Below are 259,298 nucleotides of genomic sequence, written 5' to 3'. Positions count from 1 at the left end.
GCAGGGCATCAAGTTGAGAAATGCTGCAACACATGTCTATGCACAAGAAGTAGGCCCCACTGAATTCTATTGGATTCAATGGGATTTACTTCTGAGTAGGGACATACACTGTAAATCTATGAGTAGGGGCAGCAGAATGATGCATCTTATCTCTAGTATACATACACAGCCATGTATTCCAGAGCTTGGGGACCTGTGACCCTTCGGATGATGCTGGATTCCGACTCCCATTATCCTCAGCCAGCAGGATCAATGGGCAGGGAAGATGGGAGTTGTAGTTCAACAGTATTTGGGGGTCCTTGGGTTTCCCACCCTAGACCTATAGCCTAATCTTCTCTCCCCCCCCCGATCTTAACCACATGTTTAAAGGTAAAGGTAAAGGGACCCCTGGCCATTAGGTCCAGTCGTGACTGACTCTGGGGTTGCGGTACTCATCTCACTTTATTGGCCGCTTCTGGTGCTTCTGGCGAACCAGAGCAGCGCACGGAAACACTGTTTACCTTCCCGCCGGAGCGGTACCTATTTATCGACTTGCACTTTGACATACTTTCGAACTGCTAGGTTGGCAGGAGTTGGGACTGAGCAACGGGAGCTCACCCCGTTGCAGGGATTCAAACCGCCAACCTTCTGATCAGCAAGTCCTAGGCTCTGTGGTTTAACCCACAGCGCCACCCACATCCCTTAACCACATGTTTACTTACTACCTAATTCCAGTGCTTTTTTTCTAAAAAAAAAAAAAATTTACGGGTATTCTCATTTTGACTCAAGAAAATCACCATTTTATAGTTCAAATCGGGGAAAACAAATACAGTAAATGGACAAAAGTACAAAATGTTTAGGGGTATTCATACCCCTGCGTCCCCCCCGAAAAAAGCACTGCCTAATTCTAACCCACTAGCTTCAATAAAGCATACACATTAGTTTGCGTTTCAAGGTACTTTTCTCAGCCTGCTATATTGCAAATTGCAACAGGGGAGGTTCACTCTGGACTGCTGATAAGCTGTTATAAGACAATTATCTTCCTTCTAGTGTATCTCTTAAAATGAAGGAGGATGTATTATTTCCTTTTGATTAATCAACGCAGGAGAGGCTTTTGCAGAATACAGCAGGCACAGTGAAGTCGTTGGTTAATGTGAAACGTTTGCGTTGGAGTTTAGGCAAGTGATCCTTCAAATAAGGATGTTAAAAGGGGGGGGGGAGAAAAAAGAAACTCCACATCAATGGTACTTAACTCCTCGTAAGTTAAGCCGAGCTATCAGTCAGTACATGATTGTGACAGGTGATGTGGGGAGACCTTTTGCTAATTTTTTGGCACTGTCCAATATTTTGCAAACTTTTTGGCCAGAAATTCTGAAATTGATTAATGAAATGACTGGCTGTTTAATACCACAAAATCCCCAACTAGTGTCATTATGTTATCTTAAGGGCTTGATTAATGACATCCTACTTGAAGTTGTTGTAAGCCTACTTGCGGCTGCTAAAATGTGCAGAGCAGCAAATTGGATGAAAAAGAGTTCTCCCACCGATGTCTAATCGGTGTGAAGGAATCTTGAATAATGCAACTTTATGCAAATTAACTTACTGCTGAAAATTAATATAGAGAGAGCAGGCAAACAAATTTATTGAACCATGTATTTTATCCATAATGCTTCAGTACAACGAATACCAGGACGATACTTAAGCACACCTATTCTTTCCTTTATTATAGCATTTATTGTTTGGTTGTGGGTGTATCATGTAGATGTTGCTCATTTTTAGTTTGTGTAACCAGATCTTAAAAGTATGCTTTTAAAAAAGCACATAAGCACATATTTTCACTTGCAGTATGTTGGAAGATATGTCAAGGTAGTGATGCTAGCTGAAGCCAAAACATAGGCGGCTGCCTTGTGCTGTGTCAGATTATTAACCTATCTAGCTCACTCCTGCCTGCACGGACTGGCAGCAGCTATCCAGGTTTCAGCCAGAAGTCCCAACCCTACCTAGAGATGCCAGGGATTGAATGTGCAAATTTCTACATTCAAAGCGTGTGCTCTACCACTGAGCTATGGCCCTAGCCAATAAAGATTGCCAGTGATGGCTTTCAGCTGTGTTAGGCTGGGTGTTGGTAACTGGCCCAAGGTCATCCCATTGTGAATGACTCAATACAGGTTAACAGGCCTAGGCCTGGGTTTAAGATTTATTTGTGTGGGTGAGCAGCAGGTTATGAGACCAAAGCAAAGGTTCACTGGGACCTTCTAGGAGGAGGAAATGGGAACAGAACTGGAATTACAGCAAAGGGGTAGAAAGTATATGTGATGCTAAGAAGAGGAGGGCTCCATCACTACACAACTGTGGGAGAGAGAGCCCTTAATTCCAGGAAGAGTAAAAGCTCAGGGAAAGGCTGTGGCTCAGTGGTAGAGCATCTGCATTTCTCATATTATATATATATAGTTAAATTTTCTGTTTTACCATTTAGAATGTACATATAAACAATCTTAAACAATGACTTCCCTTCTTCTCTTTCCATGGTTCATTTTGCATAGCATAAATCCCTGCATATTTTATACAAACTAAACCATTCAGTATTCCATTATTACAGCCATCAAAACTTATTTATACTGTTGAATTTATCTTAATGCTGCCAACGGTTTCAAGTGTACACAATTTCCCCTCATACATTCAACAAACATTTTCCAATCTTCCTTAAATGAATGTTCTTATTGTTTTCTTATTCTATAAGTTAGATATGCAAGCTGCTCATATTCCATCAGTTTAAGTTGCCATTGTTCTTTAGTTGGGACCTTGCTCGTTTTCCATTTGGGGGCTAACAAAAAACGGGCCGCCGTAGTGGCATACATGAATAACCTTTTTTGACACCTGAGAATTTCCGTCTGAATGATCCCCGACAAAAAGGACTCTGGCTTGTTGTTTTATGAAAAGTACTTTTAAACGTGTGTGCCCCCCCCCACAATTCATTATGGATTATTTCCTAATATATATAGGATATCACCTGAGACCAGTTCTGCTTTTGCTCCAAGATTGTTAGAGGACTGCCTCCTCACCCCACTGCTAGAGGTGGGTGATTCCTTGATGGTTCCTCGCCTGCGAAATGGAAAAGAGTGCTGTGCATATAGATCTCCTCCCGCCTCTGCACATCTCTTTGCAATCGGGGCATGAGCAGGGGAGAAGGTGTGCGCTTTCCCGTAGCCTCAGGTATTTGACATTAAACACCAAGGAGAACAATCACGAATCCGCCACAAAAAAGGCATCATGTGCCTGTGCCTGCGTCACAATGGGACAAGGAGGCCACCGAGGGAGGGAGGAGGAAAATGAAAGAGGAGAGGAAAGGCACATCAGAAGTGGAAGCACAAAATAGGCCAGAATGAAGCAATTAAATGCCTTATATACAGTACTATAGCATCACAAGGAATTATAAAGTGTCCTTTGCAGTGAGCTGACAGTCCTCTAAAGCACCTAATCTGGCATATGACTCTATCAGTTTCAGTTTCTCAGTTTCCCAGTCTTAAATTCAGTTTGCCACATTTTCTGCATAGTTTGAGAATTATTATTTTAAAGCATCCTCACTTTTCATCAAAATTAAGCAACATTTTATGGTACATTGCCCCAAATTTAATACATTTCTTTATGTTATTTTCACTAATTTATGTGCATTTTAATGCACACTTTCCCTTAATATATGCATTGTGTTACTCATTATTTGGTTTTGTTTAAATTGCATCATAAAATATGGAGAAGAATTAATTTCGTAGGGTAGCTGTATTCTGATTCACACATTGTCTCAGGGAGTGCAAATTAGGTAGGTACACAAACTTCTTCCCCATCCCTATTTGACATAAATGTGAAAAATGTTTGTACGAAGGATCATCTACCTTAGATCAGTAATCCTTACAACAGCCCTGTGAGGTATAACGGTGGGTGCTGGAATCCACACAGGGCAAAGGATTACATAAGCAAATCTACTATATATTTTAGAAAGTCGCTTGTTTGCTATGCAATTGGGTCAGGTCTTAAGATATCTTACTCAAATTTTGCATAGCAGTTCCTGAGATCAAGGGGCAGGTTTATTGTCTAGTTTTGGATACAAATGCGGAGTTCTCACCTGAGAGGAAAGTCAAGTTGCTCTCGTCATTTTCCATTGTGGTGTCTGTTTCATTGAAGAAGACCTATGCCCCAAGGACAAATTCCTTAAGTGTCGCCATTCCCGCAGCCTACAATGTGGGAGAGATGGGAGGCAGATAGGGCTCACTCCATCAGCTCTATTGAGAGACCAGCTCCACCTGACTCCTCTACTTCCTCAGCTGCTTCCATTCCACTTGGTCATGATGAGAACTTTAAGAATCAGTGCCTGGCTCTGCTTCCCCCTCTGCCCTCCCCATTCCGCTTTCCTTTCATGCCATGTCTTTTAGATTGTAAGCCTGCGGGCAGGGACTGACTTGTTTTCATTAATCACATGTGAGCCACTCAAGGAGCATTTTCAGCTGAAGAGCAAAGTGTGAATGCTCTAAATAGATAAAAATAAAAAATAAACAGGCTTTGTCAGCCACCACCACCCTCCCCGTTATATATTGATGTTTTTCAAACTGGCCCTTGGAAAGATTTCACACTGAAGGATTGTGACTTTGTGTGTTGCTAAGCAGAAGAATGGCACTTTGCAGGCACTGCAGACACCACTGTTTGTGTAGCGCTTGTCAGAGGAATAAAACAAGCGAGCGCAGGGCTAAGAAATGCTGTGTCATGATTTGAGAGATATGAAGAATGGGTGCCTCTTTTCTAAAAACGAGAGCGCTGAGGGCAGAAGTCCTCTTGAGAGCAGGACTTCTTATGGCAGTTGCCAGTGTACTAGTGAGTATCAGTATGGTGTAGCAACTGGTTTGCTAAAGTTGCAGTCTCCTGATCTTCGGCCCACATTTACTCCAGACAAGCCCTTAGAGATGCACTCCTTCTTTTGTTATCCTATACTTGCATGGTGAGACTGCTGCCCATCTTAGGTCAGTCTGAGACCCAGTAATGGGTCCTGATCCACCAGTTGAAGATCAATGTGCTGCGGGGCGGACGGACCTTTTTCAGCATTCCTTTCTGGACAACCTTCTGATCAGAGCTGGCCATACCATTGGGCAGAGTATATGCATAAATTCAGTATATGTTGGAAGGCAGTGGTGTCCCTCAGCTTTTCCTCCTGAGTTCCTAACCAGACCCATTGGAAAAGAGAACTGTGTGTCACACACCTTGTCCTCTATCTTTATAAGTGCCCTGGGGGCAGTGCAGTGCCCCATTCTAAACCCTCCAAGTGTCCCTATTTTCCAGGGACGTGCCTGATTTAGAGAAGCTGTCCCAGTTTCCAGTTTGATCCCAGAATGCCCCACTTTTCCTTAGGATGTCTCTATTTTCATTGGAGAAATGTTGGAGGGTATGGAGCTGTCTGAAAGGAATCCTGTACAGGGAAGTTTTTAAAAATGTTTAATGTTTCATAATGTGTGTGTGTGTGTTGGAAGCTGCTCAGAGTGGCTGGGGCAACCCAATAAGATGTGTGGGGTATAAATAGTAAAAATATCATTATGGAATGGGACGTCCCTATTTTCATTGGAGAAAAATTGGAGGGTATGCCATTCCTGCACGAGGAATGGCATACCCTGCAAAGCTCCTCTTCCGGGCACAGCCAGGTTAGTCTCCCCCTTGCCATTATGCTCTTCCTGGAAAGTTCTAACTTCTGGTGGTCCTAACTCTCTGGGCCAGCAGCAGAGGCCAGTGGGTGTCTCCCTTTAGCTCCACAGTCCATGTTATTACTGCTCAATGTTGAGAGAGAAAGGCACTCAGCACATGCTCACATGCACTCATTTAATATATTCTGGGGATAAGCCCTGGCACTGAAAGCAGGCACAGAAGCTCTATGCTAGCCTAACTTTTTTAAAAAGTATGTGTAGTGGTACCTCGGGTTACAGACGCTTCAGATTACAGACTCCGCTAACCCAGAAATAGTACCCCGGGTTAAGAACTTTGCTTCAGGATGAGAACAGAAATCATGCGGTGGCAGCAGGAGGCCCCATTAGCTAAAGTGGTCCCTCAGGTTAAGAACAGTTTCAGGTTAAGAACGGACCTCAAGAACAAATTAAGCTCTTAACCCGAGGTACCACTGTATGCTGTAATTTCATTTAAAAAAATCAAAGTGGATATGCACATAATCAAAACCATGTAATGATGTCGAATCACAGGGCATTAGCCAACTGTTGTCTTCTTCATCTGCATAAACCTGGCAGCATAGGAAAAGTTTACAGCAGATGTTTAATAGGTTAATATTAAAAAAAAACCACATCTGCTGAATCTCTGTTGGAAGAGCATTCCACGTTTTGTGTTGATGTCAAATGAGCCTCACCAAATCAATGGCTACTTGCCATGATGGCTATGTTCTGTCTCCACCATTGGAGGCAGTGATGCCTCTGAATGCCAGTTGCTGGAAAGCCCAGGAAGGGAGAATGTTCTTGATCTCAGGTCCTGCTTGCTGGCTTCCCACAAGCCTCTGGTTGGCCACTGTGAGAACAGGATTCTGGACCAGATGGGCCATTGGCCTGACCCACCAGGACTCTTCTTATGTTGTGATGGAGGATGACCAACAATACTCCTGAGAATCGTCTCAGTGATGGAGCTAGGAGGTGAAGGTGCAGGCGGTCCCTTTTTCTTATCGGCAGTGCAAAATGTCTCAGTTCAGCTTAAACTCGCAGCGCCCTAGGAGACCTCTGCAGGTGAGCTGCTCGGTTTTCATTCTTTCTCTTTCCCTCGTTTATTTCTTTTCCTTTCATACATTCACCAGAGACCTGAAATCAGGCACAGTAGTCAGTGGGACTCTTGCCTGCTTTAAAATAAACAGTGTCCACTTAGCTTCATTTAGTACAATTAGACCCTGGTGTGGTAATCAAGTTTTATGGAAACTCATTTACCAGTCTCACTTGGTGCATCTGGTACCAAGTCACCGTCTGCCTGCAGTTGGTCATAGAGGATTCTGAGACAGCACAGCTGATGCACAGCCCAAATCCAGATTTATCCTTTTTGAACTGCTCCATTGAAACCTATATATTTTCCAGCATAGCCATACACAGAAGAGGCAGAGCAATAGAGTCCACAGTTTGGTTGTTTTACGGGAGGAAGAGAGAGGTGGAGGACTCTTCTCAGTGCCAAAAAGCATTATTGTGAAAACTTTAAGCAGTGATATATTTGAGGTTGGGGAACCAAGGTAGGGGAAGAGAAATGTGACCATCTTGAGACCATATCCATGCACGGATTTGCTGGCTCATGAAACCTTCTGTACTGTGCAAAGCAGAAGTCCTACTGCTTATACAAATAATTTACCCTAAGCCCAATGTCCCATTTCCAACAACTACAAAACATATGGTAACACAAAGTGATCAGTTCCGTGCTGTTCATTCCTAGATCTTGTAAATCACACTCGGCATTTGTTTGGATGCCTGGGATATCATTGTTGTTCCCTGAATTCGTTTAATCCTTTTTGGCCTCAGTTCATAAGATTTGATAGTATAGCTAAGTGCACAAGGAGAATTAGCAATGAGACTTCCCCTTCCCAGGCCCCCTGTAAGCCCAAAAATCTGCTCCAGAGGGTTGGGGGACCCTCGGGAGCAGATTGGGGGCTGATGGGGAGAAGGAGAAGCCCTGTTGCAGAAGTAAAACAACAACAACAACAACTTATTATTTCTACTCCGCCCATCTGGCTGGGTTTCCTGCCTATGTGAACTGGATTTCACCCTCGCTTTGCTTGTGTGCCATTCTTAGCTGAAGACACCTAACATTTCCAGCTCCCCGTTTTACAGAGGACTTTATGTACTTCTAATCATTTGGTGGGGAAAGAGATATCTGATGGCATAGTCTTCTTCTCCTGACTGCTGTTTGGGAATGGCCTGCAGATTGCTCACTTCTCGGGCAATTTAGTGCAGCACATCATTCAAAAACTGCTGTTGCTCCCTCAGATCAGTGTGTGGCTAAATATAATAAAGCGCCCTGTGGCAATGCAATAACTAAGATTTATTGTGGCATGTGTCTTTGTGGACTGGTGCCCACTGCATCTGTCTGGAATCCACTGCTCCTATCCTGATGCCACAATAAATCTGTTTGTCTTTATGGTGCCACAAAACTCTTCACTGTCTCTGTCGCAACCAGGGAGCCCTTTGAAATATCACCAGGAGACCTTGAGGGTGCAGCTCTCCTACCTGTCCTCTCTAGTCAATCTTTAGTCAAACGAGCCACTGGATGGCACCACTGTTCCATTCAAAACATCACCTGTGGACCGACTGGTCTGGTTTGGGTATGTAGGGAATAGTCAGTCCTCTTCTACAGAAAGCTCAACGGTGTCACTTTAGGAATCTTGATGCACTTTCTCATGCCAGAGGAGCATTCCCCATCTGTGAAAGAGAAAAGCATCTGTGGCACATTGCTTCTTTTTAATGTGCCTGGTCCATGGAGGAAAGATGAGGCCTTTGCAATCTTCTCTAAATAGTTCCCATTTGGGAGAAAACAGAGGACATTGTATGCTTTGTGGGTAACTGCACTATGGTGTACAGAGCATACAGAGTTGACAGCTAAGATGTTTGATCATCAGCCCCATGGTGGATATAGTTAGGGCCATAGATCAATGGAAGGAGCCTGTGATTTGTGTTAAGTTGTGAGTGAATATATCAGATGGCACAGCGATTCTTCAAACAGCTCTTGTTTATTCACAGGCCAGAACAGAACTGAACTGAAGGGTTCAGCCAGCCTGCTTATATAGAGTTCCACCACAACACAACTGTAACCATTTTCTGTAACTATCCAATCACTGAACGTCACTTTCAATCCCCTATTTGCATATGTGGACCTGAGTGAAAACTATCTACAGTATCCCCCTGCTGGCCCAGGGTGAGAACTTCAGTACATAACACTTTGTGTACGAAAGGTCCCAGCTTCAATCCTTGGCATCTCCAGGTGGGAATGTCTCCAGTCTGAAACCCTGAAGAGTTGTTGCCAGTCAATGGAGACAGTCCTGGGCTAGATGGACCAGTGGAGGGATCTGTGTTGCTTGCACTTCAACAAGGTCCATGAGAATTACAGTTTTCCACTCTTGTTTCTGACCTTTGGCATCAATGTGATGGCTGTCGTGCAAAAACAGGCTTTTCCATTACTTACTGAAAGCAATGCTGTGTCCTCTGGGAAGACAAGCCCAAGCTTCTGAGAGGAATAAGCTAAAGTCTGGAGAGATGTATGGTTTCATACTGGCCGTGGGATTCTTGTACTATAGCACAACAACAAAAGCGGGACATGAAAAAATAGCCACCTCCTGGAACATTTGTGGCCAAAAAATGGTCAAAAAGGGGGGGGATTTCAGCAGGAAGTTGCAGGACATGTAACTGTGGGAAATGAAGTAGCATCTCTGCCCTAAAACTTTTGCAGGTGCAAATTATACATGCAACTGTCCCGATAACGTCTGAGCACAAGTAATCATGAATGCACAGTAAAAAGGACATTCAGAAGTACCCAGAGTCACCACATAGCAGTGATTATAGAAAGGGCTACAACAGAAAATGTTTCCAGAGAGGCTTCAGACCCTGAATAGGATGGAAAATTCCACCAGGTCCTGCTTCTCCTGCCACTGTGATGAGAAGAAACGCCTGGCAAAAAAACCCTGTCTTCTTGGAGGTACATAGAAGAACTGTCTAGGCCCAGCAAGCTTTCCTGAGAGGATATCTGAGAAAAGCAGCTGGTACTCATTCTATTAGCTGATGACAGGAGGTGGTGTGTGTGAGAGAGCCAGACAGCCTTGAAGAAACAAAATCCTATCTCTCCTTTTCTTCCGGAGGTTGAAGGGTACATCACATAATTTCAGTTTTACCAGCGAGGGTCCATTCATCAAGACCAAACTAAGCAAGTTGAAGGTTCAGATGGAGAGGAAAAAACAGCAGTCCAGAAAACTCAGGAAAGCAAGAGGTGGAGGAGCAGAGGCTTCTCATTTCTTCTCAGCCCTCCTTCTAATCACCACTGGAGCATGCTGGAAAAGGGGGGGGGGAGAGTTGTATAGATCGTAAGTAGAGATTGCTAAATCTGTCAATTTTCATTTCAATTTCTCGCTTTTCCAGTCTTAAGTTTGGTCTTCCAAATTTCTGTGTCGCTTTGTCATTTCTTTGAATGGTCTTGTGAAAATTCATCAGCATGAATTTTAATGCACTTTTGTGTGTATATATAATTATGTTTGATATACACATTTTTACAAGCCATTTCCTACAATAGAATGTATTTTATACGCCACTTTCATGAATTAATGCATTTTTTGTGCAAACAGTCCCCTAACTGACAGATATACCCTTTCCTCTGCCAGGGTCCCCACACTACCTGCAGCGGGTCAGAATGAAAACTTCCACCTGAACCAGGAGATGGAGAGGAGGAGGGGCAATGAGGTCTAGAAGAAAATGGATCTGTGTGGCCAAACATGGGTTAAAGTAGCTGATAGGTGCTTTTGGAGTCAAATAAATAAAAAAATGCAGGTAAGATACAAGTTACAGCCACTGTTCAGTTTGAACTATGAATGCAGATTGATTCAAATTCTGTTTATTTGAATTAGTTTAAAGCCAATGCATTCAAATTTGAGTTAATTTAGAAGTAATTAGAATTTAATTAAACCAAAGTCAGCTTAATATAAATTTAGATCACATCACTTTGATTAATTGAATTTTTTTAAAGCATCTATCATTACATAGCTCATTTATTAGGCAAGCCATTTTCCCTTTGTACGTTGGAAGGAACAGGGTAGAGTTGCCAACATTTTCTCTGACAAGGCACTCTGTGCCTTTATATCACCTAGGCAAGAAGCAGAAAACCAGAAGACAAAGCTTTTATTAGTATGGTGATGCAGTGATCGGAAAAACTTACCTAGTGAACGTTTTGCTTATTTTGCAACTGTAACGATTTATAAATCACCTCCTCGCCATAGCTTCTGCAGTGGTACGCCATAAAAGATGCCAGGAAATCTAATATTTAACAGAAATATACATATACACAGCAATTTAAAAGCAAATCTTAGAAACATCAAATCATACAAATTCAGTATATATTACATAAAATGGCTTGAGTGCTCTCTTTAAAAGATGCATTCTCAATGAACACCCCACTTGTGTCATGTGTTCTCCAGTTCCTCATCCACAAAAAGTTCCAGGGGCAGGGTTAACCCAGGCTTGGCTTGCTTTGGAGAAGAAAGTACTGCAGACCTATACAGTCTTTTTGTAATATTTGCTTTATTTACAGATATACTGTAGTGGTTGGGAGTTACTCGTGCGTAATCCTGCCCCATTTGAGCATCGGATTGCCTGGTTAAACCCTCCGGACAGCACAGCCCATCTCAGCGTGGCTGCCCTTAGTCACTCGTAGAGTCTGTCTGTGGGCGTTTCTTAAAGCGCTGCCAACATAAGAGTTGTTTGACGCCTAAGCGTCTCCTCCTCTCACTGCGCGGGAGTCTCCTGCGCAGGGTGGGCGTGGGCAGCGGGGTGCTTGGGCTCTCCTCACTAACTTCCAACGAAGAGTCCTGGAGCCCCTGCACCTGCCTGTCCCGTTGCTCTCCTGGATCTCTGGTGTTACACTCATTCTCTTCCCCTCTTTCCCAGCTGAGTCTCCCCCTAGCACTAGGACCTTCTCCTGCAGAATCAGAGATCCTCTCCTTCTCCCGTGCCTCTGATGTCAGTTCCCTGACATATACTGTTATAGGTCCAGTCAGTGCTTGGATGGCAGACTGTCTGGGAGTTATATATAGGCCACTCTGGGTTCCATAACAAATGGCAGCCAGGTTGCAAATGCAAGAAATAAGAATAATCTGTGCATAGGATGTGTGTTTGCATTTTGGAGGTGTGTGTAGGCACATAGGCTTGTGTGCATTATCCAGCTTGTCATGGATCTGCAGCAGGGCTGACAGAATGAGCTGCCCAGATCTTATTGGAATCTAACTGAGCCCTTAGGAAAACTCTCTAATTGCATCAGCCCTCATGCCAGAGACCATCACCCTGATGCGTTAGGTTCACCTTGCTTTCAATCACTCCTTGATAAGACTATCACAGAGAAAGATAACATGTGTACTCGTTCACTAGACAGCCCAAATGGAAAAGGCAAACTGTCTGTCCATCCCTTCAGCACGCAGTTTCCTGTGGGGAAGCCTTCTAAGGGACTGGGCTGCCCACAATCAGATAACCACCACTGAGCCTCTCGTGGAATCTCAGCTGGAGCCGTTGGCAGATAGCCCTCCTGGCTCCTGAGCTGTGGCTCCCTGCTCTCCGTTGCTGAGCAGCCTTTGACGCACTTTCAATCAGAGGAGCTGTCAGTCACTCCTGCTTCTGGAGTGAGATGGAGAATTGCGTGTGCTCCTGAGTCAATGCCCTTCTGAAAGGAACTTAATAGGTTGTCAGAGTGCTGGCTTCAGCACCAGCAGGGAATGCCCAGTGCTAGGGATATTTTATCAGGGCAGAGAGTTGCCCTGATTCTGGATGCCATCCTTCAATTTGTCTGACGTCCAGTCTTGCGGGGAGATGGTGGTGGAAGGAATGTTTCTCATGCAGCCTGCTTCTGAGGGTGCAGAATGCAGCGGCAAGACTCCTTACGGGGTCCTCACCGTGGGATCACATTCACCTGGTGCTATACTAGCTGCACTGGCTCCCGGTGGTGTACAAGATCAGGTTTAAGGTGCTGGTTTTAACCTTTAAAGCCCTATACGGCCTAGGACCCTCATACCTACGGGACCGCCTCTCCTGGTATGTCGCACGGAGGACCTTATGGTCTTCAAATAAAAACTTCTTGGAGATCCCAAGCCACAGGGAGGTTAGGCTGGCCTCAACCAGAGCCAGGGCTTTTTCGGTCGTGGCCCTGATCTGGTGGAACGCTCTGTCACAAGAGACTAGGGCCCTGCGGGACTTGACATCTTTCCGCAGGGCCTGCAAGACAGAGCTGCTCCACCAGGCCTTTGGACAAGGCACAGTCTGACCCCCTCCTTCGGTATTCCTCATAGAACTCTAGCCCAATGGTTGCCATTAATTTGATTTTGAATTGATTTCAGAATGAACTGATTCTATAATGCATTTCAATTAATTGATTGTGATTGTATGTAACTGTATTACTTTTATTGTTGTTAGCCACTCTGAGCCCGGCTTTGGCTGGGGAGGGCAGGATATAAATAAATTATTATTATTATTATTATTATTATTATTATTATTATTATTATTATTATTATTATTATTCAGCCTGGTGTAGTGGCAATGAGAAAGACTAAATAAAAGCCATGGCCTGAGACCTTGTTCCTCAACAAGCAGCCCAGATTCTGCTGATGTTTCTCGGAAGTGTTGTTGGCTATCCCCCATCAGAAAATAAGATGAGCCTGCTGGATCAGGCCAATGGCCCATCTGTTCCCACTGTGGCCAACCAGATGCCTGTGAGAAGCCAGCAAGCAGGATCTGAGCACCAGAGCCCTCTCCCCTCCCGGGGTTTTCAGCAACCAATATTCAGAAACATCACTGCCTCCAAAGGTGGAGACAGAGCATAGCCATCATGACTACTAGCCATTGGCAGCATTATCTTCATGAACTTGTACAAATCTTTTTTTTTAAGCCACCCAAACTGGTGGCAGTCACTGCCTCCTGTGGGAGTGAGTTCCACAGTTTAACTACCTGCTGGAATTCAAAACACTGCAGGAAAATATGCCAGGCTAAATTGCTATTTTTCTTTCAAACTCCTTGAGTCAAGGACCTGTCTTTGGGAACTTCACAAGGTGCCATGCATACTGATAATGCTACATCAGTGTTCTTGGGTTGCCAGATGGGGTTGAACTATAACTCCCATCCCCCCTGATCATTGGCTAAGCAGGGTGGGAATAGTGGGGGTTGCAGAGCAACCTTTGGAGACGTTGAAGACTATTGTAATACATAAGCAGTAAATTATGAAAACAGACATGCTTTCGTTACTCAGTTTCTGAACATTCGTGTTTGAGTTCCAGCCAGGTGGCTTCTAAGCTGACATAAAACTGGAACAATCACAGTTAAGGCATATGTCTCAAGCAGACATCAAGTAGCAAGGGAGAGGAAGTAAGAGAGCTGGAGAGAGAGTGTGTGTTACTGGTTCTGTCAATTTTTTAAACCTCTGAAGTCCCACTTCGGTAACAAGCTAATATATCCACCGCACTGAAGCTCTGGGCCAATTAGAGATTGGTGAGCTCTGGATAACATCAGGCATCAAAGCTGAATAACCTCACCTCTGCTTAGTAAGGAGATGTATTAACATTTAAATCTGGAATCCCAGTAGGACAGGCAGCCTAGGCAGAACTCACATCCTTCTAGGAGCCTGATCAGGAAAAATGTGCGGTGGAATATTCTCTGTGGAGTAACAGGCAGGATTCAGATGCAGAAAAAATTGTTCTTAAACTTTGTGTTGCCATATGTTGTTGGACTACGACTGCCATCATCTCTGACCATTAGCTAAGCTGAACTGTAGTCCAGCAACATCTGGGGGACTCAAGGTTGAAGAAATATATGCATCAATTAAGGCTGACTGCTTTGCTGACTCCTGATTCTGATTCTTAAGGCAGAACAAGCAGACAACCCCCTCCATTTTTCCTTTTTCATCATTGTGTTGTCAAAACCCAACGCTAACTCTTTGCAGGCCCCGCCACCAGATGTTGCCACAAAGCAAGCAATAAATAACAGCAACTTAGAGATATTTCCCCTCAGTGCCTGGCTTTCGAAAGCCTTATAATAAGTATGTAGCTGTTGTTATTATTTAATAACTTAAAACTGGGCGGGAATTCCAAAGGAAAGGAAGGAAAGAATGAATTGGTGGGGGGAAGGAGAGAGAGTGTATATACACACACATTACCTGAGCGATAAGAAAAAAGGCAGTTCTTCTTTTTAACACCCCACTGTGGAAGGAAGGAACTATTCCAGAGCGTTCTCTCCTCCTTCCCACACACAATTCCTGCTCATTTACCACATGGGGTTTTCTAAGAAAACAGCGGAAGGACAATGGGCTGGTGGAACGCACACCGTTTTGAGCCCAGCTGCACTTGGCTTCTGTGAGTCAGGCTTTAATGAAAGCCACCGAAGAGGCGGGCAGGTAACTGGCTCCTCCAGGGATGGCCTCTTTGGGGCTTTGTTTTGCAGTCCCAGTGTGGGATGTGATTAATATCTGTAGGCGCTCATTTATGCCACAGCAGGCCCTTTTAGCTGCTGCAGACGTTTCCTCCGCTCATGCCAAAGCCCTTCACTAGCTACACGTGGAGGCCTGCCAGTTCTCCAGAGGACTGAAGGTTGCCGCCCACTCAGGCCAAACCAGGTGGTTTGCTCTGTGCTCCGGTGGGTGGGGGGTGAGGTTAGGAGGCCATTCACGCGGATACAGCTAACAAGGGAAGCTCTACATTCAATAGCTGGGCTCAGCACACAGAGAAATGATTAAGCACTGAAGGGAGCTGCTTATGGGAATGCAAAGCTAATTGCCTTCCCTTTGTGTTTTGCGGCAAATAGGCCCTGGCAGGGGCCTTTTTCTGTAAGTCCAGATTATTGCTGTTTCCTCCCAGCTCTACCCAGCTGGATGGAGGGCAATGGTGTCTATTTATTTTGACGCCTGAGCCACTCCACTTCAACTTAAAGCCATGGGCGAACCTCCCCACCACACTGGCTTCTTTCAGGAACTTAGCTGGGGCTGCCAAACACCAGCCCAAATAAAAAGGGGGTTGAGTGCATGGATTCAGACATCTTGATCACAATGCTTTTGCAATGTGATTTCTGACACAGGCTACTTGAGTGCTGTTTGTAATCAGAAAATGGCAAACTAAATTGGGCCTCTAAGGGTTGTAGTTTAGCGGTAGGAGAATGTTCGCTTTGCAAGTTCCAGGTTCAATCCCTGGCGTCTCTACGTCAGGGCAAGGCTTAACTGGGAAGAGTTGCTGACTCTCGCCTTGGCATGAAGGAAGAGTGGGAGCCTTGAAGTTAGCGCCCAGACAGCCGACCGGGCAGACAGTTTCCCCCTCTATGGAAACATGCACTGTGTTTGTATGTAAATTATAGTAATTATTTCTAAATGTGGCTCTATGCATATTAACTAGCACGTGCAGTTTTTATGCTAATCTGTGTCCTCTCTTGTCCTCTGTTCTGAAGATGTGCAAGCGGCCATCCTATGCAAGGGACTGCTGATCACCTATATGGTTTAGGACCTGGATATTTAAGCACCTCCTCTTCCCACTTGGGCCTGCCTGTCTGTTCAGATCATCAGCAGATATCATGTCTTACCCCATCAAAGTGGTGATGACATGAGAAAACGGCCTCAGCCCAGTATACCTGAAGGAGCGTCTCCACCTCCATTGTTCAACCTGGACACTGAGGTCCAGCTCTGAGGGCCTTCTGGCAGTTCCCTCACTGCGAAAAATGAAGCTATAGAACCAGGCAGAGGGCCTTCTCGGTAGTGGTGCCTGCCCTGTGGAACGCCCTCCCTTCAGATGTCAAAGAAATAAGCAACTACAGTGGTACCTCTAGCTATAAATGCCTCAGGTTACAAACTCTACTAACCTGGAAGAGTTACTTTGAGTTGAGAACTTTGCCCCAGGATGAGAATGGAAATCATGTGCCGGCGGCACAGCAGCAGCAAGGGGCCCCATTAGCGAAAGCATACCTCTAGTTAAGAACAGTTTCAGGTTAAGAATGGACCTCTGGAACGAATTAAGTTCATAACTAGAGGTACCACTGTATATGACATTTAGAAGATATCTTAAAGGCAGTCCTGTTTAGGGAAGTTTTTAATGACTGATGTTTTAATGTATTTTTAATCTTTTGTTGGAAGCTGTCCAGAGTGGCTGGGTAGAATTTATTTATTTATTTATTTATTTATACATACATACATACATACTGAGAGATGTGCTTGCCCAAAGTGGGGGATTACTAGAACCTGTGCTTTTTTTCTTAAAAAAAATGTTTAGGGGTACTCCCATTTTGACTCAAGAAAACCACCATTTTATAGTTCAAATCGGGGGAAATAAATACAGTAAATGGACAAAAGTCCAAAGATTCACAAAATGTTTAGAGGTATGCATACCCCTGCGTCCCCCCAGAAAAAAAGCACTGACTAGAACTTTTTTGTTCTAGTAAGTAGTATATCAATTTTCCTCATTAAATAAACTTTGAGATAATATAAGACCATAAAAGAGTCATTGTGGTATAGTGGTTAGAATGTCAGACTAGCACCTGGGAGACCAGGGTTCAAATCCCCATTTGGCCATGGATTTCACTGGGTGGCCTATGGCCATTCACTGCCTCTCAGCCTGATCTCCCTCACCAGATTGTTGTGGGGATTGAAGGAGGAGTGAGAGAACCTTGTATGCCACCTTGAACGCTTTGGAGAAAAAAGTGGGATATAAATAAAATAAATAAGATGTCTCTCTCCAAGCTTTAGAAGGCTCTTGGCAAAGTACTCTCTGTGGCCTCCCTTCCTATGATTGTGGGCCCCCAACAAATGGCTTACCTGATAGTCCATGACAAGTTGCCGTTTAAATTTCCTCACAATTAGAGATGAGGTGCAAATTCTATGTAGTTTGCATTTAAAGGAGAACCTACCTAATTCATACCTTTCTAAACAATACACAGTCCAAAACATGGCTATGCTTTGAAATTCTCACTTATCCGAATTTTGCAATGTAGTTCTGCAGCCAAGTAATAGGTACAAAAATGCATATATGCAGAGGGTCTTCTTGGTAGTGGCGCCTGCCCTGTGGAACGCCCTCCCAGCAGATGTCAAGGCAATAAACAACTATTTTACTTTTAAAAGACAACTGATTTAGGCCCTGTTTAGGGAAGTTTTTAATGTCTGATGCTGTATTGTTTTTAATATTCAGTTGGAAGCCACCCAGAGTGGCTGGGGAAAGCCAGCCAGATGGGCGGGGTATAAACTAATATTATTGTTGTTGTTGTTGTTGTTATTATTATTTAAAAATGGAAATTCCTCAGCTATCAGTCATGGTGGGGTGAAAGGAGAGGGCGATGCTAAGTGACCGCAGTGATGGGGAGTCATACTGAGAGGAAGAGGAAGGAAAGAAGGAAGGAAGGAAGGAAGGAAGGCCCTATCTAAATAATGATGATGGAATGAGCCCCAACTCTGTGACATATTTGCTGCCATGACCACGTAAATCCCTCACCAAGGTGCAAATGAGCGAGGTTGCGTCTCTCTCTCTCTCTCTCTCTCTCTCTCTCTCTCTCACACACACACACACACACACACACACACACACAAATCCCTGCTGCCTTCCTACTGCTCTGATTCCACCGACACAGTGCGGTTTGTCCTGGATTTGCAACAAATGCAAATCCTGAGAGGTGAGTAATGATGGGCCTTCTCATGGGACCCCACCCCCCATCCCCGCCTTCCTCCCGCCAACAACCTTCCTGCCTCTTCCAGCAGCTTTAAACCCAGCTGAGAAATGAATACATTCTTTAATGATTGAAACAAGCCAGATAAGAGGCAGGTCTTCAAATTAAGAATCCGAGACTTGATTGCGGCTGTAATCATATTTTTCTATTTCTGCCCCCCCCCACCCGTTCCCACAACCTTCCCACTGGAAAATAAATTGCTTCAATAAATTATATCTTTAATCTGCACATGGGATTGGCAGGCTGGGGCTCTTCTTTCATTGCACTGTATGGCAAGATAATCAACCCCTTCCTCTCTCCACATGGAGCAAACTAATAGATTTTAAACAATTCCATTATTTGACAATTTCGTCTATTATTAATACAAATTGCCTGCACTTGCTTTCAATTAGAGGGTTTTTATTTTCTAATAAATTCCAATCAGATCCCTCTAAAAGCTACCTAAACATGGGGAGGAGACGGCAGGTTCCCTCTTAAACGTGGTGCATGCGAAATTATTTTCCTGTCTTTTCCTTCCATTTTTCATCTGCCTTCCTCTGCCACTCCCTCCCCCTCCTCCTTTACATTCTTCTTCCTTCCTTCCCTTGCTCCCCTCTCTTTCTCTTTCACTCTCACTCAGACCAACCCACACTCACCCACTGGTGGGCATTTTCACAAGCACAACCAAGGAGGAAGCAGCTTCCATTCTGGAATGCTTCACTTGTGAATGCTATTAATCAGCAATAAAGGTATTTGTAAATCAAAGGCACAGGAGAGCTTTGCAATAAAATGTTGTGATGTGGAGCCTTCTGCTCAGGGATCAGGCTAGTCCATTCTATTCCACCTACTATCCAATTTTCTTTCTTTTTTTCCCTTCCACCCTCCACCCCCAAAGAAAACCTAACCGAGTCAATATTTCAGAGCCACTAAGCCGCCTCAGGTTACATCCACACAATACATTTATTAAAGTGCATGGGGCTTTTTGGGGGGGGGGGTTAAATGGGAACTGTAGCAACAATTCCCAGCACCCTTAACAAACTACAGTTCCCAGGATTCTTTGGTGGAAGCCATGTGCTTTAAAGGTACAAGGTGGATGTGACCTCAGATCAGATTGGACTGATTCAGGGGTCTGATCTCCAGCTACATTTTGTGCTACTGCAAACTTCATGGATCTCCCAAGTCTGCTGGTTTAGTGTAGTCTTTCCCAACTTTGAGTCTCCAGATATTGTTGGACTACAACTCCCATCATCCCTAACCAGCAGGTCATGGATAATGGGAGTTGTCACCTAACAACATTGATAGGATCCAAGGTTTGGGAAAGCTGCTGTAGTTCATTGCTGGTGACATTTTGGCTCCATACTTGGGAAAGGGGTGGATTGGAGATATTGCTATTGTTGGTTTCTTAGTTTTGCTATACTTGTAAATAAAAACAAATAAACAAGGGCACTCACATCCTGGGCACTGGAAATAGAAGGAATGCTATTCTAGTCTTGGTAACTGGCTGATAATCATGCTTTGCATTTGTATTTACTTACTACAGTTAACGTCCACTTTTCTTCCAAGGAGTTCAGTGGAGGCTGGAATGGGGGAGAGACAGGGTTTTGATCTCAACACTGTTCAAATATATTTTTTAAGAAGATGCTGAGCTTCTGCTTGGATAAGCATTTGTCTTATGGAAGTATTTGGATGTATCTTTGATGTTTTTGGGTTTTTTTTGAAGGAAGTTCTGCAAATAAAGTTTTGAATGATGTATAATGGTCTGGACAATGTTTCATTCCAAAAGGAGTCAGTTTTTATGCATCTAGTCACTTCAAGCTGCACACTATTAATATCTGCAATAAGGTCCTGCTTGCAGGTTTTGGCACAGGCATAGGGTTGGCCAGTGTGAGAATAGGATGCTGGACAAGGTGGGTTATTGGACTGACCTAGCAGGTTCTTCTTATGTTCTCAGGAACAGTGTGTGTATTAAGTCAATATTCAAATGTACTACAGAAATGTTGGTTATTGTTGTAACAGCAAAAGCAACAGGGGAAAGATTTAAACCTTGGATTTCATTGAATCATAGAATTGTAGAGTTGGGAGAGATCTCAAGGATCATCTAATCCAACTTGCTGCAATGCAGGAATTTCAGCTTGTCAGTGTGGCCGTCAATAGAATTAACTTGCTGCTTGATACCCCTCTCCCCCATTTCCTGTTGCCTCCTTTGGAATTTAGATCTCATCCCTCTATCAAAGATGATGAGAATCAATGAGGTGCCCATTAGTCCCATTGATTTCTGCAGCCTTCCATTCATTTAACTGGAATCTAACCAGCTCTGTCCACAGATCAAGGAAGGAAGAAAAGGCTTCATGGAGTGCCCAGTTGTGAAACAGTGAAATGCATGGAAATCAATTGACTCCCAAGAGTTCTAAAGCCATCCTTTTTATTTCCTACCAATGATTTCCCTGGCCTCAGATACCATTATTAACAGCTGAAGCACCCAATGTCAAGATTTAGTTTTCCAAGACACTATAAAAATGCAAGAAGGAAAGTGGCTTCCTTTTCATCCCTACACAACTCACCTAATACTGGGCAATCTCTCTCTCTCTCTCTCTCTCTCTCTCTCTCTCTCACACACACACACACACACACACACACACACACCCCAATGGATGGGGGAAACTTGTTCAGCTAGCATTTTAATACAAAGTTACCTAATTCACACTTCTCAAATCATTGTGCGAACTGAGATGCAAACATCCTTTGAAAAAATAGAAACTATTAGAGCAAAATGTACTCACAAGTGCATATATTAGGTATGAATCTGAGGTAGCAGACAAAAGGGCATTATGTTGGAGGAAACAACTTTCAAATAAGCCCCTGTGTATTCAGCAAAAATGCATTCAGAATGTTCATATTACCTAAAAAGCACATAAAACTGGGTACGATTTTTGTGTGCAGATTTTAAAATAAACAACTGCTGCAGAAATGGGTTGAGAAACAGAGAATCCACAAGTTGACAGGTTCACCCTTCACTAGTGTGAAGCAACAAAATATGTAGTTATGGAATGGAATAAGTGAAAGGCAAAGTGTGTGTGTGTGTTGACAGTATCTTGGGGTTCTGGGTGCCTCTGAGAGGCAATGAATCTGATTTGAAACAGGAATTCCAGAGCCACTTTATGTGAATAATTATTGAGTCAAGAAGTAAAAACAAGCAAACGCAATGAGCGTCACTTTTTGTGATGTGAGAACACATTGCTAGATTTCTGAGTATTTATGGCACTTCAACTCTGAATAGAAATGTTGTTCCAATCATGGGGGGGGGGCAGGGGCGACAACCTTTCAGTTTAGTTGGCATGCAAGCTGCCCAAGTTAAATCAAACACTGGTACATGCTGGCTCAGGGATTGAGAACTATGGCCCTTGAGATGGATCCGGTCCATTGTGTCAGTTCATATGGTCCATGACCGAATCTGCACCTTCAGAACTCTGCAGTAGTAGCATGCTGCTCAGCAGTCTCCTGTCTGAGGAGGAATGCCCTTGAAAGCGCAGATTGGTTCAGCTGTCAGTCAGCCCGATCTGCATGTTCCAAGCTCCCTGATGGGATGCCTTTGAAAGTACGGATTAGACTGGCTGTCAGCCAGCCTAATCTACACCTTCAAAAGGTGAAAGCTGGGATTAGGTTGGCTGTCAGATGGCTCAATCTGAACCTTCAAAGGTTCTCCCTCCTTAGGTGGGGGGCTTCCCTGTCAGTGCTCCCCTCTCCCTCCTTCCTTAATACAGGTGCCCTTGAAAGCACTGGTCAGGTCAGTTGACCCAATCCACAAGTTCTCCTTGGGTGTAGGCCTGTCCAGCAGGACCCTGCCTGGAGAGGATGCACTGTGTGTGGAACACTGGCCCCAAGTGATTTTTTCTCTCTCCCTGTGACTTGATGGCTTGTGAAAGAGAGAAAAGTTTTCTTATGCATCCGCTAGCTTGCTCACTGAGAGAAGTTGTCAAGGTTGGCCAGTTGGGTGTCCCATATGGTTTGGGGGAGCAAAAGTTACAGCAGTTGCAACATGGCTTCTGGAGGGTCCTTCTGCTGTTGTGCATAGATGCAAACCCTTTTGCTTTGCCACAATATTCATGGGCACCAGTGCTCCCCCCCCCAAGAAAAACAGGTGCCGGAACTCACCACAAAGTTGTTACAGTAAGACTAGGACTTTGGAGGCCAGGGTTCGAACCCCTGCTTGCCCGCGAAGCTCACTGGGTGACCCTGCCTCTCAGCTTGACCCACCTCACCGGGTTCTTGTGGGGATTAAACAAGGAGAAGGGGAGAAGCACGTTACATCTCCTCAAGTCCTTTGAGAGAAAATGGTGGGATATGAATACAGTGGTACCTCGAGTTACAAACGCCTCCTGTTACAAACGCTTCAGGTTACAAACTCCACTAACCTGGAAGAGTTACCTCGAGTTAAGAATTTGCCCCAGGATGAGAACGAAAATTGTGTGCCGGTGGCGCAGCGGCAGCAAGGGGCCCCATTAGCGAAAGCACACCTCTAGTTAATAACAGTTTCAGATTAAGAACGGACCTCTGGAATGAATTAAGTTCGTAACTAGAGGTAAAGTAAAGGTAAAGGGATCCCTGACCATTAGGTCCAGTCGTAACCGAGTCTGGGGTTGCAGCGCTCATCTCGCTTTATTGGCTGAGGGAGCCGGCGTACAGCTTCTGGTCATGTGGCCAGCATGACTAAGCCGCTTCTGGCGAACCAGAGCAGCGCACGGAAACACCATTTACCTTCCTGCTGGAGCGGTACCTATTTATCTACTTGCACTTTGATGTGCTTTCGAACTGCTAGGTAGGCAGGAGCAGGGACCGAGCAACGGGAGCTCACCCTGTCGCGGGGATTCGAACCGCCGACCTTCTAATCAGCAAGTCCTAGGCTCTGTGGTTTAACCCAGAGCACCACCTGCATCCCTAACTAGAGGTACCACTCTACAACAAATAAACAAGAAGGAGGGAGAGGAGGGAAAGTGGGAGGAAGATGCCTCCTGTTCCCAAGAAAGATCTTCTTTGGTTTCTGTGAGGCATAAATAAAAGGCCATGCCTTAGGACTCTTCTGGGTCAGTTAGAAAACATTCTGCTGGTGGTGGTGCTGTTGCATTCCCTGAGGAAGCAGGACCCAGTGAGTCTGTCAGCTACTATGGCAACCAAGCTCGAGCAAGAAAGAACAGGAATTGGAGGGGGGAGAGATAGCGGGGAGACGGCATGTTCTGGTTTGGAGGAATTGATATGCAGAGGTTGTTATCCGTCACCCTCCTCGATCATTAGAGCGCAAGGCGGCTGCAGGGGACATGTGGTTGAATGTCAGGGGGAAGTGGTGTGGGGAGAGAGGTGCAGCAATAATGAACTATCGAAGCTATGCAGAGATGTTTATCCATAATCAACGTGCTGGTGTGCTCTTGTTCACACATCACACACACACACACACACCCTTCTCTAACCATGCCATGATCATGCTGCAAAGGTATTTGACCACACACACCCCGAAACCACAAGAGCTACTACACCCCGAAGACACACACGCCATTCAGACATTTGTTACTGAGCTGGAAAGTGCTGCACCAACACGCACAAAACAACCCCTCTGCAGCACCACAAATCCAACTCAATGGTGTAACGTTGGAAAGTGTTGATCACTTCTTCTACCTGGGCAGTTGTCTTACCACAAGGGATCACATGGATGCCAAAATCCAGCATCGCCTGAGCTCTGCAAGTGTAGCTTTCTCCCGATTGAAGTGCAGAATGTTTGAGGACTAGAACATTTGTAGGGAAACCGAAATGCTTGTTTACAAAGCTATTGTACTACCAACCTTACTGTATGCCTGTGAAACATGGGCCACTTACAAACGCCATCTCCAACTCTTCAAAAGATTTTATCAATGGTGTCTCCGGAAAATGGTACATATCACGTGGGAAGACAGGCAAACTAATGCCTGTGTACTGGAAGAAGCAAAGATCACCAGCGTTGAAGCAACTTCGTTGGACTGGTGATGTTGTTTGGCTGCCTGATTATCGTCTTCCAAAGCAACTACTCTATTCCGAACATATGTCTCCACTGTGGAAGGATGTGTGGATCCAGAATTGGCCTCCACAGTCAATGTTAAGACCATGGTTCATGGAAGACAATCTTACTCGGCTACGAGTGATCCCCAAAGAAGAAGAAGAAGACCGAGCCAGAAGATCTTCACCCATGCTGTGCTGCTGCACACACATTTCATAGACCCATGTCATGTACACTGATTCATGCTTTGCCTTCTAAATAGGCATACAGCTAGCACACTGTCAGTGGTAAATGGTATCAGTTGCTGAGTTTCCTTGTGCTATCACAAGCCCCTCTTGTCCATCAGGGATCTTGAACTTCTTCAGTTAATTTCCATGAGGCTTATGTGAGAGAGCTCTCCAATGCAGCCTTGGTGTAGTTAAATATATGGGGTGTGGAGGGCGAGGCAGCATTCCGTTTGGCCATCCAATCCCACGTTTCAAAATGTCTTTGTCAGGTACTGCTATTGTCCCAGTGTGATGAGGCAAGCAGACAAAATCAGGTAATAACTGTTGCAATTCTCAGTGGCCTAAAGCAGGCATGCTTGTAGGTAGGATTTACAGACCCTTATAGGAGCTTTGAGTCAGAGGGTGGATGTTTGGGGAAGTGCAGGGCTGCTGCTCAAAACATCAGTTCTGTTCCCTCTTTTCCTTGGCAATACATTCTGGTGAAACAAAACCTAATGGGGTGCCATTGGACTCTGAGTTTCCTCATTCTAAGTCCACTTTGCTGACTCCCAGTTGTAAGAGCAATGTGGGCTTAGATTACTGGAATACTGTGTCATGTGTTTGTTTTACTAGGTGTTACTCAGGACAGAGGAGATGGAGTTGAGGTGCTATTGAGTTTGGTGGCCACCACCTTTCCTCCAAGGAGTCAAGATGACTTACATGGTTCTTTCCCTTCCCCATTTTATCCTCACAACAACTTTGTGAGGTAGGTCACTCTGATAAATTGTGACTGACCCAATGAGTTTCATGGCCAAGTGACAGAAGCCAGCCGTCACAAATGGCGCAGTTTAGCATAAAATAAAGACACAGTGAGACAGCAATATTTTCAGGATGGTATGAGCAGCTCCTTTCGAACTTCTCTCCTCTCCCGTCTCTTTTATTATCCTTTGTTCTCTCCTGTCGCATGGCCGTTTGCCAATGTCTCACATTACCTACATCCGGTCATGGCTTAAACCCACCCATCGCCATATAGGGTAATTACTGCCCAGAGGGGGAACATAACTCCATATAAGGCTATGCACTTAATACACTGCAAGGCACGGACATGCAGGTCAGCGAGGTCAGCGAGGCACCAGGTGGCGCTACAAGCCTTTGCCATGACTTCATGGCTCCCACAGCCAAGTTGGAATTTGAGCCCAGGTCTCCCAGCCAAAGCTGAGGAACTTGTGGTTCTCCAGATGTTGTTGGAGTACAACTTCCTTCAACCCTGATCATTTGGCCATATTGGCTGAGGCTGATGGGAGCTGGAATCCAACATCTGGAAGGCCACAGCTTTACCAGCCTTATCCTGGTAAAGCACTGTAATCTGGCCAGATGTTTTGAACTGCAATCCCTATCAGTCTCAACCAACATGACCGCATGCTGCTGGGAATGATGGAAGTTATAGTCCAGAGCAATCCAAAAGGTTGGTGAAGACTGCTCTCACCAATCTACTATACTGGCTCTCATTTTCAAGTTCCTTCAAGTGGATGACCTTCTGCTCGTGAAGTACTGCCGAAAACATTTTTGTTTGAGTAATGTGAGCAATCTCATTAAAGAAGTGTCGGAAGACCAGCGGATGTGTCATTCCACAGGCTTCAGGGATCTGGATTCCTGGTTATGTGAACAGGCTGTGGAATTGCTACCAAATGTTGTGTGATATGGGAGAAGGAGGCGTCAGTTAAGTGAAGATGTAATAGATAGATCTGATCTGTCATGGCTCTCCTCCAGGCAGTCTCAACAGAGCAGACTGCCAGCCACTTGCTGAAGCGCTCTGGTGGAGCCATGTGCTCCATACCAAAAGAGATGGTCTGACTTGTATGCCTCGTTTTGCTAAATCACTACCACCATCACCATGATCTAATTTAATTCCCAAAGCATTGTCTTGGAATTCAATACAGTGGTACCTCGGGTTACATACGCTTCAGGTTACATATGCTTCAGGTTACAGACTCCACTAACCCAGAAATAGTACCTCGGGTTAAGAACTTTGCTTCAGGATGAGAACAGAAATTGTGCAGCAGTGGCGTGGCGGCAGCGGGAGGCCCCATTAGCTAAAGTGGTGCTTCTGGTTAAGAACAGTTTCAGGTTAAGAAAGGACCTCTGGAACGAATTAAGTTCTTAACCCGAGGTACCACTGTAACTGCTCCTTTGTAAACAACAACCACAAATCCTTCCATTGCCTTTCCATAAATGGTCTGTTGTTTAGAGCTCCAGATTCATCTACAATACTGCATTCTGAGATAGCCATGGCTATAGAAAATCTGAAGGCAGGGAACTTCAGATTAATCTATACTGCATTTTGAGAGATAGAGACAGAGATATCTGATAGTGGGGATATTCAGATGAGGGAGAAAGAGGTTCTGATAGTGGTGGAAAAGGCAATCAAGAGCTGCAACCACCCCACCTTGTGAAGGGCCCCCAATGCAGGCCCGTGGAAGGGAAGAAGACGAAGGCTGAGGGGTAAAAGGAGAGCCACAGGTGAAGTGGATGGTTTAGTTGGTAAAATGTTGGACATGGCCCAAAGAGACCCAAGTTAAAGCTCCTACTCAACTATGAAACTCACAGGGTGACCATGGGTCAGCCAGAACCTCTCAGACTGACCTATCTCACAGGAATGCCATGAGGATAAAATGGTGGTGAACCATGGAGCTTCTTGGATGAAAGTTGGATTAAACAACAGAGGCAGGAGAGGGAAGAGAAGCAGCAGCAGTCTTTGAACCCAAGAGAGAGAGAAGCCTTCTCACTAGTGACAGTCTACCCCCATTTCATAACTGCCAACAGCCTGTCTACTCTTCATGAGCTATGTCAGTCATCTCAGGCCCTACAATTCACAGGTGCCACTGGTGAGTGAAACTACTATGATACTTTATTTGAAACAATTGAAAATTACAAGCATCTGAATGTGATTGTACTGGGTTGAAATCCATGTCCTGACAGCTCTAAGTCTGTTTGCCCTCCTTGGGCGGGTGGCTTTGCAGGTGGGACCCAGACCTCCCCTGTTAACCGGCCTATTGCATGCTGGATTGTCCTACTGCTGCCAGATTGGCCAATGGCAGCAGGAATTTAGGGGGTGTTCCCCTAGGGGCATTGCCAACTGATCAGTAGTGGCACTTTGCATTGTGCCCAGGGCAAGGATAAATGACCAGCCTGCAGGGCCTTTTGGCCTCTTCTGCACTGTGTCAGTTCTCCCACCCACTATCCCTTGTATTAGGGTTTTTGCCAATGGTACAACCTTGCTATGGACAAATGTCGATCACTGGATTTAGGGGCCGGGCAGGAATTTTTTCCGTCTGACAAATTGGCTCTGCCATTTGGGTTTTCGCCTACCTCATAGCAATTGTCACAACTTTGCAAGGTTGCAGGCCAAGTCTTGATTGGAGGGGAGATTGCAGCATCCACCCACCCCTCCACTGGTAAAGGTATCCTGTTAAAAGGATCCGGGAGGAGCGACTTCTGTCTGACACCCAGACAGGGGCTAGGGTCATACCACTCCTCCAGCATAGGTCATAGAACATCCCCGCCCTTCTGGCTTCACCCTTAGAAACACTCCCAGCAGATGGACGGGAGTGATGTTCACAGTTGCTTACCTCAATGCCTATGACCAAACCTTTCACATCTGTAACCAATAAAGTTGTGGCCTTATTTGATCCCAAAACCAATATGCCGTATGTTGTCTAGTTATTTGCACCTAAGGGAACAGGGTGATCATGGGACTTCACCAGGAACATCTGGACTGACCATTATTTGGTCAGCCTTGAACTTCTTAATTTTTGAAAACATTTTGGTTGTGGTGTGCTTCTGTGAAGGGGAACATCCCACAATCCAAAGATGGCAGGGTTTGACTGCTTAGCCTTGCCATCCATGCTGCCCATGGTGGCTCTGCTCTGCTGCCATAGTTGGAAGCGGTAATACTAGCTGCTAGAAACCACAGAAGGGGAGAGTGCTCCTGTGCTCAGGTGCTACTTGTGGGCTTGCCACAGGCAACTGGTTGGCCACTGTGAGAAGGCGATCTTGGACCAGATGGGCCATTGACTTGAGCCAGCAGACTCTTCTTAAGCCCTTTTGCAGGGAATATAAACTTGTAATCAATCTCAGTTTGAGAGAAAACAATACGAAATATAGTTGAAATCAAGGGCTCGCAATACACTAATACTCACAATATATGCCCAGACTGAATCATATCAACTTGCAAGCCATCTAATTTGACGTTTCAGTGGCATCATCACTAATGCTGGGGGCTCAGAAGATGAGCCCGCGGAAGGCCATGTGGAAGCCCATTTCTAGAGATTCAAGGTGATCGCTTTTTCTCCCGACACGGAAGACAAAGCTTCAGTTGCTAATTGTTTCTTAGACGAATGACACCATCAGCCTTCAAGGAATAATGTGCAGCATCTTGGCAGGCGGCCAATGCACAGGCAGCACTGTGCGCCGTGTCATAAGGCTGAAGCGAGCTCCGTATGAAAGGCATCCACATCCCCAAATGGTGGTCTCTCTCTCTCTCTCTCTGCTTCGACATGGAATCCACAGGCTGCCCATCCCCCACCATGCACCTCCTTGTGAACAAGAAGAGCAAAAAGACGTGAATTGCAAAAAACAACAACCCAGACCTCAAGTTCTTTTGAGCGGAACAGATGGCTTGGGGACAAAAAAGAAAAAGGAAAGGTAATTCAATCCACAAGTTTGTCAATGTTTTGTTTTCGGAGTGTGCTACCCAAAAAACCAACAAAAAAACTCCAAACCCAGATAAAATGGCCTGTCACAAACAGCCAGCCTCATCACCAGTGACCATGTTGAGCTGTCTTGTCTAATGATTCAGTCCTTTCGACTGCCAAATAGCTCCGAGAGAATCCCCTCTCTGAGCCAGATTGGACTGTCTTGCTGTAGTCCAGCTTCGTTTCTTCTCACACAAAGACACTGGGGGGGGGGTTGTAACCCACATATACTTGCAAGTTAAATTCCTGTCCCTGAGAATAGAGATATTCACAATTTCAATTAATATCAGGTGGCAACCAGGAAAACTCTCCAGTTTCTTTAAGGGTCCTTCCAGACTGGTTTTCAGTTGTTTGCTATTTTTGCAGGTGCACTCTGCAACATTTTGTTATTTTTTATTATTTATTTCATGTATAAAATTATATATGGTAGTTCTGGTAGCACAAGGATGGAAGACTGAAGAAACCCCAACTAAAGAATCATGGCAAGAAAAATTGATGGACTATGCAGAACTGGCAAAACTGACATACAAGCTACGGGACAAGGATAACTGTGACTTTAAAGATGAATGGGAACCCTTTACAAAATATCTGAAGACGCAACAAAGCGAACTGGACTCCTTGGCAGGTTTTGAATAAGCATTCACAAACTTTTTATTGATAATAATCAGCTAAATCTATACAACATTGTAACATGCAGAAAACAGCATTTTTAGAGAAACCAAAGACTGGAACTGAGAGAAGTCGGGGGTGGGGGTGGGTCGGTTTTTGTGTGGGAGGGGGGAGGGAGGAAAAATGGGGGGGAACAAGGATGATATGTTTTTTGGATAATATGTCTTGTTATAATTTTAAATAAAAATAATAATAACAGAAAAAAACATTATTATAAAATACAAAAAATAAAACAATAGTTAAAATACAATAAAGCACATTTAGAACCAGCATTAAAATAACCAATTGCCTTGATGGCAGACCAGTGACCAGCATTGTCTGCCCCCGGTTTTCAAAGGGCTGTCTGCCGGCAGAAACATAACAAGGTGGGAGCACATCTAACCTCGGTTGGGAGGGAATTTCAAAATCTGGGAGCATCACCATCAGCCATGTCTCTGATGTTGATGGCACCAAGAGAAGGTGCTTACCCAAAGAGCTTAACACCATACTAGGAGATTTGATATTTCAGGAAACCTGGACTCAAGCCTGATATGTCATTAATGCAGTAATGGTATGTTAGTAGTGGATTTATACTGGGGGATCCACATAACATTCTGCTTTATTATTTGTTCTGAGATGCTTCTCCAAGGGTACTGCATAACTGGCATCTGGAGGGACCCTCTTGCACTATATATCATTTATTTATTTTTTGGAAAATGGTTTAGGACTCCTGGGGAATTCCAGGTTGAAGCAGTGCACTTACTGGAAGGAAAAAGGTACACCCAGAAGAAGACTGAAGTCTAATAGTCAAGTCAGTGTAGGCAATGTCAGATCACAAGCAGTACAGCCTTTCAGGACCCTGGACAGGTCATGGCAGAGGAGGCTGACTACAACTCACCAAAAGACAGTCATTGTTTCAGCAGCATCTTGAAGCCTTATGAAGGCTGGCTGGTCTGGACCTGCTATTAACTCCACCACCTCTGAGGTGCTGTCATTTACTTAAAGGGCCGTTGCCCAATTCTGTAGCTGCTAGCCCCAACATCATGGGGACTACATGGAGGGGGAGGAAATGTCCTCTGAGGAGTCCCAAAAAATCATGTCCTCTGTCCTAGATGGTCCTGGAGCAGGAGATAATGAGGCTCCCTGCCCTTTCTAGTCTTTCTCTAAGTCATAGAAGGGACTGAGGCCACAGAACTTGATAACACCCTCCCCTTCCTTCCACCACCATTTGAAATGAATTAGTTGCATAGGTGAGACCCAGAACAGAAGGCATAAGAAGAGCTTGCTGGATCAGGCCAATGGCCCATCAAGTGCAGCATCCAGTTCTCACAGTGGTTGACTAGATGCACTCTCCCCTCCTGCAGTTTCCAGGAACTGATACTCAGAGGCACACTGCTTCTGGCAGTGGAAGCAGACCACTGGTAGACCTGTGCACAGAATTGGATCTCCTGCAAGCATGGGCAAGAGGGATTTGGTACTTTCACCCTAAAACAATGGGGAAGGTTATATCTGTAAACAAAAGAGTTTTCAGGTGGAAAGACACAGGTAGCTAGAGGTCTCACCACTCCCTCTCCCATCCCTATCCACCCTGTGTTTTAGAACTGTGCCCAAATGGCCTATTCAAATCTTCCGTCCTAATTATGGGAGAGAAACTTGGGAGATGAGGAACTATTTCACCAAGCTCTTCTAGAGAGAAGAAAATTTCTCCCACAACTTCTTGGGGGTAGAGCTCACCAGTGGCAGGGGCAGTAGCACACCTTCATTCCTCTTCTTTTCTTTTCTTTTTGCCTAAGGCATTTTGTTTGCTTGCTTAATGCCGAAATAGGCCTTTTGCTGTTGTTTCGCTGCTATTGCCAATGCTAGCAGCAGCACCACCACCAGCAGCACCTCTGTTGGCAGCCATTTTGAATCCTCTACAAAAATCCTGAGCCTAACATTGTTTTGAGGTATTCTGGGAGAAAAATGGCACCTACCACAAAAAGAAAAGGGGGAAAGGGGGGGAAGGGTGGAAGGGTGGAAAATATTCAGAGAAAATTATACAAAGTGCCCTTTTCTGTGAGGGTTGAGAGAAAGGGAAACTCTGGGAAATTATCTCCAAAAAAAACCCAACCATGTTTTGTGAGGAAATGTTGACTCTACTAGAGTTCTAAGGGGCCAGCTTTATCAACAGAGAGGGAATAAACCCACATCTTCCTTCCAGTCATATATTTTGAATTGGGCATTTGGGCCAGACCAAACCCATACACAACGCAGAGGTATGACAGGGGGAGGGGGCATGTGAGGCAATTTTTTTGCCTGTGCTGGACAGATCCAAATGAGTGGTGACACAGTAACAAACGGTGCCACACACAGAGCTTCTCTCCACCAGGCTTGTTCCCTGCTTCCCCCTTTAATAGTCTCCCAGCCCCCACAGCCGAACACAAGACTCGTTTTTCTACAAAGGAGCTGCAAAGCTCCGTTTCATCACCAAGAAAACGGCTGATGTGCCAGAAAGCCACCAATTAAAAAGTATGCAATGGATAAACAGCCTTTGTATTTCTCGGAGGGCTGGGGCAACCTGTTTACCCCCCTCGACTTCTCTCCTCAGATTCTGCTCTCTCTTTGGTCTCTCCACACCCCCCACCCTACCCCCAATGAAGAAAACCAAACATAAAAGTGTGAGGGGCGGGGGAAGAGAGTCGGATACATGAAAGGGAATTTTTAAAAAGGAGTGATGGATAAAGAAGTAATTGACAATGGAGGCAGTGTGAGGAGGCAGAGGAGGGGGGCTCAGAGGGGGGCAGAGTGGAGAGTGGGATGGAGGAGAGGAAAAAGGCGAAGGTTGGTGTCAATATTTCATGAGGACTGAAGGAGCCAGAGCTGTGCTCCCCAGCAGTATTCAGCAGGTAATTACCAGCTGTCAGGGTGTTTGTTAAGAGTTCAGGACACAAACTTGGATCACCGGCCCAGACTGAGGGGGAAATATAGAGGGAGGGAAGAGCTCTAGGAGCACAAGCGGCCAGTAGGTGACGATGACAGGTGGCGATTGTTTGAGTGGGGATGAGTGGGAAAGGGAGCCATTCTCTTTCGGTGGAGGATCACAGTGGCCTAGAGGCGGCCAGCAGAGGGCACCCCAGTTCCCCAGAAAACAGGCTTGTTTGCTTCTCCCTCACAAGAGGGATAAATTCAGGGCTGGTAGCCAATTGCTGCACACATAGACACAGAAACCCGCTGCCAAATTTTCAGGGGGTTAGGTGTGTACCCAACAATAAGTGGGCCATGCCCTATTTCACAGAGGATAGTTCTCTATCTGCAAGGTCGCCTGTTCTGAGTTAAAGATAAAGAACTCGTGAGAAGGTTCTTGAAGAAGGGGCAGCACGTTGGACAGAAGAATGTGCAGTAACTCAGGCCATTGTGGCTCAAAGCTTTCCCTAGATTCATTTTTGTATTTATGGCATTTATTGATTGATTTTTATTTTACTGCCCTTCGTTCAAAGATCACAGGGTGATCTACCACATAAAAACACAATATGCACTAGGGCGAGATGTATGGCATTTTTGTCTACATAAAGTAACTGCTGGGTGGCATTCAACCACCTTTTGCTCAGAGCAGACCTATTGAAATTAGGGGCCTTTGCTTAGCCATGTTCATTCATTTCAGTGGTGCTACTCTGAGTAAAACTGGGTTGAACACCACCCCGTCTTAACTGGCATCTCTACATATAAATGAGCACTGTCCCAGGGGCACTGCCTTTCTAGAGGCCAGTCTAGCCAGGGGAATACGAATGTCTCTGGGAATCACAAGTGGGAGAAAGATATTGTGTTGAGATCCTGCTTCTCAGTGGCCACTGAGAGAAGAGGTTGCTGGTCCAGGTGGGCTTTGATCCAACAGGATCCTTCTTATGTCCTTTAGTTCGAGAGAAAATAGGTACATCTGTGTATTATCTTCTGCTTTGGTTTTTCTCCTGGCTGAAGGCTTCCCTCCTTGTGCAAATAGCAGCTGGGAGTGAGGATTTTCATTGGGACTAGCACAGGGGGGTTCAACTTCCCCTCTCCCTCTGTGGTCCCAACGCTGCTCCCCACCCCTGGCTGGCATTTACATTACCAAAAAATGCTCATTAATAACATAAATGCAATTAACATCACATCCAGTTGGTCCCTTAAAACTGAAACATTACAGTTAAGTGCATTCGCCATTTCCCACTATTCCTTACTTTGCTGGCATCAAAAGGACATTTGTCTTTGTCTTTTGGAGCCCCCCCCCCCCTCTCTCTCTCTCTCTCTCTCTCTCTCTCTCATATTGCTTGGAAGCTACATATTTATAAAAAGGTACACCATTTAACCCTCCAACCTCTCTATGGACATGGTGGCTGAAGGCCAAATCTGGATGTCTTTTTAGAAGAAGGATGCTTGGGCTTAGTCATAGCTATTGGACTTCATCTGGGAAATGTTGAGCTATTTTCCGCTGACTGCATGACAGTCCTCAAGAAGTCTCACAAAGGAAGAAAGAGAGAGCGAGATAATGGACAAGAACATATTCTCAGCTGTAGGCAAACATTTCTCCTAACACCACCAGTTCCTCTTGGGCCTTGTCTTAAAAGGAAACCTTGTACAGTATCTTTAAAAGATGCAGCTGGGAATTAAAATTAAAAGGCAGAACCCTGTATAAAGCAAAGGACAATAGACCGAACAGGTATCTTGGCTAAGATCCTGGACTGCTACAGCTGTCCTATTCCTGCTGGTTAGCAAATTGCATAACTTGATTGCAGTTCATTAATAGGAAGATACTTGATGTGCACTGATAGCTGCTGAGTCAAAGATTTCCTTCAGGGGTCTTGCATTTCTCTTAGGGAAGGTGGTCCAGAAAGAAGGGGGGTGGCTGGGAAGGAGGTGTGGCCTGGGGTGGCTTCCATGGGCTACATAGAGAGGCATGGAAGGCTGCATTTGACCCCCCAAGTCTGAGGTTCCCTCCCTCTGCCTTAGTATAATTATATAATGGGTGCTAGAATAGTGGGGCAGAAGGGAGGATGGAGAAAAGCATTGTTTTGGGTTTCAGGGTTTCAGGTCCACAAATGACAGCATTTTGGAGGTCCCAGGTCACAAGGTGGTTAGATCGGTAGCAACTAGGGCCAGGGCCTTTTCAATACTGGCCCCAACTTGGTGGAATGCTCTGTCACAAGAGACTAGGGCCCTGCGGGACTTGACATCTTTCCGCAGGGCCTGCAAGACAGAGCTGTTCTGCCTGGCCTTTGGTTTGGACTCAGTCTGACCCTTATGTTTCCCTCCCCTTATGGTTTTGATGAGGCTGCATTTTAAATTGCATTTTAACCTGTATTTTAATTTTCTTTTCTTTTCTTTTCCCCTATTATGGTTTTACTGTAATTTTACTGTTGTTAGCCACCCTGAGCCTGGCTCTGGCCGGGGAGGGGAGGAGTATAAATAAAATTTATTATTATTATTATTATTATTATTATTATTATTATTATTAAACCTCATTTTCTTTGACATTCAGCCACCCTGAAGAATTCCTCACAGAACAGTGAAACGGCAGCTTGATGGTGCATCGATTTGGCAGCCACACTGACAGGTGGTCACCTCATTTTCGCCCAGATATTTATGACTGTGAAGAATCGTCGTGGATAAATGTCCCTGCTGTGGATCCATTTGATAGGGAGAGGGAAGCCCTGAGCTGCCGTTTGGAGAGGCAGCGAGATCATCAGCAGAGCCCCACATGGGTCTTAATTAATGCTCACTCACCGTGCCCACAGCAGGCTATGACACAGTGGGGTCTAAATGGCTCCAGAATGCATGAAAAGAAATACAAAGACAGGCTGGAAGAGGAGAGGGGAAATAAAGGAAAGGAAAAAGAAAGAGAAGCCTGGGGAAACTGTTCCAAGCAACTTGAAGGGTCATTTCATATCAGATCCGGCCCTGCCATTGGGTAGAATGAGGGCATGGGGGAGAAATGCAATTCAGTTCACCTCTAAAGGCAAACTGAATTGACCTAATTTGCATTTTCCAAAGCAAGTTTGCAAATCTAAACATACCCATCTCTCAAATTTTGAAATACAGTTCTCCAGTCAAGTAATGCATACAAATACATATATTAGTGAAAATAGCACACAAAGATGTATTGTATTAAGGAAGATTGCTTTGCAAAAATGTGAATGATTAGGTGAAATTGCATACAAAGGTGTGCATATAAGGAGAAAATTGCACTAAAATTCAGGTGAATTCTCATTAGGACTTTTTAAAATAAAAAGCCACAAACTGAGGTGGAATGCAGACAACTTAACACTGAAAAAATGAGAAATGGAGAGAAACTGGAATTGGTAGATTCCCCATCCCTAACGAAAAGGGGTTTGTTGTTTGGGGAGCGATCCAAAACCAAGAAGATCCATAGTGATGAATAGAGTTAGGAATAGGTGGATCTTCAGGTGAGTTGGCTGAGGCTGGGGTTACCTAGAGCTCTGCAGGCTTAAGTTCTCAATCCTGGATAGCCAGAGCTACACAGGGTTAAGTCCTCCATCCTGACATTGGCTGACTAAAGGCCAGGGTAAGTCCGTTCAGTTTGGTCACACTTTACACCAGCCAGAAGGGTGGTACAATACCAAACAGTATTTTAAAGGATTGTTTTCCCAGTATACCTGAAGGAGCGTCTCCACCCCCATCGTTCAGCCCAGACATTGAAGCCCAGCTCTGGAGGCCTTCTGGTGGTTCCCTCACTGTGAAGTTGCAGGGAACCAAGTACAGGGTCTTCTTGGCAGTGGTGTCCACCCTGTGAAACATCCTCCAATCAGATGTCAAGGAAATAAACAGCTATCTGACTTTTAGAAGACAACTGAAAGCAGCCCTGTTTAGGGAAGTTTTAAATTTTTGTTCTTTTACCCAGTGAACTGCATGGCTGAGTGGGGCTTGTGAACCCTTGTCTCCCAGGTCCTAGTCCAGCCCTCTAACCCCAACACCACATTGGCTCTACACACTTTGTCTTGTATATTGGTCCATCCTTCACAGTGGGCTGTCCATTTGCTCTCAGTGAACTTCTACCAAGAAGCTGTTCATTATGCAACCTGGTCGCCTTTCCTTCTTCTTCTCCGATGCCCGTGCATTTCAGCCCAGATTGTTAGATTTGTCTCTGAGTAGGCGCAACATGCCATCGAGGTCATGGGTAAGAAAGGAAGCAATTCCAACCAATCCCTTGCCCTATTGGGCAACTCTGGTCTCGGGGAGTGACAGATACAGTAAGAGCGAGCCCTACCAACCTCCCAGGACACCACTGTGGGTTTCCAGAGGTCCCCTTACATTATGTTCAGCTGACCGACAAGGGCCATCCAGGACTGTGAGTCAGTTGATCCCGTAACATTTATTCCCTGCTCTGTTTGAAATGGAGGCTCCGGTCTTACTGCTAATGTGCAGAGCTGCCCAGAGGGTCTCTTGGGGAAAGTGGCCAAGCACATCTTATGTGGATAGATTCAATCAGACAATCCTTAAAGTACACACTTCAGGTGCCCTGCTCAAATAAATCTGAGGGTTGGGTTTTCTTTACATATTAATTAACTCAAGAGAGTTGTGCCGCTATGAAGAAGAGGAGGAGGAGGAGGAGTTTGGATTTGATATCCCGCTTTATCAATACCCTAAGGGGTCTCAAAGCGGCTAACATTCTCCTTTCCCTTCCTCCCCCACAACAAACACTCTGTGAGGTGAGTGGGGCTGAGAGACTTCAGAGAAGTGTGACTGGCCCAAGGTCATCCAGCAGCTGCATGTAGAGGAGCGGAGAGGCGAACCCGGTTCACCAGATTACGAGACTACCACTCTTAACCACTACACCACACTGGTTCTCAGTGAACTAGAATGGACATGTGTCCTGCTGTTCAGGTGGCAGGCCTCTATTTGAAGAGCCATCAGAGGACAGACCTCTATTTGAGATAGTCCACTGTTTGAAGGACTATTTGGTCTGCATCATGTTTAAAGATAAAGAGCTGCCAGAAAGGAGAGTGAAGGGGAGAGCTGGAAGCTGCCCACTCACAGTCAGCAGCACTGGACAGCAGACTGAGCAAGCACCCACCACATCATCTGGTACTGGTCCTCCTCACTTTGGTGGGATGCATTATATTTCCATTGAAATTAAAATACATGCCCCAGATTCAGTGTTCTCTGACCTCCAGGGCAAGGGCTGCTGCACTAGAGTAAGTCAAGAATAATGCTTGTGCAAGATGAAATCTAGTGCAGCAGTTACACTAGCAGAAGCTTGTTGTGCAACAGGTTGCACAGCAGGAGTTATTGGGGCTACAACAATCTGCTGTGCAATAGCCACAAGCAGCACCCTGCATCTTCTCTTGTTTAGGCCATTCTACTAGCAAGACTGCTAAGGGACTTTAACTTAGCATTGCACTGATTCCTCCCTTTATTTCTAAATGTGAATCTTCTTGTTGTTTAGTCATTTAGTCGTGTCCGACTCTTCGTGACCCCATGGACCAGAGCATGCCAGGCACTCCTGTCTTCCACTGCCTCCCGCAGTTTGGTCAAACTCATGCTGGTAGCTTCAAGAACACTGTCCAACCATCTCGTCCTCTGTCATCCCCTTCTCCTTGTGCCCTCCATCTCTCCCAACATCAGGGTCTTTTCCAGGGAGTCTTCTCTTCTCATGAGGTGACCAAAGTACTGGAGCCTCAGCTTCAGGATCTGTCCTTCCAGTGAGCACTCAGGGCTGATTTCCTTAAGAATGGAGAGGTTTGATCTTCTTGCAATCCATGGGACTTTCAAGAGTCTGCTCCAGCACCATAATTCAAAAGCATCAATTCTTCGGCAATCGGTCTTCTTTATGGTCCAGCTCTCACTTCCATACATCACTACTGGGAAAACCATAGCTTTGTTGGCAAGGTGAATAAAGAAATATGCAAATACTATGCCGACCTGTGGTCCTCGTAAGTGAATGCTATGCAAATCTGTCTCCTCTTTTTTGTGATTTGTTTCCTCTTTTTGTGATGATGCGTAAGTGGCCCCCCTAAACAGGATGGGAGAACAATTCTTATTTGTTTAGCTGTAACTATTTTATTATTTCTGTCCTACCTGTGGGAGCTTCCAGTGCAGATTATCAATTTCATAAGACCCAGTGTTCCCAGAGTCCGATGTCCCTGCATACACAGTCTGACCCACTGTGTAGCCTGCAAACTAGGAGGCCAAGCATTTTTACCCCCACCATATTTTTTTGGGGGGGGCATCCACCCAGCAATGTTCCCTACTGTCAGGGGAAGGAGGAGGCTGTGAGTGGAACTGAGCACAGCTTCAGGGCTTGACTCCTCCTGCTGCTGCTATGAAAGGCTGCTGAGCATGAGAGAGGAGGAGCCGCCAGCCACTGCGTTCAGCTCCGCCCCCTGTCTCCTCCTGAAATGCCACATGATGTCACACACCACACACGTGACATCACGCGTACAACCTGGCCCCCTCAATCTTCGGTGCAAGTTGGCGCCTCTGCTGCAAACTGTCCCCATATGAAGGGGTATCTCTTAGCAGTTAACTTAAGTAAAGATAATCAGTGTTTACTTGCTGTTCTGTGGGAATATTAAGGGGTGTCACATGTGCGTATCATGCACTTGAAGGCATCTGCAAAGCCTGTTCAAGTCATACCAACCCACATTTTACAGAGCTGCAGGCTGCAGACTGTCAAGATGGCAAGACTAGACTCACGAATGCTGTGAACGATACAGGCTTTCAGAACAGCAATTCTCAGTGACTTGGGAAGAGTCTCTAATGTACTTAGACAATCAGTGCTGGAAGAAGACTTCCTCAGACAGGGCTCTAGAAGGGAGGTCTGGGTGGTTCTGCTGGGTTCATACTCACTCCAGATTGCTTTCTTAGGATAAGGCTGACAGAAGCATCACCAGCTCCATCCAAGGGAAAGAATGAATTTGAAAAGCAGCCACAAAGTCAAACCATTCAATATCCATTCCCCAGTCAACACACTATGGAGAGTTGCTGCTTCCCCGTTTTTCAGATACAGTTTCTGCTTCAAATATATCACTGGCACAAACCAGCATGATACAGTTTTGTTCCCTAAGGATTATATGTGGGAATGAATGTAGAGGTGGGTGCTGCTCAGTTACTAGGTTGATATTCTTTGAATACATAAGGGTGTGACGTCCAGGGACCTGTCCCCTTTAGTCCTTCCTGTTTGGATTCAGTTCACATTTAAAGGCAAATCTACCTAATTCACACTTTTCAAAACAATTCGCAAACTGAAACACAGCTGTCCTTTGTCATTTGCCCATCTCAGATTTTGCAATGCGGTTCTCCAGCCAAGTATTGCATTTTTAAAAAGGTTTATATGGAGGGGAAGTGTTCCTAAAGGTGCACTTGTTAGTGAAAACAATGTACAAAAATGCATTCTCTTAGGGGAAATTGCTTTGCAAAAATTGTGCATATTAGGCAAAATGACATAGAGAAATGTGTTTTATTAGGAGAAATTCACACTAAAATGCTGGTGGATTTTCACGAAGGTTTAATTTTTTTAATAAAACTGATGGGGAAATGTGGAGAACTCAACTGAACACTAGAAAAATAAGAATCTGAAACTGACCAACTCAACTCTACTTCCAGGTCAATAGCACCGCATGTTCACACATCAGCATTTGGGTTTTAAACCTTATGTTGTGCTAAACTGTGACAGAAAGCCCTCCCAGAAAGGCACGATGAGGCTACACACAAAGCTGAGCCGCAGGCACATGTCACTTCAGCTTTGGGGGACATTGTCAAGGAATTCAGGCATCTGACTGGTAGCTGATGCTGGTCTGCAGACTGTCTAGGACCAGGGAGCATGTGAGCATGTAAAGAGGAGGGCATCAGCAATGCTTGAGGCTGAAGAAGAGAATGCCTAATGTTTACAGGGACATCATCCATAGCATTTTCACCATCTGCTCCTCTGCTATGCCAAAGGAGCACTCACTACCTGGCTGCACTGTCTAGAAAGAACTGGAGGGTTGTTTTTGCAAGTGGTTTAAAGAAGGGCTTATGTTCAAGACTATGCTGCTTGCTTGTTGTTGTTTTTTTTGGGGGGGGATGCTGTTAACAAGATCTGGGTCCCTTCTACACGGCTAGTCCCTGCTTTTCACAAACTCGTTTAAAAACTTTGCCTACAGGGCTATGGGTCATGCTGCAAAGCTCATTGCCCATGAGTCCCTTGGACACAGATGTGATCTATGATCTGATGCTGGTTTTGTGAGGATGTCCTATAGAAATTGTGTATCCATGCCTTGGCTGCGCCCTTGTGCAGCATGGCAAAGCACCAGTACAGACAATGGGAAATGATTTGACAGTGCATATGGAGAGAGAATCTTGAAAAAATTATGCAATTTCAAGAGGATCCATTAAGGGGATCTGGTGCGCATGCATGCCTGCTGGCCTGATCTCTCTCCCCCTGACACACGCAGAACCTTACTTTTCTCCACCACCCTCCTGGTCCCTGGTAATTCTGTTTTCCTCCCCTACCACACGGTCGGTTTCCCAAATCGCCCCCCTTTCCCTCCAACTCTCTTGCTTGTTCCACTTTCTGCTCAGTTGCTCAAGTGCTGACCTCAGCCTGGAATGGCACATAGGGCTGAATAGAGGAAGTGGGGAAGAGTGTTGCTTTTCCAACTTCCTTCTTCAGCTCTATGCAATTGTCAAAGGCAGGATAATGAACCTCAGCCCCTCATGACCAGGGTGAGGGGGTGAAGGCTCAGAGGCATTTCAGACTCCAAGGAAAATCTTCAAGGGCACCATGGTACCCATGGATGGCAGGCTGGCAACTTCAGGTATCCTGTAGTTTATAAGCTAAGAAGGCAGCTGAGAGAGGAACAAGCAGGCCTGTGCCTTGGTTTCCTGACCCAAAAGAAAAACATGGCTGCCTTGCATTTTCTCCCTTCTGTTTGATTGGAAACCAAAGCAGGAAACAGTGAGATGCTTTTTTAATTAATACAAGCTTTCTCTAGCTTACTGCCGTGGTCTCTTGCTGCCATCACCCCCTCTCGTGCTCTGCGCTCCTTCATCCCTCCCACCTTTCTGTTTTGCCTTTGCTCACCAACAGTTTAATTAAAATAATCCCAAGGGAAGCAATGCCTTCCACACCATTTTATATCTGAAGCCCCAAGCTGGGTGCATTCTGGTCAGCTTTGGGCCTACAGCTCAGCATCTGAAAATTACTTCTGTAACAATCAGGCAACAGAAGGGCGTTGTTCCTAAAAGAGTTTACCCCCCGGCTGAAATGAAATTGAATTGTTTCCTTCCTTCGGGAAAATGTCTCTCTTCTTGTTTTCGGGGGACATTTGACATGCAGATTTAGTGCCCATCCTGGCTGGTGGTTCTATGTAAGTACAAAAGCTCTCTATTTGGCTTCTCCCCCCTCCCCCCCTTTTCTCCTCCTTCCTCTTTGCCTGGAGAAGAGCATCTCTGCAGTTCCACCAACAAAAGCTGATTCAATAAAAGATATAATCTTAACCTACTCCAGGTACATTTTGCTCAGCTGGAGGATATAGGAGTCTATGATATTTCTGCTTGATTAGATTCCAGGTTTTCTCTTTTCTGAACACGTAAATGCAAAACTCCACCGTGTGACTGTATGATAATGTGAAAATGCATTTGCCTTCCGTTTTCTTCAGCACTGGGATCAGATAGTACATTTGCAATATAAGTTGGGGAGAACTGTGGTGCAGAGAAGAGGGGGAGCTGCTATCCAGCGCTTGCCTAAGAAAAAGTTGGGAAATTGTTCTCCACTAGCATTTCTTTATATCAGGGATGAGGAACTTGTGGTCCATTAGATGTCCTTGGACCACAACTCTCATCATCCTTGACCATGCTGGCTAGGGCTGATGGATGTTGGGGTGTGGAGGGTTACAGGTTCCCCATGCTTTCCATTCTAGTTTACTTGCATTTGCCCATGTGCCTTCCTTCTGACTTCTATGGCACCCTCATTTACTGACCTCACCTAAATTTGTCCCTACTCCTTTGCCCATACCCAACTTTATCTGCCATATTGCATTACACATGCAATATGCATTACACATAAGCAGTGTGTGAATATCTCTATGAGTTTGTTGGAGATTTTGCCCCTCACCTCTATATTTGCTTTGCAAAGACTTAATTTATTTATTGAAGCACTTAGGTCCTGCCCTTCTAGTACAAAGACACCACTGAGGATTGTGGTCAGTCATTAAAAAAAGAAAAGAAAGATCATTTAATCATTTTAAATATAATAAGATCAAAGCCTGGTCAGAATTTAAAAAACGGTATTCAGTAACTGGGGGGGGGGGGTGACAGTAAGGTGCAGGGCCAGGTGTTCATGAGGCAAGGTGTTTCACAATGCTGGTGCCACCACCAAGAAGGCCTTCCCACTTGTCCCACTCAGCCATGCTTCTACCCTAAGTGGGTCATGAAGGAGGGTTCTTCCTGAAAGTGCCTGGTGTGGTGGGGCAGCGCTATAGAGCTGCCTTCCTGACATTGACATCTCTGCAGTTCACCTGGACAGAGCAGGAAAGAGGTTGTGGCTGCACAGGCACACTGGAAAAGCCAATCTGCCTCAGGATTGGTGTAACATGATTCCATGGAGCCATCAATTTTTTGTAGTTGCATTTTGGGACTAACTGGAGGCAGGGGAACTCAGGTGTATGTCATTCTCACCAGGTCTGGCTTTCTTAGGAGTGCATGCAGTTGGTAAACCAGTATCAGCTGACCAATGGCCCTCCTGGCTGCAACTACCACCTGGCCAACCAGGTGTAAAGCTAAGTCCAGGAGGACCCCCCCCCCATAGACCTAACTCTTCAAAGGGAGTACTACAACACCCCATCAAAGACAGGTTAAATCACTATTCCCAAAGCCATCTGCTTCCCATCCTGGGACCATGTGCTGGCAAAGTGGTTGCTCTGACACTGAGCCATGGCATCTTCCCACATGGAACAACATCCCTGTCCCTTTCCAAATTCTGCCCAGTTTTTCTTTTGAGTGAATGAATGAATGAATGAACAATCTGGAAATCTCATTTAAATATACAATTTACAAGGGATTATAGGGGATGCAAACTTCACAGAAAAGCTAGATACATCAGAGTTGTACATAATCAAACAGAACCTATTCAAGGACTTAAAAGATGTTCCCCCAGATTTCCCTAGTAACATGAAGGAAGCCATTGAACCCAGGTGCCTTATTAAATTTCTAACCGGTAGGACCTGCAGCAGAAGACGGCAGTGTATCTTCATGCCGTAGCAGAAGGGCTCCTGGTCAGGCAGTCAGCCAGCAAGGAAAACTGGGACTCAGCGGCAAAGTACTCACCTGCCTTGCAGAAGATCCCAGGGTCAATTCATGGCATTGCCTGGTAAGAGTGCCAGAGACTCCTTGTCTGCAGCCTTGGAGAGCCACTGTCAGCCAATGAAGGCAATACTGAGCTAACTCAACATAAGGTACAGTAGTTTTCTATATTGCTCTTATACGGGGCTCAACCAGGCTAAAGTAACTCCCTCCACCTTTTCTGCTCTTCTTTTCTGAATGTCATTCAACATTCTGTGGCTCCCAGAGGTCTCTGAGCATGTTTATTTCTTAAAGGAAAGCTGCCAAACCCCTAGATCATCGACATCTGGTTTCTCTACTAAGGCAGGCAATGGTTGAAATTGAGCACATGGAAAGGAAACAGCATGCCTTTACATTTGTGTGGTGGCTTCAGATAATGGTTCTAGCAGCATTTAAAAGGGTAAAGGTATAGGGGCCCCTGACCATTAGGTCCAGTTGCGACCGATTCTGGGGTTGCGGCGCTCATCTTGCTTTATTGGCCGAGGGAGTCGGCGTACAGCTTCCGGGTCATGTGACCAGCATGACTAAGCCACTTCTGGCGAACCAGAGCAGCACACGGAAACACCGTTTATCTTCCCGCCGGAGTGGTACCTATTTATCTACTTGCACGTGCTTTCGAACTGCTAGGTTGGCAGGAGCAGGGACCGAGCAACGGGAGCTCACCCTGTCGCGGAGATTCAAACCGCTGACCTTCTGATCGGCAAGTCCTAGACTCTGTGGTTTAACCCACAGCGCCACCCACGTCCCGCCCTAACAGCATTTAGTAATTGTTAAATATGGAGGAAAGCTATCCAAGTGGGCTTTTCCTGGGGACCTTGGGTCTAGTCAAGTCCTATTCATTACTTCAATGGCCATTCTATTTGGGTAAAGCAGTAGACTTTGCACTTAACAAATTCAAAGAAGATACAATGCTGCAAACAGTTTGGGGGAGGAAAATGTCATTGAACATACTGCATAGCTGACCCAAATCTTCCATTCTTGGGCAAGGTGATTGAGCGGGTGGTTGCTGAACAACTCCAGGCACACCTGGAGGATGTGGACCATTTCAGGACCAATCAGGATTCAGGCCTCATCAAGGGACTGAAACTGCCTTGGTTGCACTGGTCGATGATCTCTGGCAGGCTAGGGGCAAAGGTGAAAGCTGTTTCCTAGTTCTGCTGGATCTCTCAGCAGCCTTTGATACCATCGACCATGACAACCTTTGGGACAGTCCAGAGGAGCTGGGAGCTGGGGGCACTGTCATACAGTGGTTTCGCTCCTTCCTCCTGGGCTGTGTCCAGAAAGTGGTGTTGGGTGATGAGTATTCAGATCCCTGGGCTCTCACTTGTGGGGTGCCTCAGGGCTCTGTCCTCTCCCCCAGTCTCAGAATCATTTTGGACTCACAACTGTCCATGGAGGCACAGGTCAACTCTGTGTTCAGGGCAGCTGTTTACCAGCTCCATCTGGTACACAGGCTGAGACCCTCCCTGCCTGAGGACTGTCTGGCCAGAGTGGTGCATGCTCTAGTTATCTCCCTCTTGGACTACTGCAATGTGCTCTTTGTGGGGCTACCTTTGAAGGTGACCTGGAAACTACAACTAATCCAGACTGCGGCAGCTAGACTGGGAGTGGCTGCCAAAATCATATAACACCTGTCCTAAAGGATCTTCACTGGCTCCCAGTACATTTCCAAGCACAATTCAGTGTTGGTGCTGACCTTTAAAGCCCAACGGCTTCGGCCCAGTATATCTAAAGGAGTGTCTCTACCCTCATTGCTCAACTGAGGTCCTCCTCTGAGGATCTTCTGCTGGTTACCTCACTGTGAGAAGCAAATTTACAGGAAACCAGCAGAGGGGATTCTCAGTAGTGGTGCCCTCCCTGTGGAACTATCTGGCTTTTAGAAGACATTGGAAGGCAACCCTGCTTAGGGAAGTTTTTAAGGATTTATGTTTTTATTATGTTTTTAGATATGTTGTAAGCCATCCAGAGTGGCTGGGAAACCCAGCCAGATGGGTGGGGTATAAATAAAATTATTAGTATTAGTATTAGTATTAGTATTAGTATTAGCATTTGCCCCGCCTCCCCCTCTTGTTTCTCCGTGGCTTCAAACCTGTTAGCACTCAACCACATGCATTTGCTATAAGAGGAAGTGATTAAAATGACATAGCACAACAATAAGGTGTAACATAAAATATTGCTGTGAAATAATGCAGATGAATGCCATATTAATGGTATAGTAAGCATAGATTTAGTTTGGCTAAGACGCTATTCAGGTGTTCTCTCAAGTGGCCACCTTGGAAGACTAATTGAGATCATCCAGTGTTATGAATGATGAACCTGGAAATCAGGTTTTTTTTGGACTGTGTACAACATCCTTTGTAAAAGGCCTAAAAAATACAGAATTATCTCAGGAAGCTTTGGGATTTGGCCTTGGCTACCCCTGCTCCAGAAGGTAGGACACAATTCATAAGGTTCAAACTATGGCAGAGGGATTTAGACTGAGCATGAGTAAGAAATTCCTGGTAATGTGAGCTTTTTGACAGTGGAAGAGACTGTCTCAGAATGTTTCTTTTGTCTGAAGTTTTTAAGCACAGACTGGATAGACACCTATCAGAGATGCTCCAGTAGCGGGTGTCCTTTATTGCTATGGGGGTTGGGTTGACCTTTCAAACCTGGAGAGTCCAGGGATTGAATCTGGGACCTTCTGCATACAAAACAGGTGCTCTTCTACTGAGCTACGGAATCTGTCAATTACAGTTTCTCCCAGGCTCTCATTTTTCCACTCTTACATTTAGTTCTCCACATTTCCACATCAGTTTGCAATTTTTATAAGGTCCTCGTGAATATTCAGCAGCAGTTTAGTGTTAATTTCTCCCGGTACATACAACTTCCCCATACATAATAATTTTCTGCATGATATTCTCACCAATACACGCAGTTATAGGCATATGTTACCCCAACATAGGCAGTTTTGTATATATTACTTGGGTGGAGAACTGCCTTGCAAAATTCAGAAAAGTTAAAATTCCTGTGTGTTTCGGTTTGTGCAATGTTTCAGAAAGTGCATATTTGGTATGTTTGCCTCTCAACGTGAACGGAATCCAATTTCTCCCTGGTCCCTACCTGAGAGTCTGCATGTTTTCCTACAGGGAAGTAATACCCACATCAGAATGCTTTTTTCTTTTGCAAAGATCTCCAAGAGCAGCATATGTCTGTCTAAATAGTCTGCCAAATAGCTGGAGTGCAGATGCAATGTTTCCAGCGTGTGCATGATCAGCCTGAAAGGGGACCAGATAAGCAAAGAGTGAGTGGCGGCAGGCAAAGGAAGAGGCAAGCAGAGGATCTTGTGGAGGGTTGCTTTGAAGGACACCTTCGGCACCACGTCTTCAGCAGCCCATGTGATCCCTCCCGGGATAGGACCTGGTGATAGGATAATACAGGCTGCCTTGTGCTGTAGCATCACTAAACACCGGCTGCAGTGATGAGAGGGGGCTGCCTTCTGGGTTTGCTCTCTGGAGAGAGCTATGGAAGGGCATTTTTGAACAGGGGAGACAGGAGGGCTGGTGGTGACTTTGAAAGCATCCTTGCTCTAGTTTAATCATTATTCCAAGAGGGAAACAGGTAGCAGAGGCAGCTGAATACTGAGCTAGTCACAGGAGTAGGGACTTTCCTTCTTTTGTTGTAAAAATACAGTACAACCAAAAAGACAGTTACAATGCAGTGCCTTCCTTCTTAGTAAAACACATCTGGAAGAATGCCTGTGGAAAACCTTTTCGGAATGAAAAATCTCACTGGGCAGCTATTAACTCACTTGTACATCTGCTTGCAAAATCTGTACGGAATTCTCATTCAGATATAACTTCCTCCACACATGTTAAACCAGCCAAAAGGCATTTGAACCAAATGGATAAACAATAGATGAGGAAATCTGTTGGTGGTTCAAGTTCTCAGATAAACCCCCAGATGTTGGGTTGATAATGACAGGAACAAAGAAAGCTCCCTTATACCGAATCCATTTAGCACAATACTGTCTACACCAAAGGGCAGTGAGCTCTTGCAAGTTTTCAGACAGGGTCCTTTCCTAGTTCTTCCTGGGGATGTTGAGGACTGAACCTGGAACCTTCTCCATGCAAAAGGAAATGTTCTACCACTCGGTCTACCACTCAGTCACTGAGCACGGACCTTTTCCTTTTCATAGGTGGTGAGGCTGTGGCAAGGGTCCACTCCCCCCAGCAGGGTTTTGGAATGAGGAATACTCCTAACACACAAGAAACTACACCTCTGAGTTCTTCCAATAAAACATTGAAAAATAGAGCCAGCAGGAGGTGAATCACTATTGACATATAATGAAGTCAAGCATTCGCTGCACTGTTTTTGCCCTGCCAAAATCCCCTGCAGTCTCGACTTTATCATGGAAACTTATTTATTTACTGTTATTATTACTATTTATATCCCTCCCTTCCTCCCAAAGGAGCCCAGGGAGGCAACTCTGTCATGCTTATTTTCACACCAGCCCTGTTACTTCATCTTAACAAAAGCTCCTTCAGTCCTTCATATTCTTCATTTCTTTTACTGTTCAGACGACTGCTGGACAAAAGTGTACATCCCAGACATTTTGTGCAATTTCAGAGGGAAGAGGGCCCCACAAGTTTGAATTAGAATAGAATCATAGAATCATAGAGTTGGAATAGACCACAAGGGCCATCGAGTCCAACCCCCTGCCAAGCAGGAAACACCATCAGAGCACTCCTGACATATGGTTGCCAAGCCTCTGCTTAAAGACCTCCAAAGTAGGAGACTCCACCACACTCCTTGGCAGCAAATTCCACTGTCGAACAGCTCTTACTGTCAGGAAGTTCTTCCTAATGTTTAGGTGGAATCTTCTTTCTTGTAGTTTGGATCCATTGCTCCGTGTCTGCTTCTCTGGAGCAGCAGAAAACAACCTTTCTCCCTCCTCTATGTGACATCCTTTTATATATTTGAACATGGCTATCATAAATTAATCTTTTTATTTGAGGGTGCGAGATTTAAGTACCTTCAGGTGAAGGTCTAAGTACCTTCAGGTGAGATGGGCTCATCTTTAAATCTCAGCAGGCCTATTATTTATTCATTTGTTGGTTGGTTGGTTCATTAAATTTGCATACTGCCCTATACCCATAGATCTCAGGGCGTTTCACAACACAAAATTACAATATACGAAGCACAAAATACATAATAAAAATATAATGAAAAATAAAAGCAATTAACAATGCTATTGTATACACACTAATTATCAATACACCCCCCTCAAAAGCCCCCTAAACAATAGTTCAGCCCACAAATACCAAAACCCAAATTTAAGAGTTTTAAAACCACCTCACCCTCTAAATAAAACAGCACACACCCAAGTTAAAACCCCATCCCCTGTTAAAACAATAATTTTCAGTGAGTTTTTCCTGTTCTTATGGTTGATTTCAACTCCTTTTATGATGTGTGTGATGTATCTGGTGTTCCTTGCTTGCAACACCACAAAGCCACTGTCTGACAACATGGAGCCAGATGGACTGATGGCTCTGACTGAGTGTGGGGCAGCTTCCTGTGTATACCAGCATCTTTCACTGAGTGCAGACTGATTTTTGACACACCATTGGAATCACAGTTTTGGAGCATTTGCAATAGTACTCAAGAAGCCAGCTGATGGTATATGCACTGTATTTTCATTAGAAAATGTATTTTACAAAGAATTAATTGTACTGGGGGAAAGAGAAAACCCATGTAATGTAATGTAATGTAACAGCTGCAAAATCTTGTGACTCCAATTAAGGTCACAGAAATGCTGAATCATTGCCTTCTCAATTTGTTTACTCCCTTTAAAAGTGAGCATGTAAGTGATAAGAGGGGTGAGATTGGAGGTTGGTTTTGCCACTGTTCTGCTACGCGTGGAAACTTCAGGCAGTCACTGTCCAGAAGAGCTGGTGAGGACAGACAAACTATAATTTATGGACTGCCATGAAGGAGTTTTGGAAACAAGAAGACCCTCTCTTGGGCTCAAGGGAGAGAACCACATCGTATTGGACTTCATATGTATAAATACTACTGCTTGTAATAGCTGCCATCTTGCAAGTTAAGAGTCATCTTCAAAGTCTTGTGTGTGGAATGCACTTCATCAGGAGGGCTTCGAGGGTGAAATCGCTGCATCACTTTTGCACGACTCAGAAAAATAGCTTCAATGTCTTTAAGCATAACTGATCTGCTTATGCATGCTATGAAGCTCTTCCAAAGCTTAATCCAACTTTCTGAAATTTAAATCCTGTAAGAACCTTGTTAATTTGGAAGTGAATTGAAGTGCCAGTTTTGAGTCCATTGGGTGGGATTCACCTGACCAGCCCCATCAGTGGAAGTCCTGCGCAAGGACTCCTGCTTGTACAACAGGACTTTCCTTCTTTGCCCCCCTGAAATTGGCTCAGAAGGGGTCGGGAGAAGCCCCAGAATACCAAAAGGCAGGAGAGGAAGGAGTCCCGTGTCGTCAGGCAAGCGGGAATGCTTGCGCATATAGAACAGCTGGAACAGTGTGACGCTAAATTCCACCCATTGTGTTTAACATGGCATTTGAGATTGATTTTGAGAGCTTTGAGATCAACTTTGTTATTGAGACAGTTTTAATTTGACTGTAATCCTGATCCATCTAACATTTTAACTGGTATTTCTTGCTACGCTATACATAGATATTTTTAGATTTCTAAGCTTCTCGGAGCATTGGTGGTCAGATGGGAGATAAAATAATTAATGTTGTGAAGATTAGAATTGGTTGCCTTTCTTCCTTGACAGAATTTTGAAATTGCCACAAAATTCTGCCCGCTCCCTATTATTACTCATATATATGACCTCAAAGACTGTTTCTTAGGAGTGAGTCCTGTTGAACTCAAATGGTCTTACTTCTGAGCACACATGCATAAGCTTGTAGTGTAAATCTTGCTTTTAAAAAATGTTCCTGTAGATAGATAGATGATAGATAGATAGATAGATAGATAGATAGATAGATGATAGATATTTTTCCTGCCACGGGTAAGGTATCGCCTAATGACAGAGGCAATATTTTAGAAATGACCCAGATGCAGATTTATGTAAACAACAAATTACAGGTGCCCCCTTTTCTGCTTACTACGATCATTTGGGAGCAGCAATACAGGATATAGCTATACTTGCAACATTCACAAACCTCAATATTGAAAGCAGTCTGTTTCTCTTGGCATCAACACAGGTGAGCCAAGCTTTCTCTGCTTCTTTGTCAAAACTCTCACATGCGGGTTTTTTGGGTTTTTTTGCAAAGCCAAACCAGGTTACTGGCTCTTCCCAAGTTCCAGCTGGCAGAAACGACAGTCTACATCTATACTGGAACAAACAGGCCCCAAAAGTAGAAGATAGAATAAGGCGAAGAAGAAACGATGACAACTCTACAGCAGTTTAAATGAAAAGCTGACAGTGTGTGCCAACTAGGGATGGGTGAATGTGTCTGCTTTAGTTTCTCTCCAGTTCTCATTTTTCAGGTGTTAAGTCTAAGACTCCACATTCCCCAATCAGTCTGGGCAACATTTCTTTTAAAAGTCCTTGGCATTTTAGTGTACATTTCTCCTAATATACTTTTTTTTTGTATGCTGTTTTGCCTAAAATACACTTTTTGGCAAGAAACTTTCCCCAGTATAATGCAGCTTTGTACGTTGTTTCCACAAATATATGCATTTTTATGCACACTTTACCCTGGCATATGTAATCTTATGCAAGTTACTTGGCTAGCGAACTGCATCGCACAATTCAGAGGAAGGCAAATTTCCAAAGATGGCTGTGTTTAGAGTCACATATTATTTCAGAAAGTGCCAATCAGGTAGATTCGTCTTTAAATGCAAACAACCAAATTTCTTCCACATCCATTGTGCCAACTCAGATTCCAATTTGCTTATTTAGTCATCAGACCGACACAAATCAAGGATTTAACTCTGGCAAAATTATTGCAATGCCCACCTCTCTTTCTCCCTCCTCTCTCTCTCTCTCTCTCTCTCTCTCTCTCTCTCTCTCTCCATTTTCTCAGCTTCATCTTAGCCAAACCTTGCTGCTAAGAGTTTGAAATTAGCTCTGCTATGGAAGAAGATTCCTCTTCTTTGCTAGTTTACCTTTCAGAAACCAGCCCTGAAACTCCACTAATGTTGCATGCAAGCATAAAAAACCAGAATGGAATAAAGAAAAAAACCCTTAAGCAAAAGTCAGTTCCAGAGTGCCCCATTCCCTTCTCTTCTTGAACTTAAAGCTTGTATGATTTCACAAGTGGCGTGATTTTTGCCACTGCCAACAGCAAGACAAATACAGTGGTACCTCAGGTTACAGACGCTTCAGGTTATAGACTCTGCTAAACCAGAAATGGTATCTCAGGTTAAGAACTTTGCTTCAGGAGGAGAACAGAAATTGTGCGGCAGCAGCGGGAGGCCCCATCAGCTAAAGTGGTACCTCAGGTTAAGAACAGTTTCAGGTTAAGAACGGACCTCAAGAATGAATTAAGTTCTTAACCTGAGGTACCGCTGTATCCCCCCCCCCATTTCATTGTGTGTTTGAAACTTTTTTTAAAAAAAGAGCCCAGTTTTTCAATATATTTATTTATTGTTTATTTTATAAAATGTATACTCTACCTGATTGTAAAACAAACAGACAAACAAACATTTGTTTACCAAAAAGGATGTTTGTCAAAATACCAAAATTAACAATAAACTAAGAACAGATCAAACTCACATCAACTTTCTAAATAGCTGGCTGGGTAAGGCTTGTCAGCAGGCAACAAAAAGAGGGCAGTGAAGTCGCCTGCTTGATTTCAATAGGCAGGGAGTTCCAAGGTGCAGGCGCACTGAACGATAAAGTTCTGACGAATGCAAAAGGGGTATTATGTGGCACTTGTAACAGTGCCAGTTCTGCCAGTCAAAGTGGTCAAGTGGGAATATATGCGGTAAGGCTATCTCATATGTAAACTGGTCCCAAATTGTTAAGGGACTGATGACTGTATACTAGGTAAAAAAAAAAAAGGTAAAGGAGCCCTGGATGGTTAAATCCAACCAAAGGTGACTATGGAGTTCCAGCACTCATCTTACTTTCAGGCTAAGGGAGCTGGTGTTTGTCCACAGACAGCTTTCCAGGTCATGTGGCCAGCAGGACTAAACCACTTCTGGTGCAACGGAAACTCTGACAGAAGCCAGAGTGCACGGAAATGCCATTTATCTTCCTGCTGCAGCAGTACCTATTTATCTACTTGCACTGGCATGCTTTCGAACTTCTAGGTTGGCAGGAGCTGGGACAGAGCAACAGGAGCCCGCCCCGTTGTGGGGATTTGAACTGCCAACCTTCAGATTGGTAAGCCCAAGAGGCTCAGTGGTTTAGACCACAGTGCCACCCACATCCCTACTATATACTAATAGTAACACCTTTATCGGAAGCTCTGCTGGGGATGATGGGGTCCTACCCTCCCCCAAAAAACTACAATTGCAAATAAATAACTAAAATTAAATTTAAAAATGCTGTTTGCGATACATCCCTGTCAGGTGCCATATCAGAATGTGGTAAGTGTAAAATCCACCACTTTACCCAAGTCATTAATTAGGATAATGAATGGGAGTCAAAGATCCCTGGAGAAACCCACTTGATAACTTTTCTCAGTCTGCAACAATTCCTTACCTGCTGATCAACCATTATTTTTAGCCACCAAACGAATGTAAAGGCAAGCACATTGATTTCCATGTGCTTTGTATGGCCCAGTTCCATAGATGATTTCAATCATTTCCTGCCAGGCTTGGCTCTGGTAATCTGTTTTCCATTTAGAAATAAGCTACTGAAACTTATTTCCAGCAGAGATATTTTGCATTCAGCACTTCCCCGTTCAGCTACTGGTTGCTTTGAACCAGTTGCTTTGAAGACGCATGGGCATTCTGGCATATTTTTCCAAGAGAAAAAATGGAAAGGCAACAGCCTTGACCTCCACCTTCACCTTTGTTCACGGGGATGGATGGCTCAGTCTCTTTCCAGTCTGTTTGCATTTATTTATTCGTAAGTCTGTTCCACCCCATTTCTTCATTAATTTGTGGGTGAGGTTTTTTCCTTAAATGGGCACAAAAAGTCTTGTTTAAATTCATATTTTAATGTATTTCCTCTTTAAGTATGCATTTCTAAATATTTTCTATCCTTAAACTATGCATTTCTATACCCACTGTGGGTTTTTTTTAGCCAAGAATTAAAACACAAAATTCAGAGAAGTGCAGAATCTTAAGTTTGAAGATCTGACTCTGAAGATCCGAGCTGCAGGCTTCTTTAGTTTTTTCACTTTGCGAGTGATTTCTGCCATTATAATCACTGACGTGATAAAAGTGCACTTACACAGAGGCATCCACACATCATTCCACTTTATTAGTTGTTCCCAATGTTCCAGCATCAATCCAGCAAATCCAGCAGCATCTGCTGTAGCTGTTGATGCCAGTCAGTTACTAATGTTGTTGGTGTCAATTACAACATGTCATTTCCATTCTCACTTAAACAAATAGGGCAGAATGACAATTGCATTTAAACAATTAAGTATGATGCCATTTTGCCACAGAGGACAGCAGGATGAATAGTGAGATGAACGGCATAGTTTTTGGTGGAAGGCGAACTGCAGTGGAATAGGAACAGTGCTTCTTGTGAAGAATACAGGTCACAACAGAAAACATCCCTATCTATGTGCAAAAAATTAATTCTTTGGGTACCCCTATACCAAGGGTCGGCAAGGTTTACCTCACCTGGGCTGGTTCACTCCAGCAGAGATCCCTCTGTCGGCTGGACTGCATGCACGCCCATGATTTCCAGCATCTACACAGACAAGATTTCCGGCCCCATGGAGGCGGGTCCCCGTGCTGCACTGCGCTGGTTTAGCACAGCGTGTGGGGACTTGCCGAGCAGGCAGCTCAGTTCGGGGGCAGCTCGTGGGCTGCTTAAACGACCCCCATGGACCTTAGGTTGCCTACCCCTGCCCTATACAGAAGACTTGCCTGAGCACAAAGTTGTGGGAATGTAGGGCCTTCCTCCCTCTTTGACCCCAAGGCCATCTGAGATGCTGGCACACTCATTCCATGTGTGCTGCAGCATGTGGAATTTCCACGCTGGTACCTGCCCTGGACCTTTGGCCATGGGCAAATAGGCCCTGTACTCAGGCACCGTGGGCTGATTCACTCCTCTTTATCACAAGGCTCTGGCTACCTCTTCCATTTCTCCTTGTAATTTTGATGAAAAAAGAACCTGAATGAAATAAGATTATTATTTTTTTAATATAAAAAACCCAACAAATAGGCAGAGTAATTTTTCTCAGTCAATGGAAAGCATGTGTTCTGGCTTTCATTCCTCCCTTCATTTTCTGGCTCTGCCTTCATCCCCCCCCCCCCCGCTCCCGCTTTTCTTTGTAATGAGGTCAGCAGCTGCTTCACAGCCACATTCATGTAAATCAGTCCCCAGAGCCCCTAAAAGATAAGAGGTGAAGAAGAGCACTTGTCCCTCCAGATGCTGGCAAGATCTCCAATTCTCCTGCCTATCTCCTCTGACATCATGCACAACCTTCTCCCACAGAGCAAGAGTGGAGAATTCTTCAAAGGCAAAAAACACAAATGGAGCCCTCCAAAAACCCTTTTTCCCTTTGGAAATGTGAAGGGGACAAGGCGAAGGACGGGGCCAGGCTGCCAGGCTGAAGGTGAGGATGATCAGCTTGGGGCAGCTAAAGTGGAAGACGCAATCACAAGCCAGCTGTGTCTTGTGAGTAGCCCATGCATGACATGTTAGCTGGCTGAAGAATGGTTCTGTTCCCTCTATTGGGGATGAGAAACTTGTAGCCCTTCACACAGCTCACCATCCTTGACTACTGGCTGTGCCAGCTAAGCCTGATGGGAGTTTGAGACCAACAACTGGAAGGCCACAGGCTATCCATCTCTACCATACATGGAGAAGCTACCCTGAGATTGTGCATCACGGTGTTCTGACTTCTCCATGTCGACGGGAGATAGGTCCTTGTTAGGTTTTCCCACCTTTCTGCTGGCATTCCTCCTGTATCATTAACAGCACCCTGACATATCGGCATGAATCGGGTGAAGCTCTTCTTTGCCACTTATCTCCACACCAGGAAAATTATTTTATTTGCTGATTTCTGTGTCAGGCAGGCTGCAGTTTTTGAAAAGAGGGTGACAGCCTTTTCTTCTGATGCTCAGAGGTCTTACCTTATAACAGGAGACACTACCTTCTCTGAACACCCAAATCCTAGCAATTTAATTTGCATAGTATGCAAATTAAAGATGCTAATTACACGAAGTTGTTGCAGTAAATCAGCACTTACTATTTGCATATATCCCAACTGCCACTGCATTCGTGCTCTTTCCTTGCAGAATGGAAGCCTTTCCCTGACTTTGTGTGGCTCGCTGTCCATCAACAGAGGGGAGAGAGGTTGACTGTGTACTCGTGCCCCAACTAAATTCGAATTAAATGTGCTAATGTTAATTCACAGGTATAGGTGCAAATTTAGAAATAATGACTGTAATATAAATGGAAATATAATACGCCTTGCTCGGTAGGGCAGATTGTGACCTGTGTGCCTGCTCAGTCCGCTACCAAGGTTCTGTAGGAACACTTTGGACCTGCAGGTGCTGCTGAACTACAACTCCCATTATCTGTGGCCATTGGCCATGCTTGCTAGGGCTGATGGGAGTTGTAGTTCAGCAACATTGGGTGAGCCAAAGGTTTCCTATCCCTGAGGTACTGCTATCTCCTGCTAGTCTTCTACTGCCCTGCCTCCTTTGTCTCAAAAGAGCCAATGTGGCATTGTTATGGGCAAATCACACTCATATATACTCTGCAGTCTCCCAGAATGCAGTATGTGAAATTCTGCTCTGGGACTCAGCTCAGGGACCTGATGTAGTCAATATTGTGCTCCCAGATGTTGTGGACTACATTTCCCATCAGCCCATTGACCACACTGCCTGGGACAGACGAGAGTTGCGGTCCACACCAGGAGAGCACCACATTTATGAACACTGGCTTACAGCCGCTGTGTCAGCTAGGTTTAAGTATACCCAGTGCTTTTTTTCTGGGGGGGATGCATACCCCTAAACATTTTGTGAATCTTTGTACTTTTGACCATTTACTGTATTCGTTTTTCCCAATTTGAACTATAAAATGGTGATTTTCTTGAGTCACAATGACAGTACCCCTAAACATTTTTTTTAAAAAAATAGCACTGAGTATACCCACTAAATAAAAAGGCTGTAGCTAAATTATACTAACCTCCCCCCAAAAAAACAACAACAACACAACCCTGGCATTACTTAAATAAAGTCTATCAAAATAGCATGCACACAAAATAGCATGCACACTTGCTGGATCATTTTAAAAACAACCCAAAAGTGTTTTTATTGCAGTTTTTGAACAATACAATTAAAGTAACATACAAAAAGGTGGGAAAGTCAAAGCGGGAAAGGTGATGGGTTAAGGTGTTTTGTCCATATAAACTGTTATTACAAAAATATACCAGACTGCTGACTAGAATGCCTAAGTCTGAAGAAATGTAGGCCAAATGGTCTTGTATTTCTTCTTTGTGCTCAGGCTGGTACATTGCCAGCTCAAATAAGGGCAGGGAGTGCAAATTGTTAATCCATTGCTGTATGGAAGGTGATGGCTTCTTCCAAAACTGAAGCATCGGGCATTTTGCTGACCCCAGTCCACGCTTGACCCATAATTCAAGGCCTGGAGGTAAATTCCAGATAGTGGGGATATAATTCAGAAAAACCTGCACATCTTTGAAATGGACTGTGGTTTCCAGGACTAAATTAATAATTTCCAAGACTTTGCCTCCAAAGGGATTTACAACAGCACTACTTCATGCGGCTAAGGGGCCCAATTTTTGCCCCACATCACCAATACCATAGCTACACAATAGTTGGGCAATTTTAAATACCTGACTAGCTGGCAACCCTCAGCACTCGCATCCCAAGTAGCCTACCAGCAGAGTCATTTAGTTTTAAGCTTTTACCTTTAGTTTTAACCTAAAAGATCCCCTGTTCTCATTTCAGAAACCCTGACTGTGGATCCCCAACTCAGCTACTGAGAGTGAGAATAAGGCTGTTATCATCTGGGAGTAAGTATCACTGAACGAACTACAACTCCCATCAGTCCTAGCAAACATGCTCAATGGCTAGGGATGATGGAAGCTGTAGTTTGCCATATCTAGTGGGCCAAAGGTTTCTGGTCTAATGGTAGGGCCAGCCCTGCCTAGTGTTATGGAGCATGTAGCAAGAAGGGTCACATCCCCACACCCTTTCCATGTCCCACCCTTATACTCTGCCCTCTATATCCCTGCCACAACCTGAACTGGATTTCTAAAAACTAAGGCATACTGGGGAAATTCAGCATAATCAGTGATTCCTCAAAGGCCCTACCAACTTTCTGTTAGTTAGCTTTATGAAAGAATCTAGTGGGTGAATTATTACGGGCAACACATAATAATAAGGAACATGTCAGAAAATAAAGTATGCATGCCCTTAGTACTGTCAGAACTATACATTCATTGATCTTTCAGATATAATTTGATGCAGGACTTAGAAGTTTGTAAATAAGAAAATAATTGGTTTGGTTTTTCATCACATCTCATCTATTAGTATGTGGCGCAGCTCAGACATTTACTGCGACAGCGAGAGTTTGGAGCCCTCCTCCCCTTCCATAGGAAGAAACTTAGGAAGCTGCCTTTTACCGAGTCAGATCAGGGCTCCATCTAGCTCAATATTGCCCGTTCTGACTGGCAGCTGCTCTGTGGGGTTTCGGGCAGGATGTTTTCTCCTAACTCGGGATGTTGGGGATTGAACCTGGGACCTTCTGCATGGAATGCAGATGCTTCACCACTGGTCCTTCTAATGGACCTTCCATGGTCCATAAGAAAACAAGAAGAGCCTGCTAGATCAGCTCAATGGCCCATCTAGTCCAGTGACCTGTTGTCACAGTGGCCACCCAGATAACCAATGGAAAACCCTCAAGCAGGGCTGAGCCCCAAAGCATCCTTCCCTCCTGAGGCGTCCAGCAATAGGCATTCAGAAGCACTATTGACCCTGACGATGTAGGCTGAATATCATAGCTAGTAGCCATTGAGAGCCTTGATCCTCCATGAATTTGTACAATCCTCTTTTAAAGCCATCCACGCTGGTGGCCATCACTGCCTCCTGAGGGAGCAAGTTCCTTTTTTTCAATGCTTTTTATTAAGTTTAGTCTTTTATTAATGAAACTGTGAATTAAAGATTGGAATAAGAAAACCTGTGGAAGGGAAGGAGGGAAGGCAACGGCTCTACGGAGCATAAAGTAGGATACAGGTAAAAAGACTTGATGTTTTTGGTTTGTTGGTGTTGGTGTATTTAAAATGAAAACTGTGGGAGCAAGTTCCAAAGTTCAACTATGCACTGCTTGACGATGTTCTTCCCTTTCCTGTCACAACATAGACAATGTGACGTGAGTACTCTAACAGTGCAGACATCCAGATGTCTGCAATTATTCCTCCTTATAAAAATGTGGGTGGTGGGGAATGGAGGGTGAGTTTGCTGAAATTAGGCATCCACATGCATACTGGAAGGCAAGGTGTCTGCCTTTCAGAAGTACTGTGTTCAGTGGGACTTAACTCAGAACAACTGCACATAATATGGTTGTGGCCTAAAATGTCTGAACCAGCCCTTGATCTCTGACCTTATCCAGATATATGTCACAGCTGGGAGGGGCGGAGTCTAACCATGTTAGTTTCAACTAAGTCTTAGGACTTGACACAAAGAGAAGCCCTTAGATATCGAATTTATGTATGCTACTACAGCAGCAAGAATGTTACTTGCCCCAAAACAGAAAGAAGCAGAAGCAAAAGGAAGAATGGATACAAAAGCTTATGCAATATGCAGAAATGGCAAAACTTACTGGAAGAATAAGAAATAAAGATAACAAACTTTTTATAAACGAATGGAAATGGTTTACAGATAAATTGTAAGCAGATAAAAACATTTGCAGGATTACTGTAATAACCTGCAGTTTTATAAGAGTATATATTTACAGTAGATAATTACCGTATTTTTTCGTGTATAACACGCCCCCATGTATAAGACGACCCCTATTTTTTGGGACCGCAACAAACATTGTGGGGGCGATTGCTCAAAGTTGTTGAGTTTTTTTGGGGGGAAGACTGCCTGGAGTTGTTGAGCTTTTTTGGGGGGGTCACCACCGCTAATCGTTCTACAGCCTGCATGGACACCTCACCGCAAAAGAAATTTGACCGCCCAATTGCCGCAGCCAAAGCAAATCATCAGCAGGTCTTGATGCAGCAACCAATCACATGAGCAATCACTGCTGCCAATCTCCTGATGGCTGCTGCCACAAATCGCCAGTCCCCCCTCTGCTACCTTTCCCCACTGAAAGAGGGGGAAGTCACATTTTGCAATGTTAAATGGATTGTAAAACTAATGATATGTATAAATTTGAAAAGTATTAAAAAAAACTTTTTAAAAATAGATTTTGAATTTAGCTTAGAGTCATTCAAGAGATAAACAGCAAAACTCCTTTAGAAAATGCTTTTGCATGAGCCCCATTGAAATGAATGAGATTTGCCAAGAGCACAAAAATGTGGGGGACTCTATCTATCTATCTATATCTATCTATCTAATCTGTCTATCTATCTACAGTGGTACCTTGGGTTACATACGCTTCAGGTTACATACACTTCAGGTTACAGACTCCGCTAACCCAGAAATAGTACCTCGGGTTAAGAACTTTGCTTCAGGATGAGAACAGAAATCTTGCTCCAGCGGCGCAGCGGCAGTAGGAGGCCCCATTAGCTAAAGTGGTGCTTCAGGTTAAGAACAGTTTCAGGTTAAGAATGGACCTACGGAACGAATTAAGAACTTAACCCGAGGTACCACTGTATCTATAAATCTATCTATCTATCATCTATCTATCTATCTATCTATCTATCTATCTATCTATCTATATCATCTATCTATCTATCATCTATCTATCATCTGTCTGTTTGTCACTTGCCTAGGGCAACCCAAGGCAACTTACAACCAAACAAATAAAGGTAAAGGTAAAGGTACCCCTGCCCGAACGGGCCAGTCTTGACAGACTCTGGGGTTTGTGCGCCCATCTCACATCTATTGGCTGGGGGCCAGCGCTGTCCGGAGACACTTCCGGGTCACGTGGCCAGCGTGACAACGCTGCTCTGGCGAGCCAGAGCCGCACACGGAACGCCGTTTACCTTCCCGCTGGTAAGCGGTACCTATTTATCTACTTGCCCCCGGGGGTGCTTTCGAACTGCTAGGTTGGCAGGCGCTGGGACCGAGCAGCGGGAGCGCACCCCGCCGCGGGGATTCGAACCGCCGACCTTTCGATCGGCAAGCCCTAGGCGCTGAGGCTTTAGCCCACAGCGCCACCCGCGTCCCAACCAAACAAATAGACAGACAATAAACTCCATATACATTAAAACCAAGAGCAAAGAAAAATACACTAAAAAACATCCAACCCACTTTTAACAGGCCACAGATAGTTAAAGGCCAAAGGAAATTTTTTGCATGGCACCTATAGATATGTAGTGAAGGCACTAGGAAAGCCTCCCTGGGGAGAGCATTCAGCAATTGAGGAGGCACTACATAAAAGGCCCAATCTCATGTTGCCACCTTCTGGACCTTTTGTGGAGGATGCACATGAAGAAGAGCCTCAGAATACCGTTCCCTTCTAATAGTTTCCAGGGCCGTTAATTAATGGGATTTCCAGGTTGAATACAGCTCCTGTAGAGTTCCTGGCCATTGGCAAAAGGCCCATGACTATCTCTTTCCTCCCCACTTCTAACCTCTTAGCATAGAAACACAATCTAGCCTGAAGTGTCAATACTATATTGGAATTGAATTGTTTTAACTCAAAGGACCAGAGACTACATGATTCCTAATTACAGCTGGAGAGTACAAGATATCTAATTAGAGAGCGATGTAAGACTTTATGTAGGTGGCGTGAGGTCTTTTGAAGTTTCATATTTATAGACAGTGACAAACACTGAGTTGTCACAGTCTCCCTCTGCCAGCAATTAGGAACCCAACAGCACACCCTAAAAACTCTAACGTTGTAGCACCTTTTCTCAGAAAGTTGGCTCATCTGCCATACTGTGAAATAGATAGTGTTTCTGCACAATCAGATGCTTGACTTTGGAGGGAGTTATCTGGCAGAGAATGAAACTGAGTGCCTTTCAGCACCAATCAAGAGGTAAAGAGAGCCCTGAATCTGCTACCCATTGAATTTAATGAACTTGACATTTCTGACATTCTGCCATAAGCCAAACGTCTCATTCTCTTGCAAGCGATGCAAACGACAAAGAATATTTCACAATAGAATCATGTCATGCAAAACACAAGAGGTAATACCACTTTCCTACTTTACATAAATATTATTTAAAGATATATTTTTTTAAAACATCAGAAGGGAAAGGAAGGGCCTTGAAGTTGCCCATCAACAGTTTGCACTTGACTGGTCCTGGTCACAGATGTCCCCGCTATGGAGAGATGTAATGTGCTTCTATTTAAATGACAGCAATCATTTCTAAATGTGCATCTAATCCTATAGTTTAGCACATTCAAATTTTATGCAAATCCATGCCCTCTTTTCATTGCCATGCATTTCCTCTTTTGTGGGTGTTTTGCTAGTGGCTACTCTAGAGAGGGTAGAAGAACTATTCATTCAATCACTCACTCACTCACTCACCCACCCACCCATTCGCTCATATTTATTTTATTATTTCAATCTCTTGTGTTTCCTTTTGGAGGGGAGTGATGTGTAAGTAGCCACCCTAATCTGGAGAACCATACCCAGTTTCAGCCACCATCATGTCTCTTTATCTCACTCTAGCATTACACATTAGCATTGTCAAGAGGCACAGAATGAGGCAATGCAGCTTGCAGCAAATATGTGGAGGTGATGGGGTCCTTCAGACAGTTCCATATGTGCCATGACAGGGGTCTTGCTGCCACTGCCTTGCCCCATCCCTGTCCCAGGAGGAGCTCCACCACTGCCCCAAGAGAATGCCACTGCCTTCACAATAAGATTCTCTCAGCTTCTCCTTTTTTCCAACTGTAAACCTAGTTCTCCACATTTCTACCACTATTAGTGTGTGGTTTTTAAAAATCTTCATGAAAATTCATCAGCATTTTAGTGTGAATTTCTTCAAAGAAAGACATTGGGGGAAGTAATGCATTTTGTATACTTTTTTAAAACTGATATATTCATTTCGATGCATGTGTTCCACTAAAATACAGGTTTTTGTAAACATTGCTTGGTTGGAGAACTGAACTGGAAAGTTCAGCTCTCATATTGTTCTCATTTTTGTTTTTATTTTGAAAGTGTGAATTGAATAGATTCACCTTTAAATGCAAACTGAATCAAATCTATTCACCATCCCTGCTTCTCTCTCTCTCTCTCTCTCTCTCTCTCTCTCTCTCTCTCCACACACACACACACGCACACAAGCTTCAGCTAGGGACAAAACCTCTGTGTACGCAACCTCAAACACTAGCTGTAGTTATGAGATAGGTAAGATCAACGTCCATGGAAATCTGTGGGCCTCTAGATATCATTGGACTCCCATCAGCTTCAGACAGTATGGTCAGAAATGATGGGGAATGTAGTCTAGCAACATCTTAAGAACCACAGGTTCCCCATCATTGATCTATGGATTACATGCTAATTGGGAAGTCAAGATAGACGCAAAGTCCTAGAATGGCAGAGATGACACATATATCAGATAAGAAAGAGATAGGGAGAAGATTACGAGAAGGAGAAGGCAATGAGAAGGAAAGTAAGCCCAATACAAGAAAGGGAAAGGGAAAGGGAAAGAATGATTAGGAATCAGGCATCACTAGGTTGCAATCTGTATTGTCAATCATGGTTCCCCTAAAAGAATCCTGGGACTTGTAGTTTGGTGAGGGTGCGGAGAAGCGTCATCCCACAGCCCCATCACAGAGCTACAGTTCATGGAGAAAACTATTAAACCAGTTTAATTTATGGTATCGGCTGAGAGCTGTGAGGGCGGATGCCGTGAAAAAGAGAAGCGGTCAAGAAGACAGGGTGGAAAAGAAAGCTGGAGGGATGAAGAATGCAAAGGCGAGAGGCCAAGGTCAAGAGTAAGGGATTGGTGTCATTGCTGAAAACCGTGTGGCTGCAATATAAATGGAAATTCCACCCGACTCAGATCGATGTGGTCCCGGGAGAGGGAGCGGGGAGGTGAAGGAGCAAACGCAACCAGGGTGGACTGTCTCATCCCTCAGCTTGCGATCATTGCCCCATTTGATTAGCTCAACCTGCCTGTGACAAGTCATATCCATTAAGAGGATGAGAGCCGACTGGCTGATTATGCCTTGAGGAGGGGGCAGGTTTGATGCTTTGCCTGATCGCTTCATCATTCTGTTGACAGCCAAGAGAATGCAGGCAACTTTTTTTTTTTTTTTTTGCAGGGCTCGACTTTTCCTTCTTCCTTCTTCCCTCTCTTTATCTGGCAGTATCCTGGTTGCCATGGTGATCTAGATTAAACGCCCCACTCCTCCCCACCCCACCCTGCAATTGCTGCTTTGCACAGGGTTTTTTTTATTATTATGTTGTGATGGCATTTCTAAATAAGGCCCTGGGGACCCGTGAGACATGCTAATGGGCCCTGGAGTCCCATTAATGCACACAGGAGCCTCCTAATAATATGATTGTGCCTTCTGAATTAAATCCCAGCGGAGAAGATGAGGCCTGTTCTGCTCATTGCTCATGGCATACACAAATAATGGCTGCTTAAAGGACCAGCCAATGCTTATTGCGCTATGAAAAAAGAGGCTCCATTCAACTGCCACGGAATTCAGGGAAGTGGGATTATATTGATTTGTAGCAGCCCTCTGGTTAATTGTACAGTGGTACCTCAGATTAAGGAAATCAGCCCTGAGTGCTCACTGGAAGGACAGATTGTGAAGCTGAGGCTCCAATACTTTGGCCACCTCATGAGAAGAGAAGACTCCCTGGAAAAGACCCTGATGTTGGGAAAGATGGAGGGCACAAGAAGAAGGGGACAACAGAGGACGAGATGGTTGGACAGTGTTCTCGAAGCTACCAGCATGAGTTTGACCAAACTGTGGGAGGCAGTGGAAGACAGAAGTGCCTGGCGGGCTCTGGTCCATGGGGTCATGAAGAGTCGGACACGACTAAACAACTAAACAACAAGAACAACAACAACACCTCAGGTTAAGTGCTGAGGTCTGTACTTAACCTGAAACTGTTCTTAACGTGAAGCACCACTTTAGCTAATGGGGCCTCCTGCTGCCGCCGCACTGCCAGAGCACGATTTCTGTTCTCATCCTGAAGCAAAGCTCTTAACCTGAAGCACTATTTCTGGGTTAGCGGAGTCTGTAACCTGAAGCATATGTAACCTGAGGTACCACTGTAATTCACTGGTGAAAGGTTAGATTGGCATCCTGCAGTCAATGGGAAATGAGCTCTATGGAGCTTCCAAATGTTTTCCCACCCCACTGTAGGGATAGGGAGTCTGTCTCTTCCTCCAGATGTGTTGGACTCCATCTCTCCTCATTGCCAGCCAGCATGGCCTACAGTCAGCGATGATGGGAGCTACAGCTTAACTTCCAACACAACGTGGCGCAAATCTGGGACACCATCTTCTGGGTCTGCGCTAGATCACAGCCCCCACAAAAAGCACTTCTGCGAGGCATAGCTCCCCAAAATGAATGTTTCTGAGTGCCATGGCTGGGAAAAAATGCAGCCTGAAATTGTGCAAGACTGTGGCGGCCATTTCGGCTGCTGTCCTCTCGTGAGAAAAAATTGGGTGTCCCTTCTTCTTCAGGGCAGATGACAGGTATGCTATTCTCCAGCACCACATGCAGAGCCACAGGTTCCCTATCTCTGCTCTACTGAATCCACACATTCAAAGAGGAGTCTAAGATCTCCCAACAGGTTGATTGACAGGGGGAATGGGATGGGACAGAGTCCTGTGGTTATAGGACTAGACCATGAGACAAGAAATGGTGATGAGGGTTCCACTTTTTAACCTGTTGAAATGTTGGCATTGTGGGGCTTTGCCAAATTATTATTTATGAATCACTTCCTATGAAGCATCTCACAGTGAAGAAGAGTCTCCCACAGGCACCCCAAAAGACAATAAAGAGGACACCTTTCTGATCATGTGATGGAAGGGCATTCCAAAGGGTACGTGTCACCACCATAAAGGCTCAATTCCAACATTGTGGAGAATAGCCCTCCCAATAAGAGAGTATTTGCAGGATGGCCTCTCCTGCAGAGTTCGCTGATTGGTTTGGGTATATGAGAGATGAGATGATCTTTTAGTAGGACACCAGATGGCTGGTTGAAGCCACTGTACAATAATGGGCATCTAGTAAAATTATTTTGATTAAAACATGTAGCTGGAAAATTGGTCACTAATGCCTAATATTCATCGTAGAACCTTATTTTCTTGCACAGCAATTTCAGGGCTGAAAATAGGTATGACAAGAAGAACACCATGCTTTATACAGCTCTGCAAAACAGCTCACCTCCATTAGGATAAAGCTCTTAGAAAACAGCCAACAGGGCTGGCTGAAGTTTGCCTAAACACCCAATTCTGCTCTCCTGCAGTGAAAATGAAAGAAATATAGACTAAAGCTTCCATTTATCATGGACAAGCTCTGGAAATATGAAAGCCTCATTTTTAAAAAGCGTGATATTCTGTTATTTGTGAAACACATTCAGGCTAATCAGCTGTTTTTAATTTAATTGAAATTGATACTCTACCACACACAATTTTTAAAATTTAAAAAACCTAGCTTGTCAATAAATATGTCCCAAATGTAAGCAGTCTTTGAAGCAATAACTTTCAGACCAAACATTTTCAAGTTCATCTGGTCTTTGAAATCAGCTCAGTCCAATAAAGACTGTCAAACATGTTTTGACTCCCGACTTCATCAGCAACATAAATTCATTGTTTTCAGCACAGATCCATGGAGATCTTTTCAAACCACTGGAAATATAGCAACTTAATCAAGGCTTTACAATTCTGGAACCTCCAGGCTAAAAGTATAAGGAATCTCATCAATCTAGTGGGGCCAAAATCCAATGTTTCAATATTACAAAAGACCTGGTGCAGCATGATTTCATAAAAAATTATGAGCAGAAAGCAAGTGTGTGTGTGTGTGTGTGTGTGTGTGTGTGTGTGTGTGTGTGTTTATCTACACAAGCATGCAAGCACATACACAGCCAGGACTTCAGAGCTAATAGGGAAGACTATTGCATATGGAATGTGAAGGGTGGCAAGTCTCTGAATGAAGGCATCAAAAGCTTCTGTGTTTGTTATTTATATATGTGTTTCTAAGCAAATTTGATCTCACCTCTCTATACAGAAAATGGGACCTAACACATCTTGCAAAATGCATAATATCAGAAAAGTACCATTTAAAAAGAAATCAACTAAGCCACACGTTCTAAACATCAGGAATGATAAATGATATATCATAAATCAAAGCTTAGAATTAAATCACAAGTGCCTGTTTATACAAAACAGCAACAGCATCCAAACAGACCATTTTTACCCATTTTCTAAACGCAGATACTGCAGGAGGTGTTGTGTGCGAAGAGGGAAGGTTAGAGCACATAGGGAGGATTAACCCTTACCTTACCACCTGCACCCTTTGAAAAGACCCCCATGTGGCAATTAGGAAGAAGCTTCCATTGGTACTAATGGAGAGAAAGGGCAAGAAGGGGAAGCCTCAGGCTGGGGGGGGCCAATGTCCTGTGGGCCATCTCTGGCCTATAAGCTAAAGGTTCCCCACTCCTGAGATGCAGTCGTGCTTTGACAGGCCTTCTTAAGAAAGGAATTCTTAATTTACGATGGGAACCAAAATCCTCATTCTTTGTTGCAGCAGATTCTTCTTCTTCTGCAGACAGAACCCAGTGTATGGGTTTGCATCTATGGGAGGAGGAGCTCAAGCCATATAAAGGTGTGTTATCCTATTCATCAAGACACCTATATGCTTGGAAGAGCTTTACCTGCTCTATCTATGACCACCATTACATAGAGACAGGAGTCCTGTCAGGGGGAAAGTGGCAACAGTAATGCAAACCAACAGAATCAACTCTCCTGCTCCCTGGGAAAGGAATTCCTGGATGCTCTATCATTTGGAGGTCAAATTACTTGGAGGTTGATGAGGAGGGATCAGCTACCGGGAGAAATCACTACTAGGTTTGCCCAAGGGCAAGCTCCCACCCTTGTTTTATGCAAGTCCGTTGCAGGTGGGAGCACCATTTGCAGTGAACTTGCGTCTGCTCCATTCTGCCTTGACTTTACCCACAAATGGTTATTGGAGCTGGATTTTGTCATCCACACAATAAAAGGAAATGTGAACCTTTAATTAATGCAATGTTGATCAGCCTTATCTAGGAAGGAGTCACGAGGAAAGGGCGGAGGAATGAACACATTACATCCAAATCCAGGCTATGTCTCCCTTTCAGTAGCGCAGTCTCATGAAAAGACCTGGGGTCTGGGTGGGGCCAGGAAGAATGCAGCAAGAGCAGGAAACTCTGGACTGTGGGGTTTCTCCCACCTTGCTGAGGTCACCTGATGTCAGCCACACACACACACACACCGCTGCAGCTGTGGCTTCTTCCTGGGTAAGGCTGGAACCAGTTGTGATACATTATGCTGCCACCACTGGGACATCTGGTCCTTGGGCTGAAGACCAGTAGCAGATACCAAGGAAGATAAGGGGGCCATAGCAAGAGGAGCCACTTCTGCCAATAAAACACCCCTTTTCTCCTCCTCAGTATCACATTAGAACAATTCTTCCTGAGCCTGTATTGTCTGCATCTGTCATATATTTGCAGATGGTTATCTCATGTCCTCTTAGTCACTACTTAGCAGAGCTAAATATACTTCTTCTTACACTTCCCTCATAGATCAGTCTTTTTCATGCCAGGCTTTCTTTGACTTTGTTTCTGTTCCCTGACTTTCCTCTCACTTGGCTCTGGAATTCTGGTAAAGCAATGGGATTTTTATTTTTTATAAAAAAAGATTATCTAGAAAAGGCTGTAGTGGCCCAACTTTGCCACCCTGCTGTCTGGGGAACGGCCTTAACTCAGCAGTTTGTCACCTTTTTTATATATGTATAGAAAGAAGGCCCCCAAGATATTACACGAAAAAACAGAAAGTTCATTTTCTCTGGGGCGCTTGGAAGGCATGTCAGAGTGCTTTAGATGTATGGCATGGGCATGACTGAAGAGAAGAAAAAAAGTGTTATATTAGCACAGCTTGGAAGCATGCACCCAAGACACAATGTAGAATTGTCAAGTACACAAAACCACCAGAAGCACACACTTCAGTACAATATGTAGTAAATAAAACATGCAAGCATGGATCACCCCACAGATACAACAAAAATGTATAACAAAAGAAGAAGAAGGAATGCGAACATGGTGGCAACCCCCATGAGATTGCTGAAGGTGTGCAAGTGTGCCCATATTGCACACAGAACTGGGCAGGCCTAGTCCCTTCTTTCATAGCCAGGGATGGCGCTTTTTGTTGATGTGCAAACAAACTGCTGGTATACAGATAAGTGTACAGCAGGGGAAAGACTTGCAGCTGTTATTCCAGTCCCCTTATGCATGCTTAATGATGTTTAATTGCAATTTTTTGAATTATGCAAACAAAACTACATTCAAGCAAAAACTAAACGGAGTGTGTTCAGACAGGGAACACTCAGATAAGGAAAAGACGAGCTGAGGCATTTTGACCATGTAGATTGTGCTTTGTGTGTGGAGCGGGCTGTTGGTGTGAACTAATGCACTAATTAATAGAATAGAAGCATATGATTTCTAGAAACAAACCTATGTCCTGGAAGACTAGACCAATGAACTTAGCATGGCACAAAGTCATCGGGGTATTATTTTTTAACCAATTGAGGAAATGGATATATACACAAACACAGCAAGTGTTACATAATGAGCAAATGTTGGATCATAAGGGAATAGGATCTGTTCCCTAAGTCACTGGAATAGCCTTAGATAAATCACTAAAACAGTATTTAGGAAATCCTATGCACATCCTGTGAACATAAATGTGGAAGGAGAGTAGGATTATGGTGGCAAGCTTCCCACCACGACCTAAGTGTGTTCATAGAGCGTGTTCATAAACCTTGGAACTCACTCCCACAAGAGGCAGTGATGGCTACAAAAATTGATAACTTTATATGCATGAAGAATAAGGCTATCAATGTAATGGGACGGGGCGTGCTGTGGTCTAAACCACTGAGCCTCTTGGGCTTGCTGGTCAGAAGGTCGATGGTTTGAATCCCCATGATGGGGTGAGCTCCCATTGCTCTGTCCCAGCTCCTGCCAACCTATCAGTTTGAAAGCAAAACAGTGCAAGTAGACAAATAGGTACCACTGTGGCAGGAAGATAAACGTCATTTCTGAGTGCTCTGGTTTCTGTCACGGTGTTCCGTTGCACCAGAAGCAGTTTAGTCATGCTGGCCACATGACCTGGAAAGCTGTCTGTGGACAAACGCCAGCTCCCTCGGCCTGAAAGCGAGATGAGCGCCACACCCATAGTCGCCTTTAACTGAACTTATCTGTCCAGGGGTCCGTTACCTTTTTACCTTACTAGCTAAGATGGTTATGCTCAGTCTCAAGAGTGGGAGGCAGCAATGTTAGGATCGTCCTACTCGTGTGTAGGACCCTGACAGAGACACATGCCTGACTGGCATGTTCTCTCCCTCCTGGTTGGTCGTTCGGGAGCTTCAAAAGCTTTCTCCAGCCCGAACATCACAATGACTGATACCAAAAGGCATTAGCACGCTTAGGGATCCTGCAGAATATTTGCAGTTCGCATAACAGACTCAGTAGCTCAGCATTTTGACTAATCTACTTTATTTACATATAATACACTCAGATCATTCTGACGTAACTCCTTCCTCTTTCACATCAGATCTTTCAGGCTCTTCTTATGTTCTCACCTCAACCAGCTCACATATATTTTGCATGTCCAAAGGGACCTATATGGATGGTTGAGCACCACAATCCTGCCCCTGCCCATGTGCATACTCTGTTCACATGTTGAATCAAAATAGTGTTTCTTCCTCAGCCTCCATTTCCCATCAGCATGAAATTATGATGACTTGTAGAGTCATTATCACATGCAGAGCTACGATCATATTATGGGAGAGAGCTATGGCAGATGTACTGCATGTACCCTGGGGTTCAGTTCCTGGCATTTGCATTTATAAGTGTCTCTGATATCAGATTCTGGGAACCAGAAGCACCTGTCTAGATGGTCCTGAGTTCGATGGGTCCCAAAACAGAGCCTTTAGCCTCAGAGACATCTCTGAAGGAACAGCAGCCAACTCTTGCATTGGGCTCACATCACCTCTGGGCTGCCAAGCGCTGTCTACAGCGTCACCTTGAATCTGCTTGTTGCGTAAAATGAATGAATGACACAAGACACTTTTTTTTTTGAAGAATTTGAGTTGCTAACCCTTAGCTCCACTGAAAGGAAATGGTGAGGTGAAAGCAAGTCAATTGCGGAGAAGAATGACAAGAAATTCAACTGGCATTCCTGCTGTCAGCTTTTGGCACCTGTACACTGTCCTATTGAAATCCATTTGATGCCAGCTTTAGTGGGAGCTGAAGGAGGCCCCTCATTAAGAAACCAGCTTAGGAAAGGGCTGACAGAGTTAGGCTCTGGGAACACTCAGAGCTGAGTGAGGCAGGAGACAGGCTGCCAAGGGATCAGTTTCGTTAAGGGTAATATCAACAAAAAGTCCTTGCTGAGTTGCCATGCCACGTGTATGTCAGAGAGCAGCCTGTGTATCCAAGACAGAACTGACAGGGAGCCAAGCAGATTCATTAGAACTTCTAAAGGAAGCCTCTTGTTGAAAACACACACACACACACACACCCCTCATGGGATGGAGAACTCTTCAGCCCATCCATTTATTTTCTTTCCCAGTGCAGTGGCCAAGAGGAATTAAAAACAACGCAGGATGGAGTAAGAAAGGATACATAGTAAGAAAATGTGGCAGGGAAAAAAGCTTAATGGTAAGGCCATACTAGGTAAAGGTAAAGGGACCCCTGACCATTAGGTCCAGTCGTGACCAACTCTGGGGTTGCGGCGCTCATCTCGCTTCATTGGTCGAGGGAACCAGCACACAGCTTCCGGGTCATGTGGCCAGCATGACTAAGCCGCTTCTGGTGAACCAGAACAGCGCACGGAAATGCTGTTTACCTTCCCGCCGGAGTGGTACCTATTTATCTACTTGCACTTTTGATGTGCTTTCGAACTGCTAGGTTGGCAGGAGCAGGGACCGAGCAACAGGAGCTCACCCCGTCGCGGGGATTCAAACCGCCAACCTTCTGATCGGCAAGTCCTAGGCTCTGTGGTTTAACCCACAGCACCACCCGTGTCCCTAAAGCCATACTAGAGATAGCCATAAAAACATAAGCAGAGCCCTGCTGGATCAGGCCAATGGCCCATCTAGTGCAGCATCATGTTGTCACAGTGGCCAAACAGATGCGCGTGCAAAACCAGCAAGCAGGACTCATGCACAAGAGCTCCCTCCCCTCCTGCGTTTTTTTGGCAACTGGTATTCAGAAGCATTACTGCTTCCAGCTGCTAGTAGCCTTCAACAACCCTCTTCTCCATGGATTTTGCCCATCCTCTTTTAAAGCCATCCAAGCAGGTGGCCATTGCTATCTCCTGTGGGAGTGAGTTCCATAGTTTAACTATGCTCTGCACGGAGAAGTACTTTCCCCCCTGTCCTGAATCTTACAACTTTCAGCTTCATTTGATGCCCGTGAGTTCTTCTTCTTCTTTTTATAATAATTTTTATTGAGTTTTCCATATTTATCAAAATCACATTCTGATACATAATTCTATAGCCTAAAACATTGCTCAAATTGAGCATCAACCTCCTTCCCTCCCCCTTTCTGACTTCCAAACGTCTTTACTAAATTCTTAGCATTTCTATACCCACGTTTTTACCTTCTATCTTCTTTTTTATGTTTCACTTCATTACATGCAAATCAGTTCCTTATATTCACATTACAAAACATTTCAACTCAAACCTACAAACGTTTTCAGATGTTTACAATGTTCTTTCATATAAAATATAAATTTGCTCCAGTCCTTTTGAAACAGTTCGTCACGCTGATTCCGGATCTTCCCCGTCAACTTTGCCATCTCTACGTATTCTACCATCTTGATCTGCCATTCTTCCAATGTTGGAAGTTCCTGGTGCTTCCATTTCTGAGCCAGGAGTATCCTTGCAGCCGTTGTGATGCCCCTGAGTTCTAATGTTATGAGAGGGTGAATGTTTATCCACTTTCTCCATGCAATGCAGAAATTTATGAACTTCTATCATATCACCTCTTCCTTGCCTTTTGTTGAAATGAGAACATTCCAAACACTGCAGCCTTTTGGATGAGTATTGGAAAGAGGATATCTTAACTATATTTAATCCTCTACAGACCCACATGTGTGGGTTAGCAAACAAAAGAAAAGCGCCTGGTGCCTGTTGTTGTTTTTAAATACAGGGGTTGAACATAAAGAGTCCCATTGTTAGGCAGATTTAGTTAAGCATAGGGATAGGCTTTTAAACCTTCTTTTAAGATGTTCCAACTACTTGAGGCAGCTGGCTCCCTTTACTGTTCCTGCAGAGAAACAGGCACCACACTGAAGTAAGTTTAAAATATACTTTACTTACAACCATGTTTTGTCCTTAGAAGCAACAATAAAATGCAGATAAATGTTCTTAGTTGAAAAATACAGCAAGCCTGAGGCAGAGAGATATGTTTAATCATGACTGCCTCTATTGCTTGCAGCACTGGGGGTGGGGGGAAAAGAAAGAAAAAAAGAAGAGCAAACAATCCTTACTTCTTCCGTCTCAGGAGAAGAGGGGATGTCACATCACTGAGTCTATTGTAGCAAGTTAGAACTCTGTGGTCCTTAACTCCTTTACATACTAACTAGCATTGTTAGGTTTGACTGCAAATCTCACACACTTTCCTCCACCTCACACAGCAGAAGACCATTAAGGGCAGCAAAGCAGGCAACTGTAATGTAACCCATGAGGCACAATGAAAGGAGGCATTCTCTTCCACGAGCTACATAGAAATGATTGGGATTAGAGCAAAATAGCATAGGGAGAGAGAAGGAGGTGCCATTTGGATTTTCGACCACCAAGTGCAAAATGTCAGAGCACACATTCTTTTAATCAATGGTTTAATGATAGAGTTTATAATTTAAATATATTCTCTTAGTATGAAGAAGTTGGTAATTTGAGAACTTGCTTTAAAGTCACTTGATCCAGGCTGTTACAAAGGCCCAGGATTGGTTGCACAAGTTTCTTAGAAACACTGAAGAATAAAGTTGTTGCATGCCTTTCCTCATTCCTCTCATTTGCCAGTGGACCCAGAATCATCACATGGTGTCAGAAGTGCAAAATAAGGAGCCCACTGAATCAGCTGGAAGCAGTTTTCTAGATATACAGCTAGAAATAGATGATATTAAGAAGCTGTGGCAACCACTCCAATGAAAGCAATAAGGCCTCTGTAAATGCTGTTATATTCTTATAAACATGGATATGTTTACAACTACCACTGAGCCTGCAGTTATCAGGTTATTTCACATAACTGGAAGAAAGTTGAGACAAAGGTTTGAATTGTCCCTGGCAGCCATAGGAGCGGGAGAAAACTGATAAGATTGTTGTCTATGGACCCAGAATCATTACATCTGGGCTGTGAAATTATATCTAAGGTTGGGTATATTTTTTATTACTGCTGCCTATTTAGTAAAGTTGTAGAATGGTATGTTTTTATTTCTTATAGTGTATTGGCTTTTTATTACGTGAACCTTCTTGAACAAGCTGCAGTCAGAAAAGTGGCCTATAGATATTTTAAAATAATAATCATACATTAATGTCTTGCATTATGAGTTGCTGGAGGGAGTTGCAACAGACTCTTTGCAATGCCGGTACATTATAAAAATAATAAGATACGCAGAGAAGCTACAACTAAGTTATTCCTAGTTTTACATGCTCCACTTCAGTTGTCTGAAGCATGGCAACAACACTCTTGGTGCAGCCTTTCCCAATCTAGGGCCCTCTAGATGCTATTAGACTCCAACTTCCACCATCCCCAGCTAGCATGGCCAATGGTCAGGGATGATGGGAGTTGTAGTCCAAGGTTGGAAACAGCTGCCCTAGCCTGATGAAAACAATGTCAAGGCTGGAAAGCACAGGAGGGGAAACGTCTCTTGGGCTCGAGTTATACTTGGGGGGGGAGGTTTCCCACAGGATTCTGGTTGGCCACTGTGAGAGCAAGATGCTGGACTTGAGGGGTCATTGGCCTTGTTCAGCAGGACTGACTCTTCTGATGTCCCTAATTGTGCTTGCCTCTTTGTTGACAGCTGGAGGGGATCAAACAAACTGGTGGCATATGTGCCCTCCTTGTACCAGGAAAAAACAACCAAATATACCAAAACAATAACATAAAGGCAGGAATTACTAGGATTGGTGCTTGCTGTATTATTCTATAATATTAATCTTTCAGGCCTATTTTGATTTGACCTAGCACTTTGGGGTGTTGATGGCTATCCACACATGCACTGCAACACTGGACCATGTCCATGGAAACATTGCAAACATTTGCATTACATTTTGCTGTGTTTTGATTGCATTCCTTGATTTTGAGAGAATCCACTGCAGAGCTCTGACCATGACTAATGAGCCTCTGAGTGCCCAGCTTGTATCCTTGGTCTTCTATGAGCTGTCAGCATTGGTGGGGTCAGAATGGGGTGGGGACAGGCAAGCACCTTGAATGTGACCTTTGTCCGTCAGAGTCTTTATCGCTGTACTTAGAGTCCAAACGAGGTTCCATCTCTAAATCAAACAAGCCCAGGAAGTGTGGGGCCAAGGAAGGTGACGCCAGCCATCAGCACACACTGCTAATATTCTTCCCACCAGCTGCAGCATTGTTTAGCTTGACTGTTTCTCTCTTTTCCCCCTGGGGTTTGCTCACCTCTGCCACAATATAAGCCCACTCTAAACCTACATGCAGAGCTGCTCATATTCTTTGCTCTCCCATCAACTCTCAAAAATCCAAATTTGTTGCCAAGGAAACCCAACTTCTACGTTAAACAAGCTCAGATCCTGTTCTCTAATAAAAGGAGCACACATCAGTTCAATTTGTGCAAATGTTCTCCTTTTGCCTAAAGCTGTTACGTTCGCAAGCTTGATTCCACACCGAAAAGTTGTGCTTTTGTGGAATGTGAAATATTTGAGCAAAGGGCAGTGTCCTGTCAAGGAAAGACATATGGGCAAGTGAGGATAAGTAGAAATGTGGAAACAGAGATAATGTTGCTGGAGGTTCATGAGAAATAGAAGGCCTTGCTGAGTCCAGACACTTTCATCACACAGCTATCATTTTACTCAGAATTAAGTCTGGTTAGGTACAATGAGGATTACTCTTAGGGACATTTTTCATATATATGATTCCAGCCTCAGTCCCTTAAGCACTGGAACATATCACTGACAATTCCTATATGATATGGAGCTGTATCATTATCACTAAGGCCAAGGAATTTCCACTCTCCCCTCAAAATGCAATTGCAATTCATGAAAGTCTAAAATTTTGTGTTATACACCAGATTGTGCATTGTGCATAGCCTATCCTATGGAATACACGCCAGGATTGATGGGATGGGCAGATGGGAGAGAATAGAGAGCTCTTGCTTTTCACTGATTGGAGAAGCAGTTCAGAGGAAACTAGTAGAAGAACTTCCTCTTTAAGGCTTAGTGGCATGTCCCATATTATTATACGTAGGCTTACTTCAAAACCTATTATTTCCCTAAAACCTTGAAGGTATGTTGATCCATGAATGGCAGATATTCGCATTACAAATCTTTGGTCAAAGTTGCCAAAATTGCTTCTGCATATTGACATTTCGTGCAGAGACAGAAATATTTTAAAGTTACTTTTTATGTGGTTCCATCTAATCAGATGGAAACCTAGTGGCTGCAGCCATTGGATGTGTGTGGGTGTGAACAACCTCCACACATTTAGAATGGACCACCTGGAAAGCTGTGTGAGGCAGCAAGAGGTGGAGACAGTTTTGAACTGTTTCCACAGGGGATATGTAATGTACAAAATGGCCCTTAGAATTAGTGTGGGCAAGTAGAGAATGGTCCTCCCTTTGAAGTTCTTTCAAGAGCTGTCAGGTCTAAGTCTGGTTTAAAGGGAGAGCAGGAAGGACCCTGAAGATGCCTACCAGCAGAATGTTCAGAAAATAACCAAATTTCATGGCTGTTGGGATATCAGTTGAGATCATTTCTTACAAATATGCAAATTTAAAGGGAAGCTACAAGGATATGAAACAGTAACATCCAATGAAAATGAATATGAAAAGATAGTAAGAAGTGGTGGTATAACAACTAAGGGAATGTTTTCCCTTTTATACCAATCCCTTATTGAGAACCAAATTTGCCCCCAACGGAATTTTAAAAGCTGGTGGTAATTAAATTGGGGCATAACCATTGAAATGGATGAATGAAACTATTTGTGGACAAAAGCACCATATAAATGTCTGTCAGCAACTACTAGGCAACGTTTACTCAAAATTGTGCATGGATGGTAGTTAACACCAAGGTGCCTATCTTATATCAAGCCTAATAGCTCTCTGTTATATTGGAGATGTTGTCAAATGATAGGTGATAGGTCAAATGATAGGTACATTTGTGGTGGGAATGTACACAAATTGAACAATTTTGGAAGGAGGTTTTTAAGGAGATAGATTACAGCTCAGACAATCCCAATAACCCCAGCATTAGCCTTACTTCATTCATATATTTCAGATATGAACCAATTAGGAAGTTTATTTACATTTATTAACAGCAGCTAGAATGGTAATAGCCAGAAGTTGTTAAACCTTGTAATTAATGAATATTGATCTCTGGTATAATACAGTCTGGTAAATAAGCAGAATGGAAAAGCTGTTGCAAAATTGATGGTGGCAAGGGGAGAGAAAAAAAGATATTTTTTTACACAGTAAGGTGCGATTTTATTAAATATGTGGGGGGGGGCATGGATGAGAAATACCTGCAACATATATCGCAACATGGTTTAAATAAGCAAGCACTACTTATTAGCTCATGGGGACGCAGGTGGCGCTGTGGGTAAAAGCCTCAGCGCCTAGGGCTTGCCGATCGAAAGGTCGGCGGTTCGAATCCCTGCGGCGGGGTGCGCTCCCGTCGTTCGGTCCCAGCGCCTGCCAACCTAGCAGTTCGAAAGCACCCCCGGGAGCAAGTAGATAAATAGGGACCGCTTACAAGTGGGAAGGTAAACGGCGTTTCCGTGTGCGGCTCTGGTTCGCCAGAGCAGCGATGTCACGCTGGCCACGTGACCCAGAAGTGTCTTCGGACAGCGCTGGCCCCCGGCCTCTTGAGTGAGATGGGCGCACAACCCTAGAGTCTGGCAAGACTGGCCCGTACGGGCAGGGGTACCTTTACCTTTACCTTTACTTATTAGCTCACTCCTATCACTCTGTTTCCAAGTTGACGTATTGAAGAATTCATTTTACTGGTTTACAGTACATTATTATGCACTGTAAAATAATATGTTTAGTATTTTACACCTCTAATGACCCATTTTTGATAGTCATGTCATGTCTTATGATTTATGTATGTGTGTACAATTTCGTAAAAAGAAAATAATAAAAAAAGCAGTTAGCACCAGGACAGCAGACTGAGCAGAGACACAGGTCTTCCCCATTATGGTGAGATGTATTGCATTTCTGTTTGAATTCTAGTAATTATTTCCAAATTTGCTTCCATAGCATATGGAAATAGTATGCAAATCTGTGTCCGCTGTTTGATGCTCTTCCACTTTTCTTGGCAATGTGTAGCTGGCCATCAATTTATTTAAAAAAAATATAGAATGCTATAAATGTGCTCTGCACAATGATTCCTGTCCAAATGTTTACACTGGGGATGCCAGAAAGGAATTCATTCCACTCTGCTCAAACGCCATAGTGGATTGTGGTATCCAAAGTAGATCCTGCAGCCTGTTCATGGAGCGGCCTCTCCCTGTATAATTTATGAGGCCTCCAGATTGGCAAAGTACTCTTTATACCACCTGACCGCTATAGGCATTGTTTTGCATGTTTCAGCCTCTCCAGTAAAGTGTGTTTTTTGGAGGTGGAGGGGGGACAATGTTCATGCTGTCTTCACAGCAGAATGGGTACAACCCTAGTAGAAAGCAGAATTGCTTTGAGCATGCTGCTGCCCCAATCAGTCTGGTGGTTTTGGCCTAAACTCCTGCTGGGCCAGAACTTCTGAACCCATTTCTCATTCCTATTAGCAAATTTGTGTGGTTCTGCTTCCAAATTAGCCAAAGAGAACCATATGCAGCCAATGAGATCTGGCTGGTCACCAGACATTGGCTACAAATTCAGCATACATCAGGAGCCAATGCACACAATAAGAATTCAGGTATATGCAGGTGAAATTGGGTAAAATGCAGTTCAGTCTACATGACTTTATTGGTTTGTACCTGCGGGAGGCCTTCTATTCCCCACGGCCTCCCCATTTGCTATCAAAGCACAGCGGCGGTCTCTCTTTAGTACATGGCCTGTGGGAAGGGTTGGGACCCATCTACCACAAGATGTGAAGGGAAATTTCCTCTAGCTCAGGAGTTCCAGGCCTTTGTTTTCAAAAGCAGGAAAGAACAACACTCTCCACTTTAGTTCCCTTGTGTGACAATTAGCAACTGTGCCTGCTGTCGGCAGCTGGTGCATCCATTACAGGAGCACAATCTGACTTAGCAAGGACAACCATGTGTTGAGATCCAGCAGCCTTTCCATTCACTCTCCTCTCCTGAGAGACAGCCAGCTTGGACAAATGATGCTGCAGGCTAGTAGCTGTTGGGGACAGAAGACACACACACACACCGCCCACTGCCAATCTCCTGGGCTTGGCTTCTCTTCTCACTGTGATCCTATTTCTGGAAAGAGGTTGGTGGGCACTTCATGCAACAGCCAGTTTTCAAGTTGTTGACAACAGTGATCCAGAGCAAGGTATAGCCCTCTTCCTCTTTTCTTTTTCTGGCTCCGTCACTCCAGTGAGAGAAGTCAAGAAAGGGCAGGAATGATGGGAAGCCAACAGACCAATTCCTCTTTCTGCAAAGGACATCAGGACTTTTCAGAATGTGCAGCAGAGAGAGGGAGGGCAGTGCCATCTCACATCCTCACCTCCATGTCATCTGTGGCTGCCTTGCATCTCCACCACTGATGTCAACTGCGTGACAGGAGATCCTTTCACAAAGAAAAGAGGCTGCTCCCTCTCATCTCCAGCTGCTACTGAACCGATCATCTCAAATGCAAGGCGGGCTGATCCCTGGGGAGCTCATATCACACAATGACAACCCCTTTTTACTTGTTGCCCTCCCACTCCCCGAGATGTCATTCCAGGTCAGAATACAGCCCAGGAATGCTGAAGCAGCAATCCCCTGGAAGAACACCTGTCCCCTTCCATCTGCCAGTCACTCTGTCACTTTCTCACACACAAACATAATGCACGCATGCTTCCCCCCTTAAATGCATTAGGCCCTGTCCAAAGACAGTTTTATTCATGTCCCATTAAAATCAGCGGGGCTTGCAGAACAATCCTATGACTGTTTGCTCGGAAATAAGCCCCAATGGCTTCAGTTAGAGTTATTTCCTTGTCGGTGTGCACATGACTGCAGTCTTAAGCATGCCAGCGTGTCCTTAGAGCTACCTGCCATTGGCTCTGGTCTCACTTGCTTTTGGCATTTCACAAGGTCCCAGTGTGGGTGCCAGCTATCACTGGCAGCTGAGCCTCTTCCAAAGACAGAAGTGGATAGGTAGGTTCAGCTGGGTGAAGGTGGTCCTTTGGATAGCAGGCTCCAAGCTGTTTAGGGCATTAAAGGTTAAAAGCAGACCTTTGAACTGAGAATCACAACACACACACCCCATATATACATATCTGTGGGGGGGGGGGGTTCAGATTGCAAACAAAGGAGGCTGTATTTTTCTTTAAAAGCTCTGAGGAAGTGGGAGAAAGAGAATGTAGACCCTGCAAGTCTAGTCCCATCATCACCAGATCCTCCCCACTAGAAATGAGGGATAAATTTTATTCACTTTTGGAAACTTACTGTAATTAATTCGCAGTTTCCAAAACATTTGTTGTTGCTGCTGGCATATGCAGACCAAAACACGGCTATCCTTCAAACTGTGCACTTCTCTGAATTTTGCAGTGTGTATTAGTAACTAAAATGTAAAAAAAAAAAAGCTTTATATTAGGATGCAATGCATTGCAAACATATGCACATTTAGATAAAAATGCATACAAAAATGTGTCTATTTGGATAAATTTGGCCTAAAATGCTGATGAATTTCCATGCAAACATTAAAAAAATAATCATGAATTGATGTGGAAATGTAGGGAACCACACTTAAGATGTGGGGTGTGAATGTGAAAAATGGAGAGAAACAGAATTGGACAAAATGACAGGAAGGATTCAAAACCTGAGGGACCAGAGATTTACAGAAGATTGGAAGAAGTATATGAATTATTTGAAGAGCAACTGTAATCAACAAATTACGCTAGTAGGACTACAAGAAGTTTTATAAGGAGAAATATACAAAGTGTTACAAAGTAGAAAAAGATAGAGATATTGGTTATGAGTTTGAAATGTAATAGGGAAGATAAGAAATGCATATTGAGAGATTAGATTGGAAAATTTTCAGACAGGATTTATGGAAATCAAAAATTTGAATAAGATGGAAAAGTATGTTTAATTACTGTTGAAAATGATATGTTAAAAAAACTAATAAAAATTATATTAAAAAAAAGAAAAATGGAGAGAAACAAATTTGTCAGATTCACCCATCCCTACTTCCCACCCTTTGCCTTTTGTAAGTCTAGTTTACCCCAGCCATGTTCTTCCTCACATCTCCCTTCCCCCATCTGCGGGCAAAGGGAGGGCTTTCGTTTTGCCTGAGAGCATGTAGGAGGAAAGGATAGGCCAATGGACCAGGGAAGGAATATGGCTGAGTTTATCGCCTATTCAATTGGCTCCTGGAGCTGTGTCTTTATGAGCAGGCTTCACCTGCTGAAATGTTTAGGTGAAGCTTTTCATGGCGTGTCAGTGGGCACTATTAGTCACTGGTTCTTGCATATCAAGCAGCTGATGAAGCAGTGTTACAGAGGCAAACTGAAAAGCTGGCAACTCCGATGGCAAAAGAATTCATGTGCGCATCCTCTTTCCCAGTTGCAGAGCTGTTAAGGAGCAAAGCGGGATTCTCCAGGATGCAACAAGGCAAGCTTCTGCAACAGGGGTCGTGGGGAGGACACACATGATAAAGTATGCAGAGCACTTTGCACATAAAATTTTGGTATAAATGATTAACAATAATACTGTAGGAAGAGCTACTAGTTTTCCCAGAAGTGGGAGAATGGTCATTGCACGTTTATATAGGTTGAATCACTTGCTTCGCTTTAAAAATTCCCCATTGCCTCACAGGAAAGCTTGTTTTAAAGAAAAAGAAAACAGCCGCATTTGAAAAAATGAAGCGGGCGGGGATCAGAATTGCCAGATGGCAGCCTTCAGTGTAGCACATGGCATTTTGGGTAAGCCTTTCGCGAAACGAAATTCTTTCCAAGTTCAAGTTGGTGTGACAATCAAGTGATTTGCTAATTGCTGGTTAAATTAGGGTTTTTAAAACAAGAACTGCACTATTGCACTGATAGCATTGCTGTAAACAACTGTGTACATCTCCTCATTGTAGGGCATGTGTTTTAAATTAAATTCTCAAAACATTCATTGATTTGCCAGTGTTTTGTTTCTGTTTCTTTGAAAAGAAAAGAACAAAACATACCAGGGAAAGCAATTTCCTTCATTAACACTCCCAACTACAGGTCCTGTGAGGTATTGAGTTAATAATTAGGGTGATGAGGTCAAGAGCTTGAGACTTTTCTTGTACTTTTTAAAGGTGTGGTAGGGAAGGGAAAATTCCCATCAGGTACAGCTTTTTCCTGCCAATGTTGCACTTTGTGTGGAAAATGTAGCGGGTGGCGCTGTGGTCTAAACCACTAAGCCTAGGGCTTGCCGACTGGAAGGTAAGGTCGGCGGTTCGAATCCCCGCAACAGGGTGAGCTCCCATTGTTCAGTCCCAGTTCCTGCCCACCTAGCAGTTTGAAAGCACATCAAACGTTTGCCAGAAGCGGCTTAGTCATGCTGGCCACATGACCCGGAAGCTGTCTGCGAACAAACGCTGGCTCCCTCAGCCTATAGAGCAAGATGAGTGCTCAACCCCAGAATTGTCTGCGACTGGACCTAACAGTCAGGGGTACCTTTACCTTTAGGGAAGGGAAAATTCCCACCAGGTACAGCTTTTTCCTGCCAATGTTGCACTTGGTGTGGAAAATGTAGCATTTGGTAAAAGCACCAATTTTGTTAATGTTTTGAAGACACCGAAGCCCTCACGTGGTCTGGAGTTGACATCTCCATGGATAATGGAACCTAAGGATTTGCAGTAAGGCATGCAAGGATTCTATTGATACAGAGCTTTTTTCAGCTGGAACTCACCAGAACTCAGTTCCAGCAGGTGGGCACCATTGCCATTATAAGAGAACAAGGGGGGCTTTCAGGGAGAGTTCCAACACCTCTTTCTCTAGAAAAACAGCATTGACATTAGCTCAGCATTAGAACACACCTGAACATGAACACACACACGGTCCCAGGCTCAATCCCTGCCATTTCCAGGTAGGGCTGGGAAAATCTCATCCAAAACCCTGGGTCATAGGGTCCAAGATGGTTGGCCTGCCTCTGAACACTAGCTATTTAGAACTGCAAGTGTGAAAAATGCTGTTACATTCAGGTCCTGCTATGGGGCTTCCTATAAGCATCTAGCTGAGCAGTGTGAGGGCAAAATGCTGGACTAGATGAGCCGTAGGTCTCTGTCAGACACCCTGGAGAACCACTGTTGTCCATATTGTACTAGAGGAACATGGGTGGCACTGTGCTCTAAACCACTGAGCCTCTTGGGATTACTGACCGGAAGATTGGCAGTTCGAATCCCCGCCACTGGGTGAGCTCCCGTTGCTCTGTCCCAGCTCCTGCCAACCTTTGAAAGCATGCCAGTGCAAGTAGATAAATAGGTACCACTGTGGTGGGAAGGTAAACTGCGTTTCTGTGCGCTCTGGTTTCCGTCACAGTGTCCCATTGCACCAGAAGCAGTTTAGTCATGCTAGCCACATGACCCGGAAATCTGTCTGTTGACAAACGCCAGCTCCCTCAGCCTGAAAGCGAGATGAGCGCTGCAACCCCAAATCTCCTTTGACTGGACTTAACTGTCCAGGGGTCCTTTATCTTTTTACCTTTTACTAGATGGACGAACTGTCTGACCTGAGCTAAAGCAGCTTCCTGCACCTCTGCCACGTACAGCGTAAGCCCCTGTGAACACTGGTTAGCAACATGGCTCCCTTTCAGATGCTTGCCTGGTTGGGTTAGAGACTTCTGGAGGTCACTTTAACATGTCAGCAGGTCCCAAGGTGGCTGACAACTGAAACTCCATTTCCCCTTGCTCAAGCATTTTCTCCCAGCTCCTGTGTTCTTTCAGCTCCCAATTGTGGCAGAGAGGAATGAGGGTCTGACAAGGCCCTGCCCACAGCCTGCTTTCCCAGGCTTGTGCCATCCATCTTGGCTCTAACTCGTGACTCCGGACAGGTGGGAGGCAGAGACCTGTCACTTTTCTTTACCTGCCTTCCTTGCACCTTTGCCCTTGTAAGCAAGGCATTAACATTCCGTAAAAGCTTCTGCTCCAGCTGCAGCTTATGGCTGAAAGGGCTGGGTCAAGTTATGTGACATCTCCGTCTGGGGCCCTTTCAACCAAAGGACCAATTAACAGGACCTCCCGCAGGTGTCTCCAGCTTCCTAGGACAGAGGAATGTCATCCGTAAGGCTCCGTGTCCACGCTGACAGCTCTTGTAGCATTTCTTTGACTTCCGCCCCTCTTTGTTCCATTTCTTTTCTGTGCTGCTCTTTATATAGCTAGCAGGCCACATGCAGAAAGATCAGGAATGCTCACAGTTCAGGGAGGAGCCATAGCTCAGGAGAAGAGCCCGTGCTTTGCATGCAAAAGGTCCCAGGTTCAATTCCTGGCATCTCCAATGGAAAGTATCAGGTGCAGACCCTGGAGTGATGCTTCCAGTGATAAAAGGGAACACTGGTATAGGTGGATAAATACTCCGACCTGGTGCAAAGCACTTTCTTATGTTGCACAGTATGGCCTGTTGCTTTAAATGGCTTGCCAATGGGTTGCTTATCGATGAGCCATTCTGCTTATGGGTCGGCCTGTCAGTATAAATGACAGCTGATAAGCACTTACCCAGGTATAGGCTATTGCTTGAATTTAACTAATTAAGTCTTGCTAATGGTAGGAACTAGTGTGCCAAGTAAAGCAGCAGGCCAGCGTGCTTGCTCATCAGAAGTTGTACCAATCACAGATCAGCACTACTGCTTGCCATTAAAACAAAAGAAGAAGAAACTTATACCATACATACAAATACAAACACACACACACACACACACACACAGAGAGAGAGAGAGAGAGAGAGAGAGAGAGAGAGAGCTTTCATAAGACCTGTTTATTCAGCAACCGTCTTGATTTGTTTGCAGGGAGGTTAGACAACATTGTATCAAAGCAACTGTTATCCCACACTTTCCAGGGCATTTTCCTGTCTCCTCTTTACCGTAAATAGTCCAGTCTTTTGGGGAAGCAGGTTTTAGTGTGCAAGACCTCTCCGTCAAGTGTAACTGCACAGCCTAGATTTGCTGATTTGTTATTGAACCCCACCCCAAAGTATTGTCAGTCTGGAAGCACCCCTTCAAGGATGGAAGCAGGCCTTTTTTTTCAGCCGGAACTCACCAGAACTCAGTTCTGGCACCGCTCAGGTGGGTGCCATTGCCATTCTAAGAGAACAAAGGAGACATTTATGGTGCGTTCCAGCACCTCTTTTTCTAGAAAAAATAGCACTGGATGGAAGTATCTGAAAATCTGAATGTCAAGGCTACATCCATGGGTGTGTTTTCTTATTCACACCTTGTTCCTTCCTCTTGATGAGAAATAAGTTTCCCTTCCCTTGATTCTGCTAAAAATATGGACCATTTTGCATATTATATACATTCCAGGTTTCCTAAAGTAACCAGCACACAGACAGATACATACAGCGATAATAATATAAAAATATGCATGTGGTAATTAGCTGATGAAATTACATTGTAGAAATAAGGCACATCATGGAGCTTGGCTCTTTTAGTATTATACATACAGTACACATAATATATGTGTGTTTTGCATATAATCAGTCTGGTGGCTTTAAAACAAAAAAGACAAAGCTCAGAAATCGGTGGGTGCTCCTCAGGAGGTGCTCTGATGTGAGCAAAGCTCAGTTAGTCTGCAGTGGCCAGACTCCATGCATAAATCTGCTTGAAACTGATTCTTTCTCCATCCCTACCAGCAGCATAAATATTGTCTGATAAAACAGCTAACCAATAATATAAATAAGCAATACAAACAAGACACCAGTATTTATAAATCACAGCAGGATCCAAGCAGTGCAACAGCCTAAAGTTAAAAATGGAAAACCAAACAGAGAAGACATGAAAAAATGAAGACTGTCAGAACAGAAACAGCTTTGCTCAGGTCAGGACAGACTTAGGTAACTGTTGGGTCTTATGGAGGTGTGGGTACCAAATCAGAACATCCAGATCCAACCAAAGCAGGGGTCAAACTGCACGTGGAGGTAGAATTCAGAGCAGCTTTTAATCACTGGACTCCAATGAAACAATGTTGCTGATAAGATCTGCCCAGGCAACAACACAGAAGAGTGCTGGGAAATTACTATAGCAATACTGTATATCAGTACTGATTTCCCTGTAATATAATCCAGAAATGGAACCCAATAAAGGGACAGCAACTGCTTATATCCCAGGATACATCTTCAGAGGCAAGATACCCGCTCACATGAGGCTATGGACAGGCATGGAAACAGAGGAGCAGGAGTAAATGTGAGGGTGATGGCAGAGGAGTCTGAGATTGATGAGATGACAGCAAGGGGGAATAAATAGTCTCCACAGTAGAGAAGTCAGATCCTCCAAGTGTTACTGCTACAATCAAGGCTGTTTAACATGCAACCCATTCCTATCCATGGCTACGTTAAAAAGCAAGCTAACTGGTATTGGATGTTGTACTCATACCATCACAAGGAACTGCCTTGTGTCACAAAATCATAGACTGTAGAGTTGGAAGGGACCCTGAGGATCAGCTAGTCCAGTCAATAGACAGCTGTCCCATAAGGGGATCAAACCTGCAACCTTGGCATTATCAGCACCACACTCTAACCAACTGAGCTAAGTCAGATGATTGGTCCATCTAACTCTACACTGCAGTTTTGTCTACACCGACAACAGCTCTTCAGGGTTTCACACAGGGGACATTCTCAATTTTTGCTGGTGTTTAATCAACTGTAAAGGTAAAGGGACCCCTGACCATTAGGTCCAGTCGTGACCCTCTCTGGGGATTCGACGCTCATCTCACTTTATTGGCCGAGGGAGCCGGCGTACAGCTTCTGGGTCATGTGGCCAGCATGACTAAGCCACTTCTGGCGAACCAGAGCAGTGCACGGAAACACCGTTTACCTTCACGCCGGAGCAGTACCTATTTATCTACTTGCTCTTTGATGTGCTTTTGAACTGCTAGGTTGGCAGAAGCAGGGACCGAGCAACAGGAGCTCATCCCGTCGCGGGGATTCGAACCGCCGACCTTCTGATTGGCAAGCTCTGTGGTTTAACCCACAGCGCCACCCATGTCCCTTTAATCAACTGTACTGGCTCCCAAAGAATTACAACAATCTTTGCCACCTGCTTCACTGGACCTTTGGAATTTGTGACTCCTTTTTTAAAAAACAACAACAGCAACAACCCTTTTGGGGGGGCACACCATATTTATTTGGTGCTTTTTAGCTGGTTTTTAAAAGTATTGACCTTTAAAGCCTTTTATTGTTTGGGACCAAGAAGGACTACTTGTCTCCACATGTGCCTATCCCTACACTAACCACCCACTATCTCAGGCAGAACAACATGTAACTATTAAATCCGAGGATATAAGACCTTTGTGGGGCTTGATTGCACTTTGCCTGCTATTGCATCTTGCTTTTTCTTTATAATGCCAGCTGTCAGCTATATGATACCGGATTAGATAGGATCCCCAAACAACCTGAGAAAACACAGACCCTCTCTCCTTTTGTACTTTTAGCAGCTGCTTAATCTGCAGAAATCAGCTGCTGAAATTGCATGGCATGGTGATAAATATTGTCACTTGCCTAAATGATTAAGCTGCCTTTAAAGGCACAACCACAGGAGCCCACTGAAGCCCCCGAATCCTGGAGAGGAGTGAGAAGATGCCAAGATTTACAGCTGCAAGGATTTTCAGGCATTCGCAAATCAAAGAAAAATATTGTGAAAGAAGACACACACACACACTCCACCTGAATGAGGACAGCCTCAACAAGTGCCTGTAACTTCACAGGAAGCCCCACATTAAGATAGCTATATGCCAGCTATTCTGAATGAACCATCAACAGTGAGAGCCATACAAACAGGAATGGAGAAAGCCATATTGGCTGGGGTTGATGGAAACTGAAGTCCAGCAACATTTGGAAGGCCACAGGTTCTTCATCCCTGAAGTAAGGAATATCATATCCTCCAGCATTTCTCTAATGAAAATACGGGTGTCCTATATAACAGCAGCAGCAGCAGCAACAACAACAACAACAACAACAACTTTATTATTTATACCCCACACATCTTACTGGGTTGCCCCAGCCACTCTGGGCAGCTTCCAAAATATATAAAAACATAATAAAACATTAAACATTAGGAGGACTTCCAGGGAGGCGCCTCAGGCAATGGCGGAGTTCCTCTGACCAGGAGGAACTTGCACCGTGGAAATTGGGTCTGGCTGCCACGGCGAAGGCAGAGACCCGTAAAAAACACAGGCGGGAGAAGCCTGTGAGCGTGGGATTCGGCAGGCACCTTTTGCGCCTCCCCTACTCGCGGGGAAACCCGGTTTCGGGGATCCGGAGCGACGTGGGGTGAGCGGCGCGGTGCTTCAAATCGTCTGCTTCTTCCACGGAGCGAAGCCGCACAGCTGTTGTCGGAGAGCGCTGACCTTTTCCTGTGGACAATTTGACTCTAAAGTAATTATCCGTGAGTAGAGCTGAAGCGGGAGAATTGGATGTTTAAACGTTTAATTTGACATCGCAACGGGGAAGTTCAAAACAGGAAGTCCGCCTTCCCCTTTTGTAAATAGACTGAGGCAATAAGGTTGCAAGCTGAAGTCTTGGAAAGCCTTATATAAAAGACTAAATTTCCAGCGGTAAAGAACATTAAATCTCCCTCTCGGAGGCAGGAGAAGAGGGCGGGGGGCATAGGCGCCGACTCCATGGGGCCTGAGGGGGCTCGAGCCCCCTCAAAAAAAATTTGGGGGGGGGCTCAGCCCCCCCAATAATCTCGGGCGCCCTTCCAGCAGAGCGCCGCCGCCGTCCCCCGCCTCCTCCCCACCTGCTCCCTCGCCAGCCAGCCAGCCGCGCGCCCTAGTCGGAGAGCCCCGGCCATCCCCCGTGAGATTAGGGAATCCCCGGGGGCGGGGGCTCCTGCCTCGCTGCTTCGCAGCACCACCGCCACTGCCAAGGCACTGCCGGGGGAAAATTCCTTCCTCCTGGCGGTTTCAGCGGTTTAGGGCCGGAGCGGAGAGGGCTCGCCCTCTCTTCTCCGGCTAGCCCCACGTTTCCCGCATATCAGCTGTTCCGGAGCTGATTAATAGGCGCAGCACGCTCTCCCCTATTCGCTCACAAGGAGGCGGCGCCACTTTATTTGCATATTCATGAGCTTATTTATTATTCATGAGCTTTCCCGGGGCCCCCCAATATTTTTTATAAGTCCGCGTCCCTGGCGGGGGGGGGGGAATTGTGGACTGAATATGCCTGCAGGAGAGAGTGAAGGGAGCTAAAAAACCACCGCTCTGACCCTGGGAATTAACAGAATTAACAATTAACAGAGTGGAATACAAAAAGGGAGGTGTGAGGAGGTCGTTGAAATAAGTGAATGAAAGATAAGATATTGAAATTGGATTGTGTTTTGAATGGTTTTTGTTTTGTTTTGTAAATTGTTTGTGTTAGTGTTGTGTAGTGTTTTTTGTATGGTATCGTATTGTTGTATTGTTTTTTGGGTTTTTTGGTTTTTTGTAGTGTTGTGTTTAAATTGTTGAAAATTAATAAATATTATTTTTTTTAAAAAAACAACAACATTAAACATTAGAAAACTTCCCTATACAGGATTGCCTTCAAATGTCTTCCAAAGGTTGTATAGTTTCTTATCTCCTTGCTCAGTGATCGCATAACTCCATACCCTCCAACATCTCTCCAAGGAAAATAGGGACATCCTAAGAAAAAGTGGAACATTCCAGGATCAAATCAGAAACCAGGATGGCTTCTGTAAATCTGGGGCTGTTCCTGGAAAATAGGGACACTTGGAAGGTCTGGAATATCTGGAATTGGATGCCAGGTAAACAAGGGCATATTAAAGGCAGTAGCCTAGATCTAGATGAGATTCCTGCAGTGCAAGGAGTTGGACTAGATGACCCTCAGGGCCCCTTCCAAGTCTACAGTTCTATGATTCTACTCTCCTCTCTTTCAAACTGGGCCCCAAATATCCTGTCCCTGTCCCTTTTAACGAGAATTTATTTTTACTTTGTTTAGACGGTGGCGATGCATGCTGTAAAGTACAAAGGCAGAGCATCCACACGCACCAAGTCTCAAGTCAGTTAATATAGAGAAATGCCACTGCTGGTAAGGCTATTGGATCCTGATCCACACAGTGCTTTTGTGCCTTTAAACAAGGAGAAGTTCGTCATGTGCTGCGTTTGCAGTAACTGGAGAAATCGCACCTGTCCTGCTGAACCTCACAAGTATTAGCAATTCAGCAAGTGCCTTTCAAAGCCAGATGTTGGTAACTTTAATGCCTGGCACCACCATCAGAAGGAACCTGAGATACAGATGTGTCCGTCCCACACCCTGTGAAGGTGCTCTGAATTAAGTTTTCTGCCCATCTCCCTTTTGATGCCCTTCTGTTTGGCTCTCCCTTCTCCTCCCATCACCCCGCTCCTTCCTCCATGATGGTCCTGAAAAGGAGGCTGCATTATCCTCACTGAGCCTGTGTGGTTACATAGCCCAGAAGCCTATAATTAGCCTTAATTACCAGAATCACAGCTTCATTCCGGCAGCTCTATGCCGTGGAGCACTCAACAGACGGTGTCAAAAAATACCAATTATCTCTGTGGCGGCTGCTCCCTCTTCGAAAGAGAAAGAGAAAGATGGGAGATCGGGTGGATGGACAAATGGACAGTGGAGAAAATAATGAGTAAAAGAGGCAGACAAGACAAATCCCGTTGGCTGGCCTTTCACTTCCTGGCTGCCCCTCTCCTGCCCAGCTCTGGCTCCCTGGCACTGCTGCTTCCATGCTGCCTTTTGTGGTACTTCACAATTGCCTCCCTCAGGGATGGAGGGCAAAGGCCACATAGCAATAGTAATTTCTTTACCATGATTTGAAGCCCCTTCCTGGTGGTAGTTTAAAATGAGACACCAATGTGAACCAATTTTATTTTTAAAACAGCAATTCCAGGCCGGCAAAGAAGTCATGACCTTTGACCTGGAAGCTCTTGCCATCCTGGACCCAAATTGGTCCAGAGTTCCAATTTGTTGCATTGCGCTATCTGATCACAGATGGGCTGCAGTTATTGAGCTATGTTGGAACTGTGTGGCATATATACTCAAAGGAACTGTGGCAATGTACACATTGTACAGTTAAAGCCCCAAAGAATCCTGGGAATTGTAGTTTACGCCCTACAGAGCCATAATTCCTAGCACCTTTTACAAACTACAGTTCCCCAGAATTCTTTGAGGGGAAGAATGAGCTTTGAATGTGCTTTAAAGGTATAGCCTGTACACAGCTTCTGATACAGCCCTGAGACCAGGATGGATTCAGCTTAGGTTCAGCACTCACTTCAGCCAGAGATTTACGTGCTGTCTGTTGGTCGGCCAATCTCTCTCTCTCTCTCTCTCTCTCTCTCTCTCTCTCCCCCCCCCCCATTTTCAGTTGCAATGTGTCAAGCATTTTGCACTTATTTTGTGTGCTTGTTCAAAATATTTCTGCCTCACGACAGACTTCCAAGGCAGCTTACAATAAAAAAAATGCAACAAATATTGGTGTTGTCTTTTTTTTAAATGGGATGGAGTAACCGGGTGATGATACAAACTTCTGGTGCTCTTATATGTTCCACACTGACCACTTGGGGAAATTGCCCCACCCCACCCCCCATTTTGGCTCAAGGTTGGGGTATCTCCTCAGACATTTGAACGATCTTTAACTTTTGTCAGTGGGGTGTGGGGTGATGCAAATAGTTCACTCCTTGGGCTTTAGATCACCAAACTGCGGTGATCCTAATCCTCTTAATCATCGTATGTTGAAATAGTCCTACTTTGAATTGGGCTGTACTGTATGTTTCTAAAAATTAAAAACATGCTGCCTTGCTGATGAATTGTCTACAAATGTACAGGTTATCTTATGGGAGCAATTCAAAGTGCAGCAGCCACAAAGAAAGCTCTAAATGACCTGGGACCTGCATATTTCAAGCCATGATGGCTGTCCCTTTAGATCTGGGACAGAGTGAACAAGAAGGGTATGGGATAATCACAGCCCCTCTTCTGTTTCTTCCTGGCCAACCTTCTCCTTCACCCTAGGTACACCACTGTAGTAATTCCAGACCATAAGATGTCACACAAGGTTTGATGGCTCCTTTTGGGGATTGTTGCACTAGCCCTGGCCCTAACTAGCTGCCATATTCAGGGTCTGGACGGAGGAACTTTCCTTCATGACAAATTGCCTAGCAACCCCAGGCTGGACTGAAGTCCTTCCTCTGCAGTGTGAGGCTTGACTTAATTCCTTGAACTTACTTACTTCACCAAACTTTTATTAGGCATTACAAATATAGGCCATCAAAAAACATCCATATATAACATTTTTAAAATATATACAAATGTAAAAAATGTGAAAATGTAAAATATATACAAATATATACAAATGTACAGCCATGTAAAATAGGTAATAACGAGGATTTCCATTGGAGTTTCTTCACGCTAAATAGTGCCATTCACCACTCTAAGAGATACTATTGACAAAAACTCAGCCACCCTTGCAGTTACTTCCGGGTTAACGTCAGACAGAATCTGATATTTTCATTGTGGTGTGATGTTAGACTACCCCAAAAAGGGGGTGGCACGTGTTTGCGTAGCTGGTTGTACAATGGACATTAGAAAAGAATATGTCCTACAAAACACCCATTCCTTGAACCATCTAGAGCAGGGCTTGTCAACCTGGTCCCTACCACCCACTAGTGGGCATTTTAGGATTCTAGGTGGGCAGTAGGGGGTTCTATGACACAAGCTGAATCCTCCTTCCATTGAGCACTGGTGGGCGGTAAGGAAATTTTACCATCAAGAAAGATGCATTAGTGGGCAGTAGGTATAAAAAGGTTGACTACCCCGATCTAGACTGTCATACTCAAATGACCTTTGTCTGCAGAAGACAAAATAGTGCCTACGCTATTTCTGCTCTGCATTTACGGTACACGTATTCTGGACGAGGGCTGTATTACTTTTATTGTTGCTAGTCGCTCTGAGCCTGGCTTCGGCTGGGGAGGGCGGGATATAAATAACATTTTGTTATTTTATTATTATGTGCAGAAGGTTCTGTTACAGAGCAGTCAAGGTTGCTGCTGTAGACAATATCTTTGCCCTCCCAGGCTCAAGACGGTGAAGGAATAATTCCTTATCTTAGCATTTCTCCGAAACTGTTCTTGGGGTGATCTGTGCCAGTTGGCACCATGGATAATATGCAAGTTGGGGCAATGCACCCATGTAGAAAAATGAAAGGAGACAGCTCTTCCCTGCTCACCTGGTTCTCTACTTCTCTCTTTCTCCGGGCTTGGCTGGGAACATCTAAGATCTACATGTGCCAAAATAAAGAGGCTGCAGACTCCAAAATGTGCCGGTTGCTGGTGATGGTGACAGGAATGCCCGTGGCAAGCAGAGACCTAGCAGTCAGAGCGCTCCTCTCCCTCCTCCTCCTGCTGCCACCAAACTCCCTCCCTCCCTCGGCATTCCTAGACCCACATCTGTATGTCTGAGATTATTCAGACACTGACCCTCCCCAGCGTTCTGGGCAGCCTCCTTGTCTCTTCTCTCTTGCCTCGTCAGCTAGAAGCCTGAGCTAGAGCGAGACGAGCAGGACAGAGCACTGGGCTGGAAAATTGGGTACAGAAGCAGCAATGAATTCTTAATGTCATCTTTTCTGGCTAGACATATTTTGTTGTTTGGTATGGTTTTCTTCATTTTCATTATTATTTTTTTTTATAATAAAAAAGGGGGAAAGGGAAAAAGAAAGACTGCTCAGGCTCTTGATTCATTTCCTGAGGCAGCGCTGACCAACCTGCGCCACACACTCCTAGCCTCTGGGCTTTTGCGCTGACAGCACTTTAAAGCCACAATGAGGAGCGGTGGTCCTCTGGGGCCAGGAGTATTTTCCCTGCCTCCGCGAGATCTCAGAAATGTGTCTTTTCCCCCAAAGGCATTGGGGCAAAAGAGCTAGCCGGTTTATTATTTTGCATTAAAATCATTTGTTTGCCACCTCTCCAGTGCTCAAGGTGCCGTATAAGAACAAGAAAGCATGTGAATCAGGAGGCAGCAAAGCCATTTCAGATCAAGGGCCACATTCCCTTTTGATCAGCTTTCTGGGGGCCAGTGGTGAGTGGGGTAGAGGCAAAAGTTGACAGAGCAACTCGTACAAATTTCACCTTTGTGCAATCGGTTAGTTTTACAGGGCATCCGATTGCGCCAATTGACCCGCCTCCTCTAGGTTTAGATTCATTTGGCACTGATTGGCATTGACAGGGAGCCCCTCTTGCTATGGAACAATCTACCCCCTAATCTACCCCCCATCCACTCAGAGCTAGGATACATCCCACCCCACCAAGCTCAGTCTACAACCAATATATGGGGTGGCTTTGGCTGTCAGATTCTTCTTCCTTAGTCTCAGTGTTGCCTTTGTAGAACTCAGCAGGGAGGAAGTTGGGATCTAAACTGGAATTAGTCGGTTGTGTTTCTACCAGCCATTTGCCCTGGCTCTACCTACTGCTGGGCCTCCCTGCCTTCTCCCCTACCAGTCCCAATGGGCGTCAGTATCTAAAGGTCACCTGTAAATTGACATTTTCCTTCTGCACAAAGTTTGCTGATCAGCAAAGGGAAAGTGTCCATTTGCAGGTGTGGTTTGGATTCAAACCTCACCTGCAAATGGATAAAGCAGGGCTCACTCTCAGACCCAGCCACCAGATCACTGCTGACAGCACACCCCTTTGAGGTTGTCACCTGATCACATAATGATGTCAGGTGACTGACAGATGGGCAGCTCTGCCTACCTGGCAAAGTGGCCCATGGGGGACTAGAGGAGGTTAGGTTCTAGTTCAGCTGGTTCCAGTTTACCACTATGTATTTAGCATTTATCTGTTTTACTCAAATCTGCATCCCCATTTGTCCTTTTCCTTTGGTGATGCATTTTCTCTTTTCTGGTGCAGCTGAAGTGGCCACGCTAACTGTATCCTGTTTGGATTGCAGATTAGGGTTGTTACACCTGAAAGTTCCCCATGGGAAAAAAATCCTGACTTATAGTAAACTAGCTTGTCAGGGTTCCATGCAGAACTTCTTCCTGTCTTTTTCTTCCTTTCTCCAGTTGCAGGAAGCTCAATTGGTTTCTCATGAAAGGACACCTGCAACTTGACTCCCAACCTATAGCCCGAAGCAGCACAGCTCAGAAAAGCTTTTACCACTTCACTCTGGCTCCTGTGGTCTTCCTGCCTGCTTACTGTTGGCAGAGTCATATTGGGGGTTTTTTGGCTGCCTGAGCCAGCTTGCTTGATCCTGACCTAGAAACAAAATGGAGCCTCTGGAATAAAAGGAGAGCAACTAAGGTCCTCACAGCTGAATGGCCTGCGATTATTATGGAGATCAACAGTATCATGGGGTTGTTATGGCCAGACCCTATGCAAATGGACACAGTGATGGTTTGTAGTCCAGTGCATGCAGAAGGTCTGAGGATCTCCCCATGGTATCTTCAGCTAAAGATCATCTTCTCAGGGCTGCAGAAGAGACACTGCCTCTTGGAGCTGGCAAAACTAAGCTTGGGGGCTCAGTATGAGGTACTTTCCTGCTAAAAGCAGGCTGTGGCACAGTCTAAATCAGGAGTGGCCTGGAGGCTTCTGTTAGAATCCTCCTATGACTCTCAGATTCCTAGAGTGTATTTGCATGGAAATGAACAATAGTCTCACAGGTCAAATAACAAAGCCAACTCATTTACTGTGATGCCTTGATGTTTACAACTATTGGTTTGTGTATGGAGGAAATAACGTTAGTGTCATATAGTGTCTGGAAGCAGGACTTGCTAAGCGAGAGCTTCTGAGTTATTTTCTCCAGATTACTGTGCTTAGTTTGGATAGTCCAATACTTATCCGAATAGCCTTTTGATTTTCTGCCTTGGAGGGGGTGGATGAAATCTTTATGCAAATATAAATAGGGCTCAGAGAGAATGGATAATTGAGGACAGTGTCTGCTGGGTCATTTTCAAATAGGGCAGTTGCTGGGTTGTTGTTTTTAATGAAAAGAAGGCTTTGTATCTCGCACACTTCAAAGGAGGAGAATGAAAAACAATTTTGTTCTTTGAATTTCAAAAAAACTTGAGCCATATCAGAAGACCAATATGGACATGAATGGAACAACTAGCTAGCCTTTGATGCTGGTATTTTTTTATTCTTCTTCAACATTCTTAAACACCCATCCCTCACAATGATCACAGCTCCCCAAATCATATCTGCATGTATATTAAATTTCACCTCATTCACTTATTCCATAGTTGTTACTAAAGAGACAGACCATCAACAGGCTGCTGCTGGATAGAGTAGCCATGTGCTCTCGTTTGCAGTCCCCTATTTAAAGGAGTCTTCTCTCTGAAAGGGTGTCTGGCCCGAGTCTGCTTTAAAGATAAATAACCATAAGAAGGGAGAGCCCATCAGTGTTGTGCACTCGGACAGTGGAGAGCGCAGGCCACTATTTCTGTTCACCATGAAACATGGGGATTGGGGGGCATTCCATTCAGTTCACATTTAAAGGTTAATCTGCCTAATTCACACTTCTGAAACAACATGCGAATCAAAACATGGCCATCCTTTGAAATTTGCACTTTTCTGAATTTTGCAATGCCATTCTTGTGTCAAGTAATGTGCACAAAAATGCATATGCTAGAGTAAAGTGACCATAAAAAATGCATATATTAGCGAAAACTACATACAATAATGTATAATGTTAATAAGGATTGCTTTGCAAAGCTGTGCATATTAGGCAAAATTGTGTGCAAACATGTGTGTTCAGAAAAATTCACATTAAAATGCTGCTGAGTTTTCATGAGGAGTTTTTTCTTAATTGCAAACTGATATAGTAATGTGGAGGACACAAGTGAAGCTTGAAAAACTGGGCAAAACCAAAACTGACAAATTCACCCATCCCTAGAGAGAAGTATTTATTATTACTATTACCATTACTATTAATGTCTATACCACCCTTCATTTGAATATATCAGAGTGGTTTGCAGCATAAAAATATAAAATACTTAATAAAAACAAGATGATAACCACCCCTTCCCACAAACACATTTAAAAGGACATGAAATATAATTCAGCCAAAGGCCTGGTTGAAGAGGAACATTTTTGCCTGGCATTTAAATATGTATAATGAAGGTGCCAGGCGAGCCTCCCTGGGGAGGGCATTCCCTTCCACAAATGGGGAACCACCACAGAAAATCCCCATTCTTGTGTTGCCACCCTCCATACCTCTCACAGAGGAGGCGCACATAGAAGGGCCTCACATGATGATCACAGAATCCTGGTCTGTTCATATGGGCCCAGAAACTAATTGGCAGCCAGTGCAGCCAGGCCAGAATCAGTGTAATACGCTCAAACCATCTTATCCCAGTGAGCAACTTGACTGCTGAATTCTGCACCAGCTGAAGATTCCAAACTGTCTTCAGAGGCAGCCCCATGTATAAATGGTCAAAGGCCTGGAAACGATGCCTTATGAGGAACGGCTAAGGGAGCTGGGCATGTTTAGCCTGGAAAAGAGGAGGTTAAGGGGTGATATGATAGCCATGTTCAAATATATAAAAGGATGTCACATAGAGGAGGGAGAAAGGTTGTTTTCTGCTGCTCCAGAGAAGCGGACACGGAGCAATGGATCCAAACTACAAGAAAGAAGATTCCACCTAAACATTAGGAAGAACTTCCTGACAGTAAGAGCTGTTTGACAGTGGAATTTGCTGCCAAGGAGTGTGGTGGAGTCTCCTACTTTAGAGGTCTTTAGGCAGAGGCTTGACAACCATATGTCAGGAGTGCTCTGATGGTGTTTCCTGCTTGGCAGGGGGTTGGACTCGATGGCCCTTGTGGTCTCTTCCAACTCTATGATTCTATGATTCTATAACACATTGCAGTAATCTAACCTAGAGGTTATCAGAGCATTGATGACAGAAATTAGGCTACCCCTGTCCAGAAAGGGGCACAGCTGGGCCACAAGCCAAAGCTGATGAAAGACACTCTGTGCCACTGAGGCCAGAGGCAGATTTAGGGCAGTGTAACTGGTTCTGCTACACTGGGCACCGAGCCTGGCGGGAGCCACAGGGTGTCACAACTATGATGTAGCGAATTGAGCAGAACGGAAGGCAAGAGGTGGCAAGCACCAAATTTTGACCCTGCACAAGTGCTGCTGAAATTTGAAAGACCCAAGCCCACCCCTGCTGAGGCGATCTGAGACTCCAAGTGATCGCAAAGGATCAAGAACTACCCTGAGGTACCCACTCATTCAGAGGGAATGTAACTCTAGAAATTAAATTACAGTGGTACCTTGGCACTCAAACGCCTTGGTTCTCAAACGCTGAAAAACCCGGAAGTAAGTGTTCCGGTTTTCAAATGTTTTTCGGAAGCCGAACATCCAAAGCGGTTGTTGGCTAGTGTTTCCGGGACACTTGCACCAATCAGATGCTGTGCCTTGGTTTCCGAACATTTTGGAAGTCAAACAGACATCCGGAAAGGATTAAGTTTGGTGCTTTTGTTTTTGCCATTTATTTTGTGTTTTTGTTTTTGAGATTTTTCCATTTAATTTGCTTTTGTAAGTGTGTAGAACCCAGTTCAGCTACTGATTGATTGATTGATTGATTGATTGATTGATTGACTGTGAAAATAGATAAAAGCCCCCCATCTAAACAATATTTTTAAAAAAATATTTTATCATCCTCAGTACTGTCTTATTTATTTTATAGTACAGTACATTGATTATTGGTTTCATTTTACGGATCAATGGTCTCGTTAGATAGTAAAATTCATGTTAAATTCAGGTTTCTGGTGTTGCTTTTAAAAGTCTGGAACAGATTAATCCGTTTTGCATTACTTTCTATGGGAAAGCACACCTTGGTTTTGGAATGCTTTGGTTTTGGAATGGACTTCTGGAACAGATTAAGTTTGAGAACCAAGGTACCATTGTATAGTATTTATTTTTAAATTCTCATCTTTTCAAGGAAATAAGATCCGTGTCCCATTTTGTTTTTGTTTTTTGGTGATGCACTTTATCTCTTCTGGCAATGTATATGCAGCTATCCTACTATTCGTATTCCCCAACATACTGACCTATAATTACAAAGATAAGCTTGAAATTCTGAGCTTACATGACAAACGTCTCCTTCTGAAAAGGAATGATGTCACGACTTTCCCAGTCATATTTTACAGATGGTTGTAAACATGCAGGCATCACGCATATGTTTGATAGGCCATGATTTGTATGCCCATCACAGGACTTTCTGGATTTTAAACAAGGATTTTAAACAAGTTCACATTCATATTATTTTTGACTTGAGATGCAGGGCCAGAGCAATGATCTTCTAATAGTGTAGCCTTTGATACTGAATCAGTTGTTTTGGTTTTAGTCTTAAATAGACAAGATGGAAAAGTAGCGTTGTCAATGCTATTGTGTTGGTGGGAACAGAGCCGCAAAGAGATTATGTAATTTGCTCAAGATCACTCTAGAGGTCAGTACAGACCTCTATGAAGAGGTCCTTCAGCAACAGCAAGAGATTTCCTTGTCTGAGGCAAAAATGGCACTGCCCCCCCCCCCCCACTTTGTACAAAAGCCATCCAGTCTGGCAGTTGAAACTTACTTCGTGGCTGAGGATGGCAAATCATTTTCCACCCTACCTGAAAGCAGCAGGCTAGTTTACATGACATAGAGCAGCCATTTTATGACTGGCGCCCATGGCATTTTTTCAAAATTCCAAATATGTCCACTGGCCCTAAAGATTGTTGGTCCTGCACAAGCCCTTGATAACACTGGGCAACAATTTTTTACTTTTTGAATGTTGTCTAGATTTCTACAATTGATTTAGGGTATTTTTGCACTGCTGAATCAGGAAATGGCATCCGTTTCTCTCCATCAGGTCAGGTTTTTGTGCTATGTTGATTTGAAAAAAAAAAACAGATCTTGTGACAAAATCGATTACATTTTTGTGGCATTATCAGCTGATTTTTGTCAACACATATCATCCTAAATATGTTTTTAAGAGAAAAAAATGTTTTTCCAACAACATATATTGATTACCTGATAGAAACATTGATTACTGTAAACTGAATGGTGGGCATTGATAAAGGTAAGTACACGTAAATTCCATGTTGCTTCACCATTTTTCAAACTTCAGGGCTTGAACTTCCGTTTCTTGGAACTCCTGGAATGCTCAGCGGTAGGGAGGTCTCTCTTCAGAGTCCAACAGTAGTCAGCCATCATGACTGCGTCCCAGCGACCCTGATACCTGGTCTCCATCTCTCTCATGTCCTGATGGAATCTCTCCCCCTGCTCGTCACTCATTGAACCCAGGTTCTCAGGAAACCAGTCCATATGTGAAAATAGGTAGTGCATCTTGACACTCATGTTGCAGCCCAGGTTTCTGAAAGCAGTCAGCATGTTGTTGACAAGTTCTGCGTAGTTTCTGGCCTTATTGTTGCCAAGAAAATTCTTCACTACCAGAACAAATGCATTCCACACTTCCAGTTCCACTTCGTTCATTGAGTTTCCGAACTCTGGATCTCTGATGAGCTGACAGATCTGAGGACCGTCAAAGATGCCAGCTTTCAACTTCTCCATGGTCAATCCTGGAAAAGCCTGGCACAAGTAAGTGAAGCAGTCACCATCCTTGTCCAGAGCCTTGGTGAACCATCTTCAGGTCAACACAAATAAACCACTTATGCTGATCATAACCAATTTTCTCCAGCACATACTTCACCGCTTCATAGTTCTCCTTCAGTGTAGTCGAGTGAGCCAGGGGTATAGGGGCAAACTGGTTGCCGTTGTGTAGCAGAACACATTTCAGTGATCGCTTGCTGCTGTCAATGAACAGTCTCCAATCTTTGGGTTCGTACTGTGGCACTCCAAGCTTGAGCAGAAGCTGCACAATATCTGCACAGTACACCAAGTCCTTCTCTTCTGAGAAAAAACGGAGGTACTCTTGATGCCTGTTGCGGAAGAAGCTGATGCAAGCACTGTCAGAGACCTTCAACAGTTCGGCAGAGTCCTTTGACAAGCTGAGGTCACGAACTTGATCATTCAACTCCTTTTGGGGAAATGGATGTGGAGCATCATCTTCAAGAACCACTTCTTCTTCTTCATGTCCTTCAACACTGGAGGCATCTTCGTCACTAATGTCAGGAAGTTCTCCGAAGACAGGCAGTGGAATTTCATCACAATGAGCTACAGAAAGACATGCTGATTGAAGATCAGGATACTTGAGGCTGCTCCGGTTCTTTCTGTTGATCCCAGTCACATCAACAGCGCAGAAGTAGCAGTCAGTGGCATGGTTTGTCGGCTCCCTCCAAACCATGGGAATTCCAAATTTCAGACTCTTCTTGCCATTGGTCCACCCACGTAGAGTCTCGGTGCATGCCTTGCACACCATGTGTGGCACCCAAGCTTTATCCTGGTCACCAAGTTTAACACCAAAATAACTTTATGCTTTGCCACATCAATTTATGGAAGATTTCGAGGTTTTATGACTTCAAACTGATCCCTTTTTTAACATAATCACCCAGAACTATCGGACCTGAATACTTCTTGTCATTAAAATAATCATTTCCAATCAAAACAATTATTCGACATGGCATTTTACCACCACCAACTTCTTCTAAAATGTTCCACAGAAGTGTACATGTGAACAAAAACGTAAAAAAGACATGTGGCCATAGCTCAAAAACTTGACCTGATTGAGCAAAACCAATGTGATTTTTGTATTCAGCGCATCAGATTCGTCCTAAATCAACTGAAAAAATGCAGACAACAAATTTGTTGTTGACCAGTGTAATTATCTAGTTTTCTGACCTCAAGGCTAGGCCCTGCTATCTCTCAGCTTCTCACCTAATCCCAATTTTCTGCTGTCCACCTTCCTTTCTAAAGTCTAAAAGTCTAAACTAGAATAATTCAGTGCTGTGTTTTCACAAGGCCACAAAGGAAATGCATTTGCTTTTTCCGTTTCCCCACAAAATGAAATATTTTCACAATTCTTGCAAATGCAGTTTAGCAATGGCAAACTACAGAGAAAAACGCTAACATGTTTGGGGATTTATTTATTTTTATTTTTTAAAAAAAGAACGTTAACACGTTTCAAAAGAGGATGATATATTTATGTACTGTGGGGTTTTTGTTTTTTTAAAAAAGCTTTGTTGGTGTAATTACTTGTCCAATCTTCTTTTGCCCTTAAACCCCTTAGCTTTGGGATTTTTTTTCTTCACTTCCCTTATTTGCCCAGCAATAAAGCTTAGCCATATGGATAGATATAACAAGTCGGGATAAAGTTTTTCTCCTTTGCTCATGAGTGCCGCTGCACTGCTGTATATTTGCAATTCATTCTTTCTCAGTGGTCAGGCAATTAAGCTTATTACCATCTCCAATAATGTCAACGCATGCTGGAGTGGGAAGAAGGGTCAGCAAACAATGGCCTTTCTCATCATCAGTGGGCATGGCAATACCAGACAGAGAAAAAAGTCAAACCTAACTTGCAAGGTAGCAGTGTGTAATCTAGCCAGCTGCCAGCTTGCGGCATCCTAGGACAGAGCTGAGGAACCTCCAGAACTCTTTGTTTCGTGCCTGGAGCACTACCCCGGCTATATCCTCCCCAGCCACACCCCCTCTCCTCGGGCTGTTTGGGTGCATCTCCTTCTCCCCCTGCCTCAGCATCCCAACTTCATGTTTATTTAAGGTTCTAAACAGACTGAATAGACTGTTCAAAGCCCCCTATTCAGTTCAGAGAGCCAGTGTGGTGTAGTGGTTAAGAGCAGTAGTCACGTAATCTGGTGAACCGGGTTCGCGTCTCTGCTCCTCCACATGCAGCTGCTGGGTGACCTTGGGTTAGTTACACTTCTCTGAAGTCTCTCAGCCCCACTCACCTCACAGTGTGTTTGTTGTGGGGAAGGAAGGGAAAGGAGATTGTGAGCCACTTTGAGACTCCTTAGGGTAGTGATAAAGTGGGGTATCAAATCCAAACTACTACTACTACTACTACTACTACTACTACTATTCTTCTTCTTCTTCTTCTTCTTCTTCTTCTTCTTCTTCTTCTTCTTCTTCTTCTTCTTCTTCTTCTTCTTGGCCTGGATCTAGGTCATCCCCAGATCGTCCCAGGTTGGATTGAGGCATTGACATAGGGCTAGGGTGGGCAGAAGGTTGGCACGGGATCTATAGGTAGATCTGTGGACGATTTGCAAGGGTTTCTTGGCTCTTACGGTAAATGTTTGACAACAGAAACAGTATGCCTGCAATCCTCCACCCACTTAACCTGGGTGTAAGTTGCATGCAATTGAGTGAGTCTTCCTTCTTAATAGACATACAAAGAATTGCAGCATGAGAAGACCTTTCCCACCCACTTTCTAAATTAGGCTGCTGAAATGACGTTAGTGGGAGGTTGGGGTGAAAGGATTTTGAGGTGGTACTGAAAACAAATTGCTGGGCTCAGTATGTGCTCAGCAGGACACTCTGTCTCTTAATTCTCTGGGCATGTCCTGAGCCATTATACTACAACATACTATGAAAGGTGGACTATGGGTTCTGGGGTGGGGGTGGGGAACCAAACAAAATGGATCCCAGATGCCTGCCATCTTCCCATGCCTGTAATAGGGGCCACACACAATGGTAAGCATGCAAGAAGTTGTCCTGTGTTTGTCATATGCAGCCCTGTCTGCATTCCACCTCAATTCACCTCCCACCCAAAACTGCATTATTTGTCTTGCTGTTGGCAGTGGCAAAAATCATGCCACTTGTGTAATTATGTAAGGTACGTGGTCATTACATTATTCTTCCCCGTTGATTTTAATGCAAATGAAACACATTGCAGATGTGGGGGGGGGGACATAATCAAACATGGATCGTGTCCTGACAGAAAGTAACAACAGCAAATGCCAATTCTATTTGCTGGATTGATTTGCGTTCTGGGCATGGGACGAATAAGTGAAAATCAGCAATATCTTCTCCTGTTTTTGTTGGATGCCTATGACATTCCAAGAAACTCCACAGACTTAGAGGTGGCCTGATACGCTAATGAGGTCTGAGTGTTAATCCTCAGAGAAAGACGCCCTTTTCTGCCTCACTGAATTTCCACATCCGTCTGATCCCACTCGTATTTTTCTTCCTTTCTAATGTTGGGCCTTGAAATGTTTTTCAGGACCCTTTCTTCTGCTAACGTAGCCAGAAATGCTATATCTGTCAAACTTGCCCTTACCTTGCACTTGTCAGAGGTGCAGGAGGTCTCTTTGGGCCGGGAGTTGGCAACCTTTGTCTCCAGCAGGAGTGGAGTTCTGTCTGCTCCGCTGATGTATCAAAACCTGAAGCAGAAGGCCTTCCTCTCTCCAGCCTGCCTCCTCTCTGACCTCCTGTCAGGAAGAACCCTTAGCGCTAATTGTGCTGTGAAGGCTAGCTCATGAAAAAAGCGAGAAGCCGGCAGGGGAAAAGTTTGCTTCCTGTAGGCCTTTGAGAAACTCTCCGAGAAGCCGTCACTGAAGATATTGAAGCACAGCCAATTAATAGCGCTCTCAGATAGTCAATCCACTGACCCAGCAAAGGCAACCTAATGGCAAATAAGTACTTACCTTCTTCATTCTGAGCTCGGCTGGGCAACCACAGTATTTGCACACAGCTCTCAAGCTACGAATTAGGCTTTTTATGGCGCATTTGTATTGGTAGCCCCTCCTCCTCGAGCCTCTTCCTTCCAAGTAGTAGAGTTCTCCTTGAAAAGGAACAGTTTTACACGGGTTGTTTACCTCACCCTCTTTGGTACACTTCCTCACTGAGTGGATCTTGAAGCAAAATGGCGGAGGTGGTTTGAATGGCAGCCCAGGCTAGGGAACGGAGGGACTGAAGAGCGCAATTTTATTCATTTCTGCTCAGACACAAGTCTCATTGTGTCTAATTGCACTCACTCCCAGCTGTGTGTATAGGATTGCAGAATTACTTGCTTTTGAGGGTGGGCGGTGGTGGTGCTGAGAGAGCTCAATACCTCTCAACAAGCCACTCAAAATCCTGTATTCGTTTCAGAGTTTTCAAAGGCAATCAGACGATATCAAAATAAAATGGTTGCTGGCTGATTTGGGCACATTGGTTACCTGAATTGTCTGGGTGTTTTCTGTGAGTTACGTTGGTCTTGTTCACATAAGGCAGCAAGCCAAACTCACCATGGCTACAGATTGTGGTTAGCAAAGAGAGAGCTTGACCAGGCAGCCACTGTGGGGAATGCTATGAGGAGGGCATCTATGTGCCTGCTCAGTCTGCTGTTCAGGTGCTAAGTGCTGATGAGCTTTCCCTTCTTATAGGGATAGACTTATTAACACCCATAGATGCAGATTTAGAAATAATTTCTATAATCAAAATAAAAATATGACACATCTCACAAGGGATAGGCTAATTTGTCATTTTCAGTTTTCTCCTTTTTCCTGTTTTAAACAGAGTTCCTCCACATCAGTTTGTGATTTTTTTTAAAAAAAAATCTTCTTGAAAATTCATCATTTTAGTTTGAATTTCTCCTAATACACACCTTTGTATGTAATTTCCCATAATATACAGTTAAGCGAAACAGATTCTCCTAAAATTGCCTTTTCCCCTAGTATATGTGTTTTTATGCATACTACTTGACTCTAGAAAGACTTTGCAAAATTCAGATAATTGTGAATTTAAAAGAATAGCTGTACTTTGGTCCTCACATCGTTTCAGAAAGTGCAAATCGGTGGACTCCCCTTTAAGAGTGAACTTAATTCACTCTTAAAGGGGAATTTTCTCTCCCCCCCATCCCTACATTTCATCATTGTGGGTGGAAATGGTGGCCTGCTTACTCCAATGTCTGGGTCCCAACTGTTGATGGGCAACCACAGCACTCCCTTTTTATAGTTATTTATACTTAAACCAGTCTAAACCACAGAGCCTAGGGCTTGCTGATCAGAAGGTCGGCGGTTCGAATCCCCGCGATGGGGTGAGCTCCTGTTGCTCGGTCCCTGCTCCTGCCAACCTAGCAGTTCGAAAGCACCTCAAAGTGCAAGTAGATAAATAGGTACCGCTCCAGTGGGAAGGTAGACGGCATTTCCGTGTGCTGCTCTGGTTCATCAGAAGTGGCTTAGTCATGCTGGCCACATCAGCCAGTAAAGCGAGATGAGCGCCGCGACCCCAGAGTCGTCCACGACTGTACCTGACGGTCAGGGGTCCCTTTAACTTAAACCAGACTTGGACCAGATAACCCTTCAAATAGAGGACTCCTTAAAACAGGAGTTGTTTGACTCCAACTCCTACAAGCCTCAGCCAACATGGCCAATGGGATGAAGAGATCTGGAGTCCAGCCACATCTGAAGCTCACCATGTTGGCTACCTGTTAAATAGAGGGCCATCTTCTATAAAGCAGGATGCCTGGCCACCTTTTCTCTCAAGCAATTCATGTCTCCAGTATTGATGTCAACGCCTGAAAGGTCAATAAAGCCATAGGAAGGGTAGGGATGGAGTTGGTGATGCTTGCTTGTTTCTCTGAGGAGGCAGGATAGAAATGAAAGGGTGGGAAGAACAGTCTTTCACTCGCTGAGATAACTTTTGGCTGTTGCAGGAAGTGTTGGTTTGCTTTCCTGTGTGCCACAGGATGCACAGTCATCAGGCATTATAGTAGACAAGTTTGAAATGATGCATAAGTCATTAAGCATCCTGCTTTTTTGGCACTTCCTATATCATGCAAAGCTGGCAACCCATCCAGCACACATAGAAATTCTTCTGCCATAGCTTCCCAAATTGTCATACAGACCTTCAGTGCTACTTCACATGGGCCTTGGGGTGTGTGTGAGAGAGAGAGAGAGAGAGAGAATGAGCAAGCATTAGTAGTGTCCTGAAAATAGAAGGCTGACATCTGGGTGAGCTATGTCACAAATTAAATTGAAAAGCAAATGTTAAGTGTGTTCTAGTTTTTTGTAATAAGCAATACCTGTAAAGATTTTGTACTTTGATTTCTTTACATGTGTTTTTATATGTGTTGGAAGCTTTGTCCCAGAGTGGCTGGGGCAACCCAGCAAGATGGGTGGGGTATAATTAATAATAATAATAATAATAATAATAATAATAATATCCCATCACTACCTCTGAGATTGGAATACTAAGAGTTGGAGGGGACCTTGCAGAACATTTATTCTAACCTGCTGCTTGATGCAAGGAATCCAGAATCAGGGCACCCCCAAGAGATGGCTGCCATCAGGAAATCTGCTTGAAGAGTGAGAGCCCACCACCACACTAACAATTGCTTCCATTGTTGATGTGCTCTTACCATCAAGACGTTTCTCCCAACCAAAACATATCCTCCTGCAACTTAAGCCCATTGGATCATAACTTAAGCCCCTGTGGGGCAGCAAAGAATGGGTCTTTGCTGTCTTCTATTTGACAACCCTTTTGTGTATTTGAAGAGTTGCCCATTTGACTCGGATTCTTCAACTGTTTATGTGACTGGGGCCCTCCATTTTGCAAAGAATTGTGTCTCTGGGTGTGCAGGTTCATTCTGTTGTTTCTGCTTTAGGCACCATAAGGCCAACAATTCATCAGGGTTAGGTAAGCTTAACTCTATTGGTGTCAGTGGACTTAAGGGTGCCTAACTCTGTTTTCGGCTATGACCAAAGTGCTTTTTCTTTTCTTTTTTACATAGCACAGTGTAGTGAAACAAAGTGTGTATTTTTGTGGTGTGTGCATGTGTCATCTTGTTATATCTCCAGGATGCTGAGCACATGCCCCACCACCCCAGAACAGCTTTCATCTTGCGTTCATCTTCCCATTATAACTATCTTGTCCCTGCCAGGACAGTTTCAACCAAGGAACAATTTTCCACAGAAGTCATTCACAAGAATCTTCATCACCTGTAAAATGTTTTGTTTTTTTCAGCAAGCAAATGGAAGGAGAGAAACTATAGGTGAGCAGTCCCAGTCATACTCTTAACTCGTTTTTCTTTTCTTTCTTTTTTTTAATAAGAAATTTATTGCAAATATAGAAATTGATTTTCTCCATACAGGAATCTCCGATTCAAGGAAAACAATTTCGTGCCATTCAGTTTAAAACGTGTGTAGGATGGGGGAGAGGGAGGAAGAAATATCAAATAAAACTCAAACCTAAAATTAAATCAAACTTCAAAAAATAAATCTCCATACACAACCAAGATTCACAGGATCATTACAGGAGGAGGAGGGAACCCGAATGGCTGGTGAGGACCCAAACCAGCAGATGCCTCCAATTGTGTATTACATTCAAGGGGCAGGGGAGCAGAAGTGGGATTTCAGGGGGAGACTGGGAGGAGAGGGGGCACTACCCCCATGCTCTTGTACCCCAATTCTGTGCTTGTGGGTGGCAGGGCTATGCAGGGATTCCACCCCTCTTACAACTGGCTCCCTCTCCTCATGTCGTAGTATAGATTGGGAGTGTAGGAGTCACCTGAAAGCAAGGCCTCATATTGGAATCAAAGGCCAAGAATGGAGGTGGGGGGCAGGCAAGGATCTAAGGAAATTCATCCCTCCAGAGGATGGAAAGGAGATGTGTGTATCTGGGAGGAAGGACCTTCCATTTGCAGTCATCTTCCACTGTGGTTTTCCTGCCCTGAAGTATATGGAGTTAAATCTTCCTGAACAAGATACAGTAGACAGAAAGGGGTAGATGTTTTATTCCAGTTCACAGCAAAAAGGAACATCGATGAAGAGATCCCCAAGGTGGTTTAAGATCTGCTTCGCGGAGTTGATCTCCACAAAGTACCAAAAAAGCAGGAATGTTAAAAGAGCATGGTGGGGGATGAAAGTTTCCTCAAAGCCCACAAAAAACCCCAAATAAAACAAAAGCTCAGTACAAAACATTTCACAGTGAGATTCATTAAAGAACAACTTCCCAGTGTTGTAGTTTATACACCGTGACTCTAGGGAGGCTGTTGTCCCTGATCCTGGAAGGGTTGCACTTTCATCTGTGCGCAGTGTCATGGCTGTTGAGCGGTGGGTGATGGCCGCCACTTAAAAAGGGATCCCCCCATCTGATAAATGGGCTTTCCACATGCTATCTTTGCTGGTCCTTTCATATGCTCAGGGCAAGGAAGATGGAGCTCATTAAGCAGCTCTTGATGTCCTTCTGTGGCTGCATTCTTCTCCATGAGATTTGGCTGAGTTGGGCTTTCTGGTGCTTAGTTCATGGAATGCTCATCTTGGCATATTGTCTTGTATACTATGCACTTGGTTGCATCTTGCAATGTCTAGTTTAGCTAGTATGTCAACTGATGAGATTATGCTTAATGAGAGTATATAGAATTAGGCTCTGGATTCCAAGAACTGGTAACTGGATGCCACAAATCACTTATCCTCCAACTTGCTCCATTCTTCTCTCCATCTCCACCTCATTAAATTTCCTAATCCTGTCTGCTTTCGTTCCTGGTCTCCTCCTCCATCACCTCATTTTCCCCCAACACTACACTATGTTCTTGCCCAGTTTTCCAATGGAGGTCTTATCAAATGAGGACTTCCCACTGGACACTTCAGCAGCAGAGATGGGCAAGAAGGCTGCCCTGCTTTACAATGTTCTACTATAGCCAGGGCTAGGAGGCTTTATTGAGTGAGGGACTTATTCCCACATGGGAAACCTTCTGGGGTGGGACTATATGTCAGCGAGGACAGGACCCAATGCAAAAGTTGGTGAAGCAACAGATGTGACTCTTACCTTTGTAGAGTTGGCTCATTCCAGCTCTGCAAAAACCGGTGGTTTCAACAAATATCCAAACCTCTACATCCAGGCAAGCAAAATGTGCTGGCCACACTCCAAGGACACAGTTCAGGCAGGGAAAAGCACTTGAGGAAGTAATGGAGCAGGGTTGGTGTTGGGGGAGGGGTATGGGCTGGCCATGGTCTGAAGGCACATGAGGCCCCCACCTTCCTGAAGCTAAGGAGGTCTGGGTCTGATTTCCAGGAGACCACATGTACATTGGTGGAATATAAATGTAAGCAACTATATTAAAAATAAGCAAGTGTATATGTGGCCCATGGAACAGTTCTGTGGGTCAGAGAGAGGGGGGCCTGGAGGACTGCATTCACTGCCCCACCTCTGGGCAAAAGGTTCCCCATTGCTGTCCTACAAGGACTCTTGGAACATACATTGATTTGCCATTGTATCATGCAGGGTTCAGTACACAGATCAGCACTTACAGAGATCCAATGCTCTGAACCAGAACCTCCATGCCCCACTGTCTGGACAATCAGCCCTTCTTTCTAGTCATTTTATATATTCTAAGATACACGTTTTTCCTCTTCATTTTCACCACTATGTCACTCTTTCTTCATGATCCCCTCCTTTTATATCCTACAACCTCCTCTCCTATTTTTTCTTATCACTTTTTTCTGGAATAGATATAGTAATTTCTATGGAGAATTGGTAGTAGGGATGCCAGTGAAAGTCTCCAAACATAGGATCACAATCAGATTTTGGAAGGCTCATCAAAATCCATCTCAAAGGAGAGGTGAGTTTTATGGCCCCTGAATTACATCTTCTCTGCCTCAGATTAAAACCTGAGCCGCAGAAGAATTCCTAGCCTCCCCGCTCCCATCAATGCTATCTCTCATAGTTACTTAACGCCCTCTCTGCTTGTCCCAGTTTTCTCAAACCATTCCACTCTTCCTTTCATTTACCTTTCTAGAGCCAGGGACATGAGAAAGTAAGATGACTGGAGGGAATATTTCCCCCTTCTCCCTTCTGTTGCACTGATGTGATTAGCAGTGTAACAAGATGCAAAAACTCGGAAGGCCATGGAAGATGTTGTTCTCCCAAGAGTTGCTGCAACTGCAGTGGGAAAAGGGTGACAGAAATGGAAAGCTCCATTTCTTGGCTGCAATGGCTGCTGCTGCTGGGGAAAACTTTAGAGGACTGCAACAATTTGTAGGGTTTGGGATTTTTCTAAGCTCTTGGCTTGGATAAATGATCTAAGATTTTCATTTTTTTCGGGGGTGGGAGTTAATCCAATACAAGCTTGGGGGAGCTCATCCACATGTCTCTGCCCTGATCCAGTAAAATAGCCCAAATGACCACAGTGATCCATTGTGGCCTTGCAAGTTCTAATTATCACTGTTTCTGCATTATTTATCCTCCATTTCTCAGGTGTCCCTCGCTGTCCCCCCAACTTCTGTGTTTCTCTGTCAACCCCAAATCTTTCTATAGTGTTGGCTTCCCAGAGGCTGAGTGAAACTGGTATTTCTTCATATCTGACCTTCCCCAAAACTTGTGCGACAACTTTTCATGCATAAGGTAGGGCAAAACTATCTCAAGTTTCATCCTGTGTTTGTATTTGGCCTGGCAGGAGAGGAGCTGGAACAAAGTAGTTTGATGAAAAGACAAAGAACTTCTGTGCAATCCTCAGGGAAGCTTAGGATGAAAATCAAAGCTTCAAGCTAGCCCAGGGTCACTTGTCTACAGCAGATTCTTAAACAGGCACGTTCACGATACAAGATCTCCAGTCTCCTAACAGGCTGGTATACTGGATGGTAACCATTACATTTAAATAAGGCTGTGCTTTTGACTTTTCTTTTTTGCAACTTTTCCAAGTGACCCCATCCACCTGTCTTGAGTATCCTCAACAAGCTTTTTCCAATCCCTGTACTGGGCAGCTCAGAGTGCTGATAGCCAGAAAAAGGCACCTTATGCTGGTTTTGTGGAGCAGCAGTACTAACAGTCCCAAAGAAGATATTTCCTCCTCTTGTTAGTCCAAGTTTCTGCCTCTTGATTCCTGTCCCACAATCTTGGCTTTCTTATGCCTCTTTTCCAGTTCTATTGCCATGATCTTCTGTCACCACCCCTCTCACTCTCCCTCACCACATATCCAACCAACTGAGCTATCCAGGTTCACATCACCCTCCTTTTGGAGGTCCCTTTTCCTATTACCTCTCCCCACCCTCATCTGGCCTCCAAGAGCCTCTAGTTAAGTATTGGGGCTGATTAGCATTGCAAACACATCAACACCACCTCAGCCAAGATTCCTTGACATAAATTTCCATTTGTCGTTCATGAATATTTCAAGCCCACCTCAGGAGAAATTATCTGGCACAGGAGGCAAGATAGCAAAGAATGAAGTCGGGGTGGCACTGCAGTATTTGCAGATGCCTGTAGCATCTTCCAATGAGATCAAAATCACAGCACAGTGTCTTTTTCACAGGTTGTAGGTGCTGTACAAAAGCCCACTTTGCCCTTGTACTCCTGATCCTCCTAGGAGATTTCTCCTGAGTCATTTCTAGAGGGTGTGCGATACACTCCAGATTCTTATCTTTTTCTTCCAACTCAGTCACAGGAGGATGGGCTGTACGCACCACCCCTCCCATGCGAAACAGGTGTCCTTCCTTCCGAAGTGCCACTTTGGGAAGAATCTGGTCCACTGTCAGTTTTAGGTTCTTCTCTACCACTGAAGTAACCGGAGTCCCTTTCAGAGGGGAGTACGAATCCAACTTTGGCCTTCTCTTCCTCCCAGCAGCCTAAGCAAGGTCTCCATCACTTGGTGGCTGTCCAAGCCCAGCAAAGAAAACAAAGCAAGAATTTTCTAGGCTAAAAGTGTCCGGTTTCTTCTTGAATGCACCCCAGGTATTTCAGGACTCCAAGGCAAGAATGATCAGCTCACTCTGGGGAGGCTCCTTTAGTGCATTTCTCCACCACAAAGAGGTGGAGATCAAGATCATTATGTGAGCTACACAGTGGCTTCGTTACTCAGTCACCGCTAACAGTTGAGGAAGCTTCATCACCAGAACCTACTGGAGTCAAGGGGAGACACACACACACACACACCCTCCCACTGCTTTGGACGAGGCCTGCAAATTCCCAATTAAGGTGCCCTTAAAGCTAAAGGTTCTGGTTCTGCGCTGGGATGACCCTAGCAACAGATGTTTGGCCAAGGATTGGGATTTCCCTTGACCTGGCAGCCCTCACTTCTCAAGCGTTTCTAGGAAATCAAGACTCATGAGGGTAAATGACTACCACAGGATGAGCCAGTGTTGAAGATTTGGTGCCATCATATTGGCCTCAGAAAGTCATTGAGGCCAAAGCCAGATGCTTGCAAAGGGGCAGTCTGCCTGTAGGGGTGGACTGCATTGGAAGTTGGGGTTGCTGGTGGCACCTGGTTTGGGTCATCTTTGGAAACCACTCCCTCCCAAAGTTGTCAAATCACAATGGCGGTCAAGGGCATATGGGGAATTTGGAGGCAAAGTGGGAGGAAGGAGCAAAGGAGCATGGTTAGGTTTAGTCTCGACAAACCAGCACATACACAAAAGATGTTTTTGCTCAGAAAAATACAGTTAAAATCATCATGCAAATATAACGCTTAAATCTCCTCTTTTTGGACTGTGTGCATGTACTCTGTGGTTGTTCAGAGTCTCATCTAGCAGCAGGGAAAGGGTTGGTCAGAGAGTTAGAGCAAGCCTTCCTCTCCCTTTGCCACCCCTCTCCACTCCTAGCCTGTTGGAACAGTTCTGTCCTCCATCAGCTCTGGAAGATCCTGGGCTTGCTATGTACCCACCACCACCTATGATCTAATCTTTTTTCCTTTTCCCTTTTCAGAGAGATGGAGGAAATTGAGATCAATGGCAACACACAGCACACAGCCTCTTACATATGATTTCATCGCAACCTGCTCCACAATAAGAGATTATGGGATGGGGAGGCTGGGGTGAAGCAGAGGAAGTGGGAAACAGGGTTTGTTTGCACCTTCCTTCCACCCTCACTGCCTTTTACCCTGATTCCGAGTCAGAAGGCAAGTTATCTCATTTCCCTAGGGTTGTGAAAATCTATCTGGGGTGGCTTTGGTGTACCTTTTAATAGTGACGTAATATGGGAGAATTTTGGCTGGTGCAGTTTCTGCCACCACTGCAGCATGAGTGTGGGAGAAACTGCCAAATTTCTCCCATCTCCACACATATTAAATGGCACAGGTATCCTGTCCTAGATGGATTTGGGTGATCCTATGACACCAGAATGATCCAGCAACACTTCCCCGTATATGATGGTTGATGGCTCTACCTGGCCGAATATTCCAGTTCCTCAACAAGTCCAGCATACACAACCATCACCACTTTTGAATCAGGCTGAAACATCTCCTCTCCTGCCAACAAACTCACACCTCCCTCATTGTTTCAAGCACCATAAGGGTGTGCTATCCAGGATGCCCCCTACACCCTTTACTCAGACCGAGTGCTTTAGGGGAGTCAAAAACTGTATTTGGTCCTGCTGTTAATATCTGCCTAGGATCAAAGCACTGCAAAACTTCCCACAACACAGGAAACATGCCAGCATGCAAAAGGGATTCTGCAAGAAGTCGGGGGTTTCATTCATGAATCCACTGGGACTCAGCAGGAATGCACTTTGCCCCCCTCCCACCAGAACCCCCACTGGATGTTATGCCCATCTCCCTCAGTAATATTCAAACAATTGTCATTCTTTTCCTTAGGCTTTCTTCAGGATTCTCTCACTGGGGAAGATACTCACAGTGAGCGTGCCCCCAATATTTCTCCTGAGGGCTCCTGGCCAGATCTTGTATTTCAGACTTGTCCCCTGGAATTTTAAGAAGGATCTACTCCTCAGATAGGGATCAACCTCCATATCCTCTCTGGGAGTGAGACAGATTGTCTCCAAATCCCAAACAAGTGTTTACTCCTGGGATTTGTCTTGGAATTCCTCCCTGTTATCACCCAAAAGCATGCATCTCTTAGGGTGATGGAGGAGAAGCTCTGTTGGATCAATCAGCAAAGATCTCATCTCTATTCAGTTCCTACCAAGAATGTATCTCCAGGATCTCAGCCCCCTCCACTTGTTTCCATGGTAAACAAATCCCTGAGATTTAACACGCCAATCACTGGATGGCACTACCAGCCCAGACTGCTTTTGCTATCCACACTATTGCTCAGGTAAGAGAAGGGTCCTCCTACGATTGCCGTGTGAAGCACAGCATGTATCAGAGGTGGAGGCGAGGTAAGAATTCTCCCCACAGCAACCCAGTAAGCACTGACCATTCAACTACAACTGCCACAAGAACCCTAACCACAGAGCCCACTTACCCAGCCACTTCAAAATACACTTGGCTGCTTGCCTCTTAGTTTGCTAGATCAGACATTTTTTAAATTCAGCTTTACATTGTTACTCCTGCTGCTGTTGGCTGCAGGCAGACAATCGGGAAGAAGAAATACTGCAAGATGCAGAGAGATTAGCCCTGGCTCTGCAAGGCCAAGCTTACCTTGAGTGTCTACATCTGGGGTCCCTGTTGGGAGAAGTGACACTTCTTTTCTTGCATTGGAGAAAGGACTCTAGTTTGGTGCTTGGGAACTAGAATCCAGGACTCCTTTGGGCCAGCTCTACTAATGGAACAACACTGCCAAGAGAAGATCTTGGGAAGAGGCATTTGCCCCAGTGATGGCTCCTGAAACAAATCCTTGCTCCATCACTGAAAAGGAATAGCTGTGAGATTCCCTGGCTGAAGTAACTTGTGCTTTGTTGGTGTGTTTTGATGCAGGCAGGTAGTGGGGGGCTATAAGCTATGGAGCTTTGCTGCAAGGTAGAGATGTGAGGAAACTTCATGGTGGTGAGCAGAGGGAAGGTACGCCTTATCAAGTGGTGTAATAAGACATAGCAAGGCAGGGAGGGCAAGAGGGAGTGGAAACGTTCCGGAAGGCAGAGACGCTTTATGCGTGGCACTAGAACTGATAAAACATCCCCTATCACCACCTCTATAGAACACAGCCTTCATAGAGTGGCTCTGCTATTTAGATTTAGCAAATTACCTATAACGTCACACTCTGCAGGGGTGCTACCGAGGTATCTCATGCTTGCTTCCTATTCTATACCAGCTCTCCTTGATTAAACAATCCCTTGTCTCCATGGCAGCTTGAGGCCACATCGGAGCTGCTGAATAACTCCAAGCAGTGCACTCAGCCTGTGCCTCTTTGCGTCCATTGACCATTGCCTTCTCTGCTGTTCCCATTGGCCACTGGCACTCTTTCCCAGGGGAAAAAGGAAGTATGGTGGTCAGGAGTAGGACAGCTGCATCTGCAAGGAAGCAATGGGATCTAAGTAGCAATCTCTGATATCAGGGTATTATCTTCATTCAAGGGTATAATTCCTTCAAGAGTGGCTCCCCACCCTGCCCCCACCACAGTCTATAAGTTTATGAAAATTTTGTTGCTGGGCTTAATTTTTTGTCATCTTACTTCACACTGCTATAGCCTAAATACTAATTCAATAAAATATATTCTGTTCTATACAATGGGCATGAAGAACGGGTGATGGCAGCATGGTGGCAGGTCAGTGGTTGAGACTGGCCTGCCCACCAGTTTAGCTGATGGATGCCTATGCTTTCCTATTCTGATCTGACCCTTTATACACCTTGAATAAGCACCTTGCCTTGTTCCGTCGTAACAGCTTCCTACGCTGCAAGGACAGCCAATGTGGTGGCCTCCAGAACTGCAGTTGAACTGCAACTCCCATCTGCCCCAGCCAGGATGTGCAATGTCCAGGCATGGTGGGAGCTGTGGTCCCAACATCTGGAGGGCACTATGCTAGCTACCGCTGCAGTGTAGTGTGTATATCCAGCCATCAGTGTGTTAGATTGATTCCCTTCCTCTATCCCACCTTAAGGTCAAGTTCTGGCAGTGAGGTGTAATGGAAGCCTATTTGAGATTCGCCTTGCCCACCAAGGACCTCATAGCTGATCACAGGCATTCTTTCAGTGTAAGGAGCAGTGGATGAGAGCGCATCTGTCGGTCTGTCATGAGACTCTGCTCCAAAGGATGCCCAACGTATTCTGGGATGGAGTTGTGTGCTGTTCCCTAAGCCAAGCATATCCGGGGTCAGGGTTCCTTGAGATCATAGAGGGGTTGCAGATGCTGCCCTCCTTCCCTTGGCAATTCTCTTTCCTTGTGTCAGGCAGCACAATCACCCTCTCCTCTTGGAAGACAACTGAACAGCCCACCGAGGTGCAGGGAGGCACCTTGTGAGCTAATGCTCTTTCTTCCTAACAAATGAGGAAAGGTAGGGAGGAGACCCTACTACTGATGCTCCGTCTCCCAGCCCCTTCCAGAGTGGAGGAAGCCAAGCCATCTTGTGGCAGCCTACACCACACAAGGTTCATGGGCAGGTGAGGACATGTCAAGAAAGCCTCCCTTTTTGCTCTTTGCTCCTGTCCTTGTGCAGATAAGGATATATGGAGGAGGTGGGAGCAGGGCAGCAGTCTGAGAAAACCTCTCTGAGCACAGAGAGGACATTCATATTACACCATGTCTTCACCTGGACTCTGAGGCCCTTGAAACAATGGGGATCACTTTTCGACAAGCTGTGCCAACACAGCTGAGGTTAACGTTAAGTGACCCAACCACATTAGCAGAGGTTGCCCACCTGGGGGGTCATTCCCATAAGACTGGCACTTGTCTCTCTGCAGGCTGCTAATCTCACATCCGGCACTCACACAACTGGCCCTCGTCCGCATGGCTGGGTTGCTGAAATGTTTCCCCGGCTATGGGAGATCCACTCACAGGAAAGTGCCCCCCCATGCACTAGGGCAGCCTTTGCCAAGCTGGTGCTCTCCAGATGTTTTGGGCTGCAATTCCCATCAGCCTTTGGCACCACAGCCATGCCGGCTGGGTCTGGTAAGAGACGTAGTGCAAAGCCTATGAGGGGCACCAGGTTGGGGAGGCTGCTCTAAGGCAACCTTTTCAGAGCCCCTTTAAGTATAGGGAAGGGAAGGATGAGGAGGCATCGCCCCTTCCCTGACCCCCCTTTTGTCTGGGGAATGAGCAAAATCCTCTCTTTCTGGAACAAAATAGCAAACTGGAACAGAAAATCACGTGGGCTGTCTTAGCCTATGCCTGATTAGCATCCTTCCTTTGCCACTTCTGCTACATACCAGCCCAGTATCTCCCTTAACAGTCACCCCCTTCTCTTTACCTCAGTACAAAAGCAAGTATCTCCTCCCCACCAATCCAAAGGAGTTAACAGTGGTCCCCATAACACAGTAGAGACAATTCATTTTACACGGGCCTTTTTTCCTGTTCATTTTTGTAAACTTTTAAGAAATGGTTTTCAGTTTCTTTTATCGGGGTTTTGTTTTGTTTTTGTTTTTCACAGTCAGGTGGGTTAATTTGTGTATGTGTGTGTGTTGATTTTCTTTCTTTTAATGAGAGAGTCACAACTTCTGCTGAGCAGAGACACCTTTCCAGTAATCCAAGATGTCGTGCAGGTCTTCGTCCTTGGCAAACTGGACCTTCTTCCGCAGGGCGTGGCCGGCCGCCATGTAAACCTCCTCCCGGTGGTGCTTCTTGTAAGGCCGGAAACGCTCCCAGATCTTATGGGTGCTCTCTGAGGAGTACTCTGGGCTGGAGGAATAGCCCGAGAAGTAATGTCTAGGCGAGAGCTGAGAATATGTGGAGTCCCGCTTGGACCGGGAGAGCGGCTTAAGGAAGGACACCCTCTGACTTAAGGTATCGCCGCTCTCCTCATAGTAGAGAGCTGGGAAGGAATGCCGGTGTTCACTGCAGTGGTAGGATGGTTTCACCTCCAGGTGGTGGATGGCACCTGGGGACACGAGGGGAAGACGATCCAAGGGGCTGTTGAGTGGGCTTCCTTTCTCAATGTACTTGGAGTCTGCCTTACTCAAAGGTGGGTGGTCAGGTACATCAAGGCTGAAGACCTTGGCACTCTTGATGGAGCCGCTGGAGGAGACGCTGCAGGTTTTCCTGGTCACCGCAGCATCTGCACTGAGCTGACGCTGCAGGGGATGGTGGGAGCTCTCCTTGTAGGGTGGTGAGAGGAAGCTTGGCCTCTCCAGCCCAACAGAGGAACCGGCTGGTATGGACTGGCATTCAAAAGCCATGTCAGAGTCAACACCACCCCCTCCCCCCAAGAAAGAGGCTGTGTCCAGCTTGAGGGCATCAATGCAATTGTTGATTATCTGGTTCACCTTGTCCACTTCCTTGGCAATTGTTGAGATTTCGGCGGCTGAACCTTGCCCATTGTCCAGTTCATGCAGGTCATCATCCCGCTGTGACCTGTCCAGCCCATCCCCACCACCTGTCCGAACCTCAATGTAATTGCCCTTGGTGGTGACCTTGGGGGTATCCATGCCAGCCTCCATGGATTTGGATGAGGGCATCTTCTCCCCAATCATGGATGGAAGAGAGGACATCCGTGAGACAGGGATGACAGGCGGCTCCCCCAACTTCTGTGACGGATGTACAATTGAGCTGGTATCAATATCTGAGCCATAACGCATCTCCAAAATTGTTTTCTTGACGTTGAGGGACTTTTGCTTCTCCTCTTGCATCCTACGCTTCCTCAGGCAATAATAAACGATGCCAAGGATAATAACCATCCCAAAAAGACAACCTAAGATAGTCATGATGTAATGGGTAGTGGTGGATGTGTTGGCCATGGGTTCCTCTCTCCCTTTGCTCCTGGTGGCAAAGGAGAGGCAGGTGTGGTTATAGCGCTTGGAGTTGCGTATGGAAGCCACACAAAAGGTATAGTCTGTGTGAGCCTTCAGGTGGGTGAGAGTGACAACTTCCTTCTTCTTCTTCAGGGTCATTACATCAGAGATGTAGCTGTTATTGTACTGGACCAGCACGTACATCTTGCTGAAGGGGAATGGGATGGTCACCACCAAGGCAGCTGAGGTGATAGTCACCTGCTGGAGCTTGATGCTGGGGATGTAGGAGGAATCCGTGGTGGAAGACGCTGGAGGCTCTACTGAGAGGAAGTCTGGGCTGATGCCTGAGTTCTCAGCATTGTCCTCCTCCCTCTGAGAATCTGGGATGTATGGCGTGGGGTTGATCCTGGAGATCAAGGGGTAATTGCCATCCCCACACATTGACTTGAAGATGGTGATGGCATTGCGGCTGTGGTGTGGCCGAGGCATGAGAAGTGGGTAGCCGGCAAACTCCCGGGGAGTCTCACACTGCAGGCGGTCATAGTTTTTGGTAACATTGTTGAAGGCCACCAGCCACATGAGGAAGCCATAGAGGTTGCAGTCGCAGTTGAAGGGGTTCCCAGCCAGTTCGCAAACCATCAGGTTGCTGAGGCTGGTGAAGGTGCTTCCCTCCAGGCGGCTGAGGCGATTGGAGGACAGGTCGATGCTGATGAGGCTGGGGCATTCGTTGAAGGCCGTGGGGGTGACCACCTCAATCAGGTTGTGCTGCACAAAGAGGAACTGGAGGCGGCCCATGCCGCGCAGCATGCTCTCCGTCAGGTTGGTGAGCTTGTTGTAGCCCAGCTGAAGCACCTGCAGGTTGGACTGCCCCATGAAGGCTCCATCCTCGATGTAGGAGATCTCGTTCTTCGTCAGGTTGAGGTCCGTCAAGTTACCAAAGCGGTTGAGGGAGGAGTAGAGCACCACTTTGAGCTTGTTCTCATTCAGCCGCAGGTCGTGCACAGTGCTGTTGATGTGCTGGGGAATGGTCTCGTACGGAGGCTGGTTCTGGCTGCAGATAGCGAGCCAGACATAACCTTTGTCTCCTTCGATCAGCCAGCAGTCGCTCCAGACACTGCTGGGGGCAAAAATGCAGAGCAGGGTAGCCACCCAGAATCCCAGACGGAGCATGTTGGGCTACAGTGCCCCCTTTAGGCTAAAAGAGGCAAACCCAGCAACAACAAGAACAACAACAACAACAGAATTGAAAAGGAGGCTTCAAGAGGGCGACTTGACACCCTCGGAGCTTAGCAATCAAAGGACATGAGCACCCCAGTTCTGTTGGACGCCACCATTGTCATATGTGCCCAGTTTCACACACAGTGACAACACTGACTAGCTGTGGTCGTCAATCAGAGTGAAAGTTGTACTTGGAGGGGAAAGATAGCTATCTCTCTCTCTCTATTTGTGCTTCTTCTCAAAGCCAAACAGAAATGAAACGTTCAGCAACAAATCTTCTTTGTGTGACTCCTCCACAGCCTCCCCTGAACAACACCATGATGCAATTGGTGGGAGAACAAGGCAGCGCCGCCTTGGTGTCGCTGACACTCCTTGGGTGCAGCTTCTGCCTCCGCCTCCTCTTGTGGGTCCCCTCCGAGATGCTTCAGAACTTCAGATCAAACGTGTTGAAAACAAACAAACAAAAAATGTAGGGAGAGGAGGAGAACGTAGGGAGGAGGGAGAAGGGGATGGAGGCAAAAAGGGAGGGAGGGAGAGAAGGATCCATCTGTCGCTGAAATCTGGAAAGGAAACACACAAGAGACAAGAAGAGGCATCAATTAGGGGGGCTTTGAAATATGAAAAAAGACAGCTAGGTTTGTTAGTTTCACAGGGATGGGGAGAAGCCGAGCGCAGAGCAATGAGGATGGAAGGAAGGGGGGGCGTATGTGCTGGATTAGCATCGCTTTCTATGTCGATAAGCTTTGGCGAAGGGAGCCCTTGTAACATAATCTTGTATATCAGTGATAGCCAGAAGGGTACTTGGGTTCTGTTATGTAACAAAAATCAGAGCCTTGTGAGGAGGGGGAGCGGAGAAAGTGGAAGATGGGAACAACGAAGTGGAGGGGGGAGGATGTACAGCTGTGTTTCGTTCAGCTTAACATACCCCTCCCTTCAATGGGGATTTTCAGCTGTCCCTGTAAAAACAATTTCTCTCTCTCTGTTGTGTGCACACATACGCGCACACACTCAAGATAAATAAATAAGGGTCCTAACTAAATGCTTTTCTCTTCCTTGATGCAAAAAAGATAAATAATTCATTTGTTGTATAACTGCTCTTGTTCCGAAAATAATTCTCTCGCCTTAGCAGAGATTTTTTTTTTGAGGGGGGGTAATATAGTCTGGGTGAGTGCAGGGGGGGAGCACCTTTAATTGGCGGAGAAAACTGTACAGCTGTGATGGTCACAGCTGGGCTCGATGCATGCTGAGGAATAGGGAGATGTGTCAACAGCACACATAGCTAGCAGTCCTTAGGAGGTCGACTCTCCCCTTTGGAATCAAGATGTTGTGGTGATTAACGGGTTTCTTCTTTACACATCTGAGTTTACTGAAGTGCTTCCACATCCCTTAGCCCCAGAGCGGTGTGTATTTTTTGCTATTTGGTGAATGGTCGGGCCTTGGCAGTGTGGAATTTGTAGCGGGGTGCAGTACGGCAAGCTGAGAATCTCAACAGTGTCCCCCTTTCAAAATGCCAAGTTTCTGGTCCTCAACAATACAGTGGTACCTGAGGTTAAGAACTTAATTCGTTCTGGAGGTCTGTTCTTAACCTGAAACTGTTCTTAACCTGAGGTACCACTTTAAGCTAATGGGGCCTCCCGCTGCTGCCAGGCCACCGCCGCGAGATTTCTGTTCTCATCCTGAAGCAAAGTTCTTAACCCGAGGTACTATTTCTGGGTTAGCGGAGTCTGTAACCTGAAGCTTCTGTTACCCGAGGTACCGCTGTAGGCTTGAAATTGCAAAAGCGATGGCTGGTGAGACCTAAGAAGCAGGAGAATTCCCAGTGGTCAGAGAGCGTGTGAAGCTTCAGTGACCTGAATAGCCCTTGCTGCTTTGCCATTCCCAGCAGAAATGTGCCACCTTGCATAATTGGACCAGACAGCAGAATTCAGCTTCTCAAAGTTCAGAATTTAAGTTACGTTAGTACAGCTCCTTTATTTCTTTCTTCTGGTTCCACTGACATTGGAGGCAAGATTCCTATTGACATTTAAACATAGGAAGGGTCATTCTGGGTCAATTTAAAGGTCTAACTAGTTCAGGGAGAACCAACATGGCACCTTCCAACTCCCATCATCCCTGCCCATCAGCCATGCTGACTGCGGCTGATGGGAGCTGAAGTCCACCAAAAGCTGCTGTTGGCTGCCCAATCTAGTTTAGCTTCTTGTTTCTTGTTTATCACACTGGCTAACCAGCTGCTTCCAGGAAGTCCAGTAGTAAGTTGTGAAGGCCATGCTTATCCACAAGCAACTGGCATTCATTTTCACACTGCATCTGAACTTTGAAGTTTCATTTAGCCATCTTAGCTAACAGTCATTAATATAATTCTCCCCCTCCTCCTCCAATAATCTATCTAACCCCCTTTTACAACCCTTGAACCCAACAGCTATATCCATTTCTTGTGGCACTGAGTTCCAAAAACTAATTGAACATTATCCAAAGAATTTCTTTGCTCTGTGACCGACCTACACCTATGGCCAGTCAATTTCATGAACTGAACCCACATTATACAGAGTTATGAAAGGAGTACTTTTCTTTGCTTTCTTCTGACTGTGCATCAACTTACAGATTTCTGTTATAGTCACATTTTTATTTGGACACTTTGATCTGGCAACCATGATCTTGCTAAATAGCTAATCTTCCCTTTCCCTAATTTATACATTTAACAGAAAAACCCGATATCTCTGCCAAAAGGCTGTGAGGGATAAAGTCCTGATTGATGATTTTCACAGCACAGTTGTATCTGTGTCTATTCTGAAGCAAGTCTCGCACAGTTCAATGGGGCTCATTCCCAGGTAAGTGGGTATATAGCATTGCAGCCTTAGACTTCAGTGCTGGTAAACAAATATCATTATCAATTGCAGATTGGTGGAGCTTTTCTTGCTTCAAATTCAGTCACGCGTCAAGTTCATATCATACTTTTTTCCCCCTCCCCACTTCTCAACAAAACAACTGAGGACAGTTGCTGTGGAATCTTGTACCATATGGAAATTAAAACTACAGGAAAAGGGAAGACCTGACAGAAAAGAAAGAAAAGGTGTTCAAGGAGCATGTTAGCATGTATTTTGCTGAGACTTAACAGGCATCTTCAATCTATTCACTCTTGTCTTAACGTTTCAGACTTCCAGATTTTACATTAACAATGAAAGTGACAAGTCAAAAGTAGGCTATTCAGGTATACAAGTTGTGTTTGAATGTCTCAGTGTTCCTAGAGTATACCTGAGTCACATAATGTTACCTGCTTGTGGGGTGTATTATTGACTCCCAGATAGGAAATGATTACGTAATGTTACTAGGGTGTCCTGAAGCCCAGAGAGATTTAAAACTCAGTTCACACATTGCAGTTTTGAGAAACAAAATAGTGACTTGCCACCTGCCTACTTTGCTCTGTGATTGGATTACCCAAAGCCCAGAGATGAGGCAGGAGACTCCAGGGAGATGGCAGAATAAATCCCTGCTCTCCACCAGAGGCTCCTATGCCAGGAGAAACCCAACAGCTGGTCCTGTCACCACCTCTGTGGCTCGTAGCAGTTATTCTGACCTCTCCTTCTGACTGAGGACTCCATCATTCATCCCCCAGCTCATGAGCGATACATAACTAGTATTGAGACAAATATTATCTCAGCTTGGCCTCAAGGCATACATTTTCGATTGGGGTAGAGGAAAGGGAAATCGGGGAAATTAAATATGATATTTTTGCAAGTTTAGCTATGCTGTGTTTTAATATCCTCAGCAATGACCGACTGAAACAACAGCATGTGGGTTTGTGCATCCCATCAGAGAGAGAGGCATCCAAGATCAAGGCGTCTGTAGGAGTAAGTCGGAACCCAGAGAAGCAACGGGAATGCTCCCCTGGGCTTCCACACTCCATCCCCACCCCACTTGCCACCACCGCCACTGCTGCTGCTGTGGTGAACAGCTTTCTGCAGACTGAAAACTTGCTTGCATAAGCAGCAACGTGTCAGCAGCAAAATCCACAGCACTAAGGATGCCCAAGGGAGAGCTCAAGTGTACTCCCCAAAGTGCCTGTACTAGATCTGTGCATTGATTGGGTGTGTGGAACCACATGATCCAAGCTGCTGGCATCTAGCCTGCAGACCTTCTAGGAAGCAACTTGAATGCTCCCTGGAGATAGCATTATCTCCAAAACATGAAATAGGCTCAAAGCATTCCAGAGAGGCTGCAATAAACAAACAACTAAATAAAAACCTCACTGGAAGAAAGATCAAATTGGAAATAGAAAAAGTGAGTAATTTTGGTTCAGCTAACTTACTGACAGTGCTCCATAAAGTATCACCTAAATCTGTGATAGGTTTGTGCAAATTATTTATAAAATGTTTTACATCCCTCACTGTGTCCCATATTTCAAAGTGTGATGTTCTCAGAAGTCCTTGTTTAAGGAGTTTCATTTGAAAACTGAAGGTGGAGATGGGCACAGGAAGAAGTGTGATGTCTGTGCAACGAGAGAATCCCAGAATGCCCACTCATATAATAATCACAAAAATAATAACTTGCAATATCTGTTATATTTTCAGTGCACCCCTGACTGAAAAGCAATACCCCTACTGGTCAGAGGGAGGTATTGCTTACCTAAACTAGCAGTGTGGGAGGGTGCTAAAAAGGAAGAAAACCATTCTTTTTTTCTCCTTAATTGATCAAGGCTGCAATCCCAAGCATGTTTAGGATTAAGACAGCAGGATTTACATCTGCGTAAGCATGCATTTGAATTGCAGCCTGTATGACCCTATCACCTCAAGCCTTCAAATGAGTGTGTTCTTCATTATTTGTGTAGCTTCTTCCCCTTGACCTTAGTGCCTTGGGTGACCCTACTGGGACTACGAAACTCCCGATGGCTTCGCTCCCAAGGATCATAGGAATACGCAATACCAATGACAATGATCCAGCGAGTGAGAGTGTGAAATACCTATTAGGTTTAAGTCTTTCCTCTTTCTTGAAAGTATGTTATATTGTTGCTGAATTGCTTTGTTTGTTTTAATAATATTATTAGGGTGGTCTTGTGTCCTACTTAGTCAAGAACAGTCCCTTATATGAAGGACAGTTCTCTGCGTGAAGGAGTCCTCTGTTTTAAGGGTCGTCCAATATGTCTGTTTTAAAAATAAAAGAAATGTAAGAAGGGAGATCAGAGGTCTTGCAGTTGCCCATCAACAAAGTTAGCAGATGGAGCAGGCTCACGGGTCACCTGCTCAGTCTTTCCCACTACATTCAAATGGGGGAAGACTCTCCAGGCAAATTATAGTAATATTTTCCAAAAGCTACATTTAGACTATGGTAATCATTTTGACATTTTCATCTATACATATACATTAGCGCATGCAACTTTTTACACAAATCTCTGTCCGCTTTTTAAGTGATGCAGAAGCAGCTATCCTTAATATTATTCTGGTCTGCTTGTTATTTATTGTTACCATTGTTTTATACCAATTTTATTATTTATTTCTATTGCTGCCTTTTCTGGTGCTTTATGATGACTCTGTTTTCCATCAAATGTTGTGGCATTACATATTATATTTATGCAGGGATTTTTTTTTTCCAGCCAGAACTCACCAGAACTTAGTTCCAGCACCTCTCAGGTGGGAGCCATTGCCATTACAAGAGAACAAGGGATGCATTCATGGTGAGTTCCAGCACCTCTTTTTCTACAAAACAGCACTGCATTTATGTCATGGGAATGAGTACAGTATGTGAGAGCTTAGTCATAAAAGGCCACCTAAGTATACCTTGGGACGTGGGTGATGCTGTGGGTTAAACCACAGAGCCTAGGACTTGCTGATCAGAAGGTTGGAGGTTTGAATCTTCGCGACGGGGTGAGCTCCTGTTGCTCGGTTCCTCTCCTGCCAACCTAGCAGTTCGAAAGCACATCAAAAGTGCAAGTAGATAAATAGGTACCACTCCGGCGGGAAGTTAAACTGCATTTCTGTGCACTGCCCTGGTTTGCCAGAAGTGGCTTAGTCATGCTGGCCACATGACCCGGAAGCTGTACACCAGCTCCCTCAGCCAATAAAGCGAGATGAGCGCCGCAACCCCAGAGTCGGCCATGACTGGACCTAATGGTCAGGGGTCCCTTTACCTTTAAGTATACTTTAAACAAACATACAAACAAAGGTGAGGTCTCATTATATTCTCAGGTGACTCCTTTCTCTATTTTAGCTTTCAAGAAGGACCTAAGGTCACATCCATAGGTCTTCTCCCCAAGAATCCCAGGAAATGTAATTTAAGAGTGTTGGACAAGGTAGGTCTGTGAGGAGTAAACTAATGTTCCTGATTTTTTTTGGGGGGGAGCCATGTGTTTTAAATGTATGGTGTGTGGATAATGTTTAAGGCTATCACTAAATTGCTCTAGCAAAAACAACACAATTTCCAAGAGAAAGACTCAAAGGACAAAAAAATAGAACGAAGGAGGGGGGCCAGGAGAGAAGAATGCAGATCCTTGAGAAACTTAACTTAATCTGTGCAGAGAGAGATCTGAGCTGATCAGGGCCTGCAGAATTACTAGGGCAGCTGGATTAAAGGATCACAGATCGAATTGGAGAAAGAGGCAGCTGAATATTCAAAATGAAGAGCCAAGATGAGGAGGAGGAGGAAAGAGGCAGCAAAGGTTGTTGAGGAAGGACAAAGCAAACTGTGAGAGAGACAACCCGAAATCTTCTGAATCCTAGGGAAGATGAATCTATTCTACTCGTGATCCCCTGTGATAGGACCTGGTTTGTTGCCAAGCAGAGTCCGCATTGGTCAAAGCCTACACTGCAAAGTGGCCTGAAGGAACATGAGAGAAAGCTCCATTGTTGAAGCCGGGGTGGACCTAAGCACCGCCGAGATGGGGACCTGCCTTTGTAAATCACTCTTAGCACCTTGGTGGGAGAGAGTGGGATATAAAACAAACAAACAAACAAACAAACAAAGCAATTAACTTAGATTTCCAAGGTCTGTAGACACTAATTTGCTCGTGCCCTTCCTAAGCCCCCTTCCCCTTCCTTTTCACTCTCTTCATTACATTTGCAACTTTTCTTCATCCTCCCACTTCACATATTTTGCCCATTTTATGCCCTATTGTACGTTGACAACTTGGCTTTCTTATCTCTTTTTAACTCTTCGTTCTCTCCCTATGGAAGTTTTTTTGCAGTAGCCTTTTTCTTTTTCCTGCTGGTTTTCCCTTAGAACATATCTGCGCTGTCTGTGTCGTGTTCCACATCAAATTCAAGGATCCAATCATTATAGGAACAAGTGTTTAGAAATTAGTGCACGAGTTTTGGTTTTCCTCCCTGTCCGTTTCCCCTTGTGTGCCCTGGTTGTTGCTGTTGTTGTTTTTCCAGATTGTAAGCCTTCAGGTAGGGACTGTCCTGTTTTGATTATGTGTAAATAAATAGAATGCCTAAACCCTCCATCCATTTCTTTGTGCCCATCATATTTTTCTTCCTTTCCCCTTTCGCATTCCTTGCACTTCTGTTGCAAAGTCTTTCCTTTGTCAACCTGACCTTGTTCTTCTGCTTGCACCGGACTGTTCCCTACCCCATCCCCATTACTCACTTGTCAAGTCCTGACCTCTCCGCACATCTCTCTCTTGCCTATCTACTTTATTAGGGGAGGGATGGTGCCACTTCTGTGCTCTGTACATTGGCTAGAACTCATTAGAGCTACATTAAACATTGAACAACAGCAGCAGTAAAACAGAGGACCCCATCTTGCTCAGGGCTGGTTGATGTCTCTGCAGTACAGTCTTCCATGTGTGCAGTAAGCAAACCATTTGTGGAAAGTGTGCGCAATGGGGCAGGCGAGGTCCAGGACACACCTCTTCTCCATCCATGGATTCAAGTCAGGGGAGAGGAGGAGGGTGGTCGGAAACTTCAACGCCATCCCTGACCTTCCAGGGGACACACCTGCCTCAAAGACCCTTAGTTTACCTGCCTCAGATCACCTTTGCCTGCTGGAGTGCAAAAAAGAATTGCGGATCATGGGAAGGGGGGAAAAAACCCCGTCCAATCCCAGTTAATCATCTGGGGAAAGCATGTAACTATTACAGAGGAACTATTCACCTGTCTCAAGTGGTCCACCAGGTATCTGTGCCTCAGGGCCTGTGGTGTCACAGGAAGGCTGTGATTTCTCAGGCGTTGCATTCTGTAATCCTAATCAGACCTGATATCACGACGATACCAGGAGGTAGATGCTCTGATTTCCTCCCAGAGGTACCGAATGAATTCATATTTGAGGAAGGATTTGAAAATGGGTCCTAATTGCTACGCCTCATTTCTCCTCCTGCGTGACAGGACAGGAATAAAACAAACGGGAGGAAAAGGACATCTCTCCTCCAATTCCTCCCTCATTTCACTTGCAGAGATTTCTGATCCGGTCAAAACTTTTGTGAGTCAGCAAATGTCAGAAGCAAAACTCATTAACCCTCCCAGTTCTCTTCCGTGACCCGGACCCTCCTCATCCTCTACTCTCCTGTAGCGTGCTGCTTCTCTTTTTAGTAAATTTTTAGACACAGGGATCTGCAGGGACAACCTGCTCTCATCATCAATCCTCAGAGACCATCCATCACTTGAGGGAGAGGGAGGAAAGGAGAGGAGGAATACAACACAGCCCTCCTTCTGCCAAGACAGCAGAGCCCCTGCTATAAATCAGCTCAGCCAAAGAGAGATTTGTAACAAGGGGAAGCAGCCCAGCACCCTCAATACTGGCCAGGAAAGATGCTGACTCCCCCATTTGGCTACAGCCTTCCTCTTGCTCCTCAGAACCCACAGGCTGGCAAGTATTGATAGGCAGGCTGTGAGGTGAGAAGGCAAGCATCTCTTTTCCAGGGAATATGAAACATGAGAGGGCTGGTTGTGGAGAAATATGAGCCAGGCCCAACACAGCTGGGAGGTTGGCTGGCTGGCTGGCCAGCCACAAAGTGATCTCTCTTGCTGATTTGATGAATGAAAGTGGTTTTAGCAACAACTCCCTCCCAGGACTGCTTTCCTCCCATTACGCTCCTGAGATACACATACACACCCATCCCAACCATACTATGCTTCTTAAAGCTCTGGTGGAAGGGAGGACAGGGTGGTAAACGCCAGAAAGGCTACATTCACACAATACATTCCAAGCCATTTCATGCCACTTTAAACAGGCAGAGCTTCCCCCAAAGAACCCTGGGAAGCAATGCTTTTTTTCTGGGGGGGATGCAGGGGTACACATACCCCTAAACATTTTGTGAATCTAAGTTTGGCCTCATTGAGGGGCAGTATTTCATTATGTGTAGGAAAATGAGAGTCCCCCTAGACATTTTGTTTAGAAAAAAGCACTGCTGGGAACTATAGTTTGCAAAAGGTGCTGGGAGTTGTTGGGAGACCTCTATTCCCCTCACAGAGCTATAATTCTCAGAGTTCCTTGGGAAGAGGAATCGATTGTTCAAGCACTCTGAAAATTGTAGCTCTGTGAAAGGAATAAGGGGGGGTCGCCTAACAACTCCCAGCATTCTTAAACTCCCCAGAATCCTTGGGGGGGAAGACGTGGCTGTTTAAAGTCCTATGACACTGCTTTAAATGTACAGTATGAATGCGTCGTTAATGGCGGATTCTTCATTTCTGTTCAATGTAAGCTTATAGGTGATTCTAATCTAAGTGATGTTGAATACAGAACAAGTGGTTGGTCACCCAACATTAACACAGTGTGTGATCTGATGGGCATAGTGTCACTGTTTGCGTGAATGTAGTTCAATAAGGACTAGCCAGTTTAGGTTCATTCCAGAAGACTAGAGGTTAGTCCAGTTCTAACCCTTGTTAAGTGTTGTGGCTTCCCTAAAGAACTCTGCAAACAGTTCTTTTGGGAAGGTTTGAACTTTTTAAAAAAATCCTCATTGAATTATAATTTCCATACTTCCTACAGCAGTGGAATCTGTGTTACTTAAAATATGGGATGGCATTCAGTGCTAGTACAGCTCAGAGTAGACTTACTGAAGTTAATTGACATAACTAGCTTAGGTTCCTTAATTTCAGAAGGCCTGCTTGGAGTGGGACTTAACTGAATACCACTCAGAGCAGGCAACTCTTTACATCTAAGTTTCTGGATTTCCGAAAACTGCATGGCATTTCTGCTATTGATCGGTAAGGTAGATTAGGGCATTCGTATCTGTGGCTGAGTGTGCGCAGTAGAAAGACACACAAAACTCAGTGTAGCAGAAGAAGAGCTTCTCTCTCTCTCTCTCTCTCTCTCTCTCTCTCTCCCTCCCCCCTGAAAAAAATGTTGATTGATATGTATAGACTGATTTCACAAAGTTAAGTTAAATTAAGCTAAGCAAATATATAAGATTGAATGTTTAATTATTAAGATACAAAATTACAATCTCAGTAATAAAGTTACAAAATAATAACAAGGAAGTCACACATGGGTGGAGGGAAGACACAGGGCAAGAAATAAGAAATGGATAAATGTTGGTACATAAAGAAATGTGAAAATGTGAATTTACAAATATAATGTATATGTATCAATATGTAAAGATTTCATATATGTATTGCAACATTAATAATAAATAAATTAAGTGAAAAGACAGAGAAAAATCTGGTGCAACCTCCTGAGCTTATAGAGATGCCCTAAGATTCCAAACCGGGATCAATGACAAACTCCTTCAACTGAGAGGTGCCCTTCTGTATATCCAGTGCATTGCAACCTCAGTAGCTCAAGTCATGAGGAAGCTTATGGAGAGCAAACTGGTTATCAAAGAGCTGCCCATTGGGGAATGCAACGTTTGCATGTAGCTTTCAGTGACGGCCCTCCAGGGAACGAGGGCATTAGGAAGCAGGCACTCATTCTACCACTGCATAAATGGTGCTAAGAGCCTCCCCATTAGACATTTATGCTTGACAAAACTTGCCCAGTGCTTAACTGATGCCTTAGGGATGTCAAAGCCAGGGAAGAGACTATAAGGCTCTCTCTTTCTGCTGGTTCTTGGATGGCACACCTGCCTTCAGTGCTGGAGGGCATCAATGCCACCTACTGTGTGTAGGCTGTTGCAAAGGACCTGGATATTTTTGTGTGGCTGCTCTGCTTGTTCTATCGGCTTGAGGCTCTCTGCCGTGTAGTTCCCTACCCAACAAAATGTGGATAGAACCCATGATGCTATTTCAGGCAGCATTATGAACTTCCTAAACTTGCCATCAGATTTTCTTTGCATATATAAAAACCTGGACATTCTAACAATTGTAGATCACTGTGTTATTTCTCAATTCTGCCTTTTTGGAAACAGCGCATAAAGTTCTGTTTATTCAAGATGTACTGCCAGCGTTAGGAAACATAAGCTAGGGTTACAGTCACCAAAATGGAATGCTTCATTGCCCTTTTGGGGCCAGACGGCCCAAAATACAACTTTTTGGTTTCTGAAATTCATTCTGATTGTGCAGATACAATATCAAGGACAGAATTCTATAGGATGTGTTGCTAGTGTGTGAAAACAGTCAAAATCTAAAGATCCCCAGGCATGAACCTCCATATGGTAGAGACATCAGACGCCATCCTGGCATCTGGGCATCTTTACTTGGTCGCAGGTGGCCCAATAGATAGGTGCAAAATGTGCCTAGTATCAGGTGGATTTCAATCGCTGTGTACTACCTCCCATCTTGGAGGCAATATGCTTCTGAATACCAGTTGCTGGAATGTAAAACGGGAAGAGTACAAACTTTTTGGCCACTGTGAGAGCAGGATGTTAGTCTGAACCAGAAGGGCTCTTCCTATTCATTATTTCTCTCTTCCCAGTTGAAACTGCATTGTTCGTTATTTATTGATATGGTTTGCAACTCGTTAGCAGCCTGTTTTTCAATGATTTGCTGTACTTCGCTATTGAGGGTTCTTGTTGTTTTCTCTCTGGAGAGACAAATATATTTTCGTTGACCTAGGAGCACAACTGAGCTTTTGAAATTCTAACCCTATGTGCAATAGCAAACTCCATTGAACATGCTAGGGCTTATTTCTGAATACATGTGTCCAGCTTTGTGCCATAAGTCTCCCTGCATTCAATAAAACTTAAATGCATGTCGTTTTATTTGCATTTCACTGTATAGAACAGGGGCAGCCAACAGGGTGCCCTCCAGTGTTGTTTGACTGCAACTCCCCCCAGCCCTAGCCAGCATGACCTACAGCCAGGGATAAGAATGATAATCATAATCATAATAATTTATTATTTATACCCTGCCCATCTAGCTGGGTTTCCCCAGCCACTCTGGGCAGTTTCCAACAAATTACAGTAGTGCCTCGCAAGACGAAATTAATTCGTTCCGCAAGTTTTTTCTTCTTGCGAGTTTTTCGTCTTGCGATGCACGGTTTCCCATAGGAATGCATTGAAAATCAATTAATGCGTTCCTATGGAAACCGCCTTCAGACCAGGTCCGGGGACAGTCTGTCCCCCGACCTCTTCTGAAGGCTGGGGGGGACAAGGGCTTTTCTTCCCACCCCCAGCATTTTAAAAAACCCCGGGACAGCGGAGGACTTCTCCGCTGTCCGGGGCGATCTTAAAATGCTGGCGGGCGGCATTTTAAAATCGCCCGGGACAGCGAAGGACTTCTCCGCTGTCCGGGGCGATGTAAAAGCCCCTGGGAAGGCAGGCAGGGGGGACAAAGACTTTTGCCCCCCGCCCGCCTTCAGAAGAGGTCCTGGACAGCTTCTCCCCGCCGCCCCTTGCTTCAAAAGAGGTCTGGAGACAGCGGGGAAGACGCGCTGCACTTCCCGCTGTCCCCGGACCTGGGGCTGCGGGGAGAAGATCGCTTCTCCCTGCCACCCCTTGCTTCAAAAGAGGTCCGGGGACAGCGGGGAAGAAGCGCTGCACTTCCCGCTGTCCCCGGACCTCTTTTGAAGCAAGGGGCGGTGGGGAGAAGCGATCTCCCCGCCACCCCTTGCTTCAAAAGAGGTCTGGGGACAGCGGGAAGCGCTTCCCACTGTCCCCGGACCTGGGGCTGCGGGGAGAAGATCGCTTCTTCCCCACTGTCCCTGGACCTCTTTTGAAGCAAGGGGCTGCGGGGAGATCGCTTCTCCCCGCTGCCCCTTGCTTCAAAAGAGGTTCGGAGACAGCGGGAAGCACTTCCCACTGTCCCCGGACCTGGGGCTGCGGGGAGAAGATCGCTTCTCCCCACTGCCCCTTGCTTCAAAAGAGGTCCAGGGACAGCGGGGAAGAAGCGCTGCGCTTCCCACTGTCCCCGACCTCTTTTGAAGCAAGGGGTGGCGGGGAGAAGCGATCTCCCCGCAGCCCCTTGCTTCAAAAGAGGTCCGGACCTGGGGCTGCGGGGAGAAGATCGCTTCTCCCCACCGCCCCTTGCTTCAAAAGAGGTCCGCGGACAGCGGGGAAGACCCGCTGTCCCCGGAGCTTGCGGGGCAAGCTTCGTTTTGCGAAGCAAGCCCATAGGGAAATTCGTCTTGCGAGGCAACTCAAAAACGAAAAAACCTTTCGTTTTGCGAGTTTTTTGTCTCGCGAGGCGTTCGTCTTGCAGGGTACCACTGTATTACTATTACTATTACTATTAGTGATAAAAGATCAAACATTAAAAGCTTCCCTAAACAGGGCTGCCTTCAGATGTCTTCTGAAAGTCAGTTGTTTATTTCCTTGACATCTGATGGGAGGGCATTCCACAGGGCCGGCGTCACTACTGAGAAGGCCCTCTGCCTGGTTCCCTGTAACCTCACTTCTCACAGGAAGGAAACCACCAGAAGGCCCTCAGCACTGGACCTCAGTGTCCAGGCAGAACGATGGGAGTGGAGACACTCCTTCAGCTGGGCCGAGGCCGTTTAGGGCTTTAAAGGTCAGCACCAACACTTTGAATTGTGCTCGGAAACGTACTGGGAGCCAATGTAGGTCTTTGATGACTGGTGTTATATGGTTTTGGCAGCCACTCCCAGTCACCAGTCTAGCTGCCGCATTCTGGATTAGTTGCAGTTTCCAGGTCACCTTCAAAGGTAGCCCCATGTAGAGTGCATTGCAGTAGTCCAAGCGGGAGATAACTAGAGCATGCACCACTCTGGTGAGACAGTCTGTGGGCAGGTAGGGTCTCAGCCTGCATACCAGATGGAGCTGGTAGACAGCTGCCCTGGACACAGAACTGACCTGCACCTCCATGGACAGCTGTGAGTCCAAAATGACTCCCAGGCGGCACACCTGGTCCTTCAGGGGCACAGTTACCCCATTCAGGACCAGGGAGTTATAGCCCAACAACATCCAAAGGGTACATACCAAGTTGTACCCCAGTGTAGATTATTTGCCAATATTATTTCACTGTTAAATAGTTGGATGTTTCTCAAACTGAGTTGGAGGTAAGCAGGGGCACAGGAGAGCAGCTTCAAGTCTGCACATGTATGCATGTAGATAAACCATTCTGAATGCCATACTGGTAGCAAATGTGAAGAAAAATTCAGTGCCCTAATGTCTGTTGCTTTAATGCTCCTTGGGCTGGGGTGGACAGTCTCTTGAGTGCTGAGGGCTGGAGATCAGATGGTAGGGTGCAAGACTTAGGGGGAGACGTGGCATAGTAATAATTGGAGCTGCACAGAGAAGTGAATCGGAGCTGAGATTAAGTGGATGAAGACACAGCAGAACAGGGGTTTGTGGAACTTTGATCAGGCAGCTTATTTTGAACAGGGCACAGCAGATTTGGAACAAGGAAGGGCTAGACTCAGTCAGCCACATTGGGACTGAGTAAAAGAACAGAGTCAAACAAACAAATATACAAGCTTTGGGGCTTTTTATCCCCCTCTCTCCCAGTTGCTTTGGCAGAGCCCTTTAGGCAGCCCAGCTGTTCACGTCCATTTGCCTGTATCTTGGCTTGTACAAAGGTATAAGCAGCTTTGCGCACAATTGAAGGATTCCTGCAGAACCTCACTTACTGTTCTCCTGGAAGAGGAGGTTAAAGGAGCTATTTGCCTATATTTCAGCTTAGAAGAAAGTAGCTGAGGTGTGTGTGTGTGTGTGTGTGTGTGTGTGTGTGTGTGTGTGTGTGTTAGGGATGGAAGATAATTTTGTTCAATCCACATTTGTAAGCAAACCATCTTAATTTGTACCTCCCAGACTATTGCACAGGCTGGGATGTAAATTATCCTTCACATTTCATACTTATCCAAATTTTGCAATACAGTTCAGCTCAAATAACATAAAAAATGTGTTTTAAAAAATGCACAACACAAAGGGAATAGGAAATCTGTACTTTGGGACAGAACATGTATTTAAATACGTTTTTGTGGTAAAACAAGCATTTGAATATGAGTTTTCAGAGAGACAAGTAGAACAGGATGTGCTTACGAGTAAACAGGTGAAACTGACATGGATTGAGGCCAGTCTGGTGTCTTCATCCACAGGGTGTACATATGAGGGGGCCTTAATATATGGGACAAAGATAGGAACAAGATAGGAAAGTGTTGGAGAACAAGTTTTGGATGGATAGATTTTGCCTCCAAGGCCTCCAGCCGCATATCCAGGTGGGTTGAATATACCCAGGGCTTTCTTTATTTTCCAGCCAAAACTCAGTTCCAGCACCTCTCAGGTGGGTGCCATTCCCATCATAAGAGAACAAGGGAGAGATTTGTGGTGAGTTCTGGCACCTCTTTTTCTAGAAAAATAGTTCTGAATATACCTAAATCTTTTTGGGGGGTGCAGGACACGGAAGTCCTATTAAATTTAAGGTATGTGATTTCATAACATGTGAGGAACACTGCATCAGTTCTCCAGTTTGTGATCAGCTTAATTGACTGTTCCTCCAGTCAGGCTTCCAGAATTTGCTTCATATTTTAGCTTTCAATTTGTTATTTGTCAATTCATAGCCTTGCTATCAGTTATTCATGGTCATTTACCTTTTCCCAACTTTGTATTTATTATTCATCAATTCCCAGTTCAATACAGATTATCAGTCAATTACAGCTAACGTGTAATTTGTATTCATTGCATTCATCTCGCCCATAATGGAGTATATGGAATTGGCTATGCATGATCTGGCCAAGGGCACTTTTATAATCCCCTTTCTGTCAATTCCCTTTCCTCTTTATATTATTTTCATCTGCAGAAGGATGATTTTTAATGGCCATTTCGTATACAGCTTTGCTGTTGATTATCGGTACCTACCCTGAATATCTGGGATGAGGGAAACTGCACTGGGGGGGGCGCTCTGTCTGTGTGTACACACATCTGCCTAGACAGACGGATACCTAATGTATCAATTTGTTTCTTCCTCATAACAGTTTCTAAACGACTGTGGATTCTCCATTATGCAACTTGCTTATGTAACTGGGGACCAGATGCCTGTTTACAGTGAAGACAAAAGTTGAAACGGACTAGTTGAGCAGAATTGAATTAAACTGATTAAGCCAATTCACTGAAGTTAAATAGAACTGAAATGAATTGAATGGGCGCCACATTCCCAGTAACCACCTCTGGGAGTACGAATGAAAACTGGAACATTTGGGATAGGAGCAGAATGTTCAACTCTGATTGGAATCCTTACGGAGGCATGGTTTATTTTCCCTCCAGACACACTGTCCCACAGGTCTGTTCAATAGATACCTTCACAGTTCTCTGTTGGCTCTAACCTGGATTCACTTGATTCTAAACAATCAAGAACACAGTGACCTCCCTGAATACTCTCAAAGCTAGCCAAAGCCAGGTTTAATATATAGATCTCCAATAGTTAGACTTACACACAGTGTCCAGACAAAATAAAATAAAAAATCCTTCATGTAGCACCTTAGAGACCAACTAAGTTTGCATGCATACGAAAGCTCATACCAATAACAAACTTAGTTGGTCTCTAAAGTGCTACTGGAAGGAATTTTTTTTAATTTTGTTTCGACTATGGCAGACCAACATGGCTACCTACCTGTAACTAGAACACAGTGTCCAGGTTCTGGGTTAACTATTTAAGTCTGTTTTTGTGGTCTCCCCCTATAATAATATAATAATAATTTATTATTTATATCCCACCCATCTGACTGAGTTTCCCCAGCCACTCTGGGCGGCTCCCAATCGAGTGTTAAAAACAATACAGCATTAAACCTTAGGTAAAAGTGACAGGATTCCCACACACATGGCCTCAGCATTGAGGCATTGATTTAAACACACACAGCCGGGTCTAGATGCTTACCGAAATTGAAAAACAGAGCATGGAATCGTCAGCATTCAGATGGAGAAAGGAAAAATGGTATCAAATGGAACCGCGAAATTCTGTCTCCAGAAAAATGGATTGCCGCTCCAGACTTTTTCCATCTCTATGGTTTAATGGGTGTTCCCAATTCCCATGGAATACTGCCATCTCCCCGCTCCAGGTTTGTGCCAACCTCTGCCCCCATAGTGCCCACTCCCAATGGCTGGTATTGGGGGGTGGTCCAGGAGTAGCAGCATGCAGCCAGCAGCATTGTTTTGTATTCTGCTATTTTATTTTTAGATTGCTATCCAACTGTCCCATTTACTTTAAGTTATTAAATTAGGTTAGCTTCTTGGTATCATTTTACACAATGTTGTTTTAGTTTAACTTGTTACGTTTAGGTTAGTTTCTTTGTATTGCTTTACGCAATGCTGCAAGGAGCGACTTTCTGCACTTACTGAAATGGCGGTTATTTCCAATTGCTCCTAAATTCTAATTGCTTCTAATATGCTTTCGAAGTGCTACACTTACTGTTCTTTTGAGATGCTTTTAGGCACAATTTTGTGGGAAAGTGGCATCTAAATCTGTTGAGATCATGGGGGGGTGGGCAGAAACATCCAGAAGGCAAACACCAAGTTTTGAGGGTGGGCAGTGTGTGCATGTGAGAGACACAGGAAGCTCCCTTATACTGAGTCAGACCACTGGCCTATCCAGCTCAGTGATTCCTACTCTGGCTGGCAGCAGCTCTCCAGGGTTTCAGGCAGAGGTCTCTCCCAGCCCTACCTAGAGATTGAACCTGAGACCTTCTACATAAAAGCAGGTAGTCCACCATGGAGCTACAGCCTGCTCCCATGACACAACTGCCATTGCCAGACTGGTACATTTCTCCTGAAACTTTTGCAAACTATCCTTCCCCCACAAAAAATTGCCCAAATTGCCTGCCCAAATTTACCACCTGTAAGTTGGGGAGTGGGGGTGGAAAATGGATAATCAACCAGTTACAGTTCCCTGGATTCTTTGGTGGAAGCAATAACAGTTTAAATGATGTATAATTCTGTAGTACAGTCGTACCTTGGTTTTCGAACAGCTTAGTTCTCAAACGTTTTGGCTCCCGAGCGCCAGAAACCCAGAAGTGACTGTTCTGGTTTGCGACCTATTTTTGGAAGCCAAATGTCTGATGGGGCTTCTGATTGGCTGCAGGACCTTCCTGCAGCCAATCAAAAGCCACGCTTTGGTTTCTGAACATTTCGGAAGTAGAACGGACTTCCAGAACGGATTCCATTCGACTTCCAAGCTACAACTGTATAGATAGGCCCCATTGTCTGAACTATAAGCAGCACCTTGTGCTCCAGAAGTGCTTGTAAAACTGAAGGCTTGGAAGCTACTGACTCAGTTTTGCTGACAACAGACAACTTGTATAGCTTGAGTACTGGTGAGGGTGTAGCACCAGAGTCCAGGTAGCACAGATCAAAAATTTCTGCATAGGGATTCATGGGATCAATGTGATTGGTGTAGAGCTGTAGTTCCCAAAGTGGACAATACTGCCCCCTGGAGGGTTGGGGGATTACCCAGGGTGAAGCAAGGGGATGGCAGGGGGTGCTGGAGGTGTAAATGACTATCAGACTTTGAAAAGCTGGCCTCGTTGGATCAAGTTCATCAATTTTGTTGAATTAACTAAATAGTTTTAATCGGATTTTGAGCAAGTGTGCAATTGATTGTTACTGTTTTGAATTGTGTTATTATCTTCCTAAGTGGAAAGTGCTATTCTGAATAATGTTTTTGATAGGGTAGGGTAGGGGAAACTGTGGGTGAGTTTATGGAACCAAGGGGGCAGCAGTCGAAAAAAGTTAGGGAACCTCAAGTGTAAAGGATAGTGGGGGAACTCAAAGCATTATAATTCATACTGCATAAGAGGACACTGCTGCAAAGCTTCTCACAGCATTGTCACCTTGCTGCAAGGATAATCTTCAGAGCAGCAATGAGTTTGAAATAAATAAATAAAACGGCATTCAAATCAGCAAATTTGCATGCTATAATGCACATACACACATCAGAATTTTTTATTCAACCACTCGATTGCTTTATATCACTGGGCACAAAATTCTTGTCCCTCTGGCATTTTGATAGCAAAATCCCATCTTCTGCCACTGAGGAGGGGGGAAGGAGGAGATCAGTTTCACCCCTAGTTTCACACCCATTCAGAAAATTGAGGAAGTGCTGTGACTCAGGGACAGAGCATCGACTTCACGTGCCTTCGAAGGTCCCAGGTTCAACCCCTGACTTCTCCAGGTCGGACTAGGAATTTTCCCTGTCCCAAACCATGCCACAGATTACTGAGCTAGATGGACCAATGGCCTGATTCAGTATAAGGCAGTTCCTTGCTCCTAAAACCCAGACCCAACCCATGGAATAGACTTGGACTGAGGTCAAGAAGGCCTAGAATCAAGTCTGACTCTGCTATGGTGCTTTTTTGCATTGTGACCCTGTTTATGTTGCTCAACCTCCATCCCCCACCTGCAAAATTAGAATAATAGTGGCCTACTTCCAAGGATTGTGGTGAAGGCATGCATAATAAAAGATGGTAAAGCCCTGTACAGATCCAAAACCTGCTTTGAATGAGAAACAATGGCAAATTGTGATGCTTGTGCATGTGGCAACATGGCTACATGTTTCTTTAGGCCAATTTTTCTTTTCAGAATTAGTAATACTTTCGTCCTTACTTACTGATCAGTGACTGGAGCCTAAAGGGCCCCATCTCAACAGCGCAACCCCTCCTCTCTCCTTGCCAAGTTGACAATCTTTTGTGGGACCATTCATCCCTGTGGTGGCTGGTGGTGTTTCTCTAGTTTTCACTTTTAAAAAGCAACCTTGACCTTGCTCAGAGCCACAGTGAGGCTCCCCCTCCCCCTTTTAAAAAGGGGTGGGGAGAAGGGAAACCCTCAGCCATCTCATCTAAGCCAAAGCTGTTGGGTGGTTACTAGCCATAATGACTATGTTCCACCTCCATTGCAGTGCTTCAGGTTACCAGTTGCTGGAAGCTAGAGGAAAGGAAAATGCTGTTGTGCTCAGGTCCTGCTTCCAGGTTTCCCACAGGCATCTGGCTGGTCATTGTGAGAACAGGACTCTGGACTAGATGGGCCATTGGCCTGATCCAGCAGGGTTTTGCTTCTTTACCCACCCAACACTTCTGAGAAATCTGCCTGCCTGCCGTGGTTCCAACACATACACACACAACCACATAAATTGTTGAAGAAAGTGAAGCTGGAAGGTTTGTCCCAGTGCTGGAAAGGACAACAGTCCAATTTAAGAATGGGGATTTTTGGTCTGTGAGCATTCACTCCATCTTTAAAGCAGCCTTCCTTTCCAACAAATATGCTGGCCAGGGACCAGCCCTATCATTTTGCAACGTTCTTGCTGAAAACCTTGTATTTAGCTGGCAACCCAGAGCGGTTTCTGTTTGTCTGTATTTCTCTCTCTTTCCCCTGCACCCTTCTATCGCTCACCCCCCCCCCCACAAACCCTTGCCCGAGGCATAACAAGGAATATCCACTCCACCTCTGAGGCCCAGAGAAAAATCTTTGCCAAGCCAAGTATTCCAGAAGCAAAAGGTAACAGCACATGAAACAACACAATCATGTAAATAAGCCCCCTGCAATGATTAGATCCCTAATTCATTAGATGGAGAGAAAAGAGAAGAAGGGAACACGAGTCCAAAAGGAGATAATTGTGGTCGATCAGGAGCTGTGAAACAGAAGCGAGAGCTTTGGAAGGCAAAATCTCATTTGCGGCAAATGTAAGCGCTTGGGGGGGGGGAGGTCTTTTATGTGCCAGCCAGTTCCCAGGAAGGGCAGAGAGAGGCATCCTTTTGTTTTACAAAGCATTTTTATTTTTATTTTTTGCTGTACATATTAATATCATTATTAAAGATTAAAGAGGATTTGCATCTGCCCTAGTCCACCCTGCAGCCACTGCCAGCAGGGGAGTGGTCCAGCAGAGCAGGAGAAGGGGTAGGATGGATCAGCAGGGGATTACAGAAACCATCCAAACAGTTATCAGTAATAAATCAGTGTGCGTCACTCTCTTCCCTGAAGGGAGCAGGGTACTTAGCAAAGAGATCTGTCCTCTGCAGCAGCCCCCGCCAAGGAGCGCAGAGCGGCAAAGGGTTTAGGAGGCGAGGTGAGGAGAGTTCGCCATAGGAAGGTTAGGCCCCATCTGTGCTACTCATTTATGTATAGCAGTATCACATCACTTTAAACAGTCATGGCTGTCCCTGCAAAGAATGCTGGGAACTGTAGTTTGCTAAGGGTGCTGAGAGTTGCTAGGAGACCCCCTGTTTCCCTTGCAGAGCTACAATTTTCATGAATTCCCTGGAAAGAGGGACTGACAGTTTAACCACTCTGAGAATCGTAGCTGTGTGAGGGGAATAGAGAGCTCTTGACAGGCTCTCCACACCCTGGATTCTTTTGCGGGGGGGGGTCGTTTCATAGGTTTCTTTGTGGGGGGAGCCATGGCTGTTTAAAGCGGTATGATCCTGCTTTAAATGTCTAGTTCAGATGGGGCATTAGAGGACCTAGAAAAAGAGTGATGGCAGACTTCTTGTGGTGGATGGGGAATGAATGGAGGCCGGGAGGTAATCTGTGTTTGGAAGCTGCCCTGCTCATGGGTTGTAGCCAACACTATTCATTACTCAGAGTAAACCCATTGAAATGAATGATCACAAATAATGGGGTGCATTGGTTTCAGTGGGTTTGCTCCATACAGACCTTCGGTGGCTGCAACTCACATGCTTCAATTTTAGCATGGCACTGAAAGTGGGGGAAGCAGTGTCTATAAGAACAGAGATTTGTCCCAGTCAAACTAACTCTTGGGAACTATGTACACCCAAGATGATGCAGACAATGTGACCCTCTTTGCACAAGGGGAACTGGGAGTGTGGGGAGGCTGGGGTGGAGAATCCTGCAGGGACAGAGCATGTACACAAGAAGAGAGCATAACCAGAACAAAGGAGAAGGTCCCCAACCTTGAACAACCCCCAAAACAATGAAGACAGCAATTTAGGAATACATGCAACGATTTACATTAGCAAATGTAAAGGGAACATATATGCAACCACATGAATGTATATTTTGATCTAAATATATGAATGTTGTTGCTTTGTTGTGTGTTGTTGCTATTTTGTTCTAGAAAGAATCCACTCTATTCCATACGGAATATTATCCCTGGGCCTATTATTTTTCCAACAGTAAGTATGTTGGATGCACAACTTAAAATTCCCCGCTGGTTTGAATGATAAAATGGATTTTAGAAGCATTTTTATAAGCATTTTTCTGACTCGTACAATAGTGGATATAAAGCTATTGTTTGTCTCTCTCCGAAATGGTAGCTCTGCTTCTGAGTAATTGTTCTACTTAAGTGTAAGTAGCTGTTTATGAGAATCACCGATATGTGATTTGGCAGCTGATCTCCACCACCACAAGAACATTTCTGAGCAGTAGCATAGAGATACCCCATTTACGGATGTGGGGGGAGCGTCACCTTTAGACTGCAGATCAGTATTTTCATATTATGCAAACTTTTTGCGCTAGAAGAATTTGCAACAGCCAAATAATCGTTTTATGTTAGTCTTTGAGAGGAACAAACCCTTTGTAGTAACATCATTATTTATGGTATCATATTTTAAAAGATGAGCACAGTTTTAAGAAATAAAACAAGAGGCTTTAAAGATAAACAGGAGGTTACAGTGGCCCTCAGTGTGTTCTGATAAGGCATGAAAGAGGATGCAATCCAAGATATTGTGTCATTACAGTGGTACCTCCAGTTATGAACTTAATTCGTTCTGGAGGTCTGTTCTTAACCTGAAACCGTTCTTAACCTGAGGCACGCTTTTGCTAATGGGGCCTCCCACCGCCGCCGCACGACTTCCACTCGCATCCCGGGACAAAGTTCACTACCAGGAGCAACTACTTCCGGGTTAGCAGAGCTCGTAACCCAAAGCGTTCGTAAGGAGGATGGTACGTAACCTGAGGTTCCACTATATACTGTGAAGTGTCTGGAGAAATTGTTGCAATTACTACACAAAACTGGCTACCACTTAAGTTTGTATCTATGTTCATTTTACATGCAACTGTAAGCTCCTTTCTTGACATTTTCATTGTTTTTTTTTGGGGGGGGGTTCTGCGATTTTTGTTTGTTTGTGTGTGTTGTTGTTTTCACTGCAGGGAGCATGTCATGGGAGTGGGGTGGGGGGCTATCTTTTAGGATAACAGTGGGGCCTATAGTTTTCCTGAGTGGGGAGTCAGGAGATTGGTTTGAACTAGGAACAAGCTCTATATAGCTTGCAGTGCTCAAGAGCACTTCAAACAAATAATGGAAAAACTAAACCTTACAGAATATCCTAAGGGAAATTAATTTGAAGGCTCCTGCAGAACTTCTAGCAACAGAGAGAAGAATTGTGATGTGAAAAGAGGCCAGGGCCATGACTATGGGGGGACAGGATGCTAAATAGGGAAGCTGCTTTCCCCCCTGTGAGATCAAGATGTGGCTGCTTGTATCCGCTCCTCTCTTCTGGGAGAGAAACAACTGTCCCCTCCCCAAAACAGTTTGGAAGCAAATGGTTAAACAACTCCTTTGCACCACCCCTTGCTATTCAACCTCTGCCCAGTCTGAAGTCACTTACATTTGCTTTATCTAAAAAAAGAAAGAGAATCATGGGGATGGGAAGAATTATGAAATCACCCTTTTTAAAATCCTGAGAGGCAGAGATGCTGCAAGAGGCATTGTAGATGAGAACTGAAACAATATTTCTGCAGGGACAGTCATGAATAACAGGATAGTATCAATGGCTTTGGGACTGCATGAGCCATATTGTTCTGCATGCACATTTTTTTGGAGCAATCCAGAGCCGGCACATTATGGCCATGTTCTGGCCATGTTCATGCATAAGCCCTAAAGTGTGGTTTATTATACCACACTGTGTGTGAGCAGCACATGGGCCAAGCATTCTTGTTTAGCTCCTCTCACATGGGTAAACAAACCAGGATGGGGCTACCTTAGCATGATATCAACACTAAGGGCCATGGTTTGTTAGGGCAAAGCAAACCATGATCTCAGGTCCAGACACCATCATACTATGATAGCCCCATCCTGTTTTGTTTACCTCCCGAAAAAAGTGAGGAGCAAAGCAGGAGTATGTATGTTTCATACACCAGCACACGACTTGTGAAACATATGGTTTAGTAAACCAAACTTTAAGGCTTATGGTTATGAATTAACAGGGCTGGTTTGTCGTTGGCTAGCCTGGGGGTGGTTTCATCTTGACACACACAAAATCTGCTGCAATGGTTGAGTTTTTTCTGTTCCGTCCCTATGAACGTCTGTGCTGTTCATCCCATTCATTAGCCTGATCCTATGCATAGTTGCTCAAAAGTAAGGTTTATGGTATTCAATGAGGCTTGCTCCCAAGTATGTATAGGATTGCGGCAGATGGCTGTGAATCAGGAGGATTTGTAGCCTACTATGCTGATCAGCTATAGATTGGGATCGGCCTCCTCTAAAGAGCCCACATGTTACATCTCTCCAAGCTTCCATCTGTGCTCCATATTCATGCTATTAATGTCTATAGGCACAACGTATCCCTCCTTGCTTTTCCCTGCATCTTCCGACACCTGGATGGCAAAAGCTGGTCCAACTTTCAAGGGCTCCCCGTCACGCACACTCCCACCACCCACCAGAAAGCTAGCACCTGACACACATTTTGACACAGGCCTGCCTCCCCCCTACACACCTCAACTTGCATTACAGCCTGAGTTTTTTCCCCTCCTTCCATTGCCAAAACACAATGACTGTTATAATTAACAGATTATCTCAGCGCGACAGCTGCAGTCCTTTGAAAATTAGGTTGAATAACAGGATCCTGGCGTATGGTAATTTCTTTTCATCTCCAGAATATTTCTCTCTCTCTCTCTCTCTCTCTCTCTCTCTTTCTTTCCATCCCTCTTTTTTTCCTCACCCTTCCTGTCAGTTATTTCTTTGCAGCTAGATGGGCATTGTGGATGCACACACACATACACACACATACACACACTCTGCCAGCATTTTTCATTCTGCTCTTTAAAAACAAAACAACACAAAACCTGTCCTCTTTCATTATGCAAGAGAATGGTGGTTGCTAACAGGAATGTCAGCACAGCAGTTAACATAGGTGCAAATGGAGCTGGGGCAATGAGGTAATAGGTGCCTGAGTGAGCCCCACGCTTCTGTGCAAAATGACAGGGTGACTGAGGTCCCAGGCTGAACTCCGCTTGCCACTTGGAGACATGATACTCTTTACCCGGCAGAGAGACATCAATACCTGACCTCAATCCCACACAAGTAGAGGCATCACTTAGACAACAGATGCTTTTTACATTCAGGCTTTACCCCACGGAACGTTTCCTGACACCCAAAGATCCAGTGCCCTCCCCCGCCTGCTAAAAGATCAGCCACTTAATACCCTTTTCAGAAATTATCAACATCTCGTTACCCATCTCTTGTTCCATCAGAACTCTCTGCCTTTGTCCTGCTTCACATTCTCCACTTCCCAGAGGAATAAGAGGTTCCAAGGAACCTTTACAACTTGCGCCCCAGCAGATGCTATTGGACTACAACTCCCATAATCCCAGGCCAATGGCATGCTGGAAGGGGCTTGCTTATTTATTTAAAAGCACCTCTAAACCACTTAATATCAAAAGCATCCCGAAGTGGTATACAAAAATAACCTATAAGCAATCAAAAGAGCATGGTAAAAACAGTAAAACAGTGTTAAAAGCTGAAATAGTTAAAAACAGGAATTGAGAAAAACAGGGTAGCTTCTAATGCAGGCATCCCCAACCTGCAGCCCTCCGGGTGTTTTGGCCTACAACTCCCATGATCCCTAGCTAACAGGACCAGTAGTCAGGGATGATGGAAATTGTAGTCCAAAACATCTGGAGGGCCAAAGGTTGGGGGTGCCTGTTCTAATGGGTATAGGGAAGCCTGAGCAAAAAAGACAAGATAGTTGAAGTAATCAGTGATGATTCACATATGGCAGAGGGAAGGACAGTCCACAGTGCAGCAGATGACAGAAAATGCCTATTTGGTTTCAGCAACCTGCAATATTCTCTAGAGGGCAGTACAATGAGTAAGATTTCCCCAAATTTCCAGTTGGGCTTGGGGAAGATCTAGGGACCAGACTTTGACAGGTGGATGGGATGAACCACCTGTCAATCGTATGCCACTGTTATGACATCATATGGTTGACAGGTGGGTTGCCTCGCCCACCTGTCAAAATCCCTTGTGCATGGCTCCTAAGCACCCAACAGCCACCTGTCTGTCAGGCACTTAAGAACCACAGCATCACCAGCCCTATATTCAGCCTTTTGCAAGCCTTGGCTGCAGGAGAAGTCACATCTGTTCCCAGCAGGAACCTTGCAGCTTTCTTAGGCTGCTTCTAGTCAGTCAGGAACAAAACACCTCTTTCACTGACTACACTCAAATAATGAAATGGCTTCCTTTGGTCCCCACCCACCATGTGTGGGCAGCTTGTAGCTCCAGTTACCAGCCATCAGAGGTCATTAAGCAAGCACCTTCAGTTAGCAAACGAGACAAAAGCTTAGAGAGGAAATCATTTTGCATGTCCAAAGAGCAGGTTTACAACAATATTCTTGACACCCACCCACATATCCCATGCCCCCTGTTTGTTAGCAAAACAATAGCTCTGCCATGAATACTCTTCACCATTGTTAACAACAGTTTCTCCCTGAGTTATGTTAAGAATCGGTTTTCCCTCTCTCCACATCTGAAATGTCATTCTTGAACACCCATTCTTCTTACTCTCTTTCAATAAACATGTCCATACACTTATTTCTTCATATTCATTCCCCTCCACATAATTCTTGTGTAAAAATTATGCTTTTCTTGTACTAAATTTGGGTTACCTTAACATGGAACTTTTTTTCCCATGCACACAACACTGGTTATGTATCACGTTGTCTTTTTTACCATATCTGCATCATACCATTATTATTTACCTAAATAAATTCTTCCATGCCCCTCCCACAATGAAGAAACTACCACCAAATATTCTTATGCCACAGCCTTGATCCATTAAGCTTCCACTCCTGAACTAAGATATCTTCACCCTGTGCAAATATCCCTCTTACCTTAACCCCATGCAAACAGCAGCTCTGAGGCATGCTCCCTCATCCACGCCTACAATTTCCACTCTGGTCTTTGAACAATAAGTAGGGCTTTGTTGAGGAGTCATTGAATTTGATCCTCCAGTTCTGTTAGAACATGTCATATCCAGGATACATTTAACCAGGCAAGAGGCCTTTGGGCAAGAGCTGGTTCTATAAATCTTTGTATTAAGAAGTGACAGGTGGTAGCCCCCTCACAATGTGATAGAATAGATTAATCTCTCATCTACTTAATTTTGTCCTTTGACGAGTTGCTAGGTGACATATCAGCATACAACAAGCAGAAGTTGCAGGTCCAAATTGGTCTTCAATTATCTGTTTGGTATTTGGTTTGATCATTCTTGCACCTTCTCGGTAGTAGCGCCCACCCTGTGGAATGCCCTCCCATCAGATGTAAAGGAGATGAGTAATTATATAACATTTAGAAAACATCTAAAGGCAGCCCTGTGTAGGGAAGCTTTTTAAGGTTTAATGTTCTACTATGTTTTTATATATGCTGGAAGCCGCCCAGGGTGGCTGGGGCAACCCAGTCAGATGGGTGGGGTACAAATAATACATTATTATTATTATTATTATTATTATTATTATTATTATTATTATTCCTTTCAGACCACTGGCTCATCTAACCAGAGGATGAAATAATTCATGAAAAACTCTTCGTGAGAATATTTGCAATCCCCACAATCCTGTCCCTCCCACTTTTCTATTTACTATTTGTTTCTGGTTTAACCACATGAGTGATCTCAACCAATCAGGGTTCACATAGTGAACAAAATTAATTCACAACACTAGGTAGCTAATCAGATATGGCTTGGTGGGAATCTGGCACAGCAAGAGTTTCTGGGGCTGGTGGTTGGGAACCAGGCTAGCGGCTCAGCAGACTCAGGCACAGCTTCCAGGCAGCCTATAAAAAGCTCACTCTTGCACTAAGCCAGAGTGATGAGCAAGACCAAAGATCATTTACTACAGAAGCACAGCTGTATCCCTATTGGCTACTTAGGTCATGTGATCCTTCTGAATCTGGAGAATGTAGTGCCCACCCCCATGCTATTTGCTGCAGTGAGCTTTCACTCTTTTACACACATACACACACACCTAAAAGGTCCTTTGGCCTATAAACTATTCCAGTGGCTGGAGAATAAGGTCCCCGAGTCATGCTCAGTACCTGCAAAAACGTACCCATAATTCAAGTAGGCAGTTTTGCCTTTGCCCAGTCTCTGCTTACAGCAATGGTTCTAAAAATCAACCTTTTAATCCCATCCATTCCTATAACTCCAGTGATGCCCAAGGGACCAGAGTTGTTTCAGTTTACAAGGCCTTCTTCCTTCTCACAAACAAAGCTCAGTGGCATAATCAGATCCTAAGCCTCTGTGTCCATGCATCTAGCTACGATGCCAATGTAATACTGCTATCGCACTGGCCAAAGGATCCAGTGATGCGGCACTGAGTCACCCTTCCTGTTGATATGCTCCGCCCAGGCCCATTTATGTGCTGGCTCAGTGAACGGCCCACTTACAAAGCCATCTGTGTGCTGGTAGCTGCAGGGAAAGCTTTGCCTGTTTTGTCTCATGGCAAGACACTTACAGTGGGACCTCTGGTTGTGAACAGGATCCGTTCCGGAGGTCCGGCCGGATCCCGAGGTTTCCACAACCCGAGGATCACTGTTCTGCACATGTGCATGGCAGTAGACCGCTTCTGTGCATGCGTGTGGGGCGGTAGACCGCTTCTGCACATGCATGCGTGACAAACCCTGGTCTGATACTTCCGGGTTTGCCGCTTTTGTAACGTGAAGTTTAAGTAACCAGAGGGTTATGTAAGCCAAGGTGCTACTGTATTTGGATCTGTACTAGAAGCTGAACTCTGCAAGGGGAGTGAGGTGTTCTGCTTCACTGTGTCTCTGTATGCACAGTGTTGCATTTCTGTTTCACTTTTGGTCCATTCTCTATCAGAGACATTCAGTGCAATATTCTTTTAGGCAGCCCCACCCCATGTTATAGAGACACCTTTAATTCAGTAATATCCTCTACTCAGAGCTTTGTGCTATCCTGTTCACTCACCCAGCTGCACTAGCTTTCTGATCCATACGCCCTCTTCTCCAGCAAGTGAAAGTATCTCTTTTAGTCGTTGAAATATATGCATATTCATTTTATCCTTCTTACAGTAAGATTTGTCTGGTCATTGAGCCATGATCCATTCCACAAGCGTTCGAGGAATGCATTCCCAAACTGCATTACTATTCCACGGACCATTTGACAATTGCTGATGCTATTGGCAGACCACTTTCCAAACTACATGGGTCCTCCATCCAAACACCCCATGACTAACATCCCAGAGGAAGCAGCCCCCACGCCAATGTGGGACTATATCAGTCCTGAGACCCATAAGCTATAATTTCCTACTTTAGTCAGATACCTTTGCTGGGCATGATTGCTTCCACCTTCACACTTTCTCCCACACCAATCCAAGCAATTGTAAGGAATTTTGCCTATGCTTTCGCTTCCAGGTGTGCTTAAAAATTGCATAGTGACAGAACTCCTGAAAGATCAAAGTGATGCTTGCATGGTCTCTAAACACCAGGGAGCTGACCACATGGGTGGATGTACCCAGACCAGCAAGACAGTGGAAACTAAGACACGAAGGAAAGATGTAAAAAAAATCCTGATCTAAAGCCTTCAGATGATGGGATATTCTCTAGGTCTGAAGTATTATGGTGGGGGGGGGGTTAACCTGTGGCACTCCTGGTGTTGCTGGACTGCAGTTCCTGTCATCTCTGACCATTGGTCATGCTGGCTGAGGCAGATGGGAGCTGGACTCCAACAAAATAGCTCAATTGGTTAAAGCGTTGTGCTGATAAGGCCAAGGTTGCAGGTTCTATCCCTGTATGGGACAACTGCATATTCCTGCATTGCAGGGGGTTGAAATGATCCTCAGTGCCCCTTCCAAGTCTATGATCCTATGAATTCTATGAACTTCTGGAGGGCCACGGCTTCCCCATCCCTGAACCATGGGAATATTGAACAGCAGAGCTCTGTTCCCGATTCTATAGCTACTCTTGAAATATAGTTGCTACTGTGCCAATAATGACTTCAGCCTGGTTTTTGAGGACTTTTGTGCTGGGTTATTAATTTATAGCAGGCTGCCATTTCTTGGAGAATACAAACAAGAGTGCAGAATGGAAATGGCAGTTTAAAACCATTGGCAACGTAGCAATAAATGGAAGGGAATGGAGACGGAAGTTAAGTGTATTTGAGGTTAAGGGGAAGCTTAAAGCTCTGCATGCACTTCTCAGGCATGTGAAACACCAAGATCCACGAGACAGGGCTGTAAGTTGATCGTCTTTGGTTTCTTTTAACCAGACGTTACTAATAGGATACACAGGGCTAATATGCATCATTTATGTAGAAACAGGCTTCTTGTCTGCTTCATGTAAAGGGTCAAGCTAGATATCAAAAGCCTTTGCAAGACAGACCTTCATGCACGCAGAAGAGTTCAGGGTTTGGATGTATATAATTTTGAATTGCCTACGGTGAAAATCTGCTATTACAGTGGTACCTCTGGTTGCGAACGGGATCTGTTCCGGAGCCCCGTTCGCATCATGAGCAGAACGTAACCCACGTCTGTGCATCTGCGCATGCGCGGGTCACGATTTGCCGCTTCTGTGCATGTGTGTGATGTCATTTTGAGCGTCTGCGCATGTGCGAGTGGCAAAACCTGGAAGTAACCCTTTCCGGGACCTCCGGGTCGCCGCGGGATGCAACCTGAAAAGATTTAACCTGAAGCAAATGTAACAAGAGGTATGACTGTACATGCTTCTATGGTCTTATTTATTCATTGCCCTCATGCAGAGCCATGCCATGTTGACAGGGTGGAGCTGCGCTTTGAGCCCCATCCCCACTATCACTGCTCCTTCCTGCAGCAACTACAGCTGTCTGCGGTGAAATTCCCACATGCAAACAGCTGCTCATGAGTAGGTGCTCTATGAGATTGGGCAACCTGCTTGCAGATTACTGGTTGCAAAATACGCAGGCTGTGTAAATATCAGTGGCTTAAAACACAGCCATGACAGCAATGCCACTACTAGTTATTGTAGCTGTATTCTGCCCTCCACTGTCAGAGGCAGCATGCTTCTGAATACAAGTGGCTGGGAACTGTGGGTGGGCAGGGTGGTATTCTGCCCATGTCTGGCTTGCAGGCTAATAATAATAATAATAATAATAATAATAATAATTTATTTATACCAAACCCACCTGGCTGGGCTTCCCCAGCCACTCTGGGCGGCTTCCCAAAAAATATTAAAATACTGTACTACATCAAACATTAAAAGTCTCCCTAAACAGGGCCACCTTCAGATGTCTTCTAAATGTCTGGTAGTTGTTGTTCTCTCTGACATCTGGTGGGAGGGTGTTCCACAGGGAGGGCGCCACTACCGAGAAGGCCCTCTGCCTGCTTCCCACAACCATCTGGTTGGCCACAGTGAGAATGTGAAGCCATGCTAAATAGGCCATTGGCCTGATTCAGCAGGCTCCTCTTTTGTTCTTAAGCCACATTTGCACAGTTTTGTACACATCGGAAAGGGGGAGGGGAAGTCTTAACCCACATGACCGATGTCAGGGGAACCAGACTGATGGGGGAATGGTGGAGACTGCCCCCCCGAACTTCCCAGAGAAGAGGAGGGCAGTATTGAATTGCAGCAGTGGTTTGAGGAAGATCACAGCTCAGAGAGAGGTGTACAGAAGAGTTGGGAGGTGTTGGAAGAAGAGAAGGGGGAGACAGAGACAGATCAGCCAACTGACACGTTATCACTGGAGAGCATTTCTGACACACACACCCTTCTCCTAGAACTCAGCATGCATTGAAAGTGCAAGAGCAAAGGACTAAGAGAAAATTAGCCCCAGGCAGCCACCATAAGGGGAAGTGCTGTTGCTAGGAAGGGAGAGGGGAGGAGCTCAGTTGGAGCAACTCCATTTTAGGAAAGGTTATATTCCTTCATCGTTCTCTGTGAATTATTGAATAAATTGCTTTGTAAGAATTCTAATGTTTCTCTGATTCTGGGCTGCCCCGTGGGAGGGAGCTGATTCCCCAAAGCCTGACAACCCGTTTGGTTCTCCTGCAACCATCCAACCCCCGGAATTCATATTCATGAAATGGCCATCTCCTTTGAGATAGCACAGCTGTATCAAATGTACACACTTAAAGATGAAGCAAATGCAACTTAGGTTTTCCAGTAGGATTGAAGCTGGTTGGAGGGGGGAAAGGAGCATCCACCAACAGTATTTATCAGGGAACTGAAGGATCGATACGGATGGTGGCTAACGTTGTGTGTGTATGTGGCTTTGGAAACCAGCAGCAGGAGCTCACTGGATGCAGAGAAGCAATACCATATGCACAGCTGCAGTTGCTGAAAAAGAGAGTAGAAACATCAAGAGTGAGGCTATATGCACAACCCCACTGTCAACATGGCAAGGCCTTGCACATGAGCAGTGAATTAAAAGGATTTGCAAAATGGTGAGATGGTCACAATGAGAATGAAAGGGGGAAAGACAACAGAGGCAGCACACAGTTAAAGAATGGCTTAAATGTATCTCTGGGTATACACAAAAATTTACCCATGTGGGTCTACTCATTATGTGCAGCATAAAATGCCAGGGATCAGGGCCCAGGTGGCATTGGGTTGCTATTTATCTGGATAGCAACTCAGGGGTCAGTGTATTCATGAAACAAGCCATGTGATATGCTACAGTAAGTTTTTTTTCTGGTCCAGGCTCAGAATCAGGCCAATATTTAAGCATGAAGTGGTTTCATGAAACAACACACGTGATTGGCCAGAAGCTCTCTTTTGAATGCTATTTCCCAGAAGATTTTAAAAAATCAGCATTTTTAAAAATAAAAAAGAGTTACTAAGAAAACACGGTATCTGCTGCTGCTGCTGCTGTATACATTATGCACACTTGTATTAATTTGCTTATACTGCACAATTCATTCTGGTTGCAAAATGTTATGTTTCTGGAAAAAATGTGAATTTTTGCCAAGGGCAGGATGCTAGGAGGGAGATGACTCACCGAAGACTGTGGGACAGCATGATACCGCAGCAGTCAGGATGTAAGCTGAAGTTCTTATAGGAGGAAAAGGAACATGAGTCGCTTTAAAAAATATTGTCCCTCAACTTTCAAAGATTCCAAATAAGCAAATTGGCAACCACCAAGTAAAGGCTACCTCCATCTCAGACTGAGCAAGATCCAACGGCTTTGCCCTGCTCCTATGTCTCAGAAGTCCTGGGTGGGAGTTGTTGCCTAGTAACTGCCAACTACAAACTACCAGCAAGGGGAGATTGCTTCCATCACGTGCTGCTCATCCCCACTTACTTGCATCAGACAGTTTTGATGGAGCTGCTAAACAACAATGAACAGTATGACAACAAAGAAAGACAAGGACCAGGGTAGTCAATGCTGCCTGAATAATTCTGGTTGCAGATGCATTTCCTGTTGCCGTGCCAGGTTGGAGTATGATTTTATTCTGAGAACCTTTCATAAGCCACTTTGAGTGCCTCTCGAGGCTATAAAGAGGGATATAATACTATAAATAAATAAACAAGGCTCTAAATTTTGAGCCTTCCATAGATATTTACCCAGCTCGGGGTCCTGTTTCTGCACTGTAGCTTATGCAAAGCTGCTACATCAGCCTTCGGCAACCTGGTTTCTTCCAGATGTTTTGGGCCCTGCCAGAATATCAGGTCAAGGAATTCTGTTCTACATGAATGGGGTCACAAAGCTTGCATCAAGGTAGGCAAAGCTCCACATAGGCCTTCCTGTTTACACCCACAGCTTCCTGGCTGTGAACAGGGCAGCTCTTACAGGAGGCAAATCTCTGTCAAGGCAATACGCTGGAATCTCTTCTGACAGCAACAGATTGCAGGATGTGGGCTGCTGATCATAGGATCAAGCTTTTCCCTTGGACCATGAGGGCTGCATGCTTCATTGCATAATAGTAAAATTTTAGAGCTTCCGGTAAAAAAAAAGTAATCCATTATCCAGGCTCCAAGCAGTCATTCTTTCCTAGCCCTTTTGATATCCTCTTTATCGCCATCTTGAACATCCAAGGCTAATCATTAAATTTTCCTTTCTAAAATGTCGCTAGCTCCTGTTTCCTGCTGAATGGACACACTGGCCTACCATTTCCACCTTCCTGCTCCTGGGATCCCTCGATCAACAAAGCATTGACGTCTCATTCCCCCTGGTTACACTCACAATATGGAATGTTCTCTCAAAATGGGGAGCTGTGTCGGGACAACGCTGTCCACGGTGCTGAAATGGAGCGGCGATGCTGTGAAGACTACGGATGCCCAGGTCTCCAGGGGTGCAATGTGCACTCGGTAGTGGCCAGAAACATGAATCACCATTAAAATTGACAACTCCCTCTTCGGTGTTTATTCCCCTAGCAGTCACTTCCACAATCAACTCTGTTTTACAAGTCAAAATGAGATTCTACTTTCCTCTTCCCTGCTGCCAGCGCTGCAGCCTGAAAAACCGAAATTTACACATCACCAGCGACAGTACAGATTGGGGTAGTCCTGCTGCTTGTGGGGGGGGGGGCGTGACAGAGTGTGCTCTTTCACTGTGGGGGAGGGAAGGGTGGGGTTTCTTGTAAAGGATTTTGATCTTCAATGTAAACTAAGCAGGTAGCACTCAAGCATCTACAAGGAGAAAAGTGATAGATGAGCCAACCCTCCTGATCTGGTTTGGATAGCTCAGCCTCAGCCGGAAGACAGAATTTCCTCAGTATGAGCTGCTGAGTTAAAAAAAAAAAAAGGAATCAAAGCATGGGAAAGAAAGCGAAGTGTGGGGTTTTTAAAAAATCCCCATCTCTCTAGAGAGCTAGCTTAATGTTTTCCATCTGTCTGTCTGTCTGTCTGTCTTCTTCCTGCTTTCATTTTTCTCTCTCCCCCCTGCCTTTCCCTCACTTTTCTGTACCATCTAAAAGCAATCTAAGTGGTGGGTAAACAAGTCTAGCTGTTCAGTTGATGACCACTTAAATTTCTTCCTCGCCTCACTGGGCTACCTGTAGTAGGGAAAGTGCACGGTTGAAAATTGACAGTGTTGTGTATACCATTACCAGGCTGGTGGTCTGAAGACTTCTACAGAGCTTGGGAAGAGAGGTGGAGGGAGAGAGCAGCAAAGGCCAGGAAGTCTGGGTCCTAGCTTAAGTGACATCTACAGCTTTGCAAAAGGTTGCCATGCATCTTGGTTACTGCATCTTGTGTGTGCAGCAGACTAGCACACATAGGAACCAAATTATCAAAACACAGAAACTTCCAATAGATATACATACTTCAGCTCTGAGTTAAAGCCAGAAGTTTCATACCTATCAAACCCATGTTTGGTAGAATATAGCTAGATCTTGTGATGATTTATATATCAGAGTTGAGCAACAGGTGGCTCATCAGTGATCAGCATGTAAAATATTGAACTTGGACCAGAATCTTGAGTCACCAATTTGCTCCATGATTTTCTTTATGGGGCCACATGACAGATAAATTGCAAAGCATTTTGGACATGGAAGTGCTCTGTTACTACAATAAAAACCCCATGGTTCTTGTCCAGGGATCAGGGATCTTTTTTTAAGAATAACAGTGCAAGTTTCTGTTTTAATTAAGTTTCTAGTTCTCATGCTCGCAATGATGGCAAAGGTTGCCATTTGGCCCTTCGTGGTGAGCTATTTGCTTTCTCCTGCTCTGACTCTGTGAAGTCCTTCCAAATATAAACATTTGCCCAGCACGATTTGAGAAAAGCTAAGCTGTTCCTGGAAAGAAATTCCATCAACAAAATACAGAACAGTATGATGGGAGGAAATAAAGGAGAGGGGGGGAAATGTGTGTGGAAGAAGGAATGAAAATTAATTTAGAAATGAAAACACCGAAAAAGCAATTATTCCTGAAAAAGGAAAGAATCATACAGCAATAGCAGGGGAAAAAACATTTTTTTTACTGAGCTTTTTAACATTTGCAAAGTAACCCTAAATTTATGCCATTAATTTGCATATATTAGTTTTTTCACTGCTACTGGTTTATAGTCTCTGTGAAATCTTTGCAAACGCATGTTTCCCCCTCTTCACTTGCATTAATTAACACACTGATGTTCGCATATATAACTTTATTGGAAAACAGAATGCAGCAGCACTGTAATCAAGAGGTTCCTACCTCTGCCCACCTCCACCCTCTCAAATGAATGCCCATGCCCAGGACAATCTGATCACCGGGTGCAATCCTGCCTTCAGGTATGCATAGGTAAACTTCTGCATGTTCCACTAGGTGCAAGAAAGCTCTACAGATACCATTGTTTCTGGTCCATAAAGAGTTAAAAGCTGCAAACTACTCAAGCTGTCACATTGCCATGCTGAGGCACACTGTGTTTACACATAAGCAGTCACTGGGGAGCCTGGAATTGGATTCCTGGGGGAAAGTCAAGCAAAGGCATTTTGAACGCAGGTACTTAAGGCTCACACTGCAGAGAAAGAAACAGGTATTCTGGACGGCCGGCAAATTTGTTAAATTTATTAAATGGCTACATTAATTCCCAACAGCCCAGTCATTAGAGATCCTCTAGAGCTGGACTGACAGTCTATAGAATCTGGAGGACAGTGTGAATGTGGGCCTGGGAGGCTGAGGCACAGGACCCCAGCACAGCAAGTAACTGACACGGTAGAGGCCTTGGGAGACGCCAGCCTCTTCCTGCCTCAGTGCTCCATATGTGGACCTGGGAATAAAAGCACCCACTGTGAAAATGAGCAGCCATAGTCAGGCACAGAGAACCATAGTAAATCAGAAACTTTGGGATTCTAGATGGTGTTCTCAGAAGGCTGAGGAGGGAATTGGGGTGATGATCGCACATACCTTTTTTTAAAAAAGTCCCTTTTTAGGAGACGTCCAATTTCACTTGTTTGCCTTCTTATTCTAGAGTGTTGCACCCCGTTTCTCGGGCCCTCACCACTACCTACATCACTGGATCACACATTCTTTGCCTCCACTCAGCTGCCCAGGAAGAAAGGCATAGCCCACCCATTCAGCAGCTACACAAAGAGCCATTCAGAGGGGCCTTCTCCCAAACGCTTCCACGTCAGAACGTCAACACTCTTTGCTACCCAAGTGAGGAATGTGAGGCTTACAAGCAATGAAAGAACAAACAGTTTCCATGTAGTGCATCTCCTCCTTGCTTCTTTTCAAGGAGATGCAGCAGTTCTGTCCACTGGGGAGAAAGAGATGCTTCCTTGCTTCTCTTTATAGGCTCTCAAGCAGGGCCCCTTCTCGTTTGATGCCCTTTCCCCCGTAGGCCAAAGGAAAGAAAAAGGTTGTGTAACATCCCAAATGCTGAAACCAGGTCACACCCCAAGCAAATTAGGGCATGCAGCATCTCTCTAACCAAGCATTAGCAGAGAGCTGCATGTCCCAGCTATGCCAAAGTGAGGGAAGTCAGAATGAGGGAGCTTTGCCTAAACTTCCAGAAGGGGATCTTTATTGGTTAATGGCTGTTGTTGTTGTTGTTTAAATAAGAAGTGCAGGGGTCAAAGTTTGTCTGCTACTTGACACCCCAGCTCCACCTCTCAGATTTTTTTTTTTGGGGGGGGGGAGCAAAATTTGACTACTCAGAGATAACCACACTCTGCACATGCTCAAAGGAACTCTTTGATTTGTTACTTATTACACCCCATGTTCCAGGCTGAAGGCTTAAAACAAGATCTAAGTCTGAGCCCTGGCTTGAATTAAGTGTAGATCAGCTTTTCCCAGTATTGTGTCCCCAGATGCTATTGGATAGCAAGTCCCACCAGCCAAAGGAGGCATGTCCCAATGGTCAGGGATGATGAGAATTGTAGCCCAACAATATCTGAGGACCTAAGGTTGGGAAAGGCTGGCATCAACAGCACTCACCACCTTTAGGCAACTGCTGGGATTATAGTGCCCTCGCAGGACCAGGTTCCCCTAACGTCTGCCTTGGATCCCTGCATGTGGGCTTCCCTGCTACTGGCAGTGGCAGGAAGCCATTGAAATTTTCCACATTGCCCCCAAGTGCCACTATGTTTGGTGGCAGGGGCATTGTGCCACCAGGTAAGCTCATGGCTGGGACCTCACCAATATGTGCCTCCTTAAGGGCACTTTGCCGAGGGTTCTCTCAAACCTGGGGTCAGCCCTATCTCAGCCCCACACATCAAAACTGTCCTTGAATAATGCACCTCAGCAAGTGAGGATTTTGGAGCTTCACTGGGGGGAAAAAGATCCTTAATGAGAAATCTAGTCTGTCCCACCAAGGGGACTTTAAAACGCCTGTCACACAAGCAGGCCTTGCTTCTAGGTCTTTAGACGCGGGTGGCACTGTAGTCTAAACCACTGAGCCAATCCCTGCAACGGGGTGAGCTCCCGTTGCTCGGTCCCTGCTCCTGCCAACCTAGCAGGTCGAAAGCATGTCAAAGTACAAAGTACAAGTAGATAAATAGGTGGGGAGGTAAACAGTGTTTCCGTGTGCTGCTCTGGTTTTACCAGAAGCAGCTTAGTCATGCTTGCCACATGACCTGGAAAAACTGTCTGTGAACAAATGTCGGCTCCCTCGGTCAATAAAGCGAGATGAGCGCCACAACCCCAGAGTCGTTCGCAACTGGACTTAACTGTCAGGGGTCCTTTACCTTTACCTTTTTTTATGCATGCAAAAAATCAGGCAGGTGAAGTACTGGCACCAAGATAAAATTGATGGGGGGAACTTTACCTGCTAAATTTTGATATGTCAGGCTACCCTAAAGAGACAGAGCCTCTTTGTTATGGTCAACCAAATGTAGCTGAACTTCAGGTTAGCAGGAACCTTCTGGCAGTTCCCTCACTGTGAGAAGCGAAGTTACAGGGAACCAGGCAGAGGGCCTTCTCGGTAGTGGCGCCCACCCTGTGGAACACCCTCCCACCAGATGTCAAAGAGATAAGCAACTACTTGATGTTTAGAAGACATCTGAAGGCAGCCCTGTTTAGGGAAGTTTTTAATGACTGATGTTTTAATGTATTTTTAATCTTTTGTTGGAAGCCACCCAGAGTGGCTGGGAAAACCCAGCCAGATGGGTGGGGTATAAATAATAAATTATTATTATTATTTATTATTATTATTATTATTATTATTATTATTATTATTATTATTCACGTTACTATGGAGCTATGACTGCCCTGGAGTAGAAGGCTTAACAATGCACTCCAGAGCTGCAGAGCAGCTTGCCCTTTAATGTGCCACCCAAGAAAAGAAATAGTGGCCCCATTAATCAATTCAATCCCAAACTATATTTCCCCCTTTAACTTAATTCTCCATTTTCTATCAATCTGAGTCTATCAAGCAGTTAATTGCTGTTTAGGAAGGAGGGGGTTTCAAGTGAATTGGGTGTGGGGGAGTGGAGCGAGCTAAATTTCTCCTCCTATCATTACTGTATTGCTGCTTGGGGGTGTCAAATGCTGGGGAGGATATTTTCATTTACTTGCTGGTTCTCCCATTGCCTTGGCAACATGAACAATGAATTCAAATCATGAAGCCAGCCCTGGTGTGGTGCAGAAATTAAGGGTTGGGTTCTTCCTTGCTTCGTTTGAGGGGATTGTGGAGGGGGTGGGCAAAAAGGCAGAGAGAGAACTAACTCCTGACTAGAGCTACAGGTGCATCAGATGTAGAGCAGCAAAGATGGGTAGAGAGAAATCTGTGCTAAGACAGGCCAATGCACACACTGACATTAGGGGCATATGAACCAGCCATCAAGCACTGTCACTGGAGGGGTTGCACAATGCCCACAGTGTGGGAAAGGGGGACAGAGACACATTTTACTCCCTCTGTCCTAATATATACTAGAAGCCAGAGTTATCCAATGAAGCAAAAGTAGACATAGGTCTCCATGCACTGCAACTCTAGAATTCCCTGTCACAAGATGCAGGCCACCGACTCAAATGGCTTTCAAAGGGGATTAGGCATCTTCATGGAGGACCAAGCTTTCAATTGCTATCAGTGGCTGCTAGTTTCAGGATCAGAGGCATCGTGCCTTTGAATGGCGAAAGACTGGGAAGCAAAAATAGCACAGAGGGGTATGCGCTGCTGTCCTGTCCTGCTTGTGAGTTTCCCATAAGCATCTACTTGGCCACCATGGGGAACAGGAGCCTGGAGTAAATTGGTCTGCAGCCTCATCTAGCAAATCACTTAATGTTTCTAGCAGCACTAACAGTGAATAGTACTGGAAGAGAGGAAGCAACTGACGTATACAGAGTCAGATCTTTGGTCCAACTAGGTTAGTATTGTTTACAGACTGGTTCTCCAGGGTTTCAGACATGAACTTTTCTGCAGGTCTGCCTGGAGATGTCACTGGACCTGGAATCTTTTGCATGCAAATCAGGCACTCTACCACTGCAGTACAGCCCTTCTTCTCACTTTTTAGACATTGTCTGATCAATATGCATAACCTTCAAGTGGTGTTGGAGGATGTGAGGATTTCACACATTGAATGTGCAGAGTTACAAAGTGAATATTTGGGGGGGGGGGTTAATGTAGTCATGCCCTGCCTTATCATATATATAATACCAAGACAACAATGCAGGATGATTAGGCGATGTATACAGTACTTGGTTCATGCAGCCAAGTTTGTGCACATTCCCTAACATCACCTGGATTCTATGCACATCAACTGGACACTGTGCAAAATCCCCAGTTTATACTGCTCATTGGGCTTTTAAAACAAAAACACCTGCAAGATTATTGCTCTGACCAGGTCCACCACAAGGCTCCTCCCTTTCCAGGCAGATCTACAATATGTAGCCCTAAGGTGTTGGCTCTGCATTTCTAAGCATAACCCCTAGAGCCTAGTCTGAGAAAATATTGTTTTAAGTCTGGCGAAAGGTCCACAGAGTAGTCTCTCCATAAACAGTGCTGAACTTAGTTCATATTCAAGCTCAGGGATGGAGGCAGTCCTGTTCAGGGAAGTTTTTAATGTGCAATGTTATACTGTGTTTTTACTATTTTTTTTGTTGGGAGCTGCCCAGAGTGGCTGGGACAACCCAGTCAGATGGGCGGCATACAAATAACAAATTATTATTGTTATTATTATTACTAACCAGACATCCTTGGGCAAGTCACTCTCTGAGCTGTCATAGTGCACACACATTCACTGTATCCTTGCAGTCTTAATTCTTGTGACTTCTATACTTGCTTCGGTGTTTATCCTGCCCTCTCATGTGCATGCAGCACACCAGGATTCAAGCTCTGATTCCTGCCATGAGGCTTGTCCAGAGGGGCATCCCCAAATGGTATGCCAAAAAGATTCGTCATGCCCAAGGCATGCCAGGAGAACAGGAACTGCTCATGGTACTACTTCACACACGCAAACCCTTGCTATTGACTCTCACAGGAGGGAAGGAGGGATGCCAGTTCAGCCCTTTCCTCTTCTGCTGAGCAGATGGAACCACAGCAGGTCTTTCAGGACCTGCAAATATTAAGTTGGCTTGTTTGAGTGGCAGGTCTTTTCCCAAGATGCCCAGCATGTATGAGTAAAGACAAACCCCAAGCCATCCTAGAAGCACTTCAAAGGAGGTTTCACAAGAATGCTAAATGTAGATGAGTGACCTTTAATATCTCAGCTTTGTTGCACAGTCAGTGAGGTTTTTTTCCCTGACTCTTCCAAGGAATATTTAATATGATGGGCGATGATTCTTTTCCGTCATAACACTGAATGGTGCAAACCAGTTTGCCTATTGCTTGCATATCTGCTCAGAATGTATGTACAATTTTGTTCTACTTGGACACTGCTGGTTGCTATGTTTTATCTATACCACCCATCCTATATTCTAATTCCAGTTCAATTCTTCAAATATCATAATCTGCGTAGCCAAGATGGCAACAACCATACACAAGAAGGAGACGCCAGCAGAGTGGGGTAACACCAAGGTTTGCAAAAGTATTTTTTAAAAAATTGGGTAGGGGGGGACTCCAAAAACACTGACTGTGGAGAGAAAATTGGGGGGGGCAGCCAGATGGATAAATGGAATGAAGAAGCTGGAGAAGGAGAATGGAGGGAGAAGTCAGATAGAATGAAAAAAGCATCTCATTCTATGGATACGTCATTTCCTGGGTCACACTGAGAGGCTATTTTTAAATATCTTCAAGGTGTAAAAGTGAGAGCTACCCACAGAAACCTGGGGGGAAATCCAAAGTGTTAATACAACTGAGATTTAGCAACAGTGTGTACAGCACACACACGCATATAGACGTGCCCCCCACAATCTGAAACAGCTCAGTGAGGACTAAGCATGCTCAGTGGGCATGTAATGCTGACTGACTGTGGGGAGAGAAGCAGAAAACTGGTTGGCAGATGGACTGGACTGACTGGGACCTTGACCAGAAGCACCCTGCACTGCAACATTTTGTTGCAGAGCCCCAATAATATATATTAACAGCAAACTCAATTATCAGAGTGTCATTCCTTATGTAACCAAAACTGAACCATCCACACACAAGAAGGAGGTATCATCAGCCTTGAAGGGACCCCAGGGATTGAAAGAAGAAGAAGTATTTTTAGAAACACAAGACAGGCAACTTCTGCAAATGCATGCCTAGCAATGCTGTCTGACTGGGAAGCAGGGTTAAAACTGGGTGGGAGGGCACTTGAATGAACTATCCTGAACAGGAACATTTCACGGTGCAACATTTTGTTGCAACAGTGCTTGCCTTTACATAATAAATCTTCAAATTGAATCTAGTTTAGCTGCGGTAAGGAGTCTGAAAAGCCTCTTCTTGAGTCAATTAACCTGAAATTAAAAGCCCTGATAAAAAGTTGCAAGAATACTCCTCTAAACATGCAATGGAAGGTCAAGGAGAAGAAAATCCCCTTTGCAACCCAAAGAAAACAATAAATCATAAAAGTGTAAATCGGTATTACATTAAGTTATTTTGAGAAATTGCTCCAAAATGTTGGCTGGTGTTCTGGATTAACTGATCCAGAATAAAATAATGTTTTTTTAAAAAAAAAAAATCAACACAATTCAAAACTTGGAGGCGGTGATAGAACTAGAATTCATACTCTAAGCATTTTTTTTTAATTATGCTTTCGGTTTTTAAAAACAATCCAAACTCTCCTTGATTAACTTTACAGCTGCAACCCTAAGTTACAATTTACGAAACTGTGTGCACATCATTCTTTCTCCCAAATCCTACCATTTCATCTCTGGTTGAGCATTAGAGCACCTGTTCCACATGTGAAGATTCCAGGTCTAGTCCCCAGCATCTCTAGTTTATAAAGGATTATTAGCTAGCAGTGCCTGAAACCCTGGAGTGCGTCTGCCAGTCAAGTCACAAGCAATAGTGGGCTCGGTGGCCAAATCTCACCTGTGATAAGGCAGCTTCCTACATTCTTTAAGGGAAAGTATCTGACAGTTGGCCTCCCCACTGCCTTAGGGGCCTTCCTCTTAGCTTCCCTGCGTTCTTAAAGCAATGACTACAGAGAGAGCCTTTTTAGTGGTGGCAACGAATGAAAAACTGGCCACAAAGCATGTAGAAACAGCTCAACCACACCTCCTTTCCTGCTGTGCTGTTTTGTTTTGTTTTAAACTGTGAGGAGTTTTCAATCCAGGGGAGCCTTCAAACAAGGTGGTTCTAGTGGTGCAATCCTTTCCATGCCCCAGCCCTGCTGCCTGTGCAGGCACCACGCACAACCGAGGGGGACCCACCCTCTATCGACATGGTAAGGGGTTGCTGTCGCAGGGACGGCGTGCGTTCCAGCGAAAGCGCGCAGGCAGCAGAGGCGGGAGGGACTCCCCTTTGCAACGTTCTGCCTGCCTCCCTGACTTGCGGAGAGGGCGGAAAGGGTTTTCCATTCCCAATTAGGCTTCTTGGCCGCCTGTCATCCCGTGACTCCAAAGTCTCCATCTGCTCAATTATGAATACCAGAAGAGAAGAAAACAAACATTTAATGTCTAATCTAATCAGCCCTCCTCTCGCTAATTAACACCCTCCGAGTGCACACACAGGCTTCCGGAGGTATTGGTGGGGCTGGTAATGACCCCCAACCTGTGCGCACATATGCTGTGGGGTGAGATGGGGAGGGAAAAGTCCCCCGTTGCTCCGCGCTGCTGCAAAGGCCAAAAGAGCGAGGAGGCATCATTATCTGCTCTCTTTCTTTTCCCTTGTACTTTCCCGGATTCTCTCTCGCTCTCTCTCTGGACTTCTGTTTTCCTCCCTTCACGTCATGCTAAGACAGTAGGATCAGTGGGGTGGGGGGGGAAGTCTCTTCTTGGAAAGGACCCCCACCCCACCAGCAAAGGGGAGAGGGGCCCTGGCACTAATCCGAAGCTGAAACGCAGGCTAATGTGGGCCTCCTGAGCGCTCCTGCGCCATAATGGAGGGCTCTGTTCAGGACGCTAATTAGGGGTCTTCAAAGGCAGCATTCTGCAGCGTGCTTTCTTAAAGGGAGGTCTGAGGAAAGACAAGAGAGGGGGTGTTCTTTGCTCAATGGAAGAGTTTTGGCGCTTATCACCACCAGGGCTGTAAAAGGTTCTTTCTTCCTCCTCCTCATTCCCTCCTCCTCCGTCCCCCCACCCCCACCCCACCCTGCAGGTTTCCCATGGCAACTCCAGCATGGTATCAAGCAAGTCACAGGCATCTGGCGGTGCTACAGCACCACACACACACCTCCCTTCAACAGTCCAGAGAGTGTGCCAGGGATAGGCAATATCTGCATCTCATATCGGGGAGGGAATGGACAGGGCTTCTTGCTGATTCTAGGAGAGGGATGAAGGGAGACAGGGAAGCAGAGGCAAAAAGGCAGGTGCAGGGGAAGGCATGGGGATTATTGAGGAGCTAAAGGAGAATAGTTGGAGTCTCCGTGCCTTAGCACACCTTTCTGCTTGCTTCTGCTGCACCCTGGAGAGGATTAAGGTGGTCACACATCCTGTTTTACAGAGGACATCCTTTGATTCGAAGGTCTATCCTTTATTTTAATGTATTTTTAATCTTTTGTTGGAAGCCGCCCAGGGTAGCTGGGAAAACCCAGCCAGAAATAATAATAATAATAATAATAATAATAATAATAATAATAATAATAATTATTATTATTATTATTATTATTATTGTTATTATTATTATTATTATTATTATTATTTAAAGGAGTCCTCCATTTAAAAGGCTGTCAAGTCCAGGGTTCCTTCTGCACTATATATTTAAAGAAGTATCATACCACTCTAAGCAGGCATAGCGCCCACCAAGAATTCTGGGAACTGCGGCTTGTTAAGGGTGCCAAGAGTTGGCAAGAGACCCCTATTCCCACTCACAGAATGACAGTTCCCAGAGTGCTTTAACAATAAGCCTGTCTTCCCAGGGAGCTATTTCACTTCCAACAAGCTGCCTTGGGGTAAGTGGTCCACTTTGGCTCCAGGGATATCAATATCGCAAGGAAGCCAGTGCTGCTGTTGCTTAAAAGCCCCATCTGCAGCTGCAATCCTAACCATGTCTTCTCACATGAATTCAATAGAGCTGACTCCCAGGTAAGTGGGGTTAGGACTGCAGTCTAAATCTCAAATTGTGTGACAATCCATAATGCACAAGGTATTGCCCCCACCCAGTGGATAAATAGCACAGTGGTACCTCAGGTTAAGAACTTAATTTGTTCCGGAGGTCCGTTCTTAACCTGGAACTGTTCTTAACCTGAAGCACCACTTTAGCTAATGGGGCCTCCCGTTGCCGCCGGAGCGCAATTTCTGTTCTCATCCTGAAGCAAAGTTCTTAACCCGAGGTACTATTTCTGGGTTAGCAGAGTCCGTAACCTGAAGCGTATGTAACCCAAGGTACCACTGTATACCAGTGTACCCTCCTGCTTATGAACAAGCCTTTCTACAGAGACCAACAAATAAAACAAAAAATATCAGCAGTACAGACAGAAGGCTCTTGCCAACATTTCCCACAGGACCTTTCTCCAGGGCGCAAGGCCTTGCATTCGGAGCACTCATTTGGAAGAAGAACACTGTGTACGGAGCACGCCAGGGTGTGATTAGACCTCTTTCAGCCCCCAAGCCCAGGGAACTTGGTCACATCTTTCCATGCTAAGAGATCAAACGATATCAATTATATACGAAACCTCTGATCAAAAGCTAGGCGCGAGGATCTGTCAATGAGAGCTAATGAACTGGCAATATGGCCTGAGGAACAATGACTGCTTCGAGCCCACACAGTCACCACCACCAAGAAGACCAGCAAGGGGGGAAACAGCTTGGCCTAATCTGGGTTTAAATATTTGTTTTAACACTCACCTCTTCAGCCTCACACTCACAAACTGATTTCACTTTGATTTTCCTTCATGTATCTGGGCTGCAGGCTCGAGGACAGCCCTTCATATTTATTTCAGCACCAAATTACTGCAAGCACTTTAGAAATTATAAACAACAGTGAGAAGTTAAACAGCAAGGTACTCCTGAGGTAAATCTGTTACCAAGAGTAAAAGGTAATTGCTTCTTAATAACTTGCTCTGGAAACTATCAAAAGATATATGATACAGGTAAAAAAAAAATTTGAAAAAAAAATTGGAAAGAAGTTCCTTGACCACGGTAAAGCAGCAGCTGAAAAAGAACCAAGAGATGTCCTGCCATTATGTATTGCTGCCTTGTGCTCAAGACAGAGGTGAGGAACCTATGGCACAGAGGCCATATAGAGCCCTCCAGGTCTCTCTCAGTGGCTCTTGAGGCTCCAGGCCACACACCCTCACAGAAGCCACAGCCCCAAGTGCTTTTGCCTGGCTGGAATATGTCCTTGAACTGGAGTAATGACTCTTGCTTACCTGAAAGGAGAAAGGAGGTGTGTATTTGTAGAAACCTCTGCCTTTTGGAGGGTTGGAATGAAACCTACTATACAAAGGTTAAGAGACACATCTACTGCTCTGCCCATTTTTGCACCTGGCCCCACCCACCAGGATCGCCAGAAGGTTGTCCATATGGGAATATATCTCACCGGCTAAAAACGGTTCCCCAACTTTGCCTTAAGACGTGGGAGGAGGCCTATTCCCTTCACTAATTTTCACAGCTTCCCACAAAGAGCTCATCTTGACAGACACCACCCATATATGTGCATATATTGGGCCATCAGAAGGAATCAAAGAATTGAAGAGTGGGAAGGACCACAAGGGTCATCTAGTTCAACCCGCTGCAATGTCAGGATCTTTTGCCCAATGCGGGGCTCGAACCCACAACTCTAAGATTAAGAAGCTCATGCTCTACTGACTGAGCTACCTCTGGAGAAGCTTAGGATCCTGCCAATATGGCTGTGTTTCATATTAAGGATAATACTTTGTGTTTCCGGAGCATGCAGATTTCTAGAGCATTTGAGAAGGATGCTGGATTTCATGAAACAACTCAAAACCATCCTACTGCTACTGTGATGGATCTGGAGAGAAAGAGGGAAACAAGCAAAGAGAGAAGTGGATGATGAAACCTACTCTGCAACTGGTATCTCTCCAAATAACCATCTGCCCTGCTCTTCACAGAAGCTTGTTTGAGGTTATGGTCTCACACGGTGGCCCTTTGTACAAATGTGATCTAAAGAGTTTCTCAGAGACAAGGCAAGAGGGATCACATGCTACTCTCAAAGCTCCTTGGTTGGACCACGCAGAAACATTTTGGCACAGGGGGAAAGCAGCAAATGTGAAACAGCACACCCTTGGGGATGATTTTTCAGTAGTGTGAGATGTCTGTGAACCTTCTGGGATTTGCAGATGTTTTCTCAGATATACATGTACACATATGGGCAAATAATGGGTACAAGGAAGAGCTCAGGCATGGGGTGGGAGAGAGGTATGGCTACCTCATGGTTCCCAGCAGAAGGCTCATCTATTCTGCTGCAGAAAAGCCAGAGCTGCAAAGTTGTTAAGTGACTTTCAGGAAGGAATATATGTGTGTCCTTTGATGTAGAGTGTGCCTTTTCAGAAAGGGATGAGGTCCTTGTTGTGTTGGCCCTGGTAAAATATTGATGGGAGCCTAGTACCAGGTCATTCACATGAACAAATTCAAGTTGCCAATAATCCTGTGCTACGGAAGTTGCTGAGCAGCTGCAGGAGGGCAGAACAACTGATGCGCATCCTAGACCACAAAAAAAGAGAAACAGCAACACAGAAAAACAGTGGGGGAACGAACCAAAAGAGGTGAGGAGAGAGATTTCACACAGAAAGAATGAGGAGAATCGAAAGAGCCGTGAGGCTCAGGATGAGAAAAAGATGAAAGTAATGTGAACTAGCAGAATAAAGTAATGAGACAAGAGACAGAGCAAAGCTGAAGTTTATTTTCACAAGGCGCAGCTCTCTTGGTGTCTGCCTCGCGAACAAAGCATACCTCTGCATTCAATGAAACACATATATCGTATCTCCCAAGGCATCAACCCATTTCTCACCCTATTGCTAGTGCTACATCCTGTAATGGAAGCTTAGGCCAGCGTGTGGCTTTCCAATTTCTTACTTTACTAGGGGCTGCCACCCCTGCCCGCATTGCTCACCAACTATGCCTTCCTGCCAACCCCCTCCCCTTTATACCTTACTCAATGCTCCCATCCTCCATAGCTTCTTCAACAACCCCCATCACCCCCAATCTCCCCATCCCTGCCTATCTACCACGCCCACTCCATTGCCAGCCCCCAATCCCAAGATACTCCTGTTGCTGCCGCCAGGCACAGGGGAGAGGGAAATGAAGAGGAGCAGTCAGTGGGGTGGCAGCGATAGAGGGAGAACAGAAGGGCTAGTAAGAAAGTGCACCTGCCACTGCCTGACTGCAGATCTGCTGGCCTTCAGTTACTTCCTGCTCACCTCTGAGGATGCTCGCCTGCTGGGGCAGCTCCCGCACAAGCATCCTGCTTTGTTGCCCATTTTTTCTTCCTCCACCTCAAATGCTACTGAACTATGGTCAGTGTCAGGTACGCAGCAGCAGCAGAGCAGGACAATGGCCTCTCCAGGCCCTTCCTCTGTGGCTCATCTCAATCACCTGCCTTGGGGTTCTCTGTCGAGCCTCCAGGCCTCTATTCAGCTGTCAGGTTCGACCTCTTCCTCTACCTCTAGTGTGGGGAACCTTTGGCCTTCCAGCTGAACTACAACTCCCATCAGCCCCAGCAAGCACTGGGAAGATGGAAGTTGTGGCTCAGTAACATCCAGAAGGCCAAAAGCACCTTCTCTACCTGGACTGGAGAATCATTGAAGACGTGCATTGGCTCCTCAGCCACCCACTCCAAGTCAAGGACCGTATATTGCCTGAGCATATTACATTTAAATTTTGCGAACATGCCCAAATCTTGGGAAGGGATATAAATATTGTAAATAAGCATGCTTATTTAAGTCCTTAATTCTAGGTGAATCCCACAGAATATTCCACAGCTGAATCATCAGAAGGGGGCGTTGAATCGTTCCAGCTCTTGGACTGGCCCGAAAACGGAGATTGTCTGTTCTGGTTCTAGCACACGCTGGGTTGCAAGATGAGGCTGTTTAATCCCTGACACGGCTACAAGCCTGCTACTGCCACTGGCATCCTCCTCAATTTCCATTTTAATATCCCAAAATTAAATTCTTCAGATTTATTAAACAACTGCCATACTATCTTCACACTGAATCTCTCGGCTAATGAATCTGAGCTAGTCAGGGAGGCTGCTGCAGAGAAATCCCCTTATATTACCATGCTAGGATTATTTTAGCAGCCTCCCTCCCTCCCTCTCTGTGTATGGGTGTCAATGGCAGTGCCCAGGATTTTGTTCCTACCTGGGTGTTGCAACCTCCCCTTGGAGGAAAAAGCAGGCTTCCTGACAATTTCCTACATCTCTACCACCCCACCACCCACTCTTTCACGCTCTCCCACTTTCTCCCACTATTGGAACATAGGAAGCTTCCTTATACTGAATCAGAGCCACTGGTAGATCTAGCTCAGCACTGTCCACACTGGCAGGCAGCAGCTCTCCAGTGTTTCAGGTGGGGAATCCTTCCCTACCTGCAGATGCTGCAACCTTCTGCATTCAAGGCATACGCTCTACCATTGAGCTGTAGCTGCCATTTCCCTCTAGAGCAGCCTGCCTTCCTCGACCTAGTGCCCTCCAGGTGATTTAGACAACCACCCCCATCAATCCCTGCCAGCAAGGAGGAATGCAATAGCACTCTTCACCAAAGAAAATCTCCCATTGCTTCAGCTCTCAATACCATTATATTTACCCAGCCTTTGAGTGATTGTTGTAGACGGCAGCCATCTGGGACCGGGGTCCCTGGAGAGCTTCCTTTTAACTGCCATTGACTGGTTGAGTGACCTTAAGCAAGCCACTTCAAGTCTTCCTGCCCATTTTCTGTGAAACAGACATGCTTCGCCACTTCTTGGAGCCCTTGCGAGACCCCGGTGAAATCTGGGTAGCAAAAGCTACCGAATTAAAAGAGTTGAAAGGGCAAACTCACTGCACAATGCCTCGCCACCAAGAGCAAAGTGAAAACTACATGCTGCAATACTAATCATGAAAGTCAGCCAGGGTTCAAGCTCTGTCCCAATGTGGAATACTACTTGCACAATTCTAAATACAACTTTGAATATGAAACTTTACCTCCACAATTTCATGCATCTATTTATTTTATCTACATCCCTCCTGTCCTCCATGGAGTTAGAATCATAGAATCATAGAATCATAGAGTTGGAAGAGACCACAAGGGCCATCGAGTCCAACCCCCTGCCAAGCAGGAAACACCATCAGAGCACTCCTGACATATGGTTGTCAAGCCTCTGCTTAAAGACCTCCAAAGAAGGAGACTCCACCACACTCCTTGGCACACATGGTTCTCCCCGCTTCTCCATTTTATCATCACAGCAGCCAGTTGAGGTAGGTTAGGCTGAGAGGATGTGACTAGCCTAAGGTCAGTCAGTGAGTTTCATGGCAGTTGAACCATGATTTCCCAGTTCATAGTCTAACTGAGGGTGCTCAAACTTCTCAAACCAAGTGGGCCACAAGAGGACTTCAACATGGAATCTGTGAGCCACACACTGCCTTGTCACATAGGGTGGTAGGGAACAAGGTCAAAATCTGAAGGCTCCCCGCAGCCCTCACACTGCCTTCCCGAAGCCTCCTACCTCCTTCCCAAAGCTCTAACTATGCTTTGGGAAGGGGGCAGAAGGATTCTAGGACCCTGTCAGAGCTTCATGCCTCCTTCCCAAAGCCCAACACCTCGCTTATCCAGCTTTGGGGGCTGGAGGCAGCCAAACATTGCCGAGGGCCTCCTAAAAAGCTTTGAGCTCCTAATGCGGCCCTTGGCCCCATGTTGGACCACCCTGATCTAACTGCTGCGCTGCGCTGCCCCTCAGATGCTTTTGACTTCCTGGCATCACTTGGTTGTTTTGCCTCTGGCTTGTTTGATATTTGAAATCCTACAAACATTTAATTCTGTCAAAAGCCCAAAACCACTGCTTGTTCCCATCAAACACAGCCAAACAGTAAGTACTATTGCATGATGACTACCAAATACTTCAAAATCTAACACACTGGAACAACCTATCACTGGAGGTGAGATGCCATCTTCAAATATTTGGGGGGGACTCAACATTCTGCTTTATATTTGCAGGGAATAAATATTTGTAGGGGGCAGATACCTTTCCACAGCTGCCACTACTCCAACATCTGTTGCCTGAGGCAGCCACCTCACAACAGCCATGGGGCTGTCCCTGGGAACAACCCTCCCAAGTTGTGTGTTTTAGTAGAGATGGAAAGGAAGAAGCACTTGAGCTGGAATCTGCTCAATGAAAGGAGCTCTGTGCTTTGGAAAATCCTCCTTTTCAGGCTGAATCTTCCCAGCCTGAAGAGGGGATAAAAACTGTTGAAGAGGGATTTGAGCTACTCTTCCACTTGAGGTCACCCCACTTAAAGCAAAGCTTGAGTTTACTATGCTGCAGCATCTCTGCACAACAAAAAGAAATGGCAACGGGACCCAAGGACATGCTGGAAAAAATCGAGACCGGAAGGCAGGGGAATGACACTAATCCCCACCTTCTCCCAACAGGTAGTCGCCCCATCTAAACTGAAGGATATTGCACAGGAAATCTCAGTCCTCACCTCTACAGGAAAGGCTCTCCCTTCCACCACTTCGAAAGCTACTGATAACATGCCTGTCTTTACTATATAATGCTGCTGTGACCTCCCAGCTCAGTAAAGGAAATCCAAGCTGTCAGGGGATGATTAGCTGCTTGTGCTTAAAATAGTGCCCCTTCAGAGTTTGTGCGACCCCACAAACCTCTGTGTGTGACAGAGCTCCTCCGACATGTCTGCTCTAGTCACTTGTAGAGTCCGACAGTGGCTGTCTGCGGAAGCGCTTCCAGCAAAGAAGTTCCTTAACGGAAACGCGTCTCCTGGACTCACGACGTGACAGCTTCCGGCGAAGCATAGGTCTCCCTGCAGTTGCTTCTGACACCTCCCCGCTATTTTCGCTCGAAGTGTCTCTCACCCCTTTCTCTCCCCTTCTGCTTCCTGCCTGGGCTGCTGCGTCTCTCTCAGCATTACTGAGATCCTCCTCCAGAGACCCCGCGCTCCCCCTACTGGTCCCTGCTTTAGCTGTTGACTCTCTCCCAGTCTCTGGGAGCCCTACCACTTCCCTTTCCTCCGATGTCAGTTCCCTGACATCCACCTCCCCTCCAGGGCCCCCCTCTTCCCCGCCCCTACTCTCTCCTCTGGGCGGTGAGGAGCTGAAACCCCTAAAAGAATCCTCCTCATCTTCCGACGTCTCGAACATTTCCCTCCATCGGTCTTCGTTCCGACTCGCTGAATCCTCCTCCACCTCGGAATCAGCGAACCCCTCCAACTCTTCTTCTTCGTCGGTGGTGGCGAAGTATTCCCTCCGGAACCTCGCCACTGGCTGGGGTTTCCGAGGGAATCTCTGATGAAAAGTTTCAATCAAAACCTCGTCATCTACATCCTCTGCCCTGACCCAGGTGTTTTCCGACTCCGGCTCCCCTTCCCACATTACCAAATACTCTACTTGCTCTCCCCTCCACCTGGAATCGAGAATCTCCGCTACATGGTAGCTGTGTTCTTTTTCCTCCATAGCTGGTCCCCTATTGACCCTCCCCTCTCTGTCCCCTATATACGGTGACAGCAATGATCTGTGGAACACTGGGTGCAACTTCATGTGGTTAGGTAACCGGAGTCTGAAAGCCACTGGGTTGACCTGTTGCGTGACTTCAAATGGGCCCAGTCTTTTGGGTCTTAACTTCTTACAACCTCCTTTAAATGGTAACCCTTGGGTGGACAACCACACCTGATCCCCCACCCTAATGCTTTCTCCTTCCCTTCTGGTTTTGTCTGCCTGCCTCTTATATTCCTCCTTCGCCCTGTTTAAATTAAGTTGGAGTTGGCGATGGATCGCTTCCATTTCTTCAACGAACTGTTCTGCGGCTGGAACGCTCCAGTTCTCCCCCTCCCCCCCTGGGAAGGCTCGGGGATGACACCCGTGATTGGCCAAAAAAGGGCTCATTCCCGTGGACACGTTCTCCGCATTGTTATAGGCAAATTCTGCCAACGCCAGCTTCTCCACCCAATCATTCTCTCTGTCATTCACATAACACCTCAAATATTGCTGGAGGACACCATTAGCTCTTTCCGCCTGCCCGTTGGTTTCTGGATGACGGGCAGTTGAGAAATTCACCTCTACATGCAATAAGCTCATGAGCTTCCTCCAGAACCTGGAAGTAAATTGTTTCCCTCGGTCCGAAACCACCCTCAAGGGGTCACCATGCAATCTAAACACATTTTCCACAAACAATTTAGCGGTTTCTTCTGCTGTGACCGCATGTGAGCAGGCTATAAAGTGGGCCATCTTGGTTAACAGGTCTACCACAACCATAATGGCTGTCTTCCCTTTGGACCTGGGCAGATCAGTCATAAAATCTATTGCCACTGCCTCCCATGGTCTTTCCGGCGTGGGTAGTGGTTCTAATAAACCTGCCGGTGCCCGCCTCTCCCCCTTGGCTCGTTGACATCGGTCACACCCTCTCACATACTCCCGCACATCTTCCCTGACCTTGGGCCACCAGAATTCCCTGGTAACCAGCCACATGGTTTTGTGTTGCCCAAAATGCCCTGCTGTGGGGCTATCGTGCAGTTGCTTGAGTACCTTTTCCCTCAATTCTCCTTCAGGTACGTATAACGCTCCCTTGTAGTACAACGCCCCGTTTCTCTCCTCAAAACCCCCGGGTTTGTCTCCCTCCCTCCTGAGACCCCTGAGTTTGTCCTGGGCATATTTATCCTGCACCGTTCCCTCTATCAGTTCCCTTAGCCCCACCAGTGCCGCCCCACACACCCAGCGATCCTCGGGAATGACATGGGTCTCTTCGGGTGCACCCTCTCCCTCCAAATATTCAGGTTTGCGTGATAGAGCGTCCGCCCTAACGTTCTCCTGGCCTGGTACGTAACAAATCTCAAAGTTAAATTTGGAGAACTCCTGGGCCCATCTCAACTGCCGTTGGTTGAGCACTCGCGCAGTTCTCCAATACTCTAGATTCTTATGGTCCGTGCGTACTTGCACCTTCTGTTGTGCACCAATTAGTAGGTGCCTCCATCTCCGGAAGGCCTCATAAATCGCAAGAAGTTCCCGGTCATACACCGTGTAGTTTCTCTCCGATTTGTTCAGCTTTCGCGAAAAGAAGGCACACGGTCGCCACTCGGACCCCTCCTTCCCTGGCTGCAGAAGAAGCACCGCCCCTATGGCTCTGTCAGAAGCGTCTGTTTCGACCCTCAGCTTTTTTTGTAAATCCACATGTAGAAGTTGTTCGTCAGAGGCGAAGGCCTTTTTCAGTTCCTCAAACGCTCGCTCCGCCTCCCCCGTCCAAACAAACTTCTTTTTGCTGCTGAGACAGTCCGTGATGGGCGCCGTCAGGTGAGCGAAGTTTCGGATGAACTTACGATAAAAGTTTCCAAACCCTAGGAACCTCTGCACATCCTTCTTAGTCTTGGGGGTTTTCCATTCCAGCACCGCTTGAACCTTGCCGGGGTCCATGGCCAACCCCTTGTCTGACAAGCGGTACCCCAGGAATTCCACCTCCTTGGTATGAAACTGACACTTCTCCAGTTTCACCCACAGTCTGTTGGCATGCAGCCTGCTCAACACTTCTCTGACGTCTCTCACATGTTGCTCCTCATTCTCCGAATACACCAACACGTCATCTAAGAAGGCCACGCAATTCTTGTAGAGCAAAGGCCCCAGTACATGGTTCATAAAGGCTTGAAAACACGCGGAGCCTGCTTGTAATCCAAAAGGCATAACGAGATATTCAAATGCCCCCAAAGGGGTGAACATGGTGGTCTTCCATTCATCCCCTTTCCTTATACGTATCAGGTTGTACGCCCCCCTTAGGTCCAGCTTTGTAAAAATCTTTCCTTTTCGCACCCTGGTCAAAATATCATCAATCCTGGGCATAGGAAAAGCCACCGGCTCTGTCACTGCATTTAGGGCCCGAAAGTCACATACCAGTCTCGGCTTGTCCGTGTTCTTTTTATCCACAAAAAACACTGGGCTACCCCCCGCTGCCTTGGACTCTCTGATGAAGCCTCTCTTCAGGTTCTTGTCAATGAACGCTCGCAACTCCTGCATCTCCCTGTCTGACATGGCATACAACCTGCCTACAGGAAGCTGTGCTCCAGGGAGTAAATTGATCTGGCAATCAAAGGGCCTATGCGGGGGTAGTTGGTCAGCTTCCTTCTCGCTGAACACGTCGCTGAGATCAGCATACTGTGATGGCACCTTCCCCTTCTCCATCACTTCCGTCCCTGCTAGGGTGGCTTGGGCCCCTGCTGACCCCTTTTCCCCCCTGCAGTGTTCTAAGCAATGTGCGGAACCGAAGGAAACCACTCTTTGATGCCAGCCCACCAGCGGATCATGTAGGGCTAGCCAGCTCATTCCCAAAATAATGGGAGCGCCTCCCAAGGTGGCCACATTAAACGCTATCAGTTCTGTGTGCCTTGCCACCCTCATTATCATTGGGATGGTCTGCAAGCTGACGCCTCCTCCCAACAGTTCTCTGCCATCGATCGTGGTCACCTGCAGGGGGTTGCTTAAGGGGATAGTCTGTATCTGGTGTTCAGCCGCAAACTCCTTGCTCATGAAATTGCAGGAGCTGCCTGAGTCCAACAGCGCCTTTATTTTTAGGGGGTGTCCATTTTGCAACTCTAGCGACACTTCAATCACTAGAGCAGGTCGAGGAGCTTCTGGCACTGGCACTTGGGAAAGGGGCACTTTCACTGCTCTTTGGCCTGGCTGCAGTGCCCTGCTGGCAACCAGGCGTTGGCTTTTACCTGCTCCGTTTCTCCCTGCTCTTCCCCCTCAACAGTTCCCACCATCCCTTGCCATTCCTTCCTCTGGGGGCAGACTCTGGCAAAGTGGCCTGGCTGTTGGCAGAGATAGCATTTCCGGGGTCCCTTTCCCTCCTTCTTCGCCCCCTCACTGGGCTTTGAAACTGCGCGCGCGCGGGCTGTTCCGATTTCCATCGGCTCTGCCGGCGGGAAAGCTGGCTCAGGAATGTCTGGAATGCGTAACTCCTTCCAACGTTCCCCTCTCCCTTCCCGCCTCTCCAAGGCTCTTGCCTCCTGGCGCGCTCCAATGGTCAGCGCAGATTTGGTCAGCTGATCCATAGACACCGCCCTGGGGCTCCTGGCCAGCTCGTCTTTCACAGCTGAAGAAAGACCTTCTTCAAATAGCATCTGAATGGGTGCTGCCGATAAATCCCACCCCAATCTGTGAATCAGCATGGTAAATTCAGTCCAGTACTCACGGACAGATCTGCTTCCCTGCTTGCAAGCCATTAGCTGTCTGCGCACTCCCCCCTCCTCAATATCGCTGGAGAACATGATATCCATTGCACGAAAGAATTTCATAGCGTCCTTCAGGATATCGTTGTGCGTTGCCATCAGGGGTCGAACCCAGTCCCGCGCCCCCTTCTCAAGATGCCCAATTACGAAAGCAACTCGGGATTCCTCATCAGGGAACTCATCAAACTGCACATTCAGGGCATATTGCATTTCAGTCCTAAAGGCATGGTAATCCTTGGGGTCCCCCCCAAACTTCTGCACTAAACCTGGTACCTTTCTGGGGAACTGAGTGGTTCTCCCCTTCTTGTCTGCATCTTGAGCCCTCCTCTCCTCGAGCCTCGCCGTCTGCAGCGCAAGTTGGACCTCCAATGCTCGGTATCTGTCTTCCAAGCTTGGACCAGCTCCACCCCCTGCGGCTCCGGCTCCTGCTGGGTCGCTCATGATGCCTTCTCCTGCACAGGCAGCGTACAGAGACTGTCGGACTGCTGTCAGGGGATGATTAGCTGCTTGTGCTTAAAATAGTGCCCCTTCAGAGTTTGTGCGACCCCACAAACCTCTGTGTGTGACAGAGCTCCTCCGACATGTCTGCTCTAGTCACTTGTAGAGTCCGACAGTGGCTGTCTGCGGAAGCGCTTCCAGCAAAGAAGTTCCTTAACGGAAACGCGTCTCCTGGACTCACGACGTGACAGCTTCCGGCGAAGCATAGGTCTCCCTGCAGTTGCTTCTGACACCTCCCCGCTATTTTCGCTCGAAGTGTCTCTCACCCCTTTCTCTCCCCTTCTGCTTCCTGCCTGGGCTGCTGCGTCTCTCTCAGCATTACTGAGATCCTCCTCCAGAGACCCCGCGCTCCCCCTACTGGTCCCTGCTTTAGCTGTTGACTCTCTCCCAGTCTCTGGGAGCCCTACCACTTCCCTTTCCTCCGATGTCAGTTCCCTGACACAAGCCAACCCAAATTGCGCTTTCAAAGCTTCCTCCCAAAACCCATCTTGCAAATGTGCAAGTGCTTTCATTCTGTGTTGGGTAGCTAAGGGGTATTTAGAAATGGGTGCTATTAAATGTACATACACACACACACAATCCCCACATTCAAAATGCAGGACTGCTTATTCATGATTTCTTCGGGGGGAGGGACATATTTTACATCCCCTTTGTACCCACACAATCCCTGCACTTCCAGTAACGATCACATGGTCTAGCACACCCAGAAAGTGTGCAGCGGTCCATGTGGATGATTATGGGCACAAAGAGTGCTAATAGCAACTTTGAGAGTAGGGGCAAAGGCTAATGCGTGTGCATTTGAAGACACATGAGGCATGCAAATTGGAATGGGCATGTTTATGGGATGAGAAAGGTGCCATAGGAATGCCTGCTGAAGTGTGCCTCGTTAAAATAGAGGCATGTATATGAAGATACATGTGCAACACATTCCATGTCTGCACAGACTCACTTCCACCCATGGAAGCAACCTCCTGGGGCAAGAGAGACACGCACTACCCTCCTTGTCCACACTGTGGCACAGGCAGAGTACAGGGGTCCTGCAGAAAGGCATTTGTGAGGGAAATATATAATCCTAAGGATTTATGCATGCCAGCAAAGCCACATGCCACAGAAGGAGGGAGGGGACACCTTCCAAATTCATTTTCAATCAACCATCAAACGTCTCAGAATTTGACTAAGTGCTGTGCTAGGTTTGATTCACAGTAGGGCTTCACAGAGGTTGCCAGTAAGCTCCCATCACAAGTGAAGCTCCAAGTGGTGGCAGTTTCCCTTGCCTCAGCCCCAGCATAACTAAACAAAGATAATTTGGCTAGCAAAACTCCCTTTGCCCAACACCTAGCACCAGTCTTTCTCTGACATCATTCCTTCAATGGCCGCCATCAGCACCACAGTGTGCTGTTTGATGAGAGGAGCAGGCGCTTTGAGCCTTATGATCAGTCATAAGCTCACTGGGTGGGGCCTTAGAAAGCCTCTCCTCTCAGTCTTAGCCCACTAATATAGGAACTGTAATAATGGCCTAACTTGCAGGGCACTTGGAAATATTACCAAGATAATGCATGTAAAGTGGTTTGAGCATTTTAGGATAAGCAAATTCCATGGGTGGTTCGTCATCCCCATTCCATATCAAGCATAGGAAGGCAGAATGGCCCCAGCACTGACTGGGAAATGAGAGCAGGACAGAGTTTCTTGCCCAGTCAAGATGCACAAAATAACTGGGCTGTGGAGGGTGAAGTTACAGAGGAGAAGGGGCAAGGGAGAATTGTCTACCTCCTAATTTCAAAACCTTTTGAGATACGAGTCGCCTGTATTATGAAACACTTCAATCTGCATCAAAGGGCACTTTCCCTCAAAGCACATTTAGCACTGCAGCACTCAACTGGAAGAGGAGAGAAGGTATCATAAGGAAATTTAGTACTGGGTTTGTGCTGAGATCACTAACTTGTATTGGACCACCCATGCCAGCTCTATTAGACCACAGCCTTCCATTCTGGAGTACCAAGAAAAAGCACAGGATTCAGCACCTTTCATGATGACATGTGTGGCTTGTGCATGCTCAACTGAACTATAAACCTACCCCATAGTGACAAAAAGCTCTCTTATCTGGGAGGATCCCTAGATCAGTTTCATACAACATATATAATATAAAACCATGTGCATGCATGGTCTGGAACCCGGCAGGAATAATATGAGTTTGCAGATGGAAGTGTCATAGTAATCAAAACACGGGTCAGGAAGAAAAACAGCAAAGCAATTGCCATGAGCTAAAGGCCTTGGCCTCCCATGTATATCTCTATTAGCTTCATCGTTGTCTTTATATCCTGCCTTTCTGCAAAATAACACAAGGTGGCTTACACAAGAACAACTCGAGCTGCACGCAAACACACCATACATTTAAAGCACACGACTTTCCCCAAAGACTCATGGGAACTATAGTTTGTTTCAGGTGCTGGGAATTGTAGCTCCGTGAAGGGTAAGCTGCAGTACACAGGATTCCTTGGGCGAAGTCATGTGCTTTAAATGTATGGTGCGTACACAGCTAGAGTACATGATACAACCCAAAAGAGAAAAGAAACTCAAACAAGGTGACAGCAGTTAAAAACAGTGAACACTTTAAAAGGCAGCAGGTCAGATAATAAAATATGGAGAGTCATGAGATTCTCCCCTTCTCTGGCTCAGATTTCTTCCTTTAACCAGGGATTCCTCTTCTAAACCAAGATTTGAAACCTGGATCTGATGCTGCTTCTACAGTTAAGAGAGAGCCTTGTTTGCTTAACTGTGGTTACCTTTAGTGCTGATGTACCACAAAAGCAGAGTTAGGGCAGAGGTGGGGTTCTCAGGGGGAAAGGAAAGGGAGTGTGTAATCCTGCACCACCTCTCCCTTGCAAGCCCATAAACACAGTTAAGACACTGAGAGTGTTGCACCTGCACTGGTTCTATACATTCTGTCCTTTTGCTGCATGCAGTTCATCCAAGGTATGAGTCAATTAACCTAGAACAGGCCATTAAACATGCTTTTAGCTGCCTACATGGAGGAACTGGGAGTGTGGGTATGTATAAATATGCAGGTGTATTTGAAGATGTGATCATAGAGGCTGTGGTCACACTACTGAGCCAGTACACTGTCAAACCCACTGACAGCTGCTCCCTTGAGTCTCCTGGACACCATTTTTCCCCTCCTCCTCCTCTTCCTAATCTCTGTGATGTAAATCCATTTGCAGCGAGTGCCTGGGGACTTTTAATTCCGTTGGCATTAAACGCACTAAACCTCTATTACCAAAAGCTTTTAGGATTTTCCCCTGAATCTACAAAGTCAGGTTTGTAACATGACAAACTCCAGTTCCTGGGTGCTTGCAAAAAATTAATTTGTACATCCTAAATGCCAGGATCACAATGGGATGGGTGTGACATCCCCGTTTCTGACTGTAAGCTCCAGCCACTGATCTGCAAGAGTTCTGGGCAGGCATTGTCCGCAGGTGCTAGGGGTGCGATTTAGCTGCCAAGCCTCAACGCTAGAGGTTTGCTGAAGTTGCAGTACAAGACAGCAGGCAGGATGCCATCATAGTTGGGGGCTGGAGGTTCCCAATTGCTGTAATGTAGAGGAAATGATGCACTTTAGATTTCTGTGCCAGAGCTTTCTCATCGACTTGCATCTTGTCGAAGCAGATGGGGTGACATGATTGCATCACAAAATGCTTGAGCATCTCAGACACACATTTATAGGAAAGGTGACACAGCCTTGCCCTCCTTGCTGCAGTTTTCCAGGTACTGTAGCAGAGGAGAGACTGGCTGCACCTCCCTGTTCAAAGAGATTCCTGGACAGAGTGAGGTTCAGCCAAGGGAACCAGCTAGAAGGGGAAAGTGGGAACAGATTACCTTCGGGTGTATTAACACAGAAATGATGCAGACATCTTGATCCCGGAGGAGCCAAATGCCAAAACCTACAGGAAGCAATGCAGTTGCATCTTTGCTCCAGCTGCTTCCAAGTACTGCAATGTAAATTACCAAAGGCTGCAATCTACAAATTACGGAGGCAGTCCTGTAGCTTTAAATGAAGCTCTTTAGCAATAAGTGATTTGTGGATCACAGTTAAGGATGTAATTATCAAGGAACCACTTACTTCGGAACAGCCCACTGAAATCAACAGAACATTCAAGAAAGTTGCAGAAAGGTAATAGTTCAAGGACTGGGGGGAAGAGCTGGAGGCATCTGATTCGAAACGGCAGCGCTGCTGAGCTTTTCATCATCATATACAAGGTACATCTCCTGTTTACCACTGAAGTGGTGATGATGAGAAAAAACTACACCTGAATAACTTAGCCCTCCTGTGCACCCACAGAAGACACACAGGAGTTTTGCTGCACTGCATCAAGCAACATCCCTTGAAATAACCTGGATATAATTTTGCATACCACGAATGCTAGCCAGGCATATTGCCTCCCAGACCCCTCAAACCTCTCCTGCCCTTTTCTCATATGCATAGAGGTTATTCAAAAGGTAGGGTGATGAGAGAGTTCCTCACCTTCGAGGCACAAGAGCAGAGTTACAAAAACGTGAGATTCATAAAAGGTACAGGAACTGCAAGGGCGTTTGGCCACCAGCTTTCTCAGGACAAAAATCCTCCAGCAATTGCTCCCTTAGGTCTGCTTCTAAAATGATGTATGAAATGGCAGCACCATGCTAATGCCCCAGAAAGGGGAAGGGGCAGGTGTTTGGGGGCTGGGTGTGGTCCACAGGCTCCTGTTGAGTAACAGAGGATTGCTAGAAGTGAATCCTGCAACAAAATGTAGCAGCAAGAAGTGGTTCTATATAGCTATGCCTTTTTCTAGGATACACCATACATTCCCCCCCCCTTAACACTTTCTGGACTCGCCCCCCCCCCAAAAAAAATCATTCAACATTCTGTACCCCGCAGCTTGCTCAGTCATCACTGAAGGAGGATCTCCCTCTCTTAAGGTGTATGTGGGGTGGGGGGCGTTGGGGGGGGAGGTTTGTACTTCGGTAAACTCCAAGTCTGCTAATTCAGCTATATAGGTTGTTTCAGCTCTATAAAGACTGGTATTTAGAGAACTAAGCATGTGAAATATTGTTGGATATTGGCCAGGTTTAAAAGCCTAGATTAGTAGGGCTGCAAGGTTGCAGCCTAGAGATCTGTACTCTTGATGCAGCAAGAGATGAGGCAGGCTGTACTTTTGCCACCTGTACCTGCATCTGTCCTGTTGTCTACTCACCTGCATGCGCGATACACCTGGAGTCCTACAGGAGGCAGGACCTGGAGGTGGTTTTGGTCTCTCACTGCATATCGGGATTTAAATGGGCATGCAGGTATCTTTATAGATCAGCTATAAGCAAAAGAGAGCATTGCCTTGGACCTCATCTGGCAGTAAGATTAGAATGAAGCTTTATGAAATGGAGGGATGATCCTGTTGAGAGTATCCTTTCTGGTGCTTGTGAAAATGGGCGAGTTTTTCAAAATTTGCCTAAAATACTGCACAAGCATTTATTCTGCTGGGGTAGTATAAAAGAGAAGGCTCGGTCCTTTTAAAAGGTCAGAAAATATCATGAATGTTTTTAAATATTTGAAGGCTTAAGACAGTGCAGTGTCATGGCACTAATCAAATCAATTCACATTCTATTGTTGAACCAATTATATCATCACAAATTTCTGCTCAAACATTAGAACAGAAAGAGAACAATATTACAGCTGTTTTCTGTTAGCAGCAGCAAAGGCTTGCAGATATGTCAGAGCAAAGAAAAGAAAAGAAAAAAAGATTAGAGGTTGTTACAATTAACTACTTTTGACACTTCAAAACGCAATCTCTATTTCAGAGCTGCCACAGCCCATTTTGCCAATATATAAGGAAGAATGTTAGACAACAAGCTTATAAAGGCTATCAATATTAGCCAAATCATATAAAAAATTCTTTCCCTTGCATACGGTATAACGAAGAACACAATGGCAAATATTTTAAGGTGTGTGAGCCCAGCTTATATACAGTGTTTGATCAGGGTGTGATAATAAAATCGCTCTGGTTATAGGGTGTTACTTTAAGTGCAAACAAAGTGTTATGGATGACAGCAGACCCTAGTAGATAGAAATAACTCTCAAGGAGACGGACAATTTAACTTTTAATATAGCAGACAGAGTATGAAAACGCTGACATCTGAATCAAGTCCATATCTTAAACAATTCAGTCTCTTTTTAAAATTAATGCCTGTACCGTGTCCATGCACCAGTGACTTAAAGGTTGTACATTAATATTAATTTTTCTTAACATTTGATTTTTGCATAAGATTGTCCAGCTATTCCTAGATACATTTTACAATTATTTTTTAAAAAGATGTTAGACATAAATTACAGGGCACATTGTTAAACTGCTCTAGGAAACATTTCCTTGGGAGTTAATTCTAATCCATTCGAATATGCCCTGTATATGACATGAAGAATGACAGACACACAATTTAAACATGCATAAAAGCCTACTTTGCTTCTTGCTGAACTACCTGTTGTGGTTCTAAGCATTTGTTCTGTGGAACCTTGAGCTGCTCTGTCTCCATTTGTCATGGGGACTGATCATTCACAGCCCATGACATTTATTAGAACCATTGCCCATGTGACCCTCCTAAAAATAATGGAGGCATTAGCGGCGATTTTTAAAAGCACACTTCTCCAGCAACAAAATGCATGAGTTTGATTCTGACGAGGAGAGCAAATCAAACCCCTCTTGCACTATACCATGTGTGTGTGTTGGATTAAGTGGAGCTGGCATAGGGGCCTGGCCTGAACATCTCTCCGTGTGTGCACACACACAAACACACACCTTATGCTGCCATGACTGTCATGAGTGTCTGGGCCATAGATGCAAAGTCCCACCAGTGGAGGTTAGGATTGCAGTCAAAGTCACACTTGAGTCCCATCAAAATCAATGGGAATAAAGGTAGTTATAACCAACTTGTGCCATTGGTTTCAAAGGGTCTAAAGAATGACCAGCTTGGTCAAGATCCAACTCTAAAGTCTGAACAGTGAGAAAATGCTGATTTTTCCACAACAGGAATGTCAGATGAAGGAAAGATGTTCTGACTTTCCATAACGGAGGATAGAGCAGCATATTCATTGCTTAACAAAACACTAACATTGAAAGACCAATAGCAACTTTGTCCCCAAAAAAGGGAGCTGCTGAAGAAGACCTGTGGTTAGGACAACTGGCCTTTACGGCAGAATAAAATAAAAGTTAATTGGGACTTAGTCACAACTCATTAAGTTCCAATGGTTTAGCCATGGCTAATCTTTGCTATTTGTCCCATTGGCTAAATCAGGAACAGAGGACCTGTGGCCCTTCAGATATTGTGGGCTACAACTCCCATCGTCCTTGACCATTGACCCCACTAGCAGAGGCTGATGGGAGTTGGAGTCCAACAACATCTGGAGCAGCAGTTCTCAATCTGTGGGTCCCCAGATGTTGTTGGACTACAACTCCCATCATCCTTGAGGTCTGGCCTTGCTAGCTAGGGGTATGGGAGTTGTAGTTCAACAACATCTGGGAACCCACAGGTTGAGAAAGGCTGGTCTGGAGGGTCACTGGTTCCCCATCTCTGGAGTAGATCCAAAGTTGCTTTTTCACTTCGCGTGTAGTTTAGCCCCCATTCTCCATTCCCAGTTGAAATGAAGCTTAAGAATTTTCAGTGGCACATGCTCACAGTCTCTGTCTCCCTCTCCTCCTCTCTCACCATCAGAATTTACATGCAACTACGTGTAATCAAACCCTGATGGACCCTCAGGTATGCTGTTGTTTTTTTCCAGGAGGGAAATCTAATTTGGGGGGAAAGGCACTTAGAAGCATGCCCAATGGTCAGAGAAGATGGGAATTGTAGTCCACCAAAATCAGGAAGACACCACATTGGTTGCTTCTGCACAGTGCTGGGCCACTGGAAACCCAAAATTTCAGCCGGAATTTGGAGGGGCATTTGGAGCAATAGGAGAATTTTGCCTTTCAGGGATAAAGGGAAAATTTATTGGGAGCAAGGAACAATACTAGCCTGTGCTCATGTGGTGGCCTAGTAGCAAATATTTGCTACTCACACCTCTCCAATCCTGATTGGAACACAGGCCACAGGAGCACCAGTACGTTTTGGATTCCTGCCTCTCAAATTACTTCTCTCTCCCATCTGAAAAAAACAACCCCCTCTAATTTTGCAGTCATTTTTGTAGCAGACCAATCTTAAATCTACCTGTTTGGTCCTTTGTTTATTTATATGTATAATAGGATGGAAGAAGCAGGCAAGCCTGCAAGGCTTTCATCCAAGAGTTAAAGGGTATATTGAGTTATACCGGGGGGGGGGATAGATATTCAGGACAATGTAGTCAGTAATAATCCTGAAATGTCCTTTTCAAGTGACTGCTGTACCCAGATAAACTCAAGTTCCATATCATCATGGCACAGCTACTCTTTGACCGCACTCTGGCTTACAAAAAGCCCTTGGACCCTTTTATTCTCCAAGGAACTGGCACAGCCCTGTGACTTGGGTGAAGTGGGTCAGATCAAATGAACACAGTGAACCATCACAGAATAGGACCAACCTTTTGCAAGGAAGACTGAATATTTCAGCAGTTTTGTGTTCTCCCATTTCAGTTTTCCCTGCTTACAAGGTTTTCTTTTTCCCTTCCAGATTTTCTCTGGCACAACGAAGAGGTAATGCTGGGATACACATGTCATATACAGTGGCTCTCCAGCGGTGCAAAATGCAAGCCCGTCTCATTGGGAGAGACTTTCGAAGCCATTTTTGAAAGTTAACAAATAACCTTTTGACTCTGATTTCCAGCGCAGGTGTTGGTTCCTGCAGGGTAGAAAATTCACATGCAAAATCCAATTTATTTTCAATAATCATTCTAATTGAATTTGCAGGCCTTAAATCTCAGCAGGTATAAGATTAGCAGTCACTGGAGCCAGCCAAGATTGTGCTCCTCCACATTTTCCACCATTCTGCCATGAAAACCTCCAAATTCTGCAGCCAAATAGCAAAGTCATTTAACAAGCTAAATACATGTACAGTTTACTCCACACACCTCAGTTCATTCTGCTTGCAAAATCTGAGTTTTCATAGAATTGCAGGAAAGAAGTTGGACATGGAGGGGGGGCTGGCTCTGAGGGCCTACACATGATGTTGGGCCAAGGAGACAGTGAACTAGGGTTACTGGTGCCCATCATCTTCTCTAACCAAGCTAGCAGAGGTGGTCTTGGGTGATTTTAGAGGAACTCAATACGGCAGTTCCTCCAAATGATCCTGGGAGCTATAGTTTGCTAAGGGTGTTGGGAATGGTACAGTGAGAGGTAAACCACAGTTCCCATTATTCTTGAGAGAAAGTGAGCCATATGCTTTAAATGTACTGTGTGGATGTGACCTCATTTTGCTTTCAACCTCCATAAGAGATGCTATCCATGGTACTGAAACTCTTGACCTGCCTTGCTTCAGAGGCTGCACTGCAAAGTGAAGTCTTGCACTGCCCAGCTCCTTCAAGGCCCTGCAGCAAGGTGGGTCAAGAGGAGCAGTTCTCCAAGTCTCCCATCCCTAGCTGGAGATGCCAGGGACTGAACCCAGGACTTTCTCCATGTAAAGCAGGAGTTCTATCACCACTGAAGGTCTTTCCTGGCAGACCTTCATAAACATCGGTTAGATAGAAATGGAGCAAATGCAGCTCCATTTTCAGTGTACATTTTCAAAAGCAAGAATTGGGTGTTTTGCTCAAGAATGGAAATGCTGTTCCTGCCTCTGAAATTCTCAACAGGTATTTTGCCCGTGGTCAGAGCAGAGAGCTGTTCAGCATCCAACGTTGATGTCAAATGACAGAACTTGCTTGTTTTCCAGCTAGACCACAAAAGAACAAATCCAAAGGCAAATGCAAAAAAGAAACAGTGATGTCACTGAGGCTTTCATGGGAAAGGGAGGAGCGATGCACTGAAAGCTATTGTTGAATATGTTCCAAGCATGGTAAGGCTCTGCACAGGCATACACAGAATTAGCAGTGACCCTGCTGTGAAGGCATGCTCATTACCACTGAATCATACATAAAACCTTTTCACTCAGATTAAGCTCAGGGGAAGCTTGGTTTGGGGGAGAAGCTGAATTTGCACAGCACCAATTGGCTGGCCTTTATATCAATTGTGAAGCTACCTCAACCCTTCTCAAAGCAGGGCTGTGTACAGTTCTGAGTGGCTGGCCTTTTCGTCATCCATACAGATACTTCTCTCTCTTTCTGTGTGAAGGTATTTTTTTTAAGAGTAACAAGCAATTTAAAACAGATTTTTCTAAAAAGACACCAATAGCAAAGTGCCTAGAATGGTCGGATGAATGCGCAAGGGGCTTGAAAACAATAACAAAAGCAGCTGGCTTCCTTGCCTAAAGCATTGCAGGATTTGGGAAGCAAATAGGAAGAGGCACCCTGAATTTGACGTGGAGGCTGCACATCGGAGCAGGGACAGGAAGCCTGCAGCCCTCCAGTTGTTTCTGGACTCCAACTCCCATTATTCCTGGCCTTTGCCCATGCTGAGCTGGGGCTGATGGGAGCTGGAACCCCACACCATCTGGAGGCTGCAAGTTCCCCACTGAAGAAGAGTTTGGATTTGATATCCCGCCTTTCACTCCCCTTCAGGAGTCTCAAAGCGGCTAACATTCTCCTTTCCCTTCCTCCCCCACAACAAACACTCTGTGAGGTGAGTGGGGCTGAGAGACTTCACAGAAGTGTGACTGGCCCAAGGTCACCCAGCAGCTGCATGTGGAGGAGTGGAGACACGAACCCGGTTCCCCAGATTACGTGACTACCGCTCTTAACCACTACACCACACTGCTACATTAGGGCAAAGGCAGGAAGAAGTAGCTCACCCCACAGCAGAAAATCCCACAACTGCTCTTGTTTGCTTTCATGTGTCCTACTTTTGCCATCCTCTATCTGATAGGCTGTCCAGTCAAAGCCTGATTAAAGGTAAAGAGCCAACTGCAAGAAGAGAAAGCAGGAAGAGCCTTGAAGTTGTCCATCACCGTATTTAGCACCTGGACAGCAGACCAATCAGACACATAGCTTGCCTCACCACAGTTCCTCCCCACCCCCTAGGGTATGTATTGCAATTCTATTTAAGTCAGGGGGTGGGGACTTTTGGTCCTCCAGATATTGCAGGGCTACATTCCTACCAGTAGCCATACTGGCTGGGGCTGGTGGGAGTGAGTATCCAACAGCTGGAGAGTCAAAGGCCATTTTAGGCAAATCTGTGTTTTCTCTTCTGGCCACCGTATTCCAGTTATGTGTATAGTCACTGTAAGTGCTTCCTGGACTGCAAAATCCACAGCCTGAAAACCACAATCCACCTTGCAACTCAGCAGGCTGCATTATTAACTTACCTGCAGACCTTTCAACCACTACATTTCAAGGAGATCTGGGAGTCAAACCAAACCAGTTAGTTTTGAACTGAGCAAAGTAATGTTTGGTCCAGCGTCAACTTCAAGTTTTATTGACCCATGAAAAGAATGCATTCCACCCTACGTGCTCTGCTTCCCTGTCAGAAACACACTCCCAGACTAGACTGGCTTTGAGCAATTACTTGACCCCCGGCTCCCTCTTTGGAATTTCCAGAGAAGATTTGTCAGAAAGGCAGGTGGACGCTTATATATACACACCTCAGTGACCTGAATTCTGCAGGCTGTGCAAAAGGAGAAGAGAGTCCTGGCGAGAATGAAAAGGAGTAAATCAGAGCTTTGAGGTGAACAATGCAGAGCCATTAACTCCATTGATTGCCTTTCAGCTCTGAATCAGCTGCAGATGTAAAACAGAACAGAAAACTCTGGGAAACTTGAAAAAAGTAGCCCCAGCTAAGCACTCCTCTCTGTGTCCCCAGTTACGTACCTGCTTCTTGTGGCATCGTGGACCCCGGAGTATGAATTGGATCTGGAAATGCAGGCACATTTATTCCTCTATATTAAACATTTGGGGTGTAGGGTGGGGAACCAAATCACACAACCAAACCAAATAGTCCACACACAATTAGAGCTGAAACAAAGTCTCATCCACCCACATGCCTGGGACTGGAGATTTGGAACTAATAACCGCTGCCCAAAAAATAATAATCTTATTTTCCTATAGCTTTAGAAGGATGTGAATTTTAAAACATATTCTCTGTTCCATCAGCTGTCATTCTGCTTGGCCATTATGTAATTTTAATATACCTGAATTGGCTCCCTTCCCTCTCCCCCTTGCCCCTTTCTTCCTTAAACATCATGTCTACTAGATCGTAACCCATTCTGGCAGGGACCTGTCTGTTTTCTATTATTCTATAGTGCTTAGCTGAATTTTAATTAGAAAGGGGGTCTCACGCCTAAGTTCTGAGCAGTTTGCTCTCTTGCCTGTGTGCCTTTTCCCACAACACTTTTGATGCCTTGAACAGTTTCCTTCTCCATCAAGCTGCTCCCTCGCCATCTTCAAAGGTTTAATTAAAACCTACTTCTCCTGCAAAGTCTCCCTCTCCTTCTCTCTCTCTTGGAACCCATCCCTGTAATGCTAAAAACTCTGTATCGAGGTGACAACTGGATTTTTAAAAAATAACAACAAAGTAGCTTCATTAACCGAGAGCCAAACCGTAACACAGCAATCGATTGGGAGTCCCAGATCTCACTTGTCAACTGTCATACACAGCAGCTGTCATGCCACTCATCAAGATTCTGTTTCTCTAAAGCACAAGTGGGGAACCTGCAGCCTTCCAAACCGCTGTTCAACTCCAACTCCCATCAGGCCCAGCCAGCACTGCCAATTATCGAGGCCGATGGGAGTTGGAGTCCAACAAATGTTCCGAAGGCTAGAGCACGCCTCCTCTGTGAACTGCACTAAAATATCCACAGAGACAAACATCACCCTTTATGTGCCTTTTGCTTCCACTTCACCTTCCTCTCCCAAACCCTCACTTGCTTTATGAACAGTACAATCCTAATCATATCTACCTAGAAGCAAGGCCTATTCATTTCAGTGGAGCTTACTGAGTCCTCTTCTCCCCCTCTGCTCTGTCTTTCTAATATACATCCCAGTCCTTCTCTCCCCCCACACCACCACCAAGTGTATGCACCAAGTGTTTTAATTGAGTTTTACTTTATGACGCCAATATTTTATTTCTTGCATTTGTGGGTAATTTACCCTCGTTCCAAGCTCAGAACAGCATTTTTGTCTCATAAGGACTCATGGTGTTAGTTGAGAATGCACGGTAGCAAATCCACACCACACACTTAAAGAACATGGAAACTGTAGTTTGTAAAGGTGCTGGGAACTGCATCTCTGAGGGGGTAACTACAGTTCCCAGGATTATTTGGGGGAGGGGTTAGGGTGTTAAATGTGTGCTGGATGTGCTTTAAATTTGGAGCTTCACAGCTGAGGAGGGATTAGAAGCTAAGATTCCCACTCCCTTTCACGTCTCCTCTGTTCTTCACTCGCTGAGGCTGCAAAAACTTTTCACAGCCTCCTTAGGATTTTACCATCCTCGGTGTCATGTGCATCATCTGCAACCCCGATTCTTCACTCTTGAAACCTACAGAATGTATCCATGCCAAATAGCACTGCTCCTAATATACTACTCTAGACCTTTGAGGGAACCTGAAATTCCCATACATACCATCTGAGTGAGCACAGGAACGATCCAATACAATTGGCATTGCTTGCTGCTAGGGATTAGAGTCTCTCTCTCTCTCTCTCTCTCTCTCTCTCTCTCTGTGTGTGTGTGTGTGTGTGTGTAGAAACTGCAGTTCTGGACAAGAATGAGAAAGCTGAACTGTGAGCTGAAGGCAGCTCCACTGACGCAACTTGTCTCTCTGATATGAAATAGAGGATTTGTTGCCCTCTACATTTGCAAAGACACAAAATACTACCAAAAATAATGCTGTAAGTCCCCGGTTCTCTTTCCAAACCAAATCAAGATAGTGCTGCCCTCTCATCACACAAAGAAGTGGGGAGTATGTACTACTGCGCCATTGATTCCCTAGGGATAGGGAACATGTGACCCTCTATATGTTGTTGGACTACAACTCCCGGCTGCCCCACCTAGGGATTATGGGAGCTGAGCCCCAACAACACATCAAGGTTCTCCATTCCTGGTGTACACAGTCTTATTATGTTACACAGGCAAGTCCTTGGCGCAGAGGTGCTTACAGTAGAATATATATGCTTTCGTGAAATCTGTATTCCATGCATTGCCAATATGCCACTGCTGCAGAATGCATGTTAACTAGCAGCAGCGATTTGAATCTGACCAGGAAGCAGATACAGACATGCGCACACCGCCCCTCAGCTGCAGCCCATTTTTAGGTTTTACTTGCAAGCACATTCACACAAACATTTGAGAAAGAGCTTCAATCTGTCACTTTGTGAGCATACTTGGACAAGAGCTGAGCCCAATGTTCAGAGGAGGGTTGGCAAATTGGGAGGAGGGGAAAGGGGAAAGCATGGAAATGGAGAATGTTGATGACCTTTGAGGCACTTGCAGGATTTTTAAAAAAACCTGTAAGCAGTCAGAAGCTGCAGTAGTCAAAAAGCCACGCTTGCTTGCTTGCTTGCTTGCTTGCTTGCTTGCTTGCTTGCAACCATTTTTTTCCTGCATTTCTTACTCACAGCAGTGACAATCCTCAACATTTATCTTCCTTCGTCAGATGCAGTGTGGGGCAAATTGGGCCCTGACGGAGGAGGATCTGCAGCAACATGGCAGCAAAAACTGCTTAAAGGATGTAAGGAGGAGAAATCTAAAAAGAAGCACCATGTATCTGACTGTGCTACTGTCTCTGGCTGCAAAAAAACCATGCAAGTCTCTCGCTTGGGAAAGCCATCTGAATTTTTCGACCCTCTAACCTGCCTCCTCATCTTTGCAGCCAGAGAATGGGCTTGAGAAGTTGGGCAGGCACTTCCTGAGCAGCTCTAGCTTGGTCATCTACAGCACACAAGCCACTATTATGCATCCAGTACCTCATGATTGCCCTTCTATGAGGACGTAATGAAGCTGGGATTTCAGAGGATCTGCTCTGCGTGTATCATCAATTATCATTATTATCACTCATCCACTTTAGGCTATTATGATGTATATTAATACAGCCCTGTGTATTAGCAGAGCTATCTCGAGGCACAGAGGCTGGCAACATCTGTGTAGGCAGATTGTGAAAAATCCATCCCCACCTCAGAGTTGACAGTTGACGCCAGGCAGCAGACAGTGGCGAGTCCGGATTTTGTGGCAATGTTGTGCTTTCTCTTGCCTTCATTTATTATGTCTTCGGCTTGGGGAGAAGACTTCTCTTCTGGAAGGAATGTCAACAGGTGAAAGGGAATATTTTCCACTCAAGGTTAGAGACACTTCAGGGAGTTTGAGCTACACAGTCCTCTTTCTGGTTCCATAGTCACTGCTGATCGAACAGGATTTTCATATTTCCATTTTTAAAAGCATTTCAGAAACCTGGGGGGGACCTATAAGGAGCAAGTGTGTACATTGCAGGTAATGACGACTCTTATATCACCTTCAACTCTCTGGAAGGGAAAAAAATACTGTCTGTCTCCAGCTTCCATTTCACTGACCATATTGTCTTTTGTTTATCTACTGCCATCTCAAAATATCAGGATGGTGCACCACAATATATAAAAAACAAGACATGAAAAACCATCCAAAAGCAGCACATTGTACTATTGCTGGTGTCAGGAGATCGAGAGCCAAGTCACACTGCCAAAATCTCCCTCTATGCAATGCATCCTGGGTCGTTTGCATGGAGGATACAGCCAGCAATAATGAGGGCCTTCCATGGATACAGCCAGAGCTCCTCAGCGGCAATTTCTGCCACCACAGCACCACCTTTTGCAGATGCTCACAGGACCATGGGAAGCCCCTCGGGAGAATGAATGGTCAGGTCACATGTTATGTTCTCTGTGCCAGCACATCCCCAGGAGCAACTACACTGTGGAAGATTTTGACAATGTGTGAACTGTCTCACAAAACAAAAAGCAGAAATAATCATAAAATGCAATGATCCAAAGAAGTACATGACTACATCTACAGGACAGTGGGATATTTGTTGTGTTTGTGTTTTTTAAATAGCACAAACATATTCCACTGCAAGCTGCTTTTTAAATTCCTCAAAATATGAAAGCTGCTTTTTAATGCAATGATACTGAGGCAGGTGGCTCTAGATGTCCAGGTTTAAGGAAGAGACTTAAAGGATTTGAAAGTCTGCAATGCTCAACAAGTGAGTTTTGCACAGTAAAAGTGTGTTTATCTGCTTTGTTTTTCACTTTTGTGTGGCTGACCAGCATAGTTTCAGCAGCTGGGCTTCACTGCTGTATAGTAGAGATTTCATTCCTTTTAATGAATTAGCAAGTAAGGCAGAAAACAGAGTGGTAGTTGTGTATCACTACATCCAAGGCAACATCTCCTCGCCAAGTGTCTGGATCCTGCCAACTCTTTATGACAAGATGATATCAAGAGCAAGTACAGATAAGATCATCACAGTCACCATGGAGGTGTACCAACCTCTATGAAAATAAAAGTAGTTTGTCTATCACTCTTATCAGGGGAAAGAGGGCAATGGGAACCACCACAGAATAAAAATCCAGGAACGTGCTTTTCTCATTGGGTATTTTCACCATCAATGTGCATGGTGTTTTCCAAAGCAAACCAGTGGTCTCCTTCCCACACAGAGCTTGCAGTCTTTTCTATTTCAAGTGAAGCATTTCATTAATAACAGGACACACACACCCCTCTGAAGATCAGACTAAAGGCCCTTCTAGCCAAGGATCCTCACAGTGACCAACCAGATGCCTAGTGGAAGCCCAAAAGCAGGACCTGGCAGCAACAGAGCACTCTCAACTTGTGATTCCCAGCAACTGGGATTTAGAGGCATATTGCCTCTCTCTGTCCATCACCTCTCGCCCATTTCTTCTCATCTCCTCCCTATTCCACATCTCTCAACAACCCACTCTCATCCACTCCCTTCCTTCCTTCCTTGGTATTAGACTGGTCTGGTTTTCTTCTCCCCTTTCCCCTTCCACCTCTCTCGCACTTGGTGTTTCACACTCCCCTCGGCTTCATTGTAACTCTCTTCCTTTCTATTTCTCACCCCTTTCTCATCCATCGCATCATATCACCTCCCTTGTGGAGTTCCTTCAGTTCCTGAAGCCGGCTCCATGGATAGCATCGCGTTTCTCCCTCGTCTGCTCCAAACTCGGCTCATTTCCACCAACAAGCATTTAGTGGTGGTGATGGGGAACCGTACCAGGCTTCCCTTTGTGCTCCTGGCAGGCTACATGGCTGCAGAAACAGCTCATAATCCCACCCATGCCTTCCCACTGAATCCTCACTCTGTTTCCAGAATGGAAAGCCACAAGCTCCCTTTCTATTTGCAAACAAACAGTGTCTTGAAAGATAACAGTTGCCTCAGTCCTGGCTTGCAGGAGCCATTGTCCTCCTCCCGCCATTCGTGTTATTTACAAGCCTTGCTACAGCTTCGCCTCCACCCCATCCACCAACATAAAAAGGCCAGGCAGTTCTCAACAACCCACCTACTGCTAAAACAGCCCATATCACAGAGAAAAGTCCAGTGCAGACAATGGTGTGTTCAGGGATTCTCTACAAGCAGAGCAAAAGCACCGGTTTAAAAATAAACCTAGGCAAATTAAACAGATTTGTACACAACCGTGATGCTCAAAAGGCCATGAAATAACAGCTTCTCCTGTTATGGCATCTTTTTTATTTCAGTTTTAAGCTGTGGAAAATGCAGAATCCTGGATGGACAAAGCAACAACGTACAAGAAACAAAACTGTAGGTGCTGCTGCGTTACCATTCATGGGCAGTGAACATTTTCTATTTGAAAGATTTATTTCTGCAATTGTGAGATATTTCACACATCGGGGGATATAGGTGAGCAGGCGGATGGTGCCCAAACCTCAATCTGTGCTTCCGTGTTCATCCAATTGCTTCAGTGCACACCTAGATTCAGGCTCAACAAGCAACTCCAAGACTTCTAAAGGCCGTAAGAGTGACAAACTGTCTGCTATCTGGGTACAATCCTACATGCTGCCATGCTGAGGGCTTCTTTGAGAGTGCCTACAAAGCAGCCTTTTTAGCTTTGGAAGAAGCCCACCTTTAATCCCAACCTGGAACAAATAACTCACTTTTCTAATATGAATTGTCTTTCTTTCTGCTTGCATCTCTCTTTGCTCATTTTACCTCACCATCTCTTTGCAGAACTCTTTCTCCAGTTGGGAAGCATTGCTAAATTGTGTGCCATTTTGCTGAATTAAGCGTTCACATCACTGACAACTGGCTCTGCTTCTCTGTGTTGACCTGCATCTGACTCCAGCCCTGACATCCTGCCCTCTGGTGCAGCGGAGTACCAGTCTTTGCTCTCTTCTGTAAGATGTCCCTTCTCATTCAAGGATAACACAGGGTGTATGGTAAACTGTATGGTAAACTGAGCAATGGCATTTGCTACCATGCCAAGGACCGAGACGAGACAGACAGGTTGGGAGGGCATGTGGGTGTTGGTTGTGTAGCCTTGAAGTGTGTGACATAGCACACTGCAAATTGGGTGAAATGTTGCATTCTCTCCTCCGTGGGGAGAAGAAGGGGCTTTATGTGTGGGGGGCAACGGGGGTGTAGGAGTAATGAAGGCAGAGAGAAATGGGGTGGGGGAGGTGTTGGGAGAGGAAGCAGAGACAAAGAGATAAAGAGACAGAGCAAATGAGGCCGTGAGTGGGAGGGGTGTGGGTACGAGGGAGCAGAAGCAAACAAGCTGCAAGAAATTGTAAAGAAGTGAGAAAATAATTGCTACCTATTGTTATCGGTTAAGATATTCAGCTGCTTTAATTCATCGCAGGCATTTTCCAAGCCACTGGCAGAGATTCAACAAACCAAAATCTTTAATTGGCCTTCTGTACTCTGCTGACCTTTCCGAGGAAGAATGGCTCAGAAGGGCCCTCCGGAGTCAATCGGAATAACAGGGCCACTGTTGCCCTTCACGGAAACCTCCAAACGGCATCACCTCCTGTTCTGCTTCCTTAGACCTGCTGGGACAGCTGCCTTTTCCTCCTTCCTCCCCTTCTCCCCCCCCAACCCCTTCAGAGTCTATGTAATTACCACCGCTAATGCTCCTAACAATTAAAAAGAAAAGCCAACCTAGTTACTCCCTTGGAAACAAGAATATTCATGATACAGATCCCAACCTTCCTTGGAATGCTCAGCGTGACAAACGCAGGACTCCCAGCCATCTCCCGCTTGGACAGTGGCTCCATTTGCACGTCTTTAGCTTCATCAGTGCCATCGCATTAAATGTTCCCAGATGATTCACTGAGTTATCCCTGCCTCTTCTGCTATGCAAGGATGGAGATATGGCTCGATACGACTAGCATTAGTGAAGCATTAAGAGAAAGCAAAATTACTTGCACGGGAAGGAGAACTTTCACTCTAAAAAGCACTCTGACAGCAAAACAACAACAACAACATTTGCATGGCAGCTCCCCAAGGAAGCTCATGTTGACCTGATGTGGAAAACTGACACAGCAGGGATTGCAGAGAGCCCATTTTAGTTGTGCAATAAACTGGCACTGGGAAAGTGTACCCCTCACTCGGTTGAAGATACCATAGCTGATCATTCCTATGAAGTTGAAGCTGCAGTCCACTACACCAGGGTGAGGAATATGTGATCTTTCATACGTTGTTGGATTTAAACTAACATCTCCTTGACCACCAACTATGCTAGCTGGAGCTGACAAGAGCTTGGGTCCAACAAAACCAGACAGTTCCCTGCTATATACAGTTACCTGGGGTTGAGCCCCAGGGACAATAGCGGAATGCAATTCTGAAGATGCACATATAGGGTTGGAATGTTCACTGGTTAAATCTATTTAAATCTGCTTCATTAGAAAATGATGTAATAAACCATGTTTGGAGCTTGTGTCTAGAAAGGAGTGGAGAGGAGATCATTTGCAGATTGGGATGTTAAGTGAAGTGGGAAAATGGATTTAAGGGAACACTGAATGACAGCTAGAGGAGTGGAAATTTGGGGAGCTGACAATTGGGAGATGGCGACAGTGGAGTGGGGACTGGCTTGGAAGGGATGGGTCTTTGCAGGTCGCCATTTCTAATCACATTCATCCCAGGCTTCAGTTGATTGTGAATTTGTTTCTTTATATCCTCAGATAAAACACATTGACTGTGGTTAACCTTGGGTAATTGCCAGTGAAACCCAAGCTTAAAAAATGCCATCTCCATACCTACTCAGTGCTGTTAGCACAGGAAGACTGACAGTAGTTCTGGAGAAGAAAAGCATCATTTCCTTTTAGATGATGCCTGCATGTATCACAGCAGGCCCCATCTTAGAAAAGAAGGGAACTGTGCTGTTGAAACAGGAGAGCAAAAGAAGGTGGTGTGTCTCTTCGAAGATGGCACCTGCTGTGTGCAGTTTTTATTAGTTAATTATATTTAAAATGGGCAATATTTTTAAAGGTGTTGCCTTTAATTGGGGAATGAGCACCTTTTATTCTGTGATTAATCTACCCTATTAAATTGACTAACAGCACACACAGTCTGTTTAAGTTTGAAGTAAGCCCTTACTATGCCCAGTGGGGACTGAGGGTTGCAGCCTCAATGTTAACCCAGTGTACAGTGCGAATACAATATGTGCGCCACATTACATCTCATATATATTTTAGAGAGAGATTGTGTGGGCAACTGTTATTGATGAGGAAAGGCAGTGGGTTGGCAGGGAGAAAGGATTTCTGCTAGGATATCTCAGCAAGGATGTGCACGCTAATGTCCCATAAAATGACAGGCCTCTCTCTCTCTCACACACACACACACACACTCACACACACACACCAGATGTTCAATTATAATATGCAGTTTTTGTGACCAAATAAATAGCCATGGATAGAAACTCATGAGCAGCTTTTAGCCATTTGTACATTTTCTTTAGCAGTCTTTAGAAGCAACCAGAAGCAAATAAGAAGAGCCTGCTAGCTCAGACCAATGGCCCAACTAGTCCAAACATCCCATTCTCACAGTGACCAACCAATTGCTGGGAAGGGGAACTGGCAAGCAGGACCTGAGCACAAAGGAATTGTCCTCCCTCCTCCATGTTTTCCAGCAACTGGTATGCAGAAGAAGTACCACCACATCCCGCAGCCACTGATAGCCTTAACATTCATCCATTTGTCCAATCCTCTTTTGATGTCATCTAAGGTGGTCCAAGCCATCCACCCAGAAAGTCTACTTCCTGTTCTTTTCACCATCTAAGCCAGTCTTTTCTAACCTGGGACACTCAGGATGTTACTGGAGTCTCCCACCATCCACAATCACAGGCCATCCCGGACGGCACCGAGGATGGGAAAGTCTGGCCTGAGCATTTCACAATAGTCTGTATTTTGTTTTGGTTTTTAAGCCGAAAAGCTACACGAAGGCTGGCAGCCAATGAAGCGGGTCCTGTCCCATGAATGCTTATGCCACGGTAAATTTGTCAGCCATTAAAGTGCCCCCAGACCCTTCGTTGATTTTGCTGCTACAGACTAGCATGACTACACCTCTGGAATTTGTCACAAAGTAGGTAACAAATGCAGTTTTAAGCAATAATAAAAGGGAGATTAAGGGTCTAACATCGTTTGTAGACATTAGGAAAGATGACCCTTCCAAGCACCAGCGGTTTTGTAATGCATCCTGTTCCCTATATTCCGTAAAAGATGGGTAGGGCAATGAGCGTGGACAGGATCCATTATGAAGTATGCCCCTATTCCTGCTTTCTGCCCACCCAGCCCAGCAATAAAACTGTTAAGAATCCAACCCCTGGAGGGAAAGATTATTTCAGAGCAGCAAGACGTGAAATGAAACAAAACGTGTTTGGGTGCAGACCCAGCCTAACAGAGTCAAAAACCCCCAGTATTTTCTTCATGTTTCTAACACCACCAGATGTCAAAGAGAAAAACAACTACCAGACTTTTAGAAGACATCTGAAGGCAGCCCTGTTTAGGGAAGCTTTTAATGTTTAATAGGTTATTGTATTTTAATCTTTTGTTGGAAGCCGCCCAGAGTGGCTGGGGAAACCCAGCCAGATGGGTGGGGTATACATAATAAATTATTATTATTATAACATTGCACATGTGATCTTACCAAAGATCCTCACCACCAAAAGGACCCTCAGCTGCCTGTGTAGCTCATAGGCTTCATCTGTTCTTGGTGCTCTCTTCCTTTTATGAGTGGTATTGAGTCCACCATACATTTAAAATGCTATTACACCATGTTAACAGTCATGGAGAATTCTGGGAAGTGTAGTTTGTTAAGGATAATGGGAACTGCACCTCTCTCAGGTCAACACCCTTAACAAACTACAACTGTCAAGATTCTCCATGGCTTTCAAAGTGGCATAAAGTGCTTTAAATGTATATAGTGTGGGTGTGACCTCAGCTCCCTCACAGTTGTGACAGCTGTTGCTTCTAGGACATTCATACCTGGCTGGCTGTTTCTTGCAATGCCCCCATATGATAAACACATCCTATGTTTCTGTGCACTTGGATTTCCCGTATGTGTTTGGGTTGGCTGCAAATTTTGGCTTCCGACATCCTATATCACCCCCACCCCCTTTTCCCCCATAGATCTCTCGCAAAGCTCATGCATTCTCAATAGCAAGTGCACCTGCTCCTTTTGTATTCTATTTTATTCCTCATCATAAAGACAATTGGGGCTATAATTTGAGCAATCGAACAACCTATAATCAAGAAGAAAACAACACCAACCATCACAAATCTCATCTTTAGAACAAGGAGGAATGGATGTGGTTTATTGTCTTCATGTCAGATTTAGCAGTAATCATATGCACGCTTACATGGGCAGCCAGATCCATTGAATCTAGCAGGGCTGAATGATCATGTACAGGATTGGGGTGTCAGGGATGTCTGCAAAAGTTTGGGGTAGGGGGTTGGAGTGTGGTATGCTTAACCAGGAAATCTTTAATATTTTCATACAAGAAGAAAGAAAGAAAGAAAGAAAGAAAGAAAGAAAGAAAGAAAGGGAGCCAGAAAATATGACCTATTAACAATATATCAAAATATCAACTCCTATATTTCACATCAGTGATATTCAGTGCCATAAGTGTTGATGTCAATCAGGGGCGTTGCTAGACTAAGGACACAAACCCACAATGACACAAACAGGATCTGTCTCTGCTGTCACCCACAACTGCAACTGTATTGGAATTGCTTTGTTGCCAAATATTTTAATTGTGTGTTTGCCACCCTGGGCTCCTTTGAGGGGAAAAGCAGGATATAGATTTAATAGTAATAGAAATAAATCTGCTGGGGTCTTACTGGCACTGTGATTTGCAATGCCCAAGACCAACAGGAGGGGTGTTGTATTTTTTTTTTTTAAGGGGAGGAAGGGGTTTCAAGCCCCATGGACAATTCCCTAGAAATACCCTTGATGCCAGTGATATTCCCCAGAAAACTCTCCTCTACTAAATTCTGGAAAAGCTGTCTCTCAAAACCTGAACTGCTGGTTTGCACAAAATATGCAGGCAGATCAAGATTCCCCACTGCACCCCAACTATTAGAATGTAAATTTCCAATCAATTTTTCCATTTTAAAACTGCAAGGTTTTTAAAGCTTTGCTTTGTCTGAAATGCTTAGTCCCAACAGTAACAGGGCCTGCAACCATGACTTTAATTGAAATCTTGATTTAAATCACTGACTAGAAAAACTTCCATTGAAGTCATAAATTTTCACCCGCTCTTCTACTGTTACCATGGTTATCTTTTTAAAATAACAATAAAAATTCACCCACACTGGATGATAATACAATTTACATGTACTGATTTACAGCTAATCAGAGACTTTTACTGAATCAGATAAATGATTTCCGTATCTATGGCTCTATGCATTTAGTATTTTCATATTCCTATTCTCTCTTCATTGTGGTGTATTTATAAAAGTATAAAGAAACAGATGTTACTCAGGATGGAGACGAAATATGTAGGTCAGTAGTTTTGATGGCTAGGAAGTTAAGTTTCCATGGTAAAAATAACTGGTAAATAATATATGTTCACAAGCAAGGATCCAAAACTACTAGGTAACTTTTAATTGGCAAGTCTAGTGGAATGCCACTCTGCAGCCAATCATATCAAGTCCTAAGTGCAATATATGATAAATTATGCCAGATGTTCCCTTCCCCCTTCCCATTCGGGTATATAGGAAAATAAACCTATAGTTTAAAGTTTTGATAAGGTTTCCAAAATTGGCAAATGGATCATATCCATGTATTAATAATAGATAGCAACACTGATTCTTAAAGTATGAGTTAGGACTCAATACAAAGAATTTGTTTTAAGAACTCGGCTTGAGCCACATCTCTATCCATATTTATTGGACAGATTCAGAGTGTTGGGCCAACTCTTGTCCCAGGCTTGTCCCAATGGGAAGATAATTGTTATTTTAAAAAGATAACCATGGTAACATTAGAAGAGCGGTGTCCTGCAGGGCTGAGGAAGTCTCATGAAACAGAACAAAGCCATGATTTGAAAAAAAGAGAGATCCAGAGATACAGTTTTTGAAATGATGCTAGAATTTATTATCTCTACTGGAATAAGGTACAGTGGACACTTGGGTTGCGAACGTGATCCGTGTGGGATGCAGGTTCACAAATCACAGGGTTGTGATTTGGCGCTTCTGCGCATGCGCAAAGCGGGATTTAGCGCTTCTGCACATGCGCGACCGCCGAAACCCAGAAGTAACCCATTCCAGTACTTCTGGGTTTTGGCAGTCCATAATCCGAAAAAACACAACCTGAAGCGGCTGTAACCCGAGGGATGACTGTATATAGAAAGAGGGGGGTAAGGTCTTCTAGATAAAAAGGGGTGGGAAATCTATTCCACATTATATAAACATTGAAAACGGAGAGCAGCAACTCAGGGGAGTGAGTGCGTTGTGTGTGTGCCTATGACTAACCACCAAAGTGAAGGAAAGAAGTGGGGAAGAGGAGCACAGTTATAAACAGAAGCAGCAGAGTGAATGGTGACTCAGGGCTCATTTACTAACAACGGGGAGGCAAAATGTGCTTTTGAGGTATGAAAGAGCAGCAGCTCAGGCCAAGCCGCAACTCCCCATTCAAGAAAAAGTCCCTTTGGCAGAGAACAGTTGCTGAACATTATAGGCAAGGCAGTGCCCCCTGCATTGGCTCAGGTAAAAGGTGAGTGCACATCTTCACAGGCCGAATTAAGGCCTTGCATACCTGCGGCAGGGATTCCAACTCCTGCCTGATGTTTGCCTAACCTTGGCGTGGGAGGAAATGGTGAAGAGTGGGGAGAAAGAGCACAGAGAGATGTGAACTTCCACCTTGCCGGCAACAAAGAACAGAACATGAAACGGGCCAAAGGCAGATGAGACAGTTCTGTTGCTGAGCAGCCTGGCCTGCCAAGCTGCCTGGATGGGAGGCTTCCCAGCAAACATCACTTCCAAGGAAAGATTAGGAAACTCCATGTCACTCCCTCAGATACATTGGATCTGAAGCTCCATTTCCAGATTGAGCAACCACGGCTCTTCAGTCCCATCCCCCTGATATTTCATCCACCTCACTTGCTATAGGGATGAAGCAGGGTTCTAGATGTGGGGAGACATTCTGTAGGACTGAGGGGAACCAAGTGGTGGAAAAGCCACCACGCTTGAGACTTCAATATGGCACCCATCACCAGATTACACCCTGGCAACCCAAATGCATTCCACAGTAATTGGCAGCTAAGTGAGGCAGAGGGCCAGTGTCAAATTTAGCACCGGGCAACAGGCTGAGCAACCTACCTCTTCTCTTTCCCCCTTCCTCCTGCTGAAAAGCACAAACACTCCTTGGCTTGTTCAGCTGTTACACCAAACGCAGCTATGAGCTATCTCCATGCATGTACAAGTGCTGGCGTGAAAGAGTGCACACCTGTTGATTTGTACAGGTGCATACACAGCCTGTGCCCTTGTTGAAGGTGACATGACAAGACCTCTAAGAGGGGTAGCTGGATACAAAATGAGGGCCTGGGCTCCTGCACTTTTAACAGTTGTTTTAAAGAGGGGATTTCAGCACAATGAGCCACATCTGTTGAAATTCCTTCTTCTGCACAACCTTTATAGGTGCAGGAGCTCTGACCTCTTTTGTATCTGGCCAACCTAAGACTTCAGGATGGGACACCTTAGGCTCTCCTCCATTATCTGCCAGCTGCTGCTGTCTTGTGTTCGTATAGTATTTATATGTTGCAAACAACCCTGTGATCTTTAGATGAAGGTGGTATACTAAATAAATAAATAAATAGTACAGGACTCCTGGGCTGGCTTTTAGAAAATGGTCGTGAGCTTGCAATCACATGCCAAAAAGCCAATCCCGTTGGAATGAAGCTTTGGGCATTGATGCTACCTCACCACAGGCTGAGTAGACTTGTTAAAAAGTGTGGTTCCTGTGGACTGAAGCAGATGTGTGAAGAGAACTGCTCGTTGACCAGAGATATTTAAGCCCTTAGTATACCTGAAGGAGCATCTCCACCCCCATCATTCTGCCCAGACGCTGAGGTCCAGCTCCGAGGGCTTTATGGCAATTCCCTCACTGTGAGAAGTGAGGTTACAGGGAACCAGGCAGAGGGCCTTCTTGGTAGTGGTGCCCACCCTGTGGAACACCCTACCATCATATGTCAAGGAAATAAACAACTATCTGACTTTTAGAAGACATCTAAAGGGAAGTTTTTTATGTTTGATCTTTTATCGTATTTTTAATATTCTGTTGGGAGCTGCCCAGAGTGGCTCGGGAAACCCAGTCAGATGGGCGGGGTATAAATAAATAAATACATAAATAAATAAATAAATAAATAAATTGTTATTATTGTTATTATTGTTATTATTCAACTGGATGACTATGCACGCAAGAAGAGGCCTGCTGCTCTGAGGCAAGCCTAGCATGAACAAGGCCTACAAGGACTGTGTCATGTTCCGCTGCAATCTGTCAAATTATTGTTATTATACATTCACATGCATCGTATTTTACAGAGGCACAAGAAGGCAGTCTCTGCCCCCAAGGAGCTTACATTTGAATATTCAACACAAGGGAAGCAATAGAGGCAGGGGAGGAAAATGTGGTTGTCTATACGCAGACTTAGTCATTCAGCTCAAGTCACAGATCGCTTTCACAACTTGACAGGGGAAGTTATGAAGGATAAAAACCGCAATCCCTCGCACCATGGGGTTTCCTATAACACCATAATAAAAACAGCCATCCTCCACCCGCATTGCATGTATGATACTGTTCCAAGATCAGCGTTTCCAGGTACTTACCACCCGCTGGGAGAACGCACCTCAGGAAGCCGGATAAAGGTTCTGTTATCAGAAGGGTCCTCTTGCGAAGAGAGTTAAGAATCGAGAGGATCTGTGCAAAGCCCTACTGCTAAAACCCAGATGCAGCCTCCAACTATCAAGAATGCCTTTATTTGTCAATTATAAAGTCCCGCAGGCCTCCTCTGAGCATTAGTCACAGTGATTTGCCCAGGAAGAAAAAAAAATATTGCAAGCAATTACTACAACTGAACATACGAAATGGGCAATTCTTCAGGACACTGGTGAATTTTCCATTGAAGTCCAGCTACTTAAGAGTGTGGGCTGGGACTTTCAGACAATGGCAGATTGCAAGTTGCAGCAAAGCTGTCTTCAGTGGCTTAGAGAACAGTTTACACTGTGAACAAGCAATAGAGAGGACAGAGGAATCTCCTCTTATGAGGAGGAAATATTCTTTTACGTATAGAGTCATTTCAAAAAGGAAACTGTGGTCAGGTATTTTCCCAGGTCTAAATCATGCATAGCTTGGATGGGTGCCCACACCTTGTTGAAAGCACCTTAGCCAGGTCCGAGCTTAGTGGGCCTCAGGAACTCAGCTAGCAAGGCTTTGCTTTGTAGTGGTTTCAATTTCTCAATTGGTCAGCGTGGGCTAGATAGACCAATGGTTTGACTCAATATAGAGCAGCTATGACTGCTTCACTATGCATCCAAATGCCCAATTCTTTCAAAGCGTGAGAGATCTTACCATGTTACCACCCTTAATAAAAACCTTTTAAGGTTTAAAATGCACAAACCCTGAAAAATCACTTGTTGGGATCACCATGTGCTAGCATTCTGCACAGACATCTTTATCTATAGCCCATGGATCATATCGTCCCAAGAACTCCATGTTCCCTCTGGGAGAGGTATACTTTTAGAGGAAATAACAAACACCCAAAATTCATAGGAAGCAAACTGGGCACTCTCTTATGCCAGGCCAGACTATTTGTCCATCTAGCCCAGAGTTATTTACTCATATTGGCATTGGCTCCCTGGGATCTCAAGCAGACACACCTCCAGCCCAACTACTTAGAGGCGGCCAGGGATTGAAATGGACCTTCAGCATGGAAAACCCAGGTTGTGCCACTGAGCCAGGACTCACATAAGGTGGTAGTTCCTGACTTTCCTCCATAGTGAAATGGCCAGTGGACAGTATCTCCTCCCAACGTGGCAGCAAAATACTCCATTATGGAAAAAGCATTGCTATGGCAGAAATTCTCCAAGCATCCCTTGTCTCCAAGCATGTCCCAGCAAATCCCAACCCCATATTAACCTGAGAGCTAAAGCACGTCCTGATGCTTAGATCTGACTACAGCAACTTGCACCCTCTGGGCCTAGCAGCTGCAAGATGGCCAGTGCTTCTCTTTGTTATCACCTCCCCTGCTAAGCTGCGCATTGGGAGAACACGAGCGAGACCTGCACGCAGAGATGCTCAACCCAACTTAGGTTCATGCTGGAATGATGGGAACCGGAGGAAGAGCACTCTCCAGCATCAGATGATCCCAAGCACGTGTTCAAGCTTATGATCAAAAGGGGGGGGGGCAATAGCACCTGCATATGCCTTGATGGGACAAGCACTTCCTGCAATGTCAAGGCCCTTTAAGCAAGTGCTGCATGAAAGGTACGTTCTGCAGCCGGCTGCACCCCTCAGAATGCAAGCAGCTCAGCTCTGAGCTTGCATGCCGTCGCTTTGCCTGTCATACATAAACAATGCTGCTCCTCTTACAAAGCAAGAAGGGGAAAGAGGTGTGTGTGTGTGTTTGTGTGTGTGCACTGCGGGGGTGAGGAGTGGAGAAATGGAGAGAAGGCAAGAAAGAGGCATGTTTTTTGGGGGGGAGGAAGAAGAAAAGCTCTGGATCACAGGCAGCTAGCGCTGCATCGGGTTCCCTCCCACATGCCGATTTCCAAGCGGCAAGCTCCACGCTGGGCGGCTGGGGGAGGCTGGGAAGCAGTTCCTCAACTAGGCAATTGTTATCGAGCAAAGCACAGGTTGAGCAAGACCTCCCTCCAGTGCACCTCTGCGCGGAGGAGGAGAAGGGAGAATGGGACCGGATGAGAAGGTTCTCTTACCTCAAGATGCTGTGCTTTGAAAGCCAAATTGCAAAGAAGCCGGGTCAGGTAAATCCGTGTTCCCTCTGAGCTTTGGAAGAAAAGGATATTTAATCACATTTAGGAACGGTCCATGACTCGTCGATCTGGTGCTTTGATGGATCGGAGCTTCAACGGATTCATTGCTAAGCTCTTCGTCTTCTGCAAGGAGAGGAGGAAAGTGGGGGGGGGGTGTGGAGAGAGAGAGAGAAAAAGCCTGAGAGTTGGAGGGAATATTCACTTCTTTCTTAGGTTTCCAATGGCAACAGGATATGCCACAAATGAATAGTGAGTGTGTTTGAGTGCATGTATGTGAGAGAACGAGAGAGAGCAGCACACAGCTGCTTAGTCCACGGGCAGTGCAGGATGCAACCTAGCGGGGCATGTCAGCGATCATGGAAAGAGACAAGTGAATGTACACAGGAAAGGAGGCAGACGGGCTGAGGGAAGCAGCAAGCCAAGTAGAGTGAAGCAGAGTCCTATCCCACAACTCAACACCTGACTGAGGGCCCAATGCTCAAGGCATGCACATTTTGTGGGGTTTGCCTTGGAACAGTTACTCTCCGCCCCTGCATTAAGCATTCCCACCCTTCAAGGCACTCTTGCTCAGCTTTGGTGAAATTTCCCCAGCCACTTCTCAGGCTGCGGAAGCAAGCACTTAAAATCTGAGGGGTTTAGTTTCACATCAGTTACCTAGTCCATGGGCAAAGCAAATCTCAAGGAGCACATACAGCCAAGGAGTGTGGGTAGTCACCGGTGTAACTGACGCCTTTTGCAGTACTGCAGGGTCAATCCCATGCTACGTTGTCCTTGTTGAACATGCGCAATGTACTTTGAACCTGCCACAGGAGGCCGGTGGTTCTTGATGACAAGACAGAAGTCCTCCTAGGACTCTTTCTAACGTCACCTTTAGCAACACGGAACAGCAACTCCTTCACATGCCACTTGGTAATATCAGAGGTCCACAGTCAAGAGCTATAGCCTCCATCCCACTGCTCCTTCCCATGCCACCCCCATCCCTCCCAGGAACATGTGTGTGTGTGTGTGTGTGTGTGTTAAGGTGATGTAGCTTGAATGCCTCTCACATGACCAACACAGGTGCCCGATGCTACTGAGTGGCAAAGGGAAAAGAAATTCTGCATTGGCTCCCATAATCCTGAAAGGGGTGAGAGAAACAGCCCTTAAAACTAAGCTTCAAACTGCATTGTGGTGAATGCACAACTCTTGATATGCCAAACATTACATGTGCAAAAAATATTGGTATTCTGGCAGGGGAAAGCAGATCAAGGGGTGAGTGAAGGGCCCTCTCGTGCAACACACATGTATGTGTGTACAGTAGGCAACACACAGTATTAGAAACTCAGATATATAATCTAATCACCAAGCAGCACCTTAAACCTAGGTTACGGTGGTCACAACAGAATGCCTAGGTGCCATTTTTTCCCAGTGAGGTTTTTTGTTGTTATTATTATTGATTTCATTTCTATACCAGTTTATATTTTTAAAAAAACCTCAAAGAAGTTAACACCATATTAAAACACCAAATAAAACAATCCAGAATGAAATAAATTCAAGCTTCAAGAAAAGTATTTCAGATCCTTTTCTAAGCGACATTTTGCTTTTCCCATATTTATTTACCTACTTGATTTATATAGCTGCCCCATTAACAGAAGGACTCTAGGAAGCCAAGGTGGTGTAATGGTTAGAGTGTCGGACTAGGACCTGGGAAACCAGGGTTCAAATCCCTACTCTGTTATGAAGCTCGCTGGGTGACCTTGGGCCAGGCACAGCCTCTTATCATACCTCACAGGGTTATTGTAGGAATTAACTGAGCCATGTACCTCTTGAAGAAAAAAGTGTGATACAAATGCAATAAATAAGCTCTTCTGCTCACCTGCTTAAGAAATGGGAGCGGTCAGCCAGATGGAGACATCCGTCGCCAACGTGGCATCCAAGAGATCTCCACGTGGTCGCAATTAGACCCGTGCCATTTGCAAGAGACGCTGGGGGAATTCCTAGCCCTGGCAACACGCACAGCACACCCCACAGAAACACATCCACCACACAGACATGAAGTTCAAACAGCAACTTCCTTCCAGCAAGGCATCCTCTGATGTACTTTGTGAGCAGATACCCATGCACGGAGGCTGACCAAAACTGCTGCCACCTGATGGGGCTCATTACAATGGCTGTAACATATGAGAGTTGCTTTCAGTTTAATCATGTCTCCGAGCAGTTCTGTCCAACCACATGGAATGGAGCTTTCCAACATTGTTGCCGACATCAAGGAGTGCTGTCACACAGAACCCCTTGCCAGCAGCCTCCTTGTGGATCCCCATTGCCTTGGAATTGACCCTCACTCGTACAAAATGTGCGCCTTGCAGTGACCATGGAGTGTTTTTAATGCATTCACCACAGAGCATATCTCTCTTTTTTAAAAAAATGATATTTATTGAAATTTTACAGACAAAAAAATAATAATGCAAAGATACAAAGACAAAATACATGAAAAGTAAAAAACAATTAAAAACAAATCAATATTTTCATGTCTTATATTTAATTTACTTGTTTCCTGACCTCCTCACACCTCCCTTTTTTGTATTCCAGTTCACATGGTTAATTCAGCAAATCCCTTCCCTCTTTGTTTTTATCTTAATTCTATATCTTAACATATTATAACTTCGTATTTTCATCTAGTTATCAATCCATTTTTACATATTCTTTTTAACCTTATTGCTAAAGCCGTTTCATTTCAATCCAACATCATTTTAACGTTCATTAATTTTACAATATTTCTGCATATAGTCTTTAAATTTCTTCCAATCTTCTTCCACCAACTCTTCTCCCTGGTCTCGGATTCTGCCAGACATTTCCGCCAGTTCCATATAGTCTATCACTTTCATCTGCCATTCTTCCAAGGTGGGTAGATCTTGTGTCTTCCAATACTTTGCGACGAGTATTCTTGCTGCTGTTGTAGCGTACATAAAGAAAGTTCTATCCTTCTTTAACACCAATTGGCCGGGCATGCCCAGGAGGAGCATCTCAACCAGCTGGAGTTTGGATGGAGAACGCAGTTTCACTTATGTGCCTAAGCCGTGGGACAGCCTCTGAGACGGTGAAGCCATTTAAAGAGGTAGAAATGAAATGCTACAATGATTTGTTTTCGAGGTCACCCATGCTGCAGAATTGTACCTTCACTCACCTCCTCCATTCTGCCTGCTTCCTTTTGCAGGATACTTTCCCTGCCAGCCTCCTGTGACATTTCTAGTTAATATTACTATGCTGTAGAACAAGGGCGAGCACCTTGCAGCTCTAGGGACACATGCACAGCTCTCAGCCTAATTTCCTGCAGCCCTTGGCCTAATTTCAAAACTGATCTCTGCAATCAGTTCAGAACCTCTGATGGTAGGGATTTCTCCCTTCCTGGCAGCCAATGGGCAGGGAGGAATAAGATGACAGGCAGAGATAATGGGGTGGCAGAGAGAAGTTTTTTTTTTTTAAGGCCCCACCCACTTTTGGCTCTGGCCCCATCACTTGCCAGCATGCAAGCACCCACAACAGATTACCCTTAAGGGAAATCAGCTTTCAATGGAAAGATTGCCCACCCCTGAGGCATGGACCACTTCATACATGGATGTTCAGACAAAGCAGCAAGCAATGGCATGTACATGGCCACTTCCACACCTTACATTATAAGCACATTTAAATCACATGGCTCCCACCCAGAAGAATTCTGGAAACTGTGGTTTCTCCCTCACAAAGCTGCAAATCCCGGCACCCTTAACAAACTACAATTCCCAGGAGTCTTTGGGGGGAGCAGTGTGCTTTAAATGGATGCTATGGGTATGACCACAGTCATCTCAAGTCCACTGCCCACAGATGGGACTTTTGTATCATCTCAATGTCCCCTTAGTCTCTCACATGGTTTTCAGTTGGCAAAAGTTCGCAGTTCACTCTGGCTGCGGACACACCATAGCTTTAAAGAACATCACCAGCACCCCATGTGCTTTAGAGGCATGCTGTGTGGATAGCCATGTTCAGCTGCCAGGATTCAAGTGCCTGAGTAGTGGAGCACTAAAAAGGTAAGTGTTGAACAGACACATGTGAATGATACCTGTGTGTGTCTGTGTAAATGTACAGAGTGGTTGGCAAAATGCATCCCCATAACATAATAAAACAACATACACTAGAACACATTGCACATCTTATATTAAGGGTCCATCCCTAGACATATATACTGCTAACATCTTTTTATATATACAGTGCAAAAACTAAATGCCCCCCTCTCTCTCTCTCTCACACACACACACAGAGAGAGATTTCCCTTGTTATCTTCTCACATCACCATCACAAACTTCATATGAATATCCTAAGAAACATGTAGTGCTTTTTCATTTCAAAAAAATGTTTAGGGGTGCTCTCATTTTTCTACTCATATTGAAATACTGCCCCTCAATGAGGCCAAACTTAGATTCACAAAATGTTTAGGGGTATACCTACCCCTGCATCCCCCCAGAAAAAACTACTGGAAATATGTATCACAATCCTGACATTAACCTTGCCATGTTTTCATGCAATGATAGATTTACACTGGTTACATTTCGTGCTAAAATACTAACCCCACAGATGGAAACACTTTTATAGGCATATTTGTACAAACTGACGTGCATATCACACAAGCAGACCACCTACAGAAGCAGTCATTATGATGTGCCTGTCAAGTAAGGTGCAGTGGTGAGACTGGAGAGCTCACACTAGGGAAACGCAGACACAAATATCAGCTCAGCCCCATGCAGTGGACATCACTACTACGGGCAAGTCAGTAACTCTCCAGCCAACCTACCCTGCAGGCCTATGAGTTTTAAATGCATGTGAGTTTTAAAATATTGATCTGAACTCCTCAAGAGGAAGAGAGTGATGCAAATGTAATGAATAAAATAAGCCAAAGGCATGTGCAAAAATACACACACAAAACCCCAGAAACTAAGGGGATCTCAATCACACAGCCAGTCCCTGCAGAAAGCAGGGCTGAGCTCACCACTCATCACCAGGGAGGCAGTGGGTTCAGCTCTGCTGGAATGGCAGCATGAGTTCTGCATGGCAAAGCCTTCTGCACTGTGGTTTCAAGCCCCCGACAACAAGCTATCTGTTAGGTGCTTGGAAAGTGGCACACAGAGGACTTTGACCTATCCATCATCTGTTGACACAATGACATTGAGTGCTTGATAATGGGCTGGCCCACTCACCTATCAACGTTGACCCACAGGGGTTGGGACCCATCAGGCAAAATAGGTTCCCCACATCTTAAATGGCATCATCACTGTGACAAAATTCAGTACAACACAGGTGCAAGCCAGTCAGCCACAGCCAACTAGGCCCTTATGTCTAGATACATACCAGAAAATATAGGGGGAAACCACAGACAAAGAAATGCACAAACACCCACAGAGGCTATTTTGTCCCATGCTGAATTATGGCTGCCTTCAAATTGTTTGGAAAGGGCTGTACTTTTCCATAGTTTATATACCCAGAGATAAAATTCTGACAACTCTTTGCATTTTCCACTCGATACAGTGCTGAACTGAACAGACAACAGGCCAGTTCTCCCCCCTGCCCATCATTTCCTGCCCCCCAGTGCGGCCACAGTAGTTCAGGATCTACATGGCCAGAGAAGAAGTATCATCCACAGGCACAAATCCTGCCCACTCTCCTCTTGTCCTCCTTGCCTTTGGCAATAGTTATGCATAATCTGCATGCAAAGAAGAGCTGGAGGTCTCAGCAGCCCAGAGTGCTGTGAAATTGGCTGATAGCAGCATCGGGGAAACAACATGACTGCAAATCCTAAACACGGCATAAACTCCAATGGCAAGCAGATAGGTGGAAGGGAGAAGAAGAGCCAGGTGTTCCCAGGTCAAAGGAGGGATGGGAAGGGAGGGGGGCTGGTGGCAGAGGGCGACTGAGGGATACAGGCAAAATGAGATGGGTGCCAGAGGTAACATTAGGTATGGCTTCCTTCACAGCATATTATGGACAGTGGATCCCAGGTCACTGCAGTGGGTAAGTAGGTCATATTTGCATGTGCGTGTGTGTAAAACAGAGCAACTGAAAATGCACACACACAAACGACATCCATTTACATTTCTTGAGGGGTTTGCATGAGGGCAAAGGCACATGCTGTCTACTAAGCCTTCTTCAGTTCCTAAGATTAAGCCACTGAAACACCCTCTGCGTGGGCTACCTTTAAAAACAGTTCAGAAATTTCAACAGATCAAAACACTCTTTTGTCTGGTGCCTATTGAATGGAGTACATAATACAGTCTTCCATCAGCTTCAGCTGCTGGCCCAGCTGCACCCTGCACAGGGACAGTCCAACTTCTGTTGTGTGTGTGCGCTCTGGTAGCCTCTAGGTTAGATCACTGCAACATGTTATATGTTAGGGCTGCCTCTGAAGATGGTTCGGAAACCAGCTGGCACAGAATTTGGTGGCCAAAACCATTTGAGCATATTGCACTGATCCTAGCCCAACTACACTGACTGCCAATTAGTTTCTGGGTCCAATTCAAAGTGCTCGTTTTGACTTTTAAAACCTTAAATGGCCCAGGACTGCAATACCTCAAGGACTGCCTCTCCACAAATAAACCGTACTGGACTCTGAATTCATCATCTGAGGCTCTTCGCCATGTGCCTCCTGTATGAGAAGTCTAGAGGGTGGCAACACGAGAACGGGCCTTTTCTGCAGTGGCTCCCCACTTGTGGAATGCTCTCCCCAGGGAGGCTTGCCTGGTGCCTTCATCATACACCTTTAGGCACCAGGCAAAAATGCTCTTCAACCAGACCTTTCGCTGATTGGCATCCAATGCCATTATTATTATTATTATTATTATTATTATTATTATTATTATTATTATTATTATTATATTATTATTATTATTATTATTATTATTATTATTATTATTATTATTATCATCATCATCATCATTAGGGGGTATTGGTTTGTTCTTGTTCTTATTTTTATTATGTATTTTGTGTTTTTTATATTGGAATTTTATGTTGTGATCTACGGATGAAGGGTGGTATACAAATTTAATAAATAAATTCAATATTAACTCCACAGGCTGCCTATTTGTCTCGATTTAAAGAATTGGTTTGGACCTTTAAAACACTAAGTCAATGCTTCCCAAAGTGGTCAGTACTGCCCCTTGGGAGGGCAGTGGGATTAACTAAGAGGGGTGCGCTAAGAGTTCTCAGCCCAGTATACCTGAAGGAGCATCTCCATCCCCATCATTAAGCCCAGAAACTGAAGTCTAGCACCAAGGGCCTTCTCGCAGTTTCATCACTGTGGGGTTACAAGGAACCAGGCAGAGGGCCTTCTCTGTAGTGGCGCCCGCCTTGTGGAATGCCCTCCCATCAGATGTCAAGGAAATAAACAACTATCTGACTTTTAGAAGACATCAGATATCAAGGAAACAACTACCAGTATCTGATTTTTATCTGAAGGCAGCCCTGTTTAGGGAAGTTTACCCAGATGGGCAGGGTATAAAAAATAAATTGTTATTAATTATTATTGCTATTATTATTACTATTATTATTAGTGGGTAGAAAGGGGACACTTGAGGTATAAATGTCTATCAGCTGGTATCACTGGATCAAGTTCATTAATTTTGTTGAATTGATGAAACTCAATAGTTTGAAATGGATTTTGAATAAATGTGCAATTACTGTTTTGAATTTTATTGTGTTATCTTCTTGCTTAGTGGGTCATGCAAACCACTGTTCTGAATAATGCTCTTTATAAGGGGTGGGGGCACTGGGGATGAGTTTATGGAACCAAGGGGGTGGTGGTACGAAAAAAAAGTTTGGGAATCACTGCACTAAATGGCCTAGGGTCCTGGATACCTTTGGGATCATCTCTCTCTCCCCCCCCCCGCCCCCCATCATCTAAAAATCAGATTTGGAGGCCTCGCCAGGCTCCATCGCTGGTCCTTTTGCCTCTAAACTGTAAACTTTCCTCTTCTGGCAGGCTTTTAATGTTCAAAGATTTAGAGGGCCTACTTTTGGTACAATTTTTTAGATTGCTGCCTTTTAGTTTATTTGTGGCAGTGTTTCCAGTGTGTACTTTGGCGCTTGGTACATATTTTTCTCATTTTGTACATCTTGTGCTGTGAAGCTGCTCTAAGCACCCTATGGCAGAAGAGGAGTTTGCGCTTCTTGCTTATTTACTTACTACAACAGTAATGTCAAAGCATTCTTAAAACTCAAATACCCTGAGGCTGTGCATTAGAAACACAAGGATGTTTTGTACACAACAGGGTGCTATTTTTGTACTACTAACCTTATTTACAGGCTTTCAGGGGTCTAACTGGCCACACTGTGTCCAGTTGCAGGCCACTCTCCCTGGAAAGCACTAAGGAGAGAGGAAAGAAGCACTCTTGTATATTTCCTGAAGCACCCATCTCTCCACACCTGGGAGCCCTTATTGGACTGCTGCTTCCTGATACATGCATAAAGATGTCTAAAGACCCAGATCTATCGCCTGTTTGCTTTGCACTTTATAAGCTGACTTTACCAGTGTCCCCACAGCAAACACAACTGCCCCATTGTGTGTCAAGAGGTATTTGTTTCTATGCATATATAAAAAAGGACTATTTGCCATCCAAAACATATGGAACTCAGACTAGACCTACTGAAATTAATGGCCACGAGTAACTTAATGCTATTTAATTTCAATGTGTCTCCTCTGAGTAGAACTTAACTGGATAGTGCATGGGCCTTGATTTGCAGTGCCGTGTATGCACTTTCAAAATACAAGTTTCTAGCCATCATGGGCCTGGGCATGCATTTGGAAACTAGCAGGCAACTATCACTGGCCATTGTGAAAGCTGTGAAAACATACACAAGGATCCCATTCTCACCTATGGGAAGGAAAATCATCTCATTACATACCCAATAAGAGTGAAGAACTTTCCAGTTGCAATTTATTAACTGCTAGCACAGGCATAGGCAAACTCAGCCCTCCAGATGTTTGGGGACTACAACTCCCATCATCCCTAGCTAACAGGATCAGTGGTCAGGGATGATGGGAATTGTAGTCCCAAAACATCTGGAGGGCCGAGTTTGCCTATGCCTGTGCTAGAAGCTCCATTCTTCAAGGGAAGGAACATATGAACCCTAGATGCCTACATTTCCCTCCCCTATAATATCAGGCTTCAATCCTATGCACCAGAGATAAGAAACCTGTGGCCTTCCAGATGTTGTTGGACTACAACTCCCATCATCCCAGAACACAGGCCATGCTGTCTGGGGCCGATGGGAGTTGGAGTCCAACAGCATCCAGGGGGTAGTATAGATTACCTATCCCTGCTTATACATGCTTATCTGGGAGTAATGCCCATTGAACTCATTATGACTTACTTTTGCATAGAAATGTATAAGACAGAACTGTCAGTCATGCTCTTGTCCTCAAATAACCCTAATTATTCTCCCTCCATCCCCACACCTTTAATTCTCTCACCATACAACTCTGTACCTCTAGGTCGTACCTGAATTCTCACATCAGAGTCAGGGTAATTAATGTAAACTGAACAGATTTATCCAAAATAAAGACAACAAATGTTAGTATTTATCTCAACATCTGTGCAAAATTTAATTTTAGCACAGAACTTGATATTATGCAGAAAGTGGGTTTGGATGGTGGGTCAAAACAATAAACGAAAACAGGGCATCATGTCCTATAAAGGGAAAGGGAAAGGACACCTGGATGGTTAAGTCCAGTCAAAGGCAACTATGGGGTTGCGGTGCTCATCTCGCTTTCAGGCCAAGGGCGCCAGCACTTTGTCCACAGAGCACACGGAAACACCATTTAACTTCCTGCTGCAGGGGAATGCTTGCACTGGCATGCTTTCGAACTGCTAGGTTGGCAGGAGCTGGGACAGAGCAATGGGAGCTCACCCCGTCATGGGGATTTGAGCCACCGACCTTCCGATTGGCAAGCCCAAGAGGCTCAGTGGTTTAGACCACAGTGCCACCCACGTCCCTATCCTGTCCTACATACTAATTGTGAAGTCCGCTCACCTTCCTCAGTGGGCAGTGCTGCAGCCAGGCATCGGACCATGCAAATGATTCAGCGAATGGCAGGCCAGATTGCCTGGCTGCTGCCTACTGGCCAATGCCAGCAGCCCTGGGACAGACACTAACTGTGAACTAATTATTTGAAGTATGGATTCTATACCATCCATGCACCATCCATGCACAAGAGACAAGCATTGGCAGGCTTAGGGGACCCCAATATTTGCTAAAGTACTAAAAAAACTGGGGTGAAGGAAGGACTCCAAAAACAGCCCAATGAGAACTAAGAATGCTCAGTGGACACAGAACACTGATGTCAAAGAGTGAACCGGCACTAAATCACATCGTTCAAAGTTGGAGTTAACTGTTTACTAGCAAAAACACAACCTTCACAGACTTGGCTGAGTGTCAGGCCTCCTGAGCACCGCAGCTCATCCACAGTAGGTCTTGTCCCATTAATCAGTTGCTGAGACTGAAATTCCCCACCTCCCACAGCCATCTAAGTCTTCTCCTTTCCAGGGCTTCCCCCCCCCCCCAAGCAATCAGAGACTGTACCTGCTTGCAGTCTGCCACTGCCCTGCCCATTTCAGCCCTCTTCTGGTTCTGGGAGAAAGTGAGGGAGCTTGTAACAGCAGGAGGGGGAGACACTCATGACTTCACCAGCCTGACTCACCTCTGCCTCTTGGCCTCCCTCCTCCCACTTGCCTGCTCCAGCTTTTGTCTCTGATTCTGTACTTCTTTCTGGCACTGACCCTCTCAACTCACTAAGCCCTGTTACCTCTTCAGCTTCTGACACCTCCTCATCCCAGTCTCCTCCCTCTTCTCCCTTTGACCATGCATTGCTGTCCCACCACCACACCCCAAGATCTGAGCTTTCTTCCCTTGGTTGTTCCCCTAGCCGGTGAACCCCACCCTTCCTCTGCCTCCAACCAGTCCATGGCAGTTGACCACCATTGAAGGGGAACAGAGGGGAGCACCCTGAAAAGGGACGCCGATGTCTGGAACCCTGAAAAGCAGCCCTCCACACTACAACATTTAGTTGCAGACCCAAACTGTGCAATCCATCAAGCATAGCCACTAGCAGCAAAATGCACTTCCCACATTCCTTACTGGAATCATCCTCCAACCCTTTCCTGCTCCCTACACATCACACACATGTTGCTTGGTTCATATGTTATCCACTGGATAACTGCAACGTGGTATATTCACAAATCTCATCCCACAGTCATCTCAAGCACAACGCTTTCTAACGCAGCAAGTTCACACATACAGTGGCTTGCCGTTATGGCTGCAGCCATCAAATGTAAGGGAATCAAATGATGTTTGTGTCTGAAGCTGCCCCCCAAACACCCTCACGTTCTTACACTCCCACCAACCTGCACATCTACTTCTTCCCAAATCATCTTACACTTAAAAATACATCCACCACATTATAGCATGCCCATGTAAGGCTGTTCTATCAGTAAGTTTCATTCAAAAAACAACATCGCTCACCCACTCCTACACACACTGCCATATCCATTTCATAAACTTGGAGAAAACAGCTAAAGAAATCATCAAAATTTCCAGCTGTGGCAACTTCAAAATTGACTCCCTTTCCCTTTAATTAAGCTCTCTCGACTCTCCCCAGTGCACCACATTAACTTCAAGAGGCATTTCATGGTGTAGTTTTAGATGAAAATTAGGTCTGCAAACGAATAGCCTCTTCTCAGTCCGAGACCTGGCTTCACCCACATAACTCCCCTTCCTCACATTCGCCAGTAACATCTTTTTTGCATTACACTTGTTAAATAATTCAGGCTGGAAGGGGGAAATGAAAAGGAGAGCAGCAGAGTCCTGGAAGAGTACCCAGCCATGGCACCAACCAGAACGCGGCTGACACATGCTGCCAACTTGGGCGGCTGTCACTGAACCTTGACATTGCTGACAGCTACTCCAGTTAGAGTGTTGTCAGGAGGGCACTTTAGAAGGGCTCTGTACTTACTGTTTTCCGACAGTGCGGAATCAAAGACCTCGCTCGAGTAGAGACCACATTGAACTTTTGAGTGCAATCTGGTGCTGGAAATAGACCTAGAAGTTGTCCCCAAGACCTCTACTCCACTCCAAGCCTGACCTCTCCATTTAGAAAACGCAACCAGGGGCATCTGTGTCTGTTGTGAGCAATACATGAGGACATCCTGTACGTTACAATTGCCTGTGTGCAATTTTGAACACAGAAAAACATAAGTACAGCCTACTGGATCAGGCCAACGGCCCATCGAGTCCAGGATCCTATTCTCATACTGGCCAACCAGATGCTTGTAGGAAACTTGCAAGATTAGAGTACCTCTTCCAGTTGTTTCAACAGGTATTCAAAAGTATCACTGCCTCCAACTGGTTGCCATGGCTAGCCCTTTCCTCCGCAAATTTTTCTAATGCCCTTTTAAAGCCATCTAGGTTATGGCCATCACTGCCTCCTGAAGGAGTTCTTTAGAACACATTTGGGTATGTGTCGGTTACACGTTGTGTATATTATATATGCCAGAGGTGGGGAACATCAAGACAGCCCACCAGACTTCTCTAAGTGGGACAATGGCCAGACCACACCTCTTTCAGGCCCTGCTTCACACCCAAAATGTTCTTCCCTGGCTGGGGTGCGCCCTTGAATTCTGATAATACCTTTTGCTCACCTGGATGGATGATATAGAACAGTGTGTCCTAAACTCGAGTCTCCAGCTGTTTTTGAACTACAACTCCCATCATCCCTAGCTAGGAGCACCAGTGGAGATCCAAGTTTGGGAAACACTAGTATAGAGGGAGGTGTACTATACCAGTTCTTGCATGTGGCACTTGGGGAGTTGCTCAGAAAAAAGTTTCCCCACTCTGCTAAATTCGCATCCAAATATGGCATTATACATAGGCAATGCTGGTGCTAAATCTGTAGGCTTTGGGCATCAGAAGAGGGGAGCTGATATAATGCTGATGAACAACCTCCATGGGTTGCATCTGCATTCACCTTTTAGGATGAGCAGGGACTCTGAGAAAAATGATGCTCTAGTATACAAATTTTAGTTCAAGATTCTGAAAAGGTAAAATGATATTGTTTCCAGAGTTGTCTGGCCAAGCGGCAAAAAACTGAACCCAGAAAATACTCTTCCATCAAAGAAATATCATAAATCTCCCTCCCCCCCCAAAAAAAGATACATTACCTGCCCCTCTCTCTCTTTTTCAGAATCCTCAGCTAGGTCACTAATTTGGCCAAAGCTAAAACCCAAGCAATTAACAGCCTTTGACTAAAGGTCGAAAGAGCCACAAATGCCATGGCACCCAATTTGAAAAAGAATTTCCTGAACCACAAGGATTTGAACAGCATACAAATTAATCCTTGAGTATGAACTTCCACTAAGGTCTTCCAAGATTCCACTCAAATCCCATAATCCTGAGTCCACTACCCTGATCCTCCATGGGTTTATCTTGAATTCAGTCCCAAAACTTTGCTAGGCTGTTCTGACAATACATCTTCCTCCAGCTCTTGCAAGAACTTCCTGGCCTGTGGTTGGCCCTGGAACCCAGTTACACATGGCACCTTATGTAGAATTTCCTTAAGCCTTGATAGCCAATCCAACTTCGTTGCTAGTCCATTGATTTTGAGGCACCCGTGTGATGTCAGATGAGCCTGAAGTATCCTTTAGAGCAGCCTTTCTCAACCTGTGGGTCCTCAGATGTTGTTGGACTACAACTCCCATCACCCCTAACTAGCAAGGCCAGAGCTCAGGGATGATGGGAGTTGTAGTCCAACAACATCTGGGGACCCACAGGTTGAGAACCACTGCTTTAGAGGCATGAGCTGCAGGTTTCGAGACTCTCTTTACTGGCAGCGGCTCTGCAAGGTCCCAAGCAATTCATCTTTCCCATCACCTGCTACCTGGTCCATTTAACTGGAGATTGAAGCAGGGACCTTCTGCATGCAAATCAGATGCCCTGCCACTGGGCCACCCATCCTTCCCAAGTTGTACTCTCATTTCACAACGGTCAGTGTTGATAGGACCCAACAGGCCTGATTTGTGTCCACAGGTAACAAACTCTGGGTCCTAGATATGCCCCATAATTCTTTGCAGTATGAAAGCATGTAGGGCTTCTTTTAAGGTGAGTTGACATGGAAGAGGTTTATCTTGAAAATCAGGGGCCTAAGAGATGGCTGCAATCCAATACTATAAATGACTCTGGAAGTGGCAGCAGCCAGGAAAACAGATTTGGCATTACAAAGGACTCTTGTAATGGCTCTCATTTCAACAGGGAAATCCCAGAGAAGATTAAACAATACCTGCCTTTCATAACTTGGAAGGAAATAATATACAGGTGTTTATAGATGTGTCACCGATGCAAATAAACAAGTGAAAAGATATGAAAAGTAGCTTGATTACATAATGTGTGTTAATTACATGCTAGCTGCAACATGCTTAGGGTGGCATCAAACTCACAAAGCATTTTGTTTGAGATAAAGTTTCCTCCGCCCTCCCCGAAAACACACACAAGTCAGAAGGAACAAGCCGCAAAACAGAATACAAACACCCCTCCATTTTCCTGTACAAACACTGAAAAGAGCTATTGTTCCTTGCAAGCGCAAAATATTTATTTAATATTTGTTCAGAAAGCAAGAGGCTATATTGGCTTTCCGATTAGAAAGGGTTTTAATTTTTTAGTGTTTGTGGAATGCTTGCTGCAACTATTTGCTTTCTCCCGAGAAGCCTATAAATCTCCTCCAGGGAAGATGCACTGGGGCACATTCCAGAGCATACACAGGCCCTTTGGACCTTGCGGTCCCACAGTGACCCGAGAATGTGACCTGGAACACGTCCAACACTCTCCTACGACTGCATGCTGCAAGGAAGGATCAGCGCTGGTGGGTGAGCCGATTTCATTCTAAGGAAGCTTGGGAACAATTGCAGATCTCACTAAAAGGGGGTGCTGGATACGTTTCTGAAGAACCTTAGTGCTCTGCTTTAAAGAGGAAAGTCCTCTATTTGAAGCAGTCCTCTGTTTGAAGGGCTGCCTGGTCCAAGCCTGGCTTAAGAGAAGTGAAACCATAAGAAGGGAGAGTGGCAGGGACCTTGAAGCTGCCCATCAACCATTAGCACCTGGGCAGCAGACTGAGCAGACACACATCTCTCCTGGCCTTCCCGTTATTATGAGACACACTGCATTTCTATTTAATCATTTCTAAATTTGCACCTACTGTATACATATAAATTAGCACATGCAGATTATGTTGGCATATCCATGCCCTCTTTTTTGTGTGAAGCACTTTCTCTTTGTTGGTGGCACATAAGTAGCCATCCTATCTGAAAACTATTGTTGGGAACTATTGTTCTATCAGTTTCTGCTTTAGCTGCAGATATCTAGTCTTTAGACCTTCAAGGTTATCCACCTTTTCCGTCTCTGATTATAGGGCTGCCAACGAGCCTCAGCCACTTTGCCTTTTAACATCTGCTTGTGAGGCAGATATTAGCTGGTGATAACCTTTATCTCCAAGCTGTGAAAACATCACCTGCCGATTGCAGCATATCAAGCTGCTGCACAGCAGCAGGCTTGCCTGTACTTTTCTGGTCATTTGGCAACTGCAACTGCCCTTTTCAAATCCTTCATGCTGCTTTTGCACCCATTAATTTGCGGCATGGTTGCCATTTATCCCAACTGTCCCTTGAAGTCTCATTCATCCTAGAGTTAAACCCAACAGAAATCCAGAGTGGAGTCCCTAAGATGGTTGGGTGGTACTTTTTTGCCTCCTTCCAGCAACTCCTGCAGCCAAGCTGGTGCCAAATGTATTGCTCTGTTTTCCTTTGGACCACATCAGTGAGCCCAAGAGGAAGATCCTATCATCTGGGCAGCCCAGAACCTCCAGACACACTGCCCAGGTTTGTGTCCCAAGGAGATCATTTTGGTGCTTCTAACACAGTGGATTGACTTCACCCCTGGAGGTGCACTCCATTGTCTCTCAAGACAGACATGCCAACAACAATAACAGCTCTTGTGTTTATATAAAGAGGTAAAGGTAAAGGACCCCTGAACAGTTAAGTCCAGTCAATAGTGACTATGGGGTTGTGGTGCTCATCTCGCTTTCAGGCCGAGGGAGACAGCATTTGTCCACAGACAGCTTTCTGGGTCATGTGGCCAGCATGACTAAACCGCTTCTGGTGCAACAGAACACTGTGACGGAAACCAGAGCGCATGGAAACACCGTTTACCTTCCCGCCACAGTGGTACCTATTTATCTTGCACTGGCATGCTTTCAAACTCCTAGGTTGGCAGGAGCTGGGACAGAGCAATGGGAGCTCACTCCATTGCAGGGATTCGGACCGCCGGCCTGCTGCTCAGCAAGTCCAAGAGGCTCAGTGGTTTAGACCACAGTGCCACCCATGTCCCTTTTTTGTGTTTATATAGCAGCCTGGCGCGCGCACAAATCAATTAAGCAGAGTTTTTCACAACACTTTTGCATTCCTGCTAAGAAAAGTTCCACCTGTTGAATTTATCCACACCCCACTGCTGGTAAAAAGGACAGGAGCAATAATTGCCAGAACAGATGGCCACCCTGTTTAGTTCCACTCTCGCTCCCGTGGCCTTTCTTATCCATTCCCCCCTTGCCTACATTTGCACTTTCTGCCACAATGCTATGAGTCCAGCTTCTCCAGCTTCCACCTGCTTAGTATGTTACTCGAACCTTCCAGACTAACCACAAGCTAGTTTGGACAAATTCATGGAGGCTGCAAGCCACAATAGCTATGTTCTACCTCCATTGCCAAAGTCAGTTTGTTTCTGAATTGCTGGGAATCGCAAGTGGGGAGAATGCTGTTGCATTCATGTCCTGCTTGCAGGCTTCCCATAGGCATCTGGTTGGCTTCTGTGAGAAGCATATGCTGGACTTGATGGACTGATGACCTGATCCAGCAGAGCTAATGTTCTGATGATCACTGGTTCCAGAAAAATTTATTCCATCAGTACCCAAGCATTTTGTGGACATAGGACAACATGTAAGTCATAGAGACAAAATGACTAACAAGTAAAGTCCAGCCTCATGATGACCACTACTTCATCTTCAATAATAATTCTTCAAAGTCTAGGGTAACCACAGAGTTCCTTGAAGAATAGGTAGTGGTGCATTGTTTCTGACAGTTGTCCCCCCACAAACAAAGAGAACCTAATAGCAAAGTGACTAAGAGCATGCGGTGCTCAGTGTCTTCCTTTGTTATGAGAAGCAGTTTGAACCAAGCACTGCATTTTATCTTCTCCATGTATGTACTAAAACATGCACTTCCTAATAGCACAATATGCAAAAGTTTATATGCTCCACTTGTTTCCGTGTACCAGGGGCAGCCCATGTTTGCTTGCCCTGGCAAAACACAGGCTCAGTCTCTACCTTTGGTGGAAATTCTGGGAAGGCATTTCAGAAACTTTTTTTTAATAAAAACGTACCAGCTTTCCTTTCAATCCCAAATTGCTTATGGTAAATGCCGCTGAATGTGTTTGATAGCAACTATTATTTAACTACATCCATTATCTAAGTAGTGTGAAATTAAAACACTCTACTAAATATTCTTAACTTTGTTAAAACGTAAGCCTCTAGAGGGCCAAAAAGCAGAGTATAAATTTGCAAATAAATTCAAGCAGCTATTGTGCTCTATTTTTCTTACACATCTACTCCAGATCCCAGTGCAGAACAGGCTACTGTAAAGAATGAGAGTAGCCAGGATTCTTGTTGCAGGGGGCAGAACCTCGCTTTGCTATGTATTTTTTTTATTGGGGGACAGCTGCCCCTCCCTGCCCCCCCCCCGGCTATGCCCATGCTGTGAAGTAAAAATAGAGGCAGATAAGAGCTTTCAGTGATATGTCAGTGTGGAGAGGGGTACACAGGCCCTTTATGAGAAAGGAGGGAAGTATAGAAGATGTAGAGGCTGGGGTCGTTGTTGTCGTCATTTCCCCGCCCCCGCCCCCGCTTGTTTAAGATGGGAAGGATGCTTTTTGCTTTCTACATGAGCAATGCAAGTGCTGGATTAGAAGCTAGTATCTGTAACAGAAATTCTTGCAGCAGTGGGAGGAACAGTAGAAGGAAGCAGCAAATGGCCTCTGCAAAGAAGCATATTGAAATAAAGTTTTTCTCTTGAGAAAGAAACCTCAAATACATGGGACATAAGTGAATTACATGGATTATAAACCTCCTTCAACATCTTCACAGTCCAGAGAGGAAATAGAACAGAGCAGGGATTTGGGACTCAGTGGTCCTCCAGAGATTGTTGGGACTCCAACTCCCATCAACTCCAGTTTCCTTTCACTCTCAGCTCCTTGTTCCTCATAAGGCTTGGTTTCCAGACCCTTGATCATCCTGGCTACCCTCCTCTGCACACATTCCAGCTTGTCATTATCCTCCTCAAATATAAAGCAACCCCTTCTCGTAGGACTTTTGCACACTAGTAGAAAGAACACCAAGCATGCATTATTTTCTCCAGATTTACTCTCTGTTGCTCTGCAACTAGCTAGGAGGATAACCTTTTGGCTGGAGCACATCAGATCCTGGCTAGCTGGGAACCCAGTTCATCTTGAGCAAGAGTCCAGCTATTAACCAGTATTGATCTCAATTTTCCTTTCATACTGTGTTTTAGAAAAGAAGACCGCTGTTTGGAGGTCGTGTGCCTTTATACCTCATTGTTTACCAGTGAGACTGCTAAGACTCTGCAGGAAAGAGAAGGTGCAACATTCCCATTGGAGACCCTTCCCCTAATATTCTACCTCTAGCTTGATCTACGTATACCGTATTTTTCGCTCTATAAGACGCACTTTTTCCCCTTCAAAAATTAAGGGGAAATGTGTGTGCGTGTTATGGAGCAAATGCAGGCTCCTTGGCTTCAGCGGTAGCAACGCGAAGCCGGCGAAGCACAGAGGGATAGCTCCCCCTGTGCTCCGGAGGCTTGGCGTTGCTTTCGCTGAAGCCACCTGAAGCCCCCAGAGCGCAGCGGGAACTCCCGCAAGCCTTCTGAGTGAAGCAGGAGTTCTCGCTGCGCTCCAAAGGCTTGTGGATAGCCACCTGAAGCCTGGAGAGTGAGAGGGGTCAGTGCACACCGATCCCTCTTGCTCTCCAGGCTTCGCTTTGCTGGAGAGGCGCTGCACAGTTTTCTCTCTCTGCGCAGCGCCCCTTCAGCAAAGCGGGAGGAGAAATGGAAGGGGCTCCGTTTCTCCTGCCACTTCACTGAAGGGGCACTGAGCAGAGAGGGGGGAATTTTTTTCCCCTGTTCTCCCCCTCCTATGGTCCGGTGCGTCCTATAGAGCGAAAAATAAGATAATCCTACTACTGTGATTGCTATGGGGAATATGATTGAGGTGGGTGTCTTTCTTTATGAAGAGCCACTGCTCTGAAGAACTGTCCAGACTGAGCTTAACTATACTGGTTTAATCTGGACGCTACCAGGGTTGACTGAAATCTAACCATGTTACCATGCTTCAAGGAAGTGGTGAACTGCATGAAGACACACCTGTGCCTAATGGGCTCCCTGCGAAAGCCATGCTAAGAGACCATTTGCAAACCAGTTCATGGAGGGGGCCTTATTGCCCTGTTTGTTTGTTCGTAATTATTATTTTTAGCTCACCCGCAGTGTTGCTCAATGGCCAATGTTAAATTTGGATGCATTTAATTAACCTATACAAATGGACGGTGGCCTTAACTGGCGCTGCCCTTGGAGAAGGGCAACTGCAGCAGAAGGACAAATCCTCTGGACGTACATCAATGCCGTCCCCCCTCCTCACACAACAGAGGGGTGACTCTTAGAAGTCGGAGGAGAGGGAGAGTTGAGCAGCCTGTGATCTCGCCAACTTGAGCACTGACGCAATACCAAGTTCTTTTTTTTCTTTCTTCTTTCCTTAAAGAGTTTAAAGCCACTGCTTAAAGTGGCAGAACAGATTGCACGAGAGGCTCAAAATAAGGCTCCTTCTGCAGACATACAGATGTCGGCAGGTTTAGGAATCATCCTCTGACCTCAAACTCTTAATTGGATTCTACAGACTTCATTTCATCATGATTTATTCAGTTATTTTGGGAACTTTTGTTCACCGAGAACATTGCAAGGCGTACAATGATGGTTCTTGCCCCCTTCTTCCACAATTTGTACCCGGATGCCATTCCAGGGGACCTGAAATGCTGCCTCCTCCTCCTTCTGTTACCAGATCAACGTTCAAAACAGGGATGGGGAATCTGTGGTCTTCCAGGTGTTCCTGAGTAAAAAGTCCCATCGCCCCAGCCAACCATGGTCTGTGGTCAGACATGAAGGGAGAAACATCTGGAGGGCAACAGGTTCCTCTCAGTTCAAAGGGCAGCACATACTCTTGAGCTATGGGGTCTAAAATCAGGACTGCCCCTTGTTTTATTTTTCTGAAGCTGTGACATTCTGGAGTCAAATTATGAGACTCTACATAGGTTCACAGGACAGGCAGGACACTGCAGTAGAGAGGAGGTATAAAACACATATACTATCCAACCAGCCAACTTACGTATTACAAAGTGTGAAAGGAAGGAAGACCTTGGCCTACTTTACCAGTTGGCCCTTGCTCAAAATCAAAGGTAGCCAACATGCTGCTCTCTGGATATTTTGAAGTATGGCCTTTGCTGAGGGAGTTTTAGTTCACATCATTTAGCTGCCCCGTCTCAAGATGAACAGGATTCCCAGTATCAGACTTCTTCTAGCCAGAGTATTACTTACTGGCTAGTTGCAAAGTTAGCAGGGAGGAATATGTGTTCAGTATTTTTGGTATTAGCATGTACTATAGGAGTGTGTGCTGGAAACAACATTTGTTAGTGTCTATGCATGTACATCAAATGTATGTACATTGTTGTATATAGGAATTAGGATTGTGTTCTCTCCTTCCTCTTCTCATACACTCAATTAGTTACTTCCCCTTTCATGCAGATTATACATTTGCTATTTTATCTGAACCATCAAACTATAGTTTGTGCTTCACCCTCAAAGTAGGATTGTGAACGACTTTCAGTCTTGGTTTGCAAAGCAGATATAACCATAGTTGGATGGTTCTGATGCAATACTAAACTATGGTTTGTTCTAAAGCCAAAGTAACTAATTGAAATGTAGTATGTTAGAAGAAAAATGGGGGGGGGTGGAATGTAAGCCTAAGGCTTGTTCTGACATAGCATCAAACCCTAATTTAGCACCATTCTTTAAAATAAACGACCTCCCTAGGCGCCCCAACCCTTTCTGGGCTTTCCCCAGAAACAATTTCAAGAGAAGAACTCAAATTTCTGCTTAAGATTCCTTTCAGAATGTCTCTGTTTGATGGAAGCAAAGGCCCTACACACATTTCATCCATTTGACATGCTGACCACAGAAAAAAAGCAACTTTTTTTGGTTAATATTTAAACACACAGCTGAATCAATTCTCTCACCATTACCCTGCCCCCATCCCAAAGGGTGACTTCCAGCAACACCAGCTTTGCTTTTTTTTAACTCTTCAAGCAACACCACAAAAGAGTTTGTGATTAAAAGTGGCCATACAAGGATAAACCCCTTTAAAAGGACAGGACAGGTTGACCCATTTGGCTCCCATTTGACACTGGACTTCTATCTTAGCATCTGTATCTGTATGCAAGAAGCTGCCTTCATATGGAGCCAAAGCCCAGGAGTTTCAGCTCTGATCAACGCATCTCTTCAAGGGCTCATAATTGTCCAACTGTGATCTGCTGCCCTTTAACTTGCTACAACCGTAGCAGGAAGTCCCCAAGTCTAATCCTCCAAAAAAATAAACTATACCATATTTCCGTTCAGTGTCAGATTTCATGGTGATGATGATTAATTCATTCAAGATCAGAATCAATTTTGTAGAGTTTTTATCATGGTGTGGGGCTTTTTGTAGTTTATTGTTAGTTTGAGTTGGCTGTTCCTTTTGTTCTGTTTTGATGGCTGCTGGAACTGCTCCGAACTGCTTTTTATCTCCTGTTTATTATTAAATGTGTTTACACCATTTTTATTGGCTGCTGGTGGTTCTTTTACGGATACGATATTTTCTGGTTTTATTATTTTAACTATTTTGTGAAAAGCAACCCTGAATACCAGTTGTGGTCAAAAGGGGCGGGGGAGATAAATATTTGAAATATAACTATAATATTTTGGCCTATGGGACCAGAAGCAGTAAAGGGGATAACAACATTATTTTTATTATATAGAGTCTGGCCAAGTCCTGGAAAATGTGTCCAGCACTGGTAGGACTGGATACACTGCAAAAATGCAGAAAGACCACGTCCGTCTGGGGGACAGGATTTTGGCAACAAGGCTGCGTCCATCCAAATTGACTATCATTACATCCCACTTTTGAATACGTTTCACTTCTCGCCAGAAGCCCTCAGTATTTTGAAAGATTAATCCTGGACCACAGCTCAGCCCCTGCCATTCACACACTTCAGCCCTCATATAGCCCTTCCGGCCAGAGTTTCCAAGCACAATTCTGCCTCTGCATTTCAAAGTGCCTGGCTGGCTATTCCAGGCCTCCTCCTCTTAAAACAGGAGCGAGTCCCTGATTGCCATTCAAGATGGATTCTCATTACTCCAAAGTGTCCCTCTAGGAGACACATTAAATAGTCCACGAGGTTAACTTAATCCAGCTGATTCTGTGTGGTCTCTGCCCGAATTCCCGATTAAATTAACATCCTTGAATCTTAATTAGCATGTGAGGCAGAGGTTGCCTTAATAACGGAGATAATAATGCACAATGTTAAAAATAATCAAGCTGCGCCCTTCCCCCCTTCGCACATGCAAATCCCCTTCAGTGAGAGAGAAGATGCAAAGGGCAGCACCGACTGAGATGCAACTGGGTTGCTTCGGGCAAAGAGAGCACAAGCAACTATGTGGCTAAATGACTAAATTACATGGGCAAGTGCTGTCATTTCCATGCCTGTTAGCTGACATTTCTCATCTTCTGATCCCCCCCCAAAAAAAACTCCCCAGATTTTCCCCACCCAGCAAAAGGGGGTACTTTGCATAACATCCTTCAAATATTCTCTGCCTCTTTTTACCACCATTTTTCTCCCAGTGCCTGGGCACTATGCAAGATTCAAAATGGTGGCCAAGCTACCAATAGGTGGCATAGACCATTTAAAGCGCTATTATACCACTTTAGCAGTCATGGCCAATACCCAGAATGGCTTAACAATCTCTCTCTCTTCCAATGGAATTCTGGGAATTGCACCTCTGTAAAGAAAGGGTATAGGGTGTCTCAACACCCTTAACAAACTACAGTACCCAGGATTCCCTGGGGGAAGCCATAACACAATGCAGCTGTTTGGTAGGGGGAGGTAATCAATCATTCACTGTTTGCAGACTGAAAGCAACAGTATCAGCAGCAAATCCTGAGCATATTTGAGCCAAATCAGCAGACACCAGCAATTTTTACTCCTGTTTCTGTTGGAATTCACCAGCATCCCTAACCCCTCAGTCCTTCTCCTTGGCCCTCAACCCGTTCAGATAAAGATACAGGATGGAGGCTGTGAGGACTATACACGCTGTTGCCGTTTTTGCTATAGGCAAAGAAGAAGGTTATAAGATGGAAGGCTGCTCAACTCACTCCCTGTTTTCTTACGGCTGGGCTGGCCCCTGGAATAACAAAAAATGAACTTGACAAGTGGAGCTGTCAGCATTTGCTCTGATTTAGTTAACCACAGGGAGATTGCAACAGCTTCCCATCCCTCTCTGACACAGACTCAAAAAGTTTTGAGGGTTTCTGAATGCGAAGCACAGCGGTAGTTGCCTGCAACCAAAGTACTGGTTGGCTAGTTCATATCAATGTGTGAAATTCAGCGTGTGCGCACACACAAACAAACTCTCCTACACATAGGCCACTGCTTCTTGGCCTTCATCGCTCCCTTAGGGTTGCTAGCACACAATGCTGCAGTGACAGTAGAAACTACAGCCTAGCAACCCCTATTTTTATTTATTTGTTTCAATTACATCGCCAATTCAGACTCTTGTGGCCTCTCGGCTCCCTCCTGCCCTTTATTTATTTAAATTGTTTATTAGCTGCTCTTCAGTCTAAGCTTTCAGAGTGGCTCACAAAACGCAATGGAACAAAGAACAGCGTACAAATCACAGCAGAGGAGAATGAAATTATCCTCATAAAACATCAAACACCAACATCCAGCCCGGTGCCTTCCAAATATTTTGGGCTACAACTCCCATCAGTCCCTACTAGCACAGAAATCTGATCCAGAGAAGAATTCTTGGGCTTTTAATTCTCACCCCGCCTTTGCAGCATGTTTTCCTGAGCCACCACAGCTTGTTTCCAGTCATCTCTACTTATTAGCCCCTTTTTGCCTCAGTTCCCTGTCACCTCAAGTCTCATTCGCAATTTATTTTTCCCTCCAGCTGCTCCTTTTCAGTCCTTTGCCTAGTCTGCACCTCCTCCCCACTCCCCCCGGGTTCTGAAAGCCTTAGCTTTCCTACAGGCCAGGATCTCTTCCCAGTTCTCAGACTACTTAACCCTGAACATATGGACAACTAGTCCATCCCTCACAGGAACTAGACTGCAAGCTGTTTTGTTCCCCAAGCAGTTAAACATTCCCCGAGCCATCACAGCAGTTCAGCCAATCAGTGTTAAAGGCTTCCTTCACCATCACAAAGTGAAATATCTAAACACCTTTGAGCATTTCAAATCCATGACTGATAATCAAGGGCGTCTCCCAGAGGAATGTGAAATCTGGAACAAATACTCTGAAATGTTTTTGGTGATGTTCTATTTCTTCCTTCCCGTCTTATAAACAGTAGCTTCTCCCAGGTCTTTGAACTTAACACTAGCAGTAAGCAAGGAATGATATATAACTATGTGTAACTTGTTAAAATGATGCAATACAGCAATACATTTGGCATCAGCGTGGTTGCAAGAGTTGCCAGACGGAGGAGTCCAAGGCGTCATCCAACTGTTTTAGGAACTCCACTCCAGATTTGTATAGAGTTTACTCCTGAGCCTTTTCTTCTCCCAAAAATATCCCAGAAGGCAACAGAGGTTTAGGATCAGAGTTCTCCTCCTCCTAGATGGGCTACCTTCCCAGGTTGAGAAGCCCCATCTATCCCTCACTTCCCTCTGCAGCACGTGCAGGAACCACCTTCTTGTCCATAGGACCCGCTATTGGTCTCGTCCATTCAATCTGCCAAAGCCCGTCTTTGCATGCAGGGGAAGTCCCTAATTCACTGAGGGTTCAAGACTCATTGGCTGCCCTCGCTGCCAGAGCCAGGCAGGGTGTGATGGGGATCTCTGCGGGTGGCACATAGTTCACGCACCATCCCCCAGGTTGTGTGCCTGGGGCAATGGCCCCTTGCCACCCCCCACGCTACGCCACTATGTCCCCCAATATTTTATTCAAGTTGGCACCCCTCTATAACACAGCAGGTATGGGGCAGGGGTGGAAAAACACACCGATTGGAAGAAATTTAAAGACTATTTGAATAAATATTGTAATATTAAAAATTAGAAGTTACCTGAAAGTACTAAACAGGCCTAGGATTAAATTAGGAGTTAGTTAAATAAATGAGATTTAGAACGTTAAGAAAAGTTAAGAAATTAGCTTATAACTGGAATATTGTGTTTTAATAATGGTAGTGGAAATCTGCTACATTCAGATACAAGGAAACTCAGATGGAAGGGACCAGAGGAAGTCAAATAATATGTTTATGAGGTTGGAAGTTTAACTAATTATTTTATTTGTGTTATTTACGTGTTTGTTGTTATATTTGTTGTTTTTACTAGTTTTATTTGTTTTATTTTTTCATCATTTTTCTCTGTCTTATTTGTTTTACAGTATGTGTTATATTTGTATGAAACTCAATAAAAAAATTATGGGGGGGGGCACACCAGCCACTTCATCAGATGCATCATCCACAAACACTTACGCCATAATAAGGTGCCACAGGTCTCTGTTCTATTGGCAGAGAGTCACACGGTCATGTGCAATACCTGCACATTTTGTGCCTGTCTCGGGAACAGTGATCTCAGCGTTTTGCTTTTGTGTGCATCGGAGCTTTGCAGCTAATAAAAAAAGGAAAGGCCAAAAAAAAAAGACACTACCAACAAGTCATGGAATATCTGTGCAGCATATGGAAAGGAAAGTGTGCCTCTGGCAACTCTGGAGTGTCGCCTCACACCTTGGCATGTGCCAGCAGAGCTTTGCTGCTCTCAGGAACACACGAGAATGCTTGCTTAAGGTGCCAAGGCGCACCGGGCCAGAGCAATGGGTTCTGGGAGCTGCAGCTTGGTTCCTCTCTGGCAGGTGAGGCACAATAGCAGATCCAACAGACTCCACTCCAGCTACATGCGACATTCATTCTGTCTCCAAACGGGATCATCCTTTTCTCCTCGCCCCTAAATGCCTAAGGCTGTTCAGCGAGTGGCAGAAAGATCAGCAACCTCATCTGGAGCTCTTTAATGTAGGCACAAAGAAACACTTTGCTTCAAAGAGCTTAGATCAAGATCCACACTGCACCAGTTTTGCTTTACAACAGCTAATGAGAAGCCTGCACACCTCCCCCAAAAAAGCATCATAGATGCTTGACCTGCAAGATAAAGGAACAGTTGCTGATACTACTGTGGACTCTTTGCTGTTTGCTGCTTTCCAGCACAAGCTGCATTTCTCCTGGCAATAATAATATAAAAAGACGATTCCTTATGCTGCTTCCTTATGCTGAAGGAATAAGGAACATTGCAGTGGACGGCCTGGGCCAGAGGTTATTACTGCAGATTAAGAGATGTGCTGCTTTATTTATCCAAAAATTCTGAAGGGAAATGGAATCCAAAAGGGAAACTGACTCATTTTATTTATTTTGCTTTTTGGAGATTTGTATACTACTAGCCTTATCGGTTTAAAACAGCATACTGTATAAAAAACAACTTGCTAGGCTTAAAAACAGACCCCTAGTAGATTTCCATATAAATAAAATAAACCTTAAAAAAAGAAGAAGCAGGAACACCTCTTTGGTTAGCAAAGGCCACTGGTAATGAAACATAACCCGTGTCTTCTGGTGCCTCTAAAATATTGCAAGACTAGCAAAGAGTGGACAGGCAGGAAAAAGCTTGGCCTTTAAAATGTCTTAGAGCTGAGTAGGCGCGCAAGCAAAATCCCAACCTTCCTTCCCTATTCTTAGTTTACCTCCAGACTTTTGTGGGGCAGATTCAAGCACATACAAGAAAATTAGGTTTGCACAATTAATGATGATGCTAACTCTCAGTAGAATGAGGGGTAGGGTAGCCATATGACCTACTTTAAAGGGGACAGTTCTCTTTTGGAAGCACTTTACTGTTTGAGGGGCTTGTCTGGTCTAGACTTGGTTTAAACATAACGAAAAGAACCCCAAGGAAGAAGAGCGAAGAGTGGCAACCTTGAAGTTGCCCATCATCGTTTTGCACCTGGAAGGTGCTCATCTGGCCACAATCTGCCCCACCCACCCACTATATTCTGATAGTGTATGGATGGTTTTGGCCAACCAAACAAATAACAAAAGTTCCTTCAGAGCAGGGGTGGGGAACCTGTGGCCCTCCAGATATGTTGGACTCCAACTCCCATCAGCCTCAATTAGCACGACCAATTTTCAGAGACAGAGATGTAGTCCTGTAACACCTCTTCTGCACCTCTACTTAGGAGGCAATAAGGACTACTCTCACAAACCTAATTAATTTACTGCATCATCCCTCTTCTCATTTTCAACCCGAATGTGGAAATTCCTGCAATTTTAACCCCGGTTCTTTTATTCACTGCTGTTTTAATTTCTAGCCTGTTCAACTAAGAATTTCTAGTTAGCTAAGATCCTTCAAAAAGGGATTGAAAGCAACCAAGCTGAGTCTGGCTCTCCCAGAGCCCAACGAATCGATTTTTCCAATCTGCCTTTCCCCCCCCACCCAACCACCCTCTAATCCTGTTGAGCCTTTTTTAACTTGCTTTGAGGCAAGTGAAGGAAAAGCCACTGGTGCCTTAAGGTTCTTGCCTGACCTTGGATAGCAAGTGATAAAGGCTTTGATTTCAAAAATTACAGTGGGAGCCCATCATTAGTCCATAATATGGATCAAGGAAAAACAAACAGACGCGAAGGCCAGCTGTCATTGAGGTGAACGGCTGCATGTTGTTGTGTTTGAGGGGAGGGGAGAGATAAACTGAGATTTTAAAAATGAAGCTTTGGAGTGGGGCGTGGAATCACCCAGCAAGAAAAAGACAGATAGAAACAGACTGTTTGCCTTCCCTTGTACACTGCTTGCATATTTGTAAATAAATCAAACATTTTAAAAATCCCATGAGTCTCCTGTAATCTGTCATCCAAAGCAAACCAGACCCAGTTAGTACTATTGTAGGGACTTGGAGAAGAGTGAGGAAACAACAATGCGCTAGAGATTTTTTTACAGAACTGGGAATCTGGAAAATCGGAGTTCTATACAGAGCTCTGCCCATGCAACAGGACTTGTTTCCTCTCTTCCTCCTACACCATCTCTACAAAAATGTGCAGGGTCCTCCAAGCCTCCATGGCTGATCCTGAGGGTGTGCAAGGAGCCAGAGGGGACAGGAGAAGAAGAGAAAGTACCATGGCATCATTGGCATGCATGGAAGTCTATTGCAGTACCAGATACAGCCTTAGCTTAGGAACTATAGTCACAACTCAAGGTTGAGGCCCAATCAGTCCTAGCTATTAAATTAAGCATGTGCTCTAACCCCTTCCAATGAAATCAGAGGCATTTACACATGCCTCATTTTGGTGGGGTTGTGCTATATGTTTTGAGTCTTTATTTCAAGGGTGGAGAATCTGTGGTTCTCCAAATGATGTTGGACTACAATTCCCAACATCCTTGGCTGTGGGCTAGGCTGATTGGGACTGATTGGGACCCCTGCTTTATTTCAATGCAACCTTTTTTATTCTAACCTCCTCCTAGTCTTTACCTTCATAAAGTTCTTGCTTGTTTTACATGAAGTTACCATCTTGTAAACCAAACATGTTCAATCAAGAGGAAAGAAAATTACAACATGTGCAAGTTATATTGGCATTTTTTCAAATATCTTTAGCAAATAATGCTTCTCTCTAATCCACTGTAAACAAGACACAAAGCAATGGGCCTTAACTAAAGGAAACACAAGTGAAACATTAGTGCAGCCTTCTCCAATACAGCCTGCTGCAGCTGGTGGACTACAACTCCTATCGACATGGTTGGAGAAGACCATGGAGTTGTAGACCACCAACATTTGAAAGTCACCTAGCTGAGGTAGCTTGCATTAGAGAAAGGCCTCTGGGGCAGAAGGTAGATTTTTCAGACTGAAGATACCATGATGGAGGCATGCTTGCTGTGTTGCTGCCCACTAATCCCAGTATCATCACAGGTTTTAAGGTATGTGGTTCAAAAACCTGAAATGCTTGTTTGACCAGAGATGAACGTATGACTAAAGAAATGTGTGGGTCTGGGAAACCACTTGTCTGTTCATATCAGTTTCAATTTAAAAAGCAAACACACATAACTATTGTCTGTCTATCCTTGAAGTGAAGGATATCTGTGTCTAGGAACCTAGATATTCACAAAAACATCCAGAGTGGAGGCGGCATGATCTGGAAGGGAGACAATTTCATAATCCTTCTCCCACCCACCACTTCTCCCTTGTGTTCCATTCCCTCATCACCCATTTTTTCTTCCAGCTAGGGTTTCCAGTTGTGTTTCCATGGGGAGGGAGCGAAACATCCTTCCTCTACTACGTTTGGCAGAAACCCAAGTTCCAGGTCCTGAATCTCCATAAACTTCCAATGAAATAGCAGTAGAACTACAGAAAAAGCTTTGAAAAGAGGTTTTGGAAATGGGGAACCCATTTTCGGGAGAATTTCAACCAGGAATTTAGAAGGGGTGCTTTATTTACAGGTTCTCTCCCTCAGGATAACCTGACAGATTCAGAGACTCAATGGATAGCTTTCCAACTCTGCAATGGCATGGATATGATTCAAAATGATGCGAGTTTTAAAAATGAAAGCTTACTTTGGATGCAATGGCTGTGCAGAAGCACTGAATCCTAAATCTTTTTCCACAGCCCCAAGGAAGGTTCTCTACTGGTTCGGGGGGGGGGGGAGACCAAGGATGGCCTAGAGAGAGCCCTTCACATCTTCTTACAGCCCTGAGACAACTTGATCCTGCCATCCAAGGGCCCGAGGAGTTTGAAGGTGTTGGTTTGGGGGCACAGGGGAGCTAGTGAGGTGCAAACAGACCTTAAGTAGGGGATGGAGAAGAAACTCATCTTTGTTTGCATTTTAATGCAAACTACCTAATTTGCACTTTTGAAACAAATATGTGAACTGGAACATGGCTGTCCTTTGAAATTTACACTTGTTTGAATTTTGAGATGCAGTTCTCCAACCAAGCTATATGTACGAAACTGCATATGCTAGGTGGAAGTGTGCAGTAAAAATGCTTATATTGGTAAAAAAAACCATATACAAAAAAACCATTTTATTATGGAAAATGCTCGGGGAAATGTATATACAGTATTAGTCAAAACTGCATACCAAAATGTGTGTATTTTGAGAAATTTGCATTAAAAAGCTGGTGAAGTTTCAAAAGGAGCTATTTTAAAAAATACAAAACAAAACTGCAAATTCCTATGGAAATGTGGATAACTGAATTTAACACTGGAAAAATGAGAAACTTTGAAAGCCAAAATTGGCAGAGTCATCCGTTCCTCCTTTAGGCTTGTGGGATCTACTGTTTTGTTTTGTTTTTTTCTAATAGAGCCCTAAAATCCATCAACTAGAGCATGATACAAAAGACACACACTTACAATTAAAGTATTCTGATCCCAGAAATTTATTTTGAGTACAAGAACTGTACAGAGCTCATATGTTCCTGGTTTCCGCTCCTGGTTTCCCCAAACTTTCTTCATTTTAGCAGTATAATTTTAGGATAGGGAGAGTCATTTTGCTGCTTTTTCTAAACAACTGAGAGTCAGAAATCCTTAATCTACTGCTAATCACCCAGAGATCTACCATTAGATCTAGACCTGCTTCTTCCCACTCCTGCTCTAGGTCACTGGTACCCATGGGAGTGTCATGTGTACACCTTTATGTTGTCTTTGTTTAGGTAAAACTGATGGAGTATTAATGTTAAAGGGAAACCTTTGCCAGAGTAATAAGTTTGCTGCAGATGCTTGGATTAAAAATAAAAAGAGATGGGAGAAGAGCTTAAGTGTCTGGGGGAAACCCCCCAGCCCAGGAAGGCTAATATAGTCAAGCTAAGGGAGTATGAAATGATGGAGAGAGGGTAACAGAAAATACAACATTGAAAAGCTAGAAGAAGAAAAAGCAATGAAGGCAAGAACGAGGTGGATGTCTTCAGTGCAAAGCGGAAAAGGAAGCCAGTGAAGCAAACTCAAAATATGTGCTCAGGCAATTGACACTAGCAAGCAGACTCAGTCCTCTAATCTTTTCTAAGCTCTAGCTTGCAGTTTTCAAAGCTGGCTAGCTAACCACTCAGCCTTCATTCATTTCAATAGGAATTGCGTGTCTAACACCCTCTGCAAGCTGGAGAATCCCAGCCCACAGCTATGGCTTTCACACTCATTGATGTTCAGCTGAATGTTTCCTTAGCCACCTCTAGCAAGCCTTTCTTCACCATCTTCTGCACTGATCTAATAAGCATGTGATTCTGTATGAACTTACTTCATCTCACAAGTTTCAAAGGCAAACGTGCTTCTCCCAAGCCAGAGAGAGACTTCCCACCTCAACCAAACAATCTCTTCCCTTTATTGGTCTCTCTGTATCATTGATTTTGTCCTTGATCCTGATTCCCAAACGTCCCATCTGCTGTAGCCTTCAAATCTATGCAATGTTGCTCTCTTCTGCCGCTGCCAGCATGAGATCCTCCTGCATGCTGGGCATTAATCTTGCATCACAAAGCTAAATACATAATGCAAATTCTGTTAAAAGTAATAGGACAATCCCAGGTATATCACAATATCACAGTATCACAACCAGGAAAAAAGCCAACCCGGCTCAAATTTGTGGGAAGCATATCATGGGAGTTTTGAGAAATATACATATTTAGCACACTCCACATACCATTTACATGGACCTAGTGCACCTTTTTTCAACTGTTAATTATTAAAGGTTTTTTTTCCTGAAGTGGTTTTCTAGAAGCATTTACCCGAAACGTGAGAAATCTTATGCCAGAGGCTTCTCCCCTCCCCAAACTACTTGAGAAGCACAGCCAATCCAGGTTTTGCCAAATAGTTTTTAAGTTCACCATAGGTATTAGTGCATGTTTCCATAAAATTGTGGGCTGGAAAGTTGCTTTTTTCCAAGAAAATTGAAAAGTAGGATTCCAAGATTACACAAGCCTTATAAAAACCCCACATGAGCTTTAGGTCTACCTCGACTTAGATGCCCTGTGCTGAGGAAAGGAAGTGTTTAGGTCAATGTTTCCCAAACTTGGGTTTCCAGCTGCTTTTGGACTACAATTCCCATCATCCCTGATCACTGGTCTTGCTAGCTAGGGGTGATGGGAGTTGCAGACCAAAAACAAGCTGGGACCCACTGATTTAGGTGAAATTCCATCATCTTCTTTTTGCTGTTGTTGCTGAGTAGGGTGTCAGAGGACCAGAAGTCACAGTTCCTCTTCATCAGGTGATGGAGATGAGGACTGTGAACCTGAAGGAGAAGGGCACAGAGGGTGAGCTGTACCTGCTCCTACTCCTCTCTAAGGGCTCAGTTTCAGTTTGCTCCTTGCTGGAGCAACCTCAGAGCCCTGTGTCCCCCAGAGCACTCCCTGTGCCTTGCATCCAACCTTAAACCTGCCTTACCTTTTCTTACACCCCACCTGAGCTTTGCCTTGCCACCCCACAGGATTTAGACAGGTTCAGTCTCACATTCAGGGCTTCCAAACTTACGGAGTAAAACTTAACAAAAAGGGCACGGGGGAAAGCTAAGTTGAAAGGGCAGGAACATATTGGTTTTCCAGGGCCATATTGACATAAAACTAGAATCGTATCACAGGAAAAGCAGGGCACTGGGAAAAGCCGATTAAAGTTAGAACTTTGCACCTGCTGGGGAAATGCCAGAGAGAGAGACAAAAGCTCAGCTGGAACTGCAAGAGCTGGCAATGTTCTCAATCTACCTACTCGAGGGCCTGGGCTCTGCATGCCTTTGTAACTGTGTAAAGGTAAAGGGACCCCTGACCATTAGGTCCAGTCGTGGCCGACTCTGGGGTTGCAGCGCTCATCTCGCCTTATTGGCCGAGGGAGCCTGCGTACAGCTTCCGGGTCATGTGGCCAGCATGACTAAGCCGCTTCTGGTGAACCAGAGCAGCACACGGAGACGCCATTTACCTTCCCGCTGGAACTTCCTACTTGCACTTTGACGTGCTTTCGAACTGCTAGGTGGACAGGAGCAGGGACCGACAGCGGCGTAGCGTGGGTTATCAGCACCCGGGGCAAGGCAAGTAATTTGCGCCCCCTAACCCGGGGCAAGGCAAGTAATTTGCGCCCCCTAACACCTAACCATGGTCATTAATACGCCAAGACGCGCGTCTTTGGGCGTCACGGCGCAGCCTTCTCAGTCTCCCCGGCCCGGCTAGTCCCGACGCGGCTTCTTTCTGGCGCGGGGAGGGGGCTTCTTTCTGGCGCGGGGAGGGGGCGGCTCTGGGGCCAGTGCGTCGGCCGGCCTCCGGCGTGGGTGGGGGGGCCCCGTCGGGGCAGGTGGGCGGTCTTGGCGCACAGGCACTAGAGCGCCGCCGATGGCGCGTTTGGCGGGCTGCGCGCATCCAGACAGCGACCCGAGCCTGGGCGGCGTGGCGCTTGGTGCCGGAGCCTCCGCCCGCAGCGCCCCGTCGGGAGACCCGGCCGGAAGGAGCCTCGAGCCGGCTGTCGGACGCGGTTGAAGCAGCCAGGGCGGCATGGCAGGCGGCGGCGGCTCCTCGGCGACTCCACGCGGCCAGCCCAGCGCGCTGACCGAGCCCCGCAGGCGAACGCTGCCCGTCGGTGAGGAGAGGCTGCCTGGCGCGCCCTCCGTGGCCCTGACGCGCGGGGACCGCGGCGAGCGCTGAGAGCCGCTGCCAGCTACAGCCTGCGCCCAAGGCTCTTCGGCGACTCCGGAGGCAGCGAGCGCGCCCCCCCAGAAGTTGCGCCCGGTGCGGCTGGCACCCCTGGCACCCCCCACGCTACGCCACTGGGGACCGAGCAATGGGAGCTCACCCCGTTGCAGGGATTCGAACCACCGACCTTCTGATTGGCAAGTCCTAGGCTCTGTGGTTTAACCCACAGCGCCACCCGCGTTCCACAGACTGTAGGGATGGCTAAAGTGACCTTACATCCATAGCCACTTTCGTGCAGAATTGTTTTGCCTGCTCACTTGCTTTCACACACCAAACTACTGGTCCAGCCTCAAGTCAACTGAACCAGGCAGCAAGATGCCACTAAAAGCACAATGAGAGCTGTCAACAACATACACTGTATACCAGTCGCTTCAGCAAGCAGCAATAATCCACTGTAGACTCAAATTTCAACCCGAGTGAACTCCATGACAGAGAGGCTGCAGACTGGGGGTGGCCAACCTGTGGCAGACGAAGGGTATGTGGCTGTTGTGCCCAGGCGGCCATGAAGTTTGAGTGTGTCCTGGCTATGGCACAGAATCAGGCCAACACATAAGCCTGCCTCTCAGATGGCCTTTTGGTTTGACTTGCAGAACGCTTGCCAAAGGAGTGTGGCTGCCGGCTCTGGAGAACTCCAGTTATAAATTGCTAGTGAATTTATATTCAGCAATTGGCCCTTGCCTGATCTGTTTCCCTTGCTTCTTAAATGTTTGACCCACCCCTTAACTGGTTGTGAGAGCTCTCTCCAATTTGCAATTTGGGCATGAATTTATCCAAGTATATCCTAGCAGATATGTTATGTAACAGTTATGGCAGCGTCTCAGATAAAATATTGGAACTCCATTGCACTTGACATTTGTATAAACCCCAAAAGGTCAAGCAGTTGTGTGATCCATGCAAGAATAAGTAGTAAGCAGAGCTTTATAAATAGGACGCCTTCTTGTCAAAGCCCAATACTGTGTGTTTAAAATAAAAAGCAAAAGAGCATACTGGGCCACGGGGGAAGATCAAAATCAACAGTAGGGCAATACGTTTTAGGACCATCTAAAGTGTCAGAAATCAGTGACATGTCAGGCAGAATGTTAAACAAAACAGGAGAGCTATGTAGCTGTTCCCCAATCTGCAGTTTACAACAGGAAGGGTTTTTTAGACCATGTCCAGGACTATTTGGACAAACCTGGAGGACCACAACATGGATGCCTGGGACTGATGTACTGTACATTGCTTTGAGTGCCTTCTGGTGAAAACAAAGACCAGAAGATACAATAAAGTAAGTACAGTTCCTCTGGCCCTTTGGTGACAGTCAACCTGCACTGCAATTCTGAGGAATGGAATCATCAAGAGGAGCAGCCACCAACAACCAGTCCAACAGACCATTCCCAGTCCCCACTTCTTTCCAAAAGTATCTGTCACCCCCAAAACCTTTCAGCTCTCCTAATATACTTCAGCCCTGTTCCAGTGTGCAGGAGCTGATCCAGGCATAGGCAAACTCGGCCCTCCAGATGTTTTGGGACTACAACTCCCCTCATCCCTGACCACTGGTCCTGTTAGCTAGGGATGATGGGAGCTGTAGTCCCAAAACATCTGGAGGGCTGAGTTGGCCTATGCCTGAGCTAATCCCTGTGAAATCCTCATCCCTACCCACTGAACCTGCTGTCCCAGCACTAAATTTTCTCCGGCAGGACAAATCCTTCTCTAACCTCCTCTGCCTCCTTGACTTTACAATCCCATTGTCAGACTATTAGCATTTCTGAGCTAATCTCCTGTTATTATCAAAGCCCATGAGCCATCTGTACCTGAGGGGGGCCAGGCCTCCAGCTCTTGCAGTTCCAAGTTCTATGGCAGCAGTTTCTAACATTATCTCCTCAGCCCTCCACATTTTAATGCTAGCATTGTTTATTTCTATGAGGGCTAAAGCCTTTGCTTTTCTGTTTTGGGAGGGAAGGTGCAAAGCAAAATTTCCAGACTGCCAAATTCTTACCAGGTGCCAAGTTCCATTTCATGGGTGCATGGGATGCCCAGCACTTCTAAGGACTTCGTCGTTCATCTTAACATCCAGTGCTAAACTGTCTGCAAGTAGGAAAGCCATCACCTTATAACAAAACCTTAAAGAGAGTTGCACCACTTCAAATATTCTCCTGCTCCCCCGGTCCTCTCCCACTGAGAATGCTAAACTGAAAGGGCTGGAGGTGAGACCCCAAGAGCATGAGAATCTGCCGTGCAGGTACAGTCCTAGAGAATTTCTACCACTGTGAAAGTAAAATGAAAAAATCCCAGGTCACACATTGCCAATCCTTAGCCAAGAGCCTGTTTGATTCTCCTTCCACGCTAGATTACCCTTGACTTCACCATCTCACACCCCCAGGGTGCCGTGCTATAGAGAACTGCTTTCCCATGAGCCACAGTCAAAATTCCTCCCTGGCTCCTTTGTTACATCCTGTTCTCCTGATATATATATATATATATATATATATATATATATATATATATATTTGTTTTCGTAGGAAACAAATATTATATATATATTATATATATATATATTTGCTTTCGTAGATTTTCACGGGTACAGGAATGCAGGTTTTGGTGTCTTCGGGTGTCTTCCCGTGTAAGAGTCGGGGTGTCTGTGCGACGTTTCGACGAGGTCTCGTTTCGACGAGAAAGCACCAGCCTGAAGATGACGAGTGAGACCTCGTCGAAACGTCGCACAGACACCCCGACTCTTACACGGGAAGACACCCGAAGACACCAAAACCTGCATATATATATATATATATACCACTGAGCACCACCTGAAATAATTCTCCCTCCTTAGTGTTTTACACCTTTCAAATACTAGTAGGCCATTATCATGTCATCGTTTAGCCAAGCTATACATATTTAGCTCTTTTAATCTTCCCTCATAAATCAATCTCTGCAGCCCCTTAATCATTCCTGTTGCTCTTCTCTGAATTCCTTCCAATTTGTCAACATCTCTGCGCTTGCAGGGCGCCCAGAGTCGAATACAATTTTCTGAGCCTAGTCTCACCAGAACAGTATACAGAGGAACTATTACCTCCAGGCACCAGACAGAATGTCTCTGGATATTGTCATACAGAGACACCTCATTACATACATTTGACACTGGGGAATAGAACTGAAGAGTGCTTCCCCTCCCCTCGTCTTCAAGCAGAGGCCCTTATCCTAGGAGCGACAGTATCTCTCCTGCTGTCTCTGACAGGAAAGGCAGGTGTCAGACAGAGACAAGGCTAACCTAGACCAATAATGGGCTACGTAATCCAGATGTGCAACATGCAAAGACAAAAATACACTCTCTAAAACAGAATTAAGAATTACTTAGCATTATTCAGGCATTCAAACACCACATGTGGGGAGGAGGAATACTTTGGAGTTATGTTGCCTCCTCCAGCATCCTCATCCACATGAGATGCCCCAGCCTTCTGAAACTCAGCATGTACAGTGTGATGGTGCTGCACGACAACAAAAAAGGACAGTTTCATTAATTGCAGCCATAATTAATGAGGCTAGTGGGTGGATTTGCCTCAGTGAAACACCAAAGGCATTAGGCAATTTGTCTAAGGAGGTAGAAACGACATGTACTGATTCCTGGGTCCATGAAAATATCTGCTTTGCTTATGTCTACGCACATAAGGAACTATGGAAGGGCCCCTTATTATAGCCATGGTAAGAAAGGCCATGACTCGTCCTCCACACAAGTTGCCACCAACACAGGCACAATCAGATCAATAAGTTCAGGTTTTCAATTCGTTCTTTAGTCATATTTTCCTATATGAAACATCACAACTTAAAATGTGCACACAGGGCCAGACCAAGACATTTTGTTGCCTGAGGAGAAGGACAAGATGGTGCCGGCCCACATTCCACATACAGGAGACAACTGGACTGTGGGAACTGAATCTTACTTCAACCAACTGCACCTGAGCTGGCTAGGAAGCCCAAGGCAAGCCATGTGGCATGCACAGCTGTCTCCTCCAACAAAGGGGAACAACTGGGATGGGGTTCAGAAGGAATAGCTGCTGCCACTGTGCCCCAACATCTGCTGCCTGCAGTGGCTGCTTCACTCCACCTAACAACAGAGCTGGCCCAGCACCCACAATGGAGTTTGCATCTGATTTCAGAGATCTGATGTCTACTGCTGAGATGCTATGGACAACCTGCCTAGTCACCTGTGGCCTGCAGAAACTTGTCCACAAATTACCATGTCTTTTTATTTGGAAAAGTAAATGTTCCATCTTGAATCTTGAAATAAGGAATGAAAGAAACGCAACCAAACAGACATGGCAAAACAGAACAATATCATAATTAACTTATAATTTAAATCTTCAGGTTCATCCTGTGCTGACCTAGCCATGAACCCCATAAACCAACCCAAAACAGCCCATCTTACAGTGCTTTCAAAAGATGCTCAGGCTTTGGTGACTTTGTTGTGGGACCCGGTGCCATAATAGGACATCGACTGTCTGAGAAGCCTCTCTTTGTGCCCTTATCTAAATCAGATGCATAGACGGTATTAAGATAAGAACTTAAGATGCACCCTGCTGAATCAGACCAGAAGCCCATCTTGCTCTCACAGTGGCCAGCCAGATTAACAAGGTGATGGATCTTAATAGAGCACAAAGCAGAAGGTGATCTCTAAAACGTATGCTGGGTCTAAGACTACATTTCTATATTACATGGAAAATGTAATAATGTATCCATGCCATTCATTCCTTGTCATCTGCCCACATGGTCTAATGTGGCTATTTGGTGTCCTGTCATTGCCCAATAGAAGCAGCCACTGAAATAGAGGTGGCAAGAACGATGGCATCCAGATTACATGCCAACAGGACCCAAGGTGCTTAGCATATGATGGGTTAAAGTCAGTGCATTTCTCAATATGTACCTGGAAAAGAACAGGCAGCCGATGCAAACTGGGAGCACGGCTGCTAACAGGAATACATTGCTGGAAGCAGTTTCCTTGTGGGTTTGCCTTACTCCGTATGTGCCCATTCGACTGCTTCAATCCACAGAACTGGTACTGTTACATGTGCCAAATAATACTTGTTCCACAGTTATAAGAACATGGAATCTTTAAAAAAAAGTACCTCCTCTTGAGATCGTAGGCTTGGAGAGCCTCTACCAATCAGGAAGGTTAGATAGACCTACTCTCTAACCCATGAGTATGGGTCGTATCCAATTCTAGCCATACCCGGAGCATGCCCACTGAAATTAATTTGAGTTCATTCATTTCCATGTCAAACATGGTTTGATAGAACCCTTATAAGCTCAACAGTTCCCTCTCCTGATCAGCAGCCTTCTGTGAATCATGGAATTTTGTCAACATGCAAATATTACAGTGTCCTGACATCACCATCAGAAAATTCGCTTCTCGATATTCTCTCCCTAGATACTCAAGTGGCCCTCATTTGTATAATGCATTCTGCACAGCAAAAACATTAAGGCCTCTTTGCTTAGGGAAGATCCCTGTGAAGGAGCCAAATTATTATTCCCATTTTTACAGGCAGAAATGGAGACATGGCAACCTGGCAGAGAAACAGCTTGTACTCTGGCCACACAAAGAGCGCAGGAAGCAGAAACAGGAATTCTTAACAGGTCTCCTGAGCACCTGACTCCAAAGTCTTCATTGAAAACATTGTGGGTTTAAAAAAAAATTAAATCTGTAACAGTTTTCATAGCAAAACAAATATAACCACCATGAAATCAAAGCATATACAGTTCCCTGTAGCAACACAGCACAGCAACAATAAATTAGTGCTCTGCCCTCCAAATTCCCTGGGAAGTTTTTCAGGGGTCCAGACAGAAGTGCACTATGATGACACTGAGGCTCCACAAAGAGTCCGCATGCAGATACTTCACTGGAAAGCAGATTCCTTGGGGTCCACCAAAATTTGGCTGGGCTTGATGGTCAATCATTGCTGCTAGAAGCCACAAGGGCTTGGCTTTCAGGCTTCTTTCTTCACAGTGGCAAAGTAAGGGCAACCTATTGAACTGGCTGCTGCCTGGTGAAGGGGAGAGGTTTTCAAGAAGTTGCAAGCAGGCGTTCCCTTCCTTCTAGTGCTGCAATTGTAAAGGCTGCAGAGAGAGCCTTCTTACGCTAATACATATTGCTATAAGCAGACATTTTACTCTAAACATACAAAATGTACATCTACTATGAATGTACAAATCTCATGGTATTTACTAAGTAGAAAAAAGTATTTTTTAGAGAGAGAGAGAGAGAGAGAGAGAGAGAGAGAGAGAGAAGAAAGATTCATATTTCTTCCCACACCCGATTCATGAAATACTGTGATATTTTATGTTAGCTCCTATTTTTAGAATGCTGCCAGAGGCACATTTTGGTTAAAATTGGTAGAAGTCATAAGGTGGGGCAAGAATATTCCATGATGATTCTGCCAACCTTCTCCCCTAATTCAAGGACGGCTCCTTTCCAACCTTGACCAACGATGTTGCTTCCCTCCCAACTCAAGGCACATCCTGGCATCATTTTGAACAAACACTCTCTGTCTCTCTGCATAACTGGTAGGATTAGTTAGTCCTGCGACAAAGAAGTGTTCCCTACTAGCCAAAATTAAATTCCTGGTCCAGTCAGTGATCTGGCAACTGCATTTATGAAATCTTTTGCATTCCAAATTCTGCAAGAAAGAATGAAGTTTATATTAACCATCTACATTCAACTGGGATATGGCACACCATGGCAAGCTTCTCTTTTGTGGCATTTGCAATGATGGACCAATTCTGTGCATGCTGGTGGATCCTCACGATGACCTAAGCACAGGAAAATGCAATTGGGAGGCTGCACAGACTTTGACTGCAGCAGCTACAGGCTGAGATGCAGGCTGAGACCCTACCTGCCCACAGACTGTCTCACCAGAGTGGTGCATGCTCTAGTTATCTCCTGCTTGGACTACTGCAATGCACTCTACATGGGGCTACCTTTGAAGGTGACCCAGAAACTATAACTAATCCAGAAGGCAGCAGCGAGATTGATGACTGGGAGTGGCTGTCAAGACCATATAACACCAGTCCTGAAAGGGCAGAATGATGGGAGTGGAGACACTTCTTCAGGTATACTGGCCATCATTCTGCCCACACACTGAGGTCCAGCACCGAGGGCCTTCTGGTGGTTCCCTCATTGCGAGAAGCAAAGCTACAGGGAACCAGACAGAGGGCCTTCTCGGTAGTGGCACCCGCCCTGTGGAACGTCCTCCCATCAGATGATGATGAGACAGCCATAAGAACAAGGCTTCCAAATATCATCAGCCATCACCGTCCATGTCAATGCTTCAACACTTTTTCTTTTAGAAACAGGAACAAACAATCCAGAGAAAACTCTCTCACCCTCCACTGAAATAAATAAAGGACAAAGTTGTTCCCTAAAGCTTAACCACCTACCTATTTAGATTCTCATTTATTTGTGGAGGATTTTTAATGTGCAAATTGCTCCAAGCTTTGCCTTGTCTGTCTGCACGCTCACCAAGGAGGAGAGATTATGCTTGTCTTAATGACAGATGGAACTCATGGCTGAAAGTTAGTGAATTGTCCAGAGACATAGTATAGATAGAGGGAAGGGCTTTGTATGCTGGTTTCCCAAATCTAGGGGAGGGAGATTAATTCTTCCCACAGAAAGACAGGTTTGTTCATACAGCCTTCTTTTCCATAACTAGGGAAAGGAGATGTGTTCATAACAGATATATACAACAATATTCATAATAATAATCAAAATAAAACCACAGAACCACTCACTTAAAATTACATTATTATTATATCTTTGTTATGATTACTGAGCATACACCACCCTGAAATGCAGAAGGATGAGGGGCAATGGGATATTGTTTTAAATAAATCAATACTCCATTCCGCACAATGAGTTATTGCTGCTCAAGAACAACTGTGGGGGGGGGTTGTTGTTGTTTGTGTGTTTTTTTAGATTTAAGAAATATGGTTTATTCACCCACTGTATTTACACCTTCAGTCTGCATGGAGGGAGTACAGATCTTACAGCATGGTCATTTCAAGAGGGGCATGTCTCCCACAGTAGTGCAGCCAGCCTGCCCAAGATGGATCCCAGTCTTTCTTCTTCTTCTTCTTCCCAGAACACCCTGCTCAAAACTCTATTTTCCTGTCACCTCACACCCAGTTACCCTGACAACATTCCAACTCCCCAATCTCTGTTCATACCTCAGGGCAAACAACTGTGTTGAAGGGAGAACACCCTGGCATCTGCCAACAACCCCAAAATCCAGGGCCAGTAGAAAGCTGTCTTTCAGGAAGCTCATCGTGGCAAGGGGGGGGACTAATCTGGTCACTTCCATCAGCCATTGAAGAAGCAGCTGCCCCAATGCTTGCTTTCCTCATCCCTCCTCATCCCTTTTTCCTTTTGCACTGTGCTTATTAGATTGCATGTGTGCAGACAGGGGCTGCCTTATATTTTGAGACATGGTAGTGCTTGGAGAACTGTACATGTTTCTCAAGCATTCCTTAATAATAAATACTAGAGCAACCAACAATACTATAACAACAGCAGTAAATAGCAACTCACAGTTCATCCATATGAGCAAAACATATCATTTATCCAACAGAAGAATCACCACTAACTCCTCCAATATATTATGTATCATTCCATGAGTGCTAAGGTTTCACTGGTAAACACCAACTCCAAGAAAGCCAAGACTTTCTGGTGACGTGACCTTTCTGGCTGAGAAATACCTTACTCAAGAAGAATGTACGTTTTATCTATTCCACTTCCATTTGTATTCAAATAACGCCTGCTGATATGTAGCACATGATTTCTATCCATCCTCTGGCAATGTTCACATTTATGCACCACAAGACTCAATGGTTTCTTTTCACCAAATGCACAGGGATTTTCAGTTAAACCATCCCTCAGATGGTTATCAGGCATTCTGCAACAAAGAGATCCATTATGGCAGGTGAGCATCCCTGAAAGACATTCTAGGACTTCCTTCCAGAGCATTAACGTAAGGAGGTAAGAAGAGCCTTGCTGGATCAAGCCAGTGGTCCATCAAGTCTAGCATCTTGTTCTCACAGTGGCCAACCAGATGCCTATGGGAAGCCCACAAGCACAACCTGAACACAACACTCTCACCTCCTGTGGTTCCCAACAACTACTATTCAGAAGCATAGTAGGTCAGACTTTCAGGTAACATGGGGCAGCAATGAGGCCCCCAAATAGCCAGACCACATCAGGTTTGAGGTACCATCAGCAAAGTGTCCTCTGGTGCAGCAACAGTGCTCTGACAGAGGAAACATTCTATATATCCCTCAGCACCCCCAAAATACTAAGCATCACTCTGGGGATTGCGTGAAATTAAAATGATAGTTCCCAGAACCCCAGAGGGAGCAGCCATTTTAATTTCCCACAATGCCCTGGGCTGCGGTTACATGCTGAGAGCTGCTCAGGGGTGCTGTTTGCCGACACCAGGCCTGCCCTCATAAGTATGCAAGAAGATGATTTCCTCTAGAAGAAGATCCAAAATCCTCTGCAACATGCTGGAGTTCTACAGCAGGCAGGCTGATGTGAAGAGGGGGGAAAGAGGTTCCTTGAAGGCAAAAGTCTGAAAACCTCCATCAATTCCATAGGGCTTTCGAGTATGAATGGCAAACAAGAGCTAAAGATTTGGCTTGGAAGTGAAGAACCCAACTACAAATCCTTGCTCTGCTGTGAAGCTTGCTGGATAGCCATGAGCGAGACACTCAAAGGTTGTCTGTGGTCCCCAGAAGAAAGGCAGGGCACAAACTTCAAATGTTAACACATTGAGTTAACATGCAAGCGCTTGCCAAGGTACCATCGCAATGCAACTATCATTGCAATGAGAAACACATAACTCTGGATTTGTCAGCTACCATGAACTGGAACATAGGAAGGTGCCTTACACCAGCTCACACTGTTCTCCATCTAGCCCAGTATTGGTAACTCTGACTGGCAGTGACGTTCCAGGGTCTCAGACAGAGATCTTTCCCAACAACCTGCTGGCTGGTTCTCAGAACTGAAGATGCCACGGACTGAGCCAGGAGCAAATGGCACCACCTTTCCTGGTACAGTTGCTGTCTTTAGTTTCCAAGCTCTCCACAAGCTTGCAAATTCTTTTCCAAAGAGTGGCTCTCTTTTGCAAAGGAGTAGTGGAGCTACTAGTGATGATGACTCTACTTCTTCTGGAATCAGAGGCAGCCTGCCTCTGAATACCAGCTACCAACAGGGGTGCACTTAGAGGTCAGCCAGGTTGGCCTCCACCGAGGGTGCAGGCCCAGGAACTGCAAAAATTGCACCTCTCTGCACTGATGCATCTCCTTGCCAAGGGTGTAAGGAAGCCTAGGTACATCTCTGACTACCAAAGAAGAGAGCAGGAGAGAGAACTATTGCCTACCTATCCTGTCTGGGCTTCTCCTAGGCACCTGGTTGGCCATTGTGGTAAACAGAGATGCTGAGCCAGAGTAGCCTTTGCTGTGATCTAGCAGGTTCTTAAGTTCTTATGAAATAGCCTCATTTAATTTCCATAGTAAATCTACCCTGGCGTAGCCCATAGAAGGTTCTGACAGGTCTGAGCATGCAATTCTGCAACTCTTTGGTGGTTTTATTATAGTTGCCACCAGCAAGTTCTGTCTGTTTTTATTATTTATTCACCTGTATCTTAAGAACTCCTTCTCCATTTTAATCAATACTGTAAGAGGTGATTGTTGCTCTCGTTTTACAGTAGGGGATCAGAAGCTGAGAGAGGGCAATATCTTCTGTTTCCCAACACGACCATGGCAGAACAGATGATTGAATCCAGATCTTCTAGACCCCTAACATTCGCTCCAGCAGACAGTGACTCTAAATTTGCTAAATACATTCTGATGCAGCCAACTCTGATGCACCTATTAATTTTTCCCCAGGCTACTTTCACTCATGCTGCAATCTTATATGAAAGCAAATCCTGAAGGGGTGACTTACTTCCAAAGAAACATGTTTGGAATTGAGATGAATGTAGCACAGCTATTAATTGAAAAGTTGTTTTAATGTATGTTCAAATGTTGGTGAATATTAGCATTCACATGTGTATGCTGACAATCCCACATTAACTTTGTGAATTCCTCAAAATAAATGTATGTATTTACACTACTTGTCAGACAGACACAAGTGGTTGCTGGCATTCATATCCAGGCGACAGTCAACATTCACCAGCAAATCCCAAAATGTTTTGACTTTGGGGGGGAAATATTTGTCTGGGATCATCAACATTTGCATGCCAATGTTTACCCAGTTTCAGACATTCTGTTTAGAAAGCCAATCATATTTTTAGTGAACTGGCACAAAACTATGTTGTCCTTAATTGGATCCACCGATTTTTTGTTAACAAGCTCATGTTATTTAGCTTCAAGTAAAACAACAGAAGACAGAGTTCTGGAAGAAGGACTATCTCTCAGTGGTAGAGCATCTCCTTTGCATGCAGAAGGTCTCAGGTCCAACCCCCAGTATTTCCAAGTACCGCTAAGAAGGATTTGTGCATGAAATTGTGGCTAGCCACTGCTAGTCAATGTAGACAAGACTGAGCAAGATGGACCCAGTATAAGGCTTGCTATGTCCCCCCCCAAAAAAAAAAACACCTATACATCAACAGGACACTGTTATTGGACCCCTTCCTTTGACTTTCAGTCCTATGAGATTTCCCATGTTTCTGGTGCTGCTGCTCTTAAGCAAGCCAAGACAATGGGGATCGCTGCAGCCTGCTCTTTCTTCCTTCTCTCAGTTCCTATCGTATCTCCATCGCAACCTCTATCTCCTGCAGCTTCATCACCTGGCCTTCCTGCTATATGAACTGCTAGTGGGAAGCATAGAGAGATGGGGGGGGCTCCATTTAAATAATGCATATTCCATGCAAATGAAGCTTTGCTTGAAAATGCTAGCCGTGCTGTTAAGCTGCACTTTTCCTGGACTCACCAGGAGGGGCCGTTCATTGGAGACCTCGACAGTACGAGTGCTGGAATACGGTGCCGCGGTGGGAGCATAATGCTCGGGCAAACAGGGCATCCCAACTCCCATCCACTCCTTTTGTCTTCTGGTGCATATCAAAGTGTTTGGCTAACGTAACCCATTGCAGTTGGGGCTTACCATATCTGGAGCAACGGCTTCTCAGCCCTGCACAGTTATAAACAGATATACATGCCTTCACACACAAAAATCATAGCATGCACTACCATCTCTGTCTCTGATCAAATCCTACCTGCCTAATTAAAAATCTATTGGATGGAAGAATTGCATTCTCATTCTTCATATAGGAGCTTACCTGCCTAATTAAAAATCTATTGGATGGAAGAATTGCATTCTCATTCTTCATATAGGAGCCTACAAATGTGGCTCTATTAAAGGATTCCCTTTAACATACACCTGTGCAAATCTACATACGTAGTAGGCACCATTCCTTAACTACCAGAATATTTGACATGCATCCATCTGCCCTGCATATATGCCAAAATCAGCACTTTCACATACATGTATGAAAGCATGCATGTGCATGGGCACATGGAAGTGTACACACAGCAGGTCCTGAGCATATCGACGGCTGCCGTCTTTTTGATTTACACTGCTCTCTGGCTCGAAGACTAAGGCTCTGTCTTACTAACTAGCCCCAGTAAGCTTTGCTCTGTACACCCCAGGGTGAGGGTGTGATTCAACTGTCCACCTGCTTCTCCTGATCTAGTTCTTTTCGGGGTTCCCATGCCCCCAAGCAGGATGCTGCTTCAGTATGAAATCCACAGAGCCACCTGTTTCCACCGAACGGAAAGAGAAGACACACAAACAGCACACATGCACGGACAGCCCACTCGCAAGTTGAACATGCGTGCAAGTCTCCCGTGCAATGCCCACACAAAGGTTCTCCTCCTGTGCAAATGGACAAATCTTAATCAGCCTACACAGATGCATCAGCCCTAATCTCTTCGATGCAAGGCACACAAGCACAGAGAAAGAGGGAGGGGGAGAGGTTCTTCTGCACCCAGCCAAGCCAATCCACCAGCCCTTTCCCCACAACCAGCAGCAGACTCGCTTCCACCTACATCCCCCAAAACTCAAAGCCCACGCACCTCCCTGCCAGTCTCTGCAAAGAGCCCCTGCCAAAAGTTTACTATGATGACAGAGAAGCGGAGGGAGAAGGATGCAGGGATGGGATTCTCCTCCTGTTGCCTCCGCCTGGCCGATGCCGCCGCTGCCACCACCATGGTTGCAAATGAAAAAATTGAAACCTACCCCTCCCTCCTGCTGCTAATGCTCTTGCAGGGGCCGGGATAAGATATCCAGCCAAGCACAGCTGCACACAGCAGGCTTAAGATCTCTTCAGAACTCGAAGCTGGGGAAATGGAGGGGGGCGGAGGAGAGAGAAACATCCAAGGCAAATCCATCATTCACATCGGTATTTTTTCTCCCAACCCCTGATCTTCCTTCACCTGTAGTCCCCCCACCCCAACCATCCACACTCACCCACATGCACCTCATTTGCCTTCTCCAGTTTAAGCCCTAAAGAATGGAGAGAAGGCAGGGAAAGAGGGAGGGGGAAGCTAGCTGGGGGGGGGGAATGCTTTATTAAAATGCAACACAAAAGCAGCCAGCTAGAATGGAGACCGCGCACACCCCGCATCATTGTGGCTGCCGCTTGGAGAGGGGTGGCCCCCAAAACGCACATACCTGCTCCTTTGCAAGCGATGCTGCTCCAAGTTCAGGGTTTGCATCCCAACGAGAGATCGAGCAGGAGGAGGAGGAGGAGGAGGAGGAGGAGGAGCAGGCAGCTGAGGACTACTCTTCATTCAAATTCCCAGCGATTGCTGATGGGAGGGCTGGAACTGAACGAGAAAGAGAAAGAGAGAAGGAGGGAGAGGGGTGCTCTGGCTGTGTGTGTGTGTGTGTGCGCGCGCGCGCGCCGGGTGCGTGCGTGTGTGAGAGAGAGGGGGGAGAGAGAGGGAAGGCGCGTGCCTGGCCCGCACGCCCCTCCTCGGAAGCAGTTCCCGGCTCCGACCACCCTCTCCTCGCCAAAACCCACACCACCAAGAGACACCGGGAGCCGAACGCAGCCGGGCAAGGCAGAGCCAGGCGGAGACTGCCGGGCTTCGCGGCCGTCGCTACCGCAGCCGCATCACTAAGGAGGAGGAAAGGGCAGGCCAGAGGATTGCAACGGCAAGGGATTAATTCCGGCCCCAGCCTCGGCCGTTGTCTTTTCTGTTTCCTTTTTTTTTCTGGCCAAGGGGGCTTCGGAGCCGGAACAGAGTCCGGCGAGGGGCTGGTGCTCCCCCCAGGAGCTTCCCCTCCAGATGTGGCAGGTGGGCCCCGGGCAGCGCGCAGTCTCTGCCCCCACCCCATCCATGTGCTGGAGGGTCAGACAAGCCCCCCTCCCCCGTTCACGTGGACACATCTGATGGGCTGACCCCACCCCGCCAGCAACAGCTGTTGGGAACAGCCTTCCGGCATGCAAGCGCAACAGCTGGTCGCTGTGGCCAGGAGGCACCCGCGCCACGAGTGGCAGGCCTCCTGGAAGATCCAGGGCTCCGTGCACAGGTTCAAGCCCCACCTTGGGCAAAGGATTCCAGCATTGCAGGGGGTTGGACTAGATGACCCTTGGGACCCTTTCAAGCCTACAATTCTAGGGTTCGGATTCCAAGTCTAGCACAGGCATGCAAACCGCAGCTGCTGGGAAAGCTCTCTGCTATGCGCAAGCTCCTCGCATATGCGAAGGTAACCGTTGCTGGGCAGGTACCCTCTTCCCTCCCATTAAAGAACAGCTGGGGAAAGAGGGCGAGGAGGGTGTGCGGGAGAGATGTGGTGGTTTCCCAGCTGTTCTGGCGGCAGCTGGAAAACTACCCCCATCCCTCCTGTGCAAACACGTGACACGGCCACCTACACACACACGCAGCAGCAGCAGTAGCAACAGCTGTCTTTCTCCTGCACAAATGCAACAGCTGAGTGTGACCAGGCAATGGTGAATCGGAGGGCCGAGCTGCAACAGCAGCTGGAAAACGACCCATAGCTGGCTCCCTGCTTCTGCAGGCATGAAACAGCTGTTCAGCATCCTTCACCCCAGATGCTGGACGGGTACCGTCCTCACCCACACACAGCAAGCAGTTACTTCCCCATCTCTCCTATGTGCATGAAACAGCTGCTGGCAAACACCTGCACCCTCATCCCTCACACACGCTAGAGGATCCATACCTTGCCTGTACACATAGAGGCACACAGTAGCTCCTTGAAAGCCCCTCTCGCATGCAAATAGACAAAAGCATTTTGGTGAGCAGGGGGAGCTAGTCTTTGAGTATCACAGAAATCTACCACCAGCAGAAGCATGCCTAAACCACCTACATTTTAAACACATAAGCAACAGGGGCTGGAGAATATATTTCATATATGCATATGCAGCAGCTAGGAGCCCACTATTAGCATCCCTCTCACACCCAGTGGCAGCCAGAGTCCCATATCCCTTTCTACCCCTGCTGCTGACTAGGAAGCATCCTAGGCAGGCCACTGGTACCCGTACTTTTGCATACTCAGAAACAGCGGATGCTGGTCTACTGGTCTACCTTTCAACCGAAAATAGCAAACATTGTCTCTGTTTATATATATATTTTTAAAAAAACCTCTTCAAAATCTCAGTGCTGCACACTCTTTCCTGTCCCACACACGTTTTATACTTCCTTGAATTTACAGAGGCATTTCTGTCTATCTTCCGTTCTCTGGCCAATCAGCTCTCTGCACCACTCAGCCAATCCTAATCCAAAAGTATAGGTATGGCAAGGAGGTATGGCATGTGTCTCTAAGCAGAAAAACCACATGACTGATTGGGCTGCCGGAAAGTCAGCCCTGGCTGGAAAGTTCTTGCTCCATCTGTTGTTATGAGGCCTGTCCGGCACGGCCACTATAGCAGATATGAGAGGGGTGAAGATTGCTTTAACAACAGCCCTGTCAGAATCACACATTCATTCTAAGCATGGTCAGAGTTGTTTCCCAGAAGTCCAGAGAAGCAATATGAATTATTCCTTACTTTGTGGAGCCTATTTTATTTGTTTAGTTTACTATTTGTTTTGTGACCTTGCTAGAGTGAGTCTCTTTCCATAATAAATACCTATTTTTTACTTCATTATTTTACACTTCTTCTTTTTTAACTAGGAGAATAGTG

The 259,298-nt window shown here is 45.2% G+C and overlaps 1 protein-coding gene across 4 annotated transcripts; it reads right to left on the bottom strand.

Moving 5' to 3' along the window:
- Positions 1 to 117,605: 117,605 nt before the first annotated feature.
- Positions 117,606 to 257,049, bottom strand: ELFN2 (extracellular leucine rich repeat and fibronectin type III domain containing 2). 4 transcript variants are annotated; one of them, XM_082241415.1, is made up of 4 exons: positions 256,823 to 257,049; positions 256,388 to 256,487; positions 208,936 to 209,115; positions 117,606 to 122,391 (listed from the first exon to the last, which is right to left on the bottom strand). In XM_082241415.1, the coding sequence occupies exon 4, from the start codon at positions 121,781 to 121,783 to the stop codon at positions 119,375 to 119,377; it is 2,409 nt and encodes an 802-aa protein (XP_082097541.1). In that variant the 5' UTR covers positions 121,784 to 122,391; positions 208,936 to 209,115; positions 256,388 to 256,487; positions 256,823 to 257,049; the 3' UTR covers positions 117,606 to 119,374. The 4 variants fall into 4 exon arrangements, with proteins under 4 accessions (XP_082097541.1, XP_082097540.1, XP_082097542.1 ...); XM_082241414.1 differs by lacking the exon at positions 256,388 to 256,487; XM_082241416.1 differs by lacking the exons at positions 256,388 to 256,487; positions 256,823 to 257,049 and adding an exon at positions 256,225 to 256,294.
- Between the last annotated feature and the right edge of the window lie 2,249 nt (positions 257,050 to 259,298).

The sequence above is a fragment of the Podarcis vaucheri genome (assembly GCF_965113315.1).
Source record: "Podarcis vaucheri genome assembly, chromosome: 10".
NCBI classification, from domain to species: Eukaryota; Metazoa; Chordata; class Lepidosauria; order Squamata; family Lacertidae; genus Podarcis; species Podarcis vaucheri.
The sequence above is the reverse complement of the archived record's forward strand: the minus strand, read 5'-3'. Positions and strand labels throughout refer to the sequence as shown.

What these genes read in the sequence shown, in the direction of transcription:
- ELFN2 (XM_082241415.1), bottom strand. Translation starts at nt 121,783, where the DNA reads ATGCTCCGTCTGGGATTCTGGGTGGCTACCCTGCTCTGCATTTTTGCC.